Source organism: Mesocricetus auratus, unplaced genomic scaffold, assembly GCF_017639785.1.
Source record: "Mesocricetus auratus isolate SY011 unplaced genomic scaffold, BCM_Maur_2.0 Super-Scaffold_100014, whole genome shotgun sequence".
Classification (NCBI taxonomy): domain Eukaryota; kingdom Metazoa; phylum Chordata; class Mammalia; order Rodentia; family Cricetidae; genus Mesocricetus; species Mesocricetus auratus.
In genome coordinates this window covers 24,692,331-24,980,688 of record NW_024429197.1, presented here as the reverse complement: position 1 = coordinate 24,980,688, position 288,358 = coordinate 24,692,331, and the positions used below count along the sequence as shown (strand labels likewise).

The following is a 288,358-nucleotide window of genomic DNA, read 5'->3' as shown; positions in this document are numbered from 1 at the left end:
GTACTGGTGACTTCCGATAGCTTAGGGAAATTTACTCAAATTGTTTGCAGTGTGCTTTGCCCAATTTTGATTTGGCTTTTCCCCAACCACCCACCTTAAAAGGCTCCGACACCATCAATGATTTTCATGTTGTACAGGAGTCAGGTTTTAGCCCTTACTGCCTCAAAGGTTTTATGTAGCTGGCCACTCCCTCCTTTTTGTCTCTTGCCCCAGTTTCCAGAATGCCACACCCACTTCCCCCTGGCCTTGTTGCCTCTCCCCCGGCAGCATTTGTTATGCTTACAGCCACAGAGAACTGAGTAGCCTTGCTTGGTCTTGAGCTCATTATATATCCGAGGGTATCCCTGACTGAACTCCTGATCCTTCTGCCTCTACCACCCAAGTGCTGAGGTCACGGGTGCACATCATCTTAACCCCTTTGCCTCTCTTAAATATCCAAGCTATTTACTGTCTTCAAACGGCTGTCTCCCTTCCTAACGTTATCCAATTGCTATTTGCTTTTTTGGCTTGGTAGTCTGACAGGTCCCTCAAATCCACCATACCCAACACCATTCTCCATCTTCTTGGCAGCTGCCCTAGACAGAGACCTACTGGGTGCCAGATCCCCTCCTAAAACCTCAATTCTCACCCCCTCATCCCTTATCCCTGCCTGTTCTGTTTTGTAACACCTCTGAAGTCATGGAATCCTCTCCTTTGTCTTCCATCTCCACTATTTTGTATAATTTGGACAATATGATGACCTTTTAACTGCCTTCCTGGACTTGAGTTTGCCTCTGAGCAAGAACTCAGAAATGAGGTCTAGTTAATTTACTGTCCTGCTTAAAATTCTTCAGTAATTTTGACCACTCTTCGACTCAAGACAGAAATATCCCCTGTGACAGATTAGGCACTAAGGCTCTCCTGGCTTTTTGTAAAAAATAGATTTCCCTCCCAGCTCCACCAACCTTTTTTTTTTTTAAGATTTATTTATTTATTACATATACAGTGTTCTGTCTATACGCCAGAAGAGGGCACCAGATTGAATTGCAGATGGTTGTGAGCCACCATGTGGTTGCTGGGGATTGAACCCAGGACCTCTGGAAGAACAGCCAGTGCTCTTAACCTCTGAGCCATCTCTCCAGCCCCTCCACCAACCTTAATTAAATTTATTTACTTCGTATATGCAGTCAGTATCTGCGTACCTGGAATCTGTTCAGGTCATGGTGCATGTGTGGAGGTCAAAGGAAAATCTTGGGCACTTGGTTCTCTCCTTTCACCATGTGAAGGCCTGGGGGTCAAACTCAGGTTTGTGGGCTTTGTGGCAGGCCCCTTTACCTGCCGAACCTAGCATACTCCTTGGTTTTGTTGTTGTTGTTGTTTTTTTTTTTTTACGAGACAGGGTTTCTCTGTATTGTTTTGGAGGCTATTGGTCCAGCCCGGCCTCGAACTCGGTTTTGTTGTTAATATCCTCTTTTCTCATAATGTAATTAGTTCATGGAAAGTTTTATGCTTTCCAGCCCAAGCTCTTGTTTTTGCTATTCTTTCCTGCCTGAAATACCTTCTCAGGTCCTTGAAACTTTTGCCTAGTGTCTATAGCATAAAAGTTGGCATGTGTTGAGAGGTCAGTAAATATCAATGAACCAACTAAGCATTTAGGAGCCAAATAAATTGTTCCAATGCTGCAATTTTTATAATTACCAGTAGGTGTCACCATTGGCTTCATTTTAACCAGCTCTTGCCACTGTGGCCCTCCTGGTCTATCTACCCAGAAATTTGGGCTAGGTTATGAGCAACCCAAAATCTTCTAGGTTTGAAATCTCCATCAACTTTGGAAAAGCTGCCTTGATTGGGCGGTGACAAACCATCCTAGATTCTCCAGGACTGAAGTTTAGACACTTCAAGAAACATTGAGGGCAAAACCCAGATGGTGATTCATGACTTCTTTTTTTTTCTTAAGGAGGCAGGATCTCAAAGGCGTTGGTGGCTCACGCCTTTAATCCCAGCACTCAGGAGGCAAGGCAGGGAGATCTCTGTGAGTTCGAGGTCAGCCTGGTCCACAGAGCGAGTTCCAGGACAGCCTCCAAAACAATATAGAGAAACCCTGTCTTGAAAAACAAAAACAAACAAACAAAAATAAAAAGGATGCAGGATCTCAGTCTCCCAATGACTACAGTCACACAGGGTGGCCTGAAACCCAGGAGATTGTCCCTGAACTCATAAGCACCAATCCTGCCCTAGCCTCTGGAGTTGCTAGGATTACAAGCATTGCCCACTATGCCAAGCCGTGACTCACACCTTTCATCTCAGCACTGGGGAGGCAGAGGCAGGTGGATCTCTGTGAGTTCCAGGTCAGTCTGATATACATATTGAGTTATGGCTAGCCAAGGCTACATAGTGATATCCCATCTCAAAACAGAGACAATCCCATATGAATTAGGAAGATTATGGTTATATTGAGGCTTACACTAATACAACACCTTGCCCAGAGTTTGAGTTCATTAAATAGCTGCAACATGAGCATGTCCAGACTCCTTTCTTCCAAGAGGAGTAAAAGTTATTTATTCATTTAAAAATTAGATTTTAAGCCGGGCGTTGGTAGCACATGCCTTTAATCCCAGCACTCGGGAGGCAGAGGCAGGCGGATCTCTGTGAGTTCGAGGCTGGGCTGGACTGATAGCCTCCAAAACAATACAGAGAAACCCTGTCTCGAAAAACCAAAAAAAAAAAAATTAGATTTTAGCTGGGCGATGGTGGTGCACTCCTTTAATCCCAGTACTCAGGAGGCAGGTGGATCTCTGGGAGTTCAAGGCCAGCCTGGTCTACAAAGCAAGTTCCAGGACATCTCGGGCTTTTACATTAAAAAAAAACCCTGTATAGAAAAAACAAAAACAAAAATAGGGCTGGAGAGATGGCTCAGTGGTTAAGAGCACTGACTGTTCTTCCAGAGGTCCTGAGTTCAATTCCCAGCAACCATATGGTGGCTCACAACCACCTTGAATGAGATCTGGTGCCCTCTGCTGGCACATAGGCAGAAAACTGTATACATAATGAATAAATAAAATATTTTTTAAAAAAAGGAAAAAAATAATTTTATTTATTATGATTTTTTAGTGTGTAGAGAGTGTGTGTGTATTTGTGTGTGTGTGCACGTGTGCACATGTGTGTTGTGTGTATGTGTGCATGTGTGGTGTGTGCGTGCGTGTGTGAAATAGAGAACGTGTAGAGGTCAGAGGGATGCCTTTGGGAGCCGCTTCTCTGCTTTCTCCATGGATTCTGTGGATGGAACTCAGGCCTTCAGCCTTGCACAGCAAGCACCTTCACCCACTAAGCCATCTGAATGGCTTCTTTTAGGTTGGCTTTGTTTTGGCCACAAATTGAGCTGTTTGAGTATTAAACAAGAGTTGCTTGTGTCGAGATTGAATTCTAACTTGAATGGTCAGTGCTCATAGTAACTTCACAGCCAGGAGTCCACTCCACAGCAGATATAATAAGCCAAGTCTCTGGATTTCTTCACATTAAAAAACAAAGTTCAAACCCCCTCAAGCATCTTGCTTTTGTTTTTGAGACAGGGTCTCTCTACGTAGCCCTGACTGTCCTGAGGCTCATTGTATTGACCAGGCTGGCTTTGAACTCACAGAGATCCGCCTCCCTCCTGAGTGCTGGGATTAAAGGTGAGCAATCCCATGCCCAACATTGCCATGACTTCTTTGATTGTGGGCTATGGTGTGGAAGTGTAAGCCAAAATCACCCTTTTCTCCCCCAGGATGCTTTTAGTTGTGGTGTTTTATCACAATATAAACCCTAAGACGGGGACCTTGAGAAATTAATTTAACCTCAAAATATTAATTTCTTCAACTTTGATAGAGATAATAATGTTTCTGTGAGAAGTTTTTTCTGAGGTCTGAATTAGCTGAGCAATTTATATAAAGCCATAAACATTTACTGAGCAGTTGTTGTATGGCCAATCACGGTTAACTTGCTTTATTAGCATAGTATGAGTGCACGTGACCCTGTATGTCGTGTGTTTTCCTTGTCTGTGCTCTGTAGATGCAAAGGCTGAGAGAGGAGAGCTTTAGTGACCGGTCCACAGTCTCAGTGCTGGCCGCATGGGATTTTAGACCTGAGCAGTTAGGCTCCAGTTAGTTCCCAAAGCACCAGTCTTCTAAGCCAGGATGCCATATGGAGCAGGGCTGAATAATGAATAGCTATTATGCTCATTGTAGTTTAGCCTTAAGTGCTTTTTATATCCATGGTGCTAAGTGTTAATTATTAGTGTATTTGGATGCAACATTTATCCTTTTTGTTCCTATTTTTTCCACAGCCATGGCAACAAAGGGCCCTGTACTCTGTATAGCGGAGCGCCCTGCCTTTGTCCGATCCAGCCCGGTGCATCGGTCTCTGCAAACAACAAAAGATGTGGCCACCCAGCTGGCTTCCCTGCCCCCACCAAAGCACTAACCAAGACTGAGGCGTTTCTGGCAGCAGGCAGGTACAGACCAGCAGACCAAGAGCAGGGCTCAAATGTGAGGTCATGCTTAATAAACTTGATTAATTTCTTTGAGCAGCAGCCATGCAAGAGGACAAGGGTGAAACAAGAGACAGTAATTCATCCTGATTTCAAGGCACAAGAACACAGCTAAAACCAGCAGAGATTTTTGTGAAGATGCTGTTGGGGCCTGGAGAGTCTGGTGTGGCTCAGCCATGGAAACAGCAGGAAAACTCAGTGAAGGGGAGATATTTGCTTATGGTGACTTAGTGAAGTGGTACCCCAGACCAGGGGAAGAACACAGACTGCCTAAATCACTGAACCAAGACACACTCTCCTGCTTGCATCCCTTGAAATGCATTTCGGCCACTTCAATCTGATAGCAGGATAGATAGCAGTAGCTATAATGCTGTGTGTCAAGTGCTTTAAGAAAGTTTAAGAAAGCTGGATTTGTGACGCACACCTTTAATCCCAGCACTCGGGAGGCAGAGGCAGATGGATCTCTGTGAGTTCAAAGTCAGCTTGGTCTACATAGTGAGTTCCAGGACAGAGACATCCAAGGCTACACAGGAGACCCTGTCTCAAAAATCTAAAGAGAAAGGAGAAAGAGAGAGAGAGAGAGAGAGAGAGAGAGAGAGAGAGAGAGAGAGAGAGAGAGAGAGAGAGAGAGAGAGAGAGAGAGAGAGAGAACTAGCTAAAGGAACCTTCCTGAAGTCACAGTTACTCATATACAGTGGGGACTCCAACCTAGTCTGTTCTTGCAGGCTCACCCAACTCTAAGTTGGGTGCATCTGTAACTAAGTGTAATAGTATGTCTCTTCCACCAGACAGGGGGTGTCTCCACAGCAGGAACCATGATTGATTTTAGTCTTCCAGCAGACTTGGAAGGCTGCAGCTACAGGATCCTCAGTGCCTCCTCTCTGAACATGCTAGGGTCATGTACATGTATGCAAACATGTACACGTTTAGCTCCTATCCCCACATATAGTTGTCTCCCTACCTCTACCCTAGCCCAGCTGGTTATTATGAGCCTTTCATAGTGATCACATTCTTCTTGTTGGTAATTGGTTTGGGAATGCAGGTATGCTGTTGACTTTTCCAGTGAAATTAACAGGATTATCTCAGGCACATTGGATCGTTTTTAACAAAGTATTATAGACTAGATAGCTTAAACATTTTTCTTTCAGTTCTGGGACATGGGGCGTCTGAGATTAAGGCAATTGAAGATTCAGTGTCTGGTGATGTCGTGCTTCTGATGGCCATCTTCTTGGTAGGATTTCATTTGGGGTAAAGGGGGCTAGAGAGCTGTCTGGTCCTTTTTGATTAGTGCTGTCTGGCACTAATCCCATTGATGAGGGTTTTACCCTTTACTGCTCTCCCCTCCACACACAAGGCCCCATCACCTGACCTTTTTACCTTGGTGGTTAGGATTTCAGCATATGCGTTTAGGGATGCTGTATTAGCTGTCTTTCTTGTGTGACCAAGACCTGAGGAGAGGCAACTTAAGGGAGGAGGGGTTTATTCTGGCTCACAGTTGTAGAGGACACAGCCCATCAAGTCTGAGAGGGGGCGTGGCGACAGGCGTGTGGGGCAACTGGTCACATGGTGTCTGCAGTCAGGCTAGGAAACTGAGCCAGGCTATAAAACCATAAGACTTGCTTACAGTGACCCACTCCTGCCAGAGAAGCTTCACCTCCTGAGGGTTCCACAGCCTTCCAAAACAGCACCATTATCTAGGGGCAAATTATTCAAATACATGAGCCCATGAAGGATGTTTCACATTCAGACCACAACAGAAACAGTTAGTCCATCATAAAGAATCCCAAATTAAAAAAAAACACTTAATTACACTATTTTTTGGTGTGTGTGTGTGTGTGTATGTATACCTATTCATGTGCCTGCATGTATGCATTTTTTTTTTTTTTTGGTTTTTCGAGACAGGGTTTCTCTGTGGCTTTGGAGGCTGTCCTGGAACTCGCTCTGTAGACCAGGCTGGCCTCGAACTCACAGAGATCCGCCTGCCTCTGCCTCCCGAGTGCTGGGATTAAAGGCGTGCGCCACCAACGCCCGGCGCATGTATGCATTTTACAGTGCACATGGATGTAAAAAGACAACTTGTGAGCCAAACATAGTGGCCCATGACTTTAAACACAGCACTTGGGAAGCAGAGGCAGGTGGATCGCCGCATTTGAGGCCAACCTGGTCTACAGAGTCAGTGCCAGGACAGCCATAGCTACACAGACAAACCCTGACTCCAGAAATTTAAAAAAATAAAAGAAAGAGGACAACTTGCGGGAGCCCACCTCTTTTACCGTTTGGGCCTCAGGAGTGTAAAAAATGTCCCTGTCTGCTGAGCTACCTCCCCAACTCAATTTATATTGTATGACCAGACTAGCATAAAGTTAAAACATTATACATTAAGACATCTTTGGCTTAAGAGATAGCTTTTCTTCTGAACTTCAAGCACATATAAGTATTTTTGTGAGTCCTAAAGGTACTGGGGACACTAACGTGTCCCTAATAGGCTGGCAGTAGACGCAACTCCCAAGTGAGATGTTTCTTCTTCTTCTTCAGCCCACCTCTCTTGTTTTGCTTGGCTCGTTTATTTGAAACAGGGTTTCATATAGGCCAAACTGGCCTTGAACTCACTAGTGGAGGATGACCTTGAGCCCTTGATCGTCCTGCTTCTACCTCCCAAGTGCTGGGATTACCGTCTTGTGCTCTCCTGCTTAGCTGCCCCACATCTTTCATTTGTCCTGGGTGAGTAGGTACTGATCTGCACCAACCAGAAAACGGCACCCTCAGTCTCTCCTCGCTCCATATTCCTGTAACCAAATGCTCTGTTTTTTTGTCTTACATGTTTGTGTGTATGTATGTGTGTATTATGCATCTGAACATGGTTACACATACCTGTGGGTGTATATATGAATGGAGGCCAAAGGTCAATGTTAAATGTCTTCATCTAAGTGTCTTATTTTTATAAGGAAATTTATTATTATTATTACTATTAGTAGTAATAGTAGTAGTGGTGGTGCCGGTGGTAGTAGTTCTTTTGTGTGTAAGCCAGAGGACAACAGGTGGGGTGAATTTTCCCTTCCACCTTTACAACCAGTTCTTGGGATCAAACTTAGGTCTGCAGGCTTGCACAGCAAGCTCCTTTACCTGCTGAGCCCTCTTGCTTAGTGTTTGAGACAGGGTCACTCTTTCAACCTAGATCTCACTAATTCATCCAGAAGGGCTAACCAGTGCCTCCGAGGTGCTGGGATTACAGAGTGCCCTGAACTCAGGTCCTCTTGCTTACACAGCATACAGTGTACAACTGACCCATCTCCCCAGCCCCCTGTTTCTCTTTTTCTTTACTTATTTATCTATCATTTATTTATTTGAGACAGGGTCTCACTGTGTAGATCTGTCTATCTCGGAGCTCATAGAGACCTGCCTGCCTCTGCCTCCCACATGCTGGAATTACAGGATTTTTCAACCACACCTTGGTATTTGCTTATTTTTAGTTAATCTAATATACTATGACTTTAAGTATATATTTTATTTTTAATTGTGTATATGTGTGTTCGGAGTTACACACACATTAGGTGAGTGCCCGTGGAGAGGAGAAGTGGGTGTCTAATTCCCCAGAGCTGGAGTTATAGGCATCTGTGAGCTGCCCATGTGGGAACTGAGCTTGGATCCTCTGCAAGAGCAGCAAGTGCTCTTAACCACCGAGGCATCTCCTTAGCCCATACTGTTGTTTTTTTAATTAAAAAAAATTTTTTTGTCTGCTTGCCTGTATGCATTCATGGGTGCCAGGAGAGGGTATCAGATCCTCTGATGGTGGAGTTACAGACGGTTGTGAATTGCCTGATATCGGTGTTAGGAACCAAACTTGGGTCTTCTATAATAGCAGCGGGTGCTCTTAACCACTGAGCAATCTCTTCAGCCCCAGTATTATAGAATTCTAACCCCCAAGGTGATGAAATCATGGTTTTGGAGCTTTGGAAGTTATTAGATTTCTGAGAGTGGAGCACTGATGAATGAGACTAATGCTCTAGCAATACAGGCACAATGGTGAGGTTGGGTGTGGTGGAATTTGCCTGTTGTCATAACACAGGCAAAGGAAGGCAGAGAAATCACAGGGTCAGCTGTGTAGTTGGAAAGCTCCTGGTGAGGACAGGAGAAAGGACCACAGAGAAAGTGAGATGCAACCACACTTTTGTGGTCCAGAACAGAGATTCAAGTCAGAGTAGCACAGCAGTGGGGGTCAGAATGGAAAAGGAAGGAAGGGGTCTCTTTTTATATTCACTTTTATCTTTTTGGTGTTTTGAGACAGAGTTTCTCTGTGTAACCCTGGCTGTCCTGGAACTCTCTCTGTAGACCAGGCTGGACTTGAACTCACAGAGATACAACTGCCTCTGCCTCCTGAGTGAGGGGCTAAAGACATGGGCCACCACCACCTGGCAAAGTTTCTTTTTTTAAATTGTGTGTGTGTGTGTGTGTGAGAGAGAGAGAGAGAGAGAGAGAGAGAGAGAGAGACACACACACAGAGACAGAGACAGAGAGAGAGAGACAGAGAAAGACAGACAGAGAGAGAAAGACAGAGACAGAGACAGAGACAGAGAGAGAGAATTCCTATGCATGCACATATGGAGGCTGGAGGACAATATCAGATGTCTTCTATCATTTCTACCCTACTTTTGAAATAGGACTTTTCACTGATCCTGTAGCTCACCAGCTGACCAGCTTTGCTGTCCAGTGACCTCAGGACTCCTCCCTGTCTCTGCCTCCCCTGTGCTGGGATTATGAGGCTTGCATGGGTGCTGGGGATCCTAGCTCAGGCCCTCTTGAGCATGCACTTTGCTCACTGAGTATCTCCCTCTCTCAGCCGAGACAGGTTTCTTTTTTTTTTTTTTTTCTTTTTTTTTCTTTTTTTGGTTTTTCGAGACAGGGTTTCTCTGTGGCTTTGGAGGCTGTCCTGGAACTCGCTCTGTAGACCAGGCTGGCCTCGAACTCACAGAGATCCGCCTGCCTCTGCCTCCCGAGTGCTGGGATTAAAGGCGTGCGCCACCAACGCCCGGCTGAGACAGGTTTCTTAACTGATTGGTGCCTCCCCACTTTTATGCTTGTTTGAGACAGGGTTTCTCTGTGTAGCTTTGGAGCCTGTCCTGGCACTTGCTCTGTAGACTAGGCTGGCCTCAAATTCACAAAGATCTGCCTGCCTCTGCCTGATTGGTGCCCTTCTTTTCTCATCTGTAAACAACATAGGAGGATTTGATCCCTAGGATCAGGAATGGAAAAAAATTCATATGTAAATAGTAACTACAAATGGGCAAATGCATTGAAAGTCTTTTCGAAGATGACAGTGTACTGGTAAAGAAAACACAGGAAAAGATGGTCAGTGTCATGGTCATTGGAGAGATGCTCATCAACATTTCAATGTGGGCAACAGAAGGTATAGCTCAGTGGCAGAGGGTGTGTGTCATATGCACAAGATGATATAGGGACAAACACAATGATATACCACCTTTCATTGAAGTGTTTATCTAAGCTATTCTTTTATCAATAAGAACTCAGGAGTCAGATATTGGGGTAAAAACCTGATTGATCAAAGAAACAGTGGACAAACAGTGACCTCCTCTCCTTCCTCACTCCAAAAGGGCCTGTGAATCTTTTTAAGCCCCTCCCTACTACTTCCTGTGTCTGTCTATATGTCCTGGGTCCTCCAAAATTTCTATGGCTAATTCTGGTGAGCTAGTAGCTAACTCCACCCTCTGATCCAAGATAAATTTTGTTGTTAGTCTTGGGAGAGTCAGAGCGTGATCAAAATATCCCACAACAATTTCCCCTTTTTGTCTAAATAAAAAAGGGAAGGTATTTAACTCTAATACAGTTAAAACTGTATACAATAAGAACAATTATCAGGCAAGAATTACATTCACAAAGTCCAGTCCATTTGCATTTGGCAAATTCAGAGAAAAAACTCCATTATCTATTGGAGCTTTGTGAGTCCAAAGTTTTGTAGCTAGTCCCACCCCTTCTCTTTCTCTCTTGATTTTTCGAGACAGGATTTCTCTGTAGCATGGGAGCCTATCCTGGAACTCACTCTGTAGACCAGGCTTGTCTCCAACTCACAGAGATCTGCCTGCCTCTGCCTCTTGAGTGCTAACCCTAATTCACTTTCTATCCTAACTTGTATTACCAACCCAAAACTATCTTTTTAGACCTCAAAACTTTTTCTTAGATAAACAACCTAAACTTATATGTCTCTCAACCTTATACATTTTACAACTCTTTTGTGAGTTTCTCTTTTGAATTTGGTAACAAGAAAAACTGTAACTATAACTATCTAGTCTTCAACCCCAACAGAGACAAGAAAAGGATAAATATTACCTCAGTAAACAGGAAGTACAAGCAAACAACTTCTACAACTATGGAAATGACAAGAGACTCCAGCTGCCTGGACAGTCACCCAAAGTTCCTTTGCAATGTTGGGGCATCCATCATTGACCTACAGGCCTAGAATATCTGACAGACTTTTTTGTGAAGCAGGAATTTCAAAGGACTGTACTACCTTGTCTTGGAAAAGTTTGGCAGCCACCTTCTTTTGTATCCTGCTTATCCAATTTGGACAGCAAACTGTCAGCAGTTGAGGCAAGGACAGTTTCTTTGCCTAGTGGCTAGCTTTGCCACAATGAATTAGAAAATCCCATTTGGAGGTTCTTCGATGCCCATTATTCTTTTTTGAAGAAAATTGGTACTGCCAAGAGCAAATGTGCCTCATTGTCATGAAAAGCCTTATGTTATTAGAACATCTTAAATGCTATATTCTCTAGGTCTCTAAAGTATTTGAAGACCATCTGTGTCTCTAAAATGTATCTCTGTTTAACTTTGAAAACATACCTACCATGGCCACAAATTTGATTGTTAGATGACTAACTACTAACCTATATTTAATTATTCTAGATAGATTGTAATAACAACTTTCAAGAACTAGAAATTTAAATTGTATTGTGTGGTGGTTGAAAGAAAATGGCCCCCCCAAAGGGAGTGGCACTATTAGGAAGTGTGGTCTTGTCAGATTAGGTGTGGTCTTGTTGAAGGAAGTGTGTCACTGTGGGGGTGGGCTTTGAGGTCTCCTTCTCAAGCTTCATTCAGTGTTAAAGTCAGTTGACTTTTTTTTTTTTTTTTTTGGTTTTTACGAGACAGGGTTTCTCTGTATTGTTTTCGAGGCTGTCAGTCCAGCCCAGCCTCGAACTCACAGAGATCCGCCTGTCTCTGCCTCCCGAGTGCTGGGATTAAAGGCGTGTGCCACCACTGCCCAGCGAGAGAGGATTTTCATGAGAAGTCTTGATCTTCTGTTGGATCCCAGCACAGAAGTAATGCTTGGCGCGCGCACACACACACACACACACACACACACACACACACACACAGAGCAGGTGTCTGAAAGGCTTTGTTAGTTAAATGAGTGAGTGAAATCTCACTGCTCATCCACCCCTTGAGATGTTAACTGTTACTCCAGTTGCTGAAGTAGCTGGGAGTATATAGCTATTTGGCAGGAGGGACAGTCTGAATTATGTAGCATCAGTTCAGTAAGTATAGCGATCTGTTTTGCTATTGTTTGCTCATGTTTGTATTTTCTTCACAAAAATAGAACTTTTGGTTTACATGGTGTGAAGTTTTTTGTTTTGTTTTGTTTTTTTCTAAGACAGGGTTTCTCTGTGTAGCCCTGACTGTCCTGGAACACGCTCTAGAACAGATCGGCTTCCAACTCAGAGATGTGCCTGCCTCTGCCTCCTGAGTGCTGGGATTAAAGGTATATGCACCACTGCCTGGCTGGTTTACAGCTGTGTGGTCAGTTATTGGCTTATCATATGGAGTGACTCTCTAGATATCTGTTCTGGTCTACTATCATGCATCTTCCTGGAAAGCAGTAGGAAAGTCTGAAACTTCATTTCCCAGGCTCCTTTGCTGCTGGTGCTCTGAGTGAGACTTAGTTTCCTTTAAGAAAATGCAATCCCACTGGCTGAACTGAGTTAAACAGAGAAATCAAAGGAGAGTTTGAGGTGCGGATGACTATAAGGCAATGCATTCTAGATCTGGACATGCAGTTGACGATGTCTTCATCTGGCAGGTAGCTTCCTAATGTGACAGACAGAGGAACATGGTTCCAGAGCTAGTGACTGTTAAGTCTCAAACTCTGGGACAAATGGTTGAGGTGCCTATTTAACACACCAAAAGGGGGCCGGGCAGTGGTGCATGCACACACTTTTATTCCTAGCACTCAGGAGGCAGAGGCAGGTGGATTTCTGAAGTTTGAGGCCAGCCTGGTCTACAGAGCAACTTCCAGGATAGCTAGGGCTATTACACAGAGAAACCCTGTCTCAAAAAAACAAAAAACAAAACAAAGCACCCCCCCAAAAAAAACCACATCAAATTGTACCTTGGAGCTTATAGGAACATCTCCACACAGTGTTCCATTTTCTGACCCTCTATCTCTCTCTTCCATGGCTCCAGATTTTATTACTATAGTTAGGCCTCAGTACAGATTAATGGCCAAAAGTTAGGATACTTGTACTTGGTTTCTAAATTCTTGCAGATTGTAACAACTTCTGCCACAAGCAAATGATCCCAAAGTCTCTTATCTCTAAGGTTCTACATTTCCCACTCTTAAAAATCTTTTATCTCTATGATTTCTCTGAATTCTGTTCTCACAAAAAATCTCTGAAGATTGTAAACTGTATCTCAACATTCGTAATTTCATTGAGTATGGTTTAAAATCTATAAAGTCTGTAACAAAATCTGGCTTAAAACTTATAACAAAAGGCTTACCACATACCTACCTAGACAGTCACGTAAATGCCTACACATCATTCAATGGAGGGCATAGCCTATGCTAGGCATTTGACTACAGCAGTGAGTGGATCAACATAGCTGCCACCCTCACAGCCTTACGGAGTTTTAACACTTCATCTAGTTTTTCCTAAAACTTCTTAGGTAATCCTTGAATCTCCACTCAAAAACCAAGGTTTAGAGAGAATAATTTACTCACTCAAAGTCATATATGACTGGCGAGTGGCAGAACTGAAGAACTGAATTTATGTTTTCTGGTGATATGGCTTATGTGTTGTCTTTGCCTACTGCTAGACCTGATTCCCGGAGATTGTAATCTAAATGAGATCTACAGCCAGCAAGCCAGTGTTTTATAGATAAGAAACAGAGTGCTGTATCTCTCACTTCCCAGATATGACCGAGATGGTGCTGAAAGATTGGGGAAGGCTGAATATGAGAGGAGCCAGGAGCCCTGCTCTTCAGAAAGGACAAGCCTGCTACCTCCATCCGTGGAAAAGAGAGAGGTGACTCTAGTAAAATCATTTCTTTTAGATACCCCAAATAAGAAGTACATATGAGGCCACTGGTAGGATAAGAAAAACACTGCCTTAGGGAGAGGAGGGCTCAGGGTTCACCCGTCCCTTCCATGATGTCCTCCTGCCTTAGCTGCTTCCTTCACTGCTGTGACAAGGGACCAAATAAAAGCAACTCCAGAGGCCGGGCGATGGTGGCGCACACCTTTAATCCCAGCACTCGGGAGGCAGAGGCAGGGTGATCTCTGTGTGTTCGAGGCCAGCCTGGTTTACAAGAGTGAGTTCCAGGACAGCCTCCAAAACAACACAGAGAAACCCTGTCTCGAAAAACCAAAAAAAAAAAAAAAAAAAAAAAAAAAAAAAGCAACTCCAGGGAAGAAGACTCCTCTTGGCTTACGGTTTAAGAGGGCACATAGTCTGTTACAGAGGAGACTCAGTGGCAGGGTCACACTGCATCAGCGTCCGGGAAGCAGAGAGGTGAATGTGGTGCTTAGTTCAGCCCATGGAAAGTGCTGCCACTGTGAGAGTGAACCTTCCCTCCTCAGTCAAACTTCCCCAGAAATGTCTTCACAGAAATTCCCAAGGTACGTCTCCTAGATGGTTCTGAGTTCATTGAGTTGACAGTGACGGTAAGCATCACAGACTCCCAGGATGAGTCCATTCACTCCGTTTCCGACTCCGTTTCCCACCTCTTACACAGGCCCTCAATGGGCTCAGAACTCCTGCTTTGCCTTGTTCCTCGTAACTCCGTTGCTCTTTCACAAGTGAGCCCGACACTTACAAATATGCCTTCCCTGTGTATCTGTACCCTACAATTGAAGCAGAGAGCTGAGGCTCATGTGTGTGCTAGAGGGGCCAGCGTGTGTGTGACCGAGCGCGGGAGGGGATGTTGGGCTTTGCACCGCGGAGTAAGTGGCTGGGAAAGGGAAAAAGAGGGGAAATGCAGGAGCAGCAGACACAGTAGAACGTTTGTTGAATAAATAAATAGGTCTCCACAAATAGGGGCTGGAGAGATAGCTTGGCATTTAAGAGCACTGACTGCTCTTCCAGAGGTCCTGCGTTTGATTCCCAGCAACCACATGGTGGCTCACAACCATCTATAGAGGGATCTGATGCCTTCTTCTGGCATAAAGGTACACATGTAGTTAGAGCAATCATACTTTTTAAAAAGTGTGCTTTAAGGTCAGAGAAACCTGAGTTCAGAGCTGGGTGCGGTGGCATACATCTTTAATTCCAGCACTTGGGAGGCAGATGCAAGTGGATCTCAGTGAGTTTGAGGCCAGCCCAATCTACAGAGCAAGTTCCAGGCCAGCCAAAATAATAAGAATAAAATTAGATGGTGTGTGTGTGTGAGTGTGTGTGTGCGAGAGTGTGTGCACAGAGTTCAGAGAACTGACTCATAGGTGTCAGTTCCCTACCATCTGGTTCCCAGGGATTGAACTCAGATCATCAGGTTTTATAGCAAGTACCTTTCACCCACTGTACATCTCTCTGGCCCTCTGCCATCTTGTGAATGACCTTGAACATGACATTTGAGTTCCATTTTCTCATCTGTGAAGTGAGAATAACAAACCCACCTCATAAATTCCTTGCCAGGGCTGACTAAAATGGTGAGAGTTGCTCTATGGGGAGCCTTTGCCCACCATGTGCAAGGCCCCAGGTTGGGTCTGTATTACTGCCACTAAATAAATAAAATCTGTAAAGTTTCTGGCACATAGTAGGTCTTCCATATGTGGTATTTCAGATTACAGCAGGCTGTCACAAATATCAGCTACAGCTGTACATGATAAAATGTGTTAGACATGTATGCTGGCACATAGTGTTTAGTAGTGGCTAGATGACTTCTGGGTGTGCGAGGTGTTTTGGAAGAGATAGGCGTTTGAATTGGTAGACAGAATGAAGGTCGGTCTTTGCTGATAGGCAGTGAGCATCATCCAATCTGTTGAAAGTCTTCGCCTATCTGGAAGGGTTCCTCCTTCCACCTCTCACTGAGGTTATCTTCTTAACTTCACTAGACTGAGTTCATGAGGGTAGGAACACATCTAGTTTATCCCGTAGTTACCCCATTCTCTTTATTTTGACTTTTTTCCCCTTGGGAAGGCATTTATATATATTTTTTGAGGTAGGATCTCTTGTATTCCAGGCCAGCCTCAGAGGATAGCCTTGAACTTCTGATCATCCTGCCTCTATTTTTCAAGCACGAGGAATACAGGTATGTGCCACTGTGCCTGTTTTATTCAGTGCTGGGGATCAAACCTAAGATTTTGTGTATTCTAGGCAAGTACTCCCCCAACCCAGATATGTCCCTGGCCCTCATTCTGTCGCCTCTGTTAACATAGGGCCTGCTTGTCAGATGGAAGCACTCAGGAAATGGTCAAGATGCCTTCCATTATGTTCCCATGACATTTGGACCATTACTACATTTTATGATAATTTTTTTCTTAAAATGCTTGGCACCCAACTGGGGGTGTGAACCCTAGACTGAGCCTGAGTCTTAGAATACTAAAAGGTCAGTGTTTGGGGCATGATAGATGCTTAGTGAGTATTTGTTAGCTGAATGGGAATGTTTCTAATTGAATTATTCTCTACATAACCCTTCAACTAAATACTGGCCCAGTGTTCTTTATTGGTCTACTTAAGCGTAGAAGAAACATGTAGCTGAAAATGGTGTCAGCATGGTTAAGTAGGCAGTATGAGCATCACTGGATGGAACGTTCCATAAACGCAACCTGACAAAGTAGGCATCTACTTCTTTAGCCAAGTACTGTGACATGTAAGGATGGCGAATGTAGTTAAAGTTCCTCTGCCTAAAGCACTGCTTTCCAAGAGAAGAAAGATGGGCAACTGAAAAGTTAAAAAAAAAATCAGCAACCAGAATCAGGAGCTCTCCCAGGACTGAGTCTAGAGGAAACTGAAAGGCAGGCACCTGGAAAAGGAGAGGCAGGATGTGAATGGGAGGGGAGGAGCGCAGGAGGACTAAACATGAGAGGGGAGGCGCGCAGGAGGACTAAACATGAGAAAGTCGGGCACTTGGGAGGAAAGGAAGTCGTCTGACATTGGAAAGTGCCTTGCATGTAAGACATGAAGCCAGCTTCGAAGGGACAGGTGACTAATCAGTTGTGACAGATTCTACCTCTCATCATCTGTGCACTGGAAATAAGTTGGTGAGGTTTGGATTTAATAAACATTAAAATTCTAGGAAACGTAGGGACTGCTGAGGGGGGCTGTGGAGAGCACGGAAGAGTAGGAGGGTCCTAAGGCTGGACTATATAGCCATCTATTATGGATGGTTTGACACTGACACATCCCTCCACAGAGGGAACTTAATGACCCTGCAGTTCTTCATTTCAAACTTCTGAAGAGCAGAGGGAGTTTAAATGTTGCCAGTGTTCATTCTGCTGTTTCATCACCAAGTCCCTGATACTAATGCAGTTAGAATTGACAGGTATTTTCTCTAAACAAAAGGAGAGATTAAATTGTTGGTCTTTTCACTGCTGTTCATCCATATTCCTCTAAAATTCTTCTAGGTGAGCTGATTTGGTATTTGCAAGACTTTGAATAGGTTTGGATTAAGTTGAATTTTGCTTAGCAGATCCTTGTCATCACAGATTAAAGTTTTTGGTTTTCAAGACAGGGTTTCTCTGTGTAACAGTCCTGGCTGTCCTGGAACTCACTTTGTAGACCAGGCTTGTCTTGAACTCACTGATATCCACCTGCCTCTGCCTCCCAAGTTCTGGGATTAAAGGTGTGCACCATCAACCACTAATTAATAAAATGCCTTACAGGCTTGCCTACAGATATTATGGGGGCATTTTCTCAGTAGAGGTTCCCTTCTCTCTGATGACTGTAGCTTGTTTCAAGTTGACATAAAACTAGCTAGCACAAGTTTGGAGAAGTCACCACCAAACATCAGGAAAGTGCCACCAAAGAGCTCACCCTGAAGAATAAATAGGTGAGCTGCTCTCAAGAGCTTGTTGGGAAGGTTCCAGAGTTCTCAGAGAGCCTGAGCAGACTCCTCCAATTATCTCAGTAGTATGAAAGACTATATGGCTCTCCCATCTGACTGCAATTGTCTTTAGAGAATAATGGCCTTCTTTCTTTAGCATCCCAAAGTGAGATGCCAGGGTGTCTCATAACCTGGAACCGTCAACAGTGGCAGAGATGGATTGGTGACTGCCTATGATGCTCCCCGCAGCATTTCAGAGAGTTCTTTTTAGAGACCTTCACTCAGTTAAAGCTGATTTTATCATAGACAGGAATTTCAGGATGAGCCAGTGTGGTGACTTGAATAAGAATGGCCCTCATAAGGCTCATATATTTGAAAGTTTAGTCACCAGGGAGTGACATTGTTTGAAATGATTAGAAGGATTAGGAGGTGTGACTTTGTTGGAGTAGGTATGGCTTTGTTGGAGGAAGTACATCACTGGGAGTGGGTTTTGAGGTTTCAAAAGTCCATGCCATGCCAACGTTGTGCTCTTTCTCTCTCTGGATCAGGATATCAGGATGTAGCTCTCCCAGAGCAGGATGCATGCTCCAGAGTCTGCCTGCATGCCTCCATGATCCCTTCATGACAATGGACTAAACTTCTGAAACTGTAAGCAAGCACCCAATTAAATTATAAATTCTTTTATAAGAGTTGTCTTGGTCATGGTTTCTCTTCACAGCAATAGAGCACTAAGACAGCCAGTATGAAGTAGAGTTGGAGTCTATTGAGAGAGATTAACATAGATTTAAACACAGGGATTAACAGAAAGAATAGTATTAATTGAAGTCTGGGTATGGCTTCTCAGAGAGTTGTACATGCTTCACGGTCTTTACAATAGTTATGTGTACGTTTGATGAGCTCTCAAGTTACTGTCTTTTAAAAGCTGTTAAAAAAACTTCACTATTCCATCACTTGGGACGCAGAGGCAGATGGATCTCTGTGAGTTTGAGGCCAGCCTGGTTTATAGAGCTAGTTCCAGGATAGTCAGGACTACAAAAGGGAAACCCTGTCTTGAAATACCAAACAAACAAAAAACAAGACAAAACTTCAGTGAAGCCAGGTATGGTGGCACATGTCTTTATTCCAAGCACTTGGGAGGCAGAGGCAAGTGGATCTCTGGTCTACATAGTAAATTCCAGGACAGTCAGAATGATTTATGAGACTCTGTCTCAAAACAAACAAACAAAGAAGCCTCTCAGTGGTGGCACATACCTTTAATATCAGCACTGGGAAGGCAGAGGTAGGTGGATCTCTGTGAGTTTGAGGCCAGCCTGGTCTAGGAAGGTCCAGAAAAACTGTTACACAGAGAAACCTTGTGTCAAAAATAAAACAAAACTTCAGTGAGATCACAAGGTGGTTCTGGAAAGGACCCTAGATCACAGGGCTGTCGGCAGTCAGGGTATCTTTACTATAAATAAAAGTTAAGAGTCTTGTTTGTGAAACTCTTGGAAAATATCTGGGAGAGAAGTAAGGCTGTACTTGAAGGTCATCTATGCTCAAACTCATTGTATCTTCAGATTCTGATTTGAAGATATCTTCACAACAAACAAGGATTGTCTGTATATAGGCAGTCCTTATGGCAAACGTTAAATGGAAGAAGGTATGGCTATTACAGTCTTATTTTTTAAAAGACTATCTTATTTTTAATTACATGTATATCTGTGTGTCTATGCGGGGTGTGTGCACTGGAGTGCAGGGATTTGTGGAATCCCTAGAGAGGAGTCAGATACCCTGGAGCTGGAGTTGCAGGCAGTTGTGAGTTGCCTAACATGGTGTTGGGAACTCATAAAAGAAGTGTATTAACCACTGAACCATCATGCCAGTGTCCTCTGCCCCTCATAGCCCTTGTTTTCTCAACTAGTCATGTGGCCATATTTGATATTTACAATTGTGTTTCTCTGTTCCCCATCCAGTTCTCCCTGGCTGGCCTGAGACTTGCAGAGAGCCTCCTTTCAGGTGCTGGTGATGGGTGTGACACCACTCCCAGCCATTCTGTCTCTTTTCACTTCCAGCTGAAAGCTTAGTTGTGGTTTTTTGGGGGAGGAGCGGGGGTCTGAGGCAGAATGCCTCTGTCCAGGAAGGAAAAATCATATTTAGACTAAGTATTTCAGCCAGGTGTTGGTGGCGCTTGCCTTTAATCCCAGCACTTGGGAGGCAGAGGCAGGCAGATCTCTGTGAGTTCGAGGCCAGCCTGGTCTACAGAGCTACACAGAGAAATCCTGCCTTGAAAATAAAAAGGAGAATAAGTATTTCAGCCAACAGTAATTGCTGCAGTTCCTTAATAGAAGGGCGGTATAACCAAACTGCTGTAAGGCGGTTGGCTGCTCCTCCAGAGAATGGCATCGTATTCAAGGTTTGGTGTTGGCTTCTCCTGTTGGCTGACTGAATACGGTAACCTTTGTAAAGGGTAGTTAATGCTGATAATCCTTGCACAACTATCCTGCCATCATGTTCATGAGCTTTTAAAGAAAGATTGGAAGGAAGAAGGTGCTTTGGGGAGGAGGCTGACGTCTACAGCACATGCCACAGTGCCCACCTGACAAAGAGCCTCCTTTGAAGTGGTTACTGATTGGTTGGGAAGCCATATGGGATCTCAGTACCTTTCAGTGAATGAAGTGCTCTTCATTCTGAGAGCTCCAAGCATGTACCTCTTCCTCAGATTTCCCTCCATGCCCATCTCTCCCCAGTTACTATTTGTTAACCACTATTATAAAATTTCTGAAAAGGCATATTTCTGGCAGTCTCTTTTCTTGGGCCAGCTAGTGTTGTGGAATATTAGTTGAAGATGTGTTAACATTCGTTAATGCTATAGAGTATTTCTTTAATGATGCAAAGGAGGAATGGAGGACACAGGGACCAGACACCCAACCATACCACCAGCCACAGAGTAAGAGGGAAAGAAATGTATACAGACTAGGAAAGGTAAAAGCCCAGAGGCAAAAGGTAGACAGACAATTTAAGAAAAGCTGGGTAGAAATAAGCCAAGCTAAGGCTGGGCATTTATAAATAAGAAGAAGTCTCCTTGTATTTATTTGGAAGCTGGATGGTAGGCCCAAAAGAGTAAAGAGTTTAAAAAAACCCAACTACACTCTCTAATACTGAATAGTGATTCTTCTTTTGTTTTTGTTTTTGTTTTTTTTTTTTTTCGAGACAGGGTTTGTCTGTATTGTTTTGGAGGCTGGCCTCGAACTCACAGAGATCCGCCTGCTTCTGCCTCCTGAGTGCTGGGATCAAAGGCATACGCCACCAATGCCCTGCCTGAATAGTGATTCTTATCCAAGCACCTAATGAGTTGCTTATGATTATGCGCATGGGAGGGTTTTCTTTTCAATTAGAAACATCCCCAAGTGATGCTATGATGCTGTCAGGTGATGTGACAGATCTGGAAACCAGGCCTGGGGCTGTGGAGGTGACTCAGTCCTTAAAGTGCTTGCTGTATAAGCATGAATTCCCAGGGCTCAACATTAAAAGCCAGATCAGCAGTGTGCGCTCTTGATTCTGCACTGGGAGACTAAGCAGGTGGATCCCTGGAGCTCACCCACCAGCCAGCTTACCAAGTGGTGAGCTCTGAGTTAAAAAAAAAAAAGGCAGAGAGCTATTGAGGAAGACACCTGACATCAACCTCTGACCTCTGCACACACGTGTGTACACATTCACAGACATTCACATTCACACAGGAACACACACACAAAGAACAGAAAACGAGGGCTGGAGAGTATGTCATGGTGGCTCTCATCTGTAATCCTGGCACTCAGAGGGGCTGAGGTTCCAGGCCGGGCTGGGCTGGAAAGTGAAATCTGTCTAACACACAAACAAGAACACGACACACACACACATACACACACACACACACACACACACACACACACACACACACACACACACACACACCATCAGAAAATAAAAGACAGTCAGATCTGGGTCTCCCCTGCCTGTGTAGCTGTTGACAGGCACAGATGCTGGTTGGTCCCTACCCTTGCTTGTCCCATGGGAGTTTGAGTGCTTGTTTGTGCTATCACTGTGTCTGTTCCCACAGGCCATAAGCACCTGGAGTGGAAGGGCAGTGACAACACCTAGCATAGTGCATGTTTAATAGCAGATGATCAATAAATTGTTACGGACTTTCATGTTTGAATAAATGAGAATCAAAGTGGATTTCGTTTTAGGTTACAGAAAAGTTACAGCTCGTGCAGAGTCCCCGTGTATTCCTCACCCAGGTTCCTTTATAGTGATATGTTATCAGAATTAAGAAACCAGCATTGCTACAGCTTTATAAATGATAATTTTTGTAAAGGCGACTTTGTTCCAATCACTGTTCTCTTTTTTTTCCCAGGACCCAAGACATCCCATTACATTGCTTTCTCTCTCTCTCTTTCTTTCTTTTTTAGTTAGTGTCTCACCAGCTGGCCTAAACTGGTCCAGAACTCACAAATGTAGTTCAGGCTGGCCTTAAACTCATGGCAATCCTTCTCTTGAACCTCCTGAATGTGCCACCATGGTGCATTTCATCACTATGCCTTCTCTCCGGTAGGTGAAGTTTCTCAGTCTCCCTTTGTTTTTTATGACCACAACACCCCTTGAGAAACACCAGCAGGTGTTCTGTGGCATGACTCCCTCATAAAGAACTACTGAGTCTAGCTCATTTGCAAAGGAAAGAGGGTGGAATTAAGCTTTACTTTATAGAGATGAACTTTACTGAAAGAAGGATAATTGCCATTTATTTATTTAGTTTCTTTTTAAGACACAGTTTCTCTCTGTAACAGCTATGGCTATCCTGGAACTAGCTCTTATAGACCAGGCTGGCCTTGAATTCACACAGATCTGCCTGCCTCTGCCTCCTGAGTGCTGGGATTAAAGGTGTGTACCACCAGTAATTGCTTTAATTATAGACTTGTAACACAGTTTCTGTGGAGTTGAGGATTAACTTTAGAAGAAGAGTCCTTGCTTAGCATGAATCAGGCCCTGGGTCCAAAACAAATAAAGTTCCTGTCAAGGGCTAACCTTCTCCATTAACAAAAAACCTTGCCTATATATCTTCCAGAACGTAAAATTAACTTGGTGAGCTTTTCTGCCCATTCCCCACTCTCCCCAGTGACTCTCCAGCTGCACTGTGCTGGCTGGGCTGCTGTCTCCAGCAGCCACCATGATCACATCTACTGGGATCTTATCAACCACAACAAGTGGTTCTCCGACATCTGCAAGATCCAGGAGAGCAAGGATGGGCTGTGCCTGGAAGAGGGAGGGTAAGGTGGTCAGTAGAACAGAGGGTAACACTGAAGACTCGATCATTGGTGGAGATCCTGCTAAGGCGGAGGCCGAAGGTACCGAAAGCACAGTAGTCGCCCATTGATATTGTCATGAACCATCACTCACAATAAACCAACTTCACAAAAGAGGCCTCCAAAGTACATCAAAGATTGCATGAAGTCATTGTCATTCAAAGGCAAACAGGAAGGACACACACAGGAAGAGTAAAGCCTTTCATGGCTGGGGCTGCACACATCTTTGCTAATTTCAGTGACTACCAAATTTTTATGGTGAAAACATGAATCCAGATGGCATGGTTGTTCTCTTGGATTACCATGAACATGGTGTGACTCCGTTTATGCTTTCTTTAAAGGGTGGCTTAGAGAGGGAAAATGTTAACACACTGGATCTATCACTTGTCACCATGACTGGCTGCTGCTTGTCATTCATGTGGCATCAGGACTTAGACAATGGGATTGACTTCATCTTGAGCTTTTATTTTGAATGTGATATATTTGGAGTGGAGGCATTGTTTTCAAAGAAAAAAATGTCATGTAGATTGTCTTTAAATAAAGTGCATTCAAGCTAAAAAAAAAAAAAGAAGTAGATCTTGCCTCATTCCACTTCTCTGGGGGTATCATGCATCTCTCTTGGGAACATCAGGGGAAGGGAGAGGGAGCCAGGAAAAAGAGAGGGGGATAAAAGGAGGGGAGAAGAAGGTATGGGGGAGCAGGAAGGTTGAGTCAAGGTAAGAATAGAGGAGAGCAGGATGAGAGATACCATAATAGATGGAGTCATTATAGGCTTGAGGAGAGAGCTGACACTAGTGAGATCTCCAGAGATCTACAAAGATAACACCAACTGGCAAACTAAGCAATAGTGGAGAGACTACACTAATAGCCCCTCCTTGATGGTAAGGTTGATGACTACCTTATATGCCATCCTAGGACCTTCATCCAGTGACTGATGGAAGCAGACACAGATACCCACAGCTAAACACTGAACTGAACTCCTGGAACCTAGTGACAGAGATGGAGGAGTGATGAGCAAAGGGGTCAAGATCATGCTGGTGAGACCCACAAAGACAGCTGACCGGATAAGGGGGAGCTCTTGAACCCCAGACTGATGGCTGAGAGGCCAACAGGGGATTGACCCAGATTCCATGAATGTAGCCTCAGAAATCACCGGGGTCTTGTGCAGTAGATCAGTGTTTACCATGGTGTATGAATGATCTCTGGGAGCCCATTCCAAATAGAGGGATGCTCTGTCAGCCTGGAAACATGGGGAAGGGCCTAGGTCCTGCCCTATATGAAATGACAGACTTTAGAGATCCCACCAAGGAGGGCCTCACCCTCCCTGGGGAATGATGTGGGGATGGGCTGGGGAGCTGGTAGAGGGACAGGGGAGGAGGGGTGGGAGAGGGAGCTAGGATTGACATGTGAAGCATTCATGTTTCTAATTTAAATAAAAACATTACAGAAAAAAGAAGTAAAGTGAAATAAAATTAACTTGATGAGCTGGTTAGAATTACATTTAACAATTCACTAATTTAGAAGAAATGTTGTCTAAGAGTACGGTGTTTGTCTCTACTTGGCCAAATCTTCCTTTATATTTATTGGAATTGCAATGTGTTGGTAAATTATTTCAAGAATATGTTTTGCAGCCAGATAATACAGTCTCTGAGTCTTGACAACGAGCAAAAGGGAGAGAGAACTAAGATCTGGGCTGCCCTGGGGAGGACCTTATCAGAGATACAAAGCTTGAGGCTGCTACGGAATATTGAAACATTAGAATAAAATACAGAAAAAGAAGATTGTGAAGCCCAGAAGGAGATTTGGCAAAAATGCTGATAAAGGCCAAACTCTCCTTGAGTGTAGGGAGGAGGTTTGATTCAGTTTTGTTCTGCTCACTGCTGGCATGGGCTGGCACACGTGAATAGCAAATGAAACAGCAGGGAATAGTGACCCAAATTCTTGTCCTTAACACTTTGACCACGCCACATGCTCTGGTGGGACACGGGGGTGAGGGGGGTGGGAGGGGGGATCGAGGCAGGAGGATTACAAATTCAAGGTCATTCTTGGCTACATGATAAACCTGGGCTACAGGAGACCCTGTCTCAAACAACAATCTTTGGCCACATTACATAAAAGGTGTGTGACATGTCTGATTCTGTGGGTGATTTCTTCTACTTGTTTATAATCTGTGAGGAACTTGTCACTAGTTTTTTGGTTTTTTTTTTTTTTTTTTGAGACAGGGTTTCTCTGTATTGTTTTGGAGGCTGTCCTGGAACTCGCTCTTGTAGACCAGGCTGGCCTCGAACTCACAGAGATCCACCTGCCTCTGCCTCCCTAGTGCTGGGATTAAAGGTGTGAGCCACCACCGCTCGGCTAGTTTTTTTTAATTAGTGTCAATCATATTTCACATTTAAGTTTAAATGGTGACTGAATCATAAAAGTAACACCAGTGTGAGCACATGGAAAATATTTGTAGTGGGGCTGGGGAGATGGTTTGGTCTAGGCAGAAGGTTTACCATACAAGTAGGAGGACTGACTTCAATCCCAGCATGCACATAAGAAGCCAAAGGTTGTCTCTTTCCACCACGGGAGCTCTGGGGATCACACTCAGCAAGTGCCTTGACCTAGCCTTCAGAGTCATTCCTTGAACACGTAGAAGCCAACTTTCTGCCAAACACTTTGTGTTCAAGCACGTGTGCCTTCTGTGTCTTTGTTCAGTTCGTTCTTTACATCTTTGCCACTTTGAGCTCCCTGAGTCTGGGACTGTTCTCTGTAAAGCTTTAAATGACACAGCAGGCCTAGGTTGAAATGTCATTTGTTTAGGGAGGTTTTTTAAATCCATTAGGTTTCCTAGGGCTATTGTTATGTGACCCCATGTGATGACACTGAAGTGGCTGTCCCTTCAAGAAAGGACCCTGAAGAGCCAGTCAGCTGATACCATCTGGCTGTTAACTCTTTCAGTTCCCTCTCAGGCTCTCAAGGCAGTTATGTTCTTCTCAGGTGCCCTAGTCAATAATCAAGACTGGGTTGCAAAACCCCACCAATTTCTGCTCAGTGCGGCCCCTTCTAGATAGTCTTCCTTCTAGAATACCCCCACTGAACTTCCAAAGATGTTGACAAATCTGCATTGCAGTCTTCTGGACTCTCCCTGCTCAGTCCTGCCTCCACCCTCATCCTTTCTTGGCTGAACACTGGTGTTTAGCAAGAAATCTTTTGTTTCCACAGTTTCCCTTTGTATCTGCTTCTGGAAGACTCTACTGCTGTGTTTGTTTTGGTAAAGCTGGAATATAGAGGTTGAGGGGGAGAGTTCTAAAACCATCTGCGGAAGATGTGTCAGCTCTATAGGCCATGCTTAGTATTGTTTTACTTTTAGGGCACTGGGATTTGCTTTTGTTTGCTTGATTGTTTGGCTTTTCCAGACAGGGTTTCTATGTTTAACAGTTCTGGCTATCCTGAAACGGACCAGGCTGGCCTCGAACTCACAGAGATCTGCCTCCTCTGCCTCCCAAGTGCTGGGATTAAAGGTGAGTGCCACCACTGCCCCAGAATCAGCAGACATTTTTAAGTAGATTGGAGTGGGATAGAGAAAATAACCAAAGAGAAATTTGGAAAGATCACTCTGACTCTTCCGTGTGGGAATGACTAGAGGTGTGGAAGACTGAAGGTTGAAAGATTATTAGGACAGAGTCTAAGAAGAGGAGATAATGGCTTGGACTGGGGGGGAGACCAGAGCTAGTAAGTATTGAGAGGTATTTAAAAGGCACGATCTTGGGATGGAGAGATGCGTCAGTGGTTAAGAGAGAGCTTGCTGTTCTTGCACAAGGCAGCTTACAACCTGTAACTCCTGCTCCGGGGAATTGATGCTCCCTCCCAGCTTCCTAGGGTGCCCACACATACATATTCTCTCTCTCTCTCTCACATACACACACACACCACACACATAAGTATAAAAATAAATCATAAATATTTTCTAAAATTTAGGCTCATTTATTTTATCATTTTACGTGTATGGATGTTTTGCATGCTTGTATGTATGTGTACCATGTACTTCAAAAGAGAGATTTGGATCCCCTAGGGCTGGAGTTACAGAAGGCTGGGAATCAAACCTGAGTCTTCTGCAGAGGGAGCAAAAGCTCTTAACTGCTAAGTCAGCTTATCATCATAAATCTTTCGAGATGTTCACATATTGTAAAAGGGAGAGTTGAGATCACCTAGGAGAAGTAGCCTGTCAGTTCTGACAGAGGATGAGGGTAGCAAATGATGCCAGCGAACAGGACATCACCGGAACCTGGGGAGTGGTCTCTGCTCATTTGATTGTTGCCAGTTTTTGTGACAAGGTCTTACTATGTAGCCCACGCAGACCATTATATAATAGCATGTGGTTATCTTCCTTGGCAGAGAGGCTGACAGCATCCAAGGGGAAGTCAATTCTTCCTGTTCTGGTGAGAGTATCTGCTCTCTGCATCCGTGGGGACTGTGTAGTTCATACCTCTCTCTGATGGGCCGTAAGGAAATTTCATTCAAGGGTCACTTGGAATCTTTAGTCAACAATTTACACCTTATTTATATTTAAGCACATCTGATAACATGGCCCAAATAGATTTTGGGGAAACTAAGCCCTTCCCTTGAAGCATACTGTCTGCTCCACAACAGCTAATTACACATCTGAAGTGTGGTTGGGCACAGTTGAGTCTTATTCTTCCCATCACGCCAAACTCTGGAGCCTTTTCAAGTCTGTGACGTTTAGATGGGAACCATTGTGAAAAGCTAATGTGAATGCTGTTTACTCATGGCTTTTATATAATTTATTCATGCTCTTTTATGCTAGCAAAATTATTCCCATGTTATTTTAGCATTTCTAATTAACTAAAGTGAACATGACTGAGGAGCGGCAGGGCTTCTCAGCTAAAAGAATGCCTTTATGCTGAAGTCAGCACCGCTCTGGCAGCAGAGAAGAGAGTCTAGGCCTGTTCTCTGGTGCTGATGGGTAACTTTACAGATGTTTATCTATTCATAGCTCTGGCTTCTGTGAGAAAAGCAATAGTCACCTTTCCTAGGTCAGAATATGTCCTCAACTAACAAACTTTATATTTTAAAATCTGATTTTCTGGGCCAGAAGATGGCTTTTTGTTTAAGAGTGCTTGCTGCTCTTGCAGAGGACTGGAATTTGGTTCCCAGCACCCACATCATATACTCACAATCACCTGCAACTACAGCTCCAGGGAACCTGACACCCTCTTCTGGACTTTGTGGGCAGCAGCATTGACATATGAGTGTCACCCCTGCACAGACACACATATACATAAATCATTAAAAAAGAATAAATCTCAAAAAAAGAAATAATGTGTTGATTTTCAGAACAGTCATGAAAAAGCATCCGTATTTTGTAAGGCTGGCAGTGTATCCCAGCGATACAGTATAGGCTTACCATATATATGGCCTGAGGCTCAAGCCCCTTTACCAATTCACCGACAATGTTTGATACAGCTATGACATAATTAGCTGGCTAGAGTTTTCCTGTAAGGAGTCCTGATGCCTTCATAGTCAGCACTCCTCACCATGGCATTGAAAAGACATCTATGTGGGTTACGGTTAATGACTTCAAGCCCCGCGTTGGTGGCACACTCCTTTAATCCCAGCACTTGGGAGGCAGAGGCAGGCGAATCTCTATGAGTTGGAAGCCAGCCTGGTCTACAGATAGAGTTCCAGGATAGGCTCCAAAGGTACACACAGAAAACCTGTCTCAGAAAAAAAAGAAAAAGAAACAAAAATAGTTAATAGCTGGGCGGTGGTGGCACACACCTTTAATCCCAGCACTTGGGAGGCAGAGGCAGGTGGATCTCTATGGTTCGAGACCATCCTGGTCTACAAGAGCTAGTTCCAGGACAGCCTCCAAAGCCGCAGAGAAACCCTGTCTCAAAAACACCCAAAAACAAAAACCAACCAACTAAACAAACAAACAAAATAACAGTTAATGGCTTCATCTTGTGTGTAAGAAGCATTACTGATTTGCTCACAGTTACATGTGGGGAGGCAAACACAACTATTAAGAGGCCCAGAGAAGACATGTCCCTAGTGTAGGATTAGCCAGGAAGAAGGTATGAGCATAACCAATTCAGAATGTAGATGCACCTTCCTTCCTTCCTTTTTTCCTCCCTCCCTCCCTTTATTTTTTCCTTTCCTCCCTCTCTCTCTGTCTTTCCTTCCTTCCTTCCCCTCTCCTTCCTTGCTTCATTCTTTCCTTCCTCCCTCCTTCCTTCCCTCCCTCCCTTTCTGTCTTTCCTTCCATCCTTTCTCCTCCCTTCCCTCACCTCTCTTGCTTTCCTTCCTTCCCGTCCCCCTTCCTTCCTTCCTTCCTTCCTTCCTTCCTTCCTTCCTTCCTTCCTTCCTTTCTCTCTCTCCTTTCTTTCTTTCTTTCTTTCTTTCTTTCTTTCTTTCTTTCTTTCTTTCTTTCTTTCTTTCTTTCTTTCTTTCTTTCAAGACAGGGTTTCTTTGTGTCCTGGAACTCACTCTGTAGATCAGACTGGTCTCAAACTCAGAGATCCAGCTACTTTTGCCTCCCTAGTGCTGGGATCAAGGGTGTACGCCACCACCTTCTGGCTCTAGATGCACCTTTCATCTAAATTAACACCCCTTCACATACATGGCCTCATACAGGCCAAGCTAAACTCACCATGTGGCTAAGGATAACCTTGAACTCTTGTTCCTCTTCCCTCCCCATCCTGAGTGCTGGGATTACAGGCATGATCAACTTCACTCATGTCATACTAGGTACCAAACCCAGGACATCATACATATTTGGCAACTCATTTCCTAACTGAGCTACATCTATATCCCAAATTATATATCACTAATGAGAACTTCACAAATCTGCAAGTCTACAATCTATTTTTCTTGATCCAGATTTCTCATTTTAGCCTAAAAAGAGCAAGTTTACGGTATATGCAAGAACATCATAGAAGCTATGCACAATTTATGTGATTTGATTAGATTTCAACTGTTTCTCCATACTCCTTGGATCCAAGGCACCCACTAATTATCACTAAGAGTAATTTCCAGTAGTCTTCATGCTTAACTTAAACTCCTCTCCTCAAAATTTCAAACTTCATTAGTCCAAAATCAGAGGAGTTTTCCTAAATGGGGTGATTAAGACAAAGTATGGTGTGAGATTTTAGAATGGCATACAAGTTAAAGCTTATGTTTGTTTATTTTTTTAAAATTTTCACTTAATATTTTTGGGAAGTAAACTAGGCAGTGGTAGCATATGCCTTCAGTCCCAGCATTCAGGAGGCAGAGTAGGTAGATCTCTATGAGTTTGAGGCTAGCCTGGTCTACATAGTGAGTTCCAGGACAGCCAAGGCTACACAGAGAAACCCTATCTTGAAAAACAAACAAACAAACCATAAATAATAAAAGAAAGAAATTGGGGGTGGGGAAATGTAGTTGACTGTAAATAAGGGCAGCTGCAGTAACAAAATCACAGAGAAGCAGGAACAATGTACAGCACATTACCAGGTCTGACTAACACGTGGTATTAGCAGAAACTAGGAACAGGCACAGGAGTCGACTCTAAGGCAGGCACAATATAACATGAAGAATTCATTGGTTTGGGTACATTTACTACACATTCCAGTATTAAGTGTTAACTCGTGTAGATTGAGGTGGCTCTGACAGCTTAATGGCCTGGTGCTGCATAGCTTGGGTCGGGAAACTTGACTCAGGCTATGAAGGAAAGAAGAAAGAACACACATGCTCAAACACAGGTGCAGAAAAGCAGGGTCAGGTGCACACTCTGACGGAGCCACACTAACTACTGTGACACTCCCTGGAACCTCATCCAGTTTTTAGCACAGCACAGCAGTAGGGTTCACGACTCTTGTAGGACAGCTGTTCTCCACTCGGAGGCTGCAGTCGGGCTTTCTATTGGGTTGCCAGCTCTCCAGTAATGACACAGAGACTTACTGTTAATTGGCCTTTCGCTCAGGCTTGTTCTCAACTAGCTCTTATGATTTAAACTAACCAGTTTCTGTTCAGTTCTTACCTCTTTTTCATTTTGAATGTTTGACTTTCTCTGTGTCTCACTAGTGTCTCCTGCTTAACTCTTCTCTCTCCCTGGACGTCTTGCCTATTCTCTCCTGTCTAACTATTGGCTATTCAGCTCTTTATTAAACCAATCAGAAGGTGCCTTAGGCAGAGACACATCTTTACAGTGTGCAAAAAGATTATCCCACAACAGCAGGTCGTGACCCCTTTGGAAGGGTCAAATGACCCTTTTCCTGGGGTCACCTAAGACCCCAGGAAAACACAGATATTTACATTATGATTCATAACAGTAGGCAAATTACAGTTATAAAGTAGCAACAAAAATAAGTTTGTGGTTGGGGGTCATTACAACATGAGGAAGTGTGTTAAAGGGTTGTAGCATTAGGAGGGTTGAGAACCACTGCTGTGAGAGGACTCTAGGTGAGCAGTCTGTTTGCAGTCATCCTGGAGGAGGAAGCTGCAGTTGCTAATTTTTGTACACACTTGTGAATTAATTGTGTTCATTCATACTTGGACCAGAGGAAGAAGGCTTTACTACTTTTGAGCTCACCTTGGGGAAAGGCTTTGCAACTTTTGCATGGTTCTTTGATATGGCCAGCTCAAGTTAGACAGTAGACATTCACTCAGAACTATACTTGCTCAAGACTTCACTAGCTCCTACAGGGTGGTTGAAAATCTGATTTAGAGCCGGGCATTGGTGGTACATGCCTTTAATCCCAGCACTCGGGAGGCAGAGGCAGGCGGATCTCTGTGAGTTCGAGGCCAGCCTGGTCTATAGAGCTAGTTCCAGGACAGCCTCCAAAACAATACAGAGAGACCCTGTCTCAAAAAAACCAAAAAACCAAAAAACAAAAAACAAGAAAGAAAATCTGATTTAGTATTGACTTCTTTTCTATAGTATAGTTTTTTAAAAATCATGTTTTAAAGCTAGCATACAAAATAAATAACGTGCTCACTACATATATGCAATATTTGCAACTTTACTTTGTTCTTATTCATCCTTCTTCCCTATAGCCATTATCATCTCCTGCCAAGAAATTCCTGCCTCTACTTTCATGTTGTATGTGATATGTCCCTGTTTTGGTTAGGTGGTTATTTTGTTTTGTTTTTTTGTTTTTTGCTTTTGTCAAATTCACACAAGCTAGAGTTTTCTAAGAGAAACTTGAGTTGAGAAAATGTCTCTGTCAGATTGCCTATGGGCAAGTCTGTGGAACATTTTCTTTTTTCTTTTTCTCTTTTTTAAATTACTTTAATTTTAAACAGCTTGCTTCACATGTCAATCCCAGTTCCCTTTCTCTCCCCTCCTCCCGCACCCCCTCACCATCCCCCCCCCCAGCCTCCCACCCTATCCCCATTTCCTTCCACATAGGGGATATCTAGAGTCTGTCATTTCGCTCAGGGCAGGGTCCAGGCACTCCCCTAAGAGTCCAGGCTGAGAGAGCATCCCTCTTTGTGTTGGACACACGAAGTCCATTTGTATGCCAGGGATAAATACTGCCCAGGGCCTGTGGGGCATTTTCTTGATTAATGATTGATGTGGGAGTGTCCAGTCCACTGTGGGCAGTGCCACCTCTTCACTGGTGATCCTGGGAGCTGTGAGAGATCAGGTTTAGCAGGCCATGAGGAGTAAAGTCACTCCCCATGGCCTCTGCTTCAATTGCTGCTTCCAAGTTCCTGCCTTGAGTTTCTGCCCTGACTTCCCTTGAAGATGGGCTATAGTTGGATGCTGAAATAAGCCCTGTCTCCCCCAAGCTGCTATGGCTCCTTGTGTTTTTATCACAATAATAGTAAGCAAACTAAGACAGTTGATCTGCCTTTACTTCTGACATATGTTTCAAGAAGGTGGTATGCCAATACTTTACAGGTTTGAAGTGAAAAAGGGAACATAAAACCTGAAAGAAAGTTGGACTGGGCTTATTATATGCAAACTGTGTGCTCATTTCCCCACTGTAGTTCCTGTGGAGGTCTGGAAAAATGTGTTAGAGATCTGTGTGGTTTTCCTTTGTGAGACAGGTGAGCAGGCAAATGCCGCCTTTGAGCTGAATTCCCAGGTCTCACTAGAAACAATGACCCCAGTAGGGATGTCAAGATGGCCCTTAGCTAGCACAGGCAAGGCAAGCAGACATGTGATCAGTAGTGAGAGTGATTGGCCTTGCCTTGGTTCACTAGACTGCTGTAAGAAGAACACTGTAGACAGGGCAATTTAAACTGCGAGCGTTTTCACATTTCTGGACATTAAGGAGTCCAAGATGAAGATGCCATCAGATTTGAGGTCTATTCAGGTCCACTTTCTGGTTCATAGATGGTTGCCTTTTTTTTTTCTTCTGTGTCCTAACATGACAGAAAATCTGGAGAGGCTACTTAGGGAACTCTGGTGTAAGTGGACAAATCTCACTCATGAAAATGTGATTCTTGGAGCCTACTTACTCCCAAAGGTCCTACCTCTTAATTTTTCTGACATTTATTTATTTGTGTCTATGCACATGTTCACATGTGAGTGGCTGTCAGAGGACAACTTATAGGAGTCGGTTCTCTTCACCCACCATGTGAGCCCCAGGGATTGAACCCGGGTCATCAGGCTTGGCAACAATGCCTCATCCACTGAGCTATCTCCTACCATACCTACCCGCTAATACCACAACATTGCAGGTTAGGGCTTTTAACACATGAAAATTTCAGAGTATAAGAATAAGCAGGTCTATAGGAAACTTTGGTTTTAGCTAATTGGTTACAATGTCCTTGGAATAAAGTCCATGAGCAATTTGTTCTTTTGGTCCAAAACCTGACTTGATTTACCATAATGGTGAGTTGTGCGCCTTACTGAGTATAGAGGTAAGCCAGTTTATAAGCCTGAGTCCCTTGGCTGAGTGGGAGGATTATTGCCATTGAGGAGTGTGGTCCTACAGCTGTGCTGCAAGAATGCATCACACGTCTTCATCCAATCTTACTAGAGCCTGTGTGCTAGAAGAACAGCACGCCAACACCTGTAGGATATTTGCAGACTCTTCTCTGAATCAGTCCAGGGGTCGAAAATGACACTGTGGTTCACAACCAGAGCTGTTGATGGAGTGTGATAGGTGGAGCGTCAGCTTAAAGTGAGACCATGGTCCACAGATACACTGTATGGCTGTTTCTTTGGGTTTTGGACTTGTAATTGGAATAATGTATCTGTGAGAGGATTATAGGGGCAGAAAAACCTATTCCTACCAAAATGCTAGACCAGGAGCAATGCTGCACTCTTACAGATGGTGCAGGTGTTTATGCCGCCATCAAAGACTTGAAGCAAGCTGGGATGCTGGTATCTGTCCCTTCTATAATTTAAAAGATCTGTTTGGCCCCTGAAGGAGTCGAGTGGGCCTTAAAGTATGACTGTAGATTGTGAGGTTAGAAGAAAAACCATGTTTCACTTACTTTTATACCAATTAATTGTTGGAGGTTATTTCTTTAAAATCTTTGTAGTAGGAATTGGATTCATGTAATTGTTTAAGTAGCAGGATATTGAGAGGGTTCCTGTTTGAATTTGAGGAGTAATTAGTAGCAAATGATGGATACGATTACTATCTGGACTATTCATCTCCCCATTTTATGGACAGGGTGAGAAGTTCTTCTACATGCGGGAACACTTTATTGTCTGGAGGTTTGAATGTGTGCATACAGAAGTCAAAGGGATAGACTCTACAGTTACTAACATAATCCTCCAAAGAGCCCAAAGTACCCTTCTGTGTTCTGGAGTTGGACACTGTCAGCACTTCTGTTTTGTCAGCTGGATTAATGTGTATTTGTCTTTTTAATAGAGCTCTAGGATGCAGAAAGGCAACAGGAGAAGATATATCATGCCTGGTTCCAGTGAGCTGGGTTTTGACATCATGAAGGAGGCCTGGCAGTGCTCACCTCAGCAGCCCTCATGGACCAAGTGTGACCTGCATCCTTCATCATTCATGCTTCTCTGCTCCCAGGCAGGTTGCAGTTACAACCCTGCTGCAGTTACAACCAACCTGTAACATGCAGAAAAATCTTCTGTGCTTCAGTGGATGACTGCTCGGTCAGATCCTGCTCCGTGAATGGTTTGGTAAGTTTCTCTGTCATCTGGTGAGCCAGCCCCATGGACAGACTCTGACCTCCAGATACCCTTTGTAAGAGTACCTGACTCCTTTTGCATTTGAGTTCAGCATCCGAATTTACCTCTTTCTGCAGCACTGGTGTGTCCCGAAGTAAACAGGATTGGCAGGAGACATTCAAGGACTCGTGAGAGATGCCTGTAAATGAAGAAGTCTTGACACATGGGGCTAGAAAACAAGACTTCCTAGGACTGGTGGCTGTTGAAGTTGCAGGTGTGGGAGTATCCTTGACCACAATTTGGTCCAGTCTCTAATCCCTCTGCAATGCCTGTGCAATCTAGAAAGGATTGAATGAAAGAGCACCATTCTAGTGGCCCTCGACCCCTCAACTCTGCTGAACTGCTGATCCCAGCAAGCAGAGTGGAGCTCCTATTGAATGGGCAAAGGAAGGATGCTGGGTTTGGGGCATAGGCTGCGCTATCTAAGAGTTTGAAGTCCAATGGATTGTCAACAGTTAGCTACCATAGACAGACCACAGGCTGAGAGCCAACAGCAGAGCGAGTGTTCTCTCCTAAGACTGAACACACACTGTTGTGTTTTAGTTATGTGTGTTTGGGTGTCTCCCACCATTTTTTTAAAAACAGGGTCTCACTCTATATAGCTCGGGTTACTTGAAACTCTCAAAAACCTTCCATCTCAGTCTCTCAAGTAGAAGGACTACAGGCACATACTACTGAATTCAGCTACTCTCATTTAATCTTTAAGAAATGAAAACTACACTGTATGATGGCTCACAATATTGAAACTAAATCTCCCTCCCCCTTCCTGTTACCCCTCCCACCCCGGCTGGGGATCAAACCCAAGCCTTGCATGTGCCATGCACTTTCCTTTGCTTGGTTTCCCTTGTGTGTCCTCCTGGTTATTGATGGCCAGTGGTCCCATTCTAGTTCTTTGTGTCCCCCCTCCCAGCTTCATAGACTTGCTCCGGGGCGATCCTGTCTTCTTCCCTGAGTCCCCTCCACACACAACCTCCTACTCTCATCCCAGCCAAATTCTCCCAGTCCTAAATCGTTTTCTTAAGCTTCATACCATTTGCACTCGGATATCTCACAAGGACTCTAAAAGCTGGTATGTCTATAAAGGAGCTGTCATTTCTCCCTTTACAAGTTCTGGCAGGGCATAGTGCACACCTTTAGTCCCAGCACTTGAGAGGCGGAGGCAGCTGGGTCTTTCTAAATTCAAGGTCACCCAAGACTATTAAGTGAGTCAGGCCAGACAGTGATAACACACAAACAAAATCCCAACGAAAGTTCAACTTCTACCACATAGTCCAAGTTAGAAATCTAGAAACCAGCTGGGCAGTGGTAGTACACGCCTTTAGGAGGCAGAGGCAGAGGCAGAGGCAGAGGCAGAGGCAGAGGCAGAGGCAGAGGCAGAGGCAGAGGCAGAGGCAGAGGCAGAGGCAGAGGCAGAGGCAGGCAGATCTCTGTGAGTTTGAGCCAGCCTGATCTACAGAGTAAGTTCCAGGACAACCAGGGCTACACAGAGAAACCTTGTCTTGAAAAAGTAACAACAACACAAATCTAGAAAATACTATTTGCTACTTTCCCTCTAATTTACTTTATTGATTCAGTGCTCCTATTCACCTGATAAACAGCTCTCCACTTCTCTAGTGCCAGCATGCAGTCTAGACCCTTGTACATGCGAGGCAAGTGCTCTACCGGTGAGCTACATCCTCAGGCCTAAATAGTTGCAAAATTGGCTTCAGCGTTCTTCTGCAGAGATCCCTGGAACCACTCTCATTGCCATCATTCTCCTCTCCAGCCCATTATTTATCCTTCTCCACCCCCTCCTGTAATACACAGTCTCACCTGGTTAAATCTCTGCTGGCTCCTCCATGCTCACAGATGAAAACTGAAACTCATTGGAATGGCTTTCAAGGTCCTGGCCTTTCGTTCTTGTCACTTCAAAGTTCTTCCAGGGCTTTCAAATCTACAGACTCCACACATACTTCAGTTTTGTTGAATTAAAAAAAAGATTATTGTGGTGATTTCTTCCTCCATGTTTTTCTAGAACTCCTATTATTCTGTTGATATACTTTTCAGGGGGAGGGGCAGTGAGACAGGGTCTCACTATATAACCTTGACCAAACTAGAACTTGCTATGTAGACCAGGATAAACTCACACTTATACAGATCTGCCTACTTCTGTTGTCAGAGTGCAGGGATAAAAGTTACACACCACTATGTTCAACTTCGATATACTTTTCTGACTGATCATCTAACTTTCTCAACTTTTCTTTCCTGTTTTCCAATTTTCTAACATACTTTGCATTTTTTTTTGTTTTTTCGAGACAGGATTTCCCTGTGTAGCTTTGGAGCCTGTCCTGGAACTTGCTCTTGTAGACCAGGCTGGTCTCGAACTCACAGAGATCCACCTGCCTCTGCCTCCTGAGTGCTGGGATTAAAGACGTGCGCCACCAACACCCAACTTTACTTTGCACTTCTTTAAGGAGATTCCCTTAGATTTAGAAATATTTGAATTTCTGCTAGTTTATATTAATTTCTAATGTTCATTCCTTTGTCGTTGGGATGCTCTTCTCTTGTTTCTTTTTAATTGAATTGAATTAATTATTATTGCATATGCTGTGTGAGAGTGAGTGCCAAACATGGGCCACTGTATGTGTGTGGAGGTTGCCATGAGGAGGTCTCTGCATGTGTGGAGGTCAGAGGTAGCTTTTAGGAGTTGGTTTTTGCCTTCACCGTGAAGCCTGGGGATCAAATGCAGATTTCCAGATTTGTGTACCAAGTGCCAATATGAGAGCCAGAGAGTCCCTTTGGTGGCTTTCAAAAATGCTGTATCTCATGTAGTCGAAGGTAGAAAAACATGAAGATGGATCATAGGATTTGACAGAGTGGCTGACTGAATAGTCAAACAAGGCAGATCTCTACTTCCAAGTCTATACCATGCTTAAGCAATCTTGTGACCCTAAAATATGGGGGAGATAGTGATATCTGGATATCCATAAAGGCTTGTTTCCCTAATTTTCTATGAACATCTGAACCCACAGAAGTAGCCCATGCTGCCCTGTTAAGAGCTAGCATTCTTCCCATATGAGAAAATGATACAGTGGTCTTTTCTTCATATACTAGGTCCCCCAACCCCAGGAGCAGGCCTCACTTGTTCTCTTTGTTATTTGACCTATAACCTGTATTGAATTGCATCATAATATAGCTGGGGATATTTCTGTAGGGTAAGGAAGGGTATAAGCTATTATAAATCCATTTGATTTGCTGGTGTGGCTCCTAAAGAATCAAGAGGAAATCTAAAAGAGGCCTGTAGATTACCACAAGCTCAGCTAAGAGGTAGCTCTAATTGTATTAGATGTGGTATTGTTGCTAGATTAGATTACTGTGGCCTCAGGTGCATAGTATGCAGTCATTGAGTTAACAAATGCAGTTCTAGCCTGATCAAAAGAAAGTAGCAAAAAAAGAAAAGAAAAAGAAAAAATTACAGGAGGCTGCAGAGATGGCCTCACAGTTAAGAGTATTGACGTACTCTCCAGCACTTACATGACAGCTCATAACTCTGTACCTCCTAGTCTAAGGGTTCCAAGGTCATCCATACAAATGGTGCACAGACATCGATGCAGCCAACACCCATACACATAAAATAAAATAGAATTAAAATAAAAAATTAATTCCACACAGAACACAGTTATTGTGTCGGGGTTCTCCTGAGAAGACTCACTTACAGTATCAGCTGGCAATCTGGAGACCCAGGAGGAGGCCTGAGAAGTGGGGAGCTGGCAAACCAACTCCTGCTAGAGACCCAAAGTTTGGAGATCCAGAAAAAGCTAATTTTCAGTTTAATCTGAAACAAAGAAGTTAAGTTTGAGGACAGTCAAACAGGAGAGTCTTCCTTGTTTGGGGGAGGCTAGTCATTTTTGCACTATTCAGACTTTCAAATGATTGGATGAGACAAAGTATCTTCAGAGAAATACTTGGAATAACATTTGACAAGATATATGGGCACTCCATGGCCTATGAAGATAACACATACAATTAACTGGTTATGTACAGTTTCGCCTTATAATTATGTTCAATTTTCTGCCTTCTCTCATGCAGTATAACTTTGAGCATCTCAAAGCTACTGATCATATCAATCTGGTTGAACAAAAGAATGAAACATTATTAAATATTGAGATGCTGGTAGCCTATCTAGATAAGACATAAGCTTCACAAGGTGGGAGATGAGCTCCAAGCAAACTGAACACCTATCATGCTGGTAAAATGCATTTGGGCCCATACGGACCCAGTTTTAAGGTGAGCCAGGATATCCTATCCAAAGTGGTAGAAGAAATTACTACTTCTTGGATCCCTTAACACCAAAAAGGAGCATGGACTTACTAGGCCTTTCCAGGTTCTGAAGGCCGCAGAGCATCCCTCCACACCTGGGAATACTCCTCCATCCACACACTTAGGTGACAGGATGTTCTGGCAAGTTCAATAGTAGGGTAAGCTGCGGCTAAGCCAAGGGAACGGGGCATCTTTTCTCCACTTTAAAAAGGAGGAGTTGATAGAAGTGGAAATATGTACAGATTCTGTAGCACAAAAAAATAAAAGACCCAGACACAGATATTGGGGTTCAAGTTTCAAGCTGAAGATCAGAAGAGTAAAGCAGCCAACCACAAGCTCTCACCTCTACCTCAGTCCCAAAGGGTTGATCCTTTCTCCATGAGCTCTCCACTAAGCCTCAGACTGCTGCCTCTCCTCAGTGTGGCTGGTGACTAAATCTCAGAATGCAGCATGAGAGAGACACTGGGATCCTGCCTTTCAAATACCTCCCTAAGGTTGGGATTAAAGGTGTGAGCTCTAATTCTCTTTTAGACTGATTCAATCTTAACCCAAGGACTCACAGAGAGATCTATTTGCCTCTGTCTCCTGAGTCCTGGGATTAACGGTGTGTGCACCACTGCCTAGCTTCTATAGCTAACTAGTGTGGCTGGCTTTGCATTCTGATCCTTCAGACAATCTTTATTAAATCATAAATAATATATTACCACAAGATTCTTGTTCAGAGAACCAGGCTCAGGGCATTTGATCAGGGGCCTAGGTTTTATATTATATGTTAATGACCACTAGAAAGCACCTATCATAGCCAGGGGTGGTGGCGATCGCCTTTAATCCTAGCACTCTGGAGGCAGGGTAGGCGGATCTCTGTGAGTTGGAGACCAGCCTGGTCTAGGGAGTTACAGGACATCCAGGGCTACACAGAGAAATGCTGTCTCAAAAAACAAAACAAGACACAAAACTGCTGGGCAATGGTGGTGCATGCTTTTGATCACAACACTTGGGAGGCAGAGGCAGGTGGATCTCTGTGAATTCTAGACCAGCCTGGTCTACAGAACAAGTTCCAGGACATCCTGTTATACAGAGAAACCCCATCCTAAAAACAAACAAAACAAAAGAACCCCCCCAAACCAACAAAACAAAACAACAACAATGAAAAGTACCTATCACGGAATAGACACTGAGCAAACAGACAACATGACTTGGTGAGGCTGTGCTAATTAGTCTTTGTCTTTGGCTACCATGGAACTGTCATCACAGATACATGACATAGCAATCATGTTAGTATAAAAGGAGACTAGATATAAGCCCAACTCACAAAGGTTGATCTTTATTTTTTTAAGATTTATTTATTTATTATGAATACAACATCCTGCCTCCATGTCTGTCTGCATGCTAGAAGAGGATACCAGATCTCATTACAGATGGTTGTGAGCCACCATGTGGTTGCTGGGAATTGAACTCAGGACCTCTGGAAGAGCGGTCAGTGCTCTTAACCTCTGAGCCATCTCTCCAGCCCCTGATCTTTATTTTTTAAATTACATTTAATTGTTTATTTATGTACTTGTGTATTTTGTGTGTGCGTGTGTGTATTTGTGTTTGTGTGTGTGTGTGTGTGTGTGTGTGTGTGAGAGAGAGAGAGAGAGAGAGAGAGAGAGAGAGAGAGAGAGAGAGAGAGAGAGAAAGGAAGGTGTGGGCATGTATATAGAGGTCAGAGGACAACTTGGGAGAGTTGGTTCTCTCCTTCAACCATGGGTTCCAGGGATCAAACTTAGGTTGTCAGACTTGGTGGCAAGTGCCATTACCAACTGAGCCATCTTGCCAGTCCTATTTTTTTTGTTTTTTTTGAGACAGGGTTTCTCTGTGGCTTTGGAGGCTGTCCTGGAACTCACTCTGTAGACCAGGCTGGTCTCAAACTCACAGAGATCCGCTTGCCTCTGTCTCCCGAGTGCTGGGATTAAAGGCGTGTGCCACCACTGCCCAGTCTAAGCTATTTTTTAATTTGTGTGTATTCATGCATGCCTGTATGACATGTGTGTGGAGGTCCTTAGGGTCTTTGGGGACCAATACCTTTTGTTTGAGACAGGATCTGTCTTAGATAGGTTTCTAGTACTGCGATTAAAGATGATGACCAAAAATAACTTGGAGAGGAAAGTGTTTATTTGACTTACATTTCCATATCACAATCCATCATTAAGGAAAATCAGGACAGGAACTCAAAGCAGGAATCTGAAGGCAGGAACTGAAACAGAAGCCATGGAGGAACACTGCTTATTGTCTTGCTCCCCATGACTTTCTCAACTCATTTTCTTATATCACCCAGGACCACTCGCCCAGGAGTGTACTGCCCACAGTGGGTGGACCTTCCTCTATCAACTAGAAATCAAGAAAATTCTCCATTGACTTGTTTCTAGGGACAATCTAAGAGAGGCATTTTCTCAATTGAAGTTCCTCTTCCCAGATAACTTGTATCACGTTGACAAAAATCCCAACCAGGACAGGGTCTCTTACTGGCCTGTGACTTTGCTAAGTAACTCAGGCTAGCTGGCCTGTGAGCTTCCAGGAAGCCACTCATCTCTGCCTCCCGTTTCTGGAATTTCATACATATCACATTGTGCCTGGCTTTTTAATGGGCCTGTGGAAACCTGAACCAAGGTCCTCAGGATTGTAAAGCAAGCAATTTACTGACTGAGCTTTACACAACGGTTAATTGTGAATATTCAGTTCTTGGCAACCCAGGCAAACAGTTAAGCCCTTACTTAGAGTGCTGTTTCTCAGAGACCAACTGATCTCCGATAGAGGATTGAGTAAAACAAATAATTTCACTCGGAAGGGTCAGGAACTTGTTTTCTAAAAAATTTATCTGCATATGAGCGTGCTCTTTCTAGCTGCACGTATCAAGTATCGCTAACACCTAGGATTGGTATCTGGTCTACATGGGATAGCTGCCAACCAGGGAAGCCATTTCAAAGTCAAAGGTGTGTAGGTCTTCCAGGCTGTCAATAAAACTCAGACGCTGTGAGTGGCACAAAATACTGGAACAGCTTTCTACAGGCACATTTGGAAGGTTCAGCTCAGACACAACATTCTGACAAGACAGATGTTCTCTTTGAGATGGTGAGTAAGAATTAAATCAGGGACCTCTGTATAGTGCTGTGCCTCCCTCCAGTAAAGGAAAATACAAATCCAGAAGCCAGCGAATAGAAGCAGGAGTGGTCTCATTTATCATTCCCAGTGACCTTCTGGGAGATTTCGTGCTTGTTGTTCTAACTCTAGACTTTGCAGGATTAATAGTCTTGGATCATTAGACTCTAAGTTATAGGTGCTGACAGGGAACCAGAGGCTCCTGTGCACAGGGACTAGAAGAAGGCACGAGTCACTGATCCTGAGGCAGAAAGAAGTTCTCCTTGTATATAGTAGGAGCAGAGATGAATCCACGAAGAACCCCAGTGCTACCAGGTGCCTTCTTCTACTGTAACTGTGAACAGACTCCTGAGACATCCTGACCTGGAGAGGTGCAGCTGCTCAGGACTCAGAAGCTTAAGAACACAGGGTTTGGGTCACATTGATAAGTTCTAAAACCTGCTGAGGTGGGAGGTGACAGGGATGGGTTCTCAGCATGGGTGGTGGAAGAAGAGGAAGATGAGGGCTAGTTGTGGCCTCCAAGATCAATTGTAGTGATGGAGTGTCGAATTCATCTCCTTCTTCTGAGTTTCTTTTCCTGGGAAAAGAACCAGAGAAGAGCTGCTCCCTGGTCCTGCATGGGGAAGTAAATCTCTGCCGTTTTAGCAGTGGGCTGTGGTGGCCATGAGTATGCTCTCTCATATCTTGGATGGTGGGAAGAGTGTTTTACTGACTGCTTTGCTGCTGTGTTCTGAGTTTACATGTGGTCTGTTCCCATGTAAAGACTAAGGGAATAAAGGGTTCTGGGACAGACCCACTCTTGGGAGAGTCCAGATTTTTCTTATGGGAAGATTCAGTTTCACCAAACTTTGTTACACCTGCATTGCCATCAAAGACTCGTCTGCACACTTTTTCTTCCCTTTTTCTGTCTTCTGTATTGAAATCTCAGGGCCTTCCCAGATTTTCCTAGTTTCTTACTTTCTTCCTTTGTTTTCTCTAAGACATAATCTCTAACAAATTTCTTATATATTTAAACCCATCTTGACTAATATACTCCTTAAATGTGCACCAAAGGGAGTATAGATAAACATGAGCTACATTTATATAAGAAATTACCATAGAAGATAAAGACAGAACAAACTATCAGAGTAATATAGATAACTCTCATAAATATGTGCTTTGTGAAAAGAGAAAATATTCACACTACCTGATTCCATATAAATGAGTAACGGGTACCTTTGAAGTGTGAGTATTGACTGGAAAGGGAAACAAGGGAACTTTCAGGAATGGCACAATGTTCTGTATTTCAATCCATGTGGTAGCCTCATGGATGTACACATACCAAAAAAACCATCAAACTTTTTATTTTAGGTTTGTGCATTTTAATGGATGTGAATTCGACTTTAATAAAGTACAGAAAAATAATAAAGAGGACTCATTGGTTCTGTGTAATTGGTTGCTGATAGGTAAGAGGACACAAAGTAGACTTGGTTCAGCTGTTTAAGAGTGCTGTTAGAAACCCAGTCTACGGCCATAGCACTGATCTTGTCTGATCTTGGAAGCTAAGCCTGGTTAGTACTTGGATGGGGAATCTAATTATTTCCCACACGTTTTTTAGTGTGTTAGTCAGCTCAAGCTTAGCTTGTTTTCACCACATGTCACCCACAACCTCCTTTTCTTGGTCAATATGCTAAGAGAATTGTTTTCTTAAATTCTCTCTCTCTCTCTCTCTTACTTTTTGAAACAAGGTCTCTTTGTGTAGTCCTAGCTATCCCAGCGCTCACTCTGTAAACTTGTAGACTAGGCTGGCTTTGAACTCGCAGAGATCCGCCTGCCTCTGTTTTCTGAGTGCTGGGATTAAAGGTGTGCATCATTACCACCCAGCCATTCATTTAGTTCTGTAGCTACTTTATAACTGGAGTGGGGTGTGATGGCCTTAAGGAAGACAACCATTAAGTTTGCTATAACAAATATGTAATCAATACATCAATTCAACATCGTTTTATATTATGCTCTCTCTAGTCCCTAAATAGTTTTCCTCATTTCCACTTCATACAATCTTTAATATATAACCAAAGTTAGTATATGCCTCTCTGTGTGTGTATGTACACATACACACATACCCAAAGTTAGTACTATCAAAAGCATAAATGGGGACTGAGGATATAACCCAGTTGGTAAAGGACTTGCCACACAATCATGAGGACCTGAGTTTGGTATGCAACACTCACATAAAAACTGGGCATGACAGCATGTGCTTTGTAATCTCAGGGCTGAGGAAGGAGAGACAAGAGAACCCTTGGGGCTTGCTGGTCAGTTAGCCAAGCCTAATCAGTGAACCTCAACTCCCTATGAGAGACTGTCTCAGAAGAACAATATTGCAGGCAGACACCATACTGGCTGTGCTACATCTTCAGGTTGTTGTTTAGCTAAATTGACATAACATCAAATTGCCCTCTAAATATTTTTTTTCCAGACAGAGTATCTCTGTGTAGCCCCGGAACTCACTCTGTAGACCAGGCTGGTCTCCAGCTCAGATATCTATCTGCCTGCCTCTGCCTCCTGAGTGCTGGGGGTTAAAGGTGTGTGCTACCACCTGCTGCTACCCAGCTTGCCCTCTAAATATTTATGATTATACCCATAGATAATTCTATTCTTTTTAAATGTTTATTTTTATTTGTCAGTGTGTGTGTGTGTGTGTGTGTGTGTGTGTGTGTGTGCCTATGTGTATATTAATGCAGATGCCCCTGGAGGTCAGAAGAGGGCAATGGATTTTCTGTGGTTGATATTACAGTTGTGAGTCACCCAATGCGGGTGCCAGTAACCAAACAGGGTCCTCTGCAAGAGCAGCCTGTGCTTGAACCACTGAGCCAGCTCTCCAGCCCACGACTCTTTTTTTTTTTTTTTTTTTTTGGTTTTTATGAGACAGGGTTTCTCTGCATTGTTTTGGAGGCTGTCGGTCCAGCCTGGCCTCGAACTCACAGAGATCCGCCTGCCTCTGCCTTCTGAGTGCTGGGATTAAAGGCGTGCGCCACCACCGCCCGGCCAGCCCACGACTCTTAATCAGAGAAGCTTCTTTCTTTATGGAAGGATTATGATTGCAGACTCAAGACCTCACAAGGTGCTGAGAATAAACAACAGATGAGTGATCTACCTTAAACAAGACATGTATTGTCATCTCCCTATGGCTCAGGGAACTTTGCAGAAGAGGGACCAGGAAGAATATAAGAGCAGAAAGATAAGGAGAAAGGCTGGGAAATGTCATCTCCTGGACAGGACACAGCCATTGCAGGCACAAACTCACAGCAGCGTTGGACACCTGCACTGGTTTTGCACAAGAGTGGGCCCATCAGCAGCCAGGCATGGATGGAGAAGAGGGCCACAAGGCACTACAGTACTCCTGGTGCTGTGCTATTTCTACTGATAGGTCCAGGGAAAGGGGAAATCATTACCTTTAGTAGTGTACCCACTGATGACCCCACAAGGTTCCCGGGATAGTTTCAAGCAGAGGCTGACACAGGTGGTCCTGACTAAACTAAATGAGCTATGAATCTGGGAAAAGGACTGGAAGGGAGGAGCAGGTGTTGATAGGGATGGGAGGGAGACAAAAGAAGGCAGGCGAGAGAATAATCAGGATGATTGCGTATGGGCTGGAGAGATGGCTCAATGGATAAGAGTATTTCTGCCCTTACAGAAGACTTGAGTTTAAGTCCCAGCACCCATGTCAGATGGCTCATAACTACCTGTAACTCCAACTCCAGGGCATTGGACAACTCTGACCTCTGAAGGCACTGGCAGCCATGTGCACATATGCACATACAGATACGTAAATATAATAAAAAGTTAGAAAAGAATGATTGCATATACACGTGAAAATTTAAAAGATCAAACTTAATTAATTAAAACAAGTGGGTAAAATCCAAGGTAGATGGACTCCTGAGGAAAGACATCTGAGTCTGATCTCTGGCCTATGCCCCCCTCTCCCCCAGGAAATCATAGTTGTCAGTCTTCTGAATTTTTAAATGGGAGCCAGATTCTTCCATTAAATTAGTAATGAATTAGTTGCATACAGTTAGTTTGCCTAAATCTTAATCTCTAAGCCCTACTCAACCCCTCACCTTCATCTCATCACTAACTCACATACAAGCCTGAAAGACTAATATTTTTTAAAGATTTATTTGTTTGTTTATTTTTTGTGTATACAGTGTTCTGCCTACATGTATGCCTGCTGGCCAGAAGAAGGCACCAGGTCTCATTACAGATGGTTGTGAGCCACCATGTGGTTGCTGGGAATCGAACTCAGGACCTTTGGAAGAGCAGTCAGTATTCTTAACCTCTGAGCCATCTCTCCAGCCCCAGACTAATATTTTTTTTTATTTTAAAGTTGGCTCATAATTTCCCAGACATTAAAGGAGCTGTGTTAAGATTCCTGATAATTTCTGTTTTCACTCTGGACATTGTAATGTTGTTAAAGAAGTATTCTCACTTTCTCTTTGAAATGGGTCAATTTCTCATCAGAGGAGAAGGATCAAACAGGCAAACATAGGCCCAAAGCCAGTGTTAGCCCAGATGGTTCTGGGTGAGAATTGGCATGAGGCACTGTTTATTCTGTCTGGATGCCCTTGTGCTTCTACAGTTTATGCTGTTTCTACAGTTCATTCTCTGCCTCTCCCAGTTCTTCCCTTGTACTAACCAGTGGGTAATACTTGTGACTCACTAACCTTCCCCAGACCATCTTTTGACAGTGGTGCATCTGTCCACAGCATCTTTATCAGCTTATCTCTGCCAATCCAAGAGTGCTCAGATTCTTTATTTATTTTTTCAAGACAGGGTTTCTCTGTAGCTTTGGCACTTATCCTGGAACTCACTTTGTAGACCAGGCTGACCTCGAACTCACAGAGATCCGCCTGCCTCTGCCTCCTGGGGGCTGGGATTAAAGGAGTGCACCACCACCACCCCGCCAGCTTCTTTAATTAGGCATTTTAAGGTTTTTCACAATGTCTTTTATCTCCTTTGCAGTTAGCAGTTTTTCTCACTAATTCTCACCATAAACTTTGAGTTCTCGTCAATCTGGGATACTTACTATTCCCAACATCATTTTGCATATTCCCAAATGTCTCACATGACATGTTATTGCCATCTGTATTTACATGTTTGTTCAGTGTATGTTTCTGGAAGTAGACTATGAGATTCTTACTGTCTGTGTGTTGGATTTTGTATTTAAAGCACTAGAAAATGTCAATACCAACAAATTGGGATCGTTTTCATTCATGCCATAGGACTGTCTTGAAAGGAGTTGGCAGATGTCAACAGTGACCTCACATGGCTCCCAGTAACAAACCCTGCCCACCTCCATGCTCACTCCACACACCATGCAGTCACAAGGCTTTACTTTGGGTTTCATTATTACCCCACTTGCTTATATTTCTAGTGTCTCTTCTCCCTCCTTTGGTTTTGCTCCCCCCCTTCTCTTCAGTTTTTCCCATGTGAAGTAGACAATGGAATGATTCTCATACTTCACTGAAAATTCTAATTGCCATTCCTGCCTTTTCTTATCTGTGTTCAGGAGAGATAATCTATAGTCATTTTGATGCCACTCTTACCAAATTCATTGAGACAACCATGGTACCGACAGGAACTTTCACTGGATTCAAAATTTAACAGCAAAGATTTGAGTTCTGGATCTGGTACTCATTTGCTTGTGGCCTTAAGACCCAATTTTTCTCAGTCATCCCTGACATAGTAAATGGGGATAAGAGTGTCAATCAGTTAGGGACACACAACAGAGTTCCAAAGCAGCATTTAGAAGCCAGTCAATTAAAATGACAGTACTTTTGACTGACACAATTCAGTAAATCCTCTTCCGCAATGTTATTTTTTTTCCTCAGCTAAAAACTGCATAAACACTGCATTGGTTTACAGTGTCATTATTACTGGGTTCCCCTGTCTTGTATCTTTCTGTAGCTTGTTCTGCATCTATCCCCAATTCTAGAACAGTCTCAGTTAAGGTGCTTTCAATCTTAATACCTAGGAAATTAGCACTCATGTGCAGTGGCAGGCAACATCCATTATGCCCCATCTAATCTCCCTCTCCTGGAGCAGTCTTCCCTGGCCTGGTAGACTAGATACAGCAGTGATGACCTCTGAGGCTAGGTCATAAAGGCATTGCAGCATCTACCGTGCTTCCAATTCTTTTTATGGGAAACCAGTCTATTGGAGATGAACTCCTAGATATAAACTGAGGTGTTCTGTTAAGACCTACCTCAATTTTCCGGTTGCATGACAGCCCAGGTAAGCCTTCAAATGGTTGCATCCTCAGCCAACATTTGATGCCAGCTTCAGGGTCTTAGGCCAGAACCAAAGAGCTGAGCTACTCCCAAATGTCTTCACTCACACAAACTATGAGAGGTAACACATTACTGTTATTTGACACCTTTAAATTTTGGAGAAATTTGTTACTTAGTACTTGCTACAAATTGCCAGCATTCACTATAAGTGAAAGTATTTACATTCTATAATTAAATTCCTTTCTAGTTACATTCTCAGGAAGGATTCTAGAATATATGAAGTAAGAAAACCCAGAGAAGAATGTTCATTGAAATATTATTTGGAAAAAAGGAAACCTAAGTGTCTACCATTAGTGAAATAAACACAAAATAATAGCTAACATTTATTAAGTAAGCATGGAGTAGGTATTATTCTATACAATTCATATGTATTAATTATAAAATACCCTTATTAGACAAATACTCTTAACTCCACTTTACAAATTAGAAAGCTGATGCATATAGGGTGTAAGTCACTTTTTTGAATATTTATAGCTAACAAGTAGGGGCATTCTGGTTTAAAAATTGTGAGATATTCATTTTTTTGAGATAGGATCTCCCTTGCATAGTTCAGGCTGACCTTGAACTCACTTTGTAGCTCAAGCTAGTCTTGAAATTGTGATTCATCTGTCTTAGCTTCTGAAACACTAAGATTTCAGGCATGAACCACCATGCTATGTTCAAAAATGTGTCATATTCTTTTTAAAGTTTTTTTATTTATTTGTGTGGAGGTATGCACATGCCAAAGTGCAAGTGGAGGCCAGAGGACATATTTTGACAGTCTGTTTTGCCATGTTGATCATGGGAATTTAACCAGATTTGGAGGCAGGTACCTTTACCCACTGAGCTGTCTCACTGAGCTGTCTCACTGGCCCAAAAATGTAATAAATTCTTGTGTGTGTATGTGTGCACACGTACATGCACGTGCAAGAGAGAGAGAGAGAGAGAGAGAGAGAGAGAGAGAGAGAGAGAGAGAGAGAGAGAGAGAGAATAGGCCAGAGGTTGATGTGTATGAGTGAAGTGTCTTCGTTGATTGTTTTTCATCTTAATTTCTGAGACAGAGTCTTTTATTGAACTCGAAGCTCATCAATTTTGCTAGGTGGCTAGTCAGTGAGCTCTGAGGAGCTACCTATCTCAATAACCTTTAGCACTGTGGTTATAGACACCTGGGATTTTATGTGAGTGTGGTAATATTTTGTTTATGATCTAATAAAGCTTGCCTGAAGATCTTAGAAGCAAAGTGGCCAGCCACTAGAAAGTTCCAGGAATCTAGTCAAGATGGGAGAGTCTGCTGATATCCAGGGTTATCCAGTAAAGGACCATAGTCCAGTAGGATCATAGTGAAGCATGCTTTCATATTCAGCAGTGCCCAGAGTGTGGTGATATTTTGTTTATGATCTAATAAATAAAGCTTGCCTGAAGATCAGAGTGCAAAGCTAGTCACATTTGTTAACCACAGAGGCCAGGCAGTGGTGGCACATACCTTTATTCCCAGAACTCCGGAGACAGAGGCAGACAGATTTCTGTTAGATCAAAGTCACCCTGAGCTACACAAAATTGATGTAGTCTAAAGAGAAACAGAGCTCACACAAAGGTGATCTCAGCACTTGGGATCCCGCACCTTTAATCCCAGCATTAGAAAGGAATGTAAGGCAGGAAGATACAGGAGCTCAGTGCAGTTTGAGGTTTGGTGGAGACAGATGCAGTCTGGAGACACAGTTTGAGGATAGGATTGCCCTTTCTGTCTGAGCATTGGTAGGGATGAGAACTCTCTAATGGCTGACTACTTTGCTTCTCTGTTTTTCTGGCCAGCCTTATTAGACAGTAAACAAAATATCACCACATGTGGGTACTGGGGAATCTAAAAATTTGTTCATTTTTAATGATTTTAGGTGTATGCATGTTTTACCCGTGTGTGTGTGTGTGTGTGTGTGTGTGTGTGTGTGTGTGTGTGTATGTGCACCATGTGCATTCATGGTGCCCTAGTAGGCTAGAAGAGGACATCAGACTCCCTTGGAACTAGAGTTACAGATGACTATGAGCCATCATATGGGTGCTGAGAACCAAACCCAGGTCCTCTGCAAAAGCAGTGTATTCTCTTAACCACTGAGTCATTGCTCTCCCCACGTTTGAAACAGGCCCTTGACCAACTGAGTCATCTCCCTACCCTCAAAATATGATACAGATTTTTATGGTACCTGGGAATGCCTGATACTTTTTATTATTCATAGGAAGAAACAAGGCACCAATAACAGGGTATAGAGTCAAACCATTTAGTTAAACAAAAATATACAAAACAGTTACATGCAATTTGGAAATAGATTCTAAATTCAAATTATAGTTGCTTCTACATACAGAGATGGTTGAAGTGGATTTAGATATAGTAAATAATAATGATTAATTCTGAGTGGTGGGTCTATATAAGTATAGATATGTTATTCTTTGTACTCAAAAATTTTAAAAAATCTTAAAATCTGTTTAAATCAAACTTTACTGTTACTATGTTTAAGTAACATTTCTTCCTAACCCACCATCTATTAATCATACTCACTAACAACTGAATTAAATGAACATATTGGTTGATTCAAAATGAAATATTCCTTTTCTCTTTTGTCTATAATTTTTCCTAACTTTTTTAAAAAAATGAAATTCTTCAAGCTTCTATTAAAAAAAACCTATTTATTTTTATTTGCATTGGTTTGCCTGCACGTATGTTTGTGTGAGGGTGTCTGTCAGACCTTAGAGTTACAGACAGTTGTGAGCTACCATGTGGGTGCTGGGAATTGAACCTGGGGTCTACTGGAAGAGCAGCTAGTGGGCTGTTAACTGCTAAGCTATCTCTTCAGCTCTGCAGCTTCCATTTTTAAGTATTATGGCAGGTGAGAATCATCCCTTACTTAGAAATGGTTCCTGGCTGGGCATCACTGTGCATACCTTTGATCCCAGCACTCAGAAGGCAGAGGCAGGAGCATCTATGTGAGTTCAAGGCCAGCATGGTCCACTGAGAGAGCTCCAGGACAGCCAAAGATTCACAGAGAAACACTGTCTCAGGGGGCCAAAAAAGAAAATAAATAGTTTCTGTCCTTACAAATATAATGTGGAGTCAAGACAGCCGTTAAAGGAATATTTACACACACTTCTATAAAGAATGGAAGAATGGGTGTTATGAAAGCCCATGACTGTGGTATGAGATTCAAGAAGGGGCATTTAAGTAGAGATTGGTACTTCATAGTAATCCAAGTCTATTTGCAGAAACAATGTCAACTACCCATTTATGAAAGAAGCAATTTTAAATTCTTTTTGTTTGTTTTTTTTGAGGCAGGGTTTCTCTGTATTGTTTTGGAGCTGTCCTGGAACTCGCTTGGTAGACCAGGCTTGGTCTCGAACTCAGAGCTCCACCAGTCTTTGTCTCCCGAGTGCTGCGATTAAAGGCGTGCGCTATCATTTTAAATTCTTACAAGTTATATGCATACATTGTTACCAGCTCCCTTTTTACAAATCTACTGCTCGGTGATTAGCAACTAGCAAGAACGATTCACTCCTTAGTTACAGCCTGCGCTCTTTGCTTCTGAATACTTTGACTCCAGGTCTTCTTCTCTTATTTTTTCTTTGTACTTCACTCTCCAGCTGAATTCAGCTACAGGATGTCTTCTAATACAGTTCTTGGAACTTTTTAAAAAGTTGTATTGATTAGTTAGTCAGCAAATTCTACAATTTGAATAAAAGACAGTCACAACTCTGTTTCTGGAGAAGTTACTGTTGAAGTTGTCTTTCTTGAGCACCCATTAATGAACTTGGGTGAGGAGACATCACAGTGAAGAAAACGGACATGACCTTCACTGTCATGGAGCTTACTCCTAGTTAGGCAGCGGGACATTAAATAACAAAACAACAACAACAACACAACATTAATTTCTAGGTAAGTAATTCAGAAAAACATGAAAATCGTAATTTAAATACGAGGCAAGGATCAGAGAATTCTATCAAAAACTACACAAAAAGTGTTGCTCTTTCTTTCCATTGGATGCAAAGTGCTAAAGCCCTCACAGAACCCTGGGAGGGTGCTGCCGCCTCAGCGGTGAGGTCCAGGCGCCCCATTGTTCGGACCGGCTGGTGTACTTGGCCACTTCCTGAGCTGGCGGGGGCGCCGACGCTATCCTGTATTGTGGCAAGAGAAGAGTTTTCATCTCTCGAACTTTCTGATTCCATCCCCCACTCCCACCCCTGTGTCTTCCTTCCTAACATCTTTCTGCTTGGTTAGTGCTTCTTCGGCTACGACAGTCGCCTGTCAATTCTGTCTGCCGCAGGAGCCTGATCTGGAGTTGTTCCCTCTCCTCATGTCCCGCAAGCCTAGTACTTCATGGCGACGGCTGGCGGCCGGGTCTTTTCGCTCGGCCACGCGGTCTATTTCGCTCTGGCCGGGCGGCAGGTGGGCTGGAAGCACCTGGTCCCGGGCGCTCCCCGTCCTTGGCGGCCCGCGGCCGCGAGCGAGCGCTCGGCTTGTGTTCGAGGCTGGCGGCGCCCGGAGCGCGCGGGCAGCCTGTGCTCGCTCCCGCGTCTCCTCGCGCCCGCGGCGGCCCGGACGGCGCGCGTCGCCTCGCGCTGGTCCTCAGGCCAACCAGCGGCGGCCCGAGCGGCGCGAGCACGGGACCGGCCCCCGGCTTCCCACTCGGGCCGGCGAGCTCGTGGGTTCGTTCGCCCCGCCCCCTCCCCACAGCGCCGCCGCTGGGCGCTTGCGCGGGGCGCGTGGCCGTGGCCGGGGTCTCCGCCGCAGCCCGAGCAGCCGCCTCCGCCTCAGTCAGTCAGTCAGTCCCCAGCAATGGCGGAAGGAGGTGAGCGAGAGGAGCTGCTTTCGCCGCCGCCGATCTCTCCGGCTAAGCGGCTGTGCTTCTGGCCCAGCCCGCAAGCTCATCATCCCCGCGGGACTCCCGGGGCAGCAGGCGGAGGGGCGGGGGTCGGCGGCGGCGGCAGCCTGGCCCCTGGGGCCCGCCCCCACCTGCAGCCCGAGTCCTTGCTGGACTGCGCCGCCAAGACGGTGGCGGAAAAGTGGGCGTACGAGCGTGTGGAGGAGCGCTTCGAGCGGATCCCAGAGCCGGTGCAGCGCCGCATCGTCTACTGGTCCTTCCCGCGGAATGAGCGGGAGATCTGCATGTACTCCAGCTTCCAGTACCGGGGCGGCCCGGGCGCCGGCGCGGCTGCCGGCGCGGCGGGGTCTTCGCCGGTCGAGGAGGGGCCGCCGCCAGCCCCCGGGGCCGCCGCTCCGGCCGGCTCCGCTTCCGGGGCCGCCGGGGCAGGCGCGTCTCCCGGGCCCAGCACTGGGACTGGCGTGGCGAGCGGCGGAGGCGAGGGGCTGCCGTTCCGCCGGGGCATCCGTCTGCTGGACAGCGGCTCCGTGGAGAACGTGCTGCAAGTCGGTAGGTGCTGCCCGGCCGCTCTCAGTCCTCTGCCTCTTCTGCAGGTGCCTCCTAAGCCCCGCATCGAAACCCCGGCTTTCTGCCCAACTCGTGAACCCCCGCCGAAGGATAAAAAAGTCACATAAAAAACTTTTCCTAACGTTTCCTTTAGGGCCACTTCTGTTCTTTCCCTTCTCACTGGCTGCCCCATTTCTTTTTGTTTGAAGAGCGAATAGGGGTCTCTCTCTCTCTCTCTCTCTCTCTCTCTCTCTCTCTCTCTCTCTCTCTCTCTCTCTCTCTCTCTCTCTCTCTCTCTCTCTCTCTCTCTCTCTCCTTTCTCTCTCTCCTTTCTCTCTCTCCTTTCTCTCTCTTCTCTCTCCTCTCTCTCTTCTCCTCCCCCTCTCTCTTTTTCCATCCTGTTCACAGTAAAGGTATAAGGATGGGGAGATAGTAGATCGGTGCCCTTTTGGATGCAACAATATTCGAAACGCGTTTTACTGATTTAAGTTTAGAGGAGACGGGATTGTTAGTGAATCCGGAGCAATAGGTCTTCACAGAGGGAGTGTTTGAGGGACAGGCTGTCACAGCCAATCTGTAGTTATAGCAGATTGAATCCGGGTGTAATTAACTTTCACATCGGAAAAAGCAACAGAATATTGTGCATTTTAGACAATTTTAATAGTCTGTTTTAATATTTTTCCCCCTGGGCTAGTGATGCTAGGGAATCTAGGCTGCAGATTAACAATAACCGAAGATGGAACTGTGACAGCGTCTCTTCTCTGCACCCCCATCCATGGGAAAGGGAAAAAAAGCCACACAATCTGGAGTGGGGGCGGGGTCTGCCTTCGTTGTCAGACTGGGGTAAATCAAAAGCCAGTCACGTTGGATGTTTCAAATGCTTTTCATTTACCACGTCTTCGTATTCGCTTTTGTTTTATCTTTTTATTTGTACAAAAATGGAAACTGTTTTTTTATCTACTCTTTCTCTTGAGCTTCTAGTTAGTTTGTTAATCTTATTAAGTATTTAATTAAAGTGTACTTCATTTGTGGAATGATCAGGGAGAAAGGAAAAAAATGACATTGTTTAGCATTGATTTGCTATGCAGAATATTAAAACATTTTGGGGCATATTTGGATTATTACAGCATTCTGGGAGTAAATATCTTTATGTATTTTACTGTACAGTATATGCTTACATCTACTAAAGGCAATACGGATTTTTCTAAAGGAGTTGAAAGGAGGACGTTTCACAGGCTCAGGCACACTTACATATACAAGCCCAAGCAGCTAGCTCTCTTCTCCCCAAGTAAAATCAACATATTTGGAATTATTTCCCTTTGAAAACTAGTATATCACAATGTCTTATATAGAACAGTCTGCTTCCAGTTAATGAGAGTGAATAAATTCTGCTATTTTTTAAAAAGTATACCATAATTCTTAAATAAACATAAAATGCATAATTATTATGCGCCAGAATATAGGGACACTGGATTGAGAAGTTATGCTTATTTGAAAGATGTCAGTGCTTTGTGTATTTGTGTATGTTGTAGAAGGAGTGAATTGGATAAATAGGTGATTATGGTATACAGCTTTGATATTGAAATGTTGAAAACATGAAAATGAATATGGTTCATTTTACTAATCTCTAAGCTTTAATCTTTCGGAGAGTTTCGAACAGTTAACTTTTAAAGATTCTTATTTAAAACATTTTAAATTGATGAGTCAGTTTAAGTGGTTGTATTAGGGATGGAAACAGATTTGAAAGGATTTCAAATTTGAAGGGAGGAAATAAGGGAGAAGAGTTTTACTTTCCTCACCCCTACCTCCCAGTGCTGGGAATTGAACCTAGGGCCTCTGGCATGCTAGGCAAACACTCCATCACTGAGCAGTAACTCTAGCCCCAAGAGGTGTCTATTTTTAGAGTGATTAAAATGTCAAGTTTCAAGTGAAATCAGATTTAGAGGATGATCCAGATCATATTTAAATCACATATTCTTCTTTTCATATGTGATAGTTGGTGTCTCTATGGGATAATGTACTTGTACATGATCATTTCTATGATCCTGAGAAGGACACAAACAGACATTGTCTGATTTATTTGTATTTCCTAGGTGAAGAATGAATTATACTGTCTTTGAGATCCAGGTGCTTTGTGTTTTTTATTTCTCTGACCTTAATTTGTACTAGTAAATATGGAAGAAGATACCTCCTTTTAAAAAAAATATTTTATTTATTTATTTATTATGTATACAGTGTTCTGCCTGCAAATATCCCTGCAGGCCAGAAGAGGCACCAGATCTCACTACAGATGGCTGGGAGCCACCATATGGTTGGTGGGAATTGAACTCAGGACCTCTGCAAGAGCAGCCAGTGCTCTTAACCTCTGAGCCATCTCTCCAGTCCTATACCTCCTTTCTTTATTATTTAAAGCATTTTGTCACTAATACCTTGTAAAAATAAAAATCCATTCCTCATAATGTTTTGGGTGACTTAATCTAGATAATCAGTTTTCTAAAAGCATTGCAAAGAGATGAGTGAGTTATTTGCATATAGTCCGGGAACCAAATCCAGATCCTCTGCAAGAGCAGCAAGTGCTCTTAACTGCTGAGCCATTTGTCTACCCATAATCTTTTTGTTTTTTTGAAAGTCTTGCTTCTGTAGACCAGGTTGGCCTCAAACTCAAGGCAATCCTCCTGCCTCAGGATCCTAAAGTGCTAGCATTATAGACATGAACCACCAAATTTTAATATCCTTTAAAAGGTTCATAATGGAAATTTTAAAAAGATATTTTTAAGTTTTAATTACTTTAGTATGTGTGTGTGTGTGGGGGGGTGCATGTGAGTGCAGTTGCCTTCAGAGTATGGAAAGGGCTGGTCAGATCCTCTGGAGCTGGAGTTATAGTGGTTGTGAGCTATAACTGTGGGTGCTAGGAACTGAACTCAGAACCTGTATAAGAGCAGTCATCAAGCATTCTTAACTGATGAGCCAATTCTCCAGCCCCCTATAAAGTATTTTTTGTTTGTTTGTTTGCACAACAGCACATGGTAAAACCAGCACTTAGAGGCAGAGAATCATGAGTTTGAGGCCAGCTTCGTTGCAGAGTAAGACCCTTTCATAAACAAATGGAAGCACAACACAAAAAAGTTTTTACAGAAAATAAAGCAAAGAAAACTTTTATAAAGACTATATAGGTTAAATATGTAACTTTAAATTACTTTCCACATGTAGGCTAAATTCTGTAACTCTGATTATTTTCCACAGTGAGTCAGTAGTAGAAATCAATATGCTTGGGTACTCTGGATAACATCAAATTTTGAATGAGAACTAGGCGGTGGTGGCACATGCCTTTAATCCCAGCACTCCAGAGACAGAGTCAGGTGGATCTCTGTGAGTTCGAGACCAGCCTGGTCTGCAAGAGCTAGTTCCAGGACAGCCTCCAAAGCCACAGGGGGAAAAAAAAAGTGAACTTGAATGAGAACTAAAACTTCCTACCTTGATGTCAACATAAGGGAGAAATGTAGGTTTATTATGATTAAAGATACATTTCTTTTACATAATAATACAGATTCAGAAGTATTGTTCCTTTTAAAAGGAGAAATTTAGTCTTTTCATGTATTTTTCTAAGCTTGAAGCCGTGTTAAGAAATTTGCAATTTGATCCCTTACTGTTATGAAGGTAATATAACTCAGATTTTAAAAATGTGTTATATGGATGCCAATACTACCTTGTTTGGAATAGGTATTACGACAAAGCTAACAGTTGTAGTAGAAAAGGTCAATTTCAGGAAATTATCCACAATTTAAACATCAAGTAATTAAGTCTATAATTATGTGTAGTTTTGTATCACCAATAAACATCTGTGAAATTTCATATGAATCATAACAAGTTTAATAATTATTCTTTTTGTTGTTATTATTTGTTTTGTGATATCTAGAATGGAGCTCAGGCTAGGCAAGCACACTCTACTACTGACTTATGCCAGTTACTGATTTTATATGAAATTAATTTCTATGTATAATATTGGGGGATACAAAATATATTAAAATGTACTAGAAAGGTTTATAGTATCCCCTGTAAACTCGAATAGAATAGGTAGAATTACAACAAAGTCTTATAATGAAAATGACTTAATTTATGTGTATCACAAAAGACAGCTATATACCTTTAAAGAGTATTTGGTGACATTAAATTTTCTTGTTGTTGTTTGAGAGAGAGTCTTACTATGTATGCCTGGCTGACCTGGAATTTGCTATTTTTGTAGACCAGCCTGGCTCTGAACTCATAAAGATCTGCCGGTCTCTGTCCCAGCAAGTACTGGGATCACAGGTGTGCCCCACTACATCCAGCTCATTAAAAAAAACTGGTGTGTGTGTGTGTGTGTGTGTGTGTGTGTGTGTACATTCATGAAATGATGTATTCAGAGATCAGAGGGCAATTTGTGGGAATAGGTTCTCTCACTCCACTTTGGTCCCAGGGATCACAATCAAGTCATTGGCCCTGGTGTTAAATGCCTTTGTCTTACTGAACCATCTCCATGGTCTGGTAACATTTTTTTTAGTGAAGAAATTTATCAAATTTTAAATCTTATGTTTTTTATTTTTTCATGGTGAGTTCTCTCCTTCCTTCCTTATTGTATATATCGGGTTTTAAATTTTTTTATTTGTGTCTATGCTTATGTGCAGGTATGGGTGCAAGTTTATGTGGAAGCCAGAGGTCAGGATCAGGTATCATTCCAATACTCAGGAGAGCCTTTCACCTCCCCTCTCTTTAAAAATGTTAGTTTTAATTGTTTGTGTGTGTGCCCATGCATGTCAATATGTGCATGTGAGTGTTGGTGTCCTTGGAGGCCGAGGCTTTGGGCTCATTGAGTTACAGATGATTGCCAGCTACCTAATGTAGGTGCTGAGACTTAGGCAAGAGCAGAATGCACTCTTAACCTCTCTCTAGCTTCCACCTTGTTTTTTGAGACAAGCTCTTTTACTGTAAGCTGAGGCTCATGGCTTAGGCTAGGTTGACCTGATCAGCCAGCAAGACCCTGGAATCTGTTTATTTCTGACACCATAGTGCTGATTGCAAGTGCACCACCATGCCTGGCTTTTTATGTGTGTGCGTGTGCAAGAACTTGTGCTTACAAGGCAAGTACTTTATTGACTGAGCCATCTTCCCAGCTCCTGTATATGCATGTTAGTGTTTGGTAATTGTCTGTTGAATGAATGGATGTTAAGAATCGACTTTTCAGTGCTGTGAAACTGAATAGACTGCAATTGTTGTTATTATTATTATTACTTGGCCCTTTGCTCTTTTGGGGGCCTGCTACCCAGGTCCCAAATAAATCACAACACATGGAGGCTTATTATTACTTATAAGTGCCTGGCCTTAGCTTGACTTGCTTCTAGCCATCTTTTCTTAACTTAAATTATCCAGTCCATCTTTTGCCTCTGGGTTTTTACCTTTATCTATTTTGGTATTTCTTTCTTTACTTCTTACTCTGTGACTTGCTATGTAGCTGGGTGACTAGTCTCAGGAGTTCTTTCTCCTTCTTCCTTCTTGTTCCGATTCTCTGTTCCCAGATTTCTCCTAGTTATTCTCTCTGCCTGCCAGCACTGCCTATCCTTTTCTCCTGCCTTGCTATTTGCATTCTACTAAAGAGCTCTTTAGTAGACCAGTCAGGTGTTTTAGACAGGCCAAGGAGCACAGTTTCACAGAGTTAAACAAATGCAACATAAAAGAATGCGACAAATGTTCCACAGCATAAACAAATGTAACCCATCTTAAAATAATACTCTACAATAATGGACGGTTGCCAGTGCACCTGTAGGCCCAGCTATTCAACTGGCTGAGCTAGGAGAATAGCTTGAGTCCATGAGTTGTGGACAGCATAATGTAAAATAACAAGGCTTATTTCTCAAAAGACCTACCAACCCACTAAGCAAGCAAGCAAACAAACAAAAAAATAACATATTCACCTGAGAAAAACAAAAATCAACAACAAAAATTCTGAAGGGAGAAGAGAGATAACACTGAAGTTTTAGTGTGGGCATGTCATAAGAAGTGGTGGGGAAAACTCCAAACTTGCCCACCCAAGAAATAAATGAGTATTACAGCAGCATATGTTAAGTGGTGATTTATCATTTTTTTCTGAATACAAGAAATTATATGAATTCTTATAACGTTAACCATCTCAAGAATAGAGTTTCAGATTTTAAAGATAATGGACAAATGAAAGAGATTTATTTTTAGCAGTTACCTCTGAGAATTTTTAGGGTGCTGCTGTGGCTGAGTTTTGAATGCTTGCCTCGGGTGCAGGTCCTGGATCCATTATCTTTAAAATTTTGAGATTACACCTCAAATTTTTATTTTATTTTTTTTCTTTGAGACAGTGTCTTTTGACCTCATTATGTTGCTCTGGCTGTCCTGGAATTCCCTCTGCAGACTAGGCGGGCCTTGAACTCACAGAGATCTGCCTGCCTCTGCCTCCCAAGTACTGGAATTAAAGTCATGTACCTCTATGCTTGGCTCAAATTTTTATTTTAAAGAAAAGAATTCTGGATCATTGTGTTACTTCTCTGAATATATTTCAACTGTTTTAATATAATTTAACTATTTTAATATAATTCCAACTATAAAATTTTAATGTGTTGGAGAGTTGGCTCAGCAGTTAAGAGCACTGCTGTTCTTCCAGAGGACACAGGCTCCAGTTCCCAGCACTCACGTGGCAGCTCACACCTGGCTGTAACTCCAGTTCCAGAGCTTCTGACCCCCTCCCACAGACATGCAGGCAGGCAAACACCAATGCAATAAAGTAAAAATAAATTATAAAGAAAGAAATTATAAATTACAGCTAGTATCGCAATAAAGATTAAGAAAATTGTTTACCATCGCAAGCTTGAATAACCTTTTATGGAATTCCTTTTGTATGATATTCCATATGGCCTGCTAGTACCCTGCTAGTACCCTAGTATGTAGCTACTTGATCCAAAGGGACAATATTGATAAGAAAGATAACAAATATTATCAGATACGAGTAATTTTCTAAAAACAAACATTACAGACTTGTATTTTATACTAGTTTTATTATCATATAATTTTCTTTTAAAGATTATTACTGCTTTTAGGTGCAAATACATGATAGATCCGATAAGTAAAATAGCCTTTTGTATATCCATTTACTATCTATACTCAGTAAGCAATGGGTTGTTTTATTTTGAAAACTTTGGTAATGCATTTTCTTCTATTAATTATTTTATTGATTAATCCATTTACTCATAGTTTGCCTGTTTTTATTTTGCTTCAATCTGATAATACCTGATAAACCAACCTGTCAAACATCACTGATATCATTGATGTTATTAGTATAAAAAAAACTTTGCATAGCCTCCAAAACAATACAGAGAAACCCTGTCTCATAAAACCAAAAAAAACAAAAACCAAACAAACAAACAAAAAACTTTCCTATATTATAGCCCCCTAAAATGAATAACTAATGTGACTTCTGTTTAATATGGAGCCTGTTCAGCAAAGCTGACTGGCCACAAGCCCCAGGGATCTGTCTATTTTCTCCTTAGCACTGATTATAGGTGTGCAGGCCACTCACTTGGCTTTTTTATGTGGGTTCTGGGGGTTGAACTAAGGTCTTGAAAATGATATGAAAAACACTTTATTGACTGAGCCATCTCCCAATTTTTTTCTCAAAATCATATTATTGCACTCTTTTCTGTCCCGTATGTTTGTAAGAGTCTGATATGTGTGTATGTGTGTGTGTGCAATTCTGGCTCATTATGTTTGTTTCTCAACTGTAAATAATAATGCTATATCTAGGGGTTGGAGATTCGGTTCACACACACACATACATATGCATGCACGCATGCACAATAAAATGTATTAATATTGTTGCTATTTCACAGATTATTTTGATAATTAAATTTATTAATGGTAAAGCTGTTAGAATGAGGCCCAGTATAGAAACTGTGGAGTCCTAATTATTGCGGTGGTAGCCCTTCGTCTATTGTTCCTTTTCCTTCACCCCATCTCAGAAGGTTTTATAGTCTGACAGGTGCTCTCATTCTCTAAATTAAAATTGATCTATTAAAGGTTACCAGTTACCTCACGATGACCAAACACAGCATCCTTTTCCACAAATCATTTCTTTATGACTTCTATACAATTTTGTATAGTCTGTTGATCCTTCCTTTTGAAATATTTGTTCAATAGGTATTTTTTGTATAACAGTTCCTCAGAGATTGAAACATTCCATCCTGTAGGGAAGCTCCTTAAGAAGGAAGGTGAACAACTCAAAATAACTTCAGGAAGTCCCTGAAACTGACCAGATTCACTAGACCCCACCTTGCCAGATTAAAGAAAGCTGAGAATCCTCCTTCTCAGACTAAGGAAAAGCTGAGCTACAAAGAAGACTCAGTCAAGCCAAGTTGCAAAGAAAACTCTGGGGCCAGACCAAATGCCTGGAAGGAACAGAAACAAGCTGAGCTGCCTGGAAGAGGTTTAGATCAACTGAGGCACCTAGGCTGTACAGTAGGCTCCTGGTTCCCAGCTTTGTGAGCTGTTATCTATGCTGGGTGGGCTTTGATGATGAAGCTGTCTTTTGAGTCATTCCTACTCCTGTAAACCCTCACCTATATTCCAACTCATAGTTCACCAAGTTGGACTTCAGTGGTATCTGTACTTTGGTTGGTCACAGGCTCACTATCTGGAGTGAGTAGATGCTTCCCCAGGAAAAGTTTTGTCACAGCAGTATTCAAAAACCAATAAATCTGATAAGGGATTAATATCCAGAATATAAAGAACATACAAAAAAATCTAACTTAATTTCTATATGGACAAAAGGTTTGAAAAACATTTCTCCAAAGCAAATATAAAAATAACTAATAAATATTAGAAAAATCCACATCAGTAAACATTAAGGAAATGACATTTAGGTTGAGGATGAGATACCAGTTCACACACATTAGGATGAATATAATTATTGCTAATTCATCAGTTCTCTTTCTGTGTTTGTGATTGTCTATCTGTCTGCCTCTTCCTCTTTTTATTTTGTTTTTGGTGGTGCTAGAGATTGAATGTAGGACATTGTACATGCTCAAGGTCTCTACCACTGAGACAGAGCTGTTTCTCTAGCTCCCGGGTTTTTATTATTAAACTCTACTCCCAAATATAAGCAAGGATGTGGAGGAATCAGAACCCTTTGGAAGTTTAAAGTGGTGTAGTTGCTCTGGAAAAATGGTATGGGTTTACACCAAAAACTAAAACAGAATTGCTATATGACCCAGCAGCTCTAGTTCTAGTTATATAGTCCAGAATAATTGAAAGCAGGGATTTGAACAGGTATTTATATAGCCATGTATAGAGCAGCATTATTTATGATCACTGTGTTGCCTATTTTCTCATCTTTCTATAAGCTAGAATCATGTGGGAAGAAGGAACCTCATTTGAGAAATTATTTGCATGAGACTGACTTACAGGAAAGTCTGAGGGGGCATTTTTTTGATTAGTGATTGATATGGGAGAGCTCTGCCCACTCTCGGGAAAGTGGACCTGTAACAAATAACTAAATTGTTCCAGTATAATAAAAACTTAGGAGTCACGAGTCAGATATTGAAATAAAAACCTGATAAATCCAAGGACAGTGTGAGTTGATTGACTGACCCTCTCTCCATGTTTTTCCCCAACCACCAGCCCTGGAAACCCTCTCTTCTCTCTTCCTGTCCTCTCTAGCAGACCTCACCAGTCCTCCAAGAACTCTATGGCTAATCTTGCCAATCATTGACTCACCTTGGATTCAAGATGGCTTTATTGGCACAGTGGAATGGCTGTACAAACAATTCTCCCACAACATTTCCCCCTTTTGTCTAAATAAAAAGAAAAGTTTTTAACTCTGACATAATAAAACAATATACAATAACAACAATTATCAAGTAATGTTGAGTGTAGCCTTTTCCTTGCCAGCCACTTTGGTTTTCCCCTACCAGTCACCTGGGCTCTGCCACATTGTAGTCCCCAAATAACACACAAGACGCTATGTTAATTATGAAGCTGTTGGCCTTGCTTGTTTCTTACTGGCTATCTCTGACTTAAATATTTACCCCATAATTGTTAATCTAAGTATTTCTCTTACCGGAGAATAGAGTCCGGACTTCTTACCCCTATGGCAGCTACATCGTGACTCCCTGTGTTTCTCCTTCCCAGAGTTCTGCTCGACTCCTAGTCCCACCTATCTTACTTCCCTATTGGCCAACAGTGCTTTATTCAACAACCAATAAGAGACAGATTTACAGAATGGCATCTCCCATCATCTCCTCTTTTCTGTCTAAATGAAAAGAAAGGTTTTAACTTTAACATAGTCAAATTATATATAACAGAACAGCTATCAAGCAAGAACACAGTTACAATATTTTTTCTATCAACATTTAGCAAGATTTAAAGAAAATATCATCTATTCCATCCTTGTGAGCTCAAAGTCCTATATGTAGCTTATCTTTTATCATAACTAAGGAAAACTATAATTCAACTCCATCAAAGACCGCAGAAGGATAATACATAAACACTAGGATTGACAGAGACATCTCACTTCCTGGACAGTCACCTGAAGTTCCTCTGTAATGTTGGGGCATCCATCTTCAGCCCATAGACCATAGTCTGTCTGGAAGACTTCTCAGCAAAGCAGGAAATTTCAAACTGTCCATCTGCGCTGGCAGTCTGTCAGTCATTTTTCTGTGTCCTGCAGAAAGTCTTGTATACTCTTCCATGAAGCAGGAACCCTGAAGGACTGTTTGAGTTCAGCAGTCACTTTCCTGTGGGTCCTGCATGTGCAGTTTATATAGCAACAGTCAAGCAGTTCAGGCAAGAGCAGTTTCTTGCCCAAATGGCTAATCTTGCCATGTTGAAAGCAAACTCCATAACAAGTTTCTTCGATGCTCATCTTCCTCTCAGACATAATTGATGTGCCAGGAGTAGACATTTCTCATTGACAAGAAAAACCCTAAACCATTTTAAATGCCATTTTCTGAAGGTCTTTGAAAGGTTTGAAGACTATCTATCTCAAATATATTTCTGTATATCTAGAAAACCTAACTTACCTAACTATAATTTCTGACTATTATAGGTAACTATCTATAATCAGTATAAGTACAATACTTAATCAAGAGGAGAAATATACATATCACAAAATTGACCTTGAATTTGTATCAATAAATGAAAAACTATACCCATACCAAGTATTCATTTCCATACCATAATTCCCCTGGTTGTGATCATTAGCCAATTACAAGCAACCCCATTCAAATGAAAACAAAGATTTATAAACAATATAGGGATTTGGACGTTGCTCATTCTAAACTGCTTTCTGCTGGATGGGAGTGCTGTTCATACCATGGGGATCATGACAAAACTCAGAAACCTGTATAAGTTCTTATTTTCGGGGTCTGTAAGGCTGCATCATCTTAGCTGTCTCAATTGTTGGAACACCTGGCCCACTGCTTCCTGGGGTCTTGGTTCATCAAACCACAGAAGCCTGGAAGGAATTCTCAGCTTTTTATTTTTTATGGAAACTTAAACAAAAATTCTTTTCCAAAGTAACATATCCTTATACTTAAATTTTGAAGTCAAGGCATTTTCAAAAGATATAAGCTGAATTAATTCAGTAGCATTTATAATCAAGTGTACTTTAGTAGTTGTTCCTTCCTTAGCAATCAAAAAACTGAAAAACACAATAGCATACAGTATCCAGACTCTCTGTGTATTTTCCATCTTTACGTGGCTTATTTATCTATTATTATTACTCTATTTCTTTTACTTTTATTTCTTTTTCTCTGAGACAGAGTTTCTCTTTGGAAATCCGCCTGCTTCTGCCTCTGGAGCAAATCCTACCAGCGTGCTTCTCTATTTATTTACCACTATGCCATTTCTTTTTCTCTCTCAAGTCTATGCATATTTTTAAACACACTGTAAACCTTTAGAGGTTTTTCTTCATTCAAGTCTGACTTTACTGTAAATCTTTATGTTTTTCTGGCCACGTGTCTTATCTGTTAAAACCGAGGCTGTTTAAACTGCAGTTTTTCCAAGATGGCGGGCATAAGCATGACTCTAGCTCATTGTCTCAGTCTATGGTGACATCCAGCAAAATCTGCTGGCTTAGAGATGTGGTCACTGCCACTTCCAGCTGTACATACACGCCTTTCAATTGTTAGCAGAGCCTCTTAAAAGAACCTTGCTGGTTTTTTTTTTTTTTTTTTTTTTTTGCTTATGCTGAGTCTGGAAAACTCCCTTAAGTGAGCCATGTTGAGTCTCTGCTTGTCGCTAGCAAAACAGAGCCCACCTGAGAAAAATGTTGCTACAAAGAACCCATGCTTTTCTCTGTTCTTTTGTTTCTAAAATTCCTTTTAAGCTTTTGTCGTTCTACGTGGAAATTCATGATCCCACTCCTGATCACCATTATGTTGACAAGCACCATCCTGAAACTGGTTTAGGACTACGTCACTCGACACAACTCCAGAATAAGGAACTGATACAGTGCATCTTCTACAATCTGACCAAAGCTTCAGATAAGAGCTTCAATCAAAATTAGAACTCCAATGAAGAACTTCAATCAAGCATCTCCTGCCAAACAGACTAATTAACCTACTTAAGACTCTTGTTACACCAACAATTTCTTCCCACAGGTCCCCATGATTGTCATCATCCCACTTCAGCAGGAAGTAAATTTGAGAATTCCACGTCCCTTCTCCCTACTATTGACATTAGAGGATAGTTTACAGCTGTTAGTGTTAGTTTTCAATTATTTTAGGGTTGGGATTGGAAGGAGGTGTTCAGACTTGGGCATCCCTTTCAGATAAGTTTAGAATTTAGGTGGAATGGATATGTTTAGTTTAGGATATAAGTAGATTATAACTTACTTATCACCCTCTATGTATATATGTTATATATGTTTGAGTTTGTATCAAATTTAAATCTTCTATTTAGACTAAAAGGGGAATTGTAGGAGTGAACCCCACAAAGTTATCCACCCATGAGGGCGAGGACAAGTAGATTAGCACAGGTAGAGATAAAAGGAAGCAAAAGGAAAAAGGACCTCCTCTTTTGGAAGCCAGCCACGCTTCTGATTCCCAGCTTGTGTGATTCTCTCTCTCTGGTAAATAAATGTATTGTATTCCCTGTAGCATTGACTATCATCCATAAAGTAGGAGATATATTCACAATATCCAGTCCATTAATATTTGACAAAATCAGAGAAAATACTCTAGTCTCAATCATATCTTGGTGAGTCCAGTTTTGTACCTAATTTACTTTCTATCATAACTAAAGAAAAGTGTAACTACAACTATCTAAACTGCAAAGCTATCAGAGACCCAAGAAGAATATAATATTACCTGAAAGTGCAGAGCAAGCTAAACAGGAAGTACAGAGCAAGCAAGTTCCAAAACTGAGAAATGTCAGAGACATCTGGTTGCCTGGACAGTCACCTCAGAATTCCTCTGCAATGTTGGGGCATCCATCTTCAGCCTATAGACCTAAATAAAATATCTGAAATACTTTTCTGTGAAACAAGAATTGTGATGGACTGTCCTACCTTGTCTTGGCAAAGTTTGGCAGTTGGCTTATTTTGTGTCTTGCTTATCCAATTTGGGCAACATATTGTCAGCAGTTGAGGCAAGAACAGTTTCTCTGCCCAGTGGCTAACTTTGCCATGAATGAAAGCAAGCTCCATATGGAGTAAATTGGTGCTGCCAGGAGTAGACATGTCTGTTATAAAGAGACTTATGTTATTAAAACATAAAATTACTTCATGTTGTCTGGGGGCTATGATATCTTTAGGGGATGCTGAAAAAATTGAGATAAAGATCAAAATCTATCAGAGGTAGCTGTTGTTCATTCTCGGTGTGATGGGAAAGTGCAGGGCATATCTCAAGTTCTGACTGGAGTAGTCTATGAAGATGGACCATCTAAGCTAACTGCTTTGAAGTTATCCTAAGCAGTTTGTAGTCTAAAGGCAATCTTTGGGTGGTGTTTGTCAGCTTAATGGCATTACCACAATCCAGGTGGAGTCATCATTGTGGGGCCCCAGTGTCCTTTTGGAAACTTCAAAAGTTGCTGTTAGGAATGGTCATGTTTCACTGCAGGAAACTTAAAATTTAAATGTCATATGCAGCAGATCTTGGAGAGGCTAAAGGACCACAATTTGCTAAATATATTGGGGGGGGCATACACAAACTTAGTTCCTAGTTGTCTGCTTCAGATTCAAACCCAAAATCATATACAGGAAGTTAGATGAAGCCTATTTCTAGAATTAGGTTGTATTCTATATGACCATTAATACCACAACAGAAGGTTTAAATATACATATATACATTTTATATATGTATATATATAATAAATTTTGAAATAATATTTATATCTTAAGAAAAGTACTAAAGAGTAAAAATAAAACCATAGGATTATGAGATTAGTGGCAATAGAATAATCCCTAATTTTGTTTTTTCTTCTGTCTCATACCAGGTGTTCTTCTAACATGAGACAGAGATTTTGAATTTTTTTTTAAACAAGCATGCTTGGGTTTAGAGGAGAGATCCAGACTACAACTCCAAAGCCAGCTTTAATTTTTAATTGAATTGATACTACAAAAAGAGCATCTGCCTTATATGTCTGTAAAGAACAGTAGAGACAAACATTTGGGGAGATTTATGATATTTTATCATATTGGAAGCATGCTATACCATTAGGCCAATTTACTCTTTTTGAGGGAGCATTTTCTCTGGATGATTCATCCTTTTTAAGATGTCTCATTTGTCCAGTGGTTTTGATTTCTAAGTTGGATGCTTTTATTCTCCTGGAAAGACAAAAACAAAACCCTGTCCCAACATTAACTTTGGGGAGTTTTCCTGTTTGGCAAGTTGAATGGCCATTCTATTTGATGAATTATCGTCTCTCCTAATCAAGAGGTGTTTCCTGTTTGAATCTAATCTTTTATTATCATGTGGAAACAAAAGCAGAACCTCTTCTCCAACATAACAAATACCCTGGTTTCCATTTTGAGGTCAACACATCTTTAAAGTATACAGGCTGATTTAGTTCAGTGGGTTTTTTCTATTACCCAATGCCTTTCTGTAGTTGCTGCTCCTTTCTCATTAGCATTAAAAAACTTTATAAAACATTGTATAATCTATCTTTGGGGGATTTTATTACCCATGTTTATTAAGAATGTCTTTTAAAGGAAGCTCTTGGACTCCAGACTGATGGCTGGGAGGCCAGCATGGGATTGATCCAGACCCTCTGAATGTGGGTGTCATCAAGGAGGCCTAGGCAATCTATGGGGCCTTGGGTAGTAGATCAGTATTTATCCCTGGCATACAAATGGACTTTGGGTGCCCATCCCACAATGAGGGATGCTCTCTCAGCCTGGACTCTTGGGGGAGGGCCTAGGCCCTGCCCTGAATGAAATAACAGACTCTGGATATCCCCCATGGAGGACCTCACCCTCCCTGGGGTTTGGAGTGGGGATTGGTGGGGGGCTAGTGGGCTAGTGAGGGGGTATGGGAGGAGGGGAGGTAGCTGGTATTGACTTGTGAAACAACCTTGTTTCTAATTTAAATTAAAAAAGAATGTCTTTTAAAATGTGATTAGATCTTCTATAACTGTTCTGTAGGATTGTGTGGTATACCAGTTATATGCTTTATGTTGTAATATGCAAAAAAATTTCATCTTACTAAAGACATATCCTGAAGCATTGTCAGTCTTAATTTCTACAGGTATTCCCATAATGGCCATAACTTGTAATAAATGTGTGATAACAGAATCAGTCTTCTCGGAACTCAAAGCATTAAAATCCTGACTATGTTTCTATGGTATGGTGCCCATACTTTAATTTTCCAAATTCCACAAAATAAAATACATCCATTTGTCAAATTTCATTTCTTTGAGTACCCTTAGGATTACTTCCTGCAGGTAATAGAGTTTGGTTATCACAAAGAACAAATAGAAAATTTCCTTATAATTTCCTTGGCTTGTTGCCAAGTGATAGAAAATTCTTTCTTTAAATCCTTGCCATTACCATCGTGTTTTTCATGAAATTCTGAGGCTTCTAACTAACACATTTTCTACCAATAGTTGATCAATTTCATCATTACCTTGTGCCTGAGGGCCTGGTAGACCTGTATGGGATCTGATATGTGCTATATACAAGAGATGATTTCTATTTCTGATTATTTCTTATAATTGAATAAATAGCAAAGTTAATTCCGAATCATCTGGAATAAGTTTGGCAGTTAAATATGTAAAATAACTCTGCATTTTGAGAGTCAGTAACTATATTAAGAGGTTCTGAAAAATCTGATACCACAAGAATAGCATGTAATTCTGATTATTGAACGAATAATAAGGGCTTTGAGCCACTTTACCTAAGTTTCCTGACTTATAACCTGCCTTTCTTGGTTTATTTGCATCAATATAAAATGTAGGGGCTCTAGAAATTGGTATTCCTCATACAATATGAGGAAGGATCCAATTCTTTTTATAAACTGAAATATCTTGCTTTGGGGATATTTGCTGCTACTATCTTTCAAGAAATTGCTGCAGGCTCTTTGCCAATATTCATTTCCTGCCCATAATGAGACAATTTCAGCATTAGTAAAAGTACTAGAATTTCTTCTGGGTCTATTCCTGTTAAATGACTAAGTCTCAATTTTCCTTCCAGAACCTTTTCTATATAGGTCTTTAATATTTTCCTCTATTTGTGTGCCAAAAATGCCCATTCAAAGATATTATCTTCTGTCTGCATAGGAATTCCTATAGGAGAAGGTAGTATGACCAGGATCTAGTCAAAATCTGGCAAGTGACCCACATAAGCATCCTGTAGTTTCTTTTTTTCAAAGCCAATTCTCTCTCAGCCTCAGCTGATAATTTTCTTGAACTATTTAAGTTTTGTCACCTTGTAAGGTTTGAAATAACTTACTGAGCTCTTGAGTTATTGATCTAATTGTGGGCCCTAACCAGTTAATATTGCCCAGCAATTTTTGAAAATCATTAAGAGTTTGCAATTGATCTTTCCTGATTTGTACTTTATGTGGTTGAATTTTTTGTAAATCTATCTTATATCCTAGGTAAGTAATAGAAACTCCTCTTTTTATTTTTTTCAGGAGCAGTTCATAATCCTCAAGAGGGCAAAATTTTCTTTTTCAAACATTTTTTCTAAGCTAGTAAGATATCATTCATATAATAGTAAATTATAGATTGAGAAAATTGTTTATGAATTATTTCCAATGGCTGTTGTACAAAATATTGGCACAAAATGAGGCTGTTTAATATCCCTTGTGAAAGAATTTTCCACTTAAACCTTTTAACATGTTGGGAATTATTATAAGTAGGCATTGTGAGGGCAAATTTGTCTCTATCCTGTTCTTGTAAAGGTTTAGTAAAGAACCAGTATTTTAAATAAATCAATGTAATAAACCATCCTTTAGGTAATAGAAAAGGTAAGGAAATTGCATGCTGTAACGAGTCTATTGGCTGGACTACCTTATTAATAGCTCTTAGATCAGTTACCGTTCTCCATTTTCAAAATTTCTTTTTAATGACAAATATAGGAGAAATCTAACGACTGGTTGATTCTTCAGTATGTTGAGCATTTAGCTGCTTCTGTACAAGCTGTTCTAATGCCTGTAACTTTTGTGATGTCAAAGGCCATTGTTCCACCCAGACAGCTTTGTCATTTAACCATTTTAAAGGTAGGGCTGTTGGTACCTTTGAAAGATCAGCAGCTGTTGTGACCTGCTTATGTACAATTGGAACAGTCTGTGGCTGTTCTTGAAAATACCTTTTAATATTTCTCCCAGAAGCATCCTTTATTTATGGTTTGTTTCTGAGATTTGGTAAATGTTAATCTGTGTTTTTCATTGTTACAACAAACCATGTTTCCATAAACTCATTGCTATGTCAGCCACATATGATTTTAATTTTTCTATCTGTCCTTCTGTCCCCACGTATTTGACCCATCTTGCACTTTGTTTTACCTGAGATAAAGTTCTAGTCATTAGAAGTTGAACCTTTATCTCCTGAAGAGGCTATTCTGGATGCTAAGATTTTGGTGAAATTATTGTTAAATCTGCACTTGTGTCTACTAAACCCTCAATTTTGATGCCATCTATATGTACTTTTAGCTTTGATCTCCAATCATTTATGGCAGTTTGCCAAAATACTTGTTTTCTGGTCTCTCCCAAACCATTTGTTTTATCTATAGAAGTTGTTCTGTCTTTGTTCATAACCAGAGCAGTGTAGTTTTTAACAACAGGTATTAAGTCTTTTAATTAGATATTAAATATTAAGTCTTTTAATTGCTCTGGAGATGAGTCTCTCTGATGCTGACAGGGAATGATTGAGCCAAATTCGATATTGGGGCCTGTGGGAGGCTCCTCAGGGTGTTTCCCAATGGCAAAGGGTTACCTTGCCAGTCTCTTGTTGATCTGCATTCATTAGTTCAATGACAGCCTTTGCCACACTTTCTGCATACTCCACAAGGCTGAGAACTTCTGTTTGTGTGATCACTAGAAAAAACATTGTTTGTAGGAATGTCTTGCCTACAGTCCTCTTTCAAGTGACCTTGTTTACCACAATTAAAAATCTGACATTTTTCTTAAAACTAGAAATTGCTTCTCCTATCAAAGCAGTATCATAAACATGAGATCCAATATCAGCGGTATTTCTAATCTGTTCATCTAAGGGTGTTAATCTTGCCTTTAAAGGCCTAATCACCCTTTTGCATTCTGAATTAGCATTTCCAAAAGCCAATGATTCAACTGATATTTGTCTAACTTTTGGATCTGATGTCATTCTATTTATAGCTGAAGTAAGTCTTTGTAAAAAAAAATCAGTGAAAGCTTCTTCTGAGCCCCTCCCCAGAGAAAAAACCTCAAAGACCTTTTGTTTCACTAGGAATGAGGTCTGAATTCCTAATCACTGTATCTAGAGACCTGTGCTTAGATCCTAATTCTATTACTTTAGCTGTGAAATTTTGGTCAAGGTCTTAGGCTGTGTGCTTGTGTTTCTTTGTAAATTAGGAACATAATGTCATGTTAAATGAGTTCATTCATATATATATATATATATGTATATATATATGTAGTTCAGCATTTTTTAGCTGTTCTGGGAGTACCATAAATGCAACTCTTCTTGCCTTGCTCCTCCCTCCCTCCCTCCCTCCCTCTCACCTCTCTCTTCCCCCTCCTTCTCTCTCTCTCTCTCTCTCTCTCTCTCTCTCTCTCTCTCTCTCTCTCTCTTCCCCTCTCCCCTCTCTCTCCTCTTCCCACCTCCTTTCTTTTGACAGGGTTTCTTTGCAATGGTCCTGGCTGTCCTGAAACTCAGTCTGTAGATCAGGATGGCCTGGGACTCAGAGACTACCTGCCAAGTGCTGGGATTAAAGGTGTGCACCATCACCTCCTGGCCTTGCCTGGCTTCTTAGAAAAAAAAAAGAATTTCATATGTATATATAATGTGCTTTGATCAAATCTACCCCTTATTCTCTCCCGTCTAACTCTTCCCTTATCCCCATATTCCCTCACAATTTCATGTGTTTTTTTTTTTAAACCCTAATGAGTCTACTTAGTGCTGCTGGTATTTGCATGGGTGTAGGGCTGTCTCCTGCAATATGGGTAGCCTATCAGGGGCCATGTTCCTGAAGAAAACCAATTCTTCCTCTTCCAGCATCCATCACTTGCCAGTAGTTTTCAGCTAGGGGTGGGATTTCTTGACCAACTCTCACACCAAACTGGGATTTTGTCTGGCTTGATTTTGTGCATCTAGTAGTCACAGCCTCTGAGTTCATTTGTGCAACTGCCCTGTTGTGTCCATAAAACACTGTTTTGCTGTGGTGATCTGCCCTTTCTTCTGCAGTGATACCTATGGTATCAATGTCCCATTTAGGACTGACCACTCCACAGTCTCTCATTCTCTGGACATTAACAGTGTGGGTCTCTGTGTTAACCACTATCTACTGCAAAAACAAGCTTCCCTTTCCCTGTCTCAAAATTCTTTCTGTTCTCAAAAATGGTATTTCCTTATCTATTTAGTTGAAATTAAAATTATTCTTAGTTTGTTGTGTTATTTAGCAATTATTTATTGAATACCAATGTGCTAGGTTTTAGTTTATCCCCTGGAGATACAGCAGTGAAAAAAAAAAAGTTGCTTTGTATTTATCTCCCAGGGTGCACATTTCAGTGAGGTGATAAACACGTTCTATTTTTAGCTTGTGTCATGATTGTTATAAGTATTGTCCTTCCTTCCTGTCTGCAAACTCTCACAGGGCAAGGTTTATATCTTACAGTATGTTCAGCAGTGTCCCTCATAGACTTCATAATATTCTTTATTGTTTTCTTTTTGCTGTGTTGGAGCTTCCTGCTAGAGTCATCTGGGAAGAGGGAACCTCATTTGGCAAAATGCCTTCATCAGATTGGCCTTTTCTTGATTAATTATTGATGTGGGAGAGCCTACCCCACTGTGAGCCTAGGTACTTCCGAGTAGATGGTCCTAGGGGATATAAGAAAGGCAGCTGCAGCCAGTTGATGGTGGCACACACCTTTAATCCTAGCACTCAGGAGGCAGAGGTAGGTAGATCACTGAGTTCCAGGACAGCTAGGGCTACACAGAGAAACACTGCCTCAAAAGCCAAACAAGAAGGAGAAAAAGAAAGGTGACTGATCATGAGTAAGCCAGTAGGCAGCATTCCTCCATGGCTTCTCTTTCTGTTCCTGCCTTGAGTTCCTTACCTGACTTCCCTTTATGATGGGCTGTAAGATGAAATAAGCCTTTTGGTCATGGTGTTTATCACAACAATAGAAAGAAACTCTCTATATCTCCCCTCCCTAGTAATGGAGTTTAAACAGGTTTTTGTTGGAATAAATTGGGAGCATTAATTCATTTATTTGTATAACTTGCCTAATAGTGATTCCCAGCCCTGGCAGCTTTCCAGAGCCACTTGAGAATTGTAAAGTCCCTATCTTGGGGCTCCACTCTCTTAAAGTCTGGGTAACTAAGATTGGTGTGAGGCTTGTGATTAAATCCATGGGAATCACTGCTCCACAGCACTTAGCATACTCACTTGGAAAGTGGTGTCAAATTGATTGAATTAATTTATACTCTAGATTGTTTCTAACTAGATTGGGAATTTGTGGGTTAAGTTGGATTAAATGATCAGACTGGGCTCTGTAGAGTGGAAAGGAGCTGTTGGGATGGCTCAGCTGGTAAGGATGCAGTTGTTAGCAAAGTCTGACTGAGTTCCATCCAGGGACAAGTTTGCAGGTGGCTGAGCAAAGTGAGCCAGCGCAGGTCGGTAGAAATGAGCTTCAGAGACCTGCCTGGCTGGCTGATCTTTGCCAGTGTGTGTTGCAGCTGAACTTGTTCCTCTTCACAGTCCCCATTCTGCTGCCTTCCCTTCCCAGGTGATAGCTGTTTCATGTCAGTTCTGTCGTCTAGTTTCGGAGAGCTCACCCTTGAATGCTGTGGTCGAGGACACAGCTGTGAGCTCCCTGCAGTCAACTAACCTGGTAGTTAAAGGAAGGAGCATCTTGATCCTGAAAGAAGGATCTGGGTAATACAACCACTATGTCTCCTGAACTTCCTTCATATAGGAAGTCCATTCCATGTGGACATAGCTTCTCCAGGATTCGGTTTAGTCTGTTTTCTGGGAAATTTTTTTGTTGTTGTTTTTTTGTTTTTCACAGGATTTCTCTGTATTGCTTTGGTGCCTGTCCTGGAACTCTCTCTTTAAACCAGGCTGGCTTCGCCGGGCGGTGGTGGTGCACACCTTTAATCCCAGCACTCGGGAGGCAGAGGCAGCGGATCTCTGTGAGTTCGAGGCCGGGCTGGACTGACAGCCCCCAAAACAATACAGAGAAACCCTGTCTCGAAAAAACAAAACAAACGAACAAACAAAAAACAAAAAACAACAACAACAAAAACAAAAACAAAAAAACAAAACAAAAAACAAACCAGGCTGGCTTCAAACTCACAGAGATGTGCCTGCCTCTGCCTCCTAAGTGCTGGGATTAAAAGCATGCGCCACCAACACCTGGCTCTTTCTGGGGAAAATTTAAAGAGTAAGATTAATGGGTAAGTTATTGCAGTTGCTATCCTAAAACTGGTAGTATACATTCTGAATTCTTGAACAGAATCTCTGCAGGGCTGGGTAGTTCACCTGAGGGTGATGGTGGATGTCTTCATCAAGGCGCCTGGGCCTCCTTACCACATCCTTTCTCGGGCCTCATTGCTTGTTTCTGTCACGGGTACTCAGTGATAGCCTAAATGCTGAATGTCACCTCCTTCCTGATGGTGTTCCTTGTGCAGGTGAATCTCATTCTCTCTCTATAAACACTAGCTTTTGTAAAGGTGACACGTTATATATCCTTACAAGCAGGGCTGTTGTATTGACATTAAAGATCAAATACAGTGTTCCTAGTCTTTTTACTTTTTATTTTGAGGCTCAGTGTTACCGAGTGCCCAAGGCTGGCCTTGAACCTGTTGCTCTTCCTGCTTCAGCCTCCAGAGTACCTGAGATTACAGGCCTGAGCCATTAGGCTGGACCTATTTTTTCTTTCAGTTACTATGAACAATACAGCTTTGAATGGGTACATATTTTGTTTGTGCCTTAGAATGCACTGGACGGTTTTTCTTACAATGAGTTGGAAACTGATTTTTAAAAATTTTATTATTGTGTGTGATGTATGTGTGGGAATGAGTTTGTACCATGGCACATGTGTGGAGCTCAGAGAATATCAGTTCTTGCCTTCTGCCTTTATGTAGGTTCTGGGAATCAAACTCAGATTGTTGGGCTTATGTGGCAAACAGTTTACCCACTGAGCCGTATCACTGGCCTTGGAAATGATTTCTTAAAATTCAGCAATTGTCATTGGGGGCTGGAGAGATAGATCAGCAGTAAGAGCACTTGCTGGTCTTTCAGAGGACCCAAGTTCAGTTCCCAGCACCCATGTGATGGCTCACAACCACCTTGTAACTGCAGCTCAGGGGATCTGTCTGGCCTCCAAGGGCACCCATGCACATATGCCATACATGATAGATACAACCATATAAACAAAAATGAAGTCTTTCAAAAAATTGTAATTGATTGTGTGCTTGTAGGGGAGCTTGGGTGTGATATGTGATTTGTATGTATGTCACAATGTCCGGGCATATGAACAGAGGTTAAAGGACAGTTTTGTGGAGACGGTTCTAACCATCCACCTTTACACTAGTTCTGGTGTCAAACTCTGGTCTTCATTCAGGCTCTCCAAAGGAAGTGCCTTGACCTGCTGAACCATCTCCTTCGCTCGGGAATTTATTTCTTTCTTTCTTTCTTTCTTTCTTTCTTTCTTTCTTTCTTTCTTTCTTTCTTTTTTTTTTTGTTTTTGTTTTTTTTGTTTTTTGTTTTTTGATACAGGCTTTCTCTGTGCAGCTGTAGCTGTCATGGAACTTGACTGCAGCCCAGGCTGGCCTCAACCCACTGAGATCTGCCTGCCTGTGCCTACTGAGTGCTGTGACTAAAGGTGTGCGCCACCACTGCCTGGAGGAAAATTATTTTTAATATGCTATTTGCTATTCTAGAGAAGCAGGAGTTGAAAAGATGAAGCAAGGTGGAGAAGGAGGAAGAGGCTGTGTGAGGGCGTGTGACAGCTGGTTAGCATTTGGTGTCAAGTAGTGACTGATTGCTCAGTCTTCCTGAATTTCCTCATTGAAGGGTTGGGAGTTTATATTGTCTTTTGTCTGCCATTTAACAAGAATTCAAATGGAGAAGTGTTTTGTTTTGGAAATAGGGCATAGTCCTCTCTAGTTTTAACCATCATTGTTTTCAAAGTTTGGGTTGTGAGGACCGTAAGATGTGGAGGGATTGGTGCATTGCTGTTGCCCCTCGCCACTTCTGTGTGCACAGTTTCCTAGTTACCAGATGGAGAACAAAGGGGTGGTCATAAACCATAACTTTGTCATAACCCATGGTAACTGTTAATAATTAGCAATACAAAATAGTGTTGCTTATCAAACAAATGCTTAATACACTTAGAAAATACTTTCCCTTTTCAACATCATATGATTTTCTTCTTATTTTATATATCATTTTCCTTGTTTTTCTGCTTAGTTTTGGAAAATGTAAGGAATGGTTATTTAGCAAATCTCTCCAAGAAAGTGACATTTAAGATGACATGTGGCCTGGATGTGGTGGCACATGCCTTTAATTCCAGCACTAGGGAAGCAGAGACAATTAGATCTCTGTGAGTTTGAAACCAGCCTGGTCTACAGAGTGAAAGGGCTACATAAGAAAGACTCTGCCTCAAAAAAAAATGGCATGTGAAGTATGTGAAACATAATAATCTCTGTGGATGATTTTCAGTTTGACAAGTGAGTTGTAATTATATCTTAGTTACTTTTCCTAATTGGAATTATTGAAACCAAAAGTATTCACAGAAACTTAAAATTTGACTAAATTATTTTAACAAAGTAATACATAACTACTATTTATTATATGCTAAGAGAAATATGTGCTAAGTAAAGATTTTGTGAGGTTATCTCATTTAATCTATATTAGATAATATCTGCATTTACAAATAAAAATTAATTAGAGGCATTAACGAATTTAGCTAGTATATTAGAGGGACAGATTTGTATTCAGAACCTGATACATACACATATATAGAAATAGAGCAATAACTATAAGAATAGAAAATAGGGTAGGGGCTGGAGAGATGGCTCAGTGGTCAAGAGTACTTGCTGCTCTTGCAAAGACATCGGGTTCAATCAGTTACCAGCATTTATGTGGTAATTCATGGACATCTGTACCGCCTGTTCCAGGGGGTCCAGTGCCCTCTTCTGACCTCCAAAGGCACCCAGCACTCATGTGGCACGCAGACGTACATGCAAGCAAAACACCCAGGCCCATAAAATAAAATGAACCAAAAATTCTGTATTGTATAGCTCTTACAGTGGTTACTAAACTTACTTTAACTTATTTTTAGTTTGTTAGTATAACTTTTACCAACATGCTAAAGGTAATTTTATGTGAATCTTTTATACAAGAGATAAAATTTGACTGATTCTAATATAGATGGGATTCAGTACAAATGTTTGTACAATAATATATCATTTAAATTTTCATATGCTATAGGGCATGATTGTTAGCACAATACCACATAAATTCTATTCCTTTTCCCCCCAGTTTTACCACCAGATGAATTACTTTTGATTTGACTATTTTTAGATTCAATCTTATTTTGCATGTTACAGTACTAGAATAAAAGAAAGACATGTTAATCTTTTCCCAGGAGCCTTGTTTTTTTATAGTCTCCGATTGCAATGATTTACACCATTGTGAAAATTTAAATTTTTATAGAGTTTTACACTCTAAGAATTGCAGTTCAGCTATTTAAGGCAGCAATTGCCATATTATCATAGAACTAAAATTAAAAAGGAACATGACTAACACCTACTTGAGAACTTTTATGTACCAGATATGTCAAGCTCCATTGTCTTATCATAACTATAATGATAAGCTTTATCTCTTTTATGGATGAAGAAAATCTTCAAAAGTTAAATATCTTGTTCAAATTCTCACAGTTAGTTATAAGTAGAGCCAGGTTTTAAACCTACTTGATTTTGAAGGGAGGAGTTCAGTCAATAAACACTTGTCTCCTAGGAGATATTTGCCAAAAGTTTAGTTGACAAAAGATTCTTATCTAAGGTGTATAGACAGCTTAGTAATAAAAAAGACAAACAACCCAATAAATATGGGTAAAAAAGGAAACAAACCAATCACAATATATTATATTCAAATGGCTAATAAATATATAAAAAGCACTCGGCATAATTTGTCATTAAAGACTCCCAGTGTAAATTAAATCTATTCTGATATTACTACATTCCAGTCAGAATAGCTAAAATTAAAAATCAAAATTCTCAGGTATATATTGTTATTAGGAATCTAATAAGCATTTTGGGAAATGGTCTAAACATACATTTATCTTATATTGTACTCCTGAATATTCACCCTAATTAAATGAAAGTGAATTTCATGACAGCCAAAAAATGTTTTTTACAAGTGTGTTCATGGTAGCTTTAGTAATAGCAGTTCCAAAATCAGAGGCAGCCTAATTGTACTTGAGCAAGAGAATAGCTGAATGAACTGGTATGGTCATACAGTGGAATACTACTTTTCAGAAATGGAAAGAAATGAACTACAGATACATACAAGCAATATACATAGATCTAAAAGTATGCTGACTGATGAGATAACAAAATAGCAGCAGATAAAGGCACCTGTTGCCAGACCTGATGACCTGAGTTTAATCTATAAGACTCTCTGGCAGTTTGAATGTAATTGGCCCCCATAATCTCATAGGGAGCACAGCACTATTAGGAGGTGTGACTTTGTTGGAGTGGATATGACCTTGTTGGAGAAAGTGTGTCATTGTAGTGGTGGGCTTTGAGGTTTCCTATGCTCAGGATACCACCCAGTGAGTTCAGTCAACTTTCTGTTGCCTACTTTATGTAGGACTCTCAGCCTATATTAAAGCACCACATTTGCCTGCACTCAGACATGCTCACCTCCATGATGGTGATGAATTGAATCTCTGAAGCTGTAATCTAGCCCCCTCAGTTAACTGTTTTCCTTATAAGAGTTACTGTGATCATGGTGTCTCTTCACAGCAGTAGAGATCTAACCTCTACAAGATATCTTCTACCTCTGCTTGCTTGAGTGTGTGTGTGTTTGCATACATACACACAAACGTAAAACAAAAACTTTACCAAAATGCACATTGTATAATTTCATTATTTAAGGATCTAGACTAAGCAAATTTATATTTTTTTAAAAAAATTAATGACTGCCTCTTGAGATTGCTGATTAATAAGTAAAGGATCTAGGGAACTTTCAGGTAGTGATAGTAAAGTTTTATGTCTTGGTTGTTTATTTCACTTTTGAATTGCTCGTTGGGAATGTGTATAAGAACAACTGATTTTATCTAGTGAACCTTGTAAACCTTGCTGAACATACTCATTTTCTCTTAGTGAGTTTTGTGTTAATTCCTTGGGATTTTCTACATAAAATAATTTAACCTATGAATAGTACCTGCATACCTGTTACTTCTTTTATAGGCCTATTTATCTTTTCTTAATAATCTTTGTGTTCTGTTAGTACTATAATCAGCCATGGTGTGATTAGTTTCCTTCTGGATTTGTTCATTTGCCTGTCATTTTAAACTTATCTCTAAGACTCAACTTACTTTTTTTTTTAATCTAAAGTCTCTTGTGTTGGATATGCCATCTCACTCAACTAACAGTTCAGATGGAAACAAGATTATTATTTTTTTTTTTATTTTTGAGACAGGGTTTCTCTGTGACTTTGGAGGCTGTCCTGGAACTAGCTCAGACCAGGCTGGTCTCGAACTCACAGAGATTCGCCTGCCTCTGCCTCCCGAGTGCTGGGATTAAAGGCATATGCCACCACCGCCCGGATTATTATTATTATTATTATTATTATTATTATTATATGGGTATTTTTCTTGCTTGTATGTCTGTGTATCACATGTATACCTGGTGTCTGTGGAGGCCAGAAGAGGACATTGTCTTCCCTGGAACTGGAGTTACCAACAGTTGTAAATTTCCATATGTGTGATGGAAATGTAATCCAGGTTTTCTGGAAGAGCAACCAGTGCTTGTAACTGCTAAGCCATTTCTCCAGTCCATGGGCTTATTTTTGAGTCTTTCCTTTTGCTTACTTATTATATATCTAACCTGTCACTGAGTCCTGATGTTACTTTACTGCTTCCTAATTATCTGAATCAGTCTGAAACTTATCTTTTGCCCCTCAATCCTTAGCCAAACTGTCATACTTTCTTGACAGGACTGCTGCATTTGCCTAAAGAGTTCCTCTAGAAGTCATTTTTTACTTTTTCTAATTTGTCTTATTTGGATAGTGACATGTTACATTTGTCCTTTCAGACAAATCAACCTAACAGACAAATGTAAACATGACACTACCCAATTAAACTTTTTTAATAGCTTCCTGTTGAAGGTCAGCATTACTCAATCTTGATTACTTTCAATCTCTCTTTGTATAAAAATCAAATATGGTTTGCAAGGCACTGAAGGCTATAACCTCTATCTTCCCCAGACATTGTTACTTTGGGATGCTTTTGCCTCCTTGAATAAGCAAGAATCATATACCAATATATACTCAGGGCTGGCATCAGTAAATATTAGTTTAATAAATAAAAATTACATGGCAGGGTAGAGACAGATTTTTTCATGATTTGATTTGGTGGTGGTTTCATGTATATATATTAAAACTCTGTCACACTTAACACAGAAAATGATGAGTTGTAACACTTTAGGAGCAATATATTGCCTGCCCGTCCTCGTCGTCCCCCACCCCCCACCCCAATAAGGTTAGTAAACTAATAAACACTGATACATTTTTTTCATTAAAATCTTTTTCCACCTTTATTTCTTCACCTAATTCCTACTAATCCTATGGTCTATGCTTAATTAGATTTCCTCAGGGTCTAGCTTTGAGTCTCCCTCCATTTGTGTCTTGCTAGGTTAACTGTCTCTATTATATATCCTATACTTTCCTTGAAATAGTTTATCTTTATCATTTATCATGATTGTATATAACTGTAATCTCTTTCTCTTTGCTAAGCCTTTCTTGTTTATGAATGTATTCTTTAAATATAGGCATTTTAATATTTGTTGACAAAATAAACAATGAACTATGTGTTTGTTTATCTATTCTGCAAATACCTAAGAGTCATAGCATGAGCCAGGTACTGCTCTAGGTTTGAGTTATAGTATTGAATAGAACAGAATCTCATACCTGCCCTCAGAGAATTTGTATTTAAGAGTTGGGAAACAACTCAATCATCAGGAGGTGATAAATGCTACAGAGAAAAATAAATAAAGGAAGGGGAATAGGTAGTGTTGAAGCATGTGGAGCATTTGTCTCATTGTTCATAGACACATCTGGGCATTGTGGGCTAATCTGAGGATGCTGGGCTCCTTTGGAGAAACTGGGCATAAAAGGCATTGAGGCACTTGGGCAGCTAAAGGCAATTAGTGAAGCTGTGGGAGTTTGGATCTCATTGAATCCCTGGTTCCTTTCTGATTATCCTACGAATGGTGATGTGGATGTTTAGACAATCTAATCTTAGGCATCATGTTGCTGATGTTATTAAGTATTTATTCATCATGGACCTAAATCCGTTGGAACAAGCAACAATTTCCCTGACTTCAGTAGTTGCCTGACTTCTGTCTCAGGGAACACACAGTCTTGATGATAATCATTAGAAAAAATAATTGGCATAAAACAGGATGTATAGTGGGAATGTTAAAGTGCCAAGGGATGGAAGAAAGCAAGAAGACTTGTAGAGGTGAAAAGAGTATCTGGAAGGTGGTAGAAAAAAGGGTAAGATTTGAGTAAACAGAACAGTGGGACATGTAATTCCAACCAACAGCCATCACTGTGCAAAGGCAGGTTCCTACTCAAACTCAGTATGGCTGATGCCAAATTATCACCCACAAATTAAAACTTTTCTCCTAATTTCCTTGGTTATAACCATTCTCCTTAATATTATAGTCACTTTTATTTCTTTCTTCCTCTGAACTAGGAACAGCCACTGTTGCCATTTTATAACTAATTACTATGAGCCAGATACTCTACTACCTATTTTACATAATTAGCATGCAACTGGTGTGATATGCTCATAAGACTCAGAGTGTAGTCTCTTTCTTATTTCTTTAAATTAAAACCAACTCAAATCTCTATTCTGTGTTTAGTAGAAAGAGATCAATATTGTTTTTTTTCTCATGTACGTCTAAAGTACAGGCACTTCCTCTCCTTGGTATGGTCTGAAAGTTGTAGTAGAGACTCATTCACTCTGAACATAAGCTGATCTGATTCCCACTCTCAGCAAGGACAGCCCTTACTGAGTTCTTTGCTACTGTTGGGCTTTGTTGCCCGGTGGTACAGACTAAAACACTTCAATGATATTGTTGTTGGTTTCCACAGCGCAGAATCTCACTGTCCAACCTACTTATTTACATATTTTAAAAATAAAATCTTGCTATGTACCCCAGGATACTTTCAAATTATCAGTCCTCCTGTTTCAGCCTTCCAAATGCTGAGATTACAGGCCTGTACAACCATCCTCTGTTCTGTTCCTGGTCCAGGTTTCCATTTTAGTTTCAATTTAGTTTGTTATTTTTGTTTTCTTATGATAGGATTTTGCTATGTAGTCCTGGCTGACTCATTACTCACTAGGTGACCCAGTCTAGCATTGAGCTTTTTTTTTTTTTTTTGACAAAAACCAATAAGGTCATTTCATGTGAGGGTGACTCCATAGACTAGCCAGCTTCATCACTGCTTCAGTTGACCCAGGGTAGTTCCTTGAGATACATAACACAGTCTACCTTTTCGAAAGGCTCTACTTTTCTGGAAGTGCTATGACTAGCTTAATGTGGGTTTCTGTTGTGGGATATTTGCACACTATGTGAAGATGCATTGCCATGATCGGTATAATAAAAAGCTGAATGCCCAATAGCTAGGTAGGAGATATAGGTGGGACTTCTAGGCAGAGACAGAGCTCTGGGAGGAAAAAGGATGGAGTCACCAGCCATGTAATAGTACTTTCTTGTCGGAACCACCAGCCTGCAAATAACAGAACAGAGACTTATTATTAATTATGAAAATTAATTAGCTTAGACTTGTCTCAACTAGCTCTTATAAATTAAATTAACCTATTTATGTTAATCTACATTCTGCCATGTGACATTACCTCTCTTCCATCTTGCATCTCCTATTTTCTCTGTGTCTGACTGGTGACTCTGCCTTTCTTCTTCCCAGAGTTCTATCTGCCCAGAAGTCCTGCCTATACCCCCTGCCTAACTCAATCACAGCAATACATCTTCACACAGTGTACAAATATTCCATGACAGGTTTCCTCTCTTTACCAAATACAAGATCATCGTCTTTCAGTGAGAATCTCCCAAGAATTAACGTTTTTCTCATGCTATCTTGAGTAAAGGAATGCATTCTGTGACCCTCTCTGATTTGCCTTGGTTTGCTGAAGCCAGTTTGTTCATCCTGATAACCGATGATGTCTGGGTCTAGGGTGTACTGTCTGTCCTTGAATCCATAAGAATTTTGCTAAACTAACTTCTTTCTTTGTATATACATAGATAATAAAATTAAATGACCCCATACAGACACAGGTCAGTTTTTCTCCATTCAAAAGAAGCTATCAGGATGGCTCAGTTGGGAAAGGCATTCACCATACAAACTTGCTTAGTCCCAGGAACTCCTGGTGGAAGGAGAAAAAAAAATTCCTTAAAATTGGCCTCTGATCTACATATGCACACGGTAATGCACACATGCCCCTACTCACACAGTAATTTTTTAATAAAAAATAAATTATTAGGCGCTGGAAAATATGGGTTTGTCAATAAAGTATTTGCTGCACATGCATAAAGGGGTGAGGGAGATGGTTCAGTGGGCAAAGCACATTCTGCACAAGTGTGAGGAGCTGGGATTGGATGCCAAGAACCCTCATGAAAGCGCAGTGCTCCTATGATGGAGGCAGAGGAGAATCTCTAGAAGCATGCATGCCAGCTAGCCTGTCATGTTCAATGGGCAAAACAATAGACGATTCGTCGAGGTGGCAACAATACCTGAGGCTATCCTCTGATCTCCACACATGCACCATGGCATGTGTATGCCCAAACTCATACATACAAAGTGTGAAAAACAAACCAGAAATAGCAATTTTGGATCATTAGTATGAGTATATATAGTTTTATTAAGAAACCACCAGAACTTTTTTCAAAGTGGTTTGTATTATTTCTAACAAGATAGGAGTTTAATTGTTTCACATCCTTACATTTGGCCTGTAATCTCTGTGTTATTTTTACAGATTTGTCTTGTGTTCAAATTATTTCTTTTTTTTTTTGAGACAGAGTTTCTCTGTGTAGCCTTTCATGTCCTGGAATTCTCTGTAGACCAGGCTGTCCTCAGAATTTAGAAATCCACCTGCCGCTGACTCTTGAGTGCTGGTACTAAAGGTGTGCTCCACAGTTGCCCAGCTCAGTTTTCAAAACAAATTGTGTTTATTTCAAAGCACTAGTATATATTTACATGTACCTTGTATTAGTTCCATCCTAACAGATATGAACTTATCTAAGACCACACAAATAATTGCCAGGATTACCCACTGAATGGTCTTTCCACATCATCTGATGAGGTCTCAGAGACTCCACCCTTCCATCTTACCAGAAGTCAATGCCATTAAGATCATTGTCTTCAGCCATGTGAATAAACAAATCAAAAATCAGTCTCCCATTTTTAAAATTTCATGTTTCCAATTGTCTTTCTCGTATTTCATTTCAGCTACATGCTTTCTTGGCCACACCTTTAGTCTTAGAACACTCCCAACTGTCTCACTCTGAAAAAGTTAAGTCACATACCCTACTCTCTTTCTCTCTTTCCCTCTTGGGTGTTCACTCACTTATCACATCACAGCAGATTTCCACCTCACTTAGATCTTCAGTTCATTAACCACCATTAACTTTCTCTGTTCTTTTCTCATGATCACCTAGCTTATAGTAATCACTTAATAACAATGATCATTGTCATCCAGCTTAGACTATACTCCACGATTTTGATTAGAACCTGTTATTCAACTATCTTTATTTGACACCACCTGTCAAAAAAAAATTAACCCTAGAATGATCCATTGTCTTTCTTTAACAGGAACCTTTAATACTAGCACCCAGGAGGCAGAGGTAGGTGGATCTCCTTGAGTTCAAGGTCAGCCTGTTCTACATAGTGAGTTCTAGGTCATTCAGGGCTGCATAGTGAGACCATGTCTCAAAAAAAAAAAAGCAACATTTAACAATTATAGGATTAGATCAATGATTCAATGATGCTAGTGAAAGTTTAGGCCCATCAGTTTGATTTGGGCCCATGATATTGCCAGGCAGTCTTATGGTGTTTTGTTTTGTTTTTTAATCAGCCTGTCTTCATTCTACAACAGATCTTTTCTTTATTCAAACTCTTCTTATCACTTGGATAAGTAATTGTTTCAGTAAGTGAGGACTGTTTTGTTTTTTGCTGTAGTGGTTTTATGTATCACTTTTTTTTATCATGTATCATGTATACATGTATCACTTTTTTAGTGGTTTTGTTTTTGTTTTTATAAGACAGGGCCTCATACAGCGCAAACTGGGCTTGAACACTCTGTACAGAATCTTGGTCCTTTTGCTTCTGCCTCCTAAGCATTTAGGATTATAGGCATGTAAAACCATACCACTGTGATTAAGGATTGAACCAAGACATCACGGATGCTTGGCAAAACTCTACCAACTGAGCTACATCCCTAGACCTGATTTGTCACTTTTCAATGATATCCTTTGACTCTATTACCTTTGTACTATAATGTTTTCATTATTTGACTTCCACCATCACTCCCAGAACATGTACCATTGTCATCTTACCTTAAATAAAAAAAAAATAAGAAGCTTTTTCTTTGATTTTTATTGGGGTGGAATTTCCATGACATAATTAACTATTTTAAAATGTATGCTGCAGTGACATTTAGTGCATTCATGATATTATACCACCTCCTCTGGTTTCAGAATTTTTTTATCACCCCCAGAATCCTGTGTCTCTTTTAAGTATTTGTTCTATTTCCCCTCACAACTTACAACTTTTCTTCCTCCTCCTCCTCCCTCTCCTCCTCTTCTTCTTCTTCTTCTTCTTCTTCTTCTTCTTCTTCTTCTTCTTCTTCTTCTTCTTCTTCTTCTTCTTCTTCTTCTTCTTCTTCTTCTTCTTCTTCTTCTTCTTCTTCTTTTTTGAGACAGAGTTTTTTTGAGATAGAGTTTCTCTGTATAGCCCAGGCTGTCCTAGAACTCACTCTGTAGACCGGTTGGCTTCAAACTCATATATCTGCCTACCTCTGCCTTCCAAGTGCTGGGACTAGAGGTGTGCACCGCCACGCCCAGCTTTGGTATCTAATGTAAAAAAAAAGCCTACAATGTGGGACTTTTTGTGTTGGCTACTTTCTCCTAATGCTTTCAAGGTTCATATGTTAGCACTCTGTTTCTTTTTGTGGCTGAATAATGTTCAAATTGGGATACTACCAGAATCTTTCCCCCTGGTGTTGTAAGGATCAGTCCTAGGCCCTTCTGCGTGTCATGCAAGCACTCTTCTGTAATCTCCAATCCTATTTGTGTTTATAACAACTTTACTAGGTAGTCTGAAAGTTATTATACATAAATTTTATTTTAACATGGGCTATAGGGAAAAATCAACAAAGTTATTTTATAAAGTATATAATAGGATCAAGTGTGGTGGCACATGCCTACAATTCTCCTGCCTCAGCATGGGTGGCTAACTGAACTTAAATAGTGAGAACATCTTAAAAAATAAACACGCTAGTCACAAAATAACTTATCCTAAAGTTACATGCTATTTTTCAATATAAACAAATATTTAGCCCTGTTTATCCTATGACACCCTGTGGATTCCATAGATTGTGAATCTATTACTAATAAATGAATACAAATTTAATGCATATAAAACTGTTACATATTTTTTTATCCTTAAATCCTTGGCTTAGCAGCCGGGCGGTGGTGGTGCACGCCTTTAATCCCAGCACTCGGGAGGCAGAGGCAGGCGGATCTCTGTGAGTTTGAGGCCGGGCTGGACCGACAGCCTCCAAAACAATACAGAGAAACCCTGTCTCGTATTTTTAAAAAAAACCAAAAACCAAAAACCAAAAAAAAAAAAATCCTTGGCTTAGCTTGGATGCCATGATGCATTTTGTTAGAAGAGTTGTCCAAGCCTTGTCTCAGTTTTTTTTTTTTTTAGACAGGGTTTCTCTGTATTGTTTTGGGGCTTGTCCTGGAACTCGCTTGCCTCTGCCTTCCAAGAGCTGGGATTAAAGACACGAGCCACCACCATGCAGCTGACTTGTCTCAGTCTTTAAATATAGATAGTGCTATGCAACTTGTGTGGCAATATGCAAAATTACTGTTGCTTATAAATTATAAATTTAACAATGGTAATGTTTACGTATGCCTTATATGAACATTATCATTTCATAAAGATTTATATTAAATTCATTGCCATAGTTATCATTAAACCTGATAAAGCAGTATTTGTTTCTAGCTAGAACTTACAGGTTATTTTATTGTATTTGTAACAAGTACGTAGTTTAAAGGTGTTTTTTGTTAGTGGTGTTTTGTTATTTGTTTTTTTCCTTTGTTTTGCTTTTTTTCTTTCCCCCTAAGGAATTGTGATTTGTACTGTGTTTGTATGAATTAAAGGAAGAAAAATACAGTATAAATATTATGGGGTAAGTACTATGAGAAAAAATATTTAGTATTTGGTATATTATAAAATAGTTCAATGTCTATCCACCTTTAGGACATGAGGAGCTGCTAAAGTGTAGCCACTAAAGGGAGACGATGGCTGTGTACCATTTTGCTCCTTTTAGAGAAACTTCATGATGCTCTAGAATATGCACTTACAAAGCTTTGGATCGCACAAAAGCCTGAATACATCTTTGATTGGTTATATATTAAGGGAAATAGCCCACAGCATGGTGCCAGACAAGTGTAGAGCCCAACCGATTTGATCCTTAAGCAAGAGAAAAAATCTATTCATCATTAAGAGGTTAGATTGTAAAAATGTTGTAATTATTTCAGCCTAAATTGGTTCACAGCTATTTTTTTTTCAATAAAAGTTCTCTTGAAATTGTGAGGCAAGAAGACAGTTTTCATTTTGATGACCTTTCCTGCATTGTGTTTTTCTTCAAGTCCTCCACCCCACCCTGTAGCCTACTCTGTTTACTGTTCGAATCTGAATCATAATGTGCATCTGGAGGGACCCTGAGTCATGTGACGGCTCAAGAGCCTCTTGTCCTTTATTACCACTCTTTGAATGTCTAATTTTGACATAGCATTTGGTTATATCATGAGGAAACTTACTCCTGCTCTTGATGGCTTTGGGGTTTGTGCATATGTAACATTATTTTCTCTCATTTTCTTCTATACACACATTTTGTTTTGTTTTGTTTTAATTGCAAAATCAAACAAAGAATGCCAGCCACATTGGACCTTCACAAAGATCCTTTTACTCAAAAGGACCACTCATATAATGAATGATTTTTATTCAAGTGAATATTCATATATTTCTGACTCTAATTTGTATGAAATGACAGCCTGCACACCATTTTGTTTGATTACAATCCCTTTACCTTCATTATCTTTTGTCTGTTTAAGCTCCAGACTTGCCATATCCATCTTGACCCTCCCCCACATCTCTGTATTTTCTTTCATGGCAGTTTTCCTCTTTTCTCTTCTGTGGGCATTCAAAGATTAGTTTTTTGTTGTTGTTGTTTTTGGTTTTTTGTTTTTGGGTTTTTTTTTTTAGTTCATTAAAATGGGAGTGTGTTGTATGGGTAGAAAAAGACATTTGCATGCTTGAGAGAGAACTAAGGATTTTTGTGAGGTTTGCCAAAGAGCCTGCTTTTGGAGGATAAAGGGAAGATGAGAAAAGGGAAGCATAAGATTGGAGTTTAGGAAAAAAGTAAGAAATACTGAGGTGATTTCTCCCATCCCATTTTTTTCTTTTTGTATTATATATGGCTAGTTTTTTCTGTATTCATAAACCACTTGACTAACAATTGAACAAATTAGAGGCCTTTCTTAGGAATGGTTTTGAATGCACAATTGAGTTCTGCAAAGCAGAAACCTTTCCTATAAGGGTAAATGGTATTTGTAAATTTACAAGTGAGAAGCTGGCAAGTTGCAGGGTCTGTCTGTCTCCTTTTCCCATAGTTAATTAGAAGAGGTTTTATAAGAAAATTGTTTCTTGAATTAATGTGTTTCATCTAAACTACTCTTTTCATCAAAGTTTAGCCATGTTTTGAATTAGAATTTTTTTTCACTTTAGAAATTTAGATTTGGGGGTTACAGATGTAGTAAGGTGCTGGGTTTGTTCCCCAACAGTCTAAAATACTGTTGATAATGTTCAACTTTTAAAAGATGATATTTGTTACCTGGGAAATGTCATTTATGCCCACTGGAACCTGAAAGAACTGTAGAATATTTATAATAAGAGGCTGGATGAAGTGACCCATGCCTCCCAGCACTCAAGAGGCTGAGGTAAGTGGAAGATCCCAAGTTCAAAGCCAGCCCAAGAAGGGATGCTGTCAACAAAAGAAAAACCCCTAAATTTTTTTATCAGTGAAAACAGCAAGGTCCATAGTAGACATGTAGGCAGAGGACTGAGGATGATCGTATAGGGGATATGGAGTGTGTGTGTATGTCTGTGTGAGTGTGATTTGTACATATGTAAGAGTATATGTGCATGTGTGTGTAGGTAGGCAAGTGGTCAACCTTGAGTATTTCAGATGTTCCTCAGAAGCCATCCACTTTGATTTTTTTGCGGGGCGGGGGAGGGTTTCTCACTGTTCTGGAGTTTACCTAGTAGGCTGGGTAGACTGGATTAACTGGCCTTGAGTCAGTTTTCTCTGAGTCCTGAGTGCTGGGATTACAAGGATATGCTACAACATTCAACTTTTTAAAGTAGGTTCTGAAGACCAAACTTAAGTTCTTATGCTTGTATGGAGTAGGTACTTTATCAATAGTCATTCCCTAAACCTTGGCCAAAAGAGTTAAAACGCCTTTTTGATCCAGCTTATTATATATTACAGTCATTAAGCAGATAACTTTTCACTGAACTACACATTCTTAGGTATTAGAATTGCAAACATGAATTGGATAAAGCTTAGTATGAGAATATGCAGTTTTGTGTATATGCATATATGTATGTGTGTAATATCTAGAAAGTTTGAGAATGAAGATACTCTATTATTTATATATACATGTGAAATATATATGTTATATAATATATTGATATATGTATATTGTGTAATGTATATTGAAGTGGACTTCTGCACATCAGACCCCAGATTAGGCACAAACCACACCCAAACACCTGTTTTCATAGAGCAATCCTTTATTAATTGGGGAAGAAAAGTTAAAGTGGCTGCTTTCTGACTGGTAGAAAAACAGCAGAAAATAACCTTGTAGATGTAATTTTAAGAGGAGGAGAAGGGGAGGTCTGTGTTATAAAAGAGTAGGATTCAATTGTAAATGAGTTAGAGGATGAGGGGGAAAGGAAAGGGAGCAAGGGTATTTGTTCCAGAGGTAGAAAGGACTGCCTCTGGATGGAGACAAAACAGGTGTGGCATATAGGCAAATGGCAGTTTACAAGGTAAAGGAGGAAACCCTTGTTAGGATGAGGTGTTTAATTTTAATTGGGCATGTTAATTAGGTGAACCAGTGGGGCTTCTGATTATTGGACTTTGGTAGTCAGCCTCAGGAGGAGGAAGTGGCCAAATAAGGGAATAGACCTTGGTGGCTAGCTTTAGGTATGTAATCAAACAATTTTTAACAAGGCAGAGGGAATGGGGGAGAAGGGCAAGGCCTGCCAGAGCCACATACTTTAGAGGGCTAGTATTCCTTCATATGTTATCTCTGTTCGTTTTGAAACAGGGTCTCACTATGCAGCTCTGGGTGTCCTGGAACTCACTATGTAGATCAGGCTGGCCTTGAACTCACAAGAGATCTGCCTGCCTTTGCCACCTGAGTGCTGGAATTAAAAAGGCTTGTGCCACCACATCCATCTATGTGTATTATCTCATATATATTATATATTGAAGATCAAAAAAGTCCTTGAAGACACAAATTACTCTCTTCCAGACATTTATTAAACAAATAGCTGTAGTATATGTGCAGGATGATATAGTTACATGCAGATCACTTGAGCTGCATCATTACTTTCTCATTCTTCACTAGATAATCCTACTATCAACATATAAGCATAGCTTTATTTCCTGCCCTTAAAAACATCTCACGGATTTGGGTGTATTTCAATGAGAGCCTGGGTTCATTCTTGCATCAGACAAACAACAACAAAACCAAAAGCTTCTCAACTCTTCTCTGTCAGTTGTCATAGTTCTTCTCTATTCTTTCTAGTAAAACGTAATCCTTGCCTGTACCTTGACTCCTATATCTCTCCTCCCATATTCTCCTAAATATCTTTCAACCATTGAAATTAAATTCCTTTGATGTTTGTGTCTTCTTCCATCAGAGCCACTAATGACGTCTGTATTGCTCAGTGCCATTTCTCAGTCCTTGCCTTCACTGTCAAGAGTGTTGGCTTACTTGAGCTCTCTCATCCTTGAGTCATTGTCTTCAGAAGGATCCTGGAATTCTTACACTTAGTTTTCTCCTGCCTTTGTTCATTCTTCAGCTTGTTTCACTTTTATTCTCCTTAACTTTAAAGATGTTTAATATCACCCAATAAACTTTACCCTTTCTTCATGTATACTTCTATGCATTTTAATGGAAGTATAAATTCTGTAACCAGTACTATTTTCAGGATGCAAAATGCTTCCATTACTCTGAATTTTTTTCATTTTATCCCTTTATAGTCATATTTGTGATACCTGACAGTCAGTGATTTGTTCTCTATCACTATAGTCTTGTCTCTTTAAGAGTGTCATGTGGTGACATGGTGGCTTTTACTATACTCTAGCTTTCAGGAGGCTGAGGTAGGTAGATCATGAAGTCAAGGCCAGTCTGGGCTACATAGAGAACCATATCTCAAAACAACAAAACCAGAAAGAACACTGATTATTATGTGAGTGGGATTAGAGAGTATGTAACCTTTCTAAATAGCAGCTTTTATTCAACATACAATGTCTTTGATATTTTTGTTGTTGTTGTTTTGAGACAGGGTTTCTCTGTGGCTTTGGAGGCTGTTTGGAACTAGCTCTTGTAAACCAGGCTGGTCTCAAACTCACAGAGATCCGCCTGCCTCTGCCTCCCGAGTTCTGGGATTAAAGGTATACGCCACCACTGCCCGGCATCTTTGATATTCTTACATGTTTCTGCAGTTTTTTCCTTCTTTTTACTGAGTAATATTCTATTATATAGTTATATCACAAATTTCTTATCCACTAAAGAATATTCAGATTGTTTCCAGTTTTGGTCAATTATAAGAACATCAATAAATATTGATAGCCAGGTTTTTGTGTTAATATAAATTTTCATTTCTCTAAGGAGAAATCACAGGAGTGGGATTGCTGTGTAGCATGGTAAGTATTTATTAAACTTAATTTTAAAAGCTGCCAAACATTTTCCCACAGTGTTTGTATCATATAACGTCTGCACCAGTTATGCATGAGAATCCCAGTTGGCCTACAACCTTACCAGTACTTGGCATTGTACATATTTTTTATTTTATACCTTGTCATAGATATGCAGTAGTATCTTACTGTGGTTTTAATTTTCTGAGGAGATAATGATGTTGAACAACTTGTATGTGCTTATTTACCCTGTGTGTATTCTTTGGACAAGTATCTAATTCTTGTATGCATTTTTTTCCTTGTTTTGGTTTCGGTTTATGAGACAGGGTTTCTTTGTGTAGCCTTGGCTGTCCTAGAACTAGCTCTGTAGACCAGGCTGGCCTTGAACTCGTTGAGATCTGTCTGCCTCTGCCTCCCAAGTACTGGATCAAAGGTGTGTGCCACCACTGCCTGGCTTCTTATATGCATTTTAATTGGGTTGTTTATTTTCTTAAATTCGACAATTCATTATATATTTAGGAGGTAAGATCTTTGTTGAGTGTATGTCTTGCAAATATTTTCTTCCAGTTTTTTGACTGTCTTTTCAGTCTTATCTTGGTAGAGCAAAAATTTGAAATATTATGAAACCAACATTATCACTTTCTTATTCTATGGATCATGTTTTTGGAAACATGCCTTCAAACTCTGCCTAGTCCCAAATCACAAATATTATTCTACTGTGTGATGTTCTAAAGACTTGTATTTTACCTGTAGATCTTGGTCCTTTTATTTATTTATTTGTTTGTTTTATTATGTATATAGTCTTCTGCCTGAATGCCAGCAGAAGGCACCAGATCTCATTCAAGGTGGTTGTGAGCCACCGTGTGGTTGCTTGAACTCAGAACCTCTGGAAGAACAGTCAGTGATCTTAACTGCTGAACCATCTCTCCAGTCTGATCTTGGTCCTTTTTATTTTTGTTCATTTGTTGTTTTTTGCTTTGTTGGATCCCATTATATAACCCTAGCTACCCTGGAACTCACTACATTGCTTTAACCTTCAAGCAGTTTCTTCCACTTTTGCCTCCCAACTGCTTATGTTGCAGTATGTACCACCACACCAGGCATGATTCACTTTGAGTGGATTTTAGTATAAAACATGAATTTAGGAATAGGTTTGTTTATTTTTGCTTATAGCTGAATCATTAAATGACTAGTTGCATATATTGAATTACTTATGTATCTTTGTGAAAACTCAGTTGGACAGTACTGTGTCAAAAGATTTTTAGACTATATTCTATTTTATTGTTCATCCCTTCACTATTACACCATGCCAATTTAATTTAATTTGAAACAGTGTCTCACTATGTAGCCCTGGCTTGCATGGAACTTTCTACATAGACCAGGCTGTTTCTGAAACTCACAGAGATCTTGCCTATTTCTGCCTCTGGAGTCCTGGGATTAAACATCTGTACCACCATGCCCAGCAACAATGTCTTTATAGCTGTAGTTTTATAGTCAGTATGGGGCTGGAAGTGTAACTTAATATTACAGTGTGTGTTTAGTGTGTGCAAAGTCCTGGATGTCACTCCCAGCATCAATAATAATAATAAATATATAACATTAACAGTAGTATATTATTCATATATAGTAATAATAAATAGCCTGATTCCTATAACAGTTGTATTATCTATCAGAAGTACCAGATAAGACTTCTAGTGTGATACTGAATAAGAATGGTAAGAATGTACATTTCTGAGAGTTGGAGAGGGGGCTCAGTAGTTAAGAGCACTGGCTGCTCCAAAGTTCAATTTCCAGCAACCACATGGTGGCTCACAACCATATATAATGGAGCCCATTGCTGTCTTCCAGAGTTCAGGCATATGTGCAGATGGAGCACTCATATACATGAAATACACAAACAAGCTCTTAAAAAATGCACATTCCTTCGTTGTTCCAGATCTTAGGTGGAAAGCATCAGGTCTTTATGTTTAGTATGAACTCCCTTTATAGGGCTGAAGAAATGTCCTACTATTCTTAGTCTGCTAAATTCCTTTAAAATCATAAATAGAGCTGTGTATGATAGCACACACCTGTAATTTCAGCACCTGGGAGGATAAGACAGGAGAATTGTGAGTTTTAGACCAGCTGGGATACAAAGTGAGATGATGATTCCAAGGTTAAAAACAAAATAATCATGAATGCCTATTGTATCTTGCCAAATGTAATTTCTGTGTCAATTAGTAGGATCACATTTTTCTTCTGTGGACTGTTAATATATAGATATTGGCGTAGGCTTTCTATCTACAAGAGAGATCATGTTCTATAATATAATAAAACGATAATATTTTGTTGAGATTTTTATTTTTTTTGCTCCCCCTCCCTGTAGTCCCTCCTCACTTCAGTGCTGTGGTAGTTATATCCAGTTTGCCTGTTTACTCTGTAATCAGTTTGTTGTTTGTTTGAGTTTTGGAGGAATTGCTCATTTCCTCAGAGTTGTTGAACTTGTATATGGAGTTATCTCTCATAATTCTGTATTATCATTTTTAATGTCTTCAGGGTATAGTGAACACCCCTCATCTCTTCCTGAATGGGCAAGTTTGTGTTCTTCCCTTTTATCTCAGAGACCAGGTAGATGTTTTTCTCTTGTTGATCTTCCAGCTTTGGCTTGATTGTTTTCTCTGTTGTTTCTGTATTCGATTTTTAGAAGTAGTTCACTAAAATTCAAAGCAACGTGTTTTCATATAGAATTTCACATAATTTTATTGTGGCACAAAAGCTGGAGTCTTGAAGGCTTGACTGCCCAATGTCTGCCTACAAATAGACCATGAGAGCTTGTTTGGAGATTCTAGCAGGGAGCAAGGGCAGCTACTCATCAGCTGCTGTGGAGAGGAAGAGGGCACCCACCCTCCAGGTCTGCTGAATCGACCCTGGCAATGCTTCGGCCAGATCATCTCCAAATTGTTCATTTTTTATTTCCTTTCTTTTTTCTTGATTTGTATTCGCTTTGTGCATATTTTTCTAGTTACCCAGGATAGAAGCTTAGATCATAAAACTGAGGGCCTTTTAAAATTATACAGATTTTAATGCTGGAAATTTCCTCTAAACACTGCATTAGTGGCATCTTACACACTTCATGTTACTTTTCATTAAGTTGAAACATTTTCTTACCCCCCTCTCCCCCAAGACAGGGTTTCTTTGTATTGTTTTGGAGGCTGTCCTGAAACTTGCTCTGTAGACCAGGTTGGTCTGGAACTCACAGAGATCCGCTTGCCTCTGCCTCTCTAGTGCTGGGATTAAAGGCGCGTGCCAACAACGCTCAGTAGTTGAAACATTTTCTAACTCTTCTTGACACTTTTAAAATCTTTTGATTATGTAGAAATGTGTTGCTTAATCTCTAGGGTATTAGAGGTTTTCCTATATTTTCTATTATTAATTTGTGTTGTAATCCAGTTAAGACCTGAAAGTGGGCAATTCTTTAAAATTATTTTCATTTTATTTTAGCCCGGGACATGCACTGTTTTGTGAATATTTCACAAAATAATGTGTACTGTTTAGTGGTATTCTGTAAATCCTGTTGGTTGACAACATTGTTCTGTTGTGTATATCACTGAGTATTTTCTGTTGTATCTTTTCTTGTTAGGGAAGTGTTGAGTTCTCCAGTTGTAACTGAAAGTATTTCTAGTTCTTTTGATTTTCTTTACATAATTTAAAGCACTATTGTTAGGTGAATGCACACTTAGGATTTCTTTTCTTGGTAAGTGGACCCTTTCTAGTATATAGTATTCTTTCTGTGTTTGTATGGCTGCTTAAACCAAATTTTACTTTCTGTTACTATACCCTTGATAGCTTTATTTTTATAAATGTTTACATTGTGTATATGTGTGTGCTTGCATGTGTTTCCATTCTTTTCCTTTTAATTTATGTCATTGTATTTAAAGTGGGGTTTTAAGATGGGCATGGTGGCATATATCTTTAATTCCAGCACTCTGGAGGCAGAGGCAGGTGGATCTCTGTGAGCTGGAGGCCAATCTGGTCTACAAAACCGAGTTACAGGACGGCCAGGGCTGTTACACAGAGAAACCCTGTCTGGAAAAACTGTTGCATGAATCCTGGAGTCAGATATTAAAGGGGCTGGAAAGCTGGAAGATCAGAGACACAAAGCATCCAGCCCCTAGAGAGTTCTCACCTCTACCAATGCTCAGACCAAAGGGGCAATCCTGTCCTCAGACTGCATCTCCAGACTGCACCTGTCCCCACCAAAACTCAGACTGCACTGAACTCCTGTCTCCTCCTGCCTTATCTTCCACTCTAGTGCTGGGACTAAAGGTATGGGATCCCAAGTGCTGAGATCACCTTTGTGTGAGCTCTGTTTCTCTTTAGAATGGATCAATTTCATGTAGTTCAGGGTGACCTGGAACTAACAGAGATCTGCCTGCCTCTGTCTCTCAAGTGACACCACTGCCTGGCTTCTGTGGCTAACAAGTGTGACTAGCTCTGCACTCTGATCTTCAGACAAGCTTTATTTGTTAGATAATAAACAAAATACCACCGAAAAGCCCATAAACAAGTAAATAATAAAGTGGAGTTTTAAAAATGTTTTTATTGCCAAGTGGTGGTGGCATACATCTTTAATCTCAGCACTAGGAGGCAGAGACAGGTAAATCTCTGAGTTTGAAGCCAGCCTGATCTACAGAGAAAGTTCCAGGATAGCCAGAGCTACACACAAAAAAAATCGTGTCTTGAAAAACCCAAAAGCAAATTATTTATTTTTAAAGCATTGTGAAAAGAAAAAGGAAATATCACAGATTTTTTAAAAGTAGAATGTCTTATTGTGCATGTGTTTGTTTAGGTCAGAGGACAATTTAGTAGAAGTTGGTTTTGTCCTACTGTCATGTGGGTCCTCCTAGGGATCCAACTCAGGTTGCTAGACTTAGTTAGCAACAGACACCTTTACCTGCTAAGCAGTCACCAGCCCCAAAGAAGTGAGGGTTGTTTTTGGTTTTGCAGTCAGCTTATTTTCATAAATCTTAAGTAGTCTTACCTAGTTGGCTTGAAATTCAGGTTCCAAGTAGGCTTCCATAGGTGTTGAGGCTAATGTCAGTTCTCTTTTCTGTGCCACTGGAGTTAGTCATTGATAGCTAAATCAGGGGCTTTCTCCACTTGTGTTTAACTTAAACAAAACACGGTTCATAAACTGGCTTCTGGGGCTGTTTTCCTGAGTAGTCTTATCTGTGGTTTCCCAGTTCTTTCTTGTTCTCTGGGGGTCCCTTTCCTATTCTAGGGTACTAATTAGCCCTTTCTGCTGTATATTTTTGTGTCTGAGTCTACATAGCAGGAAAACAAAAAGACTGGGAAGTGCAACTCTGCTCAGCAGAGGAAGGTCTCTGTCTCTCAGATTTCGATTTCTGAGGGATCCTATTGCTATAGATATTGCTGCTCCTTATAAAACCTTTCATCATTAAAGACTGCCTGCAAGTTGGGATGAGACAGAATAGAGAAAACAACAACAATGGAGGGGGCATCTTGACACTCCCTCTGAGCATCCCAGTGACTTCCTGCGGCTTGAGGTGTCCTGGAGCTTTCCCCATCCTCACTGCTAGTTTTGGTTGTTGTTCTTATGTGTGAAATTTTGGTTGAAGATACTAGAAAAAAAAAGGATAAATTGATTGCAACTTCAGTGTATTTTGAATTTTGGTCTCCTTCTGTCTGCTTGATATTAATGACTTTTCAGATATGAATGTCCTTCTCCATATATTCGCCAAATTTTGAAGTGTTTTCCCTATGAGAGGCACAGTGAAGTATGTTTATTTTACCTTATGTAGCTTTAGATCCTTCAGCTTTTCATTTTTCCTATTTGTATTTTAAGTGATTTTGTTGTTGTCGTCGTCGTCGTTGTTTCAAGTCAGGCTTTCTCCGTGTAGCCCTGGCTGTCCTGGAGCTCACTCTGTAGAGCAGGCTGACTTCAAATGTGGAAGTCTGCTCCCCTTTGCCTTCCAAGTTTTGGAATTAAAGCATGTGCCACTACCGCCCAGCACTTGATTTTAGGTAATATAAAATAACCCTGAAAAATATGGTACCTTTGTGTAGATCTGAAATTCACCAAGGAACTGCTTTTAATGAGAAGTGGGTTTTGGAAACCAAGATCTGGGCTGGAGAGATGGCTCAACTGCTAAAGGCTAGACTGATAACTAAAACTATAAGAAACCAAGACTTACAGTATGTGCTTGTTGTCATAAAGATGCCATTTTAAAATATATATGTATTTACTTATTTTATGTGTATGAGTTTCTTTTAACCTACATTTATGTATGTGCACCATGTGTGTGCCCAGTGCTTGAGAAAGACAGAAGACTCCTGGAAAGGGAGTCTCAGACAGTTATGACTCATCTTGTGGGTGCTGGGAATAGAACCCAGTTTCCATACAAAAACAGCAAATGCTCTTAACTGCTGAGCCCATGATGCCATTGTTTTTAAGCTTTCTTGTTGAGTTAGGGAATATGTTCTCTTCCTTTTTTCTTTTTTTGTTTTTTGTTTTGTTTGTAGATCGGGCTGGCCCTGAACTCATAAACATCTCTACCTCCTAAGTGCTGTGATTTAAGGTATGCACCTGGCTCAGGAAATATGTTTTCAAAGTAATGAATTCCAAGTTATATTTAATATTATAGATTTTTCCTATGTTTTATAATTTTATACTTTGCATATAGAATTTTGATTGTTAATACTAACAATTAGCAATATGCATAAATAATACTTAAAATCAATAGTGCTTCTCTCAGTAAAGCATGCTGTGTGATTTAAAGGTAGATATCTCCATGTAGTTCTTCTTTTGCTTTGGTTATATTTTAATAAAGATAAACAAGGAATTTGTTTAATTTTTTTACATTTACTTTATTTATCTCTGTGTGTCTCTGTGTGTTCCTGTGTGTGGACACATATGCGCCATGGCTCATATGGAGGTCACAAAACAATTTGTGGGTTATCTCTTTACACTGTGTAAGTACCAGTGATCTAATTCAGGTTTAGTATACTGCTTATACCCACTGAGCCATCTTGTCAGCCCAGGAATTGTTTTTAAATTTTTTTCTAGTAGTGAAAAGGGCTCACTTGCCATTTTTTGCTCTTGAGTTTGTTGTAGGGTTTTATTCTGTTTTTTGAAACAAGATCTTACCCTGTGTCCCTGGTTGGCCTGGAACTCATTGTGTGAATCAGGCTGTCCTTGACCTTGCAGTGATCCTCTTGCCTTTACCTTGTGAATTCTGGGATTGTAGACAGGAGCCACCATTCCTGAACAATCTCTAGTCTTTGGATAGTAGTTACTCTGTTGAAAATGAGGTGGTATCTCACTTAACTTTTCAGTTGTACTTTTCTTTCTGTATTTTAGTTTTTCAGAAAGGTCAGACTGTCATCTCACACATTACGTAGTTGAGGCTAGCCTTGAACTCTTAATCTTCCTGCCTTCATCTCCTAAGTGTTGAGATTATATCAAGCCCATAGTCATTTGTACTTCTCTGATGACAATGATGAATTATACCAAGAATTTATCTCTCTTCTTTAATGTGGCATTACCACACTGACTATCCCAGAATGTTTGTATTTTGTATCAAGACCCTTTAATACACTGATGTTAAACATCTTCTCTTATGCATGTTGACTATTTGTGTACCTTTGGGAAATTGGCTATTTAAATTTTTATGTGCTAATTGTGCCATTTTTATTATTGATTTGTAGAAGTTTCTTACATAATTCTTAATAGTAACTTATCGGGCACAGTAATTGTTAATATTTTCTCCCATGTTGCTGAGATGATCTAGTTTATGTTGAAGATCAGGTTAGCTACCTGGTAGTAGATGAATCAGTGTAAACTTTACAGTAAGAAAGAATAAGATAATCTCAAAAATAAAGAAAAAAGCATTTACATTATTAATGAACAGTGGAGAGAGGGGGTGTGTAGAGAACCAGTTAGGAGGTCCATGCTGTAATCATAAATAGTAGAAGATCAGGGCTGCCAGTGGCAGAGGAAAAAAGTAACAAGAATAATATATCTTCAAAGGTAGGATCAACATGATAATAGTTGAAAGACTAGAGAGAAAAGTCCTAGTCTCTCCTGGATTATTCAGTTGAATACTTTGGTGAATGGTGATGCTATTTACCAAGGTGGAGAAGATTGGAGGAGGGGCAGGTATAGAGGGAAATTTTGCCAGATGGGGTATAGGAGGACATCTGTTTGAATAAAAAATGCATATTAGGTGCCAGGCGGTGGTGGTGCACGCCTTTAATCCCAGCACTTGGGAGGCAGAGGCAGGCGGATCTCTGTGAGTTTGAGGCCAGGCTGGACCGACAGCCTCCAAAACAATACAGAGAAACCCTGTCTCATAAAAAACCAAAAAAAAAAATGCATATTAGGTATAATGTGTCCTTGTGGCATCACATGGTGGTATCAAGTAGGAATTTTTCTACACACTGCTTTTTTCCCATTTGAATCTCAGCATTTGGGAGAGGCAGGAAGATTACTAGTTCCAGAGAAGCCTGGGCTATGTAGTGATTCTGCTTCCATAATGTGAATAAATTATTTTTATGCTTCGTAAAGGGTCTAGAACTATCACTGCAAATAACATTTTGGGACAGACAGTGTGGTAACGCCATGCTAAGGAAGAAAGATAAACTCCTGGTGGTATTTATCCAGAAGAGTTCTGTCCTGTGATCTTCCGATTATAAAGAGTCTAGTCCAAGCAGCCTCAGCAAAGACTATCCTCCTATGTATAGAGCAGCAGAGCAGATAAGGACAGAGAATAGTAGGCCCAATTACAGTGCTTTTCCTAGTGGTCGCTTAATTCTGACCAGGTTGAATATACTCTGTATAAACAGAATGAGTACATAGTTATAAATGATCTCAAAACACATTATTAACTTGGTTACAGGTTGATTTGTAAAGGTAAGTTTCAAACAGCATTTCTTGGGAAAAAACCATTTCCACAGTCAGGATGTAATTTGGGGCTTTAGAATAAAACATAAATTTATATTAAATAAAATGTTTTAGCATACCTGTATACTTTATCACAGGACTTCTGCTATTGTAATTTAGCTTCGGTTTTATTTTGGTTTAAGGAGAAGTGGTTTTAGTTTTTTTGGTTTGGTTTTTGGGTTTTTTATTATTAATTAAATTTATTCATTTATTTTACATCCCAACTGACGCTCCCTCCTCCTCACCTTCCACCCCTGCCCCCCCTCCCACCAAATCCACTCCTCCTCTGTTTCTGTTGAGAAAGGGGCAGGCCTTCAATAGGTGTCAACAAAGCATGGCATATCAAGTTGAGGTAGGACTAAGCTCCTCCCTTTGTAGCAGAGCTAAGCAAGGCAACTCAGTATAAGGAATAAGTTTCTGGAAGCTGTTTTTTAACACAGGGTCTCACTATGTAACTCTGGGTGGCCTGGAACTCCCTATGTAGGTCTGGCTGATCTGGAACTCATTCCTGCCTTTGTCTCCAGAATACTGGGGATTAAAAGTGTAGGTTGCTATGCCCAGTTCCCCTCACCCCTTATAGTAATAAAAAGGCAGGAGAAAAAGTACATTCTGTTTGTTTGTTTGTTTGTTTGTTTGTTTTCCATTCAGTGCTGGAGAACATAACCAGGCTCGGCAAGCGTCTTGCTTAGTGACTCTTCTCTAGAGGCGGTTTGTTTCTGCCTTGCTATCCCAGCTCAGGTTTGGCTTGCCTCTCAGCATCTTTCAGCATCCTGATTTTTTCTCATTTGAACTCAAAGGAAAGGAAGTGATTTTGCTTACATAATCATTCTTTTCCTAGGATTACCCTTTGCTGCTTTTACAGCCTGGATAGAAATTTTGTCATGAATTCTTCTCAGCTACTTCCTGTTCTTTGAAGGCTGGCACTGTTATAAAAAGCTAATTGGCATTAGACACAAAAGATTATTCATTAACTTTTCTGTAAGGCCTACAGCTCCTTCCAAGTCTAATATTTTTAAAGGACTCATCTCTTTCTTTCCTTCTAACAGACATTTGGAATACATTTGAATAGAGGATCCGCATTTTTAGAACAATTGCTTTACATGCCATATTTAGTTTAAAAGTTATTTTTCCCAAAGATATCATGTTATAAATGGTAGTTTTATTTCCCCAACTAACTCCAAAGTCTTTTAAACTTTCACCATAAACAATTTAATATTTTAACTTTTAACTTTCTAGCTTTCATCATAAACAATTTAATCATAAGCAATATAACTATACTAACAGCATAGAATCAAACAGGTGTGATGCAGAAGTAAATCCAGAAATAAAATTAAAATAGTAAAATGTGGTCTGGGGAGTGGCTTAGCAGGTAAAGGTGTCTGCTGCCAGGCCTGATAGCCTGAGGGTTTTTTTTTTATTTTTCATTTACATACCAACCCCAGTTCCCCCTCCCTCCCCTTCTCCCACTCCCCCCACCGCCAGTCCCTCCCCACACCTGCCATCCACTCCTCAGAGGCAGTAACGCCTTCCTTGAGGAGTCAACAGAATCTAGACAGCCTGAGTTTGATCCTGAGTTCATGTGTCCAGCACTGAATAAAAAGTCATGGTGGGACACAACTGAAATCCTATGCTAAGAACATAGAGGCAAGAGAATCAGAAGTTCAGGATGCCCTTGGCTACATAGTGAGTTCAAGGCCAGTCTGAAATAATTGATCCTGTCTCAAAAGAAACAAAGCCAAGAAGAAAACCACAAACAAAGGATTGAGAGAGAGCTCAGTTGGGAAGTTCTTGCCAGGGTCTAAGTCCAGTCTTCAGCACTTACATTAAAAAGCAGGTGTGGTGATCCAGGTTTGTAATCCGAGCCTGAGGAGGGTGGAAGACCCTTGGAGTTCACTGGCAGGCCAGCCTAGCCTAAACTCCAAGAACCACAGGCCTCATCGAAAGACTTAGTCTCAAAAACCAAGATTGTGGCCATTGAGCTGGCTCAGCAGATAACGGCACCCGCCACCAAGCTTGACAACCTGAGTTTGATCCACATGGAGGAAGGAGTGGACTGACTCTCTCAAGTAGTCCTCTGACATACACATGCTGTAATAAAATACCTCAAATTTCTTATTTTATGAGGGAGAAAACTGAGCCTTAAAAGTCCTTCTCTTTCATTAACATCTGTTCATATAACATCTGTGAATTTTACATATTTTTCTTATTTGTTAATTTGTATTATATAAATATAGTATGGCTTAATATTATATTTTGGTGTTCAAAATGAAATGGTTACTGCAACTTTTGCATATATTGATCCTTCTGCTTAGAATGTTGGAGTGATGCCTCAATATACATCAAAATTCAGTTCTCTGAAATCGTGTCAATCCAAGATTCCTTGGATACAGCTGATTACTCCAATCTCTGTGTCTTTTATATATCCCATGTAACTTTCATATAACTTACCAGCTGTAATCCGTACTACACTTGAATTTATTCATCTATAAAATGATAATAGTATCTACTTGACAGTTTTGTTTTTTGAGATGGGTTTCTCTGTGTAACCCTGGTTGTCCTGGAACTCCCACTGTAGACCAGGATGGCCTTAATTAAAGACATGTACCACAACTGCTCTGCTACTTGACAGTTCTCAAGAAGAGAAAATGATTCCATAACAATTAATAGTTATTGTCACTAATGAATTATGGGGTTTTTTTCCCAATAGACTGTGAGTTCATCAGATGACTAAAGTTAGGAATACTATATAATATTCATCTTTGTAAGCATTATATACTTTCCACTAAAATTTTATTTTGGGATGATTGTAAATTCACTTACAATTTTTAGAAGTAATGTAGAGGCCGTGATAATGGCTTAGTTGGTAAAGTGCCTTTTTTGCAAGCATGAAGACATGAGTTCAATCCCTACAACCCATGTAAAAATGCTGAGTGTGTAATCCCTAAGCCAGGAACAGATGAGGCTGACTGATCTCTGGGCAAGTCTGACCAGTCTGCCTCCCCTAATCGTTGAACTCCAGGCCAAGGAGAGATACTGACTCGAATAAGGTAGGTAGCATTCCTGAGAATGATACCTAAGATTGTCCTGGCTTGCATATGTGCACCCACTCACACGTGCACACGCACACAAACACACATATACACATACACACAAATACACTCATTAACAGAAGAAACTTTTAAAAGAATTGATATTATGGGATTTCTTTTTCATCATTCCCCAAAGTTGTAACACACCTTAATCATCAACCAGGATATTGGTATTGATACAGTTGAAATACAACTAATTTCTATTACCAGAAGAACCTATCTTTTACAGCCACCTTCACTTTTTTCTCATATCTCTTTCTCTCCCAACTCATAAGAGACAAGACAAAGACATAAAATAAAGGAACATGGGAAGGGAAAGGAGACCCTCACCCAGGAATCTTCTTGAAGCCTCTCACCAGATGAGAGGATAGAATTCTAGCACAATTACCATTTGCTGTAAAGATTGTCTTCATAGAGATAGTATTCTTTTTATATAAATGTTTCAAATAAGAATGTTAAAATAGTGATGAGTCATGCTTAAGGCAGAGACATATGTGACCTTTCCCACCTGTCAACATGCATTTTCTAGGAATCCTACAAGAACCCCCATGGACAATAATAGGCATGTCTTAACCCTTGTGCAACCCTGGTGACCCATGGTTTTCCTCTTCAGATAACAACCCTATCCAAGGCACATCCAAAACTACCCTGCAATCTAAGTCCCTTAGCAATCATTTGAGATGTAACCTGAGAGCCAGCAAAATCGTATGTCTAGCTATTGCTAAGACCCTTAAATGCACCTTTCTCATGAGAAACCTATACCCACATTAGATGTGTCTTGTCTTCTTCCTGAGTGCTTCTTCCTAGTCACTTCTGCTGCTGCTCCAAGCTTAAAACTGTTATAATTAAATGTAACACAGTAATAAGCTGCTTGACTAGCAGACACTGGCCCTGAGTTTGATAAACACACACACTTGCAAATAGCAAAAAAATCTTCTTATAGTTATTTTTCATGTTAGATCATCCTAAAATTCTTTCCTACTGCAAGTCAAGTATCCTGTCTTCATCTGAAAAGGTCTCTGATAAGAACCAGGCTGCTATTGGGGGCAGTACAAAACTGTATTTCTGGCCCTCCTGTTCTATTGCTGCTCCCAGGAACCACTAATATATTCTGTATTCCTATAGTTTTGTAATTTCAGAGGTCTATAAATTGAATGATATATAACCTGTTTCCTGCAGTGCTATGATTGGAACCTAGGACTTTGTGCAAATCAGATGTGTTTTTATGGTTTGACTATGAAGTATTTCCCAAAAGATTTATGTGCTGAATCTTGGTCCCCAGCTGGTAGTGGTGTTAGTAAGTGATGGATCATGAGAGCACTAACTTCCTTAGTGGGTTAATCTATTGATGAGTTCCTAATGAATGAGCCATGTAAGAAGTATATCACTGAGGGGTGTGGCTTTGAAGGATTTATCTTGTTGCTGTGCCACAACCGTGCTCTCTCTTGTTCTCTATAGTCACAATAATGTGAGCAACATTCTGAAACCATCCCTTTCCAGATTATGTTCTGCCTCACTGCACACCCACCTGGAAGCCACAGAGCCGATGACCAGGATGTCTGAAACCAGGAGCCAAAATAAATCCACCCTCCCTTATGTCATTTCCTTGAGCATTTTATTATAGCAACACCATGTTAACAGAAAACTGGTACTGAGGATGAAGACATTGATATTGCTCTTCCTTACCATATGGTTCAGAAGCCTTGAGAACTGGTTTGTGGGAAGAATTTGGAAAAATTTGGAGAAGCAGGGTAGGAAAAGCCTAGAGTAAGTGTAACTTAATGAGAAATTCTGATAGGAGCTCAGAAGGCCAGAATGCTGATAGAACACAGATAATCATGTCTAGGTTCCCAGTTTTCCACTAGACTAATGGTCATTTCATTGCAAAGAATTTATCTACATGCCTAAGATAAATTTAGCAATTTAAAGGTAGCAGATTAATTCATCTGGTAGAAGAAATTCTTGGTTGTCAACTTGACTATATCTGGAATGAACTATAATCTAGAAAATGGAGGGCACAACTTTGACCTGGATCTTGAGGCTGGATGACATACACCTTTAATCCAGATTTTGAGGTGGGAAAGCACACCTTTAATCTGGGTGGCACCTTCTGCTGGAAGCCTGTATAAGGACAGTGGGAGAAGGAAGGGTGTGTTCATTCTTTGCCCCTTTGCCCTCGCGTTGTCAGCACATCCTTTCATCCTTTCCTTCACTGCATTGGAGCCTACTTCTTAGGAATCCAGCATATACAGAAGACCAGCTGAGACACCCAGCCTTGTGGGACTGAGCAAATATTAGATTCGTGACTTTATATTCATATTCAGCCATTGTTGGACTGCAGCCTGTAAGTCATTCCAGTAAATTCCCACATACATTCATATGCATACACCTAGACACATACATACACACACATTCATTTTACAACTTCTGTGACTCTAGAAAACCCTGACTAATATAGTACCACATCATTCATCCCATGGCATGCCTATTGCTGGCTCTTTTAATCAGGTTTACAATGAGAATATCAGCCAAGTATATTTGAAACACTTGTAGTTTGATCTAAAAATGTTTGAAGTTGAGGCCAAGGATGGAATTGTTGAAGAGTGTGTCCTTAAAGACAATTCAAGTACTCTGGATCTGAATAATAAGATTTCCTGAGGGCATCTCGAGATGGTTCTACCCACCCATGGCAAGATCAAGGATGTAAAAATATAACTATGTTTGTAAGAGACTGTTTTGTGGAATAGAATATTTGTTTAACTATGTAAAGATGTGTTGCATTTTTTATGCTGTATTTGTTTAATTATGTAAAGATGTGTTGCTCTTTTTATGCTGCATCTGTTTAACTATGTAAAGACGTATTGCTGTTCCACCTTGCCTGCCTAAAGCACCTGATTGGTCTAATAAAAAACTGAATGGCCAGTAGTTAGGCAGAGGAGAGATAGGTGGGGCTGGCCAGCATAGAGAAAAGGGAAGCCAACCAGCCAGCCAGGGGCCAGCCAGCCATAGAGGAATCAGGAAAGCAGCATGGGCAGTACATAGATGAGGTCACTGAGCATCAGGGCAGCACATATACTACTAGAAATGGGTTAATTTAAATTTAGAAAAGGAAAAGCTAATTACAAACAAGCCTAAGATAAGGCCAACATTCATAATTAATAATAATTCTTTATGTCATGATTTGGGGACTGATCGTTCAAAAAAACCTGCTACAAGACTGCTTTGAGAAGGGAACTTCAAAGAATTCTGCACTTACAGGAATGCTTTGCAAAGTATTTTTACGGTTTCACTACCCAAGCATCTGTGATTCAAGGTTATCCAGCCAACATTCAGTTTTCTTTGCTACTTTGTAATATTATTTCTATGAATATGGCCTTAGACATTGATATTATTTAGGAATTTATGTTTTATATTTTTAATTGTGTGTGCGCACACTCGAGTGTGTGTGTGTGTGTATAAGGATCCCTAGGTGCAGAATTGCAGGCAATTGTGAACCATAAGCCACTCAGGTGCCCTGAAAGAGTAGTATGCACTCTTAACTGCTGAATGATCTCTCTCCACCTTCAGTTGATATTTTCTAAAACTTTCAAGCACAGTTTGTAAAATGTGGCAGAATGTAGTTGATTATTAGCTATAAATAGTAAATAACGAAAATATATAGTAAAGGGAGAAATGAGTAATATTTGAGATAATTAACTAAATGTAGAACTAATCAAACTTTATCAAGAAGAATGAACTGAATTTGGATAGGAGGAGAGGATTGCCTTAGTATGACGAGATTGAGATAGAAATGAACTAGTCTGTGTCTATCTCCATTATATTTTTTCCTTCTTTGGTTTTTCAAGACAGAGTTTCTCCTTGTAGCCCTGGCTGTCCTGGAGCTTGCTCTGTAGACCAGGCAGCCTCGAACTCACCGGGATTCACCTGCTTGTGCCTCCCAAGTGCTGGGATTAAAGGCTTGCACCACCTCCATTATTCTTAACTGTTTAGGGATTTGTGTGTGTGAGAGATGCTGAGATCTCAATGTTCTTGAGCTTAGTAGGAAAGTGTTCTATCTGTGTTTCATCCCCAGCTCCTTTCCTTGCCTCAATTTAAAAAAGAAATTGTCAGATGGATGGAATTGGAGAATATTATGTTAAATGAAATAAGTTAGACTCACAAAGCAGATATCATGTATTTTTCTGCAGAATCTAGATTTTTAAAAATGCATGAGGTGCTAGCCAGTGGTGAGTCAGGCCTTTAATCCCAGCACTAGGGAGGCAGAGTCAGACAGGTCTCTGTGAGTTTGAGGTCAGCCTGGTCTACAGAGAGAATTCCAGGATGGAGAGAAACCCTGTCTCCCAAAACAAAACAAGATTGCTCAGCTGGTAAAAGGTGCTGCCACAAGGTTGATGATCTGAGTTCAATCCCTGAGACAAGGTGGAAAGAGACGGCTCAGTTGGTAAAATTGCTTCTCACAATGGTTAGGATTGTCAGGTCATCTGAGAGATGCCTCTGGGCATTCTGTGGGGAATTATCTTGGTAATGGTAATTGAGGTGGGAAGATCTGCCCACTGTGGGTGGCACCATTCCCTAGGCAGGGTATCCTGGACTGTATAAAAGAAGGGAAACTTGAGCACTAGTTTGCTTGTGTTTATTGCTTTCTTCTTAGGATAGCAGACATGACCAACTGCTTCAAGCTCTTGATGTCTTGACTTCCCTACCAAGATAGACTATGATCTGGAATCATGAGCTAAAATAAACACTTTCTCCTTTCAGCTGCTTTTGTTGGGGTATTTTATCATTTCACCTGGAAGGAAAACCAAGATAGCTAACAACCTAAATTCAATCCCTGGATCCCACAGTGGAAGGAGAGCTAACTCTGAAAAGTTGTTCCCTGGCCTCCACATGAGCACCAGAGTATGTATGTGCCCAAATTCATTTAGACACCTCATATACATACATATAATAATAAAAATAATGGGACCAGCAGACTCTGGCATCAAACCTGGATTCAAATGTTAGCTGTCACTTAGTAACTATCTCTTGTCTTTTGAGTGCCTTGGGTTCTTCATATGCAAATGATATTTAATTACTGTGATGATTAAATAAGCAAACAAACAAAACAAGCTAGTGCTTGGGCTATAGTAACTTCTCTTGGTTGTTTGCCTTGAGTCTCAGGGGAGACCATCAGGTTCTGAATATCTGTTATTTGTGTGGAAAGAGAGGAATGCCTTCTGAAAGTTGTTGTTTGACATACACACACATGCACACACTGTAGAAAATCTGACTAATTGGACATAATTTTCAAGAATTTGACTTTGTATGAGTGGTGTGCATTTTGCTTCTTTGTGTGTGAGTCTTCTGAGGAGTAACTTTTCTAGATCTGTAAGTTTATGTCTTTTCCCAGATTTAGCAAGTCTTCAGCAATCATCTCAGGTGCTTTTAGCCTTGTTTATTCTCCTTGTGGGGGAGTGTAACAATACTAGACTTTTTGCTATTTTCTGAGATCCTAAGTTTCTATTTGATGTTCTTTTGTTGCACGAATTCTCTTTGGTCTTAATAATAAAAATTCAGAATCAGCTATGGGATGAAAGCTGAAATATCAGAGAAGCAGAGTGGCCAGCCATTAGTACCAATGCTCCGACCAGAGGGGCGATCCTGTCCTCAGACTGGCTGCAATGAGCTCCTGTCTTCTCCTGCCTTATGTTCCTCTCTCTGTCCAGCCATATCACTCCTGTCTCCACCTCCCTAGTGCTGGGTTTAAAGTAATAGAATCCCAAGTGTTGGGATCACCTTTGTGTGAGCTCTGTTTCTCTTCTATACAGATTCAGTCTCCTGTAGCCCAGGGTGGCCTTTAACTCATCTGCCTCTGTCTCCTGAGTGCTGGGATTAAAGGCATGCGCCACCACTGCCTGGCCTCTATGGCTAACTAGTGGCTTAGCTCTGCACTCTGATCTTCAGGCAAGCTTTATTTGTTAGATTACAAACAAAATATCACTACAATTTTTTATTTTGTTTTCACTCTTTTCTCTCTCTCTTTTAGATTGGGGAATTTCTATTACTTTGTCTTCTATTCCACTGATTTTTCTCTGCCTCAGCTAGTCTGGTGTTCAGTCTATTTGTTCAATTTTTTATTTCAGGATTGCATTTTTAGTTCTCCAATTTCAACTTGGTTTTTTACATCTTATATTTATTTTGCTGGCTGTTTCTATTTTTAAAAATGTGTTTGAAGTGCATTTGTAATTGCTTGTTAAAGTATTTTTAATATGGCTCCTTTTGTCAAGAGGTCAGTAGATGGCTCAGCTGGTAAAGGCACCTGCTGCCACGACTGGCAACCTGAGCTTCATCCCCAGAACTCACATGAAGGAAGGAGAACTGATTTCCCTAAGTTTTCCTCTGACCTTCAATTGGGTGCAGTAGCATTCCTGAACCCTCCTAGTCACATATGCACACAAAATAAATAAAAGTGTAATAAATTTTTAAAAAACTTTGTTAGGTTCTAACATCTGTCATTTTAGTGTTTATATGTACTGATTATTTTTTTATTCAGGTTGAGATTTTCCTGTTTCTTTAAGCAATTGATTTCCATTGAAACCTGGATATTTGGAGCATTATAAAACCCAGGATACTTACTTTCACCATCTTTTATTGTATATGTGGATATGTGTGGAGGGGTGTGACTGTGGTGTAGGAGTCAAGTGAAGCATACTAGATAATCACTCCTCCAGTGAGCCAACAGTCCCGTGAACCTTCCTGTTTTAATACATCCTGGGACACTGCAATGGCAGAAGTAGGAGAGGAGCTCATTATTGCACATAGATATAGAAGGCCTGATTCCCTGCTGAGCAGTCCCCATGCTGAATTAGAAAAACATGTTTACTTCATGGCCTCTACTGGTCCTAGGTGTAGAATGGCAAAAGGCCTCATTACCACTATGCAGTGAAAGTCCTGAGTCACCAGTAAGCTTCATGTGACACAGACTCCAGTAGGGGTACTTTATTAAAGTCTAACATAGCCTTTGCTGGCGTTGGTGGGGATAAAGTTGCAGTGGTCTCTGTGCTGTTCATCTGGAGTAGACTGTATTGTTTTAAGTATTTTGTACTAATCTGTTCTTTCCCTCTTTTTTGACTACAAAAGAACAAAAAATTATTTTTTTTCTGTATCTGTGTACATGTAGCACAAAAAATAAAAGACCTAGTTATTGATATTGGAGTTCAAACTTCAAACTGAAGATCAGAAAAGCAAAGCAACCCACCACTGGCTCTCATTCTACCTCAGACTGAAAGGTGACCCTGGCTCCACCAACCGCATACAGCTGCCTCTCCTGGGTGTGGCTGGAGAATCCTGAGACTTTAATGTCTTCCTGTCCTCAATGTGGCTGGAGAATAAATGCCTGATACAGACTATTGACGACCCTGCTCTTATACCCCTCTAGTGCTGGAATCAAAGGTTTGTGATCCCAGATGCTGAGATCATCTCTGTGTGAGCTGTTTCTCTTTAGGACTGAATCACTCTTGTGTAGATCTGGATGGCCTTGTACTCACAGAGATCTGACTACCCCTTAATCCTGAGTCCTAGGATTAAAGGAGTGTACCACTACCTTCTGGCTGCTGGGATTTAAGGTGTGTATCACCAATGCCTAATCTCTATAGCTTGAGGCTGACTTTGCTTTCTGAATCCTCAGTCAAGCTTTAATAAATTATGAATAAAATATCACCACATGGACATTTCTGGGTTGCCACTTTCTTTATCTCTGATTCTGAAGTACAATGAAGGATAAAAAAGAAAACTAAAACATATTACAATCCTAACATTTCTTGGGTCTAGATCTAGTTAGCCTGACCTCTGGTTTCTACATTTCAGGGTATTTTTATATTTGGTGTTCTAGGCTTTTACAAAATATGTACTTTCTGAGAAGAATAGGAAAAAGAATATTTGCCCCATCTTCACAAAAGCAGAAGATATGAGTGTAGTTAAATTAACTTTACCGATTGTCATTGACAACTTACTGTGCATTGGCCAGCAGGATGGCTCAGTGGGTAAAGATGCTATGAGTTCAGTGCCCTGGACCCAAATGGTGGAAGGAGAGAGCAACTTCTACAAATTGTCCTTTGACCTCTGCACATATGATGTGTGTTTTATGCAGCCTGTACCTTACACATACACACAAAATGAATAAATAAGTATTTGAAAATGAAACAAAACTGACTCTTCCATGTTGTCTTCTGACCTCCACTTGCACAATATCATAGAGAAGAGAAGCTGGGAGAGAGAGGGATTTAAAAAGATATACCCACAAAATTAAAAATACAGAGCTGGAGGGATGACTCTGCAGTTAAGAGCATTGGCTGCTGTTACAGAAGGCTTACGTTTGATTTCTAGCACCTAAATGGCAGCTCATTCATAACTATCTGTAACTCCAGTCTAAGGGGTCCAATGTTTCCTCTTCTGGCCTCCATGAGTACCAGGCATACATGGTACTCAGATGTACATACAGGCAAAGCACTCAGACACATAAAGTACATTTTAAGTTAAAATTACATAAAAACAGAAATGGATTATTTGGGAAAAGGAAGAGGTCTAAGAGGAGCAAAAAGAGGGAGCAACAGAGGATTGTGTGACAATGCTCAAATATGTTGTGGCATGTATGAAAATGCCCAAATTACTAAAAATGGATTTATTTTAGAATGGGAAAAATGAAGTAGTGTTACATGTTACAAAAAGGATGAACCTTACTCAAGAGGCCAAGGCAGAAGGCAGGTGGATCTCTGTGAGTTTGAGGCCAGCCAGGTTTACATAGCAAGTTCCAGGTCAGCTATGATTACATGGAGAGACCATGTCTCAAACAAAAAAGAACCAAGGACCAAAATAATGAATCTTGAAAACACTATGCTAAATATACAAGAGGCCACATATTATATGGTTCCATTTATATGAAATATTAAGAATAGACAAATCCATAGTAACTGAAAATAGACAAATACTGAATAGTGACTTTCATATTATATGAATTTATCTCAGTAAAGTAGCCTTTATAAGGTTAGAGAGGAACAGCCTAAGGTTTTCAAACAACCAACCTTAATATATCCAGTAGCCTTACAAAAATTTCCAAATGATAAAGGCTCTGTAAGGGCTAATGGGCCTCCGGTGGCAATTGTTAAAATTAAGGAAATTCAAGGAAGTGATAGTCTCATATGGCATGCATTCACCATTTGTGAAGCAGATGTTAAACTTGTGGTCAGTTTGTAATAGAATTATCCCTAAAGACTGGATAGACTTGATTAAAGCTGTTTTAGAGCCGGGTGGTCAACAATTACAATGGAGTTACAATGGAATACCTAGTTCAAAAAAGAGGCTAAGACCATTGAACATTGGAGTAGAACTAGAGATATGGAAATCTCCCAGTGTCGCCTTCTTGAAGGATATTATTGTTATGATAAAGCGCTTGGGAAACCTTGGCAGATTCCATGGCAGGCGAGGGTGACTGAGGCAGGGGACAAACATGCCAGGCAGACAGAGCTTAGTGAGAAGTTTTATTAGAAAGGGAAGTGGAGGTGGGGAGAGGAAAAAGAAAAGAGTTAAAGAATCACAGAAACAGAGAGATGATAGAAGAGGGAACAGGAAAAGTCCTGTCTGCCCCAGGGGAACAGCAGGAAAGAGGGAGAAAGAGCGTAAGTGGGCAGGGTCTGCCTTTTAAAGGGGTCCTTTGCACCTACGAGCAGACTAGCAGTCATGGAACCCTGGGCTGACCAGGGTACTGCCTGAGTGCATTCTGCCAGGTGACAGGGGCAGGCCAGCATAATGCCTGAATCCTTACAATTATGCTTCTATAGAAAGGCAATCTCAGCCGGGCGTTGGTGGTGCACGCCTTTAATCCCAGCACTTAGGAGGCAGAGGCAGGCGGATCTCTGTGAGTTTGAGGCCAGCCTGGTCTACAGAGCGAGTTCCAGGACAGCCTCCAAAGCCACAGAGAAACCCTGTCTCGAAAAACCAAAAAAAAAAAAAAAAAAAAAAAAAAAAAAGGCAATCTCTGTGTGACCACACCCTAGCTTTATATTGCACAGCAACTTTGAATGCTTGGAACAGAACTAGAAAAATAGGAAAGAAAATTGAGTCATTTACTGTAAAGAGAAGCTTTCCCGCCAGCCTGGTTCCAGAGCCGCATCAGTCCCAAATAAACACACAGGAGACTATATTATGAAACTGTTGGCCTTGCTTGTTTCTTACTGGATAGCTCTGACTTAAGTAATTACCCCGTAATTGTTAATCTAAGTATGTCTCTTACCGGAGAAGTTTCCGGGCTTCCTACCCCATGGCGTTACATCTCGACGCTCTTGTTTCTCCTTCCCAGAGTACTCCTGGACTCCTAGTCCCACCTATCTTGGTTCTCTATTGGCCAACAGTGCTTTATTGACAAATACACAGGACTTCCCCCATCAATTTACTAACATTAAAGAGGCCCCAAAGGAAGCCTTCACGGATTTCTTACAAAGACTGACTTCAACAGTAAATAGAATTCAGAAAGCTAGACAAATAATAATTAAATCTCTGGCTTTTAAAAATGCTAATTCTCAATGCAAAAGTATTATTAGGCCGTTAAAGACAAGATCAACACCCTTGGAGGAATGGGTCCCAGATACAATATTAAATCTCATGACCATGATGATACTTGTATAGGAAAGGTGATTTCCAGGGGTTTAAAGAAAAATCAAAAAGTCAAATGTTTCAATTGTGACAAACTAAGTCACCCTAAAAGGGATTGTAAATAGGGGGTTCCTAAAAACAATGTTAGTGTTTTTTTAAGCATAATTCAAACAGAATGCCCCTCCCTTCTGGATTATACAGAAGGTGTGGCAAGGGCAGGAATTGGACAACTAAATGTAGATCAATAAGTGATATTCAAGATAACACTTTGCCTTCAGGAAACTCCTTGAAGGGCCTCTTGCAGGCCCCATGCCAAATTCAGTTCAGCCATTTCCTGTCATCGTGGAAGAAACTCCTTCCCAGAGAAATTAAAGAACCTAATGCTTATTGAAAAAAAAAAAACCTTACAACTCTAGATGATAAAACAGCTATAAAAAATAAAACAAAAATTTCAAAAAAAACATTAGTCAAAATTGGTAAAGATTAGATTTAAAACCTCCCCAAAGTTGGGGTTGGGACAGGGTTTTAGTTTTTGTCTTTTCAGAAAATTAAAACAATGATCTTGAAAAATTTAAAGACCTTTGAACAAATAAACATTCAAAGAAAAAGTAAAAACTACCCAAAAAATTACCAAAAACAATTAATATGACCTAATTCAATCTCTAAAGTCTCAAAATAAAAGATAAAACCCTACAACTATGACTCCACCAGGACTGTGATAACACCACTAAGCTAAAATAACAAACAAACAAAAATACCAACTAAAGCAGTTTGGCCTGAAAACTGCTCCAGACAGTTTCGAGATGGCTAGCTGACATGATCCAGCCTCACAAACCACTCTAGCCAGGGCTATACTTTCCCATTACAAAGAGACTGGAGAAGAAATGCTAGAGCTACCTTTACCAGGACTTAACAGTTAACTCCAGTTTTTCTTTTCAGGATACCCTAAAGATAGCATCACCCCCAGAAAGCAGAAAATAATTTTTTTTTGGTTTTTTGAGACAAAGTTTCCCTGAGTCCTGGGACTCAATTAGGGTTAAGGTTAGGGTTAGGGTTAGGGTTAGCTTTCTTAGCAATGTAGTACAAATTTCTAGTCTTTGAAAGTTATTACCAGCTATATAGTATTTAAAAAAATACAGGTTAGTAATTAGTCACCTATTACAGTCGAACTTGTAGTCATATTAGGTATGTTTACAAGCTCAAACAGAAACCTGTTTTAGATAGACAGATCACCTTAAGACACTTCAGAGATCTATAGAATATGACATTCAAGATGTTTCAATAACATAGGTGTTTTTTTTTTTAACATAGGTGTTTTTTTTTATGGCAATGAGACAGTCTGCTCCTGGCAGCACAAGTCTACTTCAAAAAAAAAAAAATGATGGGCATCAAAGAAACTCCACATGGAGTTTCCTTTCTTTGTGGCAAAAGTAAGCCACTGGGATAAGAAACTGCCCTTGCCTCAACTGCTGAACAAATTAGACAAATAGGACACAAAAGAGAGTGACTACCAAACCTTGCCAAAACAAGGCAGGACATTCTTTCAAAAATCCTGCTTCACAAAAAAAAATCTGTCAGATGTGTATGCTAGGCATATAGGCTGAAGATGGATATTGAAATGTTGCAGAGGAACTTTGGGTGACTTTCCAGGAAGCCAGATGTTTCTGTCATTTCTTACATTATTTGGAAGTCCCTTGCTTGCACTTCCTGCTTACTCAGGTAATATTATTTCCTTCTCAGGTCTTTGAGAGAGTTAAAGACTAGATAATTATAGTTTTCCTTGTTTACCAGACTCAGAAAAGAGGTGTAAATTGTATAAGGTTGAGATATATCAAAAGATAGTTTTAGAGAGTAATACAAGTTATGATAAAAAGTAAATTAGGTATAAGACTTTAGACTCACCAAGATAGGAATGACAATGGAGTATTTTCTCTAAATTTGTTAAATACAAATGGAGTAGACATTGTTGATGGACTTATTGCCTGTATATATTATAGCTATTATGCTTTTGTATATAATTTTTCTTATAGTAGTTACAACCTTTTTTATTTTAGACAAAAAGGGGAAATGTGATATTTTGTTTATGATATAACAAATAAAGCTTGTCTGAAGATTAGAGTGCAAAGCTAGCCACACTAGCTAGCCATAAAGGCAAGTTAGTGGTGGTACACACCTTTAATCCTAACAGTCACACTAGTTAGCCATAGAAGCCAGGCAGTGGTGGTACACACCTTTAATGCTAGCACTAGAGAGGAATATAAGGTGGGAGGAGACAGGAGGCATTACATTCTGAGGTTTGGTGGTTCACTCCTATGGTCCAAGCATTGGTAGAGGTGAGAACTCTTTAGTGGCTGGACACTTTGCTTTTCTGATCTTCAGCTTTAACCCCAATATCTGTCTTTAGGTTTTCATTAATACCAATTAGAATTTGTGCTATAGCGAATCTTAGTTCACTTTATAAGCTATAAAAGGAAACCATGTGAAATCTTGGGCGACTCAGAAAAGACTTTTGACAAAAATCTAACATTTAGCCTTCATTTAAATCTGTTTCAGTCTGAAAAAAAGCCTAAACTCCAAACAACCAGAAATAGGACTTCCTCTCCCTAGTAAAGAATATCTACAAAAAAGCTATAGCTAAAGTCATACATAATGATTAAAAACCTAGATGTTTTCTGTAAGTCTGACAGCTTAGATGGAAAGGCATCCTGGCAATTAGGAGCTAAGAAGTACCACAAAGTCATATCGAACAACAAGCCTCCCACAAGAGGTTTATTGGGAGGGAAAAGGCCAGGAGGGTGTCTGCCTCTACTCAAGCGAGAATCAGCAGTGAACTAAACAGGATACAGGGTTTCTTGGGAAGGGGGTGGAACTTTTCAGGATGGACTTTCTAGGGTGGATATTGGTGGGATTTTATGTCCATAGATTGGGTTTTTTACTCTGTAGGATAAGGGCAGGGCCCAGCAATTAGAGCAGTTAAGAGTATTCTGTGGGAGCACTCGGGAGGCAGAGGCAGGCAGATCTCTGTGAGTTCGAGGCCAGGCTGGTCCGAAACAATACAGAGAACCCTTGTCTCGTAAAAACCAAAAAAAAAAAAAAAAGAGTATTCTGTGGGTGGAACCTGGCAGTTAGAGGTTTTTGGGGGAGGGAACTGGCTACTCATGTGGCTCAAGGGATTTACATTCTCCCTTTTTGTTTATTATTGATAAACAATCAGGTCACAGGAAAGGGGGCAATGTTATTATTAGACTACTTCTTGCTGAATCAGTGCATTGAAGTCCTGTAGGTGAACTTAATCTTCACCATAAGGGTACAATCAGGAGTTGTTGGTCTCTGTCTTTGTAACTAGCAACTGATTAAAAGTCTGGTTAGAGATCTTTTGAATCTATTGTTGAAGAAATCTAGACAAGAAGTTTATAAAGCTGGGTGCAACAAGTAAGATTAAGAAAAGCAGGAGAAAGGGGTTAAGAAGGGTAGTACCCAATTCTATATTAGACTGTCAATGAGCCACTTATCAGAGGCATCCAGCTGTTTCTTACATTTTTGGAGATGCATCTGGAGTTGTCAGAACTGACTGGTTGACATAGAAGCAACATTCCTCCCTGAGGAAGAGACAAAGATTACCTCTTTCTGCTGTTAGTGCATCTAATCTTTGCTGATTTTGTAGCACTTATGGTCCTCCAGCAAGTCTATTTGGCCCTGAAGGGTAAGGATGGTCTGGGCCAGCTGTTGTAGATCCTGGATGAACTGAGAGGAGACCTGATGGTATAGCTAGGGAAGTAGTCAGTCTGGTTTTGGCACGAACATGTAAGTGTTACAGCTCTGATGGGAAAGGTATCCTGCAGGTTACACCTGCAGCTGTGGAGGGAAAGGTATCCTGACTGTCAGAAGCCAGGCTGTACCTACAGTTCTGAAGAAAAAGGATTCTTGTTGGTCGGAACCCAGGCTATACCTGCAGCTGTGGAGGGAAAGGTTTCCTGGCTGTCAGAAGCCGGGCTATACCTACAGCTCTGAAGAGAAAGGTATCCTGACATACCTGTGGCTTTCATAGTAAAAGTAAACGAAGCAAAGAGCTTTGTAGTGACACCCAGTAGAAGGGGGGATACAAGTGGTTAGAGCGGTAGAGGAGAAAACAGCTGGAGAAGTGCAAATGTCTTAGTAAGTAGATTTGCACATGTAGTGGGGCCCTGAAGAGCATTGCAGGGAGTATACCCACGAGTTGGGCAGCCCAAATTTTCTCTAAATTTGTTAAATACAAATGGAGTAGACATTGTTGATGGACTTATTGCCTGTATATATTATAGTTATTATGCTTTTGTATATAGTTTTCCTTATAATAGTTACAACCTTTTTTATTTTAGACAAAAAGGGTCCTGGTCAAGGACTGCCTCAGCCCTGACTGGGTGGGCAACCAGTTGTTGAGAAGGGAGAAAGAAAAACCAGAGAGGCTGGAGAGGAAGAGAAGGGGCTGTGGGTTGAAACTTGCTGGTGTCATCAAAAATAGTGGACGAATCATCTGGTTTGGGCCTCACAGCTAGGAGGATGTTTTTCCTTGGATGGCTTATGCCATGTAATCACTTTCATCAAGATAGGAGTGAGGTTGGTCACATGGCAAAGTCCATCCTTTCTAAGCCTAGTTAGTCATGTGGCTACTACCTTCATCCCAGAGGGGGACAGCCATTAAGGTGGCAGCAAGCCACATGTTTCCTTTAAGATTGCCCATGTATAGATTTTTAACTATCAACCCTGGTATTATGAGTTTTAAATCAACCCTTTTGTTACAGATTTCACAGTGCTTCAGCTAGACCCAGTATGCTTACAAATCTTGAGGTGCAGGAAGTTTATACAATAGTTTTACAAATCTTGAGATAAGATCTATATCTTAGCAGAATTTCAGAGAGTTAAACCTAAACCAAAAGAGTATGAGGTGAGTAACAATACTCCCTATTGGAAATAGTCTATCCCTTTATTTTGTTTTGCTCTCCTTTCTCTGTCACACAGAAGATGGCTTGCCTGATATGGGACAGAGATTTTGGAAGAAACTCTAAATAAACATGCTTGGGTCTAGAAGAAGGGATCCATATCCTAACTCTAGAGTCAGATTTTAATTCAAGTGGGACAGCATAAAACAACAGTCTAATGCCACTCATACCTTAAAGACACCTGCATCCCTGTAAAACGGAATCTAGTAATCTGAGAACAAAGAAGGCTTAGAGATAGGAAATTTTTGAGTCCTGGCTATAGACAAAGGATGCTGAAGGAGGGAGCTGAGAGAAGTACCAGCCAGTAAGAATGTGTGCAGGGCATGTGAATGTGTGCAGGGCGTGTGCATGTTGCAGCTGACCTACACCTTTGCTTTCTTCCCCTCCTGCTAGGTCTTGCTCCTCCCACTTTGCAACAAATTTACAGATAAACCTATGTTAGCTTAAAAGACATTTACACAGTATTACACACACACACACACACACAGAGAGAGAGAGAGAGAGGCAGGAAACTAGACAAAAACAAACAGGGCTTGGAACAGAGAAATAGGGAATGAGAAAATCTCTTTCCATTTCTCGAATTGCTCCCCAAAAATGTTAGGTGCCATTAGGTGGCCCTTTAGATTGATTATCTAAGGGATATTGAAGCCAAATTTATTTGCAAAAGTGAGTAAATTTAGGGCCCTTCAGGTTGGGTGTCAGGTAAAGAAGCTGGAGGTTTTCTAAGGGTATGGAAGACAACGTTCCCATGGATGAGAAAAAAGGAAAATGTCACTGCAGCCTGTGGTCATGGGATCCCTGGGACTCAAGAGGACTGAATGAGGACCAGGCAATTCAGTGGGTTATCACCACACTCAGCAGGGGTCAGGAGCTTTGCCTGTCTAAGCCAACAGAGAAACTTGGTGCCTGGTCCCAGGGCTTTTATAGAGGCAAGAAGGCAAGACTGAAAACCGAGCTTTAGGAGGAGGGGTCTCATCCACAGGAAAGGATCAGGGAATGGGGTCACAAAAGGCAGGAGGGCCTAAAGGAGCGGTGGGATTATGGGCAGCTCCAGGGGGAATGTGGGAGAAGAGAGCAGGAAGGGGCACAATCGCCTTGTTTGATCTAAGGAAACTGCAGGATTGCAACTCCCAAGAATGGAGAGATGGGGTCAGGTGAAGAGGGCCAGCCAATTTTAAAGACTGTGACTCTTTAAAGACTTCTGCCTCCAAGAGTACCAGAGTGGTGCTGGACAGTCAACGGTTACTTGTCAGGGAAACATTTACACTGACCAAAGGCGAAACTTACCTAATTGCTGCTGGTGGATGGGGTGCTGAGTGATGAGTGAGCTGGAAGATGAGTCTGTTGTGAGTGACTAGAAATGAGGGGTAGGGTCCCAGTGCAGTTTAGACTACTAGGGGAAATGCAGGCACTAGGAGAGCCTATCTGAGGAACAGCAGCAAATGTAAGCATTATCACTTAGATGGAAAGGCATCTTGGCATCTGGGAGCCAAGGAATACCACAAAGTCACACCACACATCAAACCTCACACAAGAGGTTTATTTATTAGGAGGGAAAAAGTCAGGAGGGTGGCTGCCTCAGCTGGAGCGAGAATCAGCAGCAAACTCAACAGGATACAGGGCTTATATGGAGTTTCTTGGGAAGGGGAGATGGGTGGGATTTCATGTCCATAGCTTGGGCACTTTACTCTGTAGGATGGAGGCAGGGTCCAGAGTATTCTGTGGATGTTGCCTAGCACTTAAAGGTCCTTGGGGAAGGAGCCTGGGCCACTCATGTGGCTCAAGGGGCTTACATTTTCTCCTCAAAATCAAGAGTAAGGTGAGAGGGCTCACAAGGTAAGCAAATGCTTAACAGCCAGAGTTTGACCCTGAAATCTGCATGGCATGAAGAAAGACCCAACTCTTGCAAGTTGTCCTCTGGTCTCCACATGCATGCACACAACATGTACATACACACACATCCCATACACATCATATACGTAACAAATATTTACATGAAAGATTAGGAATTTCTGTTGTCTGTTCCTATTTAATATTATATGAATGTTCTTGCCAGTATTATAATAAGGCAAGAAGTGGGAAGAGGAGATGACTTTTAATTGGGAAAGAAAAAGTAAAACTATAGTTTGCTAATGACATAAACTCCTTTGTAAAATATTCAATGGAATCTAGAAAAAACTAATAAATATATTTAGTAAGGTTTCAAGTTATTAGACCAATACATAAAATTCAATTATATTTGTATATACCAGCAATGAATAATCAAAGATAGGTATTTGGGGCCAGCAAGGTGGCTTAGCAGGTAAGGCACTTGTGGCTCATGCCTGGTAACTTGAATTCAATCCCACATAAAGGTGAAAGGAAAGAACCAACTCTAAAAGGTTGTCTCTGACCTCCATTTGCTCACCATGGCATGTCTACCCATGTGTGCATGCAATAAAAAAATCTTAAGTTATATTATAATCCAATAACATTTATAAATAACAAACAGCGCTCATAAATGTGAAAACTATATGACAAGGTTTAAATAAATGAATGTCCCGCGTTACCGTCTCGCCAGCAAGAACGACGCAGGACACTCGGATCCTTCTGCAGTAAAGCTTTAATACATCTTGAGAGATAGATGATCAGCTTCTGAGAGGGAGACCCCAAGCTAAGAAACCCAGCCCCTTATATAAGCCTAGGAGCTCCGAGTGAGACGTGTAGAGCCGGGATTGGTGGTTTGCTCATCACCCCAGATGACGGGTGAGGCACAGCTTAAACGGTAAACTCCAACTGACAGCAGATGTCAGCGCCATCTTCTAATGGCGATAGCGATAGTGAGGGCGGCTCCTCACAAATGAAGACCTAAATATTAGAGACACACTATTTTCTTGAATCAAAAGACACTATTTGGTAGAGTGTTCCGAGTTGATGTATAGATTCAGTATAACTCAGTGAGAGGCCAAGCAAGCTTTGGGATATATTACTTTTAAAATTCCCATAGAGCGCTGGTGAGATGGCTCAGACTATAAAGGTGCTTGCCATCAAGCCTACCTATCTTAGTCATTCCTTGGGACCCACATGGAGGAGGGAGAGAACTGATTCCCACCATGAACCAAGGGAAAGGCAAGGAACAGACTTTTCCTTCTAGCCTCCAAAAGGAATGTAACTTTGATGACACTGATTTGATTCCAGTGAGACCTGTTTCAAACTTCAGACTTCCAAAACTGTAAATCAGTATTTGTGTTGCTTTTGCCACCAAGTTTTTAATAATCATTACAGCAGTAATGGAAAATGAGTACAGTTACTACAGTATACTATATTTCTTTTTTTTTAAGATTTATTTACTTATTATGAATACAACATCCTGCCTCCATGTATGTCTGCACTCCAGAAGAGGGCACCAGATCTCATTGTGGATGGTTGTGAGCCACCATGTGGTTGCTGGGAATTGAACTCATGACCTCTGGAAGAGCAGTCAGTGCTCTTAACCTCTGAGCCATCTCTCCAGCCCCAGTATACTATATTTCTTGTTGCCAGACTTTCTCACTGCTATTTCCTTTCTATATATAACTTTCCACTTCCTATCCTCATTTCCATAGTGCCTTACCTCGGCACTCTGTCTACTCTGCTTATCTCCATATAAAATTTTTCTCATGTCGGTGGCCAAATGATGCATCTTTCCTACTCACCATTCAAGAATGAACTGCTGGGAATGTAAGTAAGTAGTAGAGCACTTGCCTAGCATACACAAGGCTCTAGGTATGATCTCCGGCACCACAGATTGACAGGTATATATCACTGCTGCCTGGAAGACTTCCCAACGCTCCCCGAGCCTTGACTGACAACTCTGTTCTTGCCCATGTAACACCTACCACTCCTTGTTTGTGTCATTAAGACTACTTTTCATCCTGGGGAATACGTATATACTCTAGCCCCTGTGGGCATCGATGCATCTCTCTGAGAACCATTCTCTCAAATGATTACTAAGTTTTAGGGTTAATTCTATTTTAAGAGCTTGATTTGTTTTCTTTCCTGCTGTCTATGCATGAGAAAAGCTAGTATTTGGTGCAGGGATGGTACCTGTTGTTGATGTGCATCAACTCTGAACTTCTTACCTTTAGCTGCCTTTCAGGTCAGAGTCTTTCCTTTCACTTTAAGACTTTGCATATCTTTGCCTCCAAAAACATCTGTATTTTTAAAACTTATTAATGCTGCTACTGTAGGGGTGCATGTGCTACAGCCTATGTATGGAGGTCAGAGAAAATTTCTCTCTACCTTAATGTAGGTTACAGGGATTGAAATCAAGCTACCTGAGTTGTTTGGCAGGCATCCTCATCCAGCCCTCCTCTATATTCTTGATGTCAGGAACCTCCTTCTTGTACTTGGAAATACTCTCAAATCTAGACATGAGTTAAATGGGGGAAACTATGTAGAGTTTTTACTTCCCGCCCCGTGCCCATGTATTTTTGGAGCTCTGAAATCAGGTCAGAGCAATTGCACTTTACCTTAGCTCATGGCTGTTTTATGATGAAATTTAAACTTCCTTTAAAGCAAAGAAAATGTGAGCCACCTAGATGGTTCAGCGGGTAAAGGTGCTTGCCACCAAGCTTGAGTTTTATCTCTGGGACCATACAGTGGAAAGAGAGAATCCCACAAGTTATTCCCAAGCCTCCACATGTGGCTATAGCATGTACATACATAACCTTCCCATGCATAAGTGTTAAAAATAATTTAAAATAAAACAAAGATCTCTTATGGGCATGAGAACTATGAATGTGTAGTTCACAGTTTAGGGGCCAATGAGATGGCTCAGTGGGTAGCGGCACTTGCCTCAGCAAGCCTGGTAACCTGAATTTATCTCTGGGACCGACGTAGTAGAAGGAGAGAACTGACTTCCGCAAGCAGTCTTCTGACATTGACACACACTCCATGGCACCTGCTCATTACCCCCACCCACATTCACTCAAAATAAATGTTTAAGTTATTTAAGCCAGGCTAGGATCTTCATGCCTTTAATCCCAGGCAGAGATAGGCGGATCACTGTGAGTTGAGATGAGCCTGATCTACGAAGCGAGATCCAGGACAGGCACCAAAGCTACACAGGGAAATTCTGTCTTGAAAAAAAAAAAAACACAAACAAAAAAGTTCTTTAAAAAAAATTACATGAAAATGAGAACCTATAAATGCTTATTGCACTACTAAGATTTCTAAAAACGTGTTAAAGAATTTCTAAAGAAGTAGTGTGTGGGAACCCGGCTTTGGGGGCTACAGTTGGAGCCAACCAACTTGCCCAGTTCAGACCTGAGACAGGCAGTGTGGATTGAGAAAAGGTAGGTAAAAAATGTTAAGACAAAGACCGAGACACAGGATAGAGTTAGGAGGCAATCCAGTGAACACTGAATGCCCAAGTTTATTCTTCAGCATTCTTAAGTATCCCAACCAAAAGGAGGAATATGGCAGAAGACTTCTATTATCATGTATAAGGAGCAAACAGATTTTCTTCCCTTAATCCTCCAGGTATTTGGTAACCATACCTGTTATCCCACCTTGAGGACCAAGAGTAAACACACCTGAGCCCAAATTTGTTGTTATTTAGATAAGACATCTGTTACCAAGACTGAAACATCCTGTAGTAGCCAAGCCTTTTGACTTAGTAAGGATAGTTTTGAACTCTCTGACCTGAGGCAAGATGAAGCAAATCCATCTTTATTGCCCCCCCCCACAGTGGTGCACATGAGAAAGAACCTCTTCTGTCAGTGTTCTCAACCTTCCTTCCTAATGCCGCAACCCTTTGATACAGTTCCTCATATTGTGGAGTATTACTTTAACTAGGCAAAGATGTGTTCCATTTAGTTATGCTGCATTTGCTTAATTATGTAAAGATGCATTGCTGTTTTACCTTGCCTGCCTAAGGCACCTGATTAGTCTAATAAAAAGTTGAGCAGCCAATAACTAGGCAGTAGAGGGATAGGCGGGGCTGGAGGGCAGAGAGAATAAGTAAGAGGAGAAAGAACAAGGGAGAAAGAGAGGGAGATGCCTCCCGGGCAGTGGTGGCGCACGCCTTTAATCCCAGCACTCGGGAGGCAGAGGCAGGTGGATCTCTGTGAGTTTGAGGCTGGGCTGGACCGACAGCCTCCAAAACAATACAGAGAAACCCTGACTCGTAAAAAACCAAAAAAAAAAAAAAGAGAGAGAGGGAGATGCCCAGGACCATCAAGCCAGACATGGAGTAGGACATACAGAATGAAAGAAAAGTTAAAAAGCCCCGAGGCAAAAACATAGATGAAGAGAAACAGGTTAAATTATAAGAGCTAACGGGAAAAGCATAAGATACGGCTGAGCATTCATAATCAATAAGTCTTTGTGTTGTGATTTGTGAGCTGATTGGTGGCCCCAGAGAAAGCCCGATAGAGTGGTGACCCAAAACTGTAAAATTGATTTGTTGCTACTTCATAACTGTAATTTTGCTACTGTTATGAATTATGATGTAAATAACTGATATGCAGGATATCTCACATTTGACCCCTGTGAAAGAGTCATTCGACCCCCACGTTGAGAATCACTGCTCTATGTAGTAATATTGTTCACTGCTCTTGAGGTTAGAGCAGCAAAATATTACTGTAAGATTAATTAATTAATTATTTTAAAAGCCACGTAACAGAATGTAAGGAGTTGCTGCCCAGTTGATGGGATTGTGTAGTGCTATAATTTTGACTTAGAAGAACTGCTAACACTAGAGATTTTTCTTGTGAAGAACTGCTCACATCCAAAAGATGATGTGAGTGCATTTAGAATCCCAGTAAAAACTTAATGAGAATGCCTTTTATCTGATTGGTTTTTGTTTGGAATTAGGTTACTATATACAGTATAAAAAGTGATTTTGCTCCAGTTTCTAACAGAATGAAAAGGATTGTCCTAATTGAATTTGTGTTGACATTCTTGCTATCCCACACAGGTCAATTTGTGAGATTGAACAAAAGAGAGCCAGACAGTGCTATGAGGCCCTGACCAAAATGCTATAAATGTTAGGAATGTTGTTCTTGCCATGTATGAAACCCTTAAATAAAGGATTTCTTGTAGGATTTGCATTCATCTCCATATTAAAAAGGCCATATTGGAAATAAAATGTCATAGAGTTTAGAAAAGATGAGAGTTAAGATCATCTGAAAATTATGCCTTTTATTTCATAAGAACTTAATTAAAATTCATATGATGCTTATGCATAGGCATTTTTCTTTAGATAATTTGAGGCTAGAATCTGTATGACATGAGGAGTCCTTGAAATGAGATGAAAATAAAGGGGCAACTGGAGTTATTGTCAGAACATTGAAATGATAACATTTTTAGTATACTGGCAGACACTGTCCTAAACATACACACATTGTGTGTGTGTTTCATTTAAATATAATTATAGTATTTTTGCTGATTTAATTCAGTGTACACAGTCTCAGAGAAGTAGCAGGAAATCTTTTTTAAAAATCTTTTATTCTTCAACAATTTTATAGATACACGTACAATGTATCTTGATCATTTCCACCCTAAAGGAGCTCCTTTTCCCCATGGGAAATGGTTCCTGTGAGTTTTCTTTTGTGTGAGGCAGAGTCTCCAAGTGGAGCCGGAACTGGTCTCTGACTCAGGACCCTCCTACCATAGCCCCATAGCATCAATGCTGGTGATTATAGGTATGCACCAGCATGTAGCTTCTAAGTAAATGTAATGTTTTAAAAAGAGATCTGAGAGCTGTAGAGCAGATTCCGTGATTAAGAGTATGGACTGTTCTTGCAGAGGAATGAGTTTGGTCCCCAGAACCCACATGATGGCTCACAACCATCTATAACTCCAGTTCCAGGGAATCTGACACCCTTTTCTGAACTCCATGGCACTAGCCACACATATGGTGCACAAAACGTTCACAAACATATAAATATGTATCAAAAAATAAATCTGACTGGGAAGTAGTGACCTACACCTTTAATCCCAGCACTCAGGAGGCAGAGGCAAGTAGGCCATCCTGGTCTACACAGTAAGTTCCAGGATAGCCAAGATTGCACAGAGAAGCACCGTCTCAAAAATAAATAAATAATGGAACAAATACATCTGAATACTATGTTGAAGACTAAAAAAATAGACATTTGATCTTTCAGTATTGTGGTCAGTCAAAAACAGTTCATTTTTTAATACCCTCTACTTTATTGGTGCAAACTCCTGAATGGAGCAGAATACTTTATGAAATAAGACTACAATTATATGTTGTCTTTGTCTTTGTTTGAATTGGGAACGTAGGTAGGGGCCTGGGCATGTAGTTCAGTTGGTAAAGTGCTTACCTAGCATACACAACCCCTGGGTTCTATCTGCAGCACTGAATGGACAGAGCATGGTGACACACACATGGAATCCCAGCATTTTGGAAGTGTAGGCAGGAAGATCAGAAGTTCAAGATCTTCCTCAACTACCTGGGGAGTTTGAGGCCAGCTTGGTGTGTGTACGTGTGTCTGTGTCTCTGTCTGTCTGTGTATCTGTGTGTGTGTTTGTCTTGCATATATACACATACAAGTTCAAGATTTTCCTCAGTTACATAGGGAATTGGAGGCCAGGTTGTTGTGTGTGTTAGGTGTGTGGGGGTGTGTGCATCACACACACACACAGAACCCAAGTGGTAGAGTTGGACTGTAACACCTGTTTTGGCCTTGTACCTTGTACATGTGCATACTGTTTTTTCCTTTTATTGAAAAATAGATTCTTTTTATCACATAATATATTCTGATTATGGTTTGTCCTCCCTCTGCTCACAGTTCCCCTCACCTCCCCTCTTATCCAGATCCACTCCCTTTCTGTCTCTTGTTAGAAAAGAACAGACTTTTAAGAGATAATAAGAAAGTATAACAAAATAAAATATAAGAAGGTAAAATAAAAACTATCACATTGAAGTTGAACAAGACAAACAGAAGGAAAAGAGCCCAAAAGAAAGCACAAGAATCAGAGGCCCACTTATTCATACATTCATGGATCCCATAAAAACACTAAACTAGAACCCATTATATAGATGCAGAAGACTTGGTACAGATCCTGTGCACACTGTTTTTACAGAGAGCTATTTGAGGTGTCTGATAGCTTCTTTCCAATCTATGCATCCAAGAGATTATGGATCTATAGTTCCAAATTGATTCATTACCCACTAATATACAAGGGACTTACTCTTGCATCATAAAGTGGTTATCAGGAAAATAAAATTACTATTTGAGGTGTTTATGTTGTTTATTTTGTTTTGAGACAAGGTCTCATGAAGCACAGACTAGCTTCAGATGTACTATGTAACTGATGGTGACAATGACTCTGAACTCCTGATCCACCTGTCTCCATGTCCCAAGTGCTGGGATGACAGGTATATGCCATCATGTCTGGTGAAATTACTGCTTTAAGTAATTTCTGTGTGTTAGATATCTACATGAATTTTCCAGATAAATTTGTTTTTTTTCTTTTTAACATAAAATATTTCTAAAATAATGTTTTAAAAACTGAAACTTTAAAAGCATAAACTTAATTTCCCTTATAGGATTGCAAGTTAAAAAAAAAAAAAAGCAAAACTGGAAAACTGGGTGATGTAAGGTTATCTCTAGAGGTGAATGCCTGGACATGGGAAGCTTTGTTCTTTATCTGTGGTTGCTAACACAGAGAGCAGAGGCTGCTGCCTTCTAAGGCTGATGCTGAGAAAGGGACCATGGCTGTTCTTTTGAGGTTCACATAAGGAAACCCTCTTGATTTACCAGAGGAGTCTGGGAAGGGAGCAGATGGCAGCAAGAAGGGCCCTTCAGCTTACTCAGCTGCTCTGAGAAGCTTAGGGTGACCTCTCTAAAACAAACAGACCAACTAGCTTTCAGAGTAATGGGGCAGCATCATTTATATTCCTGAAGAACAATACTCCTCCTCACTTTATCTTCCACACCCTGATCCAGGGTGTGGGTGCCATCTGCTTCTTGGGAATTTATATAGGCCGTGGCCCAGACTAGTTGGGATTGTTATTGAGTATTTTGGGGAAATGTGTTCTTTACAAAACACTTTCACACGAATCTGATTAAGCATTTCTGTTTGCATAATTAAGAAACTGAGGCAAAGAGGAATTGAGGGCTATTGGGATCGTTTGTATTTTACTGTTACTCTCTGGAGCTGTTCCTGTGCTCTTGGTTGGGCATTAGCTGCTAAGCTTGGGAGTTAAGTTTTTTAAGATGGAAATTGATTATTTTATAAATGTTGTTCTCAGCATTGTAAGAGTTCTCATGGCTACTGTTTTCCTAGGTCACAGATTAAAAAACAAAGTAACTCTGCCTCCTGAGTGCTGGGGTTAAAGACATGTGCTACCATGCCCAGTTTAGGAATAATTTTCAGAATGCAGAGGCAGGCATATCTCTGATTTCAAGGCCAGCCTGGTCTATAGATTGAGTTCCACAATATCCAGGGCTACATAGAGAAACCCTATCTGGAAAAAACAAAACAAACAAACAAACACACAAGGGAAAGAAAGAAAGAAAGAAAGAAAGAAAGAAAGAAAGGAAGGAAGGAAGGAAGGAAGGAAGGAAGGAAGGAAGGAAGGAAGGAAGGAAGGAAGGAAGAAAGAAAGAAAGAAAGAAAGAAAGAAAGAAAGAAAGAAAGAAAGATGGCTCAGCAGGTAAAATTGCCTGCCAAGACTGAGGACCTGAGTTCCTTTCCCTGGGATCCATATGGTAGAAAGCCTCTACAAACATGCTGTAGCATGTATGCACCCACAGATATATATACATACACAATAAATAAATACAAGAAAGTAAACAAAGAAATGTTAAAAAATATTGAATCGAATCCTCTTAGTAAATCACAGGGCTCCCTTTCTTGCTGTTGGCTGGAATGACATTGGTTTTCATGCATTAGCACCTGCCTAGAGGCCTTGGGGAATCAAAAGAGCAGTGAGCAAAGTGGTTTTAATTGCCCAGGCTTTGCCAGAGCTTTTCATACTCTTAGAAACACAAAGGCCTTTGAATGGTGTCAGAGGTCTGTGCAGAGAGTATCCTTTAGAGCTCCATGCAGATGAGTCACATGCCGTGCTAAGATTCTGTCTGTAGTTCATGAGCCCATCTCCTTCCTTCTGTGAGAGTGTTGCAGGGCACTTGATAGCTACGCTACAGTTGCATAGAGCAGTTGCCCAGGAAACCAGGCAGATGTCAGAGTTTACTGACTTGTCATTAATGCAGGATTCTTGTCTTTGTACAATTATGCTTGCTAATTACTTTTATAAAGTTTTGGATGCATACTTCAGACCCAGTAGTGTCATATTTATTATATCCTGGCTAACAGTACAGGTTATAGAACTAAACTGCCTGTGCTCAAGAAGGTTATATGATGTTGAATGGCTTCCTTTATTTCTCTGAGCTCCACTTTTCTTACTGAAAGGAAAAAGAGCAGACATTATTTGAGAACCTAACTAGTTAACATATGGGAAACACTTAAAATATACTTTCTAGCATATAAGTGCATAGTGTTGCACACCTTTAATCCGAGCACTTGAGAAGCAGAGACAGGTGAACCTCTGAGTTTGAGGCCAGCCAGTTCTATGTAGTGAGTTCCAGGACAGCCAGAGCTATATAGTGAGGCCCTGTAAACTGGGTGTTGGTGGCGTAGGGATTTAATCCCAGCATCCGGGAAGCAGAGGCAGAGGCAGGCTGATTTCTGTGAGTTTGAGGAGGCCAGCCTGGTCTACAGAGCGAGTTCCAGGACAGGCTCCAAAGCTACACAGAGAAACCCTGTCTTGAAGAACAAACAAAACAAAACAAACAAAAAACTCTGAGCCATAGTGAGGCCCTGTCTCAAGAAATAAATAAGTAAATGAACAAATAGACAGACAGACAGACAGAAAAGTGTGGGGTGGGGGAGAGAAGGAGAGAGAGGGTGTGGAAATACAGATGTCATAGCACCATGTGAGGATCAGAGTACAGCCCTCAGGAGTTAGTTGGCTCCCCAGCCAGTGTGGACTCTGAGGACTGAACCCCATCACCAGGCTTGCACAACAAGGGCTTTCTTACCTGCTGAGCCACTTGCCTCCCTCTTGTTCTTTTTTTTTTAACAGTCAGATGTGGGGGTAAATGCCTGAAATCTTAGCATTCAAGAGACTGAGACAGGAGGATTGGTCTGAATTCAAAGCCAGTCTAAATTACAGCACAAGACCCTGTCTCAAAAAAGTTAGCTAATTAATTAAAGATCATAAAAAACAGCAAAAGCTAATAGCTATTCATTTAATTATGAATATTAATTTTAGAAAATAATCTTGTTATATCAGTGTTATTAATTTCTATATAAATTTTCTTGTTTTAAAAATGTTTTACTCATCGAGCGTTCGCGGCACACACCTTTAATCCCAGCACTCGGGAGGCAGAGGCAGGCGGATCTCTGTGAGTTTGAGACCAGCCTGGTTTACAGAGCGAGCTCCAGGACAGCCTCCAAAACAATACAGAGAAACCCTGTCTCAAAAAACAAAAACAAAAAAACAAAAAACAAAAGTTTTACTTGAGAATTACATAGCTTCAAATATATTCTAACATATAGTCCCTAAATCACTATAGAAGCAAAAGCAAATTCAATAGAAAATTTAAATCACTAAATGTTTTACTAATACATACACAAAATACTAAGTAATGATTCTCTGTCTGGAATATACTCCATCTTTTTTTTTTCCTGCTAAAGTTTCAACCAGCATTGTGTATAGACTGTGTACAACAGGCAAAGCTTTTATGTACATCAGAGTGTGTCAGTAGCTGCCTCAGTTTATAGCTATGGAAGTTTGTTCAGTGGGGTGTCAAATTTGAAGGGGCTTAAGGAAGATAGGTTAGTCAGTAGGACGGTGATTGTAATGTCAGCAGCACTAGCAATTTCTCCACTTTCTTTTTGGGGTTCTCTTTGAGTGCTGGCTGCAGAATCATGTAAATATCTGCTGAGGCCACAGAAACAGGGCTCCTCCCAGAATCATGTCCAGTTCCACAGCCTTGCAAGCTCTGTGTATAGTTGCCATCTGGAAGTGAAGCAAGTCCTCTGTTTTGGTAAGATCCACTCTGGTTTCTAAAGCTTTCTTAGTTTATAACACTGACCAGTGTCCTTGGTGGAAAGGTGGTTTGGAGCATGCTTCTTTAGTGTCCTGGGTCAAACCCTGTCTACAGGCAGTATACAGACAAGCAGAAGTTACAGTGGCATCAGCACTCCCTCATATATTTGCTTGAATAAAGTATTTGTTCCACCACTGTGTTTCAAGAAAGGTTGCTTGTGTGATTCCCTTGAATTCCTAGTTTGTCATTGCTTGTTTAGAGCTACTCATTATTCTGTTATTCTGGTGCTTAGAATTGCCAAACTCATCAAAACTTGCAGTTCCTGTACTCTTTCCAGCCATGACAGACAAACGTCCATCCCTCAGGACAGTCTGAGAACCTCCAGTTAGAGATAAATCTTGGTGGCTTTGTCATTGCTAAAAATTCTCCATTCACATCCTGCATTGAAAACCTAGCCACCTACAACCAGGCCACATTCAGGACAGGACGTATCTAAAGAATCTCTAAAGAATCGCATCTTCACACTTTAGACATGTGACTCTTGGGAGAGCATCTAGAAGGGCTGGTAGATGCCATCTCTCCAGCCACTGCAACTCCAACAACAGCTGCACTGAGACAGGAAAACTGTCAGTTAACTTTGTATATAAATTCTTGTTACTTTGCTCACCATCCCAGTAAAATTGTTTAATTTGATGATATATTTTAATCACAAAATCAGGAATTTTATAAACATATTTAATCCTCTGTGAATTATAGATATGAATATGCAAAGGTTCAATTTAGTGTTCAGTTATTCATTCATCTATAAACAGATACTTATTAAGCCCTTACAATATGCCAACTGAAAATATAAAGATGAAAACAAACCCTTGTTTACAAGGACTTCACAATCTAAAGGGAAAAGACAAGCATGAATCTGTTCATTACACTGACAGTCATTTGCTCAAGTACAGGTAAAACTAATGAAAATGAGAGCCATGAAGAAGCACTTAGCTAGGTGTCCAAAGACACAGGGAAGACTCTTACAGTAAATACCTTGTGAGTTGAGAATTTGGAATGAGGAGGAGGTGAGAAGGTCATGCTGCTATAGGGAATCTCACATATAAAGGGAAAAAATGGAGAAAACTAACCACCATGAATTACCCAGGAAGCGTGGTGTGACAGTGTGCTGAGCAAGTCTGAAGAGACTGAAAAAGATCCCAACACATGTTGCACTGTCCTGTGATCATTGGGGAGACATTAAAGAATCAAAATTGTTGTATTCAGTAAACATTTGTATAAATGTCTATTCTATGCTGTCTCTATATTAGGTGCCAGAAATACAAGATGCATCATTTTTCAATCAAATTGAGAGTAAACTGGAAAGGTGTCTCAGCAAGTATAGCACATGTCATGAAAGCTGAAGACCTGAGTTCAATGCCCAAAGCCCATGTAAAAGAGGAAGGAGAGAACTGACTCCAAAGAGTTATCCTCTGATCACACAGGACTGTGGCATCACCCCCAGTCATACACACACACACACACACACACACACACACACACGCACACACGCACACACGCACGAACATAATAAATAAAAATTAAAAGCAAAATAAAATGCCCAGCATGTGTTCATGTTCAAAAAGTGTTACTGATTAAAAATTGTTTATTGATCAATAAAATAACTAATTAGGGTATGCAGCTCAGTGGTAGAGTACATGAAAACTTCAGGTTCCATCCCTAGCACTGGGAGGAAAGAGGAGCTTATAAGCAATTGACTGTATTTGGAAGGAACACTGATTTGAAAGAATCACTATAAATCTATTATTCCTAATTTTTAAAACCCAAGATATTTCAGAAATTATGGTCATTTAAGTTTTTATTCTCATGGTTATAATCATGTAAATTACATAACTGTTCTGGGCAACCAATGAAGTGATTATTTCTTAGGTCCTTATTATTTGATTCTGGACAAAATCTTTCATGTAAACTAGAATTTTAAGCTCCACAGGCATAAATGCTAAAGCTTTTTCATTTAATGACTCAACAACATGAAGTACCAGGTGCTTTAATGCAAAGTGATATTTGAGCTAAGCAGTGTAGAATATAGCATTTTCCTTATTTGGAAAAAAGAAATCTCACCATATATATATATGTATATATATATAGTTATAGTTATAGCATATATTTATATATCCAAAAGGAAAAGTTGTCTTTAGTACTTTCTATTTAATTCAAGGTTGAGTTCAATCAGTTCCTGAACCATTCAGAATTTTTTTTTTAATTTTCCGAGGCAGGATTTCTTTGTGTGCCTTGGCTTTCCTGGAACTTGCTCTGTAGACCAGGCTGGCCTCAAACTCACTGTGATCTGCCAACCTCAGCCTCTAGAGAGTGCTGGGACTAAAGGCGTGTGCCACCACCACCCAACTTCTCTTTCTTTTTTAATGATGAGAACAATGTTGAGGGAAAGTGTCTGACCATTTCTATTGCTTCTTGTACTGTCATTTATTATAATAGTCAGGAGAACCACATGTATTGTAAGTCACAAGCCATGCATGGGTTTTTAATAGACAATGTTTGGCACATATTTGAGCGCAGCAAATTCTAGCAAGCACTTCTTTCAAACACTTGGTTGTTCATTCCCTGAGGACATTTTGATGGCTTTTAGTTTTTGTTTTTGAGACAAAGTCTTGCTATGTCTGTATAACCCAAGCTAGCCACAAACTCATGATTGTCCTACTCTGAGTCCCAAGTGCTGCAGTTACAGGAATGTGCCACCATCCTAGGTTTGTTGGTGAGTTTATTCTTGCCCAAATGATACTTGGTGCATGTTGAAGGTAAAGAAAGTGTAACATGCTTACAAGATGGTATCCTGGTAGGAGGCCAAGCATAAAGGTACTTTTAAAAGGCCAGTGATTTTCCTAGAAATTAAGATAACAGAGCCATCATGATATATAATGGAGAAGAAGCTATGGTTTGTCTTATTCTTAAATTGTAAATAAGATAGAGCTGGGTAGAGAGGAAGTCTAAAATCACAGATAAAAATTTGAAGTAAAACATTTCTTTTTTATGTCAAATCCTGATTTGCGATTTGGGGGAAAATATACTACTAATAAAACTAAACAGAAACTCCTTGAAAGTATTTTATGCTTCATTTGGGATCCACTCAATATTAAAGTATTTGAGAATTTGGTTTTTTTATTGGTGATGGGGTTTGTTTTTGTTTGACACAGGGTCTTTCTGTGTAACCTGGCTGCCATTGAACTTACTATTTAGACTAAGCTGACCTTTAACTCACAGAGATTACCTGCCTCTGCTTCCCCCCCAAAAATTAAGCTTTTATATGATATGATAGAGATACAACAGGAGCAGCAGTCTATTTATGTATTCTCTTAAAACAAGTCTCTACACTGGGTAGTGGTGGCACACACCTTTCATCCCAGCACTAGGGAGGCAGAAGCAGGCAGATCTCTGTGAGTTCAAGGAGAGCCAGGTCCACAGCCAAAGCTGTCTCGTGGGAGGGGAGGAGAACCAACAACAAAAGCCAAGTCTACATGTCTACCATTCCTGATTTCTTTACATCAAAGACAGGCCTATTATAGGAAAGAAATAAGGATTTTGGCCTTTGTAGCCTGCTGGGACCACTAGTGGAGTAAATGTTACATATTCTTTTTAACTGCTTCTCCTCAATCTATCCATCATCCTTCAAGTTCTACAACTGGTAAAAGAGGCTATTTTGAAAGCTTATAGTTCTTGGGCATTGGAGTACTCAGTAATTAGGGTGATGCTATGATATACATGGGATTGTTTTGATTTGGTTTTGCCGGCATGTGCCATTGAGGAGAATGGGAGTGAAGTATCATCACAGCCACACAGGCAGAAGTACTATTATACTTAGTAATAAATAAATAAAATCTTTTTAAAAAAAGTTTGTGAGGCTGTCGGTCCAGCCTGGCCTCGAACTCACAGCAATCCGCCTGCCTATGCCTCCCGAGTGCTGGGATTAAAGGCATGTGCCACCACCGCCCGTCGAGATACCTGAAAACTTTGTGACGTAGTTGGTTTTCCCATGAGTTTTGGGCAATGTTTGGTGTTCCAACTGAAGAGATAGCTCAGTTAATAAAGTTGTTGGTGCACAAGCATGAGATTGGGAGTCTCATGTATTCCACCACTCAAGAGGTAAAGGCAGAAGGGTTCCAGGGTCAGCCTTGACTACATATCAAGTTGGAGACTTCGTAAGCTACACAACACCTTGTTTCAAAAACTAAATAAAGCATTCTTTCATTTAATAGTTACTGGTGTTGTGTGCCTTGTGAATAAAGATGTAGTACCATATGATATACTTTGTACCAAGTTCTGTATCTTAGCTTTCTTGCTTTTTGGAATTTCCATATGGTCACCATTTTGGAACTATATGTTTTTAAGGATGAAATTTCCTTAATCATACTTATTTTTCCTTCTATTCTTCCTCATGGAATTCTTTTTTCCATCTCATATAGTGCTCACTGCAGTCTAGATTGTACTAGTGTTGTTTATGGACTTGTCTTAATCAGCACTTTGAGTTCAAACTTTACAAGAATTCTTAACTTTTTTAAAAAAGATTTTATTTATTACTAAGTATAATAGTACTTCTGCCTGCACACCAGAAGAGGGCACCAGATCTCGTTACAGATGGTTGTGAACCACCATGTGATTGCTGAGAATTGAACTCAATACCTCTGGAAGAGCAGCCAGTGCTCTTAACCTCTGAGCCATCTCTCCAGCCCAAGAATTCTTAACTTTTAAGAGTTTATTAACCATTTGAGACTGCAATGAAAACTATGAACTGTCCTTCCAGAAAGATATATGCAAAAGTATATTTTAAAGTTTTTACATTAGTCCAAGAGATTCACTGCAAGATAAAGGAATCTTGTTTTTCTGGGTTGTGTATTCCTTCTGGACAGTACTTAACTTTCACTCCTGAGCTTGATGTTGTCCAGACATATCTCATTATCTGTATAGGAGATGCTCACTGCATTGTAAAATGATCAACCCTTAAGTTTCCTGCTACTCTCTAAACAGAATGTTTTCCTTTGTTTCTTTAGGCTTCCATCTGAGTGGCACAGTAACTGAACCAGCTACTGCTTCTGAACCAGCAGTGACTTACAAAGTTGCAATCAGTTTTGATCGATGCAAAATCACTTCCGTGACCTGTGGCTGTGGGAATAAGGACATATTCTACTGTGCTCATGTGGTGGCACTCTCACTCTACAGGATCCGTAAACCAGACCAAGTCAAATTACGTCTTCCTATCTCAGAAACCCTTTTCCAGATGAATAGGGACCAGCTACAGAAGTTTATTCAGTATTTAATCACAGCACACCACACCGAAGTTCTTCCTACTGCACAAAAGCTGGCAGATGAGATTCTATCCTCCAACTCAGAAATCAACCAAGTGAATGGTAATTATATAACATTTTCTTGATTTAAAAAGATTACCTTTTTCACAACCACTGTTAAAAGCAACACTCTTCGCTGGCATGGTGGTGCAAGCCTTTAATCCAAGCACTTAGGAGGCAGGGGTAAGTGGCTCTCTGTGACTTTGAGGCCAGTCTGGTCTGCAAAGTGATGGTCAGGGCTACACAGAGAAACCCTGTCTGGAAAAAAACAAAATCAAAAAAAAAAGGGCCTCTGTTGTGACTGACACATGGAGGGCAACTAGACTGCTCTGCATGTGGAATGAACATCAAGATATTTCGGAAGCTTTATTTATTATGTATACAGCATTCTCCTTGCATGTATGCCTGCAGGTCAAACAGGGCACCAGATCTCATTACAGATGATTGTGAGCCACCATGTGGTTGCTGGGAATTGAACTCAGGACCTCTGCAAGAGCAGTCAGTGCTCTTAACCTCTGAGCCATCTCTCCAGTCCTCAAAGCATGTCTTACAGGAGGCTGTGCTTCCATTCTTTCTCCGGGTATGTTGCTCTTGGGAGCCCTTCCCATGCCCTACTATTTGGAAGCTCTGAAAAATTCCATGCTATATTTTTGTTTTGTTTGTTTTGTTTTGTTTTTGTGGGAGTGTCATTATGTAGCTATGGCTGTTTAAATCGCTGGCCATTGGTGAGCAACTTAACCTTCAAGACTCTATTTCTCCTCATTAGAGGTTGACACATGGGACTAAATATCCCAGCTCTCTGCCTGGGTGAGCAGAGCCCATCCTGAAGCTGTCTGGCTTGTTTTGACCGTCATCAGCAACTCATTAGCAGACAGAAAGGCACCACTTTGAAACTCCAAGGACTTTAAAGTTGTATGCCATGCTTGGAGAGAAGGCTCAGCAGGTAAGAGTACTTGTTACTCTTACAAGAGGACCTGAGTTTGATTCCCAGCACTCCCATGGCAGCTAACAACCAATTGTAACCAGTTCCAGGGATATGGTGCCCGCTTCTGGCTTCTGCAGGCACTACACACATGTGGTACACAGAATACATGCAAACACCCATACACATAAAATGAAAATCTTTTTAAAAAAATAGTTGTACACTATAAAATAAAGGACAGAGGCTGCATGTATATTCAGCAAGAGATGTGCATTTCTTCTTTTTTTTTTCCTTTATTGCTTTTCTTTTTTCTTTTTTTGGTTTTTCAAGACAGGGCTTCTCTGTGTAGTTCTGGCTGTCCTGGAACTCACCCTGCAGATCAGGCATCCAATCCACCTGCCTCTGCCTTCCAAGTTCTGGGACTTAAGGCACATATCACCATCCCACAGCATGTGTGTATACCACTCTAGGCTTTTCAGTATGAATAGACCTTTGAAGGCTACAACTGTGACTTCTGTGAGCCTGAAACTAGCATGCACCTTACATTTCTCAAGTCCCACACAGTTGCCAAAGCACTGGCTGTCTGCATCTGTGTGCTCACAAAGTTCCACGCAGCTGGATATGTGTCATGGGAATCCCGAGCATTCATTACAGCGTCCCGTTCCCCACAGGCGCCCCCGACCCCACAGCGGGGGCCAGCATCGATGACGAGAACTGCTGGCACTTGGACGAGGAGCAGGTGAAAGAGCAAGTGAGGCTGTCTCTCTCCCAGGGCGGCTACTACGGCTCCGGGAAGCAGCTCAGCTCCATGTTTTCCAAGGTGAGAGTAAAAGAGGTTTCTTCCTCTTAGACGTCACGTAAACCTGGCTCCCCACACTTCTGCCCTCTGGTGTACCCTGCTTACTTCACCCAGCTGTACTGAGTGCTTAACACCTAGCAGGAGAGGATAAGCGGAACCCTCCGTGCTGTCCCACGGAGCCCAGCGACTTCCCTCTGGTAGCCTGTTGTTTCTGCTGCATTCCCTAAACGAGACAGCATTGCTGGAGAACTCTCTGCCGTGAACCCAAAGCTGCCTGGTGAAGTTCCAGAGACTACAGTTTCAACAGTGTTCCAGAAGAGACTATTTTGAAACTTGAGGCACTCATACCAGGGAGACTGGATTGGTTTTTGTTTGTTTTTTCTCTCTTTCCATTAGCACCTTTACTGGGATATAATATATATGCTATATGGTTTACACATTTAATTAGCACAGTTTTGGCTGGAGATACAGGTCAGCGGTAGAATACTTGCCTAGCATGTAAAAGGCTCAAGTACAGTTAAGTGAGTATTTATGGTTTTTTTTTTGTGGAATTGGTATATCCACAGATAGAATGGAGCCATCACCATAATTAATATTCTTATCACCTCAGAAAGAAACTTCATGCCTTTACTTATTGGTCAGAGTGAGCTTCTTCAGAAACAAACCGTTTGTCTTTCCACAACATCAAATTTATGGGAAAACATTATATTCACAAGTGATGCCAATGTTCTTGGTTTTGATTTACCAACTAGTCCTGATTTCACATTACAATCGCAGGGGTTCTTTAATTTAAAATTTATTTGGGGGGATCTTATGACATGAATGTAGTGTTCAGAGAGTGACTGTATACAATCAATTCTGTTTCCCCTCTTCCTGGGTTCCAGAGATTGAACTCAGTCACCAGGTTCAAGAACCAAGTATCTTTTTTTTTTTTTAAATATTTTAATTATTTATTAGGTATACAATCTTCTACCTGCATGCCAGCAGAGGGCATCAGAGCTCATTCAAGGTGGTTGTGAGCCACCATGTGGTTGCGGGGAATTGAACTCAGGACCTTTGGAAGAACAGTCAGTGCTCTTAACCGCTGAGCCATCTCTCCAGCCCCAAGAACCAAGTATCTTTATGTGCTAAGTCATCTGACTGGCCCCACAATTTGTTTTACGTCAACATTAATTACTAATTATACACCATCCCAGTTTTATACACATACACACACTACGTTGTCTGTCATCTACCTACGTATCTATCCATCTACCTGTCATCGTCCTGTCTATCATATATGTGTATGTGTATGCTTGTGCTGGGAGAAGCAGAGGCTTTGGCTCTGGGGTACAAAAAGATTGAGCTACAGAGGTCAGCAAGGCTTCTCTGAAGTCAAGAGCTGGGAGCAGACACCTGCAGAGAGAGTCACTCCGGGAGGCTAGGTAAATGTTAACATAAGGGAATGGGAAGATGGTTCCGCTGGTAAATTGCACCTGCAGTCAATCACCTGCAGTGCTGGTAAGGTAGGAGGTGAAATGCTGGAACTCTGGAGTTCATTGGTTAAGTGGGCTTAGCCTACTTAGCAGAGTTGCAGGCCAATGAGAGACTGTCTCAAGCAAAAGATGGAGTGTACCTGAGGAAGAACAAAATCATCCTTTAACTTCCACACACGTGTGCATGTGCACATACACATACATGAAGATACTGACATGAAAGCCCAGTCACAGAACTGTTCTGAGTTGCAAAGCAGGTTCCAAGTACAGAGCTAGCTCAAATGAAGAGCTGCATTGGAAGAGCAGCCATCTAAGCAGGCGCTGTCAAGCAGAGGGGATTGTGCTTAGCTGAAGCCCCAAAGAGGACAGTCAAGAGTCATTCACCTATTGATCGTTCTATGTCACTTGGTCTGATGATGGGTTGACAGGTGTCACTCTACCCCATTGTTAGGTGTCCCTCCTTTTATTATTTTTAATTCATCTATTTATTTTATATCCTGGCCACAGCCTCCCCCGATCCTCCCCTTGCAGTCCCTCATCCTCATTCCCCCTTCCCACACCCCAATCTCCTCCTCTTCCATCTCCATCCAGGAAAGGACAGGTCTCATGAGTATCAATAAAACATGGCATATCAAGTTGCAGTAAAACTAAGCACCTCCTCGTGTATTAAGGCTGGCCCTGTTCATGCCATTAGGCATCCCATAAGAGGACCAAGCTACTATAACATTATATGCAGAGTGCCTAGGTCAGTCTCATACAAGCTCCCTGGATGTTGGTTCAGTCTCTGCAAGCCTATATGAACCCAGGTAAGTTGATTGTGTGAACTTTCCCATAATGTCCTTGACCCCTCTGGCTCCTACACTCCTTTCTCCTCCTCTGCAGAATGTTTGGTTGTGGGTCTCTGCATCTGCCTCCATCAGTTGCTGGATGATGCCTCTCTGATGACAGTTGGACCAGGCACTAATCTGGTCACAGGAGATGACCAGTTCAGGCTACTTATCCACTATTGCTAGTAATCTAGGTCCTCCCTATAAATTCCTGGGAGATTCCCCTGCACCAGGTTTCCACCCAACCCCAAAATACCCCCCCAGCAGTTCCTCTCAGCACTCAACCTCTCCATGCCCCCCCAAACTGATTGTTCATATTCTCATCTCCACCTGCCCTCAGTCCACTCACAAAATCTCTTCTATTTCCCCTTCCCAGAGAGATCTGTGTGTCCCACCCACCCTTGAACTCTTCTTGTTGCCTAGTCTCTCTGGGCCTGTGGATATTAGCATAGTTATCCTTTTTTTTTTAATTATTTTTACGAGACAGGGTTTCTCTGTATTGTTTTCGAGGCTGTCAGTCCAGCCCAGCCTCGAACTCACAGAGATCTGCCTGCCTCTGCCTCCCGAGTACTGGGATTAAAGGCGTGCGCCACTACTGCCTGGCTGTTATCCTTTATTTTACAGCTAATGGCAATTTATAAGTGAGTACATACCATGTTTGTCTTTATCCATCTGGGTTACCTCACTCAGAATGATTTTTTTCTAGTTCCATCCATTTGCCTGCAAATTTCCTGGTGTTCTTGTTTTTAACAACTGAGTAATACTCTGTTATGCAAATGTAACACGTTTTCTTTATCCATTCTTTGGTAGAGGGGGTGTCCCTCCTTTTATATGACCCAGGTAAGGAGATTGCATCACCTGTTGTTCTGTGTTTAATAAGTTCACAAGCCCCAGCACTCGGAGGCAGAGGCAGGTGGATCTCTGTGAGTTCGAGGCCAGCCTGTCTACAGAGCGAGTTCCAGGACAGCCTCCAAAACAATATAGAGAAGCCCTGTCTTGAAAAACCAAAAAAAAAAAAGTTCACAAGCCTTTTTTTTTTTTTGGTCATGGTTTTGATGCAATCCACATATTCTTGATTTGTTTTGATAAGTTGATGGTGATAATATTTTTCATGAGTGAGTTGTCTGCCAGCATGTGCCCCTGGTTTGTGCTGGGCAGATGGTAGTTATTTACCTGCACAGACAAGAGGTGGCGCTCCTCTGCACCAGCATTTGCATTCGGCGAGGACCAAACTGCTGTTTTATAAAAGGACTTAGTCAGGGCAAGGCACAGCCTCAAGGAAATGTTTGATTCAGTACAAAGTGACTGGAGCAGACAACAGCCTCATCTCCACACCAACACTCTCCCTTATCCTCCACATCACCTGTCCCCTCACCCCCTGCTTTCGGCAACCTCTTCTCTACTTTCTGTGTCTGTAATGTCCTCTATTCTGGATTGTCAAATAATAAAAATGTGCACACTGGTGTGTGTGTGTGTGTGTGTGTGTGTGTGTGTGTGTGTGTGTGTGTGTGTTGACTGACTTATTTCACTTCTAAGCCTGCTATTTTAAAGGTTCATCTTTATGGTTAAGTAATAAGTCTGTTTTATTTATCCTTTGTCTGTTAGTAGACACTTGGATTGCTTTCACCTTTTAGTTACTCTAAAAAAAAAAAGGTTAGGGGGCTGGAGAGATGGCTCAGAGGTTAAGAGCACTGACTGCTCTTCCAGAGGTCTTGAGTTCAATTCCCAGCAACCACATGGTGGCTGACAACCATCTACAATTCAATCTGGTGTATATGTAATAAATAAATAAAATCTTTAAAAAAAAAAAAGGTTACTATTAACATTCTTGGACGCCGGGCGTTGGTGGCGCACACCTTTAATCCCAGCACTTGGGAGGCAGAGGCAGGCAGATCTCTGTGAGTTCGAGGCCAGCCTGGTCTACAAGAGCTAGTGCCAGGACAGCCTCCAAAGCCACAGAGAAACCCTGTCTCGAAAAACCAAAAAAAAAAAAAAAAAAAAACAAAAACATTCTTGGACAAGTTCTACATAGGCAATTCTCCAAGGTTTCTCCTCATTTTATATTCCCACCAACAGTACATGGGTTCTAATTTCATTAAATTCAGGCCAGTATTATTACTATCTTTTTTATTCTAGCTGTCCTAGTGTGTTTAAAGAGGTATCTCTTTATATATAACAGACTTTCTTGATACATGTAGGAATTTCACTTACAGAGTTGAGAGGCTTTCTTTTTATCTCTTAAGTACACCATACAAGTACATCATATCTCAACCTGTTCTCCATCCTTCACCTTCTCCTTTTCTGTGCTCTGCAGTTACCAATTATGTGCCCCTCCTTATGTGTCAGGTTCGAGAGATGCTTCGGATGAGAGATTCCAATGGAGCCAGGATGCTGACACTTATAACGGAGCAATTTATGGCTGATCCCCGCCTCACACTCTGGAGGCAACAGGGAACAAGCATGACAGACAAGTGCCGGCAGCTCTGGGATGAGCTGGGTAAGTCCCTATCCCTCACAAGTTAAGAGAACATTTGCCGTCAGTGTTTGTGTGGGTTTTTCTAATTCTATCTCTGAAAAGTTTTAGATTCAACAGAAGCTTCCTAACCTCACTTTGTTGCCTCTACAGTATTGTGCTTGCCTGTTAAGGATTCTAGTTCATGTTACCTACATAGAAGCCATTCTGCAAGAGAACCCCTTCACTTGGTTTCAGTTGCCTTTTTCTTTTTCTTTTTTTTTTTTTTTTTTTTTTTTTGGTTTTACGAGACAGGGTTTCTCTGTATTGTTTTGGAGGCTGTCGGTCGAGCCTGGCCTCGAACTCACAGAAATCCGCCTGCCTCTGCCTCCCGAGTGCTGGGATTAAAGGCGTGCACCACCACCGCCCGGCTTCAGTTGCCTTTTTCTATGCATTAGTATATCCCAAATATATCTGTGTGTGTGTGTGTGTGTGTGTGTGTGTGTGTGTGTGTGTTGCTTATGCATGTGCACAAGTGAATTTGGCGTTCATGAAGCAGTCGGAGGACAACCTTCCACTTGTTGGTGCTTAGGCACCTTTCACTTGTTGGAGTAGGGTCTCATTGGTCTGGAACCTTGTCACACAGGCCAATCTAGCTGACCCTGCCAGCTTTTGGAGAGCCCCCTGTCTCACCCCACATCTCCCCATAGCGTAAAATACTCAAGCTTCAGGCACGTGCCACTGTGTCTAGCTTCTGTGTGGGCCCTGGAGCTCTGAACTTGGATCTTTACACTTGGAAGGCAAGCACTTTATCCACTGAGTCATCTCCCCAGCCCCCTACTGTGAACACATCTTAATTTAGCACATTGCATTCGCATGGCATCATGCATATTTATCCATCTCTCCTACCAGACAGCTCCTAAACACAGAAAACAGGATCTTACCCACTTGTTGTTAGGTTAGTTTTACGTTTCTGTGGCCACACTATCAGACAGAAACTTGAGATTCATTTTGGCTTATAGTTTCCCAAGTTTTAGTCCCTCAACCAATTCTGAAAATCTTAGCAATTATATTCATGTGTATATCTAATATATATGTTTCACATGTATGAAAGAGAAGGATGCTGATGGGTTGTTACTTGTTTGTTTGCTTTGGGGGCATTTGGGCTGTTTGGGTGCTGACGACTGACGTACAGACATACGTGTTACTCCCAGATACTAAGAATGTGGACTGTTCTGTTTTTTAGGGGCTTTATGGGTGTGCATAATTTTAAATCCGCACTGCAAACTGGAAGAAAAATCCTGTTGGCTACAACAGCTGCAGAAGTGGAATGACTTGGATATCTGTCCCCTGGAAGATGGAAACTACGGGCATGAACTGCCCAACATTACCAATGCGCTTTCTCAGAGTGTCAGCCACAGCCCTGGTGAGCCAAGTACCTTTGTGCTTAGAACTTCAAAGGGTGGGAGGACCAAACAGCAATGGTGGGTGGGTAGCCTTCTTTCTTTCTTTCTTCCTGTCAAAATTATCATCTTAAACAAGAAAGGCTTTTCTCTTAATTCATCTCAACATGGTGAATTAAATAAGTGTAAGCATCTGTCTTTGACATTGAGGATGCTGTCTTTTTCTACATCAATGGTGTCTACAGTACCCAGCATGAAGTCCTAGTGCTCTCTGCCTGATTCCTCTCTAACCTTCAAGTTCTCTGTGTTCAGTTTGAGTTGGTTTGTGTAGCTTAGGAAACCTACTTTAAAGGAGAGACAGAAACCTACCAAAAACTAAACAAAACAAAAGTTGTAAAAACTGTCCTAAGGGCCGGGCGTTGGTGGTGCAGGCCTTTAATCCCAGCACTCGGGAGGCAGAGGCAGGCGGATCTCTGTGAGTTCGAGACTAGCCTGGTCTACAGAGCGAGTTCCAGGACAGCCTCTAAAGCCACAGAGAAACCCTGTCTCAAAAAACCAAAAAAAAAAAAAAAAAAAAAAACTGTCCTAAGGCCAGGTCAACACCTGACCCAGTCCTGTATTCTCAGCATCCTGGAGGCAAGTGGACAGATCTTTATGTGCCAAATCCTTTCTTACTCTTGTTTCCTCCTTTGTTTTCCTCTAATTTTTATAAAGTACATTTTTATAAAAGCACATTTCTTGTTGTACTCAGGAGGCAGAGGCAGGTGGATCTCTGAGTTTGAGACCAGCCTGGTCTACAGAGTGAGTTCCAGGACAGCCAAGGATACACAGAGAAACCCTGTCTCAAAACAACAACAACAACAAACAAATCAAAAAGAAAACACCAAATACCTCCCAAGTTATTGACAAGACTTCTGTCCCATTGTAAGGCAGATCTAGTACAGTAATACTGTACCCTCTAGCTTTTGAGCCCACTGTTCTACAGATTAACTTAATAACAAGCATCACATCCACAGTTTTACTCCTATCTCAGGCCTTTTGATGTTGGCCATTCTTTAATCTTTATTGGTAGGTCATTTTGTCAGACATTGATCTTACACTTGTTCCCTTTTCTTTTAAGTAATAGCTATTGACATTTTTAGCCTCAAGGCCGAAATCATTTAAATAGTTGTTTTTGTTTGGTCCTCTTCTACTATAGTATAATTAGTTGCCAGTATACTTAAGATAACTAAGTTAATGAACCACGAAGAGACTATAATGTTGTCACTTCATTAAGCTACCCATTCCTGGCACTCACCTAGTCTATACAACACAGGAAGTCATCACTTTAGTATAGACTTTAGGTCACATAGAGGATCAATATATACAAATACACACCCCACTCTAGAATTTCTCATTTTGTGTTGGTTCTTTTTTTTTCTGATATTTCGAGACAGGGTTTCTCTGTATTGTTTTGGAGCCTGTCCTGGAATTTGATCGGTAGACGGGCTGGTTTCAAACTCACAGAGATTCGCCTGCCTCTGCCTCCTGAGTGCTGGGATTAAAGGCTTGTGTTGGTTCTTATTGTTACCATATTCTTTTCCATACTTACAGACCAATCTTTTTTGTTGCTGAATTGTTTTGTTTTGTTTGTTTGAGAGTATCTCATTATAGGAGGCCTGGAGGGACAGCTCAGCACTGGCTGCTCTTCCAGAGATCCTAAATTCAATTCCTGGCAACCACATGGTGGCTCACAACTATTTATAATAGGATCTGATGACCTCTGCAAATAGAGCACTCATAAACATAAAATACATAAATAAATCATGCCTTTCATACCAGTACTCAGGAGGCAAAGGCAGGTGGATCTCTGTGAGTTTGCGGCCAGCTTGGTCTACAGAACGAGTTCCCAGACAGCCTCTAAAACAATACAGAGAAACCCTGTCTCAAAAAATCAAAAATATTTTTCAAAAAAGGTCAAAGAGTTACTTAATGTCTCTGTCCATCTATTCTGCCTCTTCCTTTGTGTTTGTACTTCTAAATCCAACCAGTTCTCAATTCTGTCTCTCTGTCTCTCTCTCTCTCCAGGGTTTCTCTGTATAGCCTTGCTGTTTTGGAACTCCCTATGTAGACCAGGCTTATCCTTGAACTCACAGAGATCAGTTTGCCTCTGCCTCCCAAGTACTGAGATTAGTCTGCCCCAAATCTCTCTCTCTCTCTCTCTCTCTCTCTCTCTCTCTCTCTCTCTCTCTCTCTCTCTCTCTCTCTCTCTCTCTCTCTCTCTCTGTTATGTCATTAAACAAAGCAAAGCAGCCACATACCTTTCTGGCTGCCTTTCTCTGAACTACAAGAATTAAGAAAAATAATTCAGAGCTGACTATAGGATACATGCCTATAATTTCAGCTCAGATGATAGAAGCAGGGGGGGATCATGAATTCAAGGCCAGCTTAGACTACATAAGCAAGACCCTACCTCAAATTTTTAAAAAATTGGGGGGGGGTTGTTTGTTTTTTGAGGCAAGGTTTCTCTGTGTAATAGAGCTGTTACACGGCTGTCTGTCCTGGAAGTCACTTTGTAGTCCAGCCTGGCCTCAAACTCACTGAGACCTACCTGCCCTCTGCCTCTGGTGGGATTAAAGGTGTGTGCTACCACTACCTGGCCAAAAAAACAAACAAACAAACAAACAAAAAAGCCCATGCTTTTTAAATTAAAAGAAACATTATTTGAAAGATTCATATATTACCATATATACCAAAAATCATATATATTTACCATTCTGTCTGACTCCCCTCTGAGTGCACCCTGGTCAGGTTTTCAGCCCCACCTGTGCTGAGACAGCTCTTTACTGGTCACTCATGATCTACAGCCAGATTGGATGGTTGATTCTCAGTTGTAATCTTAATTGATATTTGACCTTTATCATTGTTCAACATAGATCATTTTCTGCCTGAAAACATCTTTGTCATTTGATTTCTAATTACTTTCTGAGCTCTCAGTATTGCTCCAGTGTCCTCTTCTAAGTGGCCTTACTGACTCTTTCCAACTTTCCACCTTAAAAATGCTTTTAAGTGCCTAGCACTGTCATTAGACCATGCTCCTTCTCTGCTACCTTGGTGAACATATTATTTTAATTAATATCTGATAGTTCCCAGATGTGTATCTCCTGCTCAGACTTTTCCTCTTAACCCTAGTCTTGGATATTTGCTTCCTTTTCAAGGCCCCGCTTATATCTTAATCTTCCTTCTCCTTCCTTTTTTCTTGTTCTTTTCTGTTTTTGTTTTGTTATTTTAGATAGGCAGGCACAGGCTGACCTCAAGCTTGCTAATCCTGTCCCTGCCTTCCAAGAACTACAATTACAGGCCTGTACCACCATGCTCAGTTTGGAATCAGTCTTGATTCTTTTTTCTCTCGCACTGCATATCTCATTTGTGGGTATGGCAGTTTGAATAGGTATGGCCCCCCAGAGATTCATGTGTTTGATGTTTGGCCCATAGGGAATAGCACATTAGGAAGTATGGCCTTGTTGGAGGAGGTGTGGCCTTCTTGGAGAACATGTGTCACTGTGGCGGTGAGCTTTAAGGTCTCATATATGCTCAAGCTACACCCAGTCTGTCCTTTGTGGCACAAATAACAAAAACCCAGAGACAGATTTTGAGGTTAAAGCTGAAGACCAGAGAAGCAAAGTGACCTTACACTTGAGTTCTCACCTCTACCAGAGCTCAGGGGCCGTCATGTCCTTTGATTGCATATCCAAACTGCACTGCTCCTCAGACTGCCTAGACTGCAAAGAGCTCCTGTCTCTTCCCACCTTATATTCCTCTCTTGTCCAGCCATATCACTCCTGTCTCCACCTCCTTAGTGGGGAGATTAAAAGCGTGTCATCCCAAGTGCTGGGATCAACTTTGTGTGAGCTCTGTTTCTCTATTATACAGATTCAATCTTCTGTAGCCCAGGATGGCCTTAAATTCACAGAGATCCATCTGCCTCTGTCTCTTGAGTGCTGGGATTAAAGGTGTTCACCACCACTGCCTGGCCTCTATGGCTAACTAGTGTGGCTAGCTTTACACTCTGATCTTCAGAAAAGCTTTATTAGATCATAAACAAAATATTACCACAGTCCCTGCTGCCTGTGGATCAAGAGGTAGAACTCTCAGCTCCTTCTCCAATACCATGTCTGCCTGCACACCCCTATGTTCCTGTCATGATGGACTGAACCTCTGAAACTGTAAATTAGCTCCAATTAAACGTTTTCCTTTAAAAGACTTGTCATGGTTATGGTGTCTTTTCACAGAAATAAAACCCTAACTAAGACAATGGGCAAGTCTTATTTGCCTTTATCTCAGAACATAACCAGAATCTAAGTATTTATCATCTGTTTACTACTCAGACTTCCCACCATTATCTCTGACAAACTGTTGCAAGTGGCTGCCTAACGCTTACTCATTCCATCTGGCTAGTCTGGCCTCCTTGATGTTTTCACACATTCCCCAAATACATTCCTACCTCAGGGCTTGGTGCTTGCTACTCTTCCCACCTGGAATGTTCTCTTAATTGTCGCTACGGCTTGCCTCTTAGTTCCTACACATTGGCATTCAAATGCTCTCTGCTCCTCCTCACCCCCTCCCCCTCTCTGAGACAGTCTTTACTGCATTCCTGGCTCAACAGATCTCCTTCAGTAGCTGGGACTGCAGACACGCACCACCTCACAAAGCTACTCAAAGGTTATCTTTTTGGGGGCTTGTTTTAGTTTGTAGTTTTTATTTTCTTTTGTTTTCCAGGGGAGTTGTTTGGGTTTTTTGTTTTTGTTTTTTATTTTTAGGGGACCTGAAGCAGGGAGTGTTGTTTGTTAAACCAGAATATTATATAAACCAAGCTAGCCTCAAACTTGTGAGCTTCCTGTGCCCAGCTGCTGTGTAGGTTTTGTAGTTTCTGACATGAACATCCCAGAAGCCCTCAGTAAGATAAGGGTCATGCTGCAAATGAAACAAGCTATGATTAGTTAGGGTATTGTCGAGCTGCCTCTTTCCTTCTCTGACTGCTATGCAGAGCAGTTTATATTCTAACGACTGAGTAGCAGAGCACATCTGTCCCTTCCAGCCTCACCTGACTCTGAACTAGGAGAAGGCTGTTCAAAGAGGAAGGGATTCATAGGCCTCCGTATAAGGTGTTTTGGGTTTTTGTTTGTTTGTTTTGATAGAGAACATAAATGTACAAAAGGCTTATTTAAGGAGACAGCACAAGTGCCCAGGCAGAATGTCCAGACTGTTCTTCTGGTCAGTCTCCCACCTAAAGAAGACCAGGTGTAGAACTTCAGAATATTCAGCCTTTCTTTTTCCTCCCCCAGACTCTTTATCCAGACCAAGACGAACAGTCTTCACTAGAGCCATTGAAGGCCGTGAATTACATTGGCAGGACAGCCACCTACAGCGAATAATCAGCAGTGATATCTATGCAGCTCCTGCCTGCCAGCGGGAAAATGAGCGACTGCTTTTTAATTCCCATGGCCAGCCACTGTGGCTTGGTAAGTCCTGTGCTCCAAGAATGTCAGGGTTCAAGCCTACCTGAACCAGGCCCACATGAGTCAGCAGTATAAGTCCCAGCAACACTAGCTACAACTTATGGTCTGTAACATTCTTTTTAGAGCGTTTACTATCAACTCAGGACATTTATTTGAGACCTGCTTCATATGTGTGCTTAACTGGGATGTAGCAATCTCTGGTAGAGATTTGTATCCTTTCTCTAAGCTTTGAGAAGAAGATAAAGCAGTTGATACATACTAAAGAGTAATAACGAAACCACTAGACATCAGTTCACACACTTTCAACATTATAGTCTGCTCTAATCTTATATGTTTTGCTTGAAAAGCACTATGGGAACTGAGGCGGTTAACTTGATGACTAAGCACCAGAGTTTAATCCCCAGGGCCCATGTAAAAGAATCCAGGCATGGTAATATGTACTTACAATCCCAGTAGTGGGGAGGCAGAGACAGCAGATCACTGGAGCTTGCTAGCTAGCCTAGCCAAGAGTAAGTGGCTAGTTACAAGCCAGTGAGAGACCCTGTCTTTAACAAAAGGAGCTAACAAAACAGCTGTGTGGGTAGAAACATTTGCTGCACAAGTTTGATGACCTGAATTTGATTGCTGGGGCCTATAGTGGAAGGAAAGAACCTATTCCTGAAATGTACCCTTTGATCTCCACATGCAGTGTGTGGCATGCACACACACACACACACACACACACACACACACACACAATAATAATAAATAACATGTAAAAAATTTTAAGAGGTGGATAATGTCTGTGGGTAACGCCCAAGAATGTTCTCTGGACTCCACACATATGAGCATACATGAGCACACACACATAAAAATACAGTGTTTGAAACCAGTTACTCTGTGCTAATAACTAGGATGCAGTCTGTGTTCATCACCAGGCTGTCTTCCTCTTCTCTGTCTCATCTTCCTAGCATCCTTTATAACGAGATAGAACTGTTTCATCCAGTTTAAACTTCTTCTGCAATAGTTGTCTTCTCTACAGTCAGTTTATCCCTAACTTTATTAGATAACACTCATTCTAAAATACAGCTTAGGAGCCTGATTTTTTTACACATACCTTAACTTCAGAATTTGGAAGGCAGAGGCAGGTGGATCTCTGAGTTCAATGCCAGTGTGGTCTATGTAGCAAGTTCTAAACCAGCCAGGGTTACACAGTGAGATTCTGTTTCCAAAACCCAGCTAACTAAATAAATAAAGCAAGCAAGCAGACTGAGGGGCTCATTACAGCACAGAAATAAATGATGTACAGATGGGTATTGGGAATTATTTCAATATCCAATTTGATTAACGAGTAGATGAATAGTCAGTGGGATGACATGTATCTATCTTGAATGTTATATAAGCATACTTAATGCCATAGAAAAATATTTACAATGTACTATTAAGTTATAAAACAATAATTATAATATCCAAAATTTGGTTTAAAAGTGAAAAGTGTGGATAAATATACATGAATCTGTAAATAGAAGTTACCTTATTTTTATTTTGTATTTTGCTTATTTATATGTTTAAAGCTTCTGCATTATTTTGTGTGTGTGTGTGTGTGTGTGTGTGTGTGTGTGTTTAAGCATTCAGATGTATGGGTGTGCATGTAAAGGACTGAAGTAGACATCAGTTATCTTCCTCAATCTCTTTGTACCATATATTTTGAGAGAATCTGTCCCTAAACCTGGAGCTTACCAATTCAGCTAGACTGACTAGCCAATAAACCCCAGCAATCTTCCTGCTTCCATCTCCCAGTCTCAGTTTCATTTTTATAATTATTCTAAATTATTTCTATAATTTTAGCACACCTTTAATCCTAGCACTTGGGAAGCAGAGGCAGGTAGATCTCTGTGAGTTCAAGGTCAATGCAGTCTATAGAGGGAGTTCCAGTATAGCCAGGGCCACACAGAGAAACCCTGTCTCAAGAAAGAAGGAAGGAAGGAAGGGAGGGATGGAGGGAGGGAGGGAGGGAGGAAGGAAGGAGAGGTTAACAGTTACTAGGCATAGTGGCACACTCAGGAGACAGAGGCCAGCAGATCTCTGTGTTCTGCTTTTCCAGGCTATCTCTAGCCATATATAAAAAATTTGTATTCTTGAAGATAAAACACAGTCCCTGTTACAAAGCAATGCGAAGCTGAAACTGAAAAACTGGACTGAACAGATTCCCTTTGTCATGTCAAACATGAACTTTCCTGATTTGAACTCAACCAAAATATTTTCTTCTTGCTTGGTAGAGCATGTGCCTACAGCCTGTGCTCGGGTTGATGCGCTGCGATCTCACGGGTATCCGAAAGAGGCGCTCAGACTCACGGTGGCCATCATCAATACTCTGAGGTTGCAGCAGCAGCGGCAGCTAGAGATCTACAAACACCAGAAGAAAGGTATAGTGCTTAGGAATCCTTTAACATCTTGGATTCTGAGGGTCACAAGGATCCTCAGGAGATAAAAAAAAAAAACCCAGAACCTGATTTTAATTCAGGACCATGGGCTTGAGAATTCCTGCTGAATGGGGTGCCTCGTGCTGTTCCTGTGAATCTCGGCTTTATTATTTGTAAAATAGGGACAATGGTGTCTGCCCATCACAGGGCAGGTGAAGGCCCATTAAGACCGGAAAGCTGTCTCCACATATGCACTGCCAGCACACGGTCTAAAGTAGAACTGGCTGGTGAGCTTGTGATCAGACCAGTCAAACAGAGACATGACAATGAGGGGAGCTTTCCTTTGACTTTCTGGTCAGGGCCCGAATGATACTAATTAGGAGAAGAAAAATGCAATTCCCATCTCTATCTGTCTAAAACTTGGAACCTGCTTATTTCCAGAATTGTTGCAGAGAGGAACCACAGCAATCACAAACCTGGAGGGCTGGGTGGGCCATCCCCTGGATCCCATTGGCTGCCTGTTTCTCACTCTGACTGAGGCCTGCCGCCTGAATGATGACAGCTACATGGAAGTGTCAGGTACAGGAGCCAGCCTGGGACAAACCAGGACTGCCCATGGCAGCCTTCTCTCTGTGGTCTGGCCGTGCATATCTTGCGTTCCTATTTTCCTTGCTAGCTTCCTTAGGGAAGTAAGAAAGGTTACAGGAATTTCAGGAATCAGAGGTCAAAAGTTCAGAGTAGTCTGGAAATGGAATAGAACTTCCAGCAAGAGTGTGTAAGTCACCGGGCGGTGGTGATGCACGCCGTTAGTCCCAGCACTCGGGAGACAGAGGCAGGTGGATCTCTGAGTTCGAGACCAGTCTGGTCTACAAGAGCTAGTTCCAGGACAGCCTCCAAAACCACAGAGAAAACCTGTCTTGAAAAACAAAACAAAAAAAAGTGTAAGACCCCACCTCAGAAAACAAAGAAGTATCTGTCTTTGAAATCATATAATATCATTAGCAAGATCTTCTGCTAGTTTCCCCTGGACGCCCCAATCCTTGTGATCTCTGTTGAGAGAATTTAGACAGAACTGAGATTGATGGTGTGGACCTTTAATCCCAGCACTCAGGAGGCAAAAGTAGGCAGATCTCTAAAGTTGTCTACACATAGCAAGTTCAAGGCCAGCCAAGACTACATAGTGAGACCCTGTCTCCAAAGGAAACAAATTTTTAAAAAATTATACAAGACACATAGAGTATAGTGTAGATGATTAGATTTTATTACAGGTAAAGTGGTACACTGTCTAAAGGGGAGTGGACAGTGGCTGGAGGGGCCATTGTACAGCAGAACACCCTCAGAGAGGGAACAATGACTATAGAGATCTAAAACTTAGGTAGGCTTTATACTACTTCTAAACCTGCTATTACAGACATCTTAAGGGCAGCTTCCTATCCAGGTATTAAGAAAGAATGCAATGATAACTCTTTATTTTTTACCAGAAAGCCTGCAGCTAAATAGTAATTTTTCTCCTGCAGAATAAAATGTCATTTCCCCACCCTAGGCCAGAGATAAAACTCAGAGGATCCCCTCCCACCTCCACTTTGTTTATTTCTTTTTAAAAGAGGCGTCAGATGCCCCTGGAGCTAGAGTAACAAGTAGTTGTGAGCCACTTGACATGGGTGCTAGGAATGGAAGAGCAGTAAAAGCTCGTAACTGCTGGGCCAGCTCTCCAGTCCCAGATCCAGTTCTCTTGACTAGCAATCAAACCTGAAGTTTCAAATCCTCATTTTATAGCTGCTGATTATGAAGAAGTCAGTACCCAGTGACCTTTAAGCCTGCCAACATCTAACTAGCTACCAAGCAATACTCTGGTTTTCTTTTAACACTCTCCCTCATGGTGGCTTTGTACCAGTTTTCCACATGTGGAGAATAGCCTAACTGTCACACAATAGCTAGGCTAGGTACACAATTGCTTCTTCTTTCCTTTGTGCTATCACTGTTTAATTTTTTCATTTATTTTTGTATTAGTCCATTGCATTACAGTGTCTACAAATATCTCTTAACCACACTGTCAGCTGCTTGTAAGCAGAAATTATGACTAATTTTTATGTGATCCTAGCATTACCTGCCTCTTACTTATCTTCCAAAGCTACTTAATAGAAAAAAAAGGGGGGGGATCAAGATATTTTTTGTTTGTTTTGTTTTTGAGACTATAATATAAATGTGTCATTTCTCCCTTCCCTTTCTTCCCTCTAAACTCTCCCATATATCCCTTTTTATTCCTCATGCTGGTTTTGAACTCATGAACTCAGACCATCCTCTCACCATAGTATCCTGAGGAGCTAAAACTACAGGCATATGCCATCATACCCAACTAAGGCACTGGCTCTTAAACCAGTGTTAGCTTCCTGAAATTCTGAGTGGAGCATATAAAATCATAATATAGAAGATGCAAGTGTTACTAAAGTAAGAGTTAAACTGGATGGAGTCAGGTGTCTCGGATGGAGATGTAAGAGTTAACCCAAGCCAAACTAGGGCAGGCCCTGACTCCTCCTGATCTCCTGCATAGGGAGTCCACATCTTTAGTCACCTTCAGCTACACAATGACATTTATGGCTTGAACAACCTGAAGTTGCACTTGATTTATTTGTTTACCACTGACATACACTGCTCTTCTAGTGTCAGGACCTAGAGAAACATAGGACAGTGAGATGGTCTCCCTCCTTTAAGGTGCTCCCACTGAGGTAACAGAAACAGACACAAAAACAATTATGAGATTATATAATGCACTGGCAAAAGGTAAGACATAGGTATGCTTCCCTGACTGGCCTGGCCAATTTGTGGGTTATATAGGAATCTTTGTGAGTCTTAACATTTTTTTTCAGTGAGTGTATTTTTCTTACTGCTTTGAGGCTTTAGCTTTGTGATAACTATTAAGCAACTGATATCCCAAATTGGGATGGGTGTAGGCACAGAAAAACCTACTAGAACTGTCCTAAGAACCTGGTATGCCTGTTGCCCTCAGATATGAATGAAAGCAGACTACCTGTGTACCAGCATGTACCTGTGGCTTCAGGCTGCCCAAACAGCAATGAGTCATACCTGTCATTGGCCCTGGAAGTTGCTCTGATGGGCATGGGTCAACAGAGGGTAATGCCTGAAGGCCTCTATGCACAAGACAAGGTGTGCCGTAACGAGGAGCAACTCCTAAGCCAACTCCAGGAACTGCAGCTGGATGACGAGCTAGTACAGACATTGCGGAAACAGTGCATCTTGCTGCTGGAAGGTAAGAAAAAAAGAGAACTACAGTAACACAATCTTTGGCCCTCTTCTCTGATATAGCACAGTCATAGAAATATTTATGACATTAAAGAGTAATGAAGGGTCCTATGTATAGCAGACAAACTCAGATGGGTCCCTGGGCTCCTGAATCTAGACTGGAATAAGCATACAAAAATAAATAAACTGGGTGGTGGTGGTTCACACCTTTAATCCCAGCACTCCGAAGGCAGAAGCAAGTGTATCTCTGAGTTCGAGGTCTGATCTATAGGACACCCAGGACTACACAGAGAAACTCTGTCTCAAAAAAACAAAAATAAATAAACAAATAAATAATAGTTTGCTTGCTCATCTTCTTCCTTCAGGAGGCCCCTTCAGCGGTCTAGGAGAAGTTATCCACCGGGAGAGTGTTCCTATGCACACCTTTGCAAAGTATTTGTTCTCTGCTCTGCTGCCTCACGATCCAGACCTGTCCTATAAGTTAGCCTTACGAGCCATGAGGTGGGTAGCCCATGTCCAGCCTGTTTGTCTTCACCAATGCATAAATCTTCAGTGCCCTCTCTCTGCTTATCCTACTCCCCTTTCCCTCTCTTATAGCAGCTTAGGTATTCCATATGATTTAGGATCTGGGATTCTTTATTAATGAAATACTTGGCCCCTCCCCATACTCATGCTAGATTGTCTGAGCAGGCCCATGAGATATAATAAATATGGTGCCTCCCTGCTTTGGAGCCACTTGGGCAGCCTGAGAAAGGATTTATGTCCTTCCATAACTCCATTCAGTCTTGGATCCAGGTATACAGATCTCTAGGGGAGCGTGGGAGAAGCAGAGATAAATATGTATGCCCCAAGGCCTAGAAACAATGCTCTATGAGAATTCTCTTTTCAAACTAGAATGAGATCCTTGTTTTACGAGTATAGATCTCTGGGATGTGGCAGACCACACAGGGGAAGAGTTTTAGTTAGGCCATAAGACTGATAGAACTCCGTAGCTAAAAAGGAAATTCTTTGACATGTGTTCCTTATGCTCTCCAAGATAACCCTATGGCACTCTATGTGCTGGTCAAATCTCTTGATAGTGGGAACTATTCAGCTTGAAGTTTCCAGGTGCCAGGCACCTTGCCTGATATATATTGTAGATTTAAAACCCTTCAAAGGGGCTAGAAAGATGGCTCAGAGGTTAAGAGCACTGATTGCCCTTCCAAATGTCCTGAGTTCCAATTCCCAGCAACTGCATGGTGGTTCACAATCATCTGTAATGAGATCTGGTGCCTTCTTCTGGCCTGCTGCCATACATGCAGACAGACCACTGTATACATAATAAATAAATCTTAAAAAAAAAGACAAAAAACAAAAAAAAAAAAAACCTTCAAAGCTTTCAACCTGTCCTTCCCTGGGTCTTCCCCCAGCAAAAAGCAAACTTCCCTAAAGGGGGACACAATGGTCAGAGTCTAAATGAAGCTGATGATTCTTCCTGGGTCTTCTAGGTTACCTGTTCTAGAAAACTCATCTTCTGCAGGCGACACTTCCCACCCCCATCACATGGTGTCTGTGGTGCCCAGCCGTTATCCTCGTTGGTTCACACTCGGACATTTGGAATCACAGCAGTGCGAACTAGCCTCTACCATGCTGACTGCTGCCAAAGGTAAGTGCAGGTAGACAATAGCCGACAGCATCCCCACGGTGCCTGCCCACCCAGAGCCTGTAGTCTGCTGAAAAAGAGAAGCCATGTGTTCTGTGTTGACAAGAGCAGTGTGGATCTTCATGTTGACTGCTCATTAGAAAGTGCCTGGGTAATCCCAGCACTCGGGAGGCAGAGGCAGGCGGATCTCTGTGAGTTCGAGACCAGCCTGGACTACCAAGTGAGTTCCAGGACAGCCTCCAAAGCCACAGAGAAACCCTGTCTCGAAAAAAAAAAAAAAAAAAAAAAAAAAAAAAAGTGCCTGGGTTCAGACCAGAGGTTTGCCTTAGTTACTAATTGTAAAACCCTGAATATATAGAATCAAGTAATTTTTAAATTTTTAAAAAATTATTTCATACTATGTGTTTGTGTACCTGAGTACCAGTGTCAGATGATGTCAGAGGTTTCTGATCTCCTCACAACGGAGTTATAGGTGAGCCCCCTGACATAGGTGCTGGGAACTGAACTTGGGTACTCTGCAAGAACAATATGCTCTCTTTACCAAAACCCATCTCCTCAGCACCATAATCAAATGATTCTTGTCTGTTTATTATTATTTTGTTTGGTTGGTTCTTTTGAGACAGGGTTTCTCTGTGTAACAACCAGGCCTCCAACTCACAGAGATCCACCTGTCTCTGCCTCCTGAGTACTAAGACTGAATGCTGTCACTGCCTGGCACAATTCCTTTTTTGGGGGCGGGGTTCAAGACAGTGTTTCTCTGTTTTCTCTGTGGCTTTGGAGACTGTCCTGGAACTAGCTCTTATAGACCAGGCTGGTCTTGAACTCACAGAGACCCGCCTGCCTCTGCCTCTGCCTCCCAAGTGGGGGGATTAAAGGCACGCGCCACCACTGCCCAGATTATTTTGTTTTATTACTAGATAACATTCTATTGTATGGACATAATGCAATTTATCTTTTCAAACCTTTTGAAGAACATTTTGGTTGCTTTGGGGGATGAATAGATATATAAATATTCCATTTGGGTATGTATATGTTTTTTACTCATTTGAGTAATACCTAGGAACATGACTGCTGAAACATATGTTGTGACTACATTTAGCTTTGTTCAAAACAAAACAAAACCCTGCCAAATCTCTTCCAAAGTGGCTATGCTATTTTACATTCCCTCAGCAGTTCGAGTTTCTGTTGTTCTATGTTGTTGCCAACATCTTGGTCCTAAAAGTTATTTTATTTTGTATATATTGGTGTTTTGCCTGCATATATAGACCTGTGTATTGTGTGTGTTCCTGGTACCCATAGAGGTCAAAAGAGGGCCTCCAGTTCCCTTCAGCCGGAGTTATAGAAGTTGTGAACTGAGCTGGGCATTGGTAGTGCACGCCTTTAATCCCAGCACTTGGGAGGCAGACGCAGGAGGATCTCTGTGAGTTTGAGGCCAGCCTGGTCTTCTACAGAGCGAGTTGCAGGACAGCCTCCAAAACAATACAGAGAAACCTGTCTCGAAAAACCAAAAAAAAAAAAAAAAAAAAAAAAAAAAGAAGAAGAAGAAGTTGTGAGCTGCCATGTGGGTAGTGAGAATTGAACCCAGGTCCTCTGGAAGTGACCTCAGTGCTCTTCCACTGAGCCATCTCTCCAGCCTCTTACCTCTCCCATATATATTTGGTGAACCAATTAAAATATTAACTCAAGTCCACACTTTAAAGTACATTGTTTCTGTGTTACACAGTTTACATGAGTACATAATTACAATGTCATACTGGCTCCTTTCACTGCCCTAAAAACTCCTATGCTCATCAAACCTTCCCCCATTTCTCCTGAACACTGGCAACTATAGTGTGATACAGTTGGAATCACACAGAATGCAGCATTTTCAGACTGACTTCTTGCAATATGCAATACACAACTTTTAGGAAAAAAGATGGGCAAGGTGAATTCATGTGGGTGCCTAGGAACAGAAAGCTCAACCAGAGAGTTTAGGAGAGACACTTGACCCACCAGAAGGGATGGTAGCAGTCAGAAGCATCAGGCAAATTTTCATAGCTCAAGTAGTGTCTATTATGAACAGCTTACTGTCTAGGGAAACTCTCAAATGAACCCTGTCCCTACCTTTCTTTTGACTATAGGGGATACTCTGAGGCTACGAACTATTCTGGAAGCAATACAGAAGCACATTCATTCTTCCTCCCTCATCTTCAAGCTGGCTCAAGATGCATTCAAGATTGCTACTCCCACGGACAGCAGCACAGATAGCACTCTGCTCAATGTGGCCCTGGAGCTGGGGTTACAGGTAAGGGTATGAGACCACTGTCCCAGCTTTAGGTTTCTGTCCTACTGACAATTAGAAAAAGATATTCCAAGGACTGAACATAGCTATGTCTGGTTCTTTCTGTCTTCCAGAATTTAAGTTCTGGAGTAGACAGAAGGTGAGGACTCTATAACATTGACTTCCGTTTTAAAGTTAAGGCCAGAAGTAAAGTAGCTTTAGGCACTATAGGGTCTCCATCTTCTCTACCTTCCCCTACTTCCTCCAAGTTAGTCAAGGTATGATAAGAGTCTTATATATTGTCAGTCCTGAGAGAAGCCTCATGTCTAGAGAGTAGGGTGGGGAGAAATTAAACATCCACACACAGAGGAAAGACCACTATTTAAATAATGAAAACATTTGTTGTTGGGCTGGGAATGTATCTCATTTGGTAGAGTACTTACTTACATGCAACAAGACCCCTAATATTGCATACACTGGGCATAGTGGGATACATCTCTAAGATCAGTGTTGGGGAGGTAGAAGCAGAACAATTAGAAGTTCAAGGTCATGGACACTAGAAAGCCAGCCTGGGTTACATGAGACCCTGTCTTGGGCAAACAAAAAATGTCCTTTTCATGAAAGAATAGTACAAAGTAGAAGGGAAGAGAGGCTGCTATCTATTAGGCTTGGCCTCCTGGAAATGCCTCTTGTGTCTAGGTAATGCGAATGACCTTATCAACCCTTAACTGGAGGCGCCGAGAGATGGTTCGATGGTTGGTTACTTGTGCTACAGAAGTGGGTAAGTCTCCCACCTCCCTCTTCCTCTTGGGGAATTTGTAGGTCCAGTGTTTGGGACAGGACAGTGAATCCTTAGAGCTGTCACATTTCTATTCCTGGCAGCCTGGGAAAGGATGTGCTGTTAGAAGATGGCCTCAGGTCTGTCAACCTAACCCCACCCTCATTGTTTGGACCACACCCTGATGTCAGCAGCACTTTGACCCTCCCTGATTAGAGAAATGTCCAAAAAAAAAATGCATTTTCAGCCAGCAGTCCCCTTGCACTCCCTTGGGCGGGAGTGGGCCCTGTTTCTTTCTATGCTTCTGGAAAACCATAGACAACTTGGAGGCTTGGGATCCATTCTAGAACTATTTCAGCTAGAACTCCCAGGGAAACTAGGGCCCTGCCTTGAGGCAGGCAGGCCTGGGGCTCTGTAGCTCCATCTTTTTGAAGTGCTGAGGGCACAGCAGAGACCTTTAGCTCTCTGGCCTAGGAAGGAAGAGATGGGAAGAGAGCCCAAACAGGGTCTGGCCATCTGGGATGTTCCCCTTGCCCTGGTTTGCCTCAGATCATCTCAAGGCTGCTGAGGAGGAGGGAGAACTCGTCTCTGCAGGCCAAGTTCAGACCCAAAATGGTAATCTGGGCAGACTTGGAGTGAGTCCGAGTAGCCACTGCTGAGCACAGGCTCTCCCTGACAGGTGTTCGGGCCCTGGTGAGCATCTTGCAGAGCTGGTACACACTCTTCACCCCCACCGAAGCTACAAGTATTGTGGCTGCCACAGCCGTATCCCACACCACCATCCTGCGCCTCAGTCTTGACTACCCACAGCGGGAGGAACTGGCTAGCTGTGCTCGCACACTGGCCCTGCAATGTGCTATGAAGGACCCACAGAGCTGTGCCTTATCAGCTCTTACACTCTGTGAGAAAGACCACATCGCCTTTGAGGCAGCCTACCAGATTGCCATTGATGCTGCTTCTGGCGGCATGACTCATTCACAGCTGTTCACTATTGCCCGCTACATGGAGCTCCGTGGCTACCCGCTGCGTGCCTTCAAGCTGGCCTCACTGGCCATGAGCCATCTTAACCTGGCCTACAACCAGGACACCCATCCAGCCATCAACGATGTGCTCTGGGCTTGCGCCCTCAGCCACTCTCTGGGCAAGAATGAACTGGCAGCTCTCATCCCCCTGGTGGTGAAGAGTGTGCACTGTGCCACAGTGCTTTCAGATATCCTGCGGCGGTGCACAGTGACTGCACCGGGCCTAGCAGGCATCCCAGGCCGCCGCAGCTCTGGAAAGCTCATGTCGACGGACAAAGCCCCACTGCGCCAGCTACTGGACGCCACCATCAATGCCTATATCAACACCACACACTCCCGCCTAACACACATCAGTCCCCGCCATTACGGAGAGTTCATTGAGTTTCTGAGCAAGGCTCGGGAGACCTTCCTACTGCCCCAGGATGGTCACTTGCAATTTGCCCAATTCATTGACAACCTCAAACAGATTTACAAAGGCAAGAAGAAGCTGATGCTGCTGGTTCGGGAGCGCTTTGGCTGAGAAAGTGGATAGCTTGTTGCCAGGGCAGCCTGGGCTCCCAGGTCAGGACATGGACTCCGAAACATCTATCTACCCTGAGAGGACTCCAGGCACTTGTGGCTGAGCCACAAGTACCATAGACCTAAGGATGGGGGGAGTCCAACCTTAACCAGTATTCCTGCCTTGGCAAGCTTCTCACTCCAGCCCCACTGTTCCTGGAGGAGCTGGGCCCTGCAGACCGATCAGATGTCCCCACAACATGTCACCTCACGCCCCTATATCCTGCGTGTCCTGGCCATTGGCCCCTTTCCCTTGGCAAACACAGAACACTGTTCCGTCTCAGGGATTGCTTAACCAGAGAAACAGAAGCATTTATGGTACTGTAAATACGATAGAATATGTGTTGTCGAGCATTGTAAAGCTGTAACTATTTATAATTCTGACTCTGATTGGATGGGCACTTAAAGTAGCTGTGGGTGGGAGGAAGACTTGTTTTCTGAGGAGACTCACAACCATTTCTCAGGTTTCCCGTACAGAGAGAGTGTATGCTGTTGGCAGTGGATAAGCCGGGGCAGCAGGGAGAAAAATGGACAGTTAAAATCCCAGTCTTGTCTGTGCAGAAACTATGGCCTACAGATAGGACAACTAGCCTAGTGGCCATTGAGGGGCAGAGGTCAAGACTGGACTTAGACATTTGTCTCACAAAGCTGTGACAACACTGAAGCTCCTGCCTCTGCCTCACACACACAGGAGCCTGGTGAACACCTGAATAATAAGTGCAGGGAGAAGACGAAGGTCTAGAAGTCACTGAGCTTACATGATACATCTGCTCTGGTCACCTTTACGTTAGAGAATCTGCTTCATCTCCAGTTTGTACGTGTGTTTATCTGGATGGATAAGAACATGTGTCTGTGCACAGAGTTACACATGTGCATGCCTGCGTCAGTTCTGTGTGTGTAAATTATGTGACACATATAGACTGTGGGTTTGTTTGCTGTTTTGTGTGTGTGTGTGTGTGTGGTAATACATATCTAAGTGTTCAGTGTACTCATGTCTCCATGTTTAGTGTATATGTGTATCTAGGCACACACGGGTACCTGTGTATAAATGTTTGTGTCTAACTGTATGCCTGCTGACCATATGCCTCTAGGTGAGTGGTCCCTACATGTAGTCTGTCAGTGTTCATGCATGAGTGTGCCTTCTTTCTGCCAGCTCCCTCTTGCCCATTCCTTAGTCTCTTGCTAGCTGAACGTTGTTATCCTTCGCTGTGCCTCCTCCATTTACCTTCTCTCAGCAAATACGCTTCGAAGCACCAGTGTCCCTCTGCGTTAAGATTGGCCACTTTCACTCCACGGTTCTTCTTACACAAACTTGTTTTCTTCCTCTGACTACCTCAACCTTCCTCTGCCTACATGCATCGTGGTCCTACTGGTAGCTGATCTGGAGGCTGAGGCTGGTATTCCTTTAGCATTGCCCTTCCTAATTTCTAGTCCTAGTGGGTGTCCCCATCAGCCCATGCTGACCTCCACAGTGTGTCACGTTCCTACTACTTCATGACCCCTATGATTAGCCTGAAATTATAGGAGGTAGCAAGGGCACTCAGAAGTTGGATACAGGTGTCTTGGGTGTTTACTGTTTTGTCTTAGCTCCTGAGTTGGGTGGGGTTTGATAGGGGAGGGTGGTATAGCTAGAGTATGAATTAAGGACCTTTCTGTCTGATTTATTTTTCTTTGGAAAATTACTTGTCATCTTTTTTATTCCAAACTGACCAGTAAGTTGTATTTGCTGTTCGTGGCTACTAATGTGTTACTGTCCAGCCAAGGGCCCCTACACTGTCTCAGCCCAATGGGTTGGCAAAAAAAGGAAAAGCCACTCCCATTTCTGTATCATGATCGCCCTTTTTTAGCAAGTATGTGAACTCAGTGCTTTTCTATGAATAAATCATGGATCACAGAAAAGATCATCCTTTTCTAAAAGCAGAAATTGTGTTCTACCAGTAAATGAGACCCTTTTCTCCTTTGATGGGACAGGGATCTGGTTGGGCCTAAACAGAGATGTACAATAATGGACAGACAAAATACTCCCCACATCACACCCGTCTCCATAGCTCTAAGGCACCTCAGAACCTTGTCCTAGGAATGAAGCGGCCATGTCCCAGTGTCACATGATAAGCAGGATCCCAGGGTTCTGAGAAAATCGTGGGTATGCTCAGAAACTACGAACACTGAGCCGGCGTTCCAGAGGCACCTTGGCTTCGGGGCCCTCCATGCCTTGGTGATGGACCAGCCTAAGGCTCCAATCCCAGCAGCTTAGCTCTGGATCTTTGTGTCTTCCATCCTGTGGTAGCAAAGCTAAGTCTCCTTAGCTCCTGTTTATCTAGACTGTCTTCCTCCCTGGAACTCCCAAGTGTTCTAGCCACTTCTGTGCCCTTTTGGTCTTCTCCTTCCTCCACAGACACAAAGCCCTATGGACCCCGACTCTTTGTCTATAAATGTCATAGCCCCAACTACCTGGAAAGGTATACCTAATATCACTCTTGGGCTTGGATGGCTGATAACATAATGGCAGTATGAGCCCAGCGTTCATGCTGTAAGGCATGTTCAGTGATACTTGAACCCAGAGACTCATGGAAGAAGATACAGAGGAGGCATAAGAAAAATGAACAAAGGAGCCTGGCCTGATGTGGTACACACCTTTAATCCCAGTACTTGAGAGAGAGGTAGGTGGGTCTCTTGAGTTTTGAGGCCAACCAGGCCTGTGTGTGTGTGTGTAAGAGGGAGAGGAAGGAAGGAAGGGGAGACATATAAGGACATAAACCTTTACAAACAAAGGAACATATTAGACTCCAACTCTGGATGTTTTATTCTCTTGGAAACAACCTGTTGGTGGATCTTGAGCAGAAAGACATATCCTTAATTCTGTCGAAGCAGACGTGAGTGTTTGTGCACAGCATCCACAAAGGCTCCTACATGTTCTGGGTCCATGTCAGGGTAAAGCCCGTGCCCTAGGTTGGCGATGTAGCGTTGTGGCCCAAATTCATCCAGCATCTGCTGCACCAGTCGACCAATCTCTTCCTAGAGGACCGAGAGAGCACTGTCAATAGGAGAGGTCAGCAAGGCTCTGTCCTCCCTGTACTGTACATGATAGTGAGGCATCAGAAATTAAGAAAATAGAAATGAGAGGCCTATGAGGTGGCTCAGCAGGTAGGGTGGTTGCCATGCAACCCTGATAACCTGAGTTCAATCCCTGGGACCCATAGAAAGGTAGAAGAAGATAACTGACTATGACACAGACCCAAACACACAATAATAATGTTTACCAAAGACATAAGAAGAGTGCTGGGTGTGGTGGGGTAATCCACAATCCTAGCGCGTTAGAAGGTGGAAGCAGGAAGATGAGGTCAAGACAAACCTCAGCTACACAGTGAGTTTGAGGCCAGCTTGGGGGGACTGTGTCTTAAAAGTGGGGGGTGGTTTGTAATTGAACTCAGTGGTAGAAAGATTGCCTAGCAAGCACAAAGCTCTGGGTTGGGTGAGAGGAGGGGACAGACAACTGAATAGCCACAAAAGCGAAATGCTAAAAATTTCCTGCTTTCTTAGGTGTGTATAGGATAGAGGAGAGGAAAAACAGGTATAATAAAACCATCCATTGCATGGCCCAGTTATTACCTCAGATGCATACAAGGCACAGGGATCCAGGTTCCCCTGCAAGGTCACCATCTTCCCCACACGCTCCCTGCAAACACAGCCATTGTCACATTCTCATCACTGCGTATTTAGGGATTGTATCCCCTCTTCCTCAGCCTCTAGTGACCACTCCTCCATCACTCACCGGGCTTTCTTTGGTGCCACTGTCCAGTCAAGCCCAACTACCTCATAGCCAGACTGGGCCAGCTCTTCCAGGGCAAAATGTCCATCCTTAGCAAAGATGATCTGGAAAAAAAGAGTAGATCTCTCCCAGGCATCAGCCTGGGAAGCCAGCATGGGACTGATCAAGACCCCCTGAATCTGGGTGTCAGTGAGGAGGCCTAGGGAATCTATTGAGCCTTGGACAGCAGATCAGTACCCATCCCGAGTATACACATGGACTTTGGACTCCCATCCAACAATGTGAGGTGCACTCTCACCCTGAACTCTTGGGGAAGGGTCTAGGCCCTGCCCTGGATGAAATGACAGACTATGGACACCCCCATGGAGGGCCTCACCTTCCCTGGGGAAATGAGGGGATAATGGGGGAGGATTGGGGGGGAGGGCATGGGAGAAGGGGAGGGAAAGGGAGAGGGACCTGGAACTGACTTGTGAAGCAACCTTGTTTCTTATCTAAATTTAAACTGAAAAAAAAAAAAAAAAAGAGCAGATCTCTGACTCTAAGCCTTGCTGTGCCCAGTAGCCTTTCTTGGCTGTGCTTCTGCTGCCCTCCAGTGGTGACTTCAGCCCATGCAGGACTCAGCCCTGAAAGTGCTACAGACCTTCACTCAACCTGTCCCAGTCCTCACCATGGGCACTGGCGCCAGCCCTGCCTTCTGCAGGCCAGCCTTGACTCGCTTGGCCACATCACGGATGTAGGGCAGTGCAAACTTGCCGAAGAGCTCTGAGCCAAGATGTCCTGCATGGGACTCAAAGAGCTGCAATGCCTGTGGGTAGGTGATAAGAAAAATGAATGCATAAAACACAAAGAGGAAGTACCTCAGACCCACATACGGATTATGCCTTAATTCTCCTCAGGTGACTTTAAACCCTGTTCTACTCCCTGAGGTTAGGATCTCAATTCCACTCAAAAAGTTTTGCCTGGAAAGAAAGAAGTCAGGCAGTAGAGGCCTGTGCCTTTAATCCCAACACTCAGGAAGCAAATGTAGGCAGATCTCTTTTTTTTTTTTTTTTTTTTTTTTCCCGAGACAGGGTTTCTCTGTAGCTTTGGAGGCTGTGCTGGAACTCACTTTGTAGATCAGGCTGGCCTCGAACTCACAGAGATCGCCTGCCTCTGCCTCCCGAGTGCTGGGATTAAAGGCGTGCACCACCAACACCCGGCCTTAGGCAGATCTCTTGAGTTCAAGGCCATCCTGGTCTACAGAGCAAGTTCCAGGACATCCAGGGCTACACAGAAGAAACCCTGTCACAGAAAATCAAAAAAGAGAGAGAAAACAGCCGGACAGTGGTAGCATATACCTTTAATCCCAGCAGTTGGGAGACAGAGGCAGAAGAGTTTTGCCTTCTCCACAGTCTAACAGCAGCTTCAATCCCCAAAAAAATTAATTTCCTAGGATCTAAGTGGTTCTCAACCTGTGAATCATGACCTCTTTCAGGACAAATGACCCTTTTTCCCCCATACGGTCACATATCAGATACTTAGATTATGATTCATAACACTAGAAAAATTACAGTTATGAAGTAGCAACAAAATAGTTTTATGGTTTGGGGTCACCGTAACATGAACTGTACTAAAAGGTTGCAACATTAGGAAGATTGAGAACCACTTAGATACTCCAACTAGATCACCGGAGGAAAAGTAAGATCCCTGCTTTCTCCACTTGAGAAAGTCATTGCTTTGGGTCCTGACAGACCAAGCTGTAGCCTGTTCCGTCACTAAAGACTCACCTGAGCACCAGCAGCCACTTGTCCTATTAGATAGGGGACCAGAGCATCGGTGAGTGTGCCAAGCAGCTTGTGACTGGCCTGCGGTCTCTGGTAGAGCCATCGCTTGGCCTGAGCCATGGTGCTTGAACTGCCACCCTCAATCATGTATGTCATCAGGGTCCACTGCAAAAGGATACAAAGATGTCACAGCATAGAATCCCTCCTCTGTATCAGACCTGCCAGAATGACCTCTTCATGCTCCAGTCCGTGCCCTGTGCAGAATTACCGGAGCACCGGCAAAGCCAATTAGCGGCACACGTCCAGCCAGCTGTTGTCGAGTAAGGGTGATGGCTTGGAACACGTAGCCCAACTCCGAGACCACGGCTGCTGGGTCCCGTAGACGCTCCAGGTCCCGCTCTTCTCTTAATGGCTCTGGGAAGCTGGGCCCTTTACCAGGTACCATGATCACCTCCATGCCCAGTGCCTTAAGGGGGATAAAATATCTGGGTTCACAGCCTGAAACTGCAGAGGGAAGGGCTCTGTACAATCCACATGTAACAAGGAAAGGAAAGAATAAAACCCTCAGCAAGCCGGGCGTTGGTGGCGCACGCCTTTAATCCCAGCACTCGGGAGGCAGAGGCAGGCGAATCTCTGTGAGTTCGAGACCAGCCTGGACTACCAAGCGAGTTCCAGGACAGCCTCCAAAGCCACAGAGAAACCCTGTCTCGAAAAACAAAAAAACAAAAACAAAAAACCCTCAGCAAACTCCACTTCTTAGTGTTTCCCTCTACCCAATTATGTACTCATCTTGAAACCTGACAAGACAGGATTTCCAAGGAGTGCATTTTTTTTTTAAGCCTATGTTCCAGGATCAGAATCAAGTACCTGGGGTACAACAAGGATGTCGGAGAAGATGATGGCAGCATCCAGAGGGAACCTTCTTAGTGGCTGTAGGGGATAACATATTAGTAAGGTGACACTCCGCGGGCACAAATCCCACCCTCATTTGCGGACCCTCACCTGCAGAGTCAGTTCGCAACAAGCCTCGGGAGAGCGACAGGTGCTGAAGAAGTCCTGGGCAGCCCTAGTTTCCCTAAACTCTGCGAGAGGAGAAACAGGACTCAACCACGAAGTCTTCCAAAGTTAGCATCGTCCCCTGAAGAACCTCACCTTCTAGAGTTTCCGGCTTTATCTAGACCATAGCTTTGCCCCTGACCTGGTAAGTATCGGCCTGCTTGTCGCATGCACCAAACGGGGGTGTAGTCTGTTTCCTCTCCCCACGCTGCTCTGAGGAACGTGTCATTCTTCAGCTCCGGAAAATTCTGCAGTCTGGCGATCAGGTGGAGGATAGGGGTAGGAATAAATGTCATTACGCTGGACTGGGGTTTGGGGAAGGCGCGTTCAGTCAGGCACCGCTATCTGTCGCCTCCAGGTCCCTGGCAAACCAAGGCTCTCCACCCATTCCGCCTCCTCTCTATCAGGCGGCGCACAAGACTCTAGGAGGGGGGCCCCACTGGGGCCTCTCTCCTCAGCGTTTGTCCAGTTTTCTCAGACTGGAGGAACTAGGGATGGAATGGAAATACAGTAAGGAAAGTTTGGGGAAAAGAAGTTAATCTTAGGGATCCTGCCGCGAGTAACCGGCTTCTGAAGCAGGGTGAGCCTCAAAACGAGAGAGAAAGGATCAGAGTTGATGATCTCAGGTGCTAGTTAGAAGTTCTGAGTCACCTCTGAAAATCTTGGGGCGCAGTTGCGCAAGGTAGTTCCTGGAATGGAGTTTAGGGAGAGGGGACAGGGAGCCGGAAAGGTTCTGTTCCATGACTGGAAGATCTGGAATCTTAGCGATCTGGGTTAATACTTGGAGATCTCCAGAAAAATAAGAGTTTAAGGACATAACCCTGAATTTGAAGACTCGGATCAGAAAGCAAGGTAGTCACAGCGCGTGTAGCAGAAAACTCACCCGAACCCGTTCGCCTCCATGGTAAACAGTAACTGAGCAGTCAGCGGTCACCGCTTTAATCTGAATCTCCGCCCACACAGTCCGGTTCCGCCCCTTCCTGAAGAGAACCTTGGGTGTCGCCATATTGGGAATCACGTGACTGTTCCAGTGACAGCTTTGGGGCTGCCCTCCCAGCTGCCCGTAGGACCCCAACAATGTTTCACCGTAAAGTCCATTATTGCAACGCAGTAACAAACGACCCAAAGAAATGACTTCTCGTTACATCTTAAGGTGCCATGAGAAAATATTCTCATCTGTGATCTGGAAATCCCGAAGATTTAGTCTCGCTTTCATACCATCCACGAGTCTAACGATGTAGTCTGGCAAACGAATGTTGCAAAAGGCTGTACACGGAACCCAAGTTTTTTCGCTCTATATTTACTTTATTCACTAATAGTTGCGGGGAACCATAGAGAGCTGAGCAAGACGGGGCTGCTCTACCATTCGTTTGGGAAACCAGAAATTGAGGTTTGTCCGAAGCCAACCTGGTTTACATAGTGGTTTCCAGGACAGTCATGGCTACACAGAGAAACCCTGTCTCGAAAAACAAAAACAAACAAACAACAAAAACTCCAGTTGTAATATTTGTCGGGGGCGGGGGACAAAAAACAGGAGGCTAAAGCACCAGAAAATTTGTAGTTGCAGTGATCCAGGGTAGATCTAACAGTGTCTAGAATAAGGATAGTAGCGCTAGCTTGAATAAAGCCAGTGAGAGGATCGCGAGCTCGAAACTAGCTTGTGCTACATAACGATCCCCTCCCTTAGGAGTCTAATTTTGAGTCTGGTTGAATTAGCCGGGGACGGGGTCACAAAAAAGGGACTATCGTGAAATGTCAGAGTACACCTGACCATTTGGTGGAAATGGGCTGTGCACTTAATCCAAAACATACGGCACAGTAGGGTGGTAGGCGGGGCAGGGCGTGGTGGGAAGCTGACTTGCTGTCCTGCTGCTGGGGGGCAGAGTTTCCCTGGACGAGTCTCACCTCAGCAGGTTCACCATGGCTGGCCCTGGCCCGGGAGCTGCGCTCGAGTCCCCCCGACAGCTCCTGGGCCGCGTACGCTTCCTAGCGGAGGCGGCGCGGAACCTCCGGGCCGGGCTGCCTCTGCCCGCGGCGCTGGCTTTCGTGCCGCGAGAGGTGCTCTACAAGCTTTACAAGGACCCGGCGGGACCGTCGCGCGTGCTGCTGCCTGTGTGGGAGGCAGAGGGCCTGGGGCTGCGTGTGGGTGCCGCGGGTCCTGCCCCGGGCACCGGCTCGGGACCGCTGCGCGCCGCCCGTGACAGTATTGAGCTCCGGCGTGGCGCCTGTGTGCGCACCACCGGCGAGGAGCTGTGCAACGGCCACGGCCTCTGGGTGAAGTTGACCAAGGTGCGCCCCAGTTGGCTGGGATTAGGCAAAAGACCCTCTGGATCCAGCCAAAGCCCTGGTTGTTCCGCCCCCGTTTCCCATAGTGAGCTGATCTTGCTTTCGGTGCTCTTTGCCCTGGACTGGGCTGGGCGAGCAGCTGAGCTGTTCCCTGACATCTGTCCCCTGACGGCTGTCCCCATCTGGCACGTCCCTGCAGGAGCAGCTTGCCGAACACCTGAGTGACTGCGGACTGGACGAAGGCTGGCTTCTGGTATGTCGCCCGGCGGAGGGCGGGGCCCGCCTTGTACCCATCGACACTCCGGACCACCTGCAGCGGCAGCAGCAGCTCTTCGGTGTAGACTACCGCCCTGTGCTCAGGTCCTGCAATCGAAAGAACGCAACTTGGTATCCGGTGGGGCAGAGGGTTTGGAAACACAACCCAAATCCAAACCCTGGGTTGTATGCGATTTCGAGGTGGAGCTGTGGCAAGAGCAGGCAGAGATGAACCTGAAGGGGGTGGGGTGGGCCTCTGAAGGCTTTCGGTAGAACTCTGGAGAAGGCTTAGGTCTTGGAGGTGGTGTCCTGTTGCCCGTGCCTCATTTACCCCACTCTGTGGCCACAGATGGGAACAGGTGGTGGACCTGACATACTCACATCGCCTGGGGTCCAGGCCTCAGCCTGCAGAGGCCTACACCGAAGCGGTACAGAGGCTGCTGTGAGTTATCTGGAGTGGGGTGGAAGAGGAGGGAGCAGGGCCGGAACCCAGCCTAATTGGGGGTTTGGGGTTGCTTAGCTATGTGCCCCCAACGTGGACATATGAGTGCGACGAGGACCTGATCCACTTCCTATATGACCACCTGGGCAAGGAAGACGAGAACCTGGGGAGTGTGAAGCAGTATGTGGAGAGCATAGATGTTTCCTCCTACACGGTGGGTGCTGAGACTCCTATGGCTCCACACTCCTCAATGCTAGGCCCAGAACTCCCGTTGCCAAACCACCCTTCCTACCCCGCACGTACCCCAACTCGACCGCCCAGTCCAAATGTGACTCTGCCTTTTTGCCCCTACCCTAGGAGGAGTTCAATGTGTCCTGCTTGACAGATAGCAATGCAGACACCTACTGGGAGAGCGATGGGTCCCAGTGCCAACACTGGGTACGGCTTACCATGAAAAAAGGCACAATTGTCAAGTGAGTAGGCCCTGGGCAGGACGGGATGGGTGAGCCATGCGCTGTGGGTACCTAGACACTCACTCAGACACATACTCTGAACCCTCAGGAAGCTGCTACTCACAGTGGACACGACAGATGACAACTTCATGCCTAAGCGCGTAGTGGTCTATGGGGGTGAAGGGGACAACCTGAAGAAGCTGAGTGACGTGAACATTGACGAGTGAGCAAGCCGTCCTGGGGTGGGAAGTGACGCATGATCTTAGCAGTGGGGCCAAGCTCAGCTCGGACGGAAGCCCAGAGGTCCCTGCAGGCCTAAGGCAGCAAGTGTCTGACTGCTTTATACCTGTCTCCTAGGACTCTGATTGGGGATGTCTGTGTCTTGGAGGACATGACTGTCCACCTTCCAATCATCGAGATCCGAATCGTTGAGTGTCGAGGTGGGCTTAAGGCTATAAGGAATCCCAGAATGTAGACGGGGCAAGCTGACAGTATGGAGAGAAGGGAATGGACTTGGAGTTAGGGTAAAGCTATGGGACCAGAGATGGATATACGCCAACCTTAAGGTCATAGGGGTAGTTGGGCTCATCTAGAAAAGGACCATGTTAGGATCACAGGCATCCCAGCAGCATAGAGGGGGAATGAACATATAAATATCAGAGTCATGGAGTAGAACCTCTGAGGCCTCTACAGGCTAGTAGTGACAAAATGACAACCCTTAAGGAGCCATTCCCAGTAGGTCTGAGGGCCCAGAAAGCTTCAGTCACAGAAAATGACCATACTCTGACCCCTTCCCTCAGACGATGGAATTGATGTTCGTCTTCGAGGAGTCAAGATCAAATCCTCTAGACAGCGGGAACTAGGCTTGAATGCAGACCTGTTCCAGCCAGCCAGTCTGGTGCGATATCCACGCCTAGAAGGCACTGACCCAGAAATATTGTACCGAAGAGCTGTTCTTCTGCAGAGGTACCCATGGTCCTGGCCCTGCAGGCCTCTCTTCCCCTCTCTAAGCCTTGGGAATCTGCATAGAGGAGGCCCCAAAGTCTGGTAAAAATAAGCTACTCTGCTTTGAGGACCAGAGTATCTCCTGATCATCACTTCCATTCCTGTGGATTAAAGACTGGGGTTTTACATTCATGCTGAACTCCTTTTGTTTGTTTATTTTGTTTTTTGATACAAGGTTTCTCTGTGTAGCCTTGGCTGTCTTAGAACTCACTTTGTATACTAGGCTGACCTCGAATTCACAGAGATCACCCTGCCTCTGCCTCCCAAGTACTGGGATTAAAGGCATGTGCCACCAATGCCCAGCTCTATAGTAAACTTTTTTTTTTTTTTGAGACAGGGTTTCTCTGTATTGTTTTGGAGGCTGTCCTGGAATTTGCTCTGTAGACCAGGCTGGCCTCAAACTCACAGAGATCCACCTGCCTCTGCCTCCCTAGTGCTGGGATTAAAGGCATGCACCACCACCACCAATGCCCGGCTCCATGCTAAACTCTTTATCTTTACGAATCACCACAGATTCATTAAGATCCTGGACAGTGTCCTGCACCACCTGGTTCCTGCATGGGACCACACACTGGGCACCTTCAGTGAGATTAAGGTGAGACTGGGTCCTAAAGTACTTAGCTAGGCATTGGGCTCCTGTGGTGGTATTTTGTGATGTAACAAATAGAAGCAAGCTCGCCTGAGGATCACAGCACAGAGCTAGCCACACTGTTTAGCCATAGAGTCCAGGCAGTGGTGGTACTCACCTTTAATCCCAGCACTTGGCAGACAGAGGCAGACAGATCTCTATTAGTTCAAGGCCACTCTGGGCTACCCAAAATTGATCTAGGCTAAAAGAGAAACAGAGCTCAACAAAGGTGATCCCAGCACTAGGGAGGTGGAGACAGGAGTGATATGGCTGGGTGGAGAGAGGAATATAAGGTGGGAGGAGACAGGAGCTCAAGGCAGTCTGAGGCAGCAGTCTGGGCAGTCAGTCTGAGGATTCGTGGAGACAGGACTGCACATTTGGTCTGAGGTAGAGGTAAGAGCTAGTGGCTGGCTGCTTTGCTTCTCTGATCTTTCAGCTTCCCCCTCTAATATCTGACTCCGGGTCTTTGTTATTAAGACAAGACCTATTAGAATTTGGGCTACGTCCTCCTCCTTCCCATTCATCTGGTTTTCATTCTTTAGCAGAAAGTTCCAGAAACCCCTAGGACTAGACCCTTTCTGGTTCTGGAAACCAGACACAAGTGATCAGAAGAGTTTGAGGGGCTAGTTCCCAGACAAGCGTGTGAAATATGCAATAGGAGGGAGGAGAAGTAACAGCCAGCTGGGTCGCTATATGAAAGGCACATGGCGGGCGCTTAAAACCACTCAGCGAGGTGGGAGTGCCTCATGGGTGAAGCCAGAAAGCGGCTGACAGGAAGCATAGTCTGCCTCAAGACCCTGGAGTACCAGGATGTGAAGTAGGGACTTTACTCTGGTCAGTGAAACTAATGGAAAGTGTCTAAGAAGCCTGCAGTAGTAGTGCACATCTTTAATCCCAGCACTCAGGAGGCAGAGCTGGGAGGAGGATCTATGTGAGTTCGAGGTCAGTCTGGTCTACAAAGTGAGTTTCAGGACAGCCAGGCCTATACAGAGAAACCCTATCTCAAAAAAAAAAAAAAAAAAAAGCTTGTAACATAATACAGATTTGCGTTGTTTTTAAAAGTTCCCCTTTGTGGTTAGTTTAAGGAAGAAACTAACTATAGGCAAGAACAGAATGGACTAGACTTGGACTGGAATGGTAAAATCGGGTTTAGGCATAGAGGAGCGTCCCAAGGCTAAACAAAAGCTGACTGCCCACTGATTGTGTTTTGGCCACCTTTCCTCACCAGCAAGTGAAACAGTTCCTACTGCTGTCGCGCCAGCGGCCCAGCCTGGTAGCCCAGTGCCTGCGGGATTCGGAAAGCAGCAAGCCCAGCTTCATGCCACGGCTGTACATAAACCGCCGCCTTGCCATGGAACACCGTGCCTGCCCTTCTCGGGACCCTGCCTGCAAGAATGCAGTCTTTACTCAGGTCTGGACCACCTGGATTAGCCTGAGGGAGGGTCAGTAAAGGGCCTAGGGGTTTAGTCCAAGAAGGACTTGAACAAGGTCTTTGGGCAGAAGTAGGGACAGCTATTTAACATTGCCACGTACTCCCATTTTCTCATGCCTCCAGGTTTATGAAGGCCTCAAGCCTTCTGACAAGTATGAAAAGCCCTTGGACTACAGGTATGGTGTGAGGGTGAGGGACTTGCCCAAGGCATAGATCCACACCCTGCGCCTGGCATCCCCACTATTACCACTCTCTAACCTTTCTGGCTGGTGTCTAGGCCAGTTAATGTGCCTACGCCCAGCCCTAGCATAGCAGAGATCCATCCATCCCTACTTACAGGTGGCCCATGCGCTATGACCAGTGGTGGGAATGTAAATTCATTGCAGAAGGCATCATTGACCAAGGTGAGGCCTTGACATGAGTTCCAATTGTCTTTTTAGAGTGTTAGAACCTTCTGGGATTACCAGCTAATAGAGATAGGAGGCCTGCTTGTCACCCCTTATGAGGGCCGAACTCTGCTGTGCCCAGCTGAAAGCATCTGCCATTTCAGGTGGAGGTTTCCGTGACAGCCTGGCAGATATGTCAGAAGAGCTGTGCCCCAGCTCAGCTGACACTCCTGTGCCTCTGCCCTTCTTTGTGCGCACGGCGAACCAGGTGATTGTCTGCCCACCCACCACCAAATGTCTGCGATCTCTGCAAATCTTTCGAGAACCGGATGGAGCTGGTGGGGGCAGAGGAGAGGTTGAATTACTTGGGTGGGCTCTGCACAGAGGGAGAGGAGCATGCTTTGTATGTTAGGAGGCATGGTGGAGGTGGAGCAGGAGAGTTCTGGTGAAGTCTCTGGAGCACTTGGTAGGAAAATAGGGTCTACCCCATGTCCTGCTGACAGCTGTTTCTGGGCAGGGCAATGGCACTGGTGAGGCCCGGGACATGTATGTGCCTAATCCCTCTTGCCGAGACTTTGCCAAGTATGAGTGGATCGGACAGCTGATGGGGGCTGCCCTCCGGGGTAAGGAGTTCCTGGTGAGTAACCCAGTCATCGCCGTGCCAGCTGAGCCCCGGCCCCTCGAGAGAAGGGCCCAAAAACCTGGGAGGCTCAGTGAGAAGACAGCAGTGTCTGTCACTCAGGTGCTGGCCCTGCCTGGGTTCGTGTGGAAGCAGCTGTCTGGTGAGGAAGTGAGCTGGAACAAAGACTTCCCAGCCGTGGACTCCGTGCTGGTGAGCAGGACCTAGACCCATGTTTCCTCTGCCCACACCCACCGCCCCCAAATACATGTGTCCCTGTCTAGTCCCATCGACTCCCATGGATTCAGCTGCTGCGTCTCTTCTGGTAACTCCTAAAATCCTTACCTCTGGCTTGCACTTCTCTCCTTAGCTTGGGGCCGTATATGCATCTGCCTCGAGATGGCACGTCTGAGTCTTGCCCTCTGCACACTCTTCACCTTATCACCACGGCCTCTTGGGCTCCAGGCACAGAATTGCACTGCTGTCCCCTTTGCCCATGCCAAAGTCAGCTGGGTCTTTTTGTGGTCATTCTGGCTTTTGCCCCCCTTTTTTTCTTACGTGTGAGTGTGTGCATTTGTGTGTGTGTGTGTGCATGTATATATATGTTGGTGCATTCACCATGGTTCACATGTAGAGGTCAAAGGACAACTTTTGGGAATTGGTTCTCTTTCTACCATGTAGATCTTGGGAGTTGAACTCGGGTCATGACACTTGGTGGCAAGTGCTTTTGTGCACTGAACCATCTTACCAGCCCTGATTTTTGCTTTTTACAGTAGGTCTCATGCAGTTGAGGATAGCCTTGAACTTATGACCCTCCTGCTCTACCTCCTAAGTGCTGGGGTTGCAGGCATGTGCCAGCCACCATGCCTGGCTTGGGGTCACCCTTAACTCCTTTCCCCACAGCATCCTGTCCAGGCTTCCCTTGGAATTAGTGAGCCTCTCCCATCTCACTGCTGTCCCCATGGTTCAGGACACCTTTTCTTCTGTTCCAACCATGTATTGTAAAAGCCAGTGCCCCCATCTCTATTCTTGCCCATCTCATTTCCATGCTGTCATTTATTTTATGTTCTTCATTTTAACCATTTAATGCCTTTGCTTTGGGCTAAGGACAGTGCGAACTCTGTAAAGGTCTTACATGCCTCCGATGTCTCAGCCATTTGACTCACACTCAAGCTCTAAGCAAACATTCTTTAGGCCTTTTGAGTTTTCAGCTTTGTCCAAGATGTTCTCTCTCATGGCCAAGCCAATTCCTGGCTGTCATTTGGGTCAAGCCCGGTGCCATTTCCTGCAGGGTACCAACACTAACCTCCAAGGCTAGCTAGGTATTGTCCCGACGCTTTCACAGCCTTTCCTGGCCTCTGGACTCTGCCTTACCCATAGGAAGACAGACTGTCTCCCCAGTGAAGAGCTGACACCCCTGCCCCTTCCCAACTCTCAGGTGAAGCTCCTGGAGGTGATGGAAGGAATGGACAAGGAGACATTTGAGTTCAAGTTTGGGAAGGAGCTCACGTTCACCACCGTACTGAGTGATCAGCAGGTGGTGGAACTGATTCCTGGGGGCACAGGCATCGTGGTGGGATATGAGGACCGTTCTCGTTTCATCCAGCTGGTGCAGAAGGCACGACTAGAGGAAAGCAAGGAGCAGGTAGTAAAACCGCTTTGGACCTTCCCTAGCAGCCAGAGCCCAGTGGTAGGCCACCATTAGCGGCCCTGATCCTAGTCCCACCATAACTGTGCCCCTCATTCCTGTTGATCAGTGAGTACAGAGATGCCCCCAGTGTATGCCGAAAGCAGTGTCCTCTTTCCCAGCCAGGCTTTTCCCTCCTCCCTAGGTGGCAGCCATGCAGGCAGGTCTGCTGAAGGTGGTACCACAAGCTGTGCTAGACTTGCTGACCTGGCAAGAGTTGGAAAAGAAGGTGTGCGGGGATCCGGAGGTCACTGTGGATGCTCTGCGCAAGCTCAGTGAGTTCTAGGTGATAGGGCAGTGAAGCTGAAGGGGTGAGGCTTACGGACAAGCACAATGAGACCTAAGAATGGATTCTTGCCTTGGCCCCTGCAGCTCGGTTTGAGGACTTTGAACAATCTGACACTCGAGTGCAGTACTTTTGGGAGGCTCTGAACAATTTCACCAATGGTCAGTAGAGGGCAGAGTGCTGCTTGCATTGCCTTGGGCCATGGCTTGTGGACTGAAGAGGCAGGATAGAAGCTGTAGAACCTCCTTCGCCATCAGTGCAGAGGTTAACTTTCTTCTCCTCCACCCAGAGGACCGGAGCCGTTTCCTGCGCTTTGTCACTGGCCGCAGCCGCCTCCCAGCTCGAATCTACATCTACCCAGACAAACTGGGGTGAGTGTGAGTCCAGAGAACAGCCTGGGGTGCCTCCCACTCTCACATCCCTCTGCAGCTCTCCTTCATTTGCCTCTCAAACCTCCCAGCTATGAGACCACAGATGCTCTGCCGGAATCTTCCACCTGCTCCAGCACACTCTTCCTCCCGCACTATGCCAGGTGAGTGAGTGTTCCTGGGCTCATGCTTGCAGGTGACACCTCATGTGGAAGGGTGGCTGGCAGTGAATGCACCCCTGGGAGCAGCAGAGCTGCCTGACTAGCCTTCCCCCCCTCCTTTAGTGCCAAGGTGTGTGAGGAGAAGCTCCGCTATGCGGCCTACAACTGTGTGGCCATCGACACGGACATGAGCCCCTGGGAGGAGTAAGGCTGTGCCTAAGCACGTCACGCACACTGCCCTCGCCCAGGCCAACCCAGTTTGGGTCTCAACAGAGGTGATGGGTTCGGAAAACCTCAGCACAATGGGTCCTGTGCCTGTGTACAGTTGCAGTGAAAGCCAAGAGTTGACGCTGGTAGTCCAGCCCCACAGACCCACAGACCCACAGGCCCACAGGCCCACAGACCCACAGGCCCAAGCCCTGCTACGAGAGTGAATTTTCCACAAGCCCAGCACAAGCTGCCAGGCCTGAGCTACTTGAAGGGGGCCATCTAGCTCCCCAACCCCTGAACTTTTATTCCATTTTTGGTTTCCCCTGTTTTTCCCTTTCCTTTCTAGCTTCAGCCATGGCTCAAAATGTTTAAAAATTGATAGGATGGTACTTCAAGCAAGGAGCCAAGGACAGATAGAGTGGTCATCTTCCTTGGTCACATATCCCCAAGAGTGAAGCCCCAATTGAGCACCCCAACCCTTGCACACTGCTCTTCTTCCTTCCATAGCAGGGGCGTGAGCGTTGTCCTTCCTGTGGCTTAGGGTGTACGCCCACTCAAGTCAGTCTTTCCAGCAGCCGAAACTCACTCCTCCCCTCTGTGTGAGCCATAGCCCAACTTAATTCCCCTTTACCGTACTCTAAAATAAAGCCGAGAAAACTATCTGAGAGCTGACACCCTGAGGGCCTCCATGACACTCCTTTAGAAGGTCTTACACATGGGAAAATTGAATAAATGAATGAATTCATTTCTTTAGAATGTGCCTTTTGTGATCCCTACTAAACCCTTGGTGCTACTATCCTGGAAGGAGCTCTGGGGCCCTTCTGGTAGCAGGGGGATATGTGCCTAATGGTAGTGGTGGGCTTCACAGTAACACGTTACATCTGGGGTGCAGCCTGAGAATGAGGGTTTAGAGAAGAGAACCGAAGGCTGACACATTGAGATGAATATGTTGACTCAGCGTGGAAGCCTGCTTCCAGAAGCCAGTGAGCAGAAGGATGGCCCAGGGAGGGTAAAGCTGGGACAGGATTTTACCAGATGTGGAACACCTGTCTGCCCCCAGGAACCAGGTACTTGCACCCTCAAGCTCAGTCCTTTGAGCAGTAGTCTTGATGTCCTGGAACAATGGATGGCCTCAAGCTGTCTATCAAAGCAGACCTAAACTTTCCTGATGTGTCCTCTAGACCTCATGCTGCCACTAGGCAAGTTCTTTTACCACCCTCTCCACATGGCTGTGTGATGCCCAGACCTCTCTCCCAAACTCTGGAACTCACACCAGCTGAGCCTCCCAGGGCAGCCCTGTCCTGCTCGTGCACCTTGGGTGGCCCACAGGAGACACACACGAACACTACCTCCCCCCAGGAGCTGAAGCAGCAGGAATCCCAGCAGCTCCACACCCACCAAGCTCTGATCTCAGCGAGCTCCCCTGGTGCTGCTAGTGGAAGAAGTACCTTCCCCACTTGTGTCAGGGAAGGTGCTGTAGTTTGTCTCTATGCCCGGGTAGGTGTCCTTAGTATCTCTCTTACACTGTATTTTGCAGCCTGCTTTGCTTTCATTTAAAAATGAGACATGGCCCTGTCATGGTGGCGCATGCCTTTAATTCTAGCACTCAGGTGGCAGAGGCAGGTGGTGGATCTCTTGAGTTCAAGGCCAGCCTGGTCTACAGAGTGAGTTCCAGGACAGGCAAAGAAACCATCTCAGAAAAGAAAAGAAAAGTAAAGAGACACTATCCAAGATGATTTTCATGTTTCTCATTGCGTATATGGAAAGAAGAGTTTTTGGATGTTTGGTAATATGTCATTTTTAGTGAAATAAACAGCTCCCTTTTTCTTCTCAGTTTATTAGACAGACAGTCATGGAGGCTGGGCTGATGAAATGGTCAGCAGGTAAAGGTGCTTGCCACCAAGCCCAAGGACCTAAGTTCAATCCCCAAAACCCATAGGTGGAAGGAGAAAATGAGTTCCTATGTGTTGCACTCTGACCTCCCCATGTGTACTATGCACATGTATACGCATACATCCACACACATAAATAAGCACATGTTTAAAAAAAACAGTTTGTGGGAAAAGAAAAATTGTAGAGGGACTGGAGATGGAGTCCAGTGGAATAGGACCTGCCACCTAGACATATGCTGAGATTTGATCCCAGCAACACACACACACACACACACACACACACACACACACACACACATGAAAGATTTTAGTGAAACAAGTCCCAAGTTTAAATGTCCTCTGTAAGGCCCAGGAGTATAGCTCAATGGCAAAGTGCTTGACTGACAAGTGTGAGCGTGGGTTTCCCCTGTACTGGGTCCGGGCAGAAGTCTTCTATAAAACTCTTCAGTTCTGAGCTGGGAAGATAAATCAGTCAGTAATCAACCATACAAACTTGAGGACCTGACTTTGATCCCCAGAGCCCATGTGAAAAGCTGGATGTAGTTTCTCGCATTTGTTATCCCAGCACTGGAGAGGCAGAGAGGGATCTTGGAGGCTTGCTAGTCAGCCAGCCTAGCCTAAGTGATGAGCTCCAAGCCAAATGAAGAACCCCGTCTCAAGGTAAACAGCTCCTAAGGAACTACATCTGAGGTCTACCTCTGACTGCATACATGAAAGTATACACAAACACTAAGGAACTACAGCTGAGGTCTACCTCTGACTGCATACATGAGCGTATACACAAGCAAACACCTCATAGCACATTACAGCTTCCAGTGTGGTGTTCTTGCCCAACTTGTTCCCCCCAAAATGTCAACTTTAATAAGCTCAATTCAGTCATCATTGTTTAAACTCTTTATAATTTAGGCTGCTAGCCCTGCTAGAATGTCAGGTCTACAGAGGCTGGATCCTTATTTTTTGTTCAGATATACCACAAGAACTTAAAATTGTCCTTTGTAAGAGGACTTTTGTGGGGAATAATTCCAAGCAAGCATCAACTATGGGCACTGAGTAACTAGTTGTTGAGTGAATAAAATATGGCCTCAAAGCCATACTTTCCAATAAAAAAAGTGGGAGGGACAACAATCTGAAAAGTTGTTTATGATAAAAGTGGGGAAACCATCAAATTACTTTGTTAAAAACTGATCCATCGCCGGCCGTTGGTGGCACACGCCTTTAATCCCAGCACTCGGGAGGCAGAGGCAGGCGGATCTCTGTGAGTTCGAGGCCAGCCTGGTCTACAGAGCAAGTTCCAGGACAGCCTCCAAAACAATACAGAGAGACCTTGTCTTGAAAAACCAAAAAAAAAAAAAAACAAACAAACAAACAAAAAAAACTGATTCATCAGCTCAGAACACCAGTATCTACATTCTTGACCTTCAAAGCCACCAATGGTGGGTGTTCTTTGTGCTCGAAGTCCTAGTTAATGGTGGTTGCTGCCAAGTGTTGTTTTCTTTTTCTTTTTCTTTTTTTTCATTGCATGTATTTATTTTTTGGCTTTTTTCAAGACAGGGTTTCTCTGTGTAGCCTTGGCTGTCCTAAACTCACTCTGTAGACCAGGCTGGCCTCAAACTCATGAGATCCTCCTGCCTCTGCCTCCCGAGTGCTGAGATTAAAGGCATTCACCACCACTGCCCAGCCCACTGCCAAGCATTTTTTAAAATTTATTTAACTTTATTTTATATGCATTGGTGTGAAGGTATCAGATCCCCTGGAAGTGGAGTTATAGATGGTTGTGAGCCACCATATGGTTGCTGGGAATTGAACTCAGAACCTCTGGAAGAGCAGTCAGCGCTCTTAGCCTCTGAGCCATCTGTCTAGCCCCTGACAAGCATTTTATAGTAAACAATACAGCATCATTTGCTCTCCAACTTATCATTAGTCCCTTGGGTGATCACTAGGCTTATGAGCAAAACCTAAATTGAAAATACGTTAGTTCTCACAATTGGTGTCCAAAGTAAATTTTTTTTCATTTTTATCTTTCACTCAGTGTTCTAAAAATAACAATTCCCCACAACACTGACCAGTCCACAGCCAAATGGAATAGATGACTATTAATGATGTGGCCAGCAAATTCCCAAAGAGAGCTCTCTAGCAGAATCTGGGAAGAATATTTGTGAGCCAAGGCCCAGCTCTTGGAAGATTTGTGTCTCACACTGCAGAGGATTTGCCATTTGGAGCCCCCTCATTCACCTTGGGAAAGAAATGAGATGTAATTACTTGTGAACAGAAAAGCATTCTAAGGAACAACTCATTTCTGATAAGCATTTACAGAGTGCCTCAGGTGTACTTGATTATACTAATATGCATGAGGCTGGTCACAGAGAATAACATGGACTGACTTAGAAGGGACCTGCGAAAGACGTCATCAGTGCCCTGGACTTTTGGTCTAGTTTTCCTACACCACCAAATGGGATGGTAAAGGAAAATTCAGGAGAAAATTCCAACTAATTAAATTATTCACTTAGCACATTTTAGGTCCTGGCAAGAAAGAACAAATAAACTATAGCTTTTCTCATCAAACAATGTGATTTAAAGAAAAAAAAAAACCAGCACTCAGGAGGCAGAGGCAGGTGGATCTCTGTGAGTTCGAGGCCAGCCTGGTCTACAGAGTGAGTTCCAGGACAGCCTCCAAAACAATACAGAGAAACCCTGTCTCGGAAAAAAAAAAAAAAACTGAAAAGGCCTGGAGAAATGGTTCAGCAGTTAAGAATACTGGCTGCTCTTCCAGAGGTCTCAGGTTCAATTCCCGCATGGTGGCTCACAATCATCTGTAACTCTAGTTCCAGGGGACCCAATGCCTTCTTCTGACCTCTGTAGATACCAGGCATGTATGCGGTGCACAGACATACATGTAGGAAAAACACTCATAAATAAAAAATAGTTTTTCAAGACAGGGTTTCTCTACATATCCCAAGATGTTCTGGAACTCACTCTGTAGGCGAGGCTGGCCTTGAACACAGGGATCTACCTGCCTCTGCCTCCCGAGTGCTGGGATCAAAGGCATGTGCCACCACACCCAGCTGTAAGAAATAATTAGAGGAGGAGGAGAAAGAGAAAGAAAGAAAAAGACATGAAGAAGGCTGCTGTATTTTGTGGTAAGTATCCTAAGTGCTAGAAACCCTAACGCAAGAGGATTTTGTTGTGTGAGAGACAGACTCTCACACTGTACACACTGTAGCTCAGGCTAGCCTGGAGCTCATCATGTAACCCAGACTGGCCTATTATTCATGGCTTTCCTACTTCAGTTTCCTGAGTGTTGGGACTACAGGTATCAGTCACCGCTTAGCAACTCTTAAAATACCTCCTTTTAGGGCTGTATTAAGACAAAACTACTTTTGAAAGAATACTAAGACATGTTTTGCCTTTTTCATCACACTGACGTTTGCACTGATGGTACAAAAATAACAGTGAGTGATTATTTAACATGAATCAGAGCAGAGGCCCCAAACTATCCTAGCGAACACCATATTCTTCACTGCCGACAATAAGGGGCTAGAGACGTGACCCAGTGGGCAAGGACACTTAACGTTCTCGCAGAGGCCCTGGTTTTGCCTACCAGTTCCATAACCAGGGAAACTGGACGAGGGTCCCGCCCCAGGACCCCAAAACCAGCGTGTACGGGGCCATGACCCCTGCTGCTGGCAGTGGCAGGATTCGCTTTCTTCCCCAGAGCAACCCCTTCATCTCTTAGACCTCTTTAGAGCCACCTCAGGGAGTGCAGGATTGGACCTCGGTCCCTCCACCCGGGCAATCCTAACAACCAAAATGGGGATCCATGCCCTTCCTACTGGGGTGCACAGACCATTGACCCCAGGCACGGTCAGACTACTCTTGGGACGGTCCAGTGCTATCCTTCGAGGCATCCAGGTACACCCTGGTGTTATAGACCAGGACAGCGAGGGAGAGATTAAAATAATGACATCAGTGTCCAGTGGGGTTGTTGCCGTCCCAGCAGGAGAGCAGATTGCTCAGTTGCTCCTCCTCTCTACAGCTCCTTGTGAGGCTCAAAAAATTAAAGAGAAAAGGGGCAACCAAGGTTTTGGAAGTACCGGCCCAGCAGTATTTTGGGTAGCCACCATGGCAAATCGCCCCCAACTTACATTAAGGATAGAAGGCAAGTCCTTCAAAGGCATTTTAGATTCTAGGAAGGATGTTTCTGTCCTCTCAGACAAATTCTGGCTCTCTGTCTGGCCTAAACAGGAAGGAACGGTGACCCTCCAGGGAATAGGACAGGCTGTGCCACAAAAAAGCCTCAGAATTCTAAAGTGGCAAGACTGAGGGCCACACAGGGCTTTTTCAGCCATATATTTTGTCTGGCCTCCCTACTAGCCTCTGGGGACAGGACCTCCCACAAGAAATGGGAGTGGTCCTCACACCCAGGCACCCAAGTCCAAAAGCAGGGCCCCCCAGATGATGCAAGGGATGGGCTGGAGTCAGGGGAAGGGACTAGGTAAACTAGAGCAGGGAGAGGTTTGCCTGGTGGCATCCCTCCCTTTGGATACCAGGGCCCCGGGGGATAGGAAGGGTTTTGGCCATTTCTGATGAGGGTCACTGTTGCACCGCCAGCCCCCATACCCATCATATGGTTATTGGATGATCCGGTATGGGTGGAACAGTGGCCCTTACCAGCAGAGAAACTTCGGGCGGCTCACCAGCTAGTTCAAGAACAATTGGAGGCGAGTCATTTGGTACCTTCCACATCCCCCTGGAATACCCCGATATTTGTAATTTAAAAATCTTCAGGGAAATGGAGGTTACTACAAGACCTCCATGCAGCCCATGGGGGCTCTCCAGCCTGGATTGCCCTTGCCTGTGGCCATTCCTAGAGACTGGCATTTGATTGTCATTGATTTGAAGGATTGCTTCTTTTCCATTCCCCTGCATTCTCAAGATAGCCCTTGGTTTGTGTTTAGCCTTCCTGCGATTAACCTTAGGGAGCCCACCCTTCGCTTCCAATGGGTGGTGCTCCCCCAAGGGATGGCTAACAGTCCAACTATATGCCAGATTTATGTAGCTGCCTGTTTAGATACCCTCAGGTACAAGTTCCCTGCTCTTTACATTATCCACTACATGGATGATGTTCTTTTGGCTGCGACCAAAGAAAGGCAATGTTACATAGCCTTTGCAGAGCTACAGGAGCTCCTGGAGGCCCTCGGATTTATTTTTGCTCCCGAAAAGTTCCAAAAGAGACCCCCTTATACTTATTTGGGTCATCAAATTCAAGAAACTGGCCTCCGACCACAAAGATTCCAAATTGATTGTTCAAATTTGAAAACGCTTCATGACTGGCAGAGATTTTTGGGAGAGGTGCAGTGGATTCGCCCTTCTCTTTCTATTAAAACAGCAGCCCTTAAACCCCTTTATGTTATTCTTCCTGGGGATCCTGTTCCGACTTCCCCTAGACAAATTACCCCAGCGGCCAAGGATGCCCTACAATTGTTAAAAAGTATAGAACAAGCCCACCTTCGGCGTATAAATTATGGGCAGCCCCTTGTTCTTGTTGTACTTTCATCTAGCTTTTCGCCCACTGCCATGTTTTGGCAGACTGGTCCTATTCATTGGATACATTTGTCAGTCTCCCCTAAGAAGGTAGTGACCCCCTACTATGATCTAATTTTGCAATTGTTGTGGAAGGTACACAAGTTTAGCATCCAAACCTTTGGAAAGAGTCCTGATAAAATTATCCTTCCTTATGACAAGGAGGAGGTGCAACATCTACAGACCTTCCATGATGGGTAGACCCTGTTTATTACATCTACAGGCACCAATTTTGATAATCATTATCCCAATAGCCCCTTCATGTCTTTTTTTAAACAACACCCTGTGGTTTTTCCCAAGATTTTAAAGGAGAACCCTCTATTTGGAGCTCGCTCAGTCTTTACAGATGGCTCCTCCTAGGGTTTCACGGTGGTGGTTTCTTCTCAGGTGCAGAAGAGGGTACCCATAGGGCGGATGTTACCCCAAGCTGCTTGTTTTCCTGCTTGATGGCCTTCCAAATGTTTGAGGGGGAGCCCTTTAATTTACATACTGATAGTGTTTTTTTGTTTGTTTGTTTGTTTGTTTGTTTTTTGGTTTTTCGAGACAGGGTTTCTCTGTGGCTTTGGAGGCTGTCCTGGAACTCGCTTGGTAGTCCAGGCTGGTCTCGAACTCACAGAGATCCGCCTGCCTCTGCCTCCCGAGTGCTGGGATTAAAGGCGTGCGCCACCACCGCCCGGCCTGATAGTGTTTATGTTGCCAACATTGTTAGACCTTTAGAAACTTTTCCATATGTTCTTCCAACCTCTCAGGTTCGTTCTTTATTAGTTCAGCTCCAACATCTTATTTGGCAGCGCATGTACCCTGCTTATGTGGGATTTGTTCGTGCACATACTAACCTTCCAGGACCCCTTGCCCAGGGCAATCAATTTGCTGACTCCTTGACCCACTCCAGGTATCATCTAAAAGCCCGCTCCATTAAATTCCACACTGGGTGCCCCCTATGCAGATTACCACTCAGTGCCCTGATTGTGCCCCTTATCATAATTCTCCCAATGAGGGGGTAAATCCCCGGGGCCTCAGGGCCAACCATCTCTGGAAAATGGATGTTACTCACCTGCTGTAGGCAGGGAAATTAAAATATATGCATGTCTCGGTGGATACGTATTCGAAACTGATTTTTGCCTCTCTCCACTCAGGAGAGAAGATTAAAGATATTATTTCTCATTGCCTGCAGGCCTTTGCCTACATGGGCATTCCCGATGTCCTAAAAACGGACAATGGCCCTGCCTATGCCAGTAATCGCTTTGCTGCTTTTTGCAGGGAACATCACATTGTCCATTCTTTTGGTATTCCTCACAACCCCACGGGACAGGCTATTGTGGAGCGCACCCATGCCACTCTCAAACAATATTTTAAGAAATAAAAAAGGGGGAGTATGTTACCTCCCCCAATATTCAGTTATCCACCATACTTTACATTTTTAATTTTTTGACCATAGACAGTAATAATTTGTCTGCTATGGAGAGACATCGGAACAAACCCTCCCAGTCTTTGGGATGGGTCAGATGGAAGGATTTGAATACAGGAAAATGGCAGCCACCTACTCCCCTACTAGCTAGGGTCCGAGGGGCTGTTTGTGTTTTCCCTCCAGGAAGTGAGAAGCCCATTTGGGTCCCCGAACGGTGCATCAGGCATGTTGACCCCGATACTGCTCCCGATACTAGGAATGCTCTCCATGATAAAGATGGTCCAACCATCCCTGAACACTCAGGTAAGGGAAGTATGGGTGCTGATGAGGATCCCCCCCATTTTGATGCCAGTTAGTCATTCCAGCTCCCTGTTCATCAATTTTTATAGCACCAATAATACATTGGGAGCGGCTGCTGCCAATGAGAGATTAAAAAGTCAGAAACTAAACATTGAGTTTCCCCCTCCTAAAGGGGAATCTCTGATTTATTAAAAATATTTAATATCTCCAGGATTAAATCTCCAGGTCTTCGCCTGACACAAAGGTCGGGAAAGAAAGGGGAACCTGAGAGATCGCCCCCAGTTGGAGGGTGGATTGAGTAAATCTTAAGGCTTTTGCCTGAGGGATCATCCTCAGTTGGAGGATGGATTGAAAATGGATGAATTGAAAAAATTGGTAACAGTAAACGAGGTACTGGTATTAAATAAAGAAAAAGGAAAAGACAAAGGTATATGGAATGGAAAATGTATGTTTGCATTTATACGGGGTTGTTTATTGATACAAATTTAAGGTTAATTTTGTGAGTCATCTCTAAAACTTTTGACCAAAAGCCTGGCCTCTCCACCTTGCATCTACAGAATTAGAAGGAGTGGGTAAGGCTGTAGCCCCTGACTGTAGCTCAAATGGAGGAATGATGAGGGGCATATAGGATTTTTTAAACCTTTTTAGTTCAAGAATTGGTTGGAGTTGTTCTGTTACAAAGATTTCAATTAAGGAAGTTTCATTTCAACAGACTAATCATGACCTAGGGAAAAAGGATGACTGAAAGATGTATGTATGTTCTGAATGTATGGTGTGGCCACACTGGTATATATGAAATGTGATTGTGAATTCGTGAGTGTGAACTGCTTATATGATTAAAAGGATACTTAAATCCCTTCAAAAATAGTTAAAAAGCTACCTAGATTGCTTTAGATATAGCCAAAAGGAACATCCAGCCAGTTGGTTAATGTCTTAACAGAAAAGTTAAAAGATTTAAGTCTTCAGAGCCAGTCGATTTTTTCAGGGAACTGCCACTTGGTCAGGCCCCACCCCCAAAGGTGTCTGTGTAGATGCAAAAGAGGCCTTGTCAGCTAGTGAGGACTCTACCGGTAGATTGGAAAAGACTGCTCACAGACTTCAAATAATTTTCAAAAGTTATTTGGGACATAGTATAGTTTACAATCCTTGAATGATTCTCAAAAGTTTATGGGAAATACTTAATGCTTATGACCTTTTTAAAGGGCATCTACTAGTAATTTAGATAGTGATCCTAATTCACCTAGATAGTTAACTAAGGAGGGTAGACAAATCCTTCTACTGTTACAGTCCAGCATCAACAGATGTTAGCAAACAGTTTAAACAAAAAAAATTTTTTTTTGGTTTTTCAAGACAGGGTTTCTCTGTGGCTTTGGAGGCTGTCCTGGAACTAGCTCTTGTAGACCAGGCTGGCCTCGAACTCACAGAGATCCGCCTGCCTCTGCCTCCCAAGTGCTGGGATTAAAGGCGTGCGCCACCAACGCCCGGCTTTAAACAAAATTTAAAAAAAATAAAAAAGGGGGAGTAATGTCCCCAGTCCCCACATGACTCATTAAATAATACACTCCTCATTTAAAAAATTTTAAAATGTGAATACCAGTGAGCAATCTGCTTCAGACAGATTCTGGCATGATGGAACTTGAGCGACTTTTGCTCAGGTCAAATGGAGACATCCATGCACTAGACAGTGAAGACCCGATTCTGCCCTATTTGGGGTCGAGGGCGTGTTTGTATTTTCTTGCAGGAAAAGAATAAAGCTCGGCAGCTGTCAAAACATTTGGTGAGATGCATGGAGCAGAGAACAACTGGACCTGAGACCGTGGGAGCCTGCCCAAGCCAGTTAGAGTGAGATCTCCTAAATCAGTGTTCCTGACCCTTGATGTCATCAAATCTGCAGCCCGAGAAAGAAAGAAAACAGTCGGTTGGAGATTTCCAACCGGCCTGCTGCATCAACCTCCTGGACTCGTGAGTTTTTATCCCGAAGCCAACAGAGAACTGAAAGATTAACAGTCTGCCCTTGACACACTTTGAAACAAGAGAATTCATTTTTCCAGTTTTTCCCTTTGGGGAAAAAGACCCATTTAAAACATCTGGACACTGGTATGGACCATGATGCGTGGCAAAAGCCCCCCTTTGAAGCCAGGCGTTGATGATATGCCTTTAATCCCAGCACTCGGGAGGCAGAGGCAGGTGAATCTCTGTGAGTTCGAGGCCAGCCTAGTCTAAAGAGTGAGTTCCAGGTCAGGCTTCAAAACAATACAGAGAAACCCTGTCTCGAAAAACCAAAAAAAAAAAAAAAAAAAAAAAAAGCCCCTTTTCAGTATTTGAATAAGACACAGCCACTTGAAATATCAGCCTTGGTGGTTCCTGTTTCTGGAATCGTGTTTTCCTGGAGAAATGCAACTTGTCCTAATGCGGCAAAAAAGGAGACTTTGGCATCACGGCCGCTGTGGCCAAAAATTGCCATTGTCCAATCTTCCGCTAAAGCAGAGACTGTGAGCAGCCTTGCTGGTAGAGTTAGCGAAGCGCTGTCCACCCAGAATGCATTCAATTCACACATTCAGCTGGGGCTGCTGACGTGAAATCAACAAACTGCATCACTACAGGAACAAATCGGTGCTCTGTGGAAAGTGCAACAAGCCTCCTGTTCATATTTTTTATCATGCTACATGTGTAACATCAATAAGTGTACCTAATGTATCTGTGCAAGTGCACTTTCTAAATGCTTTCCTGAGTGGATCTTGGAATGATTGTAAACTTTTTTTTTCTAAAGATTTATTTATTTATTATGCATACAGTGTTCTGTCTGCATGTATCCCTGCAGGCCAGAAGATGGCACCAGACCTCACTACAGATGGTTGTGAGCCACCATGTGGTTGCTGGGAATTGAACTCAGCACCCCTGGAAGAGCAGTCAGTGCTCTTAACTGCTGAGCCATCTCTCCAGCCCATGATTGTAAACTTTATCACTGTTTTGACCATCAAATTGTAACTGTAAATTACATGTGTGTTACTCTTGTAACAGAGGAAGGCTGGTAAAATGCTATGGCCCAGATCGGGGGATGGGTACGGTGATGGGGAGGCGCTATGTCAATGGGGATCCTGGGAGTGGTGGCAATGGCGATAGGCGTTCTGGCTTTATGCCGAGTTCAAATGTGCCTTGTTCCATAGGCAACAGATTTGTCACCAAGTATTGTTCACCTTAACCCATGGCAATCTTGGTAGCCATGAAGTCTGGTTATAGATGATTCAAGGATGAGGTTCTCTGATGTTGGGCAACCTGTGGGGAAGAAACCTCCCGCCTAAGACAGGGATTGCCAGGTTCCCCAAAGACAGATAAGGGAGGGGTGACCCTACTTGACCTAAGACAGGAGTGCCTCACTAGAAAATAAAAAAGGGGGAATTGTGGGAACAACAGACTTTGGCCGGAGGCCCACTTCCCCATCAGCCTGGGAGCAGGCAACTGTAAGACAATGTTTACTAAAAACATGTTTACTAAAAACAATATGGTGCCAGGAGCAATAAATTCCTGATAAGGGCTTGCCCACGGGAACACCCTGACCTTGACCTTTTCCAATGACTAATCTCCTGACCCACCCACTGCCGCCTCTGGTGTCAGAGCATATAATAACCAGCCAGGGTAAGAATAAAGTGAAGCCTTCTTGAGGAGCCTTCTGGAAGCCTTCTTGAAGCTTTCTTGCATCACTGACTGGTCTCTGTGTCATCAATCCCGACACCCATTCTCGGACACAGGCACCCAACCATCTGTAACTCCAGTCCAGGGGTTCCTATGGCCTTCTGGTCTCTTCCAGCAGGCAGGCACTTGCTACACATAGGAACATGCAGGCAAAACACTCACACACATGTAACCTTGGCTGTCCTGTAAAACAAAACAACAAAAAATATTTTATCTTCTCTTATATTATATCCTGACTGCAGTTTCTTCTCCCTCTATTTCTCCAAGTCCCCACACATACCTCCCCACTCCCCCAGACCCACTCTTCCTCCTCCGTTTCCCTTCAGAAAGGAGGTGTCTAGGGATATCAGCAGAACACGTTATAACAGATTACAATAAGACTTGATACAAACCCTCCTATCAAGACTGGAAGAAGGAAAAGGGTCCCAAGAGTCAGTGACAGCCTCCACTCCCACTGTTGAGTCCCACAAGAACACCAAGCTACACAACCATAACATATATGAAGAGGACCTAGCTCAGACCCATACAAACTGTGACTATCACTTCAGTCTCTGTGATTCTCTGGGCTGTATTCTTGTGATCCCCTCTGGTTCCTACAACCCTTCCTCTCCCTCTTCTGCAGGGTTCCCTAAAACTAAAATTTTTCAAATAAATCTTTTTATCTTAATTTGTTAATTTTATTACATCGTGGCCCTTAAGTACACACCTTTTGTATTATTCCATATGGTGAAATTGTGTGTGTGTGTCTTCTGTGCATACGAAAGAAACAGGACAATTAGCTCCAAGAAAAGCACTGACATGATTGTTTGAGTTGTAGCTGAAATGACTGTTTTGCCCCCACAGAATATTATGGTTACTTGAAATAAAAAAGTGACTAACAATTTACAAAAATAAAGCCAGTCACTTCCAGAAAAGCCAATGATAATATTTGAGCTTTCAAGAGAAGGAATTTCAAAAAGCCTGCATTCTCACCTTGTAAACTTGCCAGCTTTCCAATAGTTAAGGATTTTTTTTATTAGATTGGTGGTAATGTTAGCACATGATTTATTTTTTAATATTGTGAAAATAAGTCAACTTTGGGGACATCTCCATTACGCAGGGAACTGATATTTTAAAAACTGTTAATATATCAAGTTGGAAAATCATGTGGGTAAAATGTCTACCCAAAGTTCAAGTGTTCAGAGGACTGGTTACAAGTCTGTAATTCCAGCTAGGCAGGAAGTTACAGGTTTCAGACCACCCTGGACAACTTAAACTCTTTTTCCTAGTAAGACATAAAGGACAGCCAGGAGTTGAAGCTCACACTTTTAATCCTAGCACTCTCAAATAAACATATAAGTAAATGCAAAGAAGGGCCAGCAAGATGGCTCAGCAGGTTCTTTCTTGCTCCCCAAGTTGTTCTCAGACCTCTTCCACACAAGTGCCACGGCGGGCGAGGGATTGAGAATGTAGCTCAGGGGCAGTGTTCATCTACCATGCACAAGGCCCTAGGTTCAAATTCCAGGGGTTCAAATCCCAGCGCCACATTAAAAAAGAAAGAAAGAAAGAAAGAAGGAAAGAAAGAAAGAAGGAAAGAAAGAAAGAAAGAAAGAAAGAAAGAAAGAAAGAAAGAAAGAAAGAAAGAAAGAAAGAAAGAAAGTGTGGGGGGAACCTCTTTAGCTTGGCGGTGGTGGCAGCACTCGAGAGGGAAAGGCAGGTGAATCTCCATGAGTTCAAGGGCAGCCTGGTCTACCGAGTGAATTCATGGATAGTCAGGGACACAAAGAAAAACCCTGTCTCGAAAAAAGAAAAACGAAACAAACAAACAAACAAAAAACCCGCTGACGATCCAAAATTTGCAGCACCTTGGGACTGGGGATACAGAATGACAACTCCCAAACGTAGGAGACTAGAGGAAACACTCACTGAGCACTGATCATTTATGAATGAAAGAAAGGGCAGTAATACAGAACCGTTCCCTCCCCCCATATCATAGCTCATGGGCCGCCTGGTCTCCATCACGCCCGGTACCGCCAAGAGCATGAGCGTCTTTGCGCTCCGCCATCTATCACTCGGTGCTCGTCCCTCCTCCCTGAGTCGGCCCAGCGCGACACATCGAACTGCTCGGCCACCGCGCGCCTGCGCCATTGGCCTGTCAGGCAGAGGCGGCGTGGGGAGCGCTGGGAGCGGCCGCGGCGTGCGGGAACTGAGGTAAAAGCCGGGGCTTGTGCGGAGCCAGGCGGTGCACGAGCTGGCTGAGCAGGGTGAGCGGCGCGCGGGTGCTGGAGAGCCTGGTTCCTGTGAGGGAGGCGAGCTCGCCGAGCAGGGCCCGAGTAGGCAGACGGGGTACTGAGCCCCGAAATCGCCAGCGCGAGCCCCTTGCTGGATCCGGCCATGGAGCCATGTGTCCCAACTGGGAGACTGGAGAATCCAAGTCTGTGCAACAGATGGAAAAACTGAGTTTCGGGGAGGGAAGGTTCTGCTCGAAGTCACACCAAGTGAGCATCGGACCCCCTTGGTGCCGGGCTGCCCTTTTCCCCATCTTGTTTACTTGTTTATTAGGTTCAGAGCAGGGACTCCCGGGGATACCATAAGGCCCCTACTCTCAGCGCTCAAAGGTTTGGCAGATCAGTTACGATGCAGTGGTCGATCTTTACTTGTAGCACTGGAGAAAGCAACTTGGGCTATGTGGAAGGCATGATTGAGATGCTGTGAACGCCTCCTGCAAAACTTGGCGGCTGTTGAGACGTATCGTCTTGATATCGGGAGTCATGACGGTAATATTGAGACTTTCGAGTCAGCTTAGTATTATGATTAGTTAGGCTCACAATTATTCTTGTTTCTTAGGTTGCATGTTTTTTAAACCCAGAGATGGAGAGCAGAAACTCTAGATTCTAGCCACCTGGGTTTTACATGCCTTTTTTATTTTGTACACATTTGAACTTAAGTCTAATGGGCTGTTTGAGAGCCACAGATATTCCACAATAGTACCTGGCATCCGACTGGGAGCCAACACACAGTCCCCAACTTCAAGGAATTCACTTTTTTTTTTCTTCTCAAGACAGGATATCTCTTCTTAACAGCTCTGGCTGTGCTGAAACTCGTAGACCAGGCTAACCTGCTTCCCAAGTTTGTCCAAGGAACTAATTTTTTTTTTTTTTTTGGTTTTTCGAGACAGGGTTTCTCTGTACCTTTGTTTTTTCTTAGAAACAGGGTTTCTCTGTGTAGCCCTGGCTGTCCTAGAACTTGCTCTGTAGACCAGGCTGGCCTGGAACTCAGAGATCCACCTGCCTCTGCCTCCTGAGTGCTGAGATTATCTTGACTTTGGAAAAGAGAGGTAGCAGTTTGGATTGTTTCTCCAAGTGTAAGCCTTCATTTGTGTTTAGGGAGTTATCTTTGTTACTGAGCTTATGAGAAGGCTAGAGAAGATGACTGAATTACTGGGAGACTCTTAAGTCTGTCTTTCAATGTCCAAATGTTTTCAAGAAATAAGAGTTCATATGTTAGGAATCCACTTGGTAGCTCTTAACTCCTTCAGAATCGTACCCATCTTTGCTTTCCCGTAAAGCAGTGGTTCTCTACCTTCCTGATGCTGGATCCCCTTAATGTAGTACCTCATGTTGTGGTGACCCCCCAACCATAAATTATTTTTGTTGCTATTTCATAACTATAATTTAGCTACTGTTATGAATTATAATGTAAATTTTTTGGATATAGGGGGCTGCCAAGGGGGTTGAGAACCACTGGTGAGAAATGATGCTATAAATGCTGAGGCTGGGCAGTGGTGGTACATGATTTTAGTCCCAGCACTCGGGAGGCAGAGGCAGGCAGGTCTCTGTGAGTTCAAGGCCAGTCTGGCCTACAGAGCAAGTGCCAGAATAGGCTCCAAAGCTACACAGAGAAACCCTATTTGAAAAACAAGAAATAAAAAAACCTTCCTGTGTTTTCTTGGAAGACTTAGTATTTGCTCTGTTCACTGTATCACAGATACATCCCTTTCATTGCACTATGGCAGTATATTGTAATTTGCTGAATTTGTTGTCATCTTTTTGGGGGTTATAATTTTTTTATGTGGGTGATTATAATTACATTGTTTTTCCATTTCCTGTATTCTCTCCAACTCCACTCCTTTGCCTGTCTTGCTCTCTTTCCACTTTGTGGCCTCTTTTTCTTTAATTTTGTTTTGTTGTGCGTGTGCGTATTAACACATAAATACAACCTGCTTGGTCCATATAATGTTCCTTGTATGTGTATGTTTTCAGGACTGACCATTTGATATTGAGTAATCAGTTGGTGTGCACTGTTTCCCCTGGTCTTAAGTGCCTATAGCTTTTTGCTTAGGGCTGAGGCCTTGTGAGCTTTCCCTCTCAGATGTTAACATGTCTTTTGGTGTCCTCCTTGTTCGGGTCTTGTTAGGCTGCCATGCTGGTAACACTTCATGGGTATAACTTCTGGCATATCTAGAAGGCATGATCCCACAGCACACTTCCTGTCCCTGTCTTTCTGCCCTGTCTTCCTTAATGATGTTAGTTGGGACTGGGCTCTACAACTCTGTGTTTTGATTAGTTGTGGTTTTCTGTACTGGTCTCAGTCTTTTGTGAAGGGAAGTTTCCTTAATGAGGGGTGAGAACTACAGTTCTCCAGCTAGACCCTGGGAGAAGCTTGCGTTTTTCAGACAAGGTCTCACTCAGTATATAGTTTTGGCTGTCCCTATGTTGTCCAGGTGAGTGCTGAAATAAAAGGCGTGCGCCCCTGCTGCTGGGCTTGAACTTGTCTTAAAGAACTCAACTGCAAGGGTCGGATGTCTTTAATTTATGTTACTCTCCCAAAACTAGAGATAAAACTCATGTTGTTTAGAGAAGATGAGAAAGATGACATTTGAACTGCAACTAAGGAGTGTTTCATACTGTGGTAACTAAAACAGGATGAGTCTGGTATAAGTGGGAATTACTCGTAAATAAAAACAAAACTAGTACTGTGTGTCGTTTATTTGTGTTACATCTCTTTCCCCACACCCTGTGCTTGCAGTTTTGTAAAAATGGAGTTTCAAGCTGTGGTTATGGCCGTTGGTGGGGGATCTCGGATGACGGACCTGACTTCCAGCATTCCCAAGCCTTTGCTCCCGGTTGGAAACAAACCCTTAATTTGGTACCCACTGAACCTGCTTGAGCGTGTTGGATTTGAAGGTGAGCTGTGGCAATGACAGATGCAGTCGTAAAACTCTCAGTGTGTTTGATCCCAATAATTTGTCAGCATTATGAGAGTGAGAGAGGACAGAAGATAGCAGACTAGGGCTGAGCGTTTGCTGGAGACTGGACGCTTAAGCTGGAGACCCAGGAGTACCCTCTTACTGTGTGGGGAAAAAACGAGAACATAGTGCTAAATATTGCTGTTAAAGAGGGGGTTCTCCACAGTGATCCAAGGTGGCCCTTTAAGGGTATCAGAAAGACAAGACTGAGGATCTAAACCTGGTTGTCTATACTTGCTGAGAATCTGTGATGTGCTTGGTAATATTTTAAGCATGAGAACAGAAGACTGAAAAGACAGCTCAGGCAGACCCTGACTTCTAGAACCTTCCTTAAAATCTGGTAGGAAGAGTTTTTGTCTACTTTTTGCTTGGGTCAGATTAGATGGATGATTGATAATGCTATTAAATGAGACAGGGAACAGGTTTGAACAAAGAAGAGTTCAGGTTTGGCCATATTGAGTTTGAGGTATCATTAAATAGAATGAATCAAAATGCAACAAATCACGGTCCTAGGGCCCAGACGTCTGCAAAATGGTTCATTTAACTGTGAGAGTTATAGAGACCCATAAACATTTCTATGCTGTAGTCTAGGTCACATTGGTTTTAAGAGATTTATTTTAAAGATTTTCTTTCTTGGGGCTGGAGAGACGGCTCAGTGTTTAAGAACACTTGCTGCTCTTCCAGAGGAATCTAGTTCAGTTCCCAGTTCCCACATGGCAGCTCAGACCTCATAACTCACAACAAATGGTCTGTAACTTCAGCTTCAGGGAATCTGATATTATTTTCTGGCCTCTGGGGGGCACTGTATATGTATGCACACAGATACATACATAACACAGATATAAAAATAAACAAATTCTTTGTATTGTATGTTTTAATATTCTTTAGGTTTACTTTATTTTATGAGCATGAATATTTTTACCTCATGTATGTATGTATGTGTACCAGGTGCATGCCTAGTGGCCAAAGAAGTCAGAAAAGGGTGTCAGATCCCTGGGGACTAGAGTTACCGAAGGTTGTGAGCTGCCATGTGGGTGCTGGGAATTGAACCCTGGTCTTCTGAGAGCAGCCAGTGCTGTTAACCACTGAGCCATCTTTTTGGGACGTATAGGCATGGATGTGCAAATGTAGGTCAGAGGGCAACCTTCGAGAATTGCTCTGTCCTTCCATCATGTGGGTACTTGAGATTGAACTCAGGTCAGGCTTGGCAACAATCCCTGAGCCATCATACTGGCCCTATAGACTTTTTGTTTTTTAAACTGGAGTTGTTCGTTGTTTTATTTTGTTTTGTTTTTGAGACAGAGTTTCTCTGTGTACCTTTGGAGCCTGTCCTGGAACTTGCTCTGTAGACCAGACTGGCCTCAACCTCACAAAAATCCACCTGTCTCTGCCTCCTGAGCGCTGGGATAAAAGGTGTGCACTACCACTGCCTGGCTTTTGTTACTGTGTTTTGTTTTTTGTTTTTTTGGTTTTTCGAGACAGGGTTTCTCTATAGTGTTTTGGAGGCTGACCTCAAACTCACAGATATACACCTGCCTCTATCTCCCAAGTGCTGGGATTAAATGCGTGCGCCACCAAAGCCCGGCTTTGTTATTGTTTTAAGAAACCCATTTTACAGATTTAGAAATTTATTGGACATCCTAATGCATTTTAAATAGATTTATTTTTGACTGGTAGTGGTATAAGCTTATAATCCTACCTGCTCAGGAGGCTGAGGCAGGAGGATCACAAGTTCAGTGACAGCCTGGAAAGCCAAAACGGTTCTTATCGCTAGAAAAATAGAATAAGATACCTTACTTTTCATTAGTAACTTCGTGGATTTGTTATTTGAAACTTTCTACTTCTGACTTGTTATAACTTTAGTTCATACTCAGCAGTAGTATTTTGTTGTATATGTAATGACTACTGTGTTTAAAATCCTTTCTTACTGAGGCTCACTCAGAATTTGAGGGGTGCTTCCTAGATGTAGAATTTTTTTACTAATAATTTTTTGAAAAAATTTTGTTAATGTATGATAAGTGCAATGTGTTCATACCTGTTGTTTGCAGAGGCCAGAAGAGGGCGCTGGATCCTTTGGAACTGGAGTTACAGATGGTTTGTGAGCCACCATGTGGGTGCTAGGAACTGAACCTGGGTCCTCTGCAAGAGCAGCAAACAGTCTTAACTGCTGAGCCGTCTCTCCAGCCCCTAATCAATTAATATTTGGGTTTTTGTTTTTGTTTTTTGTTTGTTTGTTTGGTTGGTTTTTTTTTTTTTTTTTTGGTTTTTCGAGACAGGGTTTGGTTTCTCTGTGGTTTTGGAGGCTTGGGTTTTTGTTTTTATCTATTGTACTTTATATGTATGAATGGCTTGCCCGCATGTATGCATGTGTACCACATACATATCTGTTTCAGAAGAAGTGTCGAGAGGGGGTTAGAACCTCTGGAATTGGCGTTAAGGATGGTTATGAATCACCATGTGAGTTCTGAGAACTGAACCCAGGTTCTCTGCAAGGGCAGCAAATGCTTTTCTTTTTTTTCCTTTTGGTTTTTCAAGACGATAAGAAAGGGTTTCTGTATGTAGCCCTGGCTGTCCTGGAACTCAGAGATCTGCCTGCCTCTGACACCCAAGTGCTGGGATTAAAGTCATGTGCCATTACCACCTGGCTGAGCAGCTTGTGCTCTTAACAACTGAGCCATCTTTCCAGCTTCTAATTAATTATTACTTTTTTTTCCCCAGGCAGGGTTTCTCTGTGGCTTTGGAACTAGCTCTTGTAGACTAGGCTGGTCTCGAACTCACAGAGATCCTCCTGCCTCTGCTTCCCGAGTGCTGGGATTAAAGACCTGTGCCACCACCACCCGGCTTAATTATTGCTATTTTTATTTGTATTTTCAAGACAAGATCTCTCCACATGGAAGCTTTTGCTGATCTAGAAACTAATATAGATCAGGCTGTCCTCAAACTCAGAGATCCACCTGCCTCTGTCTCCCAAGCAAAAGGTTTAGAGGTGCCTGCAACTATATCCAGCTTAATTAGTTTTGAGACAGGTTTTCAAACTTGTGTAGTAGAGGATGATCTTGGACCGCAGTCCTACATGTACTTTCTGAGTTCTGGTATTATAGACATGTGCCACCAAACTAAATTTTATGCAGTGCTGGGGATAGAATACATGATTGCATGCATATAGAGACCAACTCCAGCCATTTTTATACACCTATCTAGTATGTGTGTGTGCGCACGTGCGTGCGTGCGCCTTTAGTGTATGTATGCATGCTGTGGCTCATGTGTGGAGGTCAGAGGTCAATTTTTCGAAGTCTGTAATTCTCTCCTTCCACTATGTGGGCTGAGGCCATTGGGCTCAAGGAAGTGCCTCTACATCTTACCAGCCCCTGCTCTCTTCGTCCCTCCCTCCCTCCCTCCCTTCCTCCCTCCCTTCCTCCCTCCCTTCCTCCCTCCCTTCCTCCCTCCCTTCCTCCCTCCCTCCCTCCCTCCCTCCCTCTCTCCCTCCCCCTTTCTCTCTATCTTCCCCAAACTAGGATCCTCAGGCCTGCTAGGTAAATGATTTATCATTGAGCCATATCCCCATCCTTCTTTATCCCCCCCCCCAAAAAAAACAAGAACAGGCTCCCACTAAATTGCTAAAGCTATTCTTGAACTCATTTTGTAGTCAGGTGGATCTTGAATTTACAATCTTCCTGCCTCAGCTTTCCAAATATCTAGGTTTACAGGCCCACACCACCACCTGACAAAACGAAGGCTAATCCCAAAATCACTATGTATACCAGACTAAATTCAAACTCATAATCTCTTACTTCAGAGTGCTAAGATTACAAATGTGCTCCACAACACCTACCAAACAGAACTGAGCATCTGCTATACTCTGCTTCAATCACACTTTCTCTATCTCAGCAAATGAGAGCACACACACACTTTTTTTTAAATTAATGATAAGGGGTGGAGGATAGATTTGGGAGTAGTTGGTAAATACAATCAAAATATATGCACGTGTGAAATTCTCAGAAATTAATAAAATAATTACATTAAAAATTTAAAACAACCAGGTGTAGTGGAGCATGACTCTGGCCCCAGCAGAGGCAGGATCTCTGTGAGTTTGAGGAACAGAGTGAGTTCCAGGACAGCCAGGGCTACACAGAGAAACCCTGTCTGGAAAGACAGACAATTTAAAGTAATGCTCACTTCAACAGAGCATATACCACAATTAGAATGATACAGAGAAGATTAGCATGGAGCCAGCCCAAGGATGTCAAGCAAATGTGTGAAGTTTTCCACTTGTTTTCCTCCTTCCTGCCTTCCAGCCAGCACCCCTGAGTCAGTGTGCTTGTAATGTTGTTACTTTGTGAATTTGTTGTTTCTGTTTCCTGGTGATGCAAAGGCATTGCATGTGGGAGGTGAAGGAGCTCACTCCCTCCAGAGCCGTCCCTGTCTGGTTTTCCTGTAATTTGGGTAGGTTTTGGTCTCATACCTTGCTGCAGAAAAAGAAAGGGGGAAGAAAAGGAGCTGCAAGAGATTGCAAATAGACCTCCGCCAAACTGGCTGGGTCCTTAGAAGCCATTTCTTTCCTTCCCCTTGAAGGGAAAGCAGCTTTTCTCACTGGTACATTTAGAGTTCCCCCACTGTAGGGTGGTGCCAGTTCTGGCAAGTGCCACCTCATCACAGAATCCTCAGCGGGGCCGAGGTTGTTAACCCTGAAGATTAAGCTCACTGTTGGCCACTGCCAAGTTTGACCGGTGTTTTAAGGATATTGGTGTTGAATGTGGGAACTGCATTATTAACTCATTCAACCTGTGTTTGGTGATGATTTTCTGTCATTTTAGGAGATTAAATATGGAATGGGAAGACAATTTTAAAATCGCAATTAAACATAAGCTGGTTTTCCATTAAAAAATAAAACACATTGAAAAGCCTCAGTAATATTAGCAGTTATTATCTTTGATTTTGAATTTGTGAGACAAGTTCTCACTTAGTCCGTGGTGGTCTTCACTTTGGCAATGATGGCCTTATTCCTGATCCTTCTGTCTCCACCTCTGGAGTGCTGGCTTGCAGGCCACAGACATGTGCTACCACAACAGAGCACATTTGACTGAACGATCGAAATTGCCTTGGTGAATGAATTTCTGCATTTGTCTATTATTTCTTTCAACTTATAGAAGTCATTGTGATTACAACCAAAGATGTTCAGAAAGCACTCGGCACAGAATTCAAGATGAAGATGAAACCAGATATTGTATGCATTCCTGATGAGGCTGACATGGGAACTGCAGATTCTCTGCGCCACATATATCCAAAGCTTAAGGTAGTAAACCATTTCTTGACTTTTAGTCTTATTGAAGATAAATAATGTATTGTTTGGCAGTACTTTATAGTTTACAAAAAACTGTTTTTAGACAGGGTCTCACTATGTGGCACTGGCTGGCCTAGAACCTGCAATGTAGATCAGGCGGGACAAAAACTCAGAGATCTGCCTCTGTCTCCTGGGTACTTAGATTAAAGTCATGTACCACCATGCCTGGTTTTTGTTTGTTTGTTTGTTTTTGTTTTTCAAGACAGGGTTTCTCTGTATTGTTTTAGAAGCTGTCCTGGAACTCGCTCTGTAGACCAGGCTGGCCTCAAACTCACAAAGATTCACCTGGCTCTGCCTCCCAAGTGCTGGGATTAAAGACGTGTGCCACCAGCGCCCAGTTGGTTTTAGTTTTTAAGACTTAAAATATATTGTGTTTTTTGTTTGTTTTGAGACAGTTTCATGTAGCCGAGGATGACCTTAAACTCTTGATTCTCTTGCCTCTACTTCCCAAGTGCTGGTATTACAGACTTGTATCAACAAACCTAGTTTAATATATCTTTATATCCTTTTCATTATTGCCCATTTATTCTTTAACTGCTCTTTGGTTTGATCACTAGTAAAGATTTAGAAATTCAGTCAACGTAATCTGTTTTCCAAGTAGTAATATATCTGTTTTTGAGACATAGCCTCATTTTGTAGCCCAGCCTGGACTGGAATTTTTAGTTGATCTAAGCCACCAGTTTTCCAACACCAGAATCCTCCATACTGAGTATTTTAAGTGCAGTTTCCACCCCAGTCACACTCTGAGGTGCATGGACATTTATCTCCATTTTACAGATGGGAAAAGTGTATTTTGGAAACTTGAGTGGCATGTATGAAGGAAGAGTATCCATTAGGTGCCAGAATCTTGGTTGATGCATTGAATAACCAAAGCATTGGAAATATTATGTCTTCTGGGTACAGCCAGGTGGCACATGACTCAGTGAAAATTATAATTTGAACATACAGTAGTGGAGTGGGTTAGAATCCGGAAGAAGTCAGACGTGAACCAGGCGCCCTCTAGAGGAGCATCAGGAAGTGTTGCCTGCCCGGCTTGTAAAGTTAGAAGAGCTTCTGGAACTAATTTGACTTAGGAAAGCTTTACTTCTAATTGGGCTTTGCAGAAAAAGTGGGAGTTTGTGATGGTAGACATGTGAAGAGTGGGAATCAGACAGATAACTCCTGAAAAAAAGTGAAAATTTCTGAATAATCTGTATTTTAACATTTGAGGAATTATTACAAAGTTTAAATACCAGGGATTATTTTAAACCCATGTTATATAAAGACCTCCCTCAGGATAACCTTAAACATCTGAAACTTTCACTTTTACATGTTTTTATTTGTTCGAAATTTGCCAAGAGAATACATATCTTTGTTGATTGAAAGCAACAAAGGCCTGCATTGTAATAACAGCTAATTGTTCACACATTTGAAATGGGAGGGGTGAGGGTTGAAAACAACAGAGACCTGTATTGTAGTAACAGCTAATTATCCACACATCTCTACCTGGAACCTGCCTGAGCACTTCTGAGGATACTCAAATTTCATACAGTGAACAGTATATCTTGGAAAGTAATTTATTACTTTGGAAATTTAATACCTGTTCTTAGAGACTGCCCTGAAGTAGAATTAGTTTATTAGCCAATTATGGTCACAAGGATATAAAGTTTATTTTCTGTAGGGTTAACCAAAGCATTTGTTCTGAAGATCTCAACAGAGAGCATTCATATCTAATAGTATATCTAGATTTCCAATCCACACAACCCCCTGGAAAGAGAGACATCAGTTTGCTTTACTATGGAGAAATTTGACCTTCTTTATTGAGAGAACTTAAATAACCTACTCCAAAGCGCATACCTGCCTGGATGCTGACCCAAAGCTAGACCCTGTCTTTGAGCTCTTTGGTTTTGCTTTTGAGTTTTGTCTTTTATAAGACAGAGGTTTGCCATTAGCCCAGGCTGACCTCTGACTCTCAACCTTAGCCTTCTGAGTGTAGTACCATGCCTGTCCCTACCCCTGAGTTTTGTTATACACTTGTACCCATTGCATCTACCTCCTAAAGTGTAAATCCCATTTAAAAATTGGCAGTCTCAAGGTGACACACTCCTTTAAGCCCAGCACTTGGGAGGCAGAGGCAGGTGGAACTCTGAGTTCAAGGACAGCCTGGTCAGAGTAGCCAGGGCTAACAGAGAAACCCTCTCTTGGGAAGAAAAAAAATTAGCAGTCTCCTAGTAGTATGTAGTGGTACTCCTGTAGAATCCTTGATCTGTAAGTATAAAGCTCTTGTTTCTTCATATCTTTCTCTTCAATAAAGGAAAGTCTGGCCTTTCATTCCAACTTGCTGTGTGGCTGGGGGTGAACATTAATTCCTGATCCTTCTGCCTCTACCTCCCAAGTGATGGAATTACAGGTGTGTGCCACCATACTCAGCTGAGACTTGAGTATTACAGGAAGACATCACAGGAATGCGAAGTCCGCTAGAGTAGGAATGTGGTCTATGCTCAGCCCATAAAAACTGAGTGGCCCCTTGGACAGTGAACCGGATCTGCATTTGAGCCTTTGCCTTTCTGTGGCCATTGGTCATTGGTCATTAATGCTGTTCTCGGACAGTGAACCGGATCTGCATTTGAGCCTTTGCCTTTCTGTGGTCATAGGTCATTGGTCATTAATGCTGTTCCTGCTTGCCCTTTAGAAACCAAATTTGGTTATTCCTTAAATAAATGTTCTAAGAGCAGGTTAGTGAGGTATACTTGAGGCCTGAGTAGACCAGATCTATAATAGAAGCCTGTGTTAAGCATTTATCTTATGCTTCAGGTCTCATTGCTGTAGCCACAGGCAAACCTCATTTACTCTCTGCCTCAATTTCACAATTCGGAGAGCAGGGATAATGATACCAGCATACTAGTTGTTAGAGGTCTAGTTATTTAAATCCTTTGATGTAGAAGAAGAACTATTGTTATATGTTTATGAAACATGCTACAACAAAGAACAAATTATGATGAAATCCCCTGGAGACAGCTTATTAGAAAAATTGAATAAACACTCTATTTTTAGATGTGTAGAAAGCTAAATGTAAGTTATTTTCAGTTGAGTGTTTGATGTCCTTATCGAGTTACAAATCTCTGTCAGTCTTTCCTGGAACCTTTCATTTAGCCCAAGGTTTTGTTTTTGTCAGATTTCTATCTGTTTGGAAAAAGTAAGTATAATTTGGCCAAGGGAGGATCTGAGAACTTGGTCCTGACTTGCCTAAAGACTTTTTGTAAGCAGTAACTTTCTTCTGATGAATGCTTTGGTGGGCTGCAGTATATCCCTGGCGATTGCTTCTTTGCTACTGCTCTTAGTGAAAATTCCAGGTGTTAACAACAGAACCAGACAGGGGTTTTCAAAGCCTTTTTATTATTGTTGTTGTTTTTTTTCTCCTTCTCACCTTGAGAATGCTCAATAGAGCTTTTCCCTTGCTTATACTAATCTCATAGATCCACAGCTTGAAATGTTTCCATCTCATTGCTGCTATATAGAAATCTGGTCTATGGGGTGGGGCTGCTTACAGCCTGTCTTTCATTTGATAAGGCAGAAAACTTTAAAGCTTTGTTCTTAAGCTTGATTTCTTTGAGTGTTTTCTTTCCCTATAGGGATCTCTTTCATGGAACAAAGGGATGTAGGGTAGTGGGGACTGATATAAGCTAGGAATTTTGATAGAAAGTGTAGACTGTCATCATAAACATCGTTGGTGAGTAACGAGCATCCTATTTGATTTAGACATCTGGAAGTGCCTGTTAAGATGACCTATCCTACTCTGAATTGTTAGATGAAATTATAGATGACTAATAGAATGTTTGGGTAAGCATTCTGTCACCATGACCAAGGAATTCTCTATAGGAGCCTTTACCTATTCAGACTCATAGCTCAGGTTCATCTCTTCCAAGGAGGAGCCTTCCCTGAATTCCTACAGCCAAGTTTAGTCTTTTTTTTTTTTTTTTTTTCTTTGTAAGGGAGATGAAAAATGTCTTGTCAAGGGGCTAGGGAGGTAGCTCAGCCAGCTGGACAAGCGTCAGACCCCAAGTTTAGATCCCTGACTCCCATGTAAGAAGCCAGTACAGCAGAGTGCAGCTGCAACTCCAGCCCTGGAGGGGCAAAGACAGGTGGACCCCTGGAACTCATAGCTAACTAGTCTATCCACATCAACAACACCAAGTACAGTAAGAGGTTGATTGAGGAAGACACCTGGCATTGAGCCCTGGCCTCTACCTGCGCTCACACCTACATACACCCTTGCATAGGCATGTGTCACACACAGGGTGGGGATTCATATATTCTCCATTTATTAGACTTTGTATTTTGAGACAGAGTCTTTCTAGGTAGCACTGGTATAATAGATTTCACCGTATACAACAAGCTAACCTGGAACTCACAGAGATTCACCTATCTCTGCCTCCCAAATTCTGAGATTAAAGTTGTGCACCACCACACCCCATTTCTGTGTATTAGAATTTGGGCTAGAGCTGTCTCTGGGTCTGACATAAAGAATACGTTAAATGAATAAATGTCAGATAGAAAAACCCTGTCTCAAAACAACACACACACACACACACACACACACACACACACACACACACGTACGTACGTACGTACGTATGTATGTATGTATGTATGTATGTATGTATAAATGTTTTTTTTTTTTTTTTTGGTTTTTCGAGACAGTGTTTCTCTGTGGCTTTGGAGGCTGTCCTGGAACTCGCTTGGTAGTCCAGGCTGGTCTCAAACTCACAGAGATCCGCCTGCCTCTGCCTCCCGAGTGCTGGGATTAAAGGCGTGCACCACCAACGCCCGGCTGTATGTATAAATGTATGCATGTATATATGTATAAAATATATAGATATAATATACATTTGTTATAGGAATATATATGTTTATCTTTTTTTCTTTTCTTTTTGTGTGCCACCATGCCCAGCTTTTTGTTGTTGCTATTGTTTGTTTGTTTGTTTTTCGAGACAGGGTTTCTCTGTATAACAGTCCTGGCTGTCCTGGAATTCTCTTTGTAGACCAGGCTGGCCTCAAACTCAGAGATTCATCTGCTTCTGCCTCTCCAGTGCTAGGATTAAAGGTGTGCAATGCCACATTATGTGTTTTTTAAAAATAATTAATTAATTTTAGTGTGTGTGTGTGTGTGTGTGTGTGTGTGTGTGTGTGTGTGTGTGTGTGTGTTTGCTATAAACATAAAAATAAATTTAGACACCGGGTATTGGTGGCGCACACCATTAATTCCAGAACTCGGGAGGCAAAGGTAGGTGGATCTCTTTGAGTTCAAGGCCAGCCTGGTCTACAGAGCCTTCAAAACAATACAGAGAAACCCTTGAAAAAAAGGTTTCTTGAAAACCTTGAAAAAAAACAAAAAATAAAATAAATTTAGAAAGTGATGATAAATTCAACTTTTTATGTTTAAAGATTGCTATTTTATAGTATCTTTGAGCAGAGAATTAAATATGGAAAAACTGGGGCTAGAGAGATGGCTCAGTGGTCAGGAGCATATACTGCTCTTCGAGAAGTCCTAGATTCAGTTCCCAGCACCCACATGGCAATATGCAACCATCTGCAACTCCAGTTACAGGAGACCTGATGCACTCTTCTGCCCTCCATGGACACCTGACACACACATGGTACACACACTTACATGCATGAAAGAAATCCATCATATACACAGAATAGTATTTTAAATAAATAAATATGGGACAATTAAATGTCAGAAGACTAGATGGCTATTTACAGAAGTTGACTGAGGTATATAGAGTCAGAGACTGCGAGTGTTTGTTAATCTAGTTGTATGATGTGTCTGTCTGTACATTAATTTAAAATGTTTAAAGACTAGGAAAAGATTCTGGGACCTGGACTAAGGCAGTGTAGTAGAAATAAGGAGGAAAACCAGTGTTATGTTGGAAATGAAGTCTGTGTGTCAGTCCTGGATGCCAGCAAGGTTTCTGACTTCTGGCCTGGATAATAGTGACAGTATGACTGAGCTAAGGGATACATGAAGAATATTTAGCTCTGAGCCTAAGGATTATCACTTTTTTTTTGAGACTGCAGTCTTATCATGTAGCCTTTAGCGACCTCAAACTCACAGAGCTCAGCCTGCCCATATCTCCCGGGCGCTGGGTAGAAGGCCTGTGCCACCACCCCAGCAGGCATTCCTCCTGCACCTGCCACCCCAGTCTCTGTGCAAATAAACTGGCAGTTGGCCTTTTACTGTTGGGGATTACACACAGGGATGTTTTCCTAAGCATTTTCAACCAGCACTAAACCAGTGAGGTCTCCATCACAGGTAACTAACTGTGGAGCTTGTAAAAGCCTACAACTGCTTTTGGAGATTGGGTTGATTCGGACCACATAGAAAATGTAACTGTGACTGTTAACCTGTCCTGGAACTCACTCAGTGTACCATGCTGTGTCACCAACACCCGGCCTGGATTTCCAGCTTTTTTATGAGACAGCAAATCTCTCCTGGAAGTGGTGAAACAGCTACTAGAAGGAGAATGTTTGGTTTGCTGTGAATCTTACCTGGTACATTCTCTGGGCCGGTAAAGCAGTGCTCCATCTGTGTCCTGGGCCCTGCTTTTCAGACTGAGGCCTTTCTTATCCCACTGAGAACAGATGGTAACCAGACATTGAAGTGGGGGTGGGGGTATTTCTTGTAATCCTTTGGGATTTTGTATTAATATTGTGTGACAGAACTTTCCTGGAGAGACGCAACATAAGCATCTCACCTCTGATAGGGCACCCATTACAGACCAAAGTATGAATACCACCAGAGTCCAACTTGGTGAGCTAATGAGTTTTATTTTTATTTTTTTGTCAACTCCTGATTTTACTTAGAGGAGTATGGTTAAGGGGTTACTTACAGGAGCAGAAATGATTCAAGGATAGCTGTATCACCAAGGCTCACCCAAGCCTGGGTGCCAACCCACAAAAGCTGGGAAACCTGGAGCACATTGCACAGCATGGAGACAGCTCAACAGATTGGAGAGTGTCCTTTATACGTGCCTGGTCTAAACCTCTTCCAGGCAGCTGGACTGGTTTCAGGGCTTTCTTTTTTCTTTTTGTTTTTGTTTTATTTGACAGGGTTTCTCTGTATTGTTTTGGAGGCTGTCGGACCAGCCCAGTCTTGAACTCACAGAGATCCGCCTGCCTCTGCCTCCCGAGTGCTGGGATTAAGGCATGCGCCACCACTGCCCGGCAGTTTCAGAGTTTTCTTTGCAGCTTTTTCTCTTAGAGTCTTCCTTCTAGTTCAGCTTTTCTTGTGTGAGAGGAACTCTCAGCTTTTATTGTTTACTCTGGCAGGGAGGGGCTTAGTGAATCTGTTCTGTTTGTTGAGGGGAGCACATCCCACACAGAGGACAATGACAGCTGTTATACAACAGTTCAGTAGGGAAAGAAATCATCTGAAAGCTAAAAAGAAATGAGCCTACAGGCCTACTCACAGTTATGCAAGACTTGCTTGTTTGGCATTCACAGTGATGACAGATTTAAACACTTTTGCAGATATTGAATAAGGTCAGTGTTTATTTCCCAAGGCAATTTTATCACCACTTCAGGGACATCTGCATCAGAGCCAATTTTTTTTTCAGAGTCATTTTCTTTAGTTTGAGGTACACTTAATTCTATTAATCATAAAACGGCCAACTTATAAAAGCAATCATCTTACTAAGGCAATCTAGGAAAAAGAGCTATCCCCTTCACCAGCTGTCTTCGTTATGATGAAGTGGAGCAACTTCTGTGCTGCTGCACTAAGAAATCAAATGCTGAAAAATTAGGATTCTACACACTTTTTCCTCCTTGGCTTGTATGTATAGATGCTGCCTGATTTCCTTGGGGGAGGGGGCAGTGGGATGTCCTGATCCACCTGCCTCTGCCTCCAGAGTTCTTTTTTTTTTTTTGGTTTTTTGAGACAGGGTTTCTCTGTGGCTTTGGAGGCTGTCCTGGAACTAGCTCTTGTAGACCAGGCTGGCCTCGAACTCACAGAGATCCGCCTGCCTCTGCCTCCCAAGTGCTAGGATTAAAGGCGTGTGCCACCAATGCCCGGCCCAGAGTTCTTGAATTATAGGCATATGCTACTATACCCTACATAAAATTATTCTTTTTGAGTAAATCTGATTCTCAGCAAGGTAATACATAAACCAAAAATACTTCTTTGTTTTTGAGATATGGTTTCACTATACAGTCCAATCTAACTTCTAACTTATAGCAATCCTCCTGTCTCTGGCTTCCAATTATTAGGATTGCAGACATATGCCACCATACCTCACTTAACAATACTTTTGTTCATAATAATTTATTGATCTATTTTTTTTCCTGTTGATCTACTCAGCTAAAACTTAACTATTCTAAGAGTGAATACTGAAAGGAGGTGGTGGCGCGCACATTTAAGCCAAGCACTTGGGAGGCAGAGGAGGCGGATCTCTGTGAGTTCGAGGCCAGCCTGGTCTACAGAGTGAGTTCCAGGACAGACTCCAAAACAATACAGAGAAGCCCTGTCTCGGTAAAAAGGAAAAAAAAAGAGAGAGAGTGAATACAGTATTAAGTGATGAAGACAGGCGGATCAGAGTTTAATGTTATCCTCAGCTACAAGAGGAATTCAAGGTCAGCTTGGTCTAGAGACCCTGACTCGGATGAATAAAAGAAAGTTGTTTTCTTTTTTTCCCTTCCTTTGTTGGCCCAGGCTGACCTCTGAACTTGTGATCCTTGTGCACGGCCTTCTGAGTCCTGGGATTACAGGCATGCACCACCACGCCTGGATGCTGCTGTCTTTTTTCATAACCTCACTCCTCTGGCGTGCTCCCCGCCATACAAGTATGTATGTGTTTTCTTTCATGAGCATTGGCGTTTTGTCTGCATGTATGTTTCCTTGTGAGAGTGAGTGTTGGATCCCCTGAAACTGAGGTTACAGACAGCTGTGAGCTGCCATGCCGGTGCTGAGAATTGAATCCGGGTCTTCTGGAAGAAAAGCCAGTGCTCTGAACCAGTGAGCCATCTCTCCAGCCCTGTGTCCACTTTCTTTTCCTTGCTGTGAAAATGCTCTGTTCTTTCAGCTGTTGTGATTTTTAGCCCTTTTGGCATCTTGATAACCTTGAACTTTGGCACATTTTATTCTACTACTCTTAGAATGTGATACTCTAGCTCTTATGTGGTACCCATAATATGTGTTATAGCACAGATTCTTATTTGCAATACTGATGTTGAATCTAGGGTCCTATGCATGCTACACAAGCATTCTATCACTGAACTGTACTTCCAACCCTAAGATCGCCCTAAGTTTATATCAGACACTGTTCAGTAATACAGATTGTTTAGTTACATAGCTATTTCTACTTGTTAGCTCTTAGACAGTTTTGTAGCAACTCAAATGTATTTCTTCATGTATAAAGTGCTACTGAGTAATTCTTACTGTGAAGGGTTGTTTTGAAAGCAGAAATGATGTGTGCAAAATTCCTGGGCAATAGTAAGCATTCATAAACATTAATTACCATTATTACTTTCTTTACAATTTTATTACATCTTCATTTACTTATTCTGTAGGTATAGATGTATACATGCTAGTATGAATGAGTACATGTCAGAGGACAACTTGTAGGAGTTAGTTCTCAACTCCTACTTTCTGGGTCCCAGAGACAGAACTCAGGTTATTAGGCTTGGTAGCAAGGCACCTTTCCCCACTGAGCCATCTTTTAGCCCTAGTTTCTCTTTTTGAGACAGGCCGACCTCACATTTGCTGTGTAGCTAAGGATGGCTTTGATCTTTTGAGCGTCCCTCTCCTACTTCTCCACAGTGTTGAAAACTGAACCTATGGCTTTGTGCACCCTGAGCAAACAAGTTTTCATTATAATTAACTTGAATTATTGGTATAGTAATCAGAAATTCCACCATTATGCAAAAATACTTTCTTCAGTGATTTTTTTAGTTTATTCTTCAGCTGCGACAGCGAGAAAGATGATTTATGGTACACGAGTTACTCTTGGCCACAAGTGAGAGCAGCACTGTTAGGGCCGATGCCACAGGTCCAGGGCAGAGGGACAGCAGAGTCCGGCCTGGAAGGCAGGCAGGCCTCTCAGGTGCTCTCTGAGCAGATGGTGAAGCTCCAGATCCACTGAGACTCGTTGCTGACAGCAGCACAGTCCAAGGGGCTGTACCAGCGCCCCGTCCTCAGCACCCCTCACTTCCGCTCCTGCAGCCTTGTGGATGCACAGGTATTCACTTGCACCTCTGCCTCGTCTTGCGCCATGAGAGCAAAGAGGAGGAAAAGTGAAGGCACAGGCTCTCGTGGTCAAGAGTTTCAGGGAAGATGGAGCTAAGGCTGAGAGACTCTTCAGTGATTTATTCATTCATCATGTTTTGTTTATTTTGGTAGTAGAGATTGAATGTAGAACTTTTTTTTTTTTTTTTTGGGTTTTTCGAGACAGGGTTTCTCTGTGGCTTTGGAGGCTGTCCTGGAACTCGCTCTGTAGACCAGGCTGGCCTCGAACTCACAGAGATCCGCCTGCCTCTGCCTCCCGAGTGCTGGGATTAAAGGCGTGCGCCATCAACGCCCGGCTTGAATGTAGAACTTTTTGGTTTTTGTTTTTGTAAAAAGGGTTTCTTTGCATAGCCTTGTTAAATGTATTAAATGCCTAGTGTATATTAGTCACTGATTGTAGGAATGGGCCACACTTTTCTTATCCATAAAAATAGAGGCCAAGGGGGCTGGAGAGATGGCTCAGAGGTTAAGAGCACTGACTGCTCTTCCAGGGGTCCTGAGTTCAATTCCCAGCAACCACATGGTGGCTCACAACCATCTACAAATCAATCCGGTGTCCTCTTTCTGGCATATAGGCAGAATAATGTATATGTAAAAAATAAACAAGTCTTTTAAAAAAAATAGAGGTCAATACCATTAATAGTAACAATACTGTTTATGTGATCTTGCTACAAGATTAAATGGGTTCTTTGTATATTCTTCAAATTATGTTGGAATTGTTCACTACCTGGAATGTGAATTACCAAAGAATGAAGTATTATATAATCATAACACTTCAGCAGAATATCTTTGGTTTTTATTTAGATTTATTTTTATTTTAGTGATTTGCTGTGTGTGTGTGTGTGTGTGTGTGTGTGTGTGTGTGTGTGTGTGTGTGTGTGTGTGTTGAATGTCTGATGTCCGTGGGGATCAAAAGAGGTATCAAATTCTCTATACAGCCACGTTGATACTGGTAACCAAACTCAGGTCCTCTGCAAGTGTAGTAAGAACTTTTAACTATTGAGCCATCTCTCCTGCCTCTGATTGTTTTGTAAAGATTTTTTTCCACCATGTGGTGGTGGCGCACACCTTTAGTCCCAGTGCTTGGGAGACAGAAGCAGGTGGATTTCTGTGGATCCTTGGCCAGCCTGCTCTACAGAGTTCTAGGACAGTCAGGGCTACACAGAGAAACCCTGTGCTGAAAAACTTTAAAAAAATTATTGCCAAAGTCATAAAAATAAACAGTGTTTTAGTTTTCAGTTTTCAGACTGTCCTTAAAGATCTGGTGCCAGAAGTGTCTCAGCACTGCCCAGTAAGGTTCACAAGGGGGCAGCAGAGATTTCAGATCCTACCCCAGCACAATTCCATTAGGACAACACCATTTATTTTACTATTTTTTTCTGTTCAGACAAGATTTGAACATTCTGTGTGGTTTGTATGTTTCTAAGTTGTGATGTACTTGTTTTTAGTGATTTATGTGAGCTATTATGTTTTGTGATGTTTACTTTCCGGTCTTCACTTGACAGACAGATGTGCTGGTCCTGAGCTGCGATCTGATAACAGATGTTGCTTTACATGAGGTTGTGGACCTGTTCAGAGCTTATGATGCATCACTTGCCATGTTAATGAGAAAAGGACAAGATAGTATAGAACCAGTTCCAGGTCAGAAGGGGAAAAAAAAAACAGGTAAGGTAGATTAGAGTTGATTTTATAATTATTATTGTTGTTCATCCTTTCATGTAAGAAACATTTATTGGAAACCAGTTATGCACTGTGGATACTGTGCTAGGGGTTCATGACATAAAATCAAGACAGTCTCTGATGCTTAAATGTTTATATCTACTAATTAAGTCCTGTTATATACTTTCATATATGAAATGGAGAATACAGAACTGTTTGCATTCTATTCAAGTCTCAGATAACTGACTACATGGAACCTGTCTCTCGATATCTGTGAGGAATTGGCTCTAGGACACATGGATGAAAGCACACGTATCTACACACTATCAAACCTCTGTACTTATCCCTGTATATAAAATAGTATAGTAGTTACATATTGCCTATGTGCATTTTAAGACAGGGTCTAACTATATAGTTCTGCCTGTCTTACTACATAATCGTTGCTATGGCTATGTAGACCAGGCTGGCCTTGAACTCACAGAGATCTGTCTGCCTTTGCCTCTTGAGTGCTGTGATTAAAGACATGAGCCACCATGCCTGACATTTTCTCTATCTTAACTTTAGGAATTATGTGTTGATTTCCTACTCAGGAACTAAAGATGTAGGTCTATTTTACCACACCCCCTGCTCCTGCTTTTCAAACTCCTTACAGCTTCCTAATGTAGGTATTGGAATCACATTATTAACCAGATATTTATATTACTATGATTGTATGTAGTATTCACAGCTGAGTGTTATGCGTTTTTCTTTCCTGTTCTTATTTTCCTAAATGTGGTCTTGTTTTTGTTTTTTGGGGGATTGTTTTGGGGGGAGGGTTGGTGTTTTTTTGTTTGTTTTTCGAAACAGGGTTTCTCTGTGTAGCTCTGGAGCCTATCCTGGCACTTGCTCTGTAGACCAGGCTAGCTTAGAACTCACAGAAATCCGATTGCCTCTGCCTCCCGAGTGCTGGGATTAAATACGTGTGTCACCAATGCCCTGCAATGCGGTCTTGTTTTATTGCTTGCTTGTTTTCTTTTTATTTATTATTAATCTAACCCCAGCTCTAGTTATATGAATATAGTTATATGAATGAATATTGTAACATATTAGGTAATCCTTCAATTCAAATTATCTTTTTTTTTTTTTTATTGAGACTGTCATTTAACAATCTCATTGTAGCCCTAGCTGGCCTGGAACTCCCAATATAGAACAGTATGGAGTCTTACAGAGACTCCTATCTATGCCTCCCAAATGCTGAGATTAAAGGCATGCACCTTGTTGAGCTCTTTTTATCCCCCAATGGTGCTAGGAGTCAAACTCAGAGCCCAATTTATTAAATTCTCCCAAAGTCTTTTTGTTACATCTTACATCAGTAAATGTAACAAACCCTTGTCACTTAGATCTACCAATTTCTATTAGTCATGAATTGGATATTTTTCTTTTTGGGGAGGGAGGGTTGGTTTTTTGAGACAGGGTTTCTCTGTGTAGCCCTGGCCATCCTGGAATTCTATCTCTAGAACAGGCTGGCCTCGAACTCACCTGCCTCTACCTCCTGAGTGCTGGAATTAAAGGCTGTGCCACCACTGCCCAGCAGCAACTTAAATAGTTTAATAGTTTTGTTAATAATACTACTATAAATTCTTTACATATATTAACTCATTTAATCTTCATAATAAACCTATATATTTAAATGCTATCGATCCCATTTAACTAAAGAATAGAGAGGTTAATTATTGTATTTATATATAAGTAAGTAACCATGCTGAGACTCATATCCTAGTAGACTAGGTCTTTAGATAAATACACTGGCAAGGTGGTGGTGTCCAGTGCCTGTAATCTCAGCATGCACAGGCAAGGGGATATCTGTGGGTCCAAGACCAGCCTGGTCTAAAGATTGAATTCCAGGACAGCCAGGACTACACAGAGAAATCCTGTCTCAAAAAGAAAAGAAAAAAAAAAGATACACGTACTGTGTAGTTGCTAGTATGAATATTTGTGTGCATGTGCATGTGTGTGTTTTAAATATGTTCCTGTGTGTGGATACATCTGCATTTGGCTGCCAGAGATCAATGTTAGACCTCTTCCCCAATCACTCTCCACATTTTTTTAAAGATTTATTTATTATGTATACAGTGTATTGCCTGCATGTATGTCTGCATACCAGAAGAGGGCACTAGATCTTATTATAGATGGTTGTGAGCCACCATGTAACTGCTGGGAACTGAACTCAGCACCTCTGGAAGAGCAGCCAGTGCTCCCGACCTCTGAGTCATCTCTCCAGTCCCTCATTAGTTTTTTTTGTTTGTTTGTTTTTGTTTTTGTTTTTTGTTTTTTTTTTTGTTTTTTCGAGACAGGGTTTCTCTGTATTGTTTTGAAGGATGTCCTGGAACTCACTCTGTAGACCAGGCTGGCCTCGAACTCACAGAGATCTGCCTGCCCCTGCCTCCGGAGTGCTGTGATTAAAGGCGTGCACCACTGAGCCCGGCACATTTTTTTTTTTTTTTTTTATACAGTCTCTTGTTGAACCTGGAGCTCTCTGATTCAGCTAAAGTAGCTTGCCAGCAAGCCCCAGGATCCTCCTGTTTCTGCCTCCCCAGCTCTGGTACTACCACCATACTTAGCTTTCACAAGGATGCTAGGGATCAAACTTGGGTCCTAATGCTTGTGCAGCAAGAAACTCAGCCATCTCAGCCATCTCCCCAGCCAAGTAGCACAGATTATGAAGTGTCCAACAATGAGCTAGATGTTATAGGAAATACAAAACAGTAATACCTTTGAAGTATTTGTATTGTGGTTGGGGAAAAGAAATAGAGCATAGGAAGTAGCAATAAATTGACAGCATATAATTGTCTACCATCGAACTCTACCTAGTAAAATGTGCATTTTTGTCAATGGCCTTGTCATATATACAGTTGCATAGTAGATATGTAATTAATTTTGATTGACTGTGGATAATGTTAAATAATAGTATTCCCACTTTCACAGTGAGCAGACCTAGCTTCTTGTGGCCTAGATTATTTGCAAAGGAAATTCCTTGATATACTTTCTGTGATGTGTAGTAGATAGATTAGTCATCTGCTTTTTTGACTGGACTGTATCTTGACTGTCCCCACTTTTTTTCTCCCTTTAATGCTGACACTCAAACCCAAGACTTCGTGCATGTTAGACAAATGCTTCACCACTGAGTTACTCCAACCTCTTTGATTTCTTAGTTTGGCCTTGAGTTTGAAGTCTTTTTTTGCTTTAGCTTCCCAGATACTAGTATTAGAGATGTGCACTTCATGCTTATCTCTTAACTTTTTTGTTTTGTTTGGGTTTTTTTTGTTTGTTTGGTTTGGTTTTTGGTTTTTTTGAGACAGGGTCTCTCTATGTAGCCCTGACTGTTCTGGAACTCACTCTGTAGATCAGGCTGGCCTTGAAATCACAGAGATTACCTACCTCTGCCTCCCAAGTGCTGGGATTAAAGGCATGCACACCACTGCCCAGCTTAACTTTTTATTTGTGAAATAATTTCATGTTTATGGAGTGGTTTAAAATATAGCTGTTTACCAGAATAGCACAAAGAACTTTACCTAGATTTTTCCAATTTTTTAAAAAGATTTACTTATTTATTATGTATACAGTGTTCTGTCTGCATGTATCCCTGAAGGCCAGAAGAGGGCACCAGATCTCATTACAGATGGTTGTAAGTCACCATGTGGTTGCTGGGAATTTAACTCAGGACCTCTGGAAGAGCAGTCAGTGCTCCTAACCACTGAGCCATCTCTTCAGCCCGATTTTCCAATTTTAACATGTGTTCCATCCTTTACTCCTTTTGTGTATATATTCATATTCAGAATATATAATATGCATAGATGATATATATATAATTATAGTATTTGCAAACTTGGAAATAGGATGCTACTGAGTCCTCTCTGCTTTTAAATGTGTATTTGTAAACCACTCCTACCCCAGAAAACAGTCCCTTAAAATTACAGTGCTTTATTATTTTATTCAAAGTTTACCAGTTTACCTAATTATTTCCTTTAGAGTAATATAAATATATTTGACCCTTTATGCTTTAAACGTTGTAGTATGTGGCACAGTGTTTATCATGACACCCCTCATACCAGTCCTATTTGATTTTACAACAATATAAGTAGGTCCCCTGTCCCTTGATTAGTTAGTCATGCAAGCAAGACAACTGGCTTGATTTGATTTTCTTTCTTTTATATGATTCAGTGGAGCAGCGTGACTTCATTGGAGTGGACAGCACAGGAAAAAGGCTGCTTTTTATGGCTAATGAAGCAGACTTGGATGAAGAGCTGGTCATTAAGGGATCCATCCTGCAGAAGTAAGCCCTAGGGATTGTCTTCTTGGCAGTTCTTCTTTTCTCGAAACCAAATAAAACCACCCACCATGGGAAAGAAGGAAGGAAAACTAGATTATACTGTGTGAAATTGAGAAAAGTATGTGAGTGCTCTCCCCGGAGACAGGACACCAACTTTTCTTCAAGGCATGCACTTTAGCGTTCCCTGAGTCTTCTCTTACCAAGGTAGAGCCAAGTCCTGCAGTGAGGTAGAGCAAAGCATCTGGGGTGGGGGACTGACTGCTGGCAGCGTTAGAGAGCCTCCTTTTTCAAATGTGCTGAGAAGCACATAACAGCGTGTGACCACGTTGTTAGGAAACAAGTCTACAAGTTTACATCTGGAAAGTGTGAAACTTATCTCACCAAACACAATTCCCTACTCTCCTCCCTAAGTCCCTGGCGTCACAATTCTGCTTTGTTTATCAGTTAATTTGAGTAATTTATATATCCTCTATAAGTGAAATGCTATGTTTTTTTTGTGATTGGCATTTTATTTTGCATGATATCCTCAAAGTTCATCATGTTGTATCCTATGGCAGAATCCTGTCTTTTCTTTATTATCTATCAAATGTGTATTAAGAACTATTCCTAAACATTTTTAACAGTTAAATAGTCTATCAGATTAACAAAGTATACAGAACTCCATAATCACATCACACCCAGTATCTTGAATGTAGTTCATCGACTCATTTGTTTGTTTTTTGTTTTTTATTTTTATGTGTATGGATATTCTGCCTGTATGTCTGTGTACTACGTGTTTGCCGTGCCCATGGAGACTAGACGTGGGCATCGAATTCCCTAGGACTGTAGTTAGTTACCAGTGGTTGTGAGCCACCATGTGGTTGCTGGGAACAGAACCTAGCTCCTCGGCAAGAGCAGCAATTATTCTTAACCACTGAGCTCTCTCTCCAGCTCCTTATAGACCAGGATTACCCAACAAAAACTTCTTGTTTTTGTTACCTTTGTTTTTATCTGGCTTTTTCCTCCCTAAGGGTGCTTGCCCATATGGTGGCTGGTTCCTTTTGTTGAATTACTTTTTTTTTTTTTAATGGAAAAGCAAAATTAAATTCAGTAGCCAAAATCTGGTGATGTCTTTATTCTAATCCTTTATTTTGACTGTAAATTCTTTTTTAATTTTATTATTATTTTGTGTATGTGTATGTCTTCATGGGAGTATGATGTGTGTGCTGTGGCACGAGTGCCATGGCGTGCATGTGAAGGTCGGAGGACAATGTGTTGTGTCACTTCTCTCCTACCTTTATGTGGTCTAGGGATGGAACTCAGGTGGTTAGGCTTTGATAGCAAGTACCTTTACCCACTCAGCCTGTCTCCCACCCTTGATGTAAATTCTGCATCTGTCACTTTCACAGCCTCCTTATACCCCTCTAGCATGCTGTCTGGAGCAGCTGGCCAGTTATCTAGTCCTTAAAGAATGCCAGCTTTCCCCAGGAGGCAGGCAGGAGAATCTGTTAAGTCCAGAGTGTTTATCTACATAGTGTGTTCCAGGGTTAATAGATATATGTAAGCTGACTCTTCAAACTCCAGTAAAACAGCAATAAAGGGATTTTAGAAAGGTATAAATCCAGAAAGCTAAAGAAAAACAGTTGTTTCTCTAAGCCTCGGTTTCTCCAACTGAATGTGGTTTAGTTATTCTTTAAGGGATTTCTGTTTTATGGCTGGGCAATGGTGGCATGCACTTTTAGTCCCAGCACTCGGGAGACAGAGGCAGGTGGATCTCTGTGAGTTCAAGGCCAGCATGGTCTACAGAGTGAGTTCCAGGACAGCCACAGCTTCACAGAGAAACCCTGTCTTGGGAAGGGGGGATGATTTCTGGTTTTATTTCTGACAACCATGTGTTTTTAATAGCTCAAAAGTGTAAGGCATTTGTGCCAAACACTTAATAAGAAAGTCATGGTGCTCTTCCCACGCTGTTACTTGATTCAGTATAACTCTAGTCAAGGGGTCAAGGGTGGTTTTTTGTTTTTTCCTGGAAGGGTAATAAACATAAAAACAAGCTTTTAAAGATATCTTTTAAAATGAAATAAAAGGTTCACAAGTTCATCTTGGAAGGTTTAGGCATTTGTATCTGGAGAGACAAGGACATTTGTCAAGACTGCAAAAAACATGGCCAAATCTATTTTGGAACTAAAGATAATGAAAAATGGTTTAAACTTCAGTTGTTTTATGTGTGGAAAGCCTTGAAATAACTTATCTAAATTAGTATCTCCATTGATACTTAACCAGCCTTAATTCCTAAAATACCTCTCCCATTTTATAAGGATAGGTGACATAGAAGGACTTCTTTCTAAGCCAAAATCTGCAGTTGTGGTGGTACCTTTAGTCCCAGCACTCTGGAGGCAGAGCAATTGGATCTCTGAGTTTGGGGCTAACCTGGTCTACATAGGGTTGCAAGACAGCCAGGGTTACATAGAGAAACCCTGTCTCAAAAAAAAAGCTAAAATCCAAAACACTGAACTTTTGTTTTTACTTTTCCATGTTTTTTTTTCAGTTCTATAAAGAAACTTGGGCTTGGCACTGGTGGCATACACCTTTAATCCCAGCACTCGGGAGGCAGAGGCAGGTGGATCTCTGTGAGCTCGAGACCAGCCTGGTCTACAAGAGCTAGTTCCAGAACAGCCTCCAAAGCCACAGAGAAACCCTGTCTCAAAAAAAAAAAAAAAAAAAAAAAGAAAGAAAGAAAAGAAAAGAAACTTGGCTATGAAAACTCTTGGTCTTTAGACATGATTATATAAACTGTAGAGAGCAAGGGAAATTCTTCTAGCCTTCTGCCTGTGTGAGGAAATATCATGCTGCCAATTCTGGTCCCGAGTCTTCAGCAGTACAAATCATCTTAGTTTGCTTGTTTGCTTTCCATTATTGTTGCTTGTTTGTTTGTTTTTCGAGACAGGGTTTCTCTTTAGCTTTGGAGGCTGTCCTGTACTCACTCAGTAGGCCAGGCAATAGTAGGAGCCAAATAATGTGTTGGAAGAGGCCATCAATGGGGTCAGGATGTCATCCTGTGTCTAAATGTGTGCTAACGTGGTGTTTTTGTGGCAAAACTGAAATGTTTTCATCTTGTGTATTATGGAAAAGGTTGGAATAGCTTTGTTTTCACCACAGTCTTGGTCAAAGCAGTCCCAAGTCTAATTCAGATTCACAAAATAGGAAATGGGACCTACATCCAGATAGGCAGAGAGCTTCAGAGCTTCGAAGTTATTGTGAAGAAAGATGCAGCAGCTAGGTTCGGTGGCATATGTCTATAATCCCAGCACTCTATAGGCTAAGGCAAAGATCATGAGTTCTGGACCAGCTTGGGCTCCATAGCAAGACCATATATTTTTTAGAAAAAAATGGAGATACACATAGTTTAAAATATCTAAAATATTAAAAAGTAAAATATCCTACCACAGTCCTAACTAAGATTTTCAAAGGAAGCAAATGGCATGATCAAATTTGTCTTTGAAAAGACAGTTTGGGCAGGGTGTTGGTGGCACATGCCCTTAATCCCAGCACTTGGGAGGCAGAAGCAGATGGATCTCAGTGAGTTCAAGGCCACCCTGGTTTACAAGAGCAAGTTCCAGGATAACCTCCAAAACAATACAGAGAAATAGTGTCTCCAAAAAAAAACAAAACAAAACAGACAATTTGGATTGTATGGAAAACACATTAGCGTGAGTAAAGAAGTTGCAGAGAGCAGGCAAAAGTGGAAATTGTGGTAACCCAGGTGAGAATGATGGTAACGTGGGTGTTCTACCACTGGGGGCAGGGGAATGGATAAATTCGGGGTTAGCAGGTAAAGCCTAAGAACACAAAGGTGCCAGGAATGTCTCACGATGTGGTTTGAGCATTAGGATGAATGAGGAGGGACTGGGTTTGTGGCGGGAGATCCAAAGTTCCGTTGGGGGTTTACTGAGTTTGAGGTAAAGATGTCAAGAGGGGTTTTAGAGAACTGGGGCTCAGGGGACAGTATGGTTTTGTTCAGTGTTTTGGTTTTGAAACAGTGTAGAGTACAGTGAAATTTTGTAATTCTGATATATAGATATTACTGAGACATGGAAATGGATGAGAAGAGACCATAGGATTGGGCCCAGGCCTAAGCTAGCTAAAGGATATTTTAAAATGTACTATATTTATTAATTTTACATGAGTGTTTTGCTTGCATGTATGTAAGTTCTTGGTGACTAGAGAGGTCTGGAGAAAGAAGGGGATCCCTTGGAACTAGAGGTAGAGATCAAGGTATAAATACTATTCTGAAGTTTCTCAACATTTTATCTTATCTCTGGTTGGAACAGAGCGGGCTTTTGTTGTTGTTTGGTTGGTTTTTGGTTTTTTTGAGACAGGGTTTCTCTGTATAGCCTTGCTGTCCTGGAAATCAGAGAGTTCCATCTGCCTCTGCTCCCCTAGTGCTAGGATCAAAGGTGTGTGCCACCACCCCCGGTGGACTGTGCTTTTAAGTGCCTGCCTTTCTGGATATCATGCTAATAATAGGATAACAAGCCCAAAGCCCTCATTCCTTAGAGGAGGAGGAAGACACAACAAGAAATAGAATGTGTGTGCTATAATTTTTTTTTTTTTTTGGTTTTTCGAGACAGGGTTTCTCTGTATTGTTTTTGGAGCCTGTCCTGGAACTCACTCGGTAGACCAGGCTGGTCTCGAACTCACAGAGATCCGCCTGCCCCTGCCTCCGGAGTGCTGGGATTAAAGGCGTGCGCCACCAACGCCTGGCTCCATAATTTTCTTATAAGACTCTTTAAGTGTTCAGAAGTTTAGAGGAAAATTTTTGACAATTTCCTAAAACTTTTAGGAAAAACTTTATAGTAGAAATGGCATTTAAAGCAACAACTTTGGAGTTTATATATATTGGGGGAAGGGGTGATACATGGTTAGAAGAAGTATTCCGAAAAGAACTGCTTGGCTAGAAGCAGTTATATAAGGTGGACTGAAGTACTTTCTCTGAGACATGGAGTATGAAAGTGTTCATGATAAGTAAAGGGAAGCCATTTGAGGTTTTTAAGCAAAAAAAGTGATTACTAATTAGGTGTTTCATTCAGTATTGTACACTTACACATAGTGGCACATATGTATTTGCAGCACTTGGGAGGTGGAGGCCGGAGAATCAGGAGTTCAAGGCCAGCCTCAGCTACTTAGTAAATTTGATGTCAGCCTAGATTACATGAGACCCCGTGTTACAATAGACACACACACCTAATATAAGGTTATGCCTGGCACTCAAGAGAAACTTACCCACCATTAAACCAAAAGATGGGGGAAGATCTGAACAAGGTTGTCTTTGTTTTGAGACTGGTTTTCATTATGTAGACCAGGCTCACCTGAAACTCAGACATAAATGTAGTCAGAATACCCATACACATAAAATAAAAAAAATTTAATTAATTTTATAAAGTGCATATAGATTAATAATAAATACAGCAGTTATAACACTATACTGTAATAAAAGTTATATAAATCTTTCTTTCAAAAATATTCAGCTGGGCGTTGGTGGCCCACCCCTTTAATCCCAGCACTCGGGAGACAGAGGCAGGCAGATCTCTGTGAGTTCGAGACCAGCCTGGTCTACAGAGCTAGTTCCAGGATAGCCTCCAAAACAATACAGAGAAACCCTGTCTCGGAAAAAAAAATCTATTATGCTTGTCATGGTGGCACATGCTTTTAATCCCAGCACTCAAGAAGCAGAGGCAGATGGATTTCTATAAATTCAAAGGCCATCCTGTTCTAGGCCAGCCAGTGATACATACTGAGACCCTTGTCTCAAAACAAAATAAAACAAACAAAATTCCATTATGACTTTTGGGGTGGGGGGTTGGTTGGGTTGTTTTGTTGTTGTTGTTTGGTTTGGTTTTGGTTGTTTATTTGGTTGTTTTGAGACAGGGTTTTTCTATGTAACAGTCCTGACTGTCCTAGAACTCACTCTGTAGACCAGGCTGGCCTCAAACTCAGAGATCTGTATGCCTCTGCCTCCCAGCTGCTGGGATTAAAGCTCTGCGCCGCCACCACCTGACATAACTTCATTTTTTAACCCCCCCCCCCAAAATAAAGTCAGTGTTTCACTATGTAACCCTGGCTGGCCTGTAACTTACTGTGTAGACCAGGCTAGCAATGGCCACACAGAAGTCCCTCTGCCTCCCCTCCCCAGCACTGGGGCTGAGGGCACATGCCACCGTGTTTGGCATAACTAGGGGAAGCAGTTTATGGCTTCTCATAGGCATATCCAAATTGCCAGCTTCGATACCTTTGTGCATTGGAGCTGCTATAATGTAAAGGCTACTTGAACATAAGTCCTGTGTTGTTAGGACAGAGGGTCTGATAACTAAGATGGCTTTACAGGTGACTACTGGACAGGTAGGTAGCATATAAAGTTTAGATAAACTGAAAAAAACAATGATTTGTTTCTCAAGAGAGGCGGGACCAGATTTCACCACATATGCGTTTCTAAAATTACAGGTCTTTGATTCCTGGAATTTTCCATTTAATATTATCAGACTGTGTGGAGGATGAGATGAAACTGCCAATGAGGGAACAGCACTGTAATACCAGTCCTTCACATGGTCTTTCTGAAAGAAGAGGGCACCAGGTGCACACATGGTACACTTACATACATGGAAGCAAAAAATAAAATGAATAAGCCTAAAAAATAATTTTTTTAGAACAAAAAAGCTAGTACCCACTATGTTAGTCTCATGGCATCATGAGTTAGTAGGCATCATGGCTCTGACCCTTTCCACCCTTCTGGAGCCCATTACCTGAAGATAGACTTACTTCCATATTATCTGATTATGAGCCTGTTCTCCCCTATTCTTCCTACAGGCATCCTAGAATACATTTCCATACAGGCCTTGTGGATGCCCATCTCTACTGCTTGAAGAAATACGTTGTGGATTTCTTAATGGAAAATCGGTAAGAAAGAGGAAGGTAGTGTTAAGCCTACAGATTTTGAGCATTCTCTCTCTCTCTCTCTCTCTCCCTAACTTTTTTTTTTAATTATAAGCCTACAGTTTTGGGGTTTTTTTTGTTTTGTTTTGTTTTTGTTTTTGTTTTTTCGAGACAGGGTTTCTCTGTATTGTTTTGGAGGCTGTCCTGGAACTCTCTCTGTAAACCAGGCTGGCCTCAAACTCACAGAGATTCATCTGCCTCTGCCTCCCAAGTGCTAGGATTAAAGGCGTGCACCACAACCGGCTACACCTACAGTTTTTAACAAGGTATAGTTTTTGTTTGTTACTGGCTTGCTTTTGTTTAAATGTGTGTGTGAGTATGTGTGCATGACTGCAGATGTTCTCAGAGGCAGAGGCTTCAGATCATCTGGATGTGGAGTCACAGGGTGCTGTAAGCTGTCCAACATTGGTACTGAGAACTGAATGCAGGGCTTCTTCAAGAACAGTAAGCTCTCCCAACCCCTGAGTTATATCTCCAGCCCTTGTTTTTTGTTTTTGTTGTTTTTCAAAACAGGGTTTCTCTGTGTAGCTCTGGCTGTACTAGAACTCACTCTGTATACCAGGCTGGCCTTAAACTCAAGAGATCCACCTGCCTCTGTCTCTCAAGTACTGGGATTAAAGGCCTGTTTCAACACCCCTTTCACTCCCCCTCCCCCCAGCTTTGTTTTCTGTTTTTGAGATAGAGTCTCATTATGTAGCCCTGGCGAGCCTGGAACTGGTTGTGTACACTAGGCTGGCTTCAAACTCAAAGAGATCTGCCTGTCTCTGCTTCCAGAGTGCTGGGATTAAAGGTATGTGCCACCTTACCTGATCCATAAGGTATACTTTTTGTTTGTTTGTTTGTTTATTTTGTTTTGTTTTTAACTACAAACTACCTTGTGATTAAGTGCTAGGGCTAGAATTTAGGGCCTTGTGTATTCCACATAAATGCTTTACTTGAACTCTTCTTAATGTTAGATAACAGTTTATACAAAGTTTACAGTTGATTTTCATTTCTGTTTTAGGAAGAATTAAATTATCCACATACTGTTATTTTGCTTGTACCAAAGGAATCGTGTTTATATTTTGGGGATCTGCAAAATAATAAACCAGCAGAACTTTTTTTATAAAACTTTAAATAAGCTGAATGTGGTGGCATACCTGTAATCCCAGCACTTGGCAGGTGGAGACAGAAGGATCAGGAATTCAGGGCCTGCCTTTAATCCCAGCACTTGGGAGGCAGAAGCAGGTGGATCTCTGTGAGCTCGAGGCCAGGCTGGTCAACAGAGCAAGTTCCAGGACAGGCTCCAAAGCAATACAGAGAAACCCTGCCTCGAGGAAAAGAAAAAAAAATCAGGAATTCAGGGCCTTCTTTGGCTACATATTGAGTAGGAATACAGCTAGAATTCTAAGAAGAGTAGACAGGAAAAGACTTGATGCAATGCCAAAGAGACTAATTTCCCTTGACGACTTCTGGATAAGTTCCTACCTGAACAGCACTGGTGACTGAAAAGCAGGCACTATAGCCGCCAAGTTCCCACAGAACAGCTTGGCCAAAGAGTCTTAGTTTAAATCAACTTTGAGTTCTACGTGGCAGGGCAGGCCTGTACTACTCAGAAGGCTCAGCAAAACCACAACTTCAAACCTACATGAGCTACACAGCAAGTCCAAGACCAATCTTCACAACGTAGCCTTAGTAAAAATAGGACTAGGAATATAAAGTACTTCAGAGGTAGGGTACTTTTATAGTTTGCACAGATACCTGGGTTCAGTCCCCACTAGCACCAAAAAACAAAAATCATACAAAAAACTATCTCTGTCTTTGGCAGATGGACCAGGATATATATGGAAATAAAGGAAAGAGAGAAAGAGAACCAGGCCCAGTGCTCCATGTGTGTGACTGGCACCCATGGAGAACAGAAGAGGTTGTTGAACCCCCCTGACTAGAGTCACAGATGGTTATGAGCGGCCATGTGGGTACTGCGATCAAACCTCGGTCTTCTAGAAGAACAGCCATTGCTCTTTTTTATTTTTTTCAAGACAGAGTTTCTCTGTGTAGCCTGTGTGTAGGCTGGAACTCACTCTGTAGACCAGGCTGGCCTTGAACTCACAGAGATCCGCCTGCCTCTGCCTCCCGAGTTCTGGGATTAAAAGTGAGTGCCACCACTACCCATCTTACAGTCAGTGTTCTTAAAAAGAATAAGGAATGCTTTCTTAATACTATCAAATGGAATTGTGGAATCTCTGAGTTAGAGGCCAGCCTGGTCTACAAGAGCTAGTTCCAGGACAACCTCCAAAGCAATACAGAGAAACCCTTTCTCGAAAAACCAAAAAAAAAAAAAAAAGAATTGTGGCTTTCGAATCCAGGAAACACAGGCAGTTTTACACCAGTACAGACTTATCCTAGCTGTAGCTCATTTTACTATTGTCAGTTTGTTGTTTGCACTCCTAGCAAATTAATAAAGTGATATGTGCTCTGAAGACAAGCCTGAAATTGGTGATGACTGTGACTGCTGCCAAGTGGTACTTTCCTCTGTAGTCTACTATACCAGAGTGAGCCAGAGCCTCAGCCCAAATTGCCTTCCCCATTTGCCCACATCTCTCAGAGCTGCCAGAATCAAAATACACACAGTAAAAACTAGTAAACTTCAATGTAAAGTATATTGAGCCAGGTGTGGTGACTCGTGCACTTGGGAGATGGAGGCACAAGGATTGCAAATTCCAGGCCTCGTCCCAAAATAATATACACATGACACTAAAAACTGAACGTGGAGTTATAAATTCTAAAATAAATAGTCCACCCAGGTACAGTAGTACATCCCTTCAGCCTGAAGGTACTTTGGAGTATTGGATCCAGCTGGTCAGTGGTAGCTTTTACTTTAGGCCTAATGTCATTAGGTTCCACAGTAGTTCACAATAGCCTTGCCTTGGACCAGCTCTTGGCACAGCTGTGAGCAATCTGCAGCTAGGCCAACTGCACTATTTAGGAATTGATCTGATGTTGAGTGTCAGCAGAAGTGGCTGTGACCTGGCAGGACAGCGTCATGTCTTTTCAAATCACTTACCCTGAGTGTGTGCTGATAGGGCCATGTGCCAAGGCTTGTTTGCTTGCCTACTGGAGTGACAGTTCTGTTTGATCCATGAAGGCCCTAGAAATCCTCCAGCTGTCTGTGCTTTGTCACTTCAAAAGAACTGACTTGTTTTTCAGGGAAGGGACCAAGGAATATTTGCTATCCACGTTGGTGTGGAGCATTGAAAACAGAGACAAAAAAGCTAAGAGTTAGTGTTGTTTCATTCTTGTATTCATATGGAAATTTTTAATCTCCATCAAAGGATCCAGTGAGAAAATCCCATTGAAATTCAATATGGGGACTCCCAGTTTACACAGAAATGTTCAAAGATGTTTAATTTGATCCTTTAAAAATAACATAAGACCATGAACTATGTAGCTCCAGGGTTCATAATTTCCCTTACCCCCCCTCAGCCTTCACTTCTCTCTTGCCTTCTTCCTTGTGGTGATTGTGGGTGGTCTGTGTCAGCATGCTGAGCTTCTTTTAGTGGGGCCTCTGGTAAAGAATGGGTTCTAACATCAACAGTGAGGGTTATGGTGCTGTAACCCTCCCTCGTGCCTGTCTCTCAGAGTATTACAGCTGATTACCCACTTCCACAATCTGCTCCCCTGCCCAATTGACCTGCTTTTTCTCCCTTGCCCTTTCTTCTGCCCACTCCACTAATAATTCCTTTAGGTATTAGAAACAGTGTTTACCAAAGCCTAATACAGCAACTGACATTTAAAAGATGTGAGATTAAATACTAAACAAATTAACTAGTGATAGAAAAACCTGGGCTAGTCTCTCACCCACCTGTTTCCTTTTTTTTTGTTGTTTGTTTTCCAGACAGGGTTTCTCTGTGGCTTTGGAGCTTCTCCTGGCACTCGCTCTGTAGACCAGGCTGGCCTGGAACTCACGGTGATCTGCCTGCCTTTGCCTCCCAAGTGCTGGGATTAAAAGCATGCGCTACTGCCTCCCAGCTCACCCACCTGTTTTCATTTTCTTTGCTAAATAAAACTCAAAGGCATACTGGTTGTCAGCAGGTACTTGCCACCAAGCCTGAGTTCCAAAGGCTGTCCTCTAATTTCCATGCACAGTGTGCTATGTGCATACACACACATGCAGGCACAGGAGGTGGCGGGGAGCACACACATGTAGGTAAGCAAACAAATAGTGTTTAAAAAAAAAGCAGCCAGGTGTTGACATTAATTCCTGCCATTCAGAAAGCTGAGGCAGGAGGATTGACCATTAGTTCAAGACCAGCCTGGACTACAGTGTTATAAACTGTCTCAAAAATAAAAAGATCTGCCGGGCATTGGTGGCACACACTTTTAATTCCAGAACTTGGGAGGCAGAGGCAGGCAGATCTCTGTGAGTTCGAGGCCAACCTGGTCTACCAAGCGAGTTCCAGGGCAGCCTCCAAAACAATACAGAGAAACCCTGTCTCGAAAAACCAAAAAATAAAAATTAAATAAATAAAAATATCTAAGGATATATATATATATGTACGTATATATATATTTCAGTAGTTGAATGATTGCTTGGTGTGTACAAAACCCTGGGTTCAACCCCCAGTATGAAATAAATAAATATCAGACATAGTGGTTTATGCTTACAATCCCAGCACTAAGGAGACTGAGGCAAGGGAATCCTAAATTCTATGCTAGCCTGGGCTACATGTAAGACTTTGCCTCACAACAGCGTCTCCACAGAGCCAGCCATGACAGTAAAGCTTATAATCCTAGCCCTCACAAGGTAGAAGCAAGAGGATCAGGAATTCAGCGTCCTTAAGTAGCCAGTTAAAGGCCAGCCTGAGCTATTAGGAGCTGTCTGCATATAACAAAAAAACTAAGAAAAACCATCTCCTCACCTGGATGTAGTAGCACTTACCTGTAATACATCAGTCCAGAAGCTGAGCCAGAAGGATTACTAGAAGTTGGAAGCCCACCTGGGTCTCCCAATGCTACAGACAAGCCCATTTGAAAACAAGAAGAAGGGAAGTTACTTTTTTCATTGTTGTTTGTTTTTAAAGCCTGATCCCCATTCTGGCCTTGAGTTCCTCAATGCCTATGTCAGTTGATGATAACCTCGAATTGATGATCCTTCTGCCTCTACCTCCCAACTACTGGGATTATAGAGATACACTACCATCACCACCCACGTATGAAAATCTGGAGACTAAACCTAAGGCCTGATGAATGCTAGTTGAGCAGTCTCCCAACTGAGCTACATTCTCAGCCTGTAAACTAATTTGTTTTTGTTTTTTAAGACAGCGTTTCTCTATGTAGCTTTGGCTGTCCTGGAACTCAGTCTGTAGACCAGTCTGGCCTCCAATTTACAGAGATCACCTGCCTCTGCCTCCTGAGTACTGGGATTAAAGTCGAGCACTAACACTTCCTGGCTGTAAACTAATTTTTTATAAACCAGTGGTAAAATGAAATAGCTACTTACCAGACCAATGACTCATTGCAATGAATACTTACAAGTAAAGATATATGGACTAAAGGGTACTGTGTAACTCACTGGGCTACACTACAGCTTCCATGTTGAGAATTTCTTTATTTGGCTTTTGTTTGTTTGCTTGCTTGGTTTGGTTTGTTTTTTGTTTTACTTGTAAATTTTGTTTTGTGGGGGAGTGTGTAAGGGCAGAAGTGGGGGGACAGGGAGATGAGTGGGATCAGGACATACAATGTGAATTCCACAAAGAATAAAACATTTTTCTAAAAAATAACTACTTAAAAGACACTATAGGGCTGGAGAAGTGACTCAGCAGTTAAGAGCACCCACATCTCACAAACATCTGTAACTCCTTTTCCAAGGGATTCGATGCCCTCTTCTGACCTTCACAGACATGTGCAGACAAAACTCCAGTACACATAAAATAAAATTGTAAGAAGTGTTTTAAGCTGGGTGCAGCAATATATGTGTGTGATCCCAGCGATGGGAAAGCAGAAACAGATGTTGTTCTGAAGCTCGATGGGCATCAAGCGCAGATAAATCAGTGAACTCCGGGTTAGTGAGAGAATCTTTCTCAAAAAGTGAGGTGGAAAGTAGTAGGGGAAAACACCAGACATCACCCCTGGCCTCTGTGTACATGTACTTATTCGCCCACAGACACGTGTACACGTGTGCGCGCGTGCGCACACACACACACACACAAACACACAGAGCAGTCTGTTTTCTCCTGGATGGTTGCCAATGAGGAATCAGAGCACTATGTTATATTCTACCTACATACATGTATAAATATGTGCATACATATACATACCATGTAGCTGGGACTTTGTGGAGACTATTTTCTGACTTAACCAAGTAGAGGGATTCTTATTTTTCCCATTCCCGTCTTAACCTTTAAAGAATATCCAGGTCTTTGGCTTTTCCTTGAGTACAAATAATTTCTGACCCAGAAGGGCCCAGCAAGGTTTCTCGTATTTGGCCACTCTTTCTTTCTAGGTCAATCACTTCTATCCGAAGCGAACTGATTCCATACCTAGTAAGAAAACAGTTTTCCTCCGCTTCCTCACAGCAGAGGCAAGAAGACAAAGAAGAGGATCTAAAGAAAAAGGAGCCGAAGTCTTTAGGTTGGTGTTTGGTTTGGTGCAGTGAGGCAGACAGGGGTTGAAGCAGCTTTGGAGAGAGGGCTTCCCAAAGTGCTCACTTAAGGCAGCCAGAGCTTGTCTAGTTTACAGGATGCGCTTGATTGGATAGTCAGTTCCTGTACTCTTCAGGGGTAGGGCTGATCAAGCATCCAGACCCACTGTTTGGTCTATAACCTGTTTGACTATGTTCCTCACTAGCCATAGGTCTGCAGATTCTCCTTATCACCTCTCAGTTTCCTTGTTCTTCAGGTATAGGCAGACCTACCACCTCTGTCAATGAGCAGAAGGTGATGAAACTTACAGTGACAACCAGAGGCCAACCAGACTGTCTCCGTTCTGGGATCTGGAGATGAAATATCTTGTTTGCCCTCAAATCCCTGTGTCCCTGCCCCAGTTCTAAACTCACACAGAGTGATGACAGTGTGGCATGGTGGCTGTAGCCACAGATTCAACATCCATTAACATCAGCTCTGTGACCTGAGGCAGATTACTCAGTCTTCTTACCACAAAATGCAAGGCCTTTAAGATTCGTTATTCTGGGCTGTGGTAGCACCCATCTTGGATCCCAGCACTCTGACAGCAGAGGCATACAGATCTCTGTGAGTTCGAGGACAGGAAACCCTGTCTCAAAAGAAGGGAGGGAAGCCGGGCGTTGGTGGCGCATGCCTTTAATTCCAGCACTTGGGAGGCAGAGGCAGGCGGATCTCTGTGAGTTTGAGGCCAGCCTCCAAAACAATACAGAGAAACCCTGTCTAGAAAAAACAAGAAAAAAAAAAAAGAAAGGAGGGAGGGAGAAAGGAAGGAAGGAGAAAACTAGAGTAGATGTTATGACTCCAAAACAGTGTGGTCACCTTCATATATTCTATGTACTTTCATGATTTATAGAGGTCACCATTTTATTTCATTTCTCTTAGTAATGCTTGATTATTGTTTTTAGGCTTTTGCTTTGTTTGGGGGATTTGATTTATTGTTGTTTTGAGATGGGGCTCATTATGTTTTCTTGGCTGACCTGAACTTATAGAGATCCACCTGCCTCTGGCTCCTGAGTGCTAAGATTAAAGGTGGGCATCATAATGCCAGCCAACCTTGTTTTCAGGATCTCTTCTTAAACATTACTATAGTGCCTACAATATTTCACAATACTTACAGGTATTTCAAGCACGTAAGAAAATCCATTGCCTTTTTCAGTTGACTTGGTCTTTTCAGTTGTGATGGTATCCCTCAAGATCCAAGCTTATTGATGAGTTTCAAGGGAAGAAGGAAGAAGTATTAGCTATACCTCCTTCTAAAACTTGACTGTGTCTCATCCAGGAGGCAGAGGCAGAGCCAATGGGATCTCTGTGAGTTCCAGGCCCTCCAGCACTACATATACCTGGATAAAAACAAACTTCTGACTTAATCTGTCCCCTATGCCATCTTTCTCCTTTTTATTTACTCTGGGTGTTTTCTCTGAAGACATTTACAGTTTTATGAAAAATGACAACACTCTGACCTGGGCTCCTTATGATGCCTGTTGGAATGCCTTTCGAGGAGACAAGTGGGAAGGTTTTTCTAGGTCCCAGGTGCGCTGCTATGTCCACATCATGAAAGAGGGACTCTGCTCTCGAGTGAGCACACTGGGACTCTACATGGAAGCCAACAGGCAGGTGAGGAGTTGGGCTCAAGGACTTCCTGTCCTGGAAATAGACCCAGCTTTTTGTCTTATGTCTTCATTAGGGACATGGTAACATTCACTACTTCACTCCCAAAGCGTAGCAAGACTTGGAATGTGAGTGGAAAATCTAAAGACAGGAACTCAGTGGGTTCAAGGAAGGACTAAGATGTCCAGGAAGATAAGCTTTTGAGCTGTGAATACAGCAGCTCTCCTGTTTGGTTCAAAGTGGGCATTTGTATAATAACTACTTCCTAAGTAAGCAGACAAAGCCAAGCATGATGATATATTTCTGTAATAACAGCTCTCAATGGGTGAGACTTCCAAAATGGAGGCTAGCCTGGGCAAGTTCCAAGCTAACCATGGCAGCTTACACCTGAAATCCCAGCACTTTGGAAGCAGTAGGAAGATTTTGAGTTGAAGGCCTGCTTGGGTAGCATAGCAAGACCTGTCTGGGGGGTGGGGTTGGGGAGGATAAAACAGATAAATATTGTATAATCACATAGTTTGGTGAAGTAAGCTTCAGAGTAAGCATCCTCAAAGCAAAGGATTTCTTGTTTGTTTTATTGTTTGTTGTTTTTTAAGGTAAGATGACCTTTAGAAAGACAAAGAAAGGCAGGAAAGGAGGGATGGATGGAGACAGGAAGGGAAAAAGAAAATTGAGTGACCAGATGACTCAATAAAGGAATATCTATAGAATTTTCTGAAACACACTAGGGAGGGATCTTTCTTCTCAAAGATTAGCCAGGTCTTAGTGATGGTGTGGAGAGAGAAAGCTAAGGGTGTGGAGGATTCTTCATATTCTTAGAAGCACGGGAGGGAACTAGAGAGATAGCTCAGAGGTTAAGAACACCGGCTGCTCTTCCAGAGGTCCTGAGTTCAATTCCCAGCAACCATATAGTGGCTCACAACCATCTGTAATGAGATCTGGAACCCTCTTCTGTCGTGCAGACAGAACACTGTATATAATAAATAAAACTTTTTTTTTAAAAAGCACGGGAGGAAGGAATAATGAAGCCAGTAAATGAAACTGAGAAGTAAAGCGTTGAGGTAAAAATAAGAAAAGTCAGTTGAAATGATAAAAAAGATTAGCAGCTAAACAGGGCATTGGTGGCTCACGCCTTTAATCCCAGCTCCCTGGAGGCAGAAGCAGGCAGATCTCCTGAGTTCAAGGCCAGCCTGGTCTACAGAGCAAGTTCCAGGACAGCCAGGACTAAACCCTGTCTCAAAAAATGATAACAAAAAAGACTAGCTACTGGCATTGTTCCTGGTAGAACTTTGAACTGTCACTGGGAGATACAACTGGATGTAGAATGATACTAGAAAATATTATTGAAAACGGATTGAATCTTCAAGACTCTTAGTAGGCAGGATGGTGGCACACAACTTTAATCCTAGCATTTGGGAGGTAGAGATAGGTGGATCTCTGTGAATTGGAGGCTAGCCTGGTCTATATAGTGCCATGCAGGAAGTTAGGGTTACATTCAGAGACCCTGTTCCAAATAATAACAAAAAGACCATACTAAATGGTGGTTGTAACCTGAGCCCCAGACCTTAAGCTGCTTTCAATGTGGATTGGTTATATATTCAAGGGAGCCCCAAACCAGAGAGCTATAAGAAAGCACAGTGTTCCCCACTCTTACTCAGAACTAGACTCTCAGTCTGGTCTAGAAGCAGGCTTATAAATAGGCTGAGGCTGGAAAGACATCCTCTGGTGTGGCTGGCCTGTGCAGCAGATAGGCACATGGAGCCTTAACTGGAGGGTCATAGGGAAAAACTCATGGCACTGTAACCAGTGCTAACAAGACCTCTCCCCACTAGCATGGCTACCACATACAGTGGTTTGTACAACTGAGCTGTGTTGTCTGTGCTGGAGAATCACAGATACACGTACTCAGTTCCTTCCAAGTAAGTTAATAGCCAAATTGCATTGTACCTTCAACCTGCTTTTCATTTCTCATCCTTAGGCAAGAATAGTGTAAACTTATTTTCTCATTTTCCTTGGAAGGACGTGGACTCTTTCTTGAGTCAGTCCTGACGGTAGTATTTGTCTGACATTGTCTTCTCCCATGGTACATGGCCACAGTAGGCCAGGAGGCAAGAAGAACCCTAAATTACTCTAATCAGGGTTCTTGGTATTCCATGTCCCATTTGACCTCCTTCCCCATGAAATGTCAGAATGTCTAGGCTCAGGCAGTGAGACCTCGTGGAAGCTGCTGCATATGCAGTCCTGGTGTGGGACAGAGCAGCTTCTCTGCTCCCTCACCCGACACAACTGGCTGAGAGCCCCTCCCATGACAGGGTTAGGGTTCTACCTAAAGTGTTTTTAGGTGTTTCCCCATCTTTACAGACCAAACTCCTTTCCTCAAGGTACCCAAATTGCTGTCTGAGCTTTGTCCAGAGGAGTCAATGATCCACCCGTCAGCCCAGATTGCCAACAGACACCTGGTAAGTACTGGTATAAACAGGCCACAGGCGGGACCGTCTGAGGGGCACTGGGACTTGTTGAGAATTTAAATTGGAACCCTTCAGCTCTAGACCCCATTAGCACAAGGGAAATCCCATCTCCGTCTTGGTAGTAGTAGAGTCTCACTTAAGAAGACTTTATCAGGCTGGCAAGAAAGCTCATTAAAGCTCTGTCCTGCTAAGCCTGACAATCTGAATTCAATCCCTGGAATTCTCATGTCATCTCATGTCATCGCATGCACACATGTGTACGTACAAATAAATCTAAAAGAAGACTTCCTAGCAGATGTGGTACATCTATAATCTCAGCACTAGAGCAGCTTAGATGGAGAGATCATGAATTCAAATCCTGCTGAGCTACAGAACATGCAATGCTAGCCTGAGAAAGAACAAGACCCTGGCTGGCTGGCTTGGAACTTGCTGTGTAATAAAAAAGAGAGCTGGCATTGTAGTTTAGTTCATAGAGCGCTGGCTCAGCATATATGAATCTCTGGATCCTGTCTTCAGTATTACACAAATATGAAGCGCTCCTAACACCAGATGTAGTGGCACACACCTACAACCATGGCATTCAGGAGGCTGAAGCAGGAAGAACTTGAGTTCTAAGCCAGCCTGCAGTAAATAGCTGGTTGGGTACAAGTTTAGGGTTTCATAGTAAGAACTTGTTTCCAAAGCAATAAAAAGGAGAGTCAGATAGTGGTGGCAAATGCTTTTAATCCCAATACTCAGGAGGCAGAGACAGGCAAATCTTTAAGTTCGAGGCCAGCCAGGGCTACACAAAGAAACTGCCTCAAGAAACCACAAAAAAGTGTGGGGCCAGGGGAAGGGAAGGAAAGCTAGACATGGTGCCACATGCCTTAATCCTAGCCCGGTCTACACAGCACATTCCAAACCAGCAAGGGCTACATAGTAAGATATTGCCCCTACCCCCCACCAAAAAAGGGGAGATCAACTGACTTCCTGAGGCCCTGAATGCCATTGCATACCTAGAATCCAAGCAGTGGAAGTCTGAGACAGGAGGATTGCAAGTTCCAAGCCTGCCTGGGCTATATTATAAGACCTATCTCAGAATAAAAAGAAGACAAAGACTTCCAGGTCAAGTGCTGACCCTATAAACAAGAGTCCAAGTGGTATTAAGCTTAGAACAGGAGCTTTCAGTATGCTCCTTTTTAATTTCCAATTTGAGCATTGTATTCAAAAGAACAAACCTAAATACTATTCATGATAGTATACATGTATAAACTTGTTTTTATTTGTTGGGTTTTTGTTTTTTTAGCACTGTAGCTCAGTTAGCCTCAAATTCAAGAGATCTGTGTGCCTCTGCCCCCCACGTGCTGGAATTAAAGGTGTGGGCCACTATACCTGGCTTAGTTTATAATTTAATACTGGGGAGACAATGGAGGCAGGGGGATAAGAAATTGGAGGCCTGGGGAGGGGGCACAATAGTGGTGTATACCTTTAATCCCATCACTTCACTTGGAAAGCAGAGACAGGTAGATCTCTGTGAGTTCGAGGTCTGCCTAGTCTACAAAAGGAGTTCCAGGACAGGCTCCAAAGCTACACAGAGAAGCCCAGTCTAAAAAACAAAGAAGTAGGAAGCCATCCTGAGCTAAATATACAAATATGTGAGTGCATGCATATGTCTGATTTGTTGGTTTTGTTTTGTTTTTCTTGGAAGAGGATGGCCCATGCTTCAGTGTTAGTTGGAGCTGGTGTTGGAAAAGCTGTTTGATCTTTGGGTCTTGAGAAATAGTACTAATCACCCCCCTATGCTGTTTCTATGGAAAGATCCCATTAGATGCCAGCTCAAAAGATGGGGAGTTATTTATAGTTGGTGGAGATGGACAAGGTTTCTTTCTGTGTAATAGCCCTGGCTGTCCTGGAACTAGATCTGTAGACCAGGCTGGCTCCAACTCACAGAGATCTGCCTGCCTCTGACTCCCAAGTACTGGGATTAAAGGCATGCACCACCACCTCCCGGCTTGGACAAGATTTCTATTTGCCTTTTACAGGTTGAAGTTGACAGCCTCATTGGGCCAGATACACAAGTTGGAGAGAAGTCATCTATTAAGCGCTCGGTCATTGGCTCATCCTGTGTCATACAAGATAGAGTGTCTATTACCAGTTGCCTTCTCATGAACTCTGTCATCGTGGAAGAAGGGTATGTCTCCTTCTGTGCCCATGTGAGGCAAAGCTTCTGGTACCCCTAGGAGCTTTGGCAGACTCACCCAGACCATCAAAGGGCTCTCACATTGGGAACAGGAAGGAAGAAATTTAGCACCTTTGAAGTTTAGTTTTGCTTCCATAATGAAGTGAACGTAAAACAGTGTGCTCCTGTGAGAAGCTGCCTTCTCTTCCTTGGGGTCCTGTTTCATGAAGATGACCACAGTAGTGAGTCCTTCGCAGTGCTACAGTGAACTCCACCAGGGCCTAAGTGTCATTCTCCCCTGCCATTGTACCCAAAGCTGCCTGGAGGCAGAAGCATAAGAGGAGTGACATAAAAGCTATCCTGTGCTTTGAGGGCAAGCTCTTCTGCAAATGTTGGTTCTAGCCCAAGCTGGTCTAGAACTTTCTATGTATCCCTGTCAGGCCTCCTACCCATAAGCATCCTGTTTCAGTCCCCAATGCTACGATGATAGGTATCCAGTACCATTCTCCTCTGAGAAACAATTTATACTCTTAGGCATGCCCAACCTTTTGACATTGTCATACAACATTGTCATCTACAAAGTTCACACTCAAAAACTACACTTCTGGGGCTTGGCAAATAGCTTAGTAGCTGTGCAAGTGTGAGGACCTGCATTTGATTCCTCAACATCTATATAAAAGCCAGGGACGGCCACATGTGCCTTTAATGCTAGCATTGGGAAGGGAAGATAGATGGATCCTGGGAACGCTATAGCCAGCTTGCCTAGCTGGAACGGCACTTCTGGTTCAGTGAAAAACCTTGTGTCGAGGGAATAAGGCTGAGTGAGAAAGAACAGAAAAGTCCCCATAATCTTTAATATATCCAACTGTGTTTAAAGTCCAAAGCTGGGATGTGGAGGGATGACCCTGTGGTTAAGAGCACTTATTGACCTTCCAGAGCACCCAAGTTTGGTTCTCAGTGTTCACATCTAGCAGTTCACAACTGCCTATAACCCCAGCTTCAGAGGATCTAATGCCCTTCTCTGGTCTCTGCAGGCACCCACATACATGTGTGCATGCTTACACAGACGTCCACATACATAAAAAATAAAGACTTAAAACTAAAAGTCTGGGGTTAGGGATATAGTTAATTGAGTGCTTGTCCAGCATATATGCACAAGGCCCCATAAAATTGAATATGAAGCCAGACAGTGGTGGCGCACGCCTTTAATCCCAGCACTCGGGAGGCCGAGGCAGGCGGATCTCTGTGAGTTCAAGACCAGCCTGGACTACAAGAGCTAGTTCCAGGACAGCCTCCAAAGCCACAGAGAAAGCAGGAGGATCAAGAACTCAGAATCATCTGCAGCTACATGGGACTCAGGGCCAGCCTGGAATACATGAGACTTAGTCTCAAAGCAACAAAAGATAAACCTTTTGCTGAAACTGTATTTAAAAGAAATAAAAGCATGGTTCCTCATCAACATAGTAACACACTCCTATAATCCTAGGGCTTCAGGAACCAGGGGTAAGAGGATTTCAAATTTGAGGCTAACCTAGGTTGTATATGACAAGTTTAAGCTGTTAGCCCCAGCGCTCAGGAGGCAGAGACAAACAGATTTCTGAGCTTGAGGCCAGCCTGGTACAAAAAAAGTTCCGGGACAGCTAAGGATACACAGAGAGATTTTTTTTTTCTTTTTAAAAAGAAAAAATCTGCTTTGCTAGTTGGGCATGGTGACACATACCAGAGATCCCAGAAGAGGCAGGTGGATCTCTGGTGAATTTAGGACCAGTCTAGAGTCCTAGGTCAACCAGGGGTACACACTGAGACTCTATCTCCTATGCTTTCTTTTCCTTTTTTTTTTTTTTTTTTTTTTTTGAAATGGGTTTCTCCGTGTAGTCTTGACTGTAGTGAAACTCACTCTGTAGAACAGGCTCGCCTCAAACTCACAGAGATCTGCTTATGTCTATCACCTGAGTCATGGGGTTAAAGGTGTGTGCAACAGCAGAAATTTATTTATTTTTATTTATTTTAATTACTGGTCTGGCCCATCATAGTAGCAAATTCTCAGCACTCAAAAGGCAGAGACAGGGGGATCCATAGTTAGAAGACAGCCTGGACTGCATTGTGTCCATTGGACTGAATATGTGGGGTGGGGAGCTCCTTCAGTGTTTGTTTATCTTGAAATGGAACCAGCTGGCCTTGAATCCTAGAGTCAGCTTTACTTCAGTTGCCCAAATAGTCCTGTATCACCACACCCAACCCTTCACAAAACCCTGGAGAAAACTGTTGCTTTTACAGTTCAGACAGAGTGACTGATGGGGCAAGAATGAATCTTTTCATTTTTTATGAGACAGGGTTTCTCTTTGTAACAGCCCCGGCTGTCCTGGAACTCACTTTGTAGACCAGGCTGGCCTCGAACTCACAGAGATCATCTGACTAGCCCCTGCTTCCCAAGTGCTGGGATTAAAGGCATGCACACCACTGCCTGGAGGTATTAAGATGAATTAAACTGCCCTGTTCACATGAGGTTGGAGCAGAAAGGACCTAAGTCTGATCCCCAGAGCCTAAGTAAAAAAGAGAGATCATTGGCATTTAAGAGCACTGGTTACTTTTACAGAGGGCCCCAAATTTGAATCCTAGCACCCACATGACAGTAAGGCAGGTAGATCTCTGTGAGTTTAAGGCCAATCTGTTTTATATAACAAGTTCCATGCCCCAGACAAGGTTGCAAAGAGCCTGTCTCAAAAAAAAAAAAAAAAAAAAAAGAATTGGAAGCCACACAGTGGTGATGCACAATTTAGTAATAATCAGAATGAGAAACAGGAATAGCGTGCTTGGTTTTGAGGGCTAATTTGGCTACTATAGACAGCATGGAAAACCCAGGAAAAACCCTGATTTCCAGCTTGCTTATACTGAGGATGGGATTGGACACTGCTTTGATGTTATCCACCTTGTACAATGGCAATACAGATGTAGTGGAGGGGAACTAAGGAGACAGACAACAAATTAAAGCCTTGAAAATTAAGTTTAAAAAAATATATATGTATGTAATTTAATATATGTATTATATTATATATGTGACTCTCTCTGCATGAACACCTGTATGCCAGAAGAAGGCACTAGATCCCACTACAGATGATTGTGAGCCACCATATGGTTGCTGGGAATTGAACTCAGGACCTCTGGAGCAAGTGCTCTTAACCACTGAGCCATCTCTTTGGCCCTGACAAGGCTAGAATACACTTTACTTGTGTGCACATTAATGTGTTTGAGTGTAGCAGGTTTATGTAGAGGTCAGAGGACAGCATAGATGTTGGTCCTTGCCATCTATCTTCTTTTAGGCGGGGTCTCCTATGGCTCTTTGTTGGTGCCAGGTGGGCTGGCTTATGAGTTGCTGAGGATTTCTGTCTATATTTTGAATCTTGCTGAGGGAGCTCTGGGATTACAGACAGACAAGGCCTATCAGGTCTTATTCACATGGGTTCAAAGGATCTAAACTTAGGTCTTCAAACTTGCACCGAAAGCATTTTACCCACTGTGCCATCTGACCAGCCCCTCACTAGACTTTTGATTCTTGACTCTCAGCTGTCATAGAAAGTGGCAGAAAATGAGAAAAATAAGCAGGAATTTTCTCAGAACAGTTTTACCTACACCTTCTCCAAGGTGGTTCTAGTAACATCTCCCAAACCCCGAGGACCTTGGGCAGGTATCCAACCCGCTGTCCACAAGACCTTTGCAGCCTATAACTGCAAGCAGAAAAAACCACACTGGGAGTATGAGAGAGTTCCTTCTAAATAAACTATGCACCATTTTGACATTCAGTCCAGACATAATAACAGAAGGGGCAATCAAAATTTACATGTCTGAATTTTTTTTTTCAAGACAGGGTTTTCCTCTGTGGCTTTGGAGGCTGTCCTGGAACTCACTTGGTAGTCCAGGCTGTATATGTCTGAATTTTAACTCCTAATCATTCTACTGCTCCCTCCCAAGTTCTAGCATTACAAATATATACCATCATGCCCCAGTTCTTGATGTTTTGTTTTGTTTTGTTGTTTGGGTGTGTGTGTGTATATGTGTGTTTACATTTGAATATAGGTACCCAAGGAATCATATCCCCCTTAAGCTGGAGTTGCAGACTGTTGTGAGCCACCTGGTGTAGGGCCTGGAAACAAACTGCAGTCCTCTGAAAGAGCAACATACGGTCTTAGTTTCTGAGCCATCTCTACTCTGGTTTGTTGTTGGTTAATGTGTACAGCCAAAGTCCAGTAGAGAGGAGAGGGTCTGATCCCTGGGACTGGAGTTACATGTGGTTTTGAACTGTTCCGTTTTGATATTGGAAAGTATGAACTTTTTACCTCTGAGTCATCTCACCAGCCCCTTGTCTTCTCTTTTTACTTTTATTTAGTTTTTTTTTTTTTTTTGAGACAGTTTTTCTCTGTGTAGTCCTGGTTGTCCTGGAACTCAGTTTGTAGACCATTTAGCCTCAAACTGAGAGATCTACCTGCCTCTGCCTCCTAAGTGCTAAGATCAAAGGTGTGCACCACCACCACTGGTCTTTACTTTTTATTTTAAGGTAGATTCTGGTTAAGTTGCCCAAGCTGTCCCTGACTGGCTCTGTAACCCAAACAGCCCTTAAATTTGATCTTTTAAAGAGATCTTCCTGCTTGAGCCTCAGGAGTAGCTGGGATTATAGGCCTGTGCTACCAGGCCCAGCTTCCAGTCCCCTTTATTCAGGACATTCCAAACTCTTTAATATTGCATTGTTTGTTTGGTTATAGACAAGATCTCCCTTATAGCCCAAGCTGACCTGCAACTCATTTTGAAGCTAAAGATGGCTTTGAACTCTAATTCTCCTGCCTTCACCATCCAAGTGCTGGAATTACAGTCATAAGATACCATACTCAGTTTAGAATGAACCTTCTCAAAATTAAGTGTATGATACACAACCTGCCTGTTTTTATAATACCTTGGAAGCCTATGCTTGTTTGGCAAGCAGTCCTTCTTGGCTCTTTCAAAACCACTGCAGTGCTGGGCATGGATCTCAGTGGTACAATACTCACCCAGTATGTGCAAGAGCCTGGGTTCAATCTCCAACATCAGAAGGGAAAGAGAAGACAAGAAAGCCACCCTTTTCAAAAAAGAAGAAGGTGGCACTCAGTACTTGGAATACAGGCAAGCAGATCTCTGTGAGTTTGAAGCCAGCCTGGTCTACAGAGTGAGATCCAGGACAGGCTCCAAAGCAACAGAGCAACCCTGTCTCGAAAAACCAAAAAGGAAGGAAGAAAGAGTTGAGACAAATGATCAGAAAAAAGCTTCCTACCCAGTGTTTATGTGGAGTCTTCCCGTCGGTCGACCTCCTTTCCCCAGTAGTATCTACAGTCTCCACACCATAGCTAATACATCTCCCAAGTTACACATAAACTAGGGAAGATGATCGATAAGAGTGTCCTGAAGACCCTGATTAGAGCTGCTAAGCAAAAGGAAAAGCAAGCCATGGGCTGCTGCAGAAATCTCACCTCAGTCATTCCAGCCACTTCCTTCCAGTGCTGGTCCCCACCCACATCCAGATTCCATGATAGCCACTTAGTAGTCTTTAGTTATGGCTTTGTCAACAAAAGAAACAGCTCTCACTCAAAGGAACAAAGATATGGTTTATTTTGGAGCCAAATATGAGTAGCCATGGCCCTGGAACATAGATTTGGGTCTCCCCAAATAAACATGTTCCAATGAGGCTGCGATTCTGTGAACTTTCTATAGTAACAGAACAAAGAGAGGCATAAATCAAAACACGTTTCCATTATGTTAGTGGCTAAATTGAGTAGGCGGGTTACAGCAAGACTGGGAGAGCTCTGCACGGGCATTAGATGCTGCCTGACAGCGTCCTTCCTTTGCTGGAAACTCGGGTTTGTTAAGTTAATGCATTCCAAAGGTTTTTATCTGTTAGTCACAGGATGTTAGGTTCAACACAGCAGTGGGCAAGAGCTAAAGATAGCCCAAAATAACTTGTAATTAGCCTCCAGACCTGCAACATTCCAACCTCTCCACATCACTGAGGTCCTAATCCGTCAACCCCACAGCTTTTGCAGAATCCTCACTCACAGCTTCTTGTGTCCCACTGACCGTCCACTTCTTGCCTAGCTCCAGAGCATGCTTTTGGGTTCTTACCCACTGATAGGAAGTGTGCATCGCTACTACCTTCAGACTTTGTTTTGGCTAAGTGGAGACTTGTGTATAAGGCATTCTGCACCTCTGCAGGGGATTTCCCAAAGGACATGCAGCTACTATAACTGCTGACTGTAATGCTTTGCAATTTGGACAAGTTGCAAAGTTCTGGATTGTACCTTGTGGAACACCCACTATATGTATCCTGAGACTGCCAAAAAGCAAACTAATACTTGTCCTATTCATACCACCCACAGAGATGCTTCAGCCTAGGATAGGCTTTAGCCTTCCCCAGGAATGGAGATAGCTTAGATAGCCGGTTTCCTGTTTGTCTTGGGTCTGCCATCTAAAGCAGTAAAGCTCTCTGAATGCTGAGAGGGCACCTTGTGCTTTGGGTGCCTGTTCATGCTCAGGTGATTGTCTGTAGACTGTTCTGGATTTTGGCTCCAGGTTAAAATTCTAACACCTTACATGAATGAGCTGCACCGCTAGACTTCTGGGTTGTACGAAAGACTGGCTGTTGTGTAGCAGAATCCTGCCCAGCATCCTTCCTGTGGCACCAGCACTTCCTTATGGGTGTGGGCCATTCTCATGAAGGTTCATCCTCAGTGAGCAATGGGCACGCATACCTTTAATCCCAACACTCCGGAGGCAGAGGCAGGCGATCTCTATGCGTTTGAGGCCAAGCAGATCTACAAAGTGATTTCCAGGACAGTCAGGGCTGTTACACAGAAAAAAAAAACCTGTCTCAAAAAAAAAAAAAAAGATGTTCAACTGCCTATGAATAAGGCAGTTTAATTCATCTTGATACCTCCAGGCAGTGGTGTGCATTCCTTTAATCCCAGCACTTGGGAAGCGGGGGCTAGTCAGATGATCTCTGTGAATTAAGGCCAGTCGGGTCTACAAAGTGAGTTCCAGGACAGCCGGGGCTGTTACAAAGAGAAACCCTGTCTCATTAAAAAAAAAGGGGGGGGCCGAGTGTTAGTGGTGCACGCCTTTAATCCCAGCACTTGGGAGGCAGAGGCAGGTGAATCCCTGTGAGGTCGAGACCAGCCTGGTCTACCGATCGAGTTCCAGGACAGGCTCCAAAAAAAAACAATACAGAGAAACCCTGCCTCGGAAAAAAAAAAAAAAAAGGAATGTGTGTTCTAGTATCAGGCAGAACTGGATTTGAATATGTTGTTTAGCAGCTACATAGTTTAGAATAAATGGTTTAAATTCTCTAAATCTGTTACTTCATCTGCAAAATTTGGGTTCTTTTTTTTTTAAGATTTATTTATTTATTACAAACACAACACCCTGCCCCCATGTATGTCTACACATCAGAAGAGGGCACCAGATCTTATTACAGATGGTTGTGAGCCACCATGTGGTTGCTGGGAATTGAACTCAGGACCTTTGGAAGAACAGTCAGTGCTCCTAACCTCTGAGCCATCTCTCCAGCTCCCAGGGTTCTATTTTTATATCAAATAAAAATAGTTTTCAGAGAATCACCTAGATTCTCTAAAATCACATAGATGTTTTCTCTAATTAAATACATAAGATTCTCGTCCTGGGCCTACCATATAAAAATTGATGGAAGCCAAGACAAAAGCACTTGGGACTCATAGGCGAATCTCTGAGTTTGAAGCCAGCCTGGTCTAAGGAGTGAGTTCCAGGACAGGCTCCAAAGCAATACAGAGAAACCCTGTCTCAGAAATAAAAAGATGTTCTTGTCTTTTATGTTGTTCCTTTCTTTTTTGTTTTTTTTGTTTTGTTTTGTTTTGTTTTTTTTTCCGAGACAGGGTTTCTCTGTGCTGGGATTAAAGGCGTGCGCCACCAACTGGCCATAATTTTTTTTTAAAGACAGGGTTTCTGTGTGTAACAGCCCTGGCTGTCTTCAGGAAACACAGAGGTAGTTTGTAAATTCAATCAGACAGCAAGAGCCTGTGCTGTTTCTGAGAGTATAGGGCCTACAGCAGCTTCTATGGTGTGCAGTAAAGGGCAGTGTCATTTGAGACAGCAGTCTCTCTGCGATGGAGCGCAGTGCTAGGGACTGAGCCCAGGGATTTCCACATGATAAGCAAGTGCTCTGCAACTCAGTAATACTGCCCAAACCAACCCCCCTTTTCTTTACTTTGATACAGGGTCTTGCTGAGTTGCCCACTTTATAGCTAAAGAGGGCCCTGAACTTGTAGTCTTCCTGGTTTAGCCTCCTGAGTAGCTGAGATAACAGGCCCAAGCCACTGCCCTTGGCTTGAGATGAGCTGGTTTTTAAAATATCCATCTTTGTGCTAGGGATATATTTCAGTGGCAGAGTGCTTGTACTATGTGTGAGGCCCTGAGTTCAATTCCCAGTGCTACCACCAACACACACACACACACAAAAGCTAGGTATAACAGCATGTCGATAATCCCAGTACTTGTCTCTGGGGCAGGAAAATCATGAGTTCCAGGCCAGCCTGGAATTTATGGCAAGACCTTGTCTCAAAATGAAAAGAACTTGAGCCAGCAAGATGGCTAGTGATTAAAGGCACATTCCACCAAACCTGACCAGAGTTTGATACCCAGAACATACATTGTAGAAAGAGAGAACCAACTCTCAGAAGCTAGCCTCTGACCTCTATACACACTGTGACACATGTGTGCCCCCATTTCATCTTCCCACACACAAATAAATGATAATGTAATAAATTTAGAAAGTAAAAAGAATTTTGATTGCTAGGGTATTTACGTATACCCATAATCCCAGCACTTGGTAGATAGAGGCAGAGGGATCAGGAGTTCAATGTCATTCTTGGCTACATAATGAGTTCAAGACCAGCCTGGACTATGTAAGACCTGTCTCAAAATGGGTAGCAGACACATCGTTCAGTGGTAAGGATTTTGTCCAACTACATCCATCCCCATTCCAAAATAAGAGATGGTAAAAAGTCAAATAAGGACTTAGAAAAAAATTGTTATGAACGTAGCCCCCTCTGAAATTCTCTAAAGCTATTCTGTCCTCCAACAATAAATTAAGACATATAGCCAGCCACAGGATTGATCAGCAGTTTTCAGCCAAGAGAAAAGCCTGAGCTTCCAGGTAGTGGTTTTGTAATGAAGCCCTGGGTACTCTAATGTGACCACTGTGTTGGCTTCTATGTTACAGAAGCAAAATCCAGGGCAGCGTCATCTGCAACAACGTCGTGATTGAGAAGGGTGCCGACATCAAGGACTGTCTGATTGGAAGTGGTCAGAGGATTGAAGCCAAAGGTAAACAACACCCCAAGTTAAGAATCATGGACACCACAGGATAGGACATTTTGAGAGGGGGCTGGAGAGATGGCTCAGTGGTTAAGAATACTGACTGCTCTTCCAGAGGACCCAGGTTCAATTCCCAGCACCCATATGGCAGCTCACAACTGTCTGTAGCTCTAGTTCCTCCATCACACAGACACACACACAGGCGAAGCACCAATGTACTTAAAATAAAATAAATCATTAAAAAAATTAAAAAGGGGACATTTTGAGAGAGAGAGAGGCCATTCACTGTTATAATTCATATTATAATTATGTTTTATTGTTAGTTATTAGTCTCTGGGTCTGTACTTATAGAAAAATGAGCTGGAGAGTTGGCAACAGTGGTTGAGAACACTGGCTGCCCTTCCAGTGGACCACAGTTTGGCTCACAATGCTCTGTGACTCCAATGCAGGGTCTGATGCCCTCTGCTGACCTCTGTGGGCACCATGCATGCATGTGATATACATACTTACACACATGAAAGCAAGCAAAACATCCATACTCATAAAATACCATTTTTTAAAGTATAAGCTGAACAGTGGTGTCACAGGCCTTTGATCCTAGCACTCAGGAGACAGAGACAGGCGGATCTGAGTTCGAGCCAGCCTTGTCTACAAGAGTGAGTGCCGGGACAGCCGGGGCTACATAGAGAAACTCTGGAGGGCGGGGAGATAATATACGTAGGGTTGCTTGGGAAAACTTTATTCATCTTTTAATGATGCTTTAACCACACTCTATGATCTTGGTATGTGAGTCTCCTCAAAGCCAGATATGCAGAGTCATCCTTATGTAAGAAGATGCCCTCCCATAGGCCCTTGTGAGAAGAACATTGTCATCTTTAGAAGCAGCTGAATTTGAAATGATAACTTTTTGCTTTCTGTAGCTAAACGAATGAATGAGGTGATTGTGGGAAGTGACCAGCTCATGGAGATCTGAGTCCTGAACAAGCCGGACCCCTTCCTTTTGGCCCCAAAACTACAGATGTTGGCTGGCCCACCTGTTTGACTCTGTATTTATTTTTCAATAAAGAAGAATTTCCAAGCTGTAGATATATCTCAGTGGTAAAGTGCTTGCTTCGAATTCACAAGGCCCTAGGTTCAAGCCCTGTACTGAAAAAAAGAGATTTCCAAAGGCAGGTATGAAACCATCCCAGGTTCCTGGCATATGGGTTCCAGATATAGTATAACAGTGTGTTTGTGGATTGTGTCTAAGTCTACCAAGAGCAACAGAATGAAGTAGACACAATGGGCTGGGTCTTCTATGCCAAGGTTCACAGACAGGAAGCAGCTATCCAGTGGCTCCTCTGATGATTATTTCTGACTGGCTGACCAAGTTTAGTCTGTGAAGTATCCTCTGTCTGAGGCTGAGCATGGTAACACAGACCTGTAACCCCAGCATTTAAAAGGTGGAGGCAGGAGGATCAAGAATTAAAGGGGAACGAGGGCGGAGAGATGGCTCAGTGGTTAAGAACACTGACTGCTCTTCCAGAGGTCCTAGTTCAATTCCCAGCAACCACATGGTGGCTCATGACCATATGTAATGTGATCTGACATCCTCTTCTGGCCTGCAGGCATAAATCTTTAAAAGAAGAAGAAGAAAAATTAAAAGCCGGCTGGGCAGTGGTGATACAGGACAATCAAGACTACACTGAGAAACCTTGTCTTGAAAAACCAGAGAGAGACGGAGGGAGGGAGGGAGAGGGAAAGAGAGTTAAAAGCCATCCTCAGATGACTTTGAAGCCAGCCTAGGCCACCTTACATAAGACCCTCTCTCAAAAAAGAACTAAAATAAGGTCAGCAAGAAGGGTTAGCCAGTAAAGGACCATGTCACTCATAGCCAGTATCCTGAATTCCATCCCTGGAACCCACAGAAAGGTGTATACACACACACCATAATAAATAGTGTTTTGTTTGGTTTGTTTTTTTCTGAGATAGGGTTTCTCTGTGTAGCCCTGACTGTAATGGAACTTGCCTTGTAAGTCAGGCTGGCCTTGAACTCACAGAGATGTTCCTACCTCCTTGGGCAGCATGGCCTCTCCTCTCAGCTTCTCTCTTCCTCTCCCCAGCCTTCTCCTGGTCTGGTAGCCTATGCTTCCTACCTGGCTATTGAACAATCAGTGGGTTTTGTTTGTTTGTTTGTTTGTTTTTGGTTTTTTTTTGTTTTTTGTTTTTGGTTTTACGAGACAGGGTTTCTCTGTATTGTTTTGGAGGCTGTCAGTCCAGCCCGGCCTCGAACTCACAGAGATCCACCTGCCTCTGCCTCCCGAGTGCTGGGATTAAAGGCATGCGCCACCACCGCCCAGCTACAATCAGTGTTTTATTCATCAATGAATAAGAGAAACATTTATGCAAGAGGATATCCCCTATCACTGGCCCAATAGGTTTTTTTGTTTTGGTTTGGTTTTTTGAGATCGGATTTCTCTGTGTTATAGTGACCCCAACCATAAAATTATTTCATTGCTATTTCATAACTGTAATTTTGCTACTGTTATGAATTGTAACGTAAAGATGTCATGAGATGCCTGTGGAAGGTCATTGACCCACCCTATCACAAGTTTTGAGACCCACAGGTGGAGAACCATTGCTGTAGAGGCTTTTAGAGCAAGCTGAAGGAAGCCCGTGGCTTGGGAACAGCCTTTCCCCACAGCTTTTCATGGAGACAAAAGCTGTAATCTAAAATGGTGTTCCAAGCCAAGTGTATTCCATCTCTACCACACCCGTGGTGATGCCCACTCGGCCTGGCAAGGAAGCGCCAATAACCAGTGTTACAGTTGAGAGTCCTGACTTTTCTCCAGCTTGGTCCCTTTTGTCTTAATTATATAGGTGCCCATGCTTCAGACAATTGAAGATGGGGTTTCTCTATTCACAGCCTCTGGAGCCGTCCCCTTCCAGCTCGCACCCCTGCTCCCAAACACAAACTGCTCTTCTCTCCCTGCACTGCTTTTACAGCCTCCAGGGTTAGTGGGAGATAAAAGTGACTCCTGGGGTAAGATTTCACCTCCTAGAATTATCAAAGTAAAAGTTTCCCTTGATGTCCTCACTGTGGGTGGCAGTAATTATAATAAAGAATAGTTTGAAATACTGGTTTCTGCATTGCTTCAAAAATTTCCAGGCTCTCAAGTTCACTTGAGTAGTCTTGCCTGATCGTATGTTGGTCTCATTGAACTTGTGAGAGAGATGAGCATGCCTACCCTGGGGGAGTCCGCCTCCAACCAGTCTTGGGAGCTCTGACTCTCCATTCCTCCCAGTGCTTAGGACAGGGCTCCTGGAAGCTTGCCTTCATCAGACAGGAGCCCAGTGGTCTAGCAGAAGTGGTTGAACCCATGGGAGTGAAGGAGAGAGATAAACATTGTGATGGTGTCCTTCCAAGATGGTTCTTATAGAACTAGAATTAAATTGTGGGTTCTTTGCCAGGTATGGTGGCACAATCCTGTAATCCCAGCACTCAGGAGGAGGAGGCAGGAAGACCATGACTATCCTCTGTTATACAGGAAGTTTGAGGCCAGCCTGGGCTAAAAAAAAAGAAATATTTTTTAATTGAAAAAAAAAAAAAAAGACCAGGCATGATACACACCTTTAATCCAGGCTGATCTCTGTTCTCTGTGAGTTCAATGCCAGCCTAGTCTTCATAGTTCCAGGACAACCAGGCTACATAGTGAGACCCTGTCTCAAAAAACCAATAAAATAACAATAATGAAGATGATAGAGATTGGTGTCAAGTAGTACTGGAAACATCTGGGGCTGAGGGGAAGACTTCTGTTTTGGGGGGTGGCCTGTTTTCTGTGACAGTTTTTGGTTCTAGTCAGTTCACTGCCTCTCCTAGCCTGAGTATCTCCTTCTCCAAAACAAAAATTAAGTTGAGTTAATTTTTTTTAAAGATTTTATTTCGAGCCAGGCGGTGGTGGCACACATCTTTAATCCCAGCACTTGAAGGGAGGCAGAGACCAGCATATCTTTATGAGTTTGAGCCAGCCTGGTCTACAGGGTGAGTTTCAGGACAGCCAGGACTGTTACACAGAGAAACCCTGTCTTGAAAAACAAAATAAGGATTTTATTTTGGGCTGGACATTCAATTACTTGTTCAGTGGTTGAGAGCACTGCTGTTCTTCCAAAGGACCCAGGTTCAATTCCAAGCACTTACACGGTGACTCACAACTGTGTAAAACTCCATTTCCAGGGGATCTGAAGCCTTAGGATGTGATATAAAGACATAAAATGCCCACACACATAAAAATAAGTATTTCTTTAAGATTTTATTCGAATCCTAGCACTCAGGAGGCAGAGGCAGGTGAATCTCTGAGTTAGAGGACAGCCTGGTCTACAGAGCAAATTCCAGCACAACAAGAGCTACACAGTGAAATCTTGTCTCAAAAAATTTTTTTATTTTTATTTCTTATGTCTGTATGTGTGTGCATGGACCTGCAGAAACCAGAAGAGGGTATAGGATCCTGGACCTAGAGTTATATGCAATGCTTATTCTGGGGTCCTCTGCAAGAGCAGCAAGCACTCTTACCCTTGAGCCATCTCCAGCTCCCAGATTGAGTGCTTTGTTTTGTTTTGTTTTTGTTTTCCAGACAGGGTTTCTCTGTGTAACAGCCCAGGCTGCCCTGACACTCTCTCTGTAGACCAGGCTGACCTCAAACTCACAGAGATCCGCCTGCCTCTGCCTCCCCTGCCCCTGGAGTGCTGGGATCAAAGGTGTGTGCCACCACCTCCCGGCAGAGTGAGTGCTTTCCAAAGGCCTTCCTATCTTTAGGGTTAGTTCTTTTCTTAGAGCTCCTGGCTGCAGAGTATAGGTGTCCCAGACAATCAGAAGTCTCAGACCACAAAGGGGGCTAAAGCTAGGTAGCTGTGGCGGAAGAGTGAGATGGCAGCAGAGAGGAAATGCCTGAAGTCTTCCAGACCCCTGTCTACACCCTCAGAGTCCTGACTGGATCAGAGGGAGATCTCTCCTCTGCCGCCACAGGACATGAGTTTATCACACTGCCACAGGACACAGGTCTATCACACTGTCACAGGACACAGGGCTATCACACTGTCACAGGACACAGGGCTATCACACTGTCACAGGACACAGGGCTATCACACTGTCACAGGACACAGGCTATCACACTGTCGCAGGACACAGGTCTATCACACTGTCACAGGACACAGGGCTATCACACTGTCACAGGACACAGGGCTATCGCACTGTCACAGGACACAGGGCTATCACACTGTCACAGGACACAGGTCTATCGCACTGTCACAGGACACAGGGCTATCACACTGTCACAGGACACAGGCTATCGCACTGCATGCACCATTTTTATTTCCCTTTGGTCGCTGCAGATGGGTTATGTCTGCAACGTAGCAAGCAAGTGAACGTCCACTGGCCTGCCAGCCAGGGAGGTGATGCTGGTAGAAGTCTGCCCTGCTCTTCCCAGTGACGCTTGATAAAGGAAATAAAGGAAGAGAGGATGAGGACAACTTTTCCGGAGGCCTCTGAAAAGGTGCTGACATAAACCAGTAAATACTCTGAAACCAAGTGTGGTGTGCACACCTTTAGTCCCAGCACACAGGTGGCAGAGGCAGACGGATCTCTGTGAGTTCAAGGCCAGACTGGTCTATATAGTTCCAAAACAGCCAGAGCTACACATACCCTATCAAAAACAAAAGGAGAAAAGCTTCTTTGCAAGCTTGCAATCCAGAAAACTTCAGGACTGCTCCTGCAGGAACCATCTCTCAACACTTCTTTTCAGTCTGCTGTCAAGGCTCTAAATTTAAGCCAACATTGCCCTACAAATTCCTTTCCAAAGTAAGATTTGCCGGAAGCACCTTCTGTTTATCTACAGCCATCCCTACCCTTAAGGAGTTACATAAGCCAAGCTTTATAGATTGCTTTTTTTTTTTTTCCTTTGAGACAGGTTTCTCTGTAGCTTTGGAGGCTGTCCTGAAACTCCCTCTGTAGACCAGGCTGGCCTTGAACTCACAGATATCTGCCTGCGTCTGCCTCTTGAGTTGCGGGATTAAAGGCATGTGCCATCACTACCCTACTATAGGTTGCTTTCTAAGCAGTTGAGCCTGTGATGGGTGCCGGTAGTCCCAGTACTTAGAAGCTGAATTGGCTTCCCACTTGAGCCCAGAGGCTTGGGTAACATAGGAAGACCCCTTCTCAGCAGAAACAGAAACAAAACACTAAATAGTTAACTGTGTCTGTGGGAAGGGCCACCCAGATAGAAGGTCTAGAAAGCTCTGAGATGAAGCTGACCCGGAGGGAAAGGCATTGTATTAGAAGCCAGGATGACCTGGCCTAGACCTGAGCCACATGGAAACAATGAGTTGCCTCTTTGGCAAAGTCTCTCTTCCCCATGCTCTAGTTGAGGGCTATTCTCTGCTCTTTGGTGGCAGCCTCCGGCACCAGACTTGATAGCGGCTATTGATCTGAAACTGCCTAATGGGAAGATACACACACAGCAGGCTTGGCATCTAAGTCTAATCAGCCACCAATTTTCTCTATATATCATGGCCATTGCCTCTGCCTGGCCCAGAAAACAAGCAACCAAAAATGATGGTAAGAAGTCTGAGAAAATACATAAAAAGGAGATCATACCGATCCTCCCCTGAAGCCACAGTACTCACGCTCTCCCACACACTGTGTGTGCGTGTGTGTGTGTGTGTGTGTGCATGTTCCACCTTGAGGCACTGTTCTCAACGTGTATTATCTCATTTAATCTTATGTGTTAAGGACTAGAGTTGTAGATCAGTTAATGGAGCATTTACCTATCATGTAGGAAGCCCTAGGTTCAATCCCCAGTACTGTATAAACCACATGTAGTGGCATACACTTGTAATCCCAACACTTGGAAGGTAGACCAGAAAGATTAAAAGTTCAAAAAATAAAAGATTTAAAAAGAAAAAATCTGAACCAGTCTTTAGTCCTAATACTCAGGTGGCAGAGATAGGTGGATCTCTGAGTTTGAGGCCAACCTGGCCTACATAATGAGTTCCAAAACTGCCAGGGCTAGAGACCCTGCTGCAGGATGACAAAGATATCAGACCTTAAATTGTGTTTAGACTGCTACGCTCCTTCTTTTCTCAACTACTTCTTTCCTGAGTACCCCTGAATATCGCAAGTCAATAATCTCCTCTGTGATCTCTGGGCGACTCTCAGGCTAAGAGCTTTTTTTTTTTTTTTTTTTGGTTTTATGAGACAGGGTTTCTCTGTATTGTTTTAGAGGCTGTCAGTCCAGCCCGGCCTCGAACTCACAGAGATCCGCCTGCCTCTGCCTCCCTAGTGCTGGGATTAAAGGCATGCGCCACCACCACCGCCCGGCAGGCTAAGAGCTCTTAAAAAAAAAAAAAAGAAAGAAACAAAGAAAGGCCTGTGAAGGTGATGCAGGTCTTTAATCCCAGCACTCAGGAGGCAGAGGCAGACCTACAGAGCTAGCTCTAGGACAGCCAGGACTACAAAAGGGAAACCGTGTCTTAAAATACCAAAAAAGAAAGAAAGGCTTCTAACCCCTAGTGCTCAGTGAAGGGGCAGGCTTGTTTAGCTCACTAATTGATAGTAAGGAGTTAATCCTTGGAGATGACTGTTCTTCTCTGTTACTCTTTGGGGAATGTCTCGGGTTTGGGCCCAAAGACAGAACACCCTGTTTCAAGCTTCTTTATCTGTTTGTTTGTTTGTTTTTGAGACAGGGTTTCTCTGTGTAGCCCTGGCTGTCCTGGAATTCACTCTGTAGACCAGACTGATTGGAACTCAGCAATCTGCCTGCTTCTGCCTCCTGAGTGCCAGGATTAAAGGCATGTGTCACCATGCCTAGCTAGCCCTCTTTATCTTATTATCTTATTTCAGCTAATTACCTGGAGTCTAGCTCTAGTTCATCTTTAAAAAAAAACCAACTTGTTTTTCTTTAGGGGGGGAGAGTGAGAACGCAGTCCCCCACTACCACAAATTATGCAGTCAAATTTCCTGCATGTAGGGATCTCAGAGGTTAGCACATCCAAGTGCAATGGATAAGTCTTGCCCTGGGAAAACCACCTTCGTGATCGTGGTGTCTCCCCTGCCAGGTAAATATCTGGCATTAGTTCTTGCCCCAAACTCAGGAAGTCATTTTGTTGAGGAAAAGAAAAGCCATGTTAGGGACTGGAAAGATGGATAAGAGCATGTACTGCCCTTGAAGAAAACCCAAGTTCAGTTTCCAACACCCATACCTAACTGTAACTCAGCTCTGGTCTCCACAGTCACCTGCATTCATGTGCACATACCCACATACAAACACACATCTGGCCATTTTGGAGTAAGTGGCCAGGGGGCAACAACCCTAGCTTGGGAAGGCTAGAAAGGGTAGACCCACTTTTTCTACTCTGGTTGAACTGATTAGCAGGTTTTCTCAGTAGATAGACTCTTTCTGAAGCATCCATAGAAAGCCCTAGTGTGGTTGCACCTGTAACCCCCTACTCAAAGTCAACCTTAACTGCATAGTGAGTTGTATGTCAAAATCCCAAGCCAAGGGCTGGAGAGATGGCTCAGAGGTTAAGAGCACTGTCTGTTCTTCCAGAGGTCCTGAGTTCAATTCCCAGCAACCACATGGTGGCTCACAACCATCTGTAATGAGATCTGCTGCCCTCTTCTGGCCTATAGACAGAACAAATAATCTTAAAAAAAAAAGTTTAAAAAAATCCCAAGCCAAATGCTAACATGCCTGCCTATAATCCCAATGCTTGGGAGGCTAAAACAGGAGGATAAGAGTTTAAGACACATCTCAGCTACATATGGTCATCTTTATAAAAAATGCTAGGACTTTGACACAATTGGCAATTGATAGCAGCAGTCAGCTGGTAATAGAAACATAATCCAAGCTGAGGTGATTACTCACCTATGTCTCTGTGGACCTCTCGCTTGCAGAACCTGGTAACATGAAAGATCTCAAGAAATGTCAGATCTGTCTTGGCATTATAATGCCACCCTGTGCTTATTCCAGTCAATTCCTGTCTTTATAGCCCCAAGATCAATGTTGGAGTCCACAAGGCCCACTTTAGAGATGTTTCTATTTCCAGAGTCTTGCTAGAGGTACACTTTCTCTGCAGAGAACTTCCCCTTATGACTGGAGGAAAGTACTATGCACATAGGCTTCCTGTCTTTTTTTAAAGATTCATTCATTATGTATACCATGTTCTGCCTGCATGTATATCTGCCCTTCATACCAGAAGAGAGCACCAGATCTCATTATACATGATGTGAGCTCTGTGTGGTTGCTGGGAATTGAACTAAGAACCTCTGTAAGAGCACCAGTGTTCTTAACCTCTGAGCTATGTCTCCAGCCCCTGTCTTTTTAAAATACTTTTCTTTATTTATGTGTATGTGCCTGAGTATCTGTATGTCTATCGTGTATGAAGTTGCCCTCAGAGGCCAGAAGGTTCTCCTAGTGCTGGAGTTACAGGCAGTTGTGAACTCTCCACTGTGGGTGCTGGGAGCTAGAATCGGGTCCTCTGCAAAAGCAAAAGGTGATCTTAACTGCTGAGAGTTCTGTCCAGCCTTCCTTCATACCCAGGGCCACTCAGCCACAGGGCATCAGTGTTGTAGACAGATGCGCTAGTCCCTCCTTAGATTCTCACTCCTCAACCCAACTGCCTTTCCCTAAGACTAAACCTGGAGCTGTGTTAATTTACACAAGTTCTCAAAAAGTTTGGCAGTATGTAACAAGACTAAAAACATAATCATGCTTTTTGACCCAAACAACCCCATTTCTGGGAATCTGTCCTAAGGACATTCTGCAAATGACTGATGGGATGCCTATGTAGTAACATGAAATATTTATGATATAATGATTAAGAAGTTTGGAAGAATTGAGCAAGAGGCTAGCCAGATGTGTTAGCGGTATCAGAATAATGGATTTACTGCAATCTTCCTTTTTCCCCAAACTTTTGTTTGTTTTCTGAAACAGTCTCTCTAGGTAGCCCTGACTGTCCCAGAACTCTCTGTATAGACTATGTTGGGGCCTGGAACTCACAAGATACCCACCTGCCTCTGCCTCTTGAGTAATGGATGAGATTAAAGATGCGTGCCACCATGCCCAGCTTCTTTCCCAAACTTTCCATATTAGATATTGAGTTTTATCCTCCTATGCCATATCAGAGTTTATCAGTCAGGAACAAACAGAAACATCATAATCAGATGGGTAAACTAGAAGTTTAACAGACAAGCTTCTCTCATCACCTGGCATTTATGCCTGGTTTCTTCAACTCTTAGGGATGCACTCAACATTACTGACCACCTCTTACTTTCTAGCAGGGGAATAGACTTTCAATTGCTGTACATAAGTTATGTCATCACAAATACAATAATAGGACAGGATGGACAATACAGGCCTGTATAGTTCCTGAACTTGAGAGGTAAAGACAATAGGACCAGGAGTTTGAGGCCAACTTAGCTATCTGAGACCCTGTCTCAAAAGCATTTTAAAACAAACTCTTAAAAATATAGGCTGGGCAGTGGTGGCACATGCCTTTAAATCCCAGCACTCGGAAGTTAGTTTGAGGCCAACCTGACCTAAAGAGTGAATTCCAGGACAGCCAGAACACAGGGAAACTCTGTCTTGAAAAAACAAAACAAACAAAAAACCCAAAATATAGTGCACAAATAAACAGTGTTAATGAGAACCACAAAGAAAAAAGCCATTACCCACCAAGAGCAAGAGGGAATTAAGGAACTCTTCCAAAAGTCTGGGCTGATTGATTTAAGTTCAGGTTTGAAGTTTATCTGCCAAGACAAAGGAGCCCCAACATGTACAAAGGCAAGACTATGTGAACAACATGGCGGTTTTAGGAAATTACTGAGGGCAATTAGGGACTGGAAGGCAACTGAGTGGGTGTAAGGCACTTATGAGAGAAGCTTTAGTTATAGTTGTTTGGTGCAGGGTCCTGGGCTTTGGAGCAATCATGAGATTTGCATTGTAGAGCGATGACTCTGGCCTACATGGAGAGAATGGAAAGGAGGTCTTCGGGGTCGTGCTGGGTCAGGAAGAAAGGGTGGCCCTAAGGGGACCAGCAGACTCCCTTTCTCAATATCCTGACTTACACTTGGCCAGCGACTAGCGCCTCCAGGATCGCCCTCCCTTCTCCTTCCCTTGGGCCCCGCGGGCGGGCAGGCGAGCTGGGGAGGCGAGGCTAGGGGTGGCCCTGCCTGGGTGGTCTCCTGCCCCGCCCCCTGCGGCGCCGTTACCTAGCAACGGATCCGGCAGCCGGGTAATTTGCAGTCCCCTCAGCCAATAGGAGGGCGTCACCCCGGCCCGCTCCTTTTTCTGAGGCTCCTGCTGCTTCCCGAGATCCGCAGTCGCCTCCTTGAGCTGTGAGGTGCTTCGCCGCAGCCGGTTCCACCCACACGCGTAGCTCACTTTGGATCACGGCCCACAGATCCAGCGGGACTTAGCGTCGCGGGCCTGCACCACCCCGCACCGCCGCTCCGGACTGCTCCTGCGCATCTGCACCCGCGTCTCACGACCGCACGTTCGCGGCCCCTAGGAGTTCCCAGGCGAAGCCAGACGGCACAAGGGGCCGAGCTAGCCTATGGCCGCGCTCAGATAACGCAGGTTGGGGGCGCTCGCGCCCCCGATCCTCACCAGCATGGTTCGGCCGCTGTCCCTTGGAGATCTGCCTCCCAACTACACACCTCCGGCTCGACCCGCAGCACCTCAGGTAAATAGAAGAGAAGTTAGAAGAAACGGGGCTTGTGTCTGTCACTTCAACGTCTGCAGGGCGTGTGATGTTTATAGGTCAGGTGTTACTGGATCTGTGTTGAAAGACAAGTGAGAGCTAGCAAGTGATGTTAGTCTATTTCCTATCATCTGGTCAGTGAAAACAGTACGTCTGTGGCTTCGCCTTTGTGCCCCTCTGACAGCTAGCATGGGTTCATGGCTCATAACTCTCAAAAAAGGGGGGGAGCACTCTCAGGTGTGCTTGTGGAGAAGGCACAGCGGAAGAGAGAGTTAAATCTTTAATTAGAAGCCTCTATCTGTAGCTGCTTCCTGCCCTGCATCCAGAAGTCAGGAAACCAGGACATGACAGAGAGAGAGAAGAGAAGGATTCTGCATTGTCACCCTGACACCTGGCTGACCCTTCTCTTTCTGTCCCAGATCCTAGCTGGGAGCCTGCAGGCTCCTCTCTGGCTTCGTGCTTACTTCCAAGGCCTGCTCTTCTCCCTGGGGTGCAGGATCCAGAGACACTGTGGCAAAGTGCTCTTCCTGGGACTGGTGGCCTTTGGGGCTCTGGCACTGGGTCTCCGAGTGGCCGTTATTGAGACAGACCTGGAGCAGCTCTGGGTAGAAGGTGAGTTGCCGACACTGGCCATAGATGCTTTGCTATGAGGAGCCCGAGACAGAGGTCGGGATGAGGAGCTGGCCCCTGAGCCCCGAGAAGGCCTGGTCAAGGGTCTGACGCATCTCCCGGTGAGTGCCTGTGGATCTGGGCATGCTGGAGAATGCCTACCGCTCCCCCAGTCTCCCTCAGTGCTGTGAATGCAGTCCAGGGCATTGTACATGCTGGAAAAGTCTCCAGTGCAAGCTGTATCCTCAGTATCACCCTCTACTTCTCTCACCCATAAATCGATACCTCTAGATGAGAACATCCTATTAATAATCATATGGATATTTATGTCTATATTTATTTAGCATTTATAGCTAGCCCATTTTCTTTTTGTTGTTGTTACTGTTTGGTTATCTTTTTGTTTGATTGGTTTTGAGACAGGGTTTCTCTGTGTGACCCTGACTGTCCTGGGACTCAGTCTGTAGACCAGGCTGGCCTCAGACTCGGAGATCCACCTCCCTCTGCCTCCCCAGTGCTGGGATTAAAGGCATGCGCCACCACCACCCAATGAGCCTTTTTTAAAAAATTGTACATCAGAGTTTAACAAATGGAACAAGATTCATCTTCAGTAGCCAAGGAAAGTAAAATGTGTGCTGGGATAAGTTCCATACAAAACAGAGTGTAGTCAAATTGTATAAGAGAAGGCAGGGAGAGACCAGGAAACTGGAAGTTAGGACTGTGATTCTAGTTACTCTCAAGGCTCAAGGAATTCAACAATTCAGAGGACAGCCCGGAGGAAGATCGCTGGGGATGTAGCTGGTGGCAGAGTGTTTGTCTAACATGCCTAAGGCCCCAGCTAAGTTTGATCCCTCACACTGGGAAGAGAACGAAGCCAGAGAAAAAAGAAAAGTTAGGTCTGGAAAGATAGGAAATCTTGATCGTTTGATCAACTGGGCTTCTGGATAGAAATCTCAGGCATTCTGGTCCCTGTAACCAGGTAGTACAGAAGTAGCCTAGACTGCACTTTGAGGCCATAGTCAGGGTCAGATGAGCTCAAACCCCCCACTTCCTAACGAAGCACTAAGCAATTAATAATTTCATCATGCCTCTATTCTTTCTTGATGCCTGTTTCATATGGCAGCTGTGACAAAGTCCCAGTCTTCTCTGTTCCTCCCTGGGAAATCGGCATTTGTGGCCTCCCCAGCCCTGGCCCATACCCAAGGCAGGTCCCAGGTCGCAGTCTCACACCCTTGAGCTATTGCAAATGCTGGCAAGTCCTAGGATACAGAGCAGATGTTTCTTGGAGCCTTCCTGCATCTTGGGCTCCCACACCCCATCTCCACCCTCCCCCAGCCCTCTGCAGGCTCTGAAGCATTCACACTCTTAAGACAGCCCTAGGGTCCACAGCAGATGTTTCTTCCTGCCTGCCAGCCTACCCCCAGCATTAGGACACACGTGTGCATGCACGCATATATGCGTGCGCCCACACAAACACTGCTGCTTGGGTGGTCCCAAATGACTTGAATATCCTGCCACAATAAAGTGAGCCCCGCTCCCATGCCCTTCCCTTCCTCTTTCTGCACTCCCCAGATCGTCCCAGTTAAACACTGCTTGAACATCCACATTTGTTCATCTCCTGCCTGCCCTCATCAAAGGAGGGGCTCGTCACTGCCAGGTTTCTGCTGCTATGAGGAAGGTTCTGTAAGAGGGTGGTAGCTGATTCCTAGGCTTTTGGGGATATGCCCAGGTAACCTGGACCTTGGGATCCTCCTGCTGTAGACTCCTTTGTGTTGAGATTAGTAGGATCGCTGTCTAAAAGCAGTGACCATGACATGATCTTTTCTCTATAGCTCTGTAGCTGAGTCTCCTCATTTAATGCCCTTCCCAATGAAGAGCTGTTCAAGTTGACAGCCAAAGAGACTTTTTTGTTTCAGGTTTTACTAGGATGGGAAATAGAAGGAGCAGGACCTCAGTTAGCAGAGTTTCACACAGAGGTCAAGGCCCTTCTTGACTGTAAAATGTGACTGCTTGTCTTTCCTGAATTTGGGGGAAGGCTAGAGATCAAACACCACTACCTTGGTCAACTTAAGAGTAAGGGGCTCAGCCGGGTGTTGGTGGCGCAGGCCTTTAGTCCCAGCACTCGGGAGGCAGAGGCAGGTGGATCTCTGTGAGTTCGAGGCCAGCCTGGTCTACAAAGCGAGTTCCAGGACAGCTTCCAAGACAATACAGAGAAACCCTGTCTCGAAAAACCAAAAAAAAAAACAAAAAACAAAAGTAAGGGGCTCAGAAGTAGATAGTTATGGGGCTGGGAAGACAGCTTAGTGAGTGAAGTGCTTCCTGAGAACCTGAGTTTGGATCCCAGCATCCATGTAAAAACCAAACGTGGCGGTCTACAGCGGTAACCCCAGGACTGCATGGGTGGGACAGCAGATTCTGGGATTGCCAGCTGGTCTCACAAAAACCATGAGCTCAGGCTCAGGCAGAAATCTTGTTTCAAAGAACAAGGTGGGGGAGTGGGGTGTTGGTGGTGCATGCCTTTAGTCCCAGCACTCGGGAGGCGGAGGCAGGCGGATCTCTGTGAGTTCAAGACCAGCCTGGTCTACAAGAGCTAGTTCCAGGACAGCCTCCAAAGCCACAGAGAAACCCTGTCTCAAAAAAAAAAAAAAAAAAAAAAAAAAAAAAAAAGGTGTAGGGACTGGAAGGATGTCTTGGTAGTTAAGAGCGTTTGCTGTGCAATCTCCAGGACCAGAGTTCATATCCCAGCACCCATGTAACAAATAGTGTCACACACATAATACCTGTTACCCTCAGCATCAGAGGGATGGAGAGTCTCTGCGATTTGTTGGCTTCAGGCCTAGCCAAGAAAACACAAGACCCAACTTCAAGGAGATAAAGAAGTCCTCTTCTGCCTTCTTCCTGTGGACACAGGCATGCATACCTGCACACACATGTAGGTAGTTATGTAAATGGCAAATGATAGCATGTAAACTGACTGGAGGATAAGGAGGAGACGGCCTTTGATGTGAAGTCAGAGAATGATCACCACCTGCTGTTGGAGCCGGCAGCAGCTCAAAGCTAAGCCCTAGGAGCTGCTCTCCGTTCTAATTCATTTATGGGTTCCTGCTTTTTAATGTCTCTCACAACTAACCCATCCTTTCCACCCTTGTGATGGTGCCATAGTTAAGACCTGTTCAATCTTCCGCAAAACACTACTAATTATATCATTAGGAGTCCTTGTAGCCACATGAAAGAGAAAGAAGGGGGTCCACAGAACAGGAAGGAAGAAGGTTGAGGTTTTGTTCTTGTAACAGGAGATTTGGCAATGGAGAATTCCGGGTGATTAGTCTGGCAGACAAAGGGCGTCAGCCAGGACCCGGGTTCTTTCTCTCCCCTCTGTCTTCAGCATTATCCCAGGAAGCTGTTGCTCCTGGACATGGTGGCACATACTTACAATCCCAGCACTGGGGAAATGGAAGCTGGAGGATCAGTAGTTCAAGGCTCGCCTCTGCTACATAGTGAGTTCAAGGCCAGCCTGGGCCAAATGGTGAGGATGATGGTGGTGGTGGTAGAGAAGGAGGAAGAAGAGGAGGAAAAGACAAGGAAGCTGAAGTCATATGGAGACTTGTGCCTAGAAGCAGAGGTGGGAGTATGTTGAGAGCTCTAGGCCAGCCAGGGACACATAAGCAGACCCTGTCTCCTGCAGGCCAGGCTGACCATGAACTTCTTCATACTGAGGGATAGCCTTGATTCTCCTGCCTTTGTGCCCTACCGGGTACTGAGATGGCAGATGTATGCCACCACGTTCAGTTGTATGTGGTACTGGGAATCAAAGCCTGGCAAGCCGAATAATCTCCCCAGCCCGGCGTCTCTTTTTAAAGTGGTGAAGGCTGGGCCTGCTTTCATAGACTGATAATGTCAGTTATTTAGTGGGCTGAGATAGTTTGAGGACTTCCTGGGCTGCAGAGTGAGTTAAAGACCAGTCTTGGCAGTTTACTGAAATGGTGTCTCAAAGTTAAAGTATTAGGACTGGGGAGGTGACTCGGGCAAAGCGCTTTCTTGCTACAGGAGTACGTGGACCTGACTTCCAATTCCCAACACCTGTGGGAAGGCCGTGGGGCACGCATCTGTAACTCCATCACTGGGGTGGGCAGAGAAGACACAAGTGGATCCTGGACCTCACTGGCCGGTGATACAGCAGAATTGGTGCGATTCAGGTTCAGTGAGAAAACCTGTCTCAAAAAATAGACAGTGGCAGAGGAGGACTGCATATTAACCTCTAGCCTTCACACATTCATGCACAGGCACAAGTACACACTGGCACACACACAGTCACACATACACACTCACAATTAAAAGTACCTTTTTAAAGGATGGAAGCTATAGTAGTAGGATGCTTACCTAGCATGTATAGTCTGTGTTCAATACTAAGTACATAAATTGATAGGTGGGTAGGTAGATAGATGGAGTATGGATGGATGGATAGATAGATAGATAGATAGATAGATAGATAGATAGATAGATAGATAGATAGAAAGAAAGAATAAAGTGAAAAAATTTTTCTGAGAAACTTCCCAGCCAATTTGCTGTCTGTTCTACTTGGCAAGAATATATTACCGGCGAATCCTTCAGTTAGCAAAATGCAATGTGATTCTGTGATTGGCACCTTGGAAAATGTGTTTTTGCCCTATGGTGCTAGAGAGGAATCCAGGCATCCTTAATCAGTGCCCTTTCTGAGGATGGCCAGTAAAATCTGTCGCTAGCAAAGAGGCTAAGGAAGTGAATCAGCCTTGCCTTCGAATCTGCCTCCACATCGCCCCCCTGGGGTACACAGAAATCTGGCCAAGTCAGTCCCTGCCTTGCTTCCTACCAGAGTCTGCAGAGACTGACTCCTTTGTGAGCCCTGTACACATTCTAAGCTGTCTGAATCAGTCAGTGTTGCTGTGACTCTTCCCTGGCTCAGTCTCTCATGTATTTGTTTGTTTGTTTGTTTGTTTTTACGTGCGTGGATATTTGTCTATGTGTATGCCCGTGCACCACATACTTGCCAAGTTCCTGCAGAGGCCAGAAGGTATCAGATCCCCTGGAGCTAGAGTTACAGGCAGCTGTGTGCTGCCATGTAGGTACTGGGAATTGAACCCGGCTCCTCTGAAAGAACAGCCAATGGTCTTAACTGCTAAACCAACTCTGTAGCCCACTGGCTCTCTCTTAACAGTATCGAAACTCCAGACCTTTAATAGTGCATAGCACTGGATCCTGAGCTGCTTTCCTAATTCCACGGGCCAGCTCTTAGGCTTGTCAGATAATGAAAACGTCAGTTCAGAACCTGCGCATTCCTGTCTCCATCACAAGACTTGAGTCCCTACAATAGCTCTTAGGCCCTTACAAACAAAACTTCTGAACTAGTGCTTTCGAGCATTAATACTGAAATAACACACCAAACTACACTCCATGGTGGACCTCTATAATCCAGCAATGCTGTCCATTTTTGTTAACTTAGTAGATAGTAATTCATTGCTGTTTTATTATCCAAACAGGATCTCACACAGTAGTTCAAGTTGCTCTTAAACTCACAGCAATAGGGCTGGAGAGATGGTTCAGAGGTTAAAAGCACCAACTGCTCTTCCAGAGGTCCTGAGTTCAATTCCCAGCAACCACATGATTTGCAGACAGACATGGAAGCAGGATGTTGGTTGTATTCATAATAAATAAATAAATCTTTTAAAAAAAACTCACAGCAATCCTACCTGAGCTACTTAAGTACCAGCCTTGGCTACATAGAAAATTTGAGGCCAGCCTGGACTACATGAGGCCCTGTTGCAAAAAAATAAAAGGAGTGACAGGGTGCAGAGATGAGGTCTCGTTCAGTTGGTAGAGTGCATTTCTAGCTCTCAGAAAGCCCTGGTCAATTCCCAGCACTGCATGTTGGTCTCTGCAGGAGGCAGGAAGATTATTAGTTTCCTGCCATCCTCAACTACATAGCAAGCTCAGGGCCAGCCTAGGCTACATGAGCCCTTCTATCCAATAAATAAATGAGTAGTAGAGGCTGTAGCTTAGGACAGAGCGCTTGCCCCACCTGGAGGTAGAGTGCATACTGGTTAACCAGTTATGTCCCTTTTTGTAAAGGGACCAGCTTAGCAGACACATTCATTTTTCTGCTCTCTTGCTTTTTCCCAGTTGTCCAGCGTCATTTCTCTCCCTTAGTTTCCCCTCCCTTTTCTGTTATGTCATTTCCCTCCCAGCAACTACTGGCTACAGTTCCATATCTGGACCTCTGGTGTGGAGGCCATTTCCTGGGTCTTTTGTGTGCCTTTATTCTGATCCTAGCAAGGTGGGCACTACCTGCCTTTTTGTTTGCTTGTTTGTTTGTTTGGTTTTGAGACAGGGGCTCGCTGTGTAGCCAGGCTGCTGTAAGCCCATGAAATACAACATCAGCCGGGCGTTGGTGGCGCACGCCTTTAATACCAGCACTCGGGAGGCAGAGGCAGGCGGATCTCTGTGAGTTCGAGGCCAGCCTGGTCTACAGAGCTAGTTCCAGGACAGCCTCCAAAGCTACACAGGGAAACCCTGTCTCGAAAAACCAAAAAAAAAAAAAAAAAAAAAAATACAACATCAGTCCTCCTGCCTCTGCTTTAAGATGACTAAATTAGGCTGGAGAGATGGCTTCACGGTTGAGAACACTGGCTACTCTTATAGAAGACCCAGGTTCAATTCCCAGCACCCACATGGTGGCTCAAACCATCTCTAACTCCAGTTCCAGAGGATCTGACCTCTGAGGCCAGACACACACCTGATACACATGCATTCAGACAAAACACTTGTACACATAAAACAAATAAGCCTAAAATCTTCTAAATATTTTAAAATAAATAAATGAAGGTGAGAACTGAGGCGCAGAGAGAGTGATTTGTCAAGACACGGAGTATCAGACGCAGGGCCTGAAGAGAGCCTTGTTCTGCTTCCTGAGTCCTTGCATCGCCCGAGTACAGTGTGTTCTCTCTGCCCTGATAGCTGCCGTCAGCCGTGGAGCTGACATTTGCCTTTCTCCGCCCCCACTGCGCCCCGAGGCTTCTTTAGTCTTGCTGGTGTATTTTAAGTCGTCTGTGTTTCTTTCCCCCGCTTTTTTATCATGTCTCTCCCTTCTCCCTGTCCTCATTGCAGGGGAGTTTCTCTCTGTTCTGTCCTTCTTTCCATGCGACAGCCACTAACCTAAGCCTGGTGGGATAAATACTGCAGGGTAGACTGGGGACAGAGTGGGAAGGGAAGAAGAATAGATAGAATGGATAGGAAGTCAACGTGGCCAGGGGCTGGAGAGATGGCTCAGGGGTTGGGAACACTGGCTGCTCTGCCAGAGGTCCTGGGTTCTGTTCCCAGCAACCACACGGTGGCTCACGACCATCTATAGTGAGATCTGTTGCCCTTAATGGCCTGCAGGCATATATGCAGACAGAACACTGTATACATAAAAAATAAATCTTTTTTTAAAAGCTACAGATTGAGTTCTAGGACAGCTAGGGCTGTTACATAGAGAGACCCTGTCTGGGGGTGGGGGAGGAAGGAAGGAAAAAAAGGAAAGGAAGGAAGGAAGGAGGCCATACTGGACTGTTCATGAAGGACAGCAAGGGGTTGAGCATAGGTGGAAATCTGGATTGTGAAATTACCAGAGGTTTGAGGCTCTAACGAGTCAGAGCCTGTGGTCTTGAAAAAGAGACCGGCTACTGGGAATGGTGGCAAACACTTGTAATCCCAGCACTTGGGAAGTAAAGGTAGGAGGATTGTCACAAGTTTGAGACCATCCTGGCTACACAGTGAGTTCTAGACCAGCCAGGGTAAAAAGAAAAAAAGCAGGGAGCAGGTGAAGGTGGACTCCAGAGGGTGGCCGTGGCTGGCAAGAAAGGCCTCCAGGCAAGCAGAAACTGAACTGTCTGAGGGCAGACCAAACCCACAGTGTCCCTGCTGTGTCCCTCACCCTCCTCCAAGGCACAGCCCCTCAAAATATCTCTTCCCAGCCAGTTGGGGGGAGGACAACAACAACAAAAACATCCTTTCAAAGTCCCAGTCACACAGTGTGACTCCATGGCTAGCGTGATGAAATACTTGAGGAGTGCTGGGATTGAGAAGCCGAGGCAGCTCTCAGCCAGGTGAGGAACAGGGTCTGGGTCTCTGGCCCGCCTTGATTTCCACCTCTGAGGGGAGGGGGCCAGGGCCCATCTTACCTGGGTGGCATGACATGACCCTGAAGACTGACTCTCCCCCTTGCCCGTGGGCTGCAGGGTCCGTCGTTACCAGGTGCAGCCTCTAAACCAGATTTTTAGTAAACCCTCCCCACGGCCCCTGTGGTCCCCCATGCCCTGCCCAGCTAAGCAGAGTGGGACTGAAGGTGCCTTACTTTGATGTTCCTAGAACCCTGCAAGCCCAGCCCACGCTGACATTTTCCTTCTGGTGCTGGGATTGAACCCGGGGCCCCCACGTCCCGTGCAAGCACTCCACGATTGAGTGACACCTATGCAAAATTGCAAGCCTTTGCATGTGGCTCATGATTAAACCTTAGACCACCACAGAGTCCTGCAGCTGTGGCTTCTCCACTTGCCGAAAAACTGCAGACTAAGAAGGGCAGGAGATGCTGGGGACAGGGCTGTCATTCTGGGCCACGGTAAGGCCACCAAGAAGGCAGAAGCACTTCCACAGCATTTCCTGACCTGGGGATCCTCAGGAGATTGGGTCCCCATTTCTCAGGGCTCTGATCTACCTAGGCCCTTCCCCAAGCCTTCTCTCTTTGCTCTGGCAGTGGACAGCCGGGTGAGCCAGGAGCTGCTTTACACCAAAGAGAAGCTGGGGGAGGAGGCTGCGTACACCTCTCAGATGTTGATTCAGACCGCGCGCCAGGATGGGGAAAACGTCCTCACCCCTGAGGCACTGGGCCTTCACCTCCAGGCAGCCCTCACAGCCAGCAAAGTACAAGTGTCTCTTTATGGGAAGTAAGTCTGGCCGAGGCCCTGGGTGACTGGGCACCATCATGCTGTGGGAGTTCTAGAATGGGGTCCCTCTTCTACTGGTCACCTGTGCGTTGGCCACTGCAGGTCCTGGGATTTGAACAAAATCTGCTACAAGTCAGGAGTTCCGCTTATTGAGAATGGAATGATTGAGCGGGTGAGCGCCCCGGGCTGTTCCCAGTGCCCAGCACAGTCACTGTGGGTGGGATGTTGGGCAGATTGCAAAGGGTATCCTGGTGACCTGGGGTGTCCTTGGCAGATGATCGAGAAGCTGTTTCCATGTGTGATCCTCACCCCGCTTGACTGTTTCTGGGAGGGAGCCAAACTCCAAGGGGGCTCTGCCTACTTGCCGTGAGTGCCCCAGCCGCCCCGAGCCCTGTTTCATCCCCTGCCAGGGACTCCCCCAGAGAGCAGAGATGTGGGGCATGAATGAAAAGGGTGGTGAAAGCCTTGCCAAGGACAGGGTCAGCCTGGCTCCACCTGCCTCTCCCCACCCCTGAAGGGAAGCAGGGCCTGTCCACTTTAGACAGGACACATAGATTCTCGGGCAAAGACCTCTAGAGACTTTCCTGCTAGCAGTCTCTGGCTGTCAGCGGAATTGTTACTTAGGCTAAGAAGAAAGCCTGTTGTTAGATGCAGGTGCCTGTGGTTATAGGTTAGAACCAAGGGTCATCTTAGTGCAGACGAGTGAGGATTTTCTGGACCTGTTCGCATATTAAGCATCCCAGGGTCTGTCTTAGCCCCTTGTGTCCAAAGCTCGTGCAGCAGCCTGGTGGCTGAGACAAGCCGAGCCTTGCACATTCTCCTCCTGGAAGAGGTCCTTGAAGTGAAGCAGGGGCTCCCAGCAGCAGTCTGGGGACAGGCATTGGTTTCTGACCTCCATTAACCATGGGCGTTCCCCAGGGGCCGTCCTGATATCCAGTGGACCAACCTGGATCCCCAGCAGCTGCTAGAGGAGCTCGGCCCCTTCGCCTCTCTGGAAGGTTTCCGGGAACTGCTAGAAAAAGCCCAGGTGGGCCAGGCCTATGTGGGGCGACCATGTCTGGACCCTGATGACCAGCACTGCCCACCTAGCGCCCCCAACCATCACAGCAAGCAGGTGGGTTCCTGGGCAGATCTTCCAAGAAAGGACCATTTCCTGCCCTCTCTTCCCTGTGTGTTTCTATGTTCAGAGAGGTGCTCTGCCCACCTCCATTTTCTGGAAACACACACACTCACACACACACACTCACACACACACACACACACACACACACACACACACACACACATCCATTCTCATTCACTTCTAAAGAACCCCCGAGTGGCACAAGAATCACTTCCTCCTCCTCCTTTCTTCTTCTATTTACCATGTGTATGTGTGTGTGCCTGAATGAGGGTAGTAAGTGTAAAGGAGACCAAAAGTGTTGTATCCTTTGAGCTGGAGTTAGAGATGGTTGTAAGCTGCCTGACATGGGTGCTGGGAACCAAACTGGGTCCCTTGGAAGAGCAGCCAGTGTTCTTACCCTCTGAGTCACCTCTCCAGGTCCTTCTCCTTTTTATTTTGTTTTGCTCTTTTTCTTTCTTTCTTTTTTTTTTCTTTTTCTTTTTTTTTTTTGGTTTTTCGAGACAGGGTTTCTCTGTGGCTTTGGAGGCTGTCCTCGAACTCACTCTGTAGACCAGGCTGGTCTTGAACTCACAGAGATCCACCTGCTTCTGCCTCCTAAGTGCTGGGACTAAAGGTGTGTACCACCACCGCCCAGCGGACATGTAGGATGTAGGACAGGGTGGCACTATACAACTCTGGCTGGCCTGGAACCTACTGCGTAGAGACCCACCTGCATCTGTCTCCCAAGTACTAGGATTAAAGCCTATGCCCTTCTTTCGATTTAGTTTTGTTTTTGAAGATTTATTTGAGGTGCTGTATGCACATATGGGGTGCAAGCCAGAAGAGGGTGTCAGATCCCCAGGTGGAGTTGCAGGTGGATGCGAGATGTTGGGTGTGGCTGCTGGGAACTGAGCTCTGATCCTCTAGCAAGGCAGGGGGCGCTCACAGCCTGCTGAGCCTTCTCTCCAGACCATGTTCAGTTTTTTTGCAATGGGGCCTTGCTATACCATCCTCAGGGGCCTAAAACTTGCCATGACGCGCTTGCACGTTCTCATACACACACAAACTTCTTTCTATTCCCCTCTAGGCTCCCAATGTGGCTCAGGAGCTAAGTGGGGGCTGCCATGGCTTCTCCCACAAGTTCATGCACTGGCAGGAAGAGCTGCTGCTGGGAGGCACAGCCAGAGGTCTTCAGGGACAGCTGCTGAGGTCGGGCCTCCCCGGGGACTTGGTGAGGGGACCTGGGAGTCCACTGTAATGCTAGGCGGCTCTGAAAAAAGCGCCCCACACACCCACACTGAATATTTCAGCAAGCTCTGACTTCCCCTCCTGTACCCCAAGCAGGGCAGAAGCCTTGCAGAGCACCTTCCTGCTAATGAGCCCGCGTCAGCTGTATGAGCACTTCCGGGGTGACTACCAGACACACGACATTGGCTGGAGTGAGGAGCAGGCCAGTACTGTGCTGCAGACCTGGCAACGGCGCTTTGTGCAGGTCAGTGTGGGCAAAGACAGAGTTCCCTGAGGCCTCTCCCCCCTCCCGACCCTCACATTCACCCTGCCTCTCCAGCTAGCCCAGGAGGCGCTGCCTGCCAACGCATCCCAGAAGATCCATGCCTTCTCCTCCACCAGCCTGGATGACATCCTGCACGAGTTCTCTGAAGTCAGTGCGGCCCGTGTGGTGGGAGGCTATCTGCTCATGGTGGGTCCTGCATCAAGCAACCTCGCCTCCCCTCCAGCAAGTTCCCACCCTGGGAATCCCTGTCTGAGATTGTGTCCTCTCCCCACAGCTGGCCTATGCCTGTGTAACAATGCTGCGGTGGGACTGTGCCCAGTCCCAGGGTGCCGTAGGTCTTGCTGGGGTGTTGCTGGTGGCTCTGGCAGTGGCCTCAGGCCTTGGACTTTGCGCCCTGCTTGGCATCACTTTCAATGCTGCTACTACTCAGGTAGACCAGGACTGGGGGGCAGCCTATGGGGGCCATCTCCAAATTACATGGTTCCTCCAGATGATTGATTTCCCGGTCTGCACCTCCAGGTCCTGCCCTTTTTGGCCCTGGGCATCGGTGTGGATGACATATTCCTGCTGGCACATGCCTTCACGAAGGCCCCACCTGACACCCCTCTCCCAGTAAGGACCCATCCACCAGCCTGGGCCCATCTGAAGCTCGTTAACGTGGTTAAGCCTCTTGGTTTGAGTAATCTTGTCTGATTGGCTCATTAACCTTCTTGAGCCTTCATCTCCCATATAGAAATGGGAGCAACAGTAGCTGTGCTGTGTCCTGGGGGCTGGCATGGGATCAAGGACGTAATTCAAAGCTAGTGCTTACAACAGCACGTGCCCATTCACAGTACCTGACAGTGTTGACTTCGGTGGCATCAGAATTCCATTTCTGCCTGGTTTCTAAGCCTCCCTGGCTGTGTCTTGAAGTCCCACAGTCCTCCTCTGTGACCTGAGAGTGTGTCCCTGCTCTGTCCTGGCAGGAGCGGATGGGTGAGTGTCTGAGGCGCACGGGCACCAGTGTCGCCCTCACATCCATCAACAACATGGTCGCTTTCTTCATGGCCGTCCTGGTTCCCATTCCTGCACTGCGTGCTTTCTCCCTACAGGTGAGATCCCACGAACGGGCAGTTGGGGCGGGGTGGACACGGAGCTTGGAGCCTCTTCATCAGGCTTTCATCCCTCCCTGTCTCCCCAGGCAGCCATAGTGGTTGGCTGCAACTTTGCAGCGGTGATGCTTGTCTTCCCAGCCATCCTCAGCCTCGACCTGCGCCGACGCCACCGCCAGCGCCTGGATGTCCTCTGCTGCTTTTCAAGGTGCGGTCCCCGTGTGCCCAGCCTTTTCCTTCCTTAACCTCACCCTAGCCTGTCCCTCCGCTGCGTCTCAACAAATGACTCATCTGCTTCTCTCGGACTCTTCCAGCCCCTGCTCTGCTCAGGTCATTCAGATCCTGCCCCAGGAGACAGTACCGATGGGCGTTGCCCACCTGACGGCCACGGTGCAAGCTTTTACCCACTGCGAAACCAGCAGCCAGCATGTAGTTACCATTTTGCCTCCTCAAACCCACCTGATGTCCCCATCTTCTGACCCACTGAACTCTGAACTCTGCAGTCCCGGAGGGTCCACACGGGACCTTCTAGGCCAGGAAGAGGGGACAAGGCCAAAGGCAGCCTGCGAGTCCCTGCTCTGTGCCCAGTGGACTCTTGCCCATTTTGCCCGATACCAGTTTGCTCCATTACTGCTCCAGACACAAGCCAAGGTTAGTCCAGGCCAGGTGGGGCAGAATGGAAACTCAGAATGTCTGGCTCCAAGAAGGGCAGAGGGCTGGAGGACAGCCCTGGACCTCCTGCTGAGTTCCCCTTTCCCACAGGCCCTGGTGCTGGTGTTCTTTGGGGCACTTCTGGGCCTGAGCCTCTATGGAACCACCTTGGTACAAGATGGGCTGGCCCTGACCGATGTGGTACCTCGGGGCACCAAGGAACATGCCTTCCTGAGTGCCCAGCTCAGGTACTTCTCCCTGTATGAGGTGGCCCTGGTGACACAGGGTGGCTTCGACTACGCCCACTCCCAACGTGCCCTCTTTGATCTGCACCAGCGCTTCAGCTCCCTCAAGGCTGTGCTGCCCCCGCCCGCCACCCAGGCGCCCCGCACCTGGCTGCACTACTACCGCAACTGGCTACAAGGTAAGGGGCCGGGAGACCAGCTGTGGGATACTACAGAGGGAAGTCTTCAGAGCTGCAGGCCCATCCTGGCCCACCCTGTGTGCCCCCAGGTATCCAGGCTGCATTTGACCAGGACTGGGCGTCTGGACGCATTACCCGCCACTCTTACCGCAACGGCTCTGAAGATGGCGCCCTGGCCTACAAACTGCTCATCCAAACCGGGAACTCCCAGGAGCCTCTGGATTTCAACCAGGTAAGGAGTGGACCAGCTAGTTTCAAAGCACTGCAGGCTCTAGAGCTCAGGCTCAGGCCTTTTGCCTTCTCTGCCTTCACAGCTGACCACGAGGAAACTGGTGGACGAGGAGGGACTGATCCCACCAGAACTCTTCTACATGGGGCTAACTGTGTGGGTGAGCAGTGACCCCCTGGGCCTAGCAGCCTCTCAGGCCAACTTCTACCCCCCACCTCCCGAATGGCTGCACGACAAATACGATACCACTGGGGAGAACCTTCGCAGTGAGTCCTGGGGAGCTCACCTAGAACCTGGTCCTCAGCCACACAGGCCCTGACCCTCCACCCCCGTCACGGCTCCACTCATTCCATCACCCTCCCTCTGTCCGTCTGTCCTCTCCACAGTCCCAGCAGCCCAGCCCTTGGAGTTTGCCCAGTTCCCCTTTCTGTTGCACGGACTCCAGAAGACTGCAGACTTTGTAGAAGCCATCAAAGGGGCCCGGGAAGCATGCATGGAGGCAGGCCAGGCGGGAGTGCATGCCTACCCCAGTGGCTCCCCCTTCCTCTTCTGGGAGCAGTATCTGGGTCTGCGGCGCTGCTTCCTTTTGGCCGTCTGCATCTTGTTGGTGTGCACCTTTCTTGTCTGTACGCTGCTGCTACTCAATCCGTGGACAGCCAGCCTCATAGTGAGTGTTTGCAGGGCGGAGAGACAGACCCCAGCCTCATAGTGAGTATATGCAGGGCGGAGAGACAGACCCCAGCCTCATAGTGAGTATATGCAGGGTGGAGAGACAGACCCCAGCCTCATAGTGAGTATATGCAGGGTGGAGAGACAGACCCCAGCCTCATAGTGAGTATATGCAGGGTGGAGAGACAGACCCCAGCCTCATAGTGAGTATATGCAGGGTGGAGAGACAGACCCCAGCCTCATAGTGAGTATATGCAGGGTGGAGAGACAGACCCCAGCCTCATAGTGAGTATTTGCAGGGTGGAGAGACAGACCCCAGCCTCATAGTGAGTATATGCAGGGTGGAGAGACAGACCCCAGCCTCATAGTGAGTATATGCAGGGTGGAGAGACAGACCCCAGCCTCATAGTGAGTATATGCAGGGTGGAGAGACAGACCCCAGCAGCACCCAGCCTGCCCTGTCAGGACCAACGTCCTCCTGCCAGGAGCCCGGGTAAGCCCTGCCCTCCACAGGTGCTGGTCCTGGCGATGATGACTGTGGAGCTCTTTGGTATCATGGGATTCCTGGGCATCAAGCTGAGTGCCATCCCTGTGGTGATCCTTGTGGCCTCTGTGGGCATTGGTGTTGAGTTCACAGTTCACGTGGCTCTGGTAAGTGTAGGTCCTGGGAGGAAAGGTCAGCTGATCAGTATTTAACATAAATGGTGTGTGCTAGAAACTACTTAAACATTTAAGGTGGGCATGGTGGTTGCACTTTTTATCTCAACGCTAAGGAGGCAGAGGTGAGCAGATCTCTATGAATTGGAGGTTAGCCTTATCTATGAATTGACAGGCCAGTCAAGGTGACATTATATAACAAGACTTCCCAACAAAAAGAATTGGGAGGGCCAGAGGCAGGCATAGTGGTACATGCTTGTAATTCCATCATTTGATAGAGGCAGCAAGATCATCCAAGGCCAGTCTCAGCACACGTGAGCCTGAGACCAGAGTAGTTCCAAAGAAGAGCAAGGGGGGGAGGGGGAGAAGGAAAATGAGGGGGAGTTGAGCATGGTGGCTCAAACCTGAAATCCCAAATTCCACCTACTCTGAGACTGAGGCTGGAGGCTCAAGAATTCAAAGCCTTTGGACTTGGTGGCACAACCTTTAATCCCAGCACTAGGGAACCAGAAGCAGGCCATTCTCTGTGAATTTAAGGCCAGCCTGATCTACAAAGTGAGTTCCAAGACAGCCAGAGCTACATAATAAAACTCTGTATCAAAAACAACAAAAAAATACAGAGAAACCCTGTCTCGAAAAAAAAAAAAACAACAACAAAAAAGAGAATTCAAGGCCAGCCTGAGGAATTTAGCAAGGTCTTTTCTAAATAGCTAAAAATAAGGGTTAGAGAGATGGTTCAGTGGGTAAGAGCTCTGGCTGCTCTGTTTTTTTGTTGTTGGTTTTCCCTCTGGAGACAGGGTTTCTCTATGTATCCCTGACTGTCCTGGAACACACTCTGTACACCAGGCTGACCTCAAACTCAGATCCACCTGCCTCTGGTTCCCTAGTGTTGGATTTAAAGGTATGCAGTTTTGTTGTTGTTTTAGACAAGGCTTCATGTAGCCTAGGCTGGCTTCAAACTCTGTAGCTGAGGATGACTTTGAACTCCTAATCCTCCTGCATCCAGTTATTACAGGTGTGAGAAACTGCCCACATGTATATATGTGTGCTGTGTGCATGCTTGGTGCCCACAGAGATCAGAAGAGAGTATTAGGTCCCCTGGAACCGGAGTGACAGATGGTTGTGAGCCTCCATGTGGGTGCTGGGGATGGAACCCTGGTCTTCTGTAAGGCCATCTCTCCAGTCTTAACAATTATATCTTAATTAGTCTAGATGGCCAGTAAAAAAGAACAAATAAGATCCATATCTATTTTGAGAAAGAAATAGGCCTGTTTGGAATGGTGTAAAGACGGATGGAAGCCCGGTGGTGCACCCCTTTAATCCCAGCACTCGGAGGCAGAGGCAGGCAGATCTCTGTGAGTTCGAGGCCAGCCTGGTCTACAGAGTAAGTTCCAGACAGCCTCCAAAACAGTACAGAGAAACCCTGTCTCTAAAAAAAAGAAAAGACAGGATGAAGGTGGGAAGATAGGCAGTCTCATGTAATTTAGGCTGACCTCCTACTGCCTTTGTGGCTAGGGACAACCTTGAACTCCTGATCCTCCTGCCTCTGCCTCCTTTGTGTTTGGGTTCACCATCATGCCTGGCTTCTATTTTTTTTTTCAGACTGTGGATCAAACTCATACTTGTCAGGCAGGTGCTCTGCTATCAGGCCACATCCTCATCCCTAGGAACCAACAATTTCTTTAAATAGTTTTACTCCAACGGGAGCAGAAATTGCATGGACAGCAATGTGGGTGTGAAGGAGGGAGTCTACTGAAACAAATGTGTTAGAGCCAAAGAGGGTCCAGGACTCCCCCAGAGCTTCACATTCACAGCCATCCGAAGCACCAACACCAATAATTAGTCCCCATTCTTTCATCCCCACAGCCCCATAATACCAGATTATAAGAACAATATATTAACTCGATGTAAAAGTACATGTCTGTAATTCAAGCACTCAGGAGTCAAAGACAGGAGGATCACCACATATTTATTTATTTACTTGTTCATTTTTATTTATTTTTGGTCTTTCAAGACAGGATTTCTCTGTGGCTTTGGAATCTGTCCTGGTACTATCTCTTGTAGACCAGACTGGTCTCGAACTCACAGAGATCCACCTGCCTCTGCCTCCCCAGTGCTGGGATTAAAGGCATTCGCCACCACCACCCAGCTGATCACTACAATTTTAAGGGCAGCCTGGACTACATAGTGACCTGCAAGACCTTGTCTAAAACAAATAAATAATAAAACAAAACAAGCAGCATATGAATAGGGCATAGTGGCTTACACCTATAATCCCATCCTTGGCTGGTGGAGGTAAGAGGAGGAGTTCATCCACAGTTATGTAACAAGTCTGAGGCCAGCCTGGGCTATGTAGCAGGTCAGAAACGAGTCCAGGCTACAAATTCTAAAAGATTGTAGCTGTACTTCAGAGGTTGAATGCTCACCTGATAGGATAAGGACATGAGTTGGATACTCCCCAGCACTGATTGGGGGCAGGGGGAGCCAGTGTGCAGAACAATACAAAGAAAGAATTTTAAATGTTTCCCTGAGGGACTGGAGAGATGGCTCCACAGTAAAAAATATTTGGCTGCTCTTGCAGAGGACCCAGAATAACTTCCAGCACCCACTTGGCCGTTCACAAAACATCTGTACCTCTTCTCAGGGATACAAAGTCCTCTTCTGGCAGGCAAATCTGTGTGAGTTCAAGAACAGTCTGGCCTATATAGTGAGTTCCAGAACAGCCAGGGCTACATAGTGAGACCCTGTCTCAAAAACAAGCAAAATAGCCACCCTGAGAAGTTTATCGCCTGTTGTCCATCCTCCCGGGCCAGGAGTTGACACACGTTTTTCTTTCCTTCTTTTTCGAGACAAGGTTTTACTGTGTAGCTCTGGCTGTCCTGGAACTCTCTGCATAGACCAGGCTGGCCTCAAACTCACAGAGACTACCTACCTCTGCCTCCCACATGCTGGAATTAAAGGCATGCATCACCACCGCTCTGCAACACACATTTTTTCATTACATACATTTAATTTTGAGAGAGGGGTGACAGGACAGTGGCAGTAGCTAGTTCTCTCCTTCCAGTTTGTAGGTCCTGGAAGTTAAATTCCATGCACACTTTTTTGTAAAAGGCCAGGTAGTAAACATTTCATACTCCATAAGCTGTGTTCTTATCATAGTACAAAAGCTGCCATGGGCAGCTGTGCTTTAATGAGTGAGTAGTACGACTTTAGTAAAACTGACCAAACACCATTGAGACCCATCTGGGCATTGCTCTGTGTGGCCAGACACATCTCTAATGTTACCAAAGTGGACTCAACAATGCTTCCAGACCATTCCCATGAAGTTAGTTCACCTGGCCTTATGTAGGGGAAGACCTGGGTGCGCCCTGGAACGGATAAATGGCCACTGGGGACATTGGATGAGCTGGCTGTGGTTGGCAGAGGAGCAACTCCAGGGCTGTCTCCCTAGGGCTTCCTGACCACCCAGGGGAATCGGGACCTGCGGGCTGCTCGTGCTCTGGAACAAACATTTGCCCCTGTGACGGATGGGGCTGTCTCCACGTTGCTGGGTCTGCTCATGCTTGCTGGTTCCAACTTTGACTTCATCATAAGGTACAAGAGGGCTCTGGAAGAGGGGACTACCCATGCTGGTCTCCAGGCCTGGCCACTGACCCTCCCTCTCTCCCAGGTACTTCTTTGTGGTTCTGACAGTGCTAACACTTCTGGGTCTGCTCCATGGACTCCTGTTGCTGCCTGTACTGCTCTCCATCCTGGGTCCCCCACCACAGGTGACCAAACTCTCTCTCTGTCCTCACCCTAAGGGAAGGGACAGACCCAATATCAAATGCCCTCAGCCTTCAATGGAACCGGCCTTAGCCTTTTAGGACCCAGAGCAGAGGGTTCCCCAGCCTTACAATCTTGTATTATGAGCTCTGACGGGAGCCCCGCCTGCCAACAGTAGTGTGACAGGGCTCCATGACAGGGCTCACTGGGACTGGGGTCTCTTCCAGGTGGTACAGGTGTACAAGGAGAGCCCACAGGTCCTCAGCCCTGCAGCTCCACGGGGAGGTGGACTCAGGTGGGGCATGTCCCCCACCCTGCCCCAGAGTTTTGCCAGAGTGACTACCTCCATGACTGTGGCCCTGCACCCACCACCACTACCTGGAGCCTACGTCCACCCAGCCTCTGATGAGCCCACGTAGTCCCCTGCTGCCACCCCAGCTGCTGACAGCTCTAGCAACCTCAGTTCTAGAGGAGTTGGGCTAGCCACTGTGTGAAAGAGCATCTGAACGGCAGACAATCCATAGGGTCACACGAAGTCACTGGGAAGCAATGGCATCTCCTCCCCTGACTCAGTCACCCCAAACTTACCTGATACCCAAAGAGAGCAGCTACTGCTTGTCTGAGAACATCCTAGCACACAGGACTCTTGGGAACTCACGTCTGTGTCCAGGTTGGGGTCAAAGGCTGCATTCTGGTTGCAGTGCAGCCCTGTCCCCTTCTGCCCCACACTGTCACCTCAGCAGACTAAGCCTGAGGGTCCTTAGCATATTCTCCAGTCCTGGCCCTCACTGCTTGGTGACTCCTAAGGAGGCCTTCTGTACCTCTTCCCGCCCCCTACCGTATAAATTATTTATATGAAGATGTTTATTTTTGTATATAGATGCTATTGTTGCTGAAAGCTTTATTTTTAAAGAGTAAAATATATTCTATACAAACTCATTTCAAATGACTAAGGTGCTCTTTGTTTTTTAGATGACTCATGAAAGTTAGCTATCAGAGATGGCTTGCATAGTGTCAGGGCCTGTAATCCCAGCCCTTAAGGGTGTTGTATGATCAGAGGCCATCCTCTGCTACTTTAGAGTTTGAGGTCAGCTTGGGCTACATGAAATTCTGACCTTTTTTATTATTTTATTACAATTTACTTGGTGTATAGGTTGGTAGATGGGTGTGTATGTGCTATGTTTCTAGGTCAGAGTTCAAGCTCAGGCTGTTCTACAAAGCAAGTTCCAGGACAGCCAGGGCTACACAGAGAAACCTTGTCTTGAAAAAAACCAAACCAAAAAAAATAACAAAACACACATACACACCACAAAAAATAAAGCCAGCAGTGCCGGCGCACATTGGTGGGAATGTTGGGTAGCCCTGCAAACCCAAAGCAGAAAAACTGCTACAGCCTTTGGAGGCTGGTGGAGTTCCTAGCCCTTTGGTTGGTTGAAAACTAAGAATCTGTACATTTCAAAAGATTTACCAAATGGCCACAAAGATGTGATGTCATGTACAGAGGACAATAAATGACTATTGTGGGAGCCAAAGATGTCCCAAGATAACTTGGCTCTAGGGGTAGCATTCCAACCTCGGCACATCATTGAGGTTCCAATCACTTAGTCAGCCTTGCAGAAGGGGTGCTTCATTTTAGGAACATTGTTGACAGCTGTGTTGAAAGCTTGTAGCTGATTGCATGATCAGTGCTGTCCTGAAGAATGAGGGAGTCACTGAATGGATCCAGTCAGAGTTGAACCACCCCAGGGCACTCAGTCTTGGCCACTGACCTCATCCAGCCTGAGGTGAGAAGTCCCATACTGCTTGTAGGTTGAGTTCACCCTGTGCAGCACCCAGTCCTACTCCACCCTCCGGCTTAACACCTTCCATGACTCCCCATGCCATAGATCAAGCCTAATCCCATCCCAGGTTCCACTAGGGCTAGCCTTGACTGCCAGACACAGCCTCTTTAAAACACACTCTACTTTCTGGACAAGAATAAACCACTACTATTTGTGTCACCGTAGCTTTGAACTTGTTACTCCCTCTGCCTAGGTTCTTCCTCAGCTTCCCTTGTCCTAATCCCAAGTCAACCTTCAAAAGGAACTGGATGCTACTGAGTGTGGCAGCTCACACTCTTAATCTCAGCCCTTGTGAGGCTGAGGCTGGAGAATTGCTGTGAGCTTGAGACCAGCCTAAGCTACAGAGTGAGACACTGTTCTAAAAACAAGATAACCTGGAGCCACACATGGTAACATACATCTTTGATTTACTTGGGACCAGAGACAGGTGGATCTCTGTGAGTTCAAGGCCAGCCTGGTCTATGTAGTGAGTTCTAGAACAGCAAGGGCTACATAGAAGTCTCAAAAACCAAAAAATAAAGGGGAGAAGAGGAGGGGAAAGGAGGATATGAGGGAGCAGGAAGATTGAGGCAGGGGAAGAATAGAGGAGAGCAAGAAAAGAGATACCATAATAAAGGAAGCCATTATATGTTTAAAGACAAATCTGGCACTAGAGAAACATCCAGAGATCCACAAGGACGACCCCAACTGACAATCTAAGTAATAGTGGAGAGACTACCTTAAATGCTCTTCTTCAATAATGAGATTGATGACTACCCTATATGCCATCCTAGAGCCTTCATTCAGTAGCTGATGAAAGCAGAAGCAAACACCCACAGCTAAACATTGAGCTGCAGAAAGGAAGGAGTGATGACCAAAGGGGTCAAGATCAGGCTGGAGAAACCCACAGACATAGTTGACTGGACCAAGGGGGAGTTCATGGACTCCAGACTGATAGCTGGGAAATTGAACGTGGGTGTCAGTTAAGAGGCCTGGGCAATCTATGGGGCCTCTGGCAGCGGATCAGTATTTATCTCTAGTACACGAATGGACTTTGGGAGCCCATTCCACATAGAGGGATACTCTCTCAGCCTAGACACATGGGGGAGGGCCTAGGCCCTGCTCCAAATGATATGACAGACTCTGAAGATTCCCCACGGAAGACCTCACCCCCCCCCACCACCCAGAAGTAGAAAATGGATGGGATAGGGGGTTGGTGGGGGACAGGGGAGTAGGGGAGGGAGAGTGAACTGGGATTGACATATTAAACAAGCTTGTTTCTAATTTAAGATTTTTTAAAAAGGGGGGAAAACAAAAAATAAAATAAAGATAACCTGAATGACAACTGCCAGAGGGTGGCAGCATGCCTCCTGTGTGGTCCTGCTTCTCAGTGCTGAGCTGGGCTGGTCAGTCTGAACTGGGGGTGCTCTGCCAGTCTGAGACAACAAAACAGTCACTGTAGCACTGGGCCTAACAATTTACCAATCCAGATGGTATGAGGAAAGACAGGACGAGGCCCAGGCAACTGGAGGAGAAGCAGGAAGAGAGTGGCCTGGAATCCAGAGCCTCCTCTTGGTCGTTTCTGCCTACCCACCTTCCTACAGCTGGTTTCCCAAAACCAGTCTGAGGTCTTTTAATTTGCACACCCACGGAACATAAAGAGTTCCTGCCCAGAGTGATGCGGAAGGCGAGGCATGGATGTGGGTTTACCAGGGTCTGTGGAAAGAAAACTCAGACACTTTAAGAATGAATTTAGGCCAGGCGTTGGTGGCGCACGCCTTTAATCCCAGCACTCGGGAGGCAGAGGCAGGAGGATCTCTGTGAGTTGGAGACCAGCCTGGACTACCAAGCAAGTTCCAGGACAGCCTCCAAAGCCACAGAGAAACCCTGTCTCGAAAAACCAAAAAAAAAAAAAAAAAAAAAAAAAAAAAAAGGATGAATTTAGGAGCCGGGTGTTGGTGGCACACACCTTTAATCCCAGTACTTGGGAGACTGAGGCAGGCAGATCTCTGTGACTTCGAGGCCAGCCTGGTCTACAGAAAGTTCCAGGACAGCCTCCAAAACAATATAGAGAAACCCCGTCTCAGAAAAAAAAAAAAAGACTGAATTTAGCTGTTGCAGCTGCAGGGGACCCCAGCTTCAAGGAACTGAAGTAGTACACTCCCTACACCCAAGGCATTCTTATTTTTCTCCATATTTACATTTTGGCCAGTTGATCACCATATGCTCAGAACTTGAATGAGGCTTCCAAAAAGATAATGCCATGCACAGAGGTATCACACGGTTTTCCGGGTTTCCTGAACCAAGTTTTGCGTAGGCCTTCATTTTCTTGGGAAATTCCCAAACAAAGTTCACATAGGTGAACAAAATGTATCCTGCAGGTCAAAGTATGGGTTAGACTAGGAGCTAGCTCTCTGGAGCGAAGTCAGGTGCCACCCAGCAGGTGGATAGCAGGTTGCTATCACTCAGCACCAGGCCAACAGGATACCAATACACTTGAGGATGTTTCCCCATGATTGTAGGATACAACTTATTTGCTGAAAACACACATGTATATAAACTACAGCCTTCTAACCTACACCATGCAGCTGAGGCACTGGACCTCTGGGAGGATGGATGCAAAGGGACACACCCATCCTCTGGTTTTTCTTCGTATCACTGGCATCTTCCACCTTTCACAAAAACACTCCCATGAAGAGTAACAATTTTTCTTATCTAAATTTAAACTGGAAAATAAAATATAAAAAAAAGAGTAACAATTTTGAATCAACCCTTTTTCTTTCAGATTTATCTCTTTTTTTATTATGTCTACGTGTGTGTGGGGGTGAGTATGTGGAATTCAGACACCCATGAGACTAGAGACATCAGACCCCCTGGGGCTTGAGTTACAGGTGGTAGTAAGCTACTTGACCTGGGTGCTAGCAACTGAACTTCAGTCCTTTCCAAGAGCAGCTGAGTCCTCGCTGTAGCATCACCACATTTTCTGTTTGCTCGTTTTTTGAAAAGACTCGTTCTGTACTCCAGGTATCTGGAATGCAGGCAAAACTGTCCTGGAACTCAGAGTGATCTGTTCCCCAGCACTAGGATTACAAACATGAGCCACCACAGCCAGCTCCTAACCTGGAGTATGGTGTTTCATGTCTGTAATTAATTCTGTCACTTGGGAAGCTGAGGCAGGAGGGTCATTATAAGTTTCTTTGGTTTTTTTGTTTTGTTTTGTTTTTTTTGTTTTTTTTTAAAGACAGGGTTTCTCTGTACTGTTTTGGAGGCTGTCCTAGAACTTGCTCTGTAGCTGTAGACCAGGCAGGCATTGAACCCACAGAGATCCGCCTGCCTCTGCCTCCCGAGTGCTGGGAGTAAAGGTGTGTGCCACCATGCACAATTTATCTTGTTTTATGAAACAGGTGTCACCATGCAGCTAACCTAGGCTAGCCTCAAACTGCTGATCCTCCTGCGTCCACTTCCTGAATGCTAACATCTACAGGCCTAGTCCGCCATGCTGTTTGTCTCCTAAACACATGTCCAGAAGACAGCCATGTTAGCCGGCAT

At 43.2% G+C, this 288,358-nt stretch overlaps 5 protein-coding genes, 3 non-coding genes and 1 pseudogene across 23 annotated transcripts; 7 read left to right on the top strand and 2 right to left on the bottom strand.

Moving 5' to 3' along the window:
* The first annotated feature begins 9,781 nt into the window (after positions 1-9,781).
* Positions 9,782-23,642, top strand: LOC101829796 (annotated as a pseudogene).
* A 29,994-nt stretch (positions 23,643-53,636) lies between these two features.
* On the top strand, positions 53,637-167,793 carry Zswim5 (zinc finger SWIM-type containing 5). Its single transcript, XM_040756887.1, has 14 exons — positions 53,637-54,383; positions 140,297-140,653; positions 142,184-142,332; positions 146,960-147,110; positions 148,312-148,491; positions 153,793-153,969; positions 156,225-156,371; positions 156,810-156,947; positions 159,376-159,636; positions 159,995-160,130; positions 161,117-161,274; positions 163,392-163,555; positions 164,231-164,312; positions 164,989-167,793. The coding sequence occupies exons 1-14, from the start codon at positions 53,789-53,791 to the stop codon at positions 165,849-165,851; spliced, it is 3,558 nt and encodes a 1,185-aa protein (XP_040612821.1). The 5' UTR covers positions 53,637-53,788; the 3' UTR covers positions 165,852-167,793.
* On the top strand, positions 140,872-141,012 carry LOC121144194. The gene has a single exon (XR_005881518.1). It is a non-coding gene; the product is annotated as a U11 spliceosomal RNA (small nuclear RNA).
* Positions 167,794-168,508: 715 nt separating the features above from the next.
* On the bottom strand, positions 168,509-173,510 carry Urod (uroporphyrinogen decarboxylase). 2 transcript variants are annotated; one of them, XM_005072052.4, is made up of 10 exons: positions 173,361-173,510; positions 172,620-172,732; positions 172,424-172,503; positions 172,289-172,351; positions 171,690-171,887; positions 171,425-171,586; positions 170,326-170,463; positions 169,662-169,762; positions 169,499-169,565; positions 168,509-168,904 (listed from the first exon to the last, which is right to left on the bottom strand). In XM_005072052.4, exons 1-10 carry the CDS (start codon positions 173,378-173,380, stop codon positions 168,743-168,745), a joined length of 1,104 nt encoding a protein of 367 aa, XP_005072109.1. In that variant the 5' UTR covers positions 173,381-173,510; the 3' UTR covers positions 168,509-168,742. The 2 variants fall into 2 exon arrangements, with proteins under 2 accessions (XP_005072109.1, XP_040612822.1); XM_040756888.1 differs by lacking the exon at positions 172,289-172,351.
* Positions 173,511-174,318: 808 nt separating this feature from the next.
* Hectd3 (HECT domain E3 ubiquitin protein ligase 3) lies at positions 174,319-183,439 on the top strand. 2 transcript variants are annotated; one of them, XM_005072050.4, is made up of 21 exons: positions 174,320-174,766; positions 174,963-175,123; positions 175,368-175,460; positions 175,539-175,674; positions 175,818-175,933; positions 176,022-176,135; positions 176,270-176,352; positions 176,713-176,878; positions 177,431-177,512; positions 178,774-178,956; positions 179,101-179,153; positions 179,317-179,381; positions 179,528-179,631; positions 179,881-180,000; positions 180,106-180,195; positions 181,421-181,627; positions 181,815-181,944; positions 182,042-182,116; positions 182,245-182,326; positions 182,416-182,487; positions 182,608-183,439. In XM_005072050.4, the coding sequence occupies exons 1-21, from the start codon at positions 174,398-174,400 to the stop codon at positions 182,690-182,692; spliced, it is 2,586 nt and encodes an 861-aa protein (XP_005072107.1). In that variant the 5' UTR covers positions 174,320-174,397; the 3' UTR covers positions 182,693-183,439. The 2 variants fall into 2 exon arrangements, with proteins under 2 accessions (XP_021084012.1, XP_005072107.1); XM_021228353.2 differs by lacking the exon at positions 182,042-182,116 and having other exon boundaries at positions 174,319-174,766.
* Positions 183,440-197,640: 14,201 nt separating this feature from the next.
* Eif2b3 (eukaryotic translation initiation factor 2B subunit gamma) lies at positions 197,641-252,676 on the top strand. 5 transcript variants are annotated; one of them, XM_040756883.1, is made up of 12 exons: positions 197,641-197,757; positions 200,575-200,732; positions 205,942-206,087; positions 217,902-218,061; positions 222,256-222,367; positions 229,208-229,297; positions 235,815-235,942; positions 237,416-237,606; positions 239,982-240,059; positions 242,090-242,238; positions 251,498-251,601; positions 252,513-252,676. In XM_040756883.1, the coding sequence occupies exons 2-12, from the start codon at positions 200,585-200,587 to the stop codon at positions 252,563-252,565; spliced, it is 1,359 nt and encodes a 452-aa protein (XP_040612817.1). In that variant the 5' UTR covers positions 197,641-197,757; positions 200,575-200,584; the 3' UTR covers positions 252,566-252,676. The 5 variants fall into 5 exon arrangements, with proteins under 5 accessions (XP_040612817.1, XP_040612818.1, XP_040612815.1 ...); XM_040756884.1 differs by having other exon boundaries at positions 197,696-197,810; XM_040756881.1 differs by lacking the exon at positions 197,641-197,757 and adding an exon at positions 197,850-198,044.
* Positions 204,965-205,069, top strand: LOC121144225. The gene has a single exon (XR_005881544.1). It is a non-coding gene; the product is annotated as a U6 spliceosomal RNA (small nuclear RNA).
* A 6,851-nt stretch (positions 252,677-259,527) lies between the features above and the next one.
* LOC121144203 lies at positions 259,528-259,688 on the bottom strand. The gene has a single exon (XR_005881526.1). It is a non-coding gene; the product is annotated as a U1 spliceosomal RNA (small nuclear RNA).
* Positions 259,689-262,880: 3,192 nt separating this feature from the next.
* Ptch2 (patched 2) lies at positions 262,881-283,928 on the top strand. Of its 10 annotated transcripts, XM_005072048.4 has the most exons (22): positions 262,891-263,307; positions 263,745-263,937; positions 272,699-272,888; positions 272,991-273,060; positions 273,163-273,254; positions 273,807-274,002; positions 275,078-275,199; positions 275,335-275,482; positions 275,558-275,689; positions 275,778-275,933; positions 276,023-276,115; positions 276,469-276,594; positions 276,684-276,802; positions 276,909-277,245; positions 277,357-277,669; positions 277,759-277,901; positions 277,984-278,164; positions 278,285-278,565; positions 279,081-279,218; positions 282,676-282,818; positions 282,895-282,994; positions 283,217-283,928. In XM_005072048.4, exons 1-22 carry the CDS (start codon positions 263,236-263,238, stop codon positions 283,406-283,408), a joined length of 3,537 nt encoding a protein of 1,178 aa, XP_005072105.1. In that variant the 5' UTR covers positions 262,891-263,235; the 3' UTR covers positions 283,409-283,928. The 10 variants fall into 10 exon arrangements, 7 of the variants coding, with proteins under 7 accessions (XP_040612814.1, XP_040612813.1, XP_040612810.1 ...); XR_005881303.1 differs by lacking the exons at positions 279,081-279,218; positions 282,676-282,818; positions 282,895-282,994; positions 283,217-283,928 and having other exon boundaries at positions 262,887-263,307; positions 277,357-277,493; positions 277,582-277,669; positions 277,984-278,058; positions 278,285-278,351; XM_040756876.1 differs by lacking the exons at positions 279,081-279,218; positions 282,676-282,818; positions 282,895-282,994; positions 283,217-283,928 and having other exon boundaries at positions 262,887-263,307; positions 277,984-278,058; positions 278,285-278,492.
* The last annotated feature ends 4,430 nt before the right edge of the window (positions 283,929-288,358 follow it).

Excerpts from the sequence above, each read along its gene's own strand:
- Urod (XM_005072052.4), bottom strand. The coding sequence starts at position 173,380 with ATGGAGGCGAACGGGTTCGG. Across the intron at positions 171,888-172,288 it reads ACATCCTTGTTGTACCCCAG|GCACTGGGCATGGAGGTGAT; the intron begins GTACTTGATTCT and ends ATCCCCCTTAAG. Across the intron at positions 168,905-169,498 it reads GTGCCTTGTATGCATCTGAG|GAAGAGATTGGTCGACTGGT; the intron begins GTAATAACTGGG and ends TCGGTCCTCTAG.
- Eif2b3 (XM_040756883.1), top strand. The coding sequence starts at position 200,585 with ATGGAGTTTCAAGCTGTGGTTATGGCCGTTGGTGGGGGATCTCGGATG. Across the intron at positions 200,733-205,941 it reads TGAGCGTGTTGGATTTGAAG|AAGTCATTGTGATTACAACC; the intron begins GTGAGCTGTGGC and ends TTCAACTTATAG. Across the intron at positions 218,062-222,255 it reads GAAGGGGAAAAAAAAAACAG|TGGAGCAGCGTGACTTCATT; the intron begins GTAAGGTAGATT and ends TATATGATTCAG.
- Ptch2 (XM_005072048.4), top strand. The coding sequence starts at position 263,236 with ATGGTTCGGCCGCTGTCCCTTGGAGATCTGCCTCCCAACTACACACCT. Across the intron at positions 277,246-277,356 it reads TGCTCCAGACACAAGCCAAG|GCCCTGGTGCTGGTGTTCTT; the intron begins GTTAGTCCAGGC and ends CCTTTCCCACAG. Across the intron at positions 277,670-277,758 it reads CTACCGCAACTGGCTACAAG|GTATCCAGGCTGCATTTGAC; the intron begins GTAAGGGGCCGG and ends GTGTGCCCCCAG.
- Hectd3 (XM_005072050.4), top strand. The coding sequence starts at position 174,398 with ATGGCTGGCCCTGGCCCGGGAGCTGCGCTCGAGTCCCCCCGACAGCTC. Across the intron at positions 176,136-176,269 it reads AGTGACGTGAACATTGACGA|GACTCTGATTGGGGATGTCT; the intron begins GTGAGCAAGCCG and ends CCTGTCTCCTAG. Across the intron at positions 178,957-179,100 it reads AGAATGCAGTCTTTACTCAG|GTTTATGAAGGCCTCAAGCC; the intron begins GTCTGGACCACC and ends TCATGCCTCCAG.
- Zswim5 (XM_040756887.1), top strand. The coding sequence starts at position 53,789 with ATGGCGGAAGGAGGTGAGCGAGAGGAGCTGCTTTCGCCGCCGCCGATC. Across the intron at positions 140,654-142,183 it reads AGAAATCAACCAAGTGAATG|GCGCCCCCGACCCCACAGCG; the intron begins GTAATTATATAA and ends CGTTCCCCACAG. Across the intron at positions 164,313-164,988 it reads TACTTGTGCTACAGAAGTGG|GTGTTCGGGCCCTGGTGAGC; the intron begins GTAAGTCTCCCA and ends TCTCCCTGACAG.